This window comes from Cuculus canorus, chromosome 3 (assembly GCF_017976375.1).
Source record: "Cuculus canorus isolate bCucCan1 chromosome 3, bCucCan1.pri, whole genome shotgun sequence".
Lineage (NCBI taxonomy): Eukaryota > Metazoa > Chordata > Aves > Cuculiformes > Cuculidae > Cuculus > Cuculus canorus.
Genome location: NC_071403.1, coordinates 47,653,826 through 47,934,474, shown reverse-complemented (window position 1 = coordinate 47,934,474; position 280,649 = coordinate 47,653,826). Strand labels below are relative to the sequence as shown.

The window sequence follows — 280,649 nt, the reverse complement described above, 5'->3', positions numbered from 1 at the left end:
GCTAAGATCAGCATGTAAGATTCTTTTTCATTAAGACAACTATCCTGACCCTATAAACATCCATTACCATAAAGACCTAGGAGCTGGAGTCATTATAATACATAGCATACTTCAGAGTTAAAGAGGGGGCTGGGGAGGGGAAGGGACTGGAAAGATGAACCAAGCTGAATAATGACTTGGAAGAAGGTAGAAGTGTTCAGAAACTACACCGAGGCAATTTCTACAGCTGAGGCAACAGGTGATTTCTGAATGACAGCAAAAGAGCTGTGCTTTAAAATACAGCATGGACATTATCTTCAGCACAGTTCATGCCACACCTGTGTTAACGGGACCCAAACTTTACTTAGCAGCTGAAGGCTGTATCCTCTTGCCACAGAGGCTGGCCCTCTAACATATCAGTGCTGTAATTTTGTTTGAACTGCATTTCACATAGTTCTGCAGTCAGCAAACATGAGATGTTAAGGATTCCTCCCCTTCTTGATAGGGAGAGAGAAGGATCTCCCTCCCCCTCCTCTAAAGACAGGAGTTGGAAGGAGAAAAGGAAAGCAAAGGAGCACTTGCTGCCAAGAATATTCCGCCCCGCAAAATACTCCCACTGTTCTCTGCATGCAGAGGGTAGAGAGAGCACACTGACCTGCTGATTCTCTCAGCTGAAGACAGCACAGACTTCGGCAGATCACCTCCCACTGTTTGGCTGTGGGTACATTCAGAAAGAAATGTAAAATATCAGTGACTGCTCAGAAGTAGAAAGAGCGATAAAGAACCAAAGATGGGAGTGTGAAGAGGGGCAAAGAAACTTACATGATGAAACTACAAAGACAGAAGATTAAAGGAAAGCACAAATATGCTGAGAAAGGAAGATGAAATGAAGAAACACTGAGGAGTTAATGAGGGTGTATTGCCCTGGTGAAAACAGATGCTGTACAGGAGGGTGCTCAACCTGCTTTGTATTAGGAATGACAACAATTTTTCTCTCATCTGAGTGTATTTGTGTACCTGCACCTATCCTAATTCATTCCTTACAGCTGAACTCTGGAAAAACCTAGCACTTAGAATCATAGAATCATTGAGGTAAGAAAAGACCTCTAAGATCATCCAGCCCAACACCACCGTGCCTACTAAAGCATGTCATGAAGCGCCACATCTACACATTTTTTTAACACCTCCAGGGATGGAGACTCCACCACTTCCCCGGTCAGCCTGTTCCAATGTTTCACCATTTTTTCAGTAAAGAAATTTTTCCTAATATCCAATCTAAACTTCTCCTGAGGCCATTTCTTCTTGTCCTATTACTTTTTATTTGTTGCTTGTTACTTCATCCTGTACAGCCTCAACAGGGAATTGTGATGGGAATCCTGCCATATCAGAGGAGGAAAAAAAAGGCATGCTTTTATATGAACTGACCCTAAAACGTGCACTGTGCCCTTTACCTGAAAGGCTGTACACACCCTGGGCGGGACCGTGCTTTCCAGGCACAGCCGGGAGACGCCTTAAAGCCGCAGGGCAGCATTCGGCCTGGCTGCCTCAGTGCTAGTCACCACATCCCACAGGGAACCATAGAATCATAGAACTCGTCTACTGCTAAATCATGTCCCCAAGCAGCTCATCTACCTGCCTTTTAAACACCGCCAGGGATGGTGATTCAACCACCTCCCTGCACAGCCTGTTCACTGCTTGATAACCCTTTCAGTGAAGAAATTTTTCCTAATGTCCAATCTACACTTCCCCTGACACAGCTTGAAGCCATTGCCTCTTGCCCTATCACCTGGTAGGAGAGACCAATGCCGACCTCTCTACAGCCTCCTTTCAGGTAATTGTGGAGAGCAATAAGGTTTCCACAGCCTTCTCCAGGCTCCAGAGGAGGGCTACAAAGATGATCAGAGGGCTGGAGCACCTCCCGTACAACGACAGGCTGAGAGAGTTGGGGTTGTTCCGCCTGGAGAAGAGGAGGCCCAGAGGAGACCTTATAGTGACCTTCCAGTACCTGAAGGGGCTACAAGGAAGCTGAGGAGGGACAGTTCACAAAGGCTTGCAGTGATAGGATGAGGGGCAATGGGTATAAACTAGAGAGGGGCAGATTTAGACTAGACATAAGAAAGAATTTCTTCACCATGAGAGTGGTGAGGCACTGGCACACGTTGCCCAGGGAAGCTGTGGGTGCCCCATCCCTGGAGGTGTTCAAGGCCAGGTTGGATGGGGCCTTGGGCAGCCTGATCCAGTGGGAGGTGTCCCTGCCCATGGCAGGGGGGTTGGAACTGGATGGGGTTTAATGTCCCTTCCAACCCAAACTATTCTATGATTCTGTCATTCTAAACAACCCCAGCTCCCTCAACCGCTTGGCTGGAAAAGACCTTTGACATCATCAAGCCCAACCATGGCTGTCCACTACTAAACCATATCCCTGAACACCTCATCCACCCGTTTTTTAAACCCTTCTAGGGATGGGCACTCCCTCATCTTCCTGGGCAGCCTCTGCCAGCGCCTGAGAACCCTTTTGGCGAAGACACTTTTCGTGATGTCTGATGGTTGGACTCGATGATTCAAGAGGTTCTTTTCCATCCTGGTGATTCTACGATTCTATGATCTTAACCATCCCTGGTGCAACTCGAGGACGTTTCCTCTCGTCCTATCCCCTGTCCCTTGGGAGAAGAGACCAATCCCCACGCTGGGTGAGATGCCTGGGACTGTCCTTAGAGGAGGGCACGCTGGAAAAGGAGGGAAAGGCGCAGAAGCGCAGGCTGCCCCCAGCCAGACCGGGCACCCTCGGCCGGGGCGGTGCGGGCGCCGCCTCCTTGCGGGGCCCCGGGCGGCGGTACCTGTCCCGGAGGGGGAGGAGCCACGGCCGGAGGGACAAAGTTAGCTCAGGGAAACTTTACGAGAGGACCGCCGGTGGGGAGAGAAAGGCGGAGGGGAGAGGAGAAAAGCTCGCTCCCCGCGCCGCTGGAGGAAAAAGGAGGGGAAGGAGGAGGCAGCAGCCGCCCCGCGGGGCACGGGGAGAAGCGGCGGCGTCAACTCTTCTCCACTCCCTTCTCCACTCCCTTCTGCGCTCGGAGGCCCGAAGGGGTTAGGGGGTTCCCAGGAAGGGGACTTGTCCCTTCTCCCCCCCCGCATCCCTGGGTTGGAGGGAAGCTCGAGCGCCGCCGGTCGCATCATCCCCCCCCCGCGCCTTGTCCGGCTTCGCCCCCGCGGGCGGCGGCTCCCATGGCTCTGAGCAAAGGGCTGCGGCTGCTCTGGAAGCAGGATTCGGGCCCGAGCGCCCTGCTGGAGGCGCGTTCCCGGCAGGACTGCCTGTTGCTGGAGGCTGGCACCGTGGCTGCGCTCAGTAAGTGGCTGGGGAAGGGTTTGGAGCACGAGGGGTTGCGAGGAGCGGCTGGGGTGGTGCCGCCTGGAGAAGAGCAGGCTGGGGGCAGAACTTATCCCTCTCTACAACTACCCGAGAGGAATATGAGAAACACTCATTCCCTGGTAAAATATGAAAAGGACAAAGTCTTCGAAGCAAGGAAAATAATATTTTTATTTTACGATTCAGGGCTGAATTGGATGCCTTTCTAAAAAAGGCATAACATCTTACCGAAGCAGTGGGTATATAGACTAGTTTTAGACAAAGAACCATGTGATTCTTCAAAGAATGCTCATTATTTTTTAGATTATCCAACCATGTCCAGAGACTCCCTTCATGTTATCTCCTGACCTACAACAGCTGCATCTTACAAGACAACTAAGCATAGTAATAAATTCTCACAGTCCTAAGACAAGTTATCGCTTGACCTAAACCAGCTACATCTTACAAGAGAGATTTGCATGACGAGATAATTAAACATACAAACCAGCTGCAGTGGTACATCAATTAATTCTCACAGGAGGTTGCAGAGACTTGCTGTTGGTCTCTTCTCTCAATCATCAAGTGATAGCATGAGAGAGAATGGCTTCAGGTTGTACCAGGAGAGGTTTAGGTTGGGTAGCTTTTAGGTTGGGTAGCTTTTAGGTTGGGTAGCTTTTAGGTTGGGTAGCTTTTAGGTTGGATAGCTTTTAGGTTGGATGGGACCTTGGGCAGCCTGATCTGCCCAAGGGAGGTGTACCTGCCCGTGGTAGGAGGGTTGGAACTGGATGATCTTTAAGGTCCCTTCCAACCCAAACTATTCTATGATTAGGAAATACTGCTTTACTGAAGGGGTTGTCAAGCGCTGGAACAGGCTGCCCAAGGAAGTGATGCTATTGGTTTGAGGGAGGTTTAGATTGTATATTAGGAGGAATTTCCTTAACGAAAGAATGGTGAAGCACTGGAACAGGCTGCCCAGGGAAGTGATGGAGTTGTCATCCCTGGAGGTGTTAAAAAAAAATGTAGATGTGGCACTTTGGGATATGGTTTAGTAGGCGCGGTGATGTTGGGCTTATGGCTGGATTTGATGATGTTAGAAGTCTTTTCCAACCTTAACGATTCTATGAGAAAGGAGAGGGAGAGCACACACCTGCTCCTGGTGCGGTACTGACCTTAGGATCCCCTCATATTAAACGCTGGCCCTTCGGGTCTGTTTGCTTGGTGCTGGTTTAGGGTGACCATCATGCATGAAGGGTTCCCTAGGTCTGATCCATGTCCGACCAGCTCTTTCGCTGCTCTGGATGCCTTTAGTTCCTCACCAGCAGCTGGGCTGGAAGAAGCAGAAGAGGCCACCTGCTTGCCTGGTAGCTGTGGGGTCTTGGTACTGGGGAAGCCTTACGTGAGCTTTACTGACTGAAGTGGAGGTCCAGCCGCGGGGATGGGACACTGTCTCTTGAAGGAGTTTCTGTTCAGCTCCACTGAGAGCTCACCACTAGGTTAGACATACTGCTCATGTCGGAGAGTGGTTTGGATGCCTGACTTGAGATTCGTGTCTTCGTAAAGAAAACTTGGCTTCTTACTGTGGAGCCTTTGTGGTTTGCATTGTGCAAGGTTACTTGAATGTCTGACTTTTATCGGAGGAGTTTAGATCTCACTTGGGGGAAGTTGTAAACCTGCAGAGGGTTGTATGATCCTGTGTTTTGATACCTGCCACCCATTAATTAATCCAATGCTAATGCTGAGGCCGACACAGAAGAATCTAGTGTCTTAGAATGTAAGGTGCAAAAAGTAATGCAGGGCAGCGCATTGTGCTTGTGTTGTGTTCTTAAATTGGTTTTCCTGTAATACTTAAGCTGTTCCTGCAATCATGCCACTGTTCACTGTGTTGTAGGAGTCCATATACAAGTAGCTTAAAGGAAAATTATTAACTTTTTGTAACGAGAACTGTATGTTGTCATTTGTACAATGTCGGTCACAACATCACGTCAGGATCTGGGCCAACTGAGCTGAATCTACCACGATGTGTGGTGGCAAGACATCCAGACTAAAATGCTTAATTTTCAGGTGTTGGTGATTTTATGAATAAAGAAAGCTGAAAAGGTCCTCAGGTGGCAGCTGATTTTCGTGAGAATAGTTCTGATATCTGTTGTGATAAAGGCCTATTATTGCCACATAATCGATTGGTTGGTGGGTTTTTTTTTAATTTTATTAGAATTTTATATTGCATAATACTTCAGGGGTCCCATTTCTTGTTAAATTAATTGTTGGTAGTGGACATTGTGTTATATTTTCCTAGGATTTTTTTGGTGTCAATGAATTGTCGAAGTATGGCAGCGTTTGACTCCCTTTTCCTGACTGAAAGATCTCTTAAGGCTCCCCATTGATATCAATATATTTTGATTTGTATTTCATTACTCTGATACAAATCTAAAGCACTTCCACTGCCTAAAGCAAATGTGTGTTAATAAAATTGAGAGACGAATATTCACCTAGCCAACCCCAAGCCATTTGTATGACTTGTAGTTGGAAAGATTGTTTGCAATCTCACTAATTAAAGGGAATCATCAACTTGTGATAGATTTTTCTCCCCCAGTGTTGGTAACCGCCATTTGAATTGCTGTAACAAAACGTGATTAGAGAATTTATATAGTCTTTCTCAAAATGTGCGCTAGAAGAGTTTTGAAGTAGTAATCTATGTAGTGGTTAGCGTGAAAGCCTGTTTGCCATACCTTTTGAAAGACCAATGTCACCGCTTGAGATAACTGTAATCGTGCATGTGTTGGCATCCAGCCCACTCTATGTTAATCACTTTGTCCTTCTATTTCATTTGGTTTCTCTTCTCCTGCCTGGGATGGTTCCTATATGGTAGGAAAAGCTAGTTTATCCATTTGAGCCTATTGCATTTCATTTCTTCTGTTTATGCAGTGAAGGACCAGAAAAGGAGGGAAAGCCAGCAGTAGGTATTGTGATGGTAAATTTACAAGAATGGTGAAGACAAAGCTTCACAGCCAGGGTAGTAACAAACAACATTAATTCTGTTTGGTTGGCATTTAGGTTGTTATTGACCATCAGACACTTTAGTGGAAGGTTAATGGTTTGTATATGTGTGATTTTATATATACTCGTCCTAGGATCGTGTTAGTTTTGGCTTCTCTGTCAAATTTTCCTTTTCTAAAATGAAGTTTTTAAAGAAATTCATACCTGTGATGAGGAGAAAGTATCTAACTGTGCCTTATGCAAACTTCCACACTAAATAAAAGCAGATACGTATACCTGGAACACTTAAGTTGTACAGCAGTTTCTGAAGTTTTGCAATACCAGTCTCATGGGCATAGTAGAGAGGAATAATCATGGATGGACAACGAAGGTCTGAGATTTTAGTTCATTATTCTCTTTCCAAGTGTCTCTGTCCTTGAACAGGCATGACATCTGCCCTTTTCTGAAAGTTTGGTTGTTTCTGTAGTACTTCTGTACTAGAAGAAACTTAAATGTTGAATGTAATGTAGTTCAAGTAGCAGAAGGGAGTGAGAATCATCCTAGAAGTGGCATTACAAAAAAGAAATCTGAAGAAAACCCCACACTTGTATAAGCACAGTGCCTATGCAGGGCATAAACCTCTGGCAAACATACAGTTCAAATAGTACCTTTCAAATATGTAAACCACAAATTTGATATTGCCCAATGAATGGATGACTTTATACTTTTTCCTCTCTTGGTTGTAAATTAGTTGTATTTCGAATTTCCTTATTGCGGATAGAGTTTTAATGATTTGAGCTCAAAAAATATTTGCAAATGCACATTTGATATCAGTAGTGGGAAAGTATTATGGAGAGCTCTAATTGTCTGAGATATCAGTGACTTAGAAAATGAGAACACTTTGGCTGTAATGGAAATCTAACCTAAGAAACTTTGGAAAAATCAAAATCACAGCAGGAAATCTAGGTACAGAACCCCAAACAAGCCCCTTAACTTAATCTGTATAGTGATGTAATGCCAACAAAATAATTGTCTGTTCTATCATAAACTAAGCAGTATTTTTGAAGATGGGAGTTTTTCTTCCTCTTCTCACAATGTCGCTGTGGGGTGGGGGGTAAAACTCACTGTCTTGAATTCAACACACATTTTGCAAGAGATTTTTTTTGCCACTGGCAACTCTGAAGCTTCAGTCGCCTCCAGAAGGATGTGTAACAGCCTGAAACCATTCTTCCAGGAATCTGCTGAACTAGAACATCAGTAATAACATTCTGTGGAAGAAACTTAGTCACGAAGGATGAAGAAAAATTGTCAATGATTTAGAAGCTATTACTTTTACAAGAAGGGAGTACAAATACAAATGCTGTTCTTGCTTTTAACACATTACAGTTTTTAACACTTTATAGATGAGGCGAACTGCACAAGGCAGTTCTGAACTGCTGTCAGGGCAATCACTGAACTAAGCTAAGGCTATAGTGCTGGAAATGTAGTTATTTAACTTTATTGTAGCAGGAACTCTCAGTGAAATGGTGTCAATGGGAGTGCTCTGCTGTTCAAGTTTAACATAAAAATATGTTTCTGCAAGGGCAGAGCCAAAGAGTGCACAGAATTATATATTTTTCTAAGGAGTTCGATTCTGCAATTGCTTTTATTACAACACCTGTTACAGTGGACCCTAGACAACCGTGGTCTGAATACTGAAAGTCAGAGCTGATACAGTGCTTGTTTTGGCAAATCTGGCTGGAGTTTTTCCTCCAGACTTTCACCTGCAGATCTGGGAAGTAATCCTTTCCTAGAGATAAACTTACAAAGAATTAAGGGGTGCGTACATGCTACAGAGCAGCTCTGTGCCTCCTCTGCAACTCCAGGTGCAGGTAGTCGCGTGGTTCTCTGATGTAACTGAGTGAACTCTGGGTATAGCCTTGCCAGGGGGAGGGATGCAAGACCAGGAAGTGGTAATTATTTACCCACATATATTTTTATTTTGTGTAGAATGCAGTTTCTGTGCCCTGTGTGCATCCAGTCTTTACAATTATCTTTAGGTTTGTATTTAGGTAAATAAAATGCCATTGAGTGGGGTGTAGAAATTGAACACCAATACTTCTGTAAATGTATTGTGAGTGTATTTCTAAGCACTATGGGCTATCCAAAACAACAAGTCCTGCAGCATGACTTATTTTTACTCTTAGGCCAGGATATTTGTATCTCCCTGTTCTATCTATATTCCTAAAACTTATAGTTTAAATTAAAATAAAATCATATAATCAAACTGCAATTTTTTATGAAGTTTTCAGTAGCTCAGTGGTGTTAAAACTCTTTTTATTTGTGGTTCCCTACAAAACTTGTAGTGGAAGTGATCAGCGTAGCAAAAGCCGTACTTTTATTGGTAGTGCAGGCTATGGGCACTTGAAAATTCACTGCTACAGGTTATAGGAACAAGTGTGCGTTACTGTTCCTTTGCTGTTGAAATGGAGTTCCCAGAGGAAGGAATGTGTACTGGTATAAATATGGAGTGTAGATGGCAAGACTTATCTATACTAGGAAACTGTTAGTGGTTGTGAGGTATAAATTCTATGTTGTGGTTTATGTCTGCAGTGATACAAGTTTCGGTGTTAACATATGTACTGTATGAGAGGAACTGCATAAAGATAATGGGCAGGCTGCAGAGAAAGTACTTACAGACTTCTCTTTTATCTTGACTGCCTGCAAACCGCAGCACTGGCCAGTAGAAACTTGGTGGTTTTATGAGTCCATTCTTCTTTGGTTGTGAATGAAAATATTCATATGTACCCATGAAGCTATGAAAACATCATCCCTCACTAGAAACAGTATGTTTTCAACCTCATATAGGAAGGCAGTGAACTTATCTTTACAAAATGCCACTTTTTTTATGTATTTGTTGTGTTTTAGACCAGAAATTCCACTCTCTAGAAAACTGGTAAATACACTGCTTAATGTTTTGAATATCCTGACTCTCTTGACTGTATCTCTGACCACAGACCTTTTCCTGACTCTGTGTTGCTTGACTTCTATGATACAACAGAATACAGTATGACTTGCATAACACCTGTGTAGCTCGGATTGAAAGTGAACATAACATTTTAGTGATGAAAGGTAATGAAGATATGGCAAATTGCTTTAGGCCTGTCTGAGGATGACAGAAAACAGATTTTGGAGGCAAGTGTACTGTCTAAACTCATATAATACCAGACACTGGACATATTTCTAGGTAAGAAACTGATGGGAGTGTATTTTTTTTTTCTATGTTTCTGGGGGGTTTTTGTGTATGAAATTTTGGGTTGTTTATACATTTGCTCTTTCTGGGAAAAATTCACATCTCTTTCCCCAAAATGCTAAGTCGCACAAATAAAAGGAACGAGCTACTGAGACCCTATTACATGTTTCTGTTTCTGACTATATATTTCTAAGTGGACTTAGAAATGCTTCAGAATATACATGTATAGCGGTACTCACAGGTAAGCAGGTGTCTGAATATTTCCAGAATCGACATTAAGAAGGAGGGAAAAGCCAGAATTTGTAATCTGGTCCCAGACTTCTTTCTTCAAGAGCTCTTGAACATTAGACTTTGAATTACAATACCTTTATGTCCTCTGCCCTCTGTTCACTGATCTTTCTGGGCACTATGTGTTGGAGAATTGTGTTGGTTCCTGCTGACTTCTAGGGAATCAGTCCTAAGGAGGGCTTGAATCAAGGAAACTGCGTATGTCTGGCCAATTCCTGCTAGCCGTTAAATTGAATTTGCAGCTTTTACATACAGGAAGTCACACTTGGATAAGCCATGTGGTATAAGTTGTTACAGGTCTTCTTGTGGTGTTTTTCTTTGTTTCTGAAATACTTTTTGCATGGAAAAAGTTCACTATTAGTTGAGTTTATCATAGCTTAGTTTCATTGAATTGTTGTGTGCCTCTTGTTTTGCAAGAGTTAAAATTTTGAGTTAACATGCCAGCCTTTATATATAATTTACATCAGGAGTTCTTACATAATTGATATTAAGAAAAGTGCTTGAAGAATGCAGGTAGTGTGCAGGCCTGCAAAGCTGTTACAACACAGTTGTGGTTGTTATTGCAGAGGAGTGGATGCTCAATTATATGCTTAGTGGAAGGAAAGATTACTAAAAATATTAATGGAAAGCTTCAGTGGAATTTGATAATTACTAAATGTACTCCTTAGTACCTATAGCTATTATTAAGTGTGTTAACTATATGTATGGTTCTCAAGCTTTCTGGCCTGAAAAAGGAAGTTTTTAATGCTTTTTATTTTCCACTTCACTTTTATTTTTTAATGTTTTATTTTTTATATGCTCCAGCAGGACTGGGGCTGATCCGAGGACCTCACTAAACCATCCAATCAAGTAGCAGCAACAGGTGTTGTGTACAAAGGGCAGGGACTTCGTCAACATGAGCTTATCAAGATGAGATTATTACCCGCAGTTACTGGGTATTCCTCGTTCATGGGGAAGAATTGTAATCTCCTCTATTCTGCTCTTCTGAGACCTTTCCTGGAGTACTGCATTCAATTCTGGATCCTCAGCAAAGTAGGGACGTGGGTCTGTTAGAACAAGTCCAGAGGAGGGCCACAAAGACTATCAGAGGGCTGCAGCACTTGTTGTACGAAGACAAGCTGAGAGAGTTGGGATTCTTTAGCCAAGAGAAGGCTCAGAGGAGAGCTTATAGCAGCCTTTCAGTACTTGAGAGGGCTACAGGAAAGCTGGGGAGGGGCTCTTGATCAAGGAGAGCAGTGATAGGATGAAGTGGAATGGTTTATAAACTGAAAGCAGGAATGTAGATTAGGTGACGGGAAGAAATTTTTTTCCCATTAATGTTGTTAGACACTGGAACAGTTTGCCCAGAGAAGCTGTGTATACCCCATCCCTGGAGGTGTTTAGGCCAGGCTGGATGAGCTTTTGAGCAATCGTGTCCAGTGGAAGGTGTCCCTGCCCATGGCAGGGGATTGGAACTGGATGATCTTTAAGGTCCCTTCCAACGCAAACCATTCTATGATTATGTGATTCTATGATAAGATTCTGTGTGAGCAGAATATAGTTAAACATCCAGTCCTCATCCTAGGTTTTTAAGCAGACCGCTCCCACTGCCTCTGCATTTCAGAGTTTTAATGAAACTTGTTACAGAACAAAAGCCCCAACTTTGGAACATGTAACAGAGAGAAATGGAAAAAAATTTTGTGTTAACAATTAGAAAAGCACTATGTCTTTGGACATGTGTAGCTGTCAAATGTTGCTAAAACAGTATTTTCGATGTTGTTGAAACTTGTCAGATAGTGTTTGTATTTTCTTTGCTCATTAACAATCCTTCAGAGTTTCATAGTAGTATTTCCCTTCAGCTCTCCTCTTCCTCCAGCAAGGGCAGTAGCATATTGGTTAGTTTTCTTCTCTGCCTACTCCCTCTCTTTCTAATTCTGGCTCTTGTGTCCTGGCATTGTTTGTGAATACTCTAGGAGATATTTCAGACCAGGTTTTGATGACAGTTATGTGAGATTTCAATAAGAAATTTTTGAGATTTATCAATACTTCTTTTTAATAAGACAGGAACTTGGCTCAAGCCTTCTGCAGCAACGTCCTTTTAAAGTCACATTTTAGTCATCCTTTTGTGTGTTGCTTTTTTCTATAATGGTTTGTTGGAGATTCTTCCTCCTTCTCCCTTACCCCCTCTAAAAGAAATATAAAAATTGGCTGAGGTATGTCAGAATCAGCAAGGAGCCTCCAGTGTTGGAGAGATGACGCCTGTATCCTCGCTTGCATACTGGCAAGGCACAGAGCGGGACAGCACTGTGGTGGCTGGCAGCTGCGAGGGATGAAGGAGTCATCCCCTCCCAGGTTACAAGGGCCTTTATGGAGGAGGTGCAGCGTGCAGAAGCTGCTCCCTGACCTTTGCCGCCAGGAGCCCCTGCCATGGCTCATGCAAAATGACAGTGGTCACAGGACATCTCAGGAGTTTGTGCAGCAGCAAAGAATATAACGAGAGTCGAGTCTTCAAATTTCATCAGTATGTATAACAAAGGGATTTTTTTTTATCTGTATGCAGTAAAATATAATGGCCTTTCCATTTACATGACCCACTGGTGTAGCTGTGTCTGTTTGGCAAGTTCCTTCCCTCTCTGACTATCCACAGGTGAGATCTTAGAGCCTGGTATGTCTTTAGAGAGTGGTAGAGGTGTTGGGGAAAGATCATTTTGTTGCTTTTTTGGTTTGGTGTTGCTTCAGGGAACAAAATGAAACTAGAATAAATAACAGAATCTTTTAGGTGGTAGAAGTTATTGGCAAGTTGTTAGCCAGCCAAAAATAGTGGTGGCACAGCCCAGAGTTCTCATGGACCTTTGTGTTCAGAGCTGCCTTCTCCTGTCCAGGCAGCTCTGCTGGTGCTGGTGCCCTGACTGATGCTACTGTGCAGGCAAATGTCCTATCAAATGACCTGCTTAGAATAACAGGGTATTTCTGTTCCAGGACTGGAAAAACTCAACGATTTTTCTGTATGTTTGGAAAAGTCCCATGCCAGGAACTGGTGCGCATGTCATGCTCCTGGCTTGACCTGGGAAAGTTTGGTGGCTTCTGTGTGCGCCAGTGTCAGGTGCTCCCTGCCATTAGCAGCATGAGTTGTGTGTTGCTTATTTCTACACTGAAATAAATTCCATTCTTTTGGATCTCACCAGACACTTTAACAGCCAGCTTTCCGATATGTAATTCTATTTTTAAAAGTATTACCATGCTTTCAAGATGTCTTTTAAATGCTTTCAGGTCATGCCTAGACTGCGAGTTTGCGAGTTCCTACACCAGTCTCTTGCTATTTCTGGTGTTCTCTGTTTCTTCCTAGAGGTGGAATATGTGGAGCAAGGATTTTGTTTGTTTTTTTTCCTTTTTATTTTAAGGAGAACAAAGATAAACTTTTAAGGCAGAGAACAAAATTTAAGCAAAATTTAAGAAAAAAGTCAGTATATTGCTAGTGAAGTTGTCATAGACAGTGAAGCATTACTTTTTTACCCATCTTTTTGGGTGGTTTGTTTTTTTCTAGTACAAAAAGAAGGGCTGAGGGGTGTCTTTTTTTCAAAAATAAAACATTGTTATAGTTTATCTAAACTGTTTTTGCTGAAGTTTTTTTCAAGTGCCAGAGAGCTGAGCTCCCAGAATCTCAGCTCTTGAAAGGTGCTGATAGTGAATGTTTAAATTATTGCTGTCCAGAGGTTTACCTTACCTGACAAAAATCCCTTTATCTTCTTTCTGTTGATTATGTTTTATTTCACTGGTATGTGTGGTATCAAAATTTTACTACTTTCTGAAATTCATTCAGTGTTTGTAAGAAAGCAAAACAGATAACTTGTGAAAGTCTGATGTCAAAAATGGAAAAAATTGAAGTCTTCTTTATTTGTCATGGATGCAAAAGTTGAGACAGATGTGTTTTGATTTCCTTGGAGCTTACCTCTACTAAATACTCCACAAGAACTCTGTGAATGGTAGTGTCCTTCCTTTCGCTTCAAAATGTCAGTAGTATAAGAGATATTTATTTGTTTTCCTTGCTTCCCACTGAGCTGCTTGCCTCTTGAGGTTTATAAAGAGAAGTCTGTTTCTTTCTCTTCTGTTCTATCATTCGCTGAAAGCAGTTCAGCTTATCGTTTTTATGCATGGAGGCTTCAGATTTTTTTAACTGCCGAAGTTTATTAGGAACATGAGATTCTAAAGTAACTGGTGGAAGTACCATGTTGCTGTTTATCTGTGGTTTGAGAAGGAGACAAACATTTGAGTCTCACAGTCTGTTTTCCTTTTTCATGAGGCTAACCTTACTCCTCATTAGGAAATGTATACAAAACACAGACTTACTCATTCAGGAAGTACTTTGTTTTCACTTTAAAGAACCAGTGACAAGGTATCTAAATGTTCAGTTTGTGCTCCATGAAGTCAGTTGTGGCAGAAATACCCAAATCTAAAATCGGTATCTGACCCCTTAACAGCTAATTCTTACTTCACTAAAATATAGGTTTAATCCCTATTGCTATCATCATCTGATGTTGTGTCTACATCAGGTTATATTATGTCTTATTAAGAAAAATAGATTCTGTCTGAAATTAGGCTGTGAGAATCTGGAAATGAGGAAACCATCTCTCTTTGCACATTAGGAAGATATGTTATATTTAAGCTTGTGGCTTATATTTAAGCTTTTTTTCTTATTTTAGAACAGTGTGAAGTTTACAGGGCCCTGTATATTCCTTTACTTATTCTGAAAATTACATGGTATCTGTACTATAGCATAAGAATTTTGCTAAGAATCATGTTGTTTGGAAGGATAGTCAGTGCCCTTCTTTCTTCTCTGGTGGTGCATGGAGAGGCTGTGCATTTCTGTCCCATCATTATTAATCACTGTGTTCTTACAGCATTTTAACCCTACCTTAGTCCTGTAGCTTTGTTCATTGAGCAAAATCACCTGGGAAGCATTGGTATAGCAATCTGAAAACTTGATAAAGACTGAAAGATTAAGGTTTGCTGCCTTTCATTTTGTTTTTCAGCTCCAGAAGAAAAGGATGCAATTAAAGGACAATATGAAAAACTCGTGGATGCTTATGGCTGCCTAGGAGAGCTTCAGCTTAAATGTGGTAAGTGACCATCTGTATGACTGAGACTTCAAAATGCCCAGACAATGCCAAATGACAGCAGCAAGTGGCTAAAGTTGTCTTAATTCCTTTACTTATGGAAGCTAGTTGCACTGTTACGTAGAGTCTATTTCTTTTTCTATGCTGTGCCAAAAGCATATCACTAAATGATAGTCCAAGAATTTTGGATTTCTTTCTCACTTTTGTTTTGTCAGACATTCTTAGCTGCCTGAAGATAATTGCCATTTGACCAAGGCAAACTATGAATTCTTGCTTCTTTTTGAATAACCATATTTAAACACTGATTAGTCATGGTCATCTGAAACTGCAGTACTGTAGATTCTCAATCCTTGCTTTAAGCCCAATTGCTTAAACACAGGTAGTTCACAGGGATAAAGATTGGCTGAAGTAGACCTTTAACTTCAACTAGTATGGTAAGGAGTATTTATTGTCATTGTTGTGAATTCCTGTATAGCTTGGAAATCTTGATTTAGCAAAGGACTTGCTGTTATACTGCCTACAGGAATGCTTGTTTAAATAAAGTGTTTTAGGAAGACGACTGCAGTCATTGATTTGAAAGTAATAGTACCTCACACAGCAGATTTCAAATTCACTGATGAAAAATATGCATTAAACCAAAAAAGGAATATGTGCCATGTTCTCATGGTCTTCCTACAGTTAGTTTTGACTTGGGACAATGATAAGACTGTTTTCCATATAACTTGATGCTTGGTCAAGGAAATGGTGGTGTGAGCACTGGTGCATTTGGACCAGTAGATATAAGTGTATCTTTATAGCCACTTCCCATTTTATGGCTTGAGTTATGACTTGAAATTGAGTGAGGTGACTGAAATCTAGAAGATTTCTGTGTCATAGTTTAAAACTGTAGGCCCATCTAGTCTTTTTAAATGAATGGGGCCTCTTGTTTCTTGTGGAATTTATGGAGATTAATATCAATATGTTAATGTAATTAAAAATGGAGACCTTGTGATTATTTTTTCTTGGCACTTGGGCCTGTTATTCTTCACAGGAATCTAATGAATCCTGTTGTAATAGTACAGGAATGTAGCTATTGAATTCCAGCTCTTCAAGCTACAGAAGAGGGTTGTTTCTTTTATGTCACAGGGACGAAATAGAGCCACAGTTTTAGTCTTCATATTAGAAGGTCAGTGATTTAAAATGGGCTATGAAATATTCTCAGCCTTATTTTTTCTCTTTTCTCCTTTTATTTCTGCTTCCAACATCATTACTTCTCTTTGGACAACACCTACTTAACTTCAATGTCCTTAACATGTGAAGTTTTTCCTCTTTGAACGCTGTCATTGCACCTCTGTCTTGCTCTAGCATTAAATTACGTGTCCTGGTACAGGACTTCCTGTGGGAAGGGATTGTTAAAAATTTTGTTGGTACTCAGATAAAAAAGCTAACTACCAGAGGCAAACTTCTAATTGTGAGTGAGTGAAAAGTCAGGAGGGTCATCCTGTAATGGTAATTAGAGATAAGCGAGCGTTTTCTGTTGCTTGAATATGTTTAAAAAAGCAAAGATGATTGCATGCCATCTCATTATTCAAGAGGTAGCCCAAGTTTTTTTTCACAGGCTGTTAGAGCTCCAGTCTCACATATAAGTAAGTTCCATCCCTTTAGCTACTGCTGACAGAAAAGATTAACATTAGGAAGGAATGCAATGTAGCTTTTCTTCTTGTTTTATATAATGTTTCTTAGCAGCTGCAAACAAGGGCATAATTGGGCAGCTCTTCACTGTGCATCAGTGATCGCATAGACTTTGTTCAGGAGTGTCCATATTTTTTAATTCCTATTGGAAACCTGCAGACCATAAGTACTAAATTAACTGAAAATATTTGTGAAAGTACATTCCACTGGGATACCAAAAAGAGTATATTTGTAGAGCAGAAGGGGAGACTTTGTTCAGGACTTGAAAGATGCGTCTGAGCACTTTAATTAATCTGTAAATATCGCTACTTAGGAATCCAAATAAATCACATTGTGTGCCTGCCAAATTAGATCGTGCTTTTCACAAGAAAGTAGATGAAGTATGTGAAACTGACTCACAAAGTTAATGTTTCCCACCAGCAATAACATTCACTTCTATGTACTTATGTCTGTTAGCATGACTCACTAAGTTCTTCTGCTTTATTTTGTGAGATGGATGGCAGTGGAATGAATTGAACAGTGTTTCTGAGCTGTAGCTCAGCCAAAATTTTGCTGCCAAGAAGATCTAGCAGTGACAAATATATCTTAAGTAAAGTGTTAAAAGAGCTGGTTTTGCGATATTTGGTTTAGACACTGCGATGTCAGGAAAGGGGACATACATAAGGTGGTATTTTGACACCATCACTGCATAGGTTGTTTAGTTTAACCCAGCTGCTGCATTTAGGGAGGCACTCTGAATTCATTTCACTGTGTATATACGCTCTTGCACATCTATGATGTGTAGTTGAAAGGAAGAAGTTTCAAAGGCAAAAAGGACAATGAAGTACCTGTTTTCTATTCCTTTTGAACATTTCCTAATATGTAATTGTATTTAGAAGAGGGAGAAAGAATATCTTTGAGACTAAAACTCTAGTTTGGAAAATCTTGATTCTTTTCATTATTCTGCTGTAGACTTCCTTGGAGATTTTCAGCTAGTTGCTTACAATCAGCTCCTCTGTTGTGTTCTGTTGCCAATTTTGAAGGCAAACAAGAGGCAAAAATATCTTGCAAATTGTTTTTCAGTGGACTGTAGAGTATGTGGAGTGGAGATGGAATAGGCTGAGGGAATGTAAGGCAATAGTATGACTCTGTTGGAATGGAGAAAGAGCAAAAACTGGAAAAAATAATTCTGAAAAGACAACTTGGAATTGAAATAGTTAAGAAGGACAAAGTATGGATTGAATATTGCCTCCTTTTCACTGCAGCTCATAGTAGTCGACTCTGAATTCATCTGATAACTGCAGAGGAAACAATTGCTTTGAGTCATGTAGTCAGGTTAAATACAGAAACTGCATCTTATTATTGTAGGGCATGACGTACCAGAACTGCCTTTCCTGTTCAGTTTGGATTAAGGCAGTTGGTTTCACAAGAGCCTTTGAAAAACTGGATGCAAGTTTTTTTTTGCCTTGTTTCTATGCTAGATATTCTCAATCCTCTGCCCTGCTTTTGCAACCTGATAAAAGGGCATTCAGCGCATATTGCTGTGAGCAAAACATTTCTTAAATTTCTTTGAAAATGTTCTTTACAGATTGTTGTGGTGATTTATAGCTGTATTGGGGCAAAATAACGATCTTGGTCACAACACATGAACATTTATAGCCATCTATCTGAGATCAAAATTTGCTTTGAAAGAATTTTTTTTCTTTGGTACCATAGGTGGGTCTTGCTTTTTCAGAGATATGTTGCAGTAGGAAGCATGACCAGTAAGGAACACTTCACTTCTTTCTCTAAAATCATTTTAGAGATTTCTTGAGAAAATTCCAGGTTTCATCCCAAGAAAATGAGGGACATTTCCACAGGTATGATCATCAGCTGCAGTTCTTGTGTTCCTAAATCACTTTCATCTATGTGTAATGTTTAGAAAATGCATATTAAACTACTTGTAAAAGGGGCTCAGTGAATAGTCTGCAACTGATGTGTTGTTGGTTAAAACGAAGTGTAGGAGCCAAACCTGGAGCATAAGTTATATCACAGGAAAAAGTTCTCCTTTATTGGGTGTTGCATTTTATTGGCCTTGGTGCTGGCCCAATTCATTGCACACTTTGCAGCTGTCAATTGAGTATAACATGCTTTCTGCTGCTGTACTGCATATGAAATCAAGGGGAAATTACCATAAACTTTCCACCCAATGCAATTCCATTAATTAGTTTTTGTGGTAAAGAGCTGTTGGACTCCCGTTTCAAGAAATAAGTCTGGAGTTTGTCCTGTCTGCTACTCCAGATATGCAGGGAGCTCCTGAGAGGCGAGATCTCCATAGACTAGCTGCAGTGGTAGCACTGGCAGGTCCGCTGACATTAGGGACTTGATTTAGTGTTAATTCTCCCATTGATCCTGAGGATGACCTGCCAGCATTTTAAAACTCAGCTTCTTGACTTATTGAGCTTACACTTAAGCTGTGGCTCCTCATTTCATGGCTTTAGTATTTTTTTTTTTTGCCATGTTGGTGTTCTGGGTAGAAGAAACATAAATAACTTGAATACTGTTGAGCTCCTTTCAAAGGTTGCAACCCCAAAATATGCTTCCTGATGCTGCTGCCAGGTGGATTTGGCTGGAGTATCTGATGTATTTTTGTTATGATTGCTGTGAGTCAGTTGGTACTCACATAAGAACAATTTCACAGGAAGTTTAAAGGGAGCAGTATTTTTAATATAATGACGGAATTGGAACTGGTAGGGAGCTGCCACTCACTAAAGTGAAAAGTTAAGGCTGCAGGAATTAATGGAATAGTTTCAGCTGTTTTAAGGGGAAATACCTTCTAGCTTTAAGGACTGTCTGGATGTTTCAACTTGATCTGTTTCTTTAAAGTTGTGATATTGTCACAGTTTGCTCAGCAAAACCAATTTAATTAAAAAAAAAAATCCTCTCTTTCTCATGCCTTAGCCTCACAAATCCACTTAGCGTAGGAAATTCCATTTTTTAATAATAGCAGGATTTTTGTGGTGTTGTTGTTTGTTGGGTTTTTTTGGGGAGTGGGTGTAGTTGCAGGAATGCAACTTCTTGCATTCTTTTGTGGATAATAAAAATGAATTGTTTTGAAACTAAAAGAATTTTTCAGTAAATTCCTGACAGTTAAAGATGTTATTTTCCTTGCAATGAATAAATGATTTAGTATCTGCAATTTTCAGAAATGGAGAAAGTTGATTTTAATTTTACTTTTTATAAAAATTTCTTGTTCCAGCAGCATCCATCCTGATTGAAGCAATTGAAGCAATTTCTACCCTTAAATTTAGATGCATTTAGGTAGGGTTATGGTTGTTATAGCAGTTTTCATTTTAAGTATCTCTCTTCAACAGGAATGATTATGGCATGTTGACATTTACATACCAGAAAAGAAACCACATTAACTTCTTGAAGTTTAAATTTAGAAGCAAATGATACAGATTTTTTTTTGCTTTAATATAGCTATAATAATAATAATAATAATAATAATAATAATAATAATAATAATCAGACTTTCAGTGACTGTCAAATAAGCAGAAGTGTTTTTCCTGTGGCTTGTAATGGTAGATTTCTGCCATATCAGGTACTATTTGGATATATAATGCTTTTAATTTATTCCTTGAAATAGCATTCTAAATCTGAAAAAATGCCTAAGTGCGAGCATGAGTGGATGTAGTGCAGTTATAATTTCCATTACAAACTTATCCAATGTAGTGATCAACATATTTAAAAATGTTGGCAGCCTGGGTTGAGGGGAAACAGTGTGAGAGAGAAAGCTTAGAATCAGGCATAACCTGACATTGCTGGAAAAGACAGGAAGACAGGGAAAGCTTTGCTTCGCTATGTATAACTGTGTACCCTAGGAGTGGATAATTTCTTAGACCTTAATGAAAGCATCATTAAAAGATGAATAGCAGAGTAGGGTTTTGATAACAATTTTTGCTGTGTGAGGTTCTAAGAGGGTGAAATGCTGGTGGGAGCCCTACCTCTGCTCAAGACCCTGTGGATGTATCAGTGCTGTGAGTAAAATTGGGACAGGACACAGTCTTGAATGCTGTCAATAGGATATTGTGATTAGCTTGCTCCCTGTGCTAAGAGCAGTATGCACATCTCACAGGGATCTTCCTCCCCCCTAACTGTGCAGTCACAGCCTATAGCTGATATCTAGGAACACTGTCTAAATACCACCTCGAATGAAGGACATAGAAAAAAAAATGGGGCTTGGGACTTGTTTCCAAAGGCACAGAGTCAGAGGGATTTGTGTTGAGACTGTAGTGTTTGTAGGGTTTTTACATTCTGCCTTTTTTGTAACGTATCCTGAGTGATTTAAGCAAATCAGAGAGGTTAGAGTTCATCTGAAGACCACCTCAGCTTGCAGAGTAGTTTGGGAGGACAAAGTGGCAAAGCAGGCTAGCTTTATTGTAGCTTAAATCTGTTTGTCTCTTTAGCTACTTTTTCTCCATTTTTCTAGCCTTTATGTATAAAATCCTTTGCCAGCCTGCCTCCGTTCAAAGGCATCATGAAAAGTACATGAAGGATAAAGGCTGCTCATTATTTTGGAGTACTGTAAAGAGACTTATTCTGTGTACATAGAATGGTTTGGGTTGGAAGAAACCTTTAAAAAATCATATAGTCCAACCTCTTTGCTATGGACAGGAACATCAGATCAGGTTGCTCAAAGCCCCATCCATCATAACCTTGAACAAACCCAGGTATGGGGCATTCACAGCTTCTCTGGGCAGTCTATTCCAATGTCTTGCCGCTCACTCTCATTGCGAAAAATTTCTTCCTTATATATACAGTCTAAACTTATGCTCTTTCAGTTAAAACCCATTGCCCCTTCCCCTGTCACTGCACGCCCTGGTAAAAAAAGTGTCTCCTCTTTCTCATAAGTCCCCTTTACATATTGGAGGGTTGCAATAAGGTGTCCCCAGAGCCATCTCTTCTTCTCTAGGCTGAACAACCCCAGCTCTCTCACATGGGGCACAGTGGCAGGAGAGAGTATTACAGTGATGATCAGTATTACTGATGACTTCAGAAAGTCATCAGTCTCCTGATATTTCAGGGACAATGCACTAGCTTCTTAGCTGTGATTACTATTACCAGCTCATTAGCTAGCGATTTGAGGAGTAGAGATGCCGGACCTTTGCATGTGTACTCGTATTTCCCATTTTGGGGATGCGTGATTTAGCGGAGGAGGTAGTTAATGGAGGCCAGAGTCCCTGCTAGACATAGGAAGCTTTTAGGAGAGGCAAAACTGTGTAGTTTTGATTGGGTTTTGTCTTCTTAATTTCTACTTGATGCTTTCTTAAACTAAAGAATTGCTTTGTTTAGATCTAGTTACTCATTACAAGCTCCTCAAAGGACAGAACCAGAGATAAAAAGCCCACGATTATTAAATTTTTGTTCTTTTTGGCTAATTTAATGTTGACATTCTTAATCAATCTCTTCTGAGCCTTCTAGGGAATTTTAAGGTCAAAATGCTTGTATTCTTTGTCTCAGTCTGGACAGGTCTCCAAGTCTGTCACTATGAGTTTTCTGTCCCTGAAGGTGACTGATAGAAACACTGTTAATATATGCCTTACTCTACATTGCATCCAGTTTTTTATGAATGATGTTTACTTGGAGTTTTGCATGGTTTCAGTGAAGTCACAGAAGCTAGTAGCAATCCAGAGAGACAGCTGACTTCTAACCCCTCCTTCTGGAGGCTGGAAGACAGTGTTTAGTCAGGTATGAACTGCCAGTGGAAGCTGATGTATCTCCTACTCTTAATCCTTTGTAATTGTGTACACACATGTGCAAAGGAGGAATAAATAGTCAGGTTTCATGTATTTCTAACCCTTTACTACAATATCACCCAGAAAATTACAGAAGACATTAAACATTTAAGAAGAACACAGAATACCCTTGGTAAAGAAAGAAATGCGATGAACACTGCTTTTTAGTAAATACCACCTACACTGGCCTTTATGCAAAACTGGAGTCAGCAGAACAGCATGAGTAAGATCTAATCTCCCACCTTAGCCTGCCGTTCCAGTCCCATGTGCCTACGCAAATATTCTGGCCCTGCTGCAAACCACCCCTAATTCGAGTTTCTGTAGCCAACCTGCAATCTGGAAGCAAGGAGACCCCTGATGGTATTTCAGAAAAAAAATAGTTGTCACGTGAGAGTTGCTCTCCGTTTTTGAACAGTAGGCGACCCTGAGGGGTTGAAGAGTAGTCCTAAACAGTGTTCCCTTTTGCTGCCTGCAACCATACTGTCCCAGATTGTCACTGTGCCCTTAGCTAATTAGCTGTCTCTTGTCAGGTCAGCTGTTGTTTCTGTTATGCTAAAGCAATAAATTCTGGCTCACTTCCACCTTTTCTTACTAGCTGGAGTGAATAGGATGACTTCGTCTCCATTAGATGCCGATTGAAGTGAATCAAACAGTTTCTTCCTAGCAAAACCAGTGTTTTCAGAACAATTGTTCAACTGTTTCTTAATTATTTTGTCATTTCAGAGAGAATGAGCGTAGGTTGAAATCCTGCTGTGTACAAGAGATTTGATTACAGTGGTGTTTTCAAGCTTCAAAATTTCTCTTTTAGTTTTGGAGCCTTGAAATTCTGCTGCTTCACAATTTCACACTTTGCTTCACAGCCATGAAAGCTGGAATTGTGTTTTAGTGATAACTGAAGTAGTCATCTAATCATGTACATGCCTTTGTGACATAAAAAGCAAAATCTGAAGAATTTGGGATACTGAAACTTTCTGAACAGCTGAACGCACCTAGCTTTGAAGCCAGCAAGAAATTGGAATGCTTGGTATCTTCGAAATTCAAAAGTCAGTTGCAAAATCCATAGTGAGGAATACACTTCATCTCGTAAATGACCACCCTTTACCTTTCTCTTTAATCAAATCCATTGAAAACTGTGTGTTCTCTAGGGTGGTGAGATTTGACTTTTGAGTAGTGTCCCAACACCAAACTCTTTGCACGTCATATAAAGCAAGTGGCAAGACACCTTCTAATTCAGCAAAGGATGGGAATATGTAGCTGCTGTGGAACACTATGGGATTGCACTCAGTTACCTGCAGTCAATAGGAATTCAGAAATGTAAATGAACATAGGCAGTGTGCTTGTCATTTGTATTTCTTTTCTTCTGAAGCAAAGGTACTGGCCTCTGCTGGAGCCTTGTCAGCATTGCATATGATAGGACTGATGTGAAATGTCATTGTCTGTGTCCACCTATAACCCTTTGTAACTATCTGTCGCCTTCTAGGTAACACTCGGATGCACTTTCTGGTCCTGGTGACAGGCTGTACATCGGTGGGAAAAATCCTGGACGCTGAAGTTTACAAAATTACTGCAACAGATTTCTGTCCTCTCCAGGAAGAAACCAAGGAAGAGGAGCGTGTTACTGCCTTGAAGAAAATACTGAACTCTGGGATGTTCTATTTCTCCTGGCCTAATGCAGGCTCAGACTTTGACCTGACTGTGCGGGCTCAGAAGCAGGGTGATAACAACTATGAATCTGGTAACTCATTCTTCTGGTTAGTACTGCACATTGTATCAAAGTCTTCTGTCATCTCCACTAGTATCTTATTGGTCAAACATTCTCAGAGGGAAATGAGCATATGCATTTCAGTTGCACCTCCTTCGTTTCATTGTTATGTCATTTTACAGGGCATGTGACCATGATGAATTTGTGATAAACCTGGGTCAAACAAGTAACTTCTGTTTAATTAAAATTAGTCTGATAGTAAAGTGCAATTCTGGTAACTGGGCATTTTGTGTTTTTCGGAAGGAAACACAAGACATATTGCTCACACTACAGAGACATATCTCTATGTGTCATGAATAGTTTTCCCTGCAGTTCTTTTTTATAATTTACTTTAAAAATTACCTAATGGAAACTTCCTCTTGAACTTTTTATAAATCCCATCATCTGTGCAGAAGTATCTTCTGTTCTTAAAAGTGTGTTTACGCCCCGTTTTTTAATGTTTCAATAATGTGTCCTAGTTTTTATTTTGAAAACATCAATATTAGTATGTTTGCAGCTCAGTGTAAATGTTTGCTGCATGGAAGGAAACTCCTGCGATACTCTGCTCTGTACTCCTTGCTTTCTTGTGCTTATAAAACAAATAAAAAGTATTTATTGTTGTGGTAAGTATTGGCTGAGTAGAAAGGAAAACACACAGATGCTGGGCTTTGTCTTCCCTAGGAGGGTTCACCATTGTTGTAATTCAGTTTGTTTTACAAATTCTGTCAGAATGCTTGAATCTCTGTGCTCTCATTTTTTTCTTTTAAAACAAAAAGGTAGTCACACAGGAAGCATAGATGTACTTAAAATAAATGAGAGTTACAATGTGTGGTAGGTTTTGTCACCAAAAGTAGATGAATATTAAGCAAAAAAGTTCATAATGTATGGTAAACATGAGAGAGCTATTCATTCAGGCTAAATAATCTTTTTAGCTATGACGTTATTTTGACCAGTAAGATCTGGTGTTTTAGTTTAACTCAGAAGAGAGGCGAATAAAACTTGCTTTCAACTGTGCTGATAATACATCCCTCTCAAAAAGCTCTCCAAGCACGTCAAATTGGACACATTGCACAAGTGAGCTGGTTCCAGTGATGAAAGTCCTAAGGTGGCAGTATCCCTTAATGAAGAACCTTTAAAGCGACTTGTTTTACCTATACTGTCTTTTGAAACTTTTCTTCTTGGAAGATAAGTATTTTAAGTTTCCTTCTGTGCTGCTTCTAACTAATCTAGAAGTAGCCTTTGAAAACGTTCCATTCTCCTATATCTTGTAGAACAGGGATGAATAGTGACAACATCACATTTAGGGCAAAAATATGTTCCAGGGAAAGTTTATCTTGAACCAATTATGTGATATGAGAAATTTCAGACCAAATAATAGATTCTTGAGAAAATTAACCAATGCAATAGTTACATGATGAAAAGTATCAGACGGTCTTAGTTATAGCAATACAAACTGCCTGTTAAATGAACTGCAACAGCAACAAAATTCTATTTCTACTGGAATTTGTCTAAGTGAGGACTTCCTCTGTGAGCAGAGCTGTGAGAAGGAGGTAGAGAAGATACCAAAATTTGGTTTAGAGCTGCTTTTTCAGGTACATATTTAGTTTAAAATGTAAGAATGACTTGCACCTTTTTCAGAGAAATGCTGTTCTCTAGAAGAACAATTCACCAACAGGTTTGCTAGATGAAATAACTCTAATACGTATCTGCTGTTGAGCAGATAATGATCAGAAAAGCAGTTTTCTTGGCCCTCATCTGTGACTAAAGGCACATTTTGAAAACTGAAATGAGGAAAACCACCATAAGAGAAAAGACTGGCATTACTGTTAAGTAGGCATTATAGGTTTCTTGGGCTGTTGATCTTAAAATAAATGGAAAGTTAAACCAGACATTCTTTTTAATTTTAGTAGCACTTTTTGCAACATCTCCATTCCTTTATGGCTCTAGTTTCTGTTTGGAAAAATTTTCCTGACAATCCTGGTAGGTTTTAAAAGGGCTCTTCATCCAGTAGTGTGTGCTAAGATCTGGGCAGTACTATTCAAAAAGTAATTAGCTTGACAGCACTGTAATTTATTAAGAAGATTACGAAGTATAAATGTATTTCTGGAGCTGAAAGAGGTGACATTTGCCTCTGAATTTTTAAGACAGAGGTACAAGATACAAGGACAGCACCTTGGTTGTAGCTGTGCTATTAAAACTTGCCGTGTTCTACTCACTGTAGTAGTTCACAGGGATGTCTTCTTGATATTTTATGGTTTTGAATGAACTAAAAGTGAAACAGGAAAAGGGCCACAAAACACTAATTACTTAAGTTAGTGATTGTTGTGGGGTAGCACCCATACTTGCCTGTCTGTTTTATTCAGTAACGTATCTGCATGTTGCTAAATCTTTCAGGAACCAACTATTGCATGTGCCCTTCAAACACTACCAGGTGAACTGCTCTGACTGGTTGCTGAAGGTGATCTGTGGTGTAGTGGACATTCGCACTGTTTATGCTTCCCACAAGAAAGCGAAAGCCTGCCTCATCTCTCGCATCAGCTGTGAACGAGCTAGTGCCCGGTTTCACGTTCGAGGGGTCAATGATGATGGGCATGTGTCTAACTTCATTGAGACAGAGCAGGTAAGAGATGTATCCAATAGCTTTGAATAATTCAGTCTGCTCAAGTTTAATTGAGGCAGAGTTTCCAACAAGAATTAAAGGAGTTCAGCAAGTTTTTCCCCCCGAATATTTAGAATATTACTGCATGACAGACTACTTGGTCTTGCCTATCAAACATTCCTCTGTGATCTGTTCTTTTTTCTGTATTTCTGACTTTTCCATGCACACCATTTTCACTAATACTTCTGATTTTTTTTCCTGGATGTGGAAGTCAGGCTATTTGATATTGTAGCAAAATATAGACATGAGGTTTTAAGCCATTCAGAGATCCCTGTGTGTTAATTCATGCAAAATCACCATGTGTAACAGTAAGTTTCTCAACTGCATGAAACTTGCTTAGAATTATCAGTCATGAGGCTGATGTATTAAACAAAAGAACAAATCTGTTCCTGAATAAATGTCACACTTTCATACATTCTGCATACATTTTAAGTTACAATTTTTCTAAAATTCATCATGTTTCCCATGGTACAAAATGCTAGACAAGAACTAGCTTGAAAGTTTCTCTGTAAAGTGATGGTCTCTACACTTCATTTCTCTTTCACTAATTTTAAGTACCTCTGTTAGTCTATACCACCAGGTTTGCTGGGCTAGACATTGAAGTCTCCTGCACTACGATGGCATAGCTGTGTCTGTACTGATGTAAAAAAATTGGCTGAGGATGCTGGGGGTGATTTTCAGCAAAGACTAGGGCTGAAATTTGCTTTTGGCGCTGAGGAAGTCACTTAGAATCATATAAAATCTTATGCGCCTCAGTATTTGTGTTTCAAGTTACTTGTATCTGTCTTATTGGATTGAAACCATCACTTCTTTGTGCAGAAAGTTTTTCAGCTATAAAATTAGGATGATTCTTAACTTTCCGCCTTACAGGGCTTTTGCAGACCAGTGAGAACAAACATTTATAGAAGGTAATTGGTGTATGCTATGCAATGGTGATGGTGAACTTTCAGCACTCAAAAGCAACATTCTAGTTAAGAGGAAGCTGACCAGCAAAGGAGCTGTGTTCATTGGGAGTCGAAATAATCTTTGACTAGTAAAGGAAACAGAATAACACTATCTTCTCAGACTTCAGGCAAACTGCAATGCAAGTCATGTTGGAAGAGACTTCGCTTTATATTCCCCTTTGCTTTGTGGGGGATTCTCTCCAGTGAAAGGTAGTATGACACAGTTTGTATACTTGGGTGGTAAAAACCTTATTTCCAGCTCATGCTGAGACAAAATATATGGGTGAAGTGCCTTCAGCAGGCTCCCTTGATTGGCACAGCCAAACAAAATAACAGTCATTTGGTTTTATTACACATGGTTTAGCTTACTAACTTGGAAATGAATAAAAAGCAGTGGACCCTGAAGAATCTGCAATATTCTGTTCCAGATGATATGAGAGCTTTCTTATTCAAGTATAATCACCTTTTCCTCTTTGAATGGAAGTAGTAATTACTAGCAGTCAGAACCATCATACAGAAATAGACGTCAGTATAAGTAGAATAGCCAAATGGCTGGTAACAGTTATCAACAAAGGACAAGGATCTGGTCCTAAAATTTGTTTGTTTTCAGTGTCTTTTGAGCAGATCCACAAAACTGCGTATGTAGCATTGATTGTTTATATGTGTATGTATGTGTCTATATACGTAGATGCACATTCAATGAAAGTAGATCGCTTAAATGATGGTCATAAGGGGAGGCTGGTGAGACATCTCTACTTAAAACAGTGGGTGTAGCGTAGAGATACTTAAGCTAGCTGTGTCGTTACTTGTTCCTAAAGAGTTATAACTGTGCCATTGTAGGACTGTGCCTGGATGCTGAGAGTGGCATTCTTGCTTAAAAGTGCCTGTACTTCAGCACTAGTGTTTCCTCATGTCATTGTGTGAGCGTACCAGTTCACACTCAGTGCTGTCTTTTCTGTTATCCCACTGCATGATGTAGGCTTACCTTCAGGCATTTGTTTGTCCCAAATCCAGCAATGTGTGGGCACTTTCAAGATTTCCTCTAAGGTGTTTCCTTGATGATATAACTTTAACATCTTCACTAGATTCTGCCTAAGGACTCGTGTAGAGCTACCTTAGACTTGACAGTGCTGCATTGCTCAGCATAAGGCCGTGAGGAGTTGCAGGCTGTTGTTCTTCAGCCTGTCAGTGACATTTGATCACCAGGATATGCTCAAAGCATGCGCAAGGTAACACATATGACTTTCTGCCCAGTGGTCAGAGTTCTCATTGGGGATGTGGGTGTCTTTTTGCTCGTGTCCTTCCTTTTCCTGCTTTGCCTGTGTTTTCAGTAGGTTGGCCTGACAGCTTTCCATTTAGTGTTTGAGCGTCTAAAAAGTCTGTCAGTGCATTGTGGGATGCAGATAGGTCTGGTCTCCGAAAAGTGGAATTCTCCCTTGGAACTTGGGAACAGAAGAAGGGACATATGCCACTTCAAGTAATAACTTGGTACTGTCTGCTATTTTAGTTGAGTGCATTTTCGTGAGCATTAGCACAAAGTACTTTACTCAGGATTTGAAGACCGTTCTCTTCCTGAAATGCAGAGGAAAGAAAATGTTAGAAAGGGTTGTCAGCTTTCTTTCAGAGCAACCTCGCATTTGCAGCACTGCCCTTAGCATTTGTCTAATTATGGGAAATATTTCTGCTGTCCTGCTCACTAGTTGGGTCAGAAGTAACTAATTCTGTTTATTTATATTCCTGGAGAACGTTGTGTTTCAAATGATTAGCATGAAAAATAAGATGGCCTTTGCATCCTAGTGGAAAACCTGGGGATTGGCTCCTGGTGAGTGGCAAAACAGTACTTGGTTGCTAATGCTTCCCTTAGCTGGAGCTGGGTCAGGGTCAGACTCCTCGCGGGAACTGCTGAGCTTTTGTTCCTATGCAGCCAGAGGCTGCCGAGCAGTGGGAGGACTGAAGGCTTTTGCGTGTTTTGCAACTGAGCAAGCAAGAGCACAAGAGTGAAATGCTTATAGGGTGAAAGGCTCAAGTAGGTTGAAAAGTATAGCAATTTTAAAGGACTGTGTGGTTTTGGAAGAAAAGATTGCTGTTGCTCATGGTGATAAACACTAATTTTACCAAATTGTGTGTCCTAAGGAAACGAAGTTGGGCTAACCACTGGCATGCCTGAGATCCAGTTTAAACTGGCATTCACTTACCACTAGGAAGGAAGAGTCCTAGAATAAACTCTCTCCTATTTCATAGTAGACTACTGACTAATCGCCTATGAGGTAATATCTTGGCTGAATAACATTTTGTTTCCATTTGCTGCAGCCTGTACGGTATAATGCCATGCTGGCTGTGTGCTTTCATGGATAAATAGCACCCGAGGATTCTGAAAAGCCAGGACTTTCTCCCACTTTACAGGAATTACTTATAACGTTTTTCTGGTTTTAGATGAGGGAGAAACAATTAGTTTTATCTCCAGGCAGCTCTTTTATGCATATATGGTATACTTTGTCTCCCACTGAGTTAGGCTTGTGGCATTTTAGCTCTGTAATGAGTCATTTTTTTGTGGGCTCACTTAGCTGCCATGACTCACAGTATTTGAGAAGGGGGGAAAAGTTAAAGATCTCACTTCACTTTTGCTTTTTGAAAAAACCAGAACGCTACTAGTAGATATTTCAGATACTTGATGAGTTGGCTTACATCTTTAGAAAGGAAAAAGAAGAAACTAAAAATGGTAGGAAACGATTAAGGAAAACCAAAACATGACAGGAAAAGAGGGCTTTTTTTAAATCTCCCTGACATGTACTTTCAGATTTGCTGCCAGTATTTTGTAACGGGATGGCAGCCCTCTCTACTTGCAGTGTTGCAGTTTGTCCTCAAGTAGCTTTAAAATCACACTCTGTTCCCCAGTAATAGCTTAAATGTTTCCCTTCACCCTTTCTTCCTCCCCTACTAATCCCCTGAAGTTGAAACTGTATCACATTCTTCTAATTCTTTTTCTCCTGATAACTTGAGAAACTGCTTTCTTTCTTTAGTTTTTGTGCCTGTCACTGTTAACATTTCGGCTCCACCCCAGTTATCCTCCAAAGAGTTGTGCTGAACTCTTAATATCTTAGTCAGTAAGGAAGTGTTGTAGGGAACAACTCCAATTTACCAAAGGCAAATTATTGGTTTCAGTTGTTTTCCCCTTGATGGAACTGTTCAATAAAGAAAATGGAAACTTTGACAATGCATTAAAAGGAAATGTCATGAATTTGGATTATTTTTCCCTTTCTTCCAGTTTAAGAAAAAAATGTCAGGCCTGGGTTAAGAAAAATGAGCCCTATTTCACAATAACTCATAGACTATGTTGGATGGCTTTGCAGGAGAAGAATGGATGCAATCGTGTGATTAATTTATTTTCTGGATCAAGTTTTAGTATGGCCCCAGGCAGGGCAAAGAGGATTATTTTGGCAAGTGTATCTTTGGATCCTGTGGTCTGAGTTAAAGGGACTCACAGAGAGGTATGCTTAGGCCATCTGTTACCCGGGCTCTTTATGGGTTGTGTGGCTGGGCTGGGGATCCCAGAACAAACCATGTGAGTATCCATTTCATCATGGACTGTGTCTCTATGCCTCTTGAGTCTGTAATGAATTTTGCCATTTGAAGTTGCGACTGGCTAATTAATTCCTTCTAATGAAGCTGAGTGATGGAAATTAGTGAATAAATTATTCCTTATGATGAATGGGAGCAACATGCTGGTATTAAAATACCAGATGATTGAAGTAGGTGTTTACTTCTTGCTCAGAAGTGGTACCACTTTGCTTCTTGCACAGAAGCTCGCTAGCAGTACCTGTGCATGAAGCTTGTGTTACCAGGAAAGCTCTTCAGATCACAGGGGCGAGGTCTGGCCCTGTGCAACACAAGAGGGAGATTGCAAAACGTCTTCTTGAACTGTCAGCATTATCACCCTTGGTCATAGCATCAGGGAAAGACCACAAAAAGAGTCTAAGACAGCAGAAGTCAAAAGAAAAGCATGGCAAATTCTAACACTAGAGGTCAGAGGAGAGGCAATCTATTATCAAGGCAAAGAGGTCTTCCACATGGGTTAAGTATCCGGTTGCTATTATGTTGTCTGATGGGAGACTGCAGGAAACCTGTCTGAAAATCAATACGGCTAACTGTATTGGATTGTTCTATGGGCCAGAGCCTTCAAGGTTAGTGAAGTAGTCCTCGAGTGTTTTTGAGGGTTGGGTGTGAATGAACATTCTTTCTGGGGAAAGTAAGCAACAGCTTGCTCCATTTTGGATTTGAGACAGAAGACAAAACTCCACAATAGTTCTATGAAGCACAAAGACAAAGATTTAGCAGTATGTGTCAACCCTAATGACAGAGTGTTGTCCAAAATGTAAATGATTGTTGATGAACTGTTAAAGGAAAACTCTTGTGGTCTTCTTGGATGTATTTCTTGTCCATGAGTTAAGGAAAACGAAGAAAAGAAAATTCTGGAAATAAAGGGCTTTTTAAGAAAGAATAGCTTCTTTTCTTAAAGAACTGTTCATCTTTTGTGTAGTGCCTTAGGGTAAGAGAAATGGATCTGCTAGAGGACAAGGTAATAAAGTCAAAACTAGAATGGCAAGTATGTGCTTGTAGAAAACAATATTGTGAACAAAAAATGATCAAAGCTTGGAAGAACATGAGAAGAAATTCTGTACTTAACTATGCATAAATGCTGTAGTTGCATAGGCAGTGAAGCTGGAATCTTTATTTTTGAGTGAAATTTTAACCTGGATATGTTATCAGTGCTTCTGTAAGTTTTTTAACAAATGTGGTTTTGTATAGTGTATATGGGTGTTTAAGATCATGTCCATTACTGAACTGGAAAGTCTTTTTAGTCTCAATCTTTCGACCTGCTTGTTTAAGACAGCTGCCGGTAGGAAGGTCGTTGCTGCTATTATTGCAATGTCAAGGGCGTACATAGTAGAAGGCAATGTCAAGATCAGCGGTAATGTTGCTTGGAGTGATGAATGAAGGATGGTACATGTTGCTGAAATTCAGGGAAGATTTGCACAGTTGTAATGCTTAGTGAAATGGTTACTGTCTGTTTAGGAAGAAATAAGTGGCAGAAAAGGATGTTACTCTCCCACTCATTGAAAAATGCTAGGTCTTTTTCCAACTCATTAGCAGCTTTTAAGAAAATAATTTTGGATTCAACTGGGTCATGAAAATGAGGTGAAAGGATTGTGAAAGACCACAGAATTGCTTCAGAGAACAGAATGATGAGGCTTGTAAGGGAAAAGAAAAAGAATATATGCTAATGTGAAGAACCTTGTGTGAATGACTGTGTTGGAGAGGCCGGGCTCCTGGTTCAAAAACATCTGAATTTCTAAAAGGTATGTGGCAATGTGCATAAAAATGTCAGTTTCTTTAAAATGTGCTGTCATCATAGGGGAGTTCTGTATTAGACCTCATCTTGACAAAGGATGTCCCCGTCCCATCAGGATGTGGGCATCCTGTTTAGATCACAGGAATGATCCCAAAATAGTTTCAGTTTTTTGTTGTTGTTCCAAGTGGACAGCTTAATAAAGCAGAAAACAGTTACAAGAGGTAATAGATAAAAAATAGTGAACAGAAAATATGAGTGATAGTAGTAACAAACATCTATTAACTCTTATGATGTTAAATCACTACTAAGTGGAAATATAAGCATCTGTTAATGCAGAAAGGCAGAAAAGTTTGGTCTTTTTTTTCTTCTGTATTTGACATAAAGAAGGCAGGTTATTTATTCATGGTCTGTAACTGTGGTGAAATATTTTCCGTTTAAGCTGTGGTGCAGAAAGATGTTCAACTGTAGGTATTAAAATTAGAATTATTATTATCTTTTAATTAGTGGGTCTATAGAATTTGCAGCTGCGACTTCTGCAAGAGCTGGCTAGAGAGATACTTGAGCTGTCGATTTTTCAGTTAGTTATGGAAATGGGATATTCCAAAAGATTGTAAAGAAAACTGATTCTCTGTAGCAGGCTGTTTGTGTGGCCAGCTTGCAGTTCATATAAAACTGTCTGTAATCGTCATCATTACATATTTCATTTCAGTCATCACTATGGTGATGATTTGTGTCGAAGTTTAAAGTGAGCCAATTCTGACTCTTTTTTTGCTTAGATTCATGACCATTATTTAGTGTGAGTCAGGATAATGCTGGGGCTGTCAGATGAGCTACACAAATTTGCTTTACCCTAGAACTGCCTTCTCTGCATCCATGACTGTGAGGGAAAAGATGATTCAGTGTTTAGAAGTCACTGACTCATCTTGGTACAACCTATCTTGGTGGGAATGTGATAAAGAGGAAGAAGGTGGGCCTGTTCGCTCCTCCCTGTAGTCCAACTCTTCTGATCACATAAGCGCAAAGAGAGGTGCATCGGTGTGTTGCCATGGTAATTAGTTCCTGCATTCAGATGCTGGCAGTGTTGAGAAAACTTAACTGCTAGTGTGCTTTAGAGCCACATTACTCAAGCTGTGAGGCAGGCCTCACAAGGAAGCTTCTCTGAGCAACCCCCCTCTTGCAGGGGTTGTGGTAGGATGAGATGCAAGAGAAGAGTTCTTAATTCATTGGTGTGAGGCTAAAAACATTTGAAACATACAGTTTTGCTCTACAGCTGGGCTAGCCATCATTCTAACACTGACACTGTGTCCTTGACAAAGCCACTTAAGTCTTTCATCTTAGTGAAATGTGGATGGTTGTAACTGCTCTGCAAAAATACTGTGAAGATTATTAGATAATACTGGTGACAGAATATTTAAATACCTGCCTCTCTGGTGTAGCTACACACGCAAAAAGAAGAAGTATAGCTCTAAAAATTGTATATTGGTAGTGATTAGAAAAATGAGAGGTCAAGGTAAATGAAGGCACTTCCCCTGAGCCACCCAGCCAGCATTTCTAGTGGCAAATCCAAAAGCACAAACCACGTTAAAGCTGTAGAGTAACCCATTTTCATGTTCCTTTCTATTTTGGGAGCTACTAGCCAGCTGGCAGCAGTTGTGCTAAATGATATGATGTGGTTAGAGACACAGCTACCTGAATGACCTGGATACGATTCCTCCAAAGGGCTGCAGAAGACTCATTGTCATGCATGAGATAGCAAAGATGCGTATCATGTGTATTATGTATCCCCCATGGAAAACAGCCAGGATTCCACTGCTAAGTATAGGCCAGGGGAATGAGCTTGGCTTTGCGCAGTTGCTCTGTGGTTGTACTGAATCTGAAGATAGTGCCTTTTGTGCTAACTTAACATAGAAGGTAACACTTTGCTTGGGGGCTGGTGGAGGGAGAAGGCAAACGGGGAAATCAATCTTTGTACTTCAGATAGACTTGACTCAAAATCAGCGTGTTTGCAGTGATCATAAGAACAAATATTAAGGGAGAACTTGAGGTCTGGTTAGGGAAGGAAATTGGGAGTTTGAAGCGTCTTGCTATAAGCCTCCTGGAAAAGCAGTATACATGCTGTTTGCTGTATCTCAGAATGGGAGTGGCAAGGCTGCTGGTTTCACTGAGATTTATTTTGACACTCTGACAGGGCACAACATGCAGTGGAATAAGAAATAGTAAATAAAGCAAGAGATAAGCTTATCCCACACCTGACATTACCCATCATTGGTCACAAGGAGCAATGACATTTTGCACGGTTAAATTTTGCGAGAGAGACAGAGGGAGACCATATGGCTGGCCTTCCTGAGCGTTTCCACCAGTAGATCAAATCCATTTTCATTGTGGATGAAAGATTCCTTCCTTGCTGCGGTGGTATTGAAATTTTTCTCTTACTTCTGGTAAGTAGTGAATTGAATCTGCTGTGATGACATGAAAGCCAATACGCTGTTCTTTGTTCCACTGGCTGTGAGACTATGAAAGAGTGGCTGAGCAGTAAGCGGATACAGCAAGATACATGGTTTACTTTTTTTACCGTTTGAGTTCAGTGTCTTAAACTGTCACCTGATGAAGGGGTCACAGACCGATAGATCTAACTGCAGAACTCCTTCCCTTTGTTTTGTTTTTGCAGACAATTTACTTGGATGATGATGTGTCTTCCTTTGTGCAGATCAGAGGTTCTGTTCCACTGTTTTGGGAGCAACTGGCACTTCAGGTAAACAAATAATCTAAAAGCCTCCCTTACTTATATCTCTTGCTACTTATAATTTAGAAGTTACATAACATTTAATTTTTTTTTTTTTTGATCAGCTGCAGAGTTCATTCCATGCAAATGCTGAGCTCTTCCCTTTTAAGTTTACCTTGTAGGAAATTTTATGTGTTTAGATAAACAGAACTAAACTGGGCCAATGGATATAGTTAATGGAAGTTTAACATTTTCATGTGTTTGTGTGCTTCTACAGAGAACTCTTTGTAAGGGACTATATCCTAATGATGCAAGCTGAAGTTTACAGCAATGTCTTTGTAACTCTTTTTATTTAATTTGAAATAACCTTTCCTTCTGAAATGCTCTATTTGCTTGATGATATTGACCTCTGCAATAAAACTGAAGTATCTAGGGATACCAGGGGCTCTATTGGAGTATGTTACCTTGAAACAAAGTGTAATGTCTGGATGGGGTGTTTCCTAGGTTTCAGTCAAAAGGGTGATGATTGTCTAATCTGATCTTCTACGAGGCAGAGATGTAGGATTTCATCAGGAGATTATAGCATCAACCCTAGCAGGTTACATATGGAGTGTGACACAGTTTATATAGAGTTGCAGGCTCAAATAAGCATTCTTGCACCCTGCATTCTCTGAACAGAGGGATAAGCAATTAGAATAAGTATGCACGTATATACACATATGTTAGTAGAGAAAATACATAATAAAACTACTTTTTTAGATTCTTCAAAGATGATTTGATACTTTTTATCATTAAATCTAGCACCTAAGTACCATTCAGTACTACTGGATTTAGCCCAAAAGGAAGATGATCTGTGTTGTTGTCTGTTACTGCTATCCAGTGCAATATTTGCTTCTCTATATAAAGCAGGTCTGCCTGATTGGTTGTGCACACATCCTGCCCATGGTACAGCTGTATCCAGTACTCTTGTTCTTTATGTTATGAAGCCATAAAGCTTTTCCCAAAGTATTTTTGGGTAGTGGATAGCATTTCTAGTTAAACAGGATTTAAAACTTTTTGGTAAGGACACAGTCTGGTTTTTTTCCCTAATCTGTATTAGATTATGCAGCTTTCATTTATGTTGGTGAGTACACATGACTCTTATTCCTTGGATGTGAGTGTGCTGGCACTGGTGTTGGAATTGCAGAAACTAACCTTATGAAAAACAAAGATGATGAAGTAGAGGAAGCAATGCACGATCCTATAACTAATTAGCGTTGTAGTTTTTAGAGAGGGAAGAAGCCTCCTGCTTACGGTAATAAATAGTAGCTAGCATTCAAAGGGATATTGAGACTACTGTTGTTGACATCCATATTAAAAGTCCTATTGCATTGAAGGCATAGGATTTTATCCTTCATATTTTCAAATATTTTCTGACGCTATTTGGTTTTTGTAAATAATGAAAGATGAAAGAGTTCAGAACACACAACCCATGGAACTGGCATAACTGCAGCCTTTTCTGTGAAGGGAAGGCAGGAAGAATGCTGGGCACACAGCATACTCATGTGAAGCAGCGTTGGGTATTTGCTAGAGGAAGCTGGCAAAGGAATGTGGTTTGTTTGGCCATTAAAAAGATGTGTAGGTATCCCTTTGCTTAATGATAATTGTGTTTGCACTTGTAATTGTAAATGTTGTGTAATGAAAGCTGTGGCTTTTGTATTAAGGGTATTATGTGTGTGGGTGTTTGGAGTCTGTTAGAGGTGCTTGGTGTTGTTAGAGAGATGCTTTTGTCTGAAGGAAAAAGGGAGACATCTAGTGATTTAGACTAGCGAACTAGCGATTTAAGAAGTTTCTCTCTTTATTCTCTTTCCAATATTTTATTTTAGGTGGGTTCTCGTCATCTAAGGCTTAACAGAGGTCTGGAAGCTAATGCACCTGCCTTTGACAGGTAAGCTTCATTCCACTTCAGCAATAACACAGCAGCCTGGCGTTTAACCAAGATTCCACAGCTTTATGTCTTCCTAGTAAATCCTGAGAGACGTGGAATATCTCTCAGATGATGTTGCAAATTGTCTGGGTGTTGTGGGATTATTAAGTGGGTTTACTATATTTATTCACTTATTTTTGTGCATTTTCTTTTCTATTTTCAATGGTAATTGAGTTAATTTGGTCTCCTGGCTTGTTTCTATAAAAGCTAAGAAATACCGAGTAGTATGTAGAAGGAAGATCTGTGTCACCCTTTGTGAGCCAACAAATGTAAATTACTCTTAAGGTATACAGAACTTTAGGTTCTTTACCAGTGTAACCCAGGCAATGAAAAAGTAAACACTGCTTCCTCTCCAGTCTGGATTTGTTTTTCTCCTTATTGTTTTATTGCTGTACAGAAATAACACTGTCTTATTCTATGATCAGTGTTGTATGATGCTGTCATGCTGATGCTTTTCTGCTTTACCCAAACACTGGCTTGTAAACCTTTTTTAACTATTAATACTTTGCTTGTCAGCTGGCAACTGTGAAAAGAGACATACATTAGCTTTATTCTTTTCTATGTCTGACTATGAAGTGCTGCCTTTTAAGGGCAAACTCCCATGGACATCAGTGAGAACATTGCCTGAAAAGGACAGGAAGGATTTGGCCCATGGGAAGTTTTCAACCTTAAGTGCCAGGTCATGTGATTAATATCTGTCTTGGTTTGGTTTTGGCAAATCAGAATTTATGTTGATTTTTGGTACGGCCTGTTAATTCCTTTATTTCAATTATTACAACTGTTAGCAAACATGATATTAGTGACTGTGAACAGTTTTGCAGCACTGAAGACCCCAAACTGGGATTAAAATCTAAAGTGACTCTGCAGTGTAACAGTCCCTGCTCCAAAGAGTCTTAGTCTACATTCTCCAGGATTTTCAAGGCTCTTAAATCTTACTGAATTCAAAGGCTTTTGAGACATGTGGTTATCTGTTGCCATAAATACTTTGCCCTGCAAGTGTCTCCGGACCTCCATTTTAGAGGTTTGCATTCCACAGAATTCCTCTCGTGCTGCTCAAGAAGTTGAGAGAGGTACTCTCTTAAGACCATTTAGCTCAGAAAATCTTTTCTCTCTGACCCTCATGCTACCAGTGAATAGCTTTCTTGTAAGAAATATGAACATGAGGATCAACTTTGCTATTCCTCCTCTCCTTTGTCTACAGTAAAGCCTTTAGGTTAGATGAAGTTAGAGATCTCTCTGATTACAGACCTGCAAAAGACAGTCCTTTGAAAATGGGCAATTAATATGGGATTGCTTATGTGGAAAAAGACACTGAAACTTAACAACCTGCACCAGCTTTCCTGAGACTGTTAAGAGTAGATTTAGCTTGTTACGTTTTTTCCCATCTGACACTTAATATGTTGAGAAGGCACTGTGAGAAGTGAATGGTAGTCTTGTTAGCGGATCTTTTTTGTCCCCTCTCCCTGAGAAATCCTTAGGGAGCTCTGCTTACAGTACTCCAGTAGGTGACTGGAGCTTCAGCAGCTTTGTTGTAAGGAAGCAATTTCGTCAGAGAAGTGGTATCCTCATGCAGGGATCAGAGAGGTGCAAATGTATGGGAAGAGTTGGCATAGAAAGAACTAGTTGCAGAATCAGGAACATAAATAGCACCAGAAAATATATTTAATGATGTTTCTTGAAGGCTGTACTGATAAATTTTTCTTTCTTTTCTCCCCTTCCATGCTTTTGTGTGGCTTATTTCTGGTTATAGGACTTAAGAGTGCTTGCCAGAAGATGTGTGCTTGCTGTTTTTCTGACACTTTGCCATTACATGTCACTTTGCAGCATGTAATAGCTTTTCATTTATGTGAGTGTGTATTTTATTTTTCTTGTCTATTTCTATCCAGTTCCTCTTAAGTACTACTACAGTGTTGTTATTCCATGATGGAAGATGGCTTTAAGACCTAATTGTTCCTTGATGAGCCAGCTCAGCTCCTGTAGCACAAGCATGCCAACTTGAAAAAAAATAATTGCAGGGAGAATGGGTGCCTCTGCATCTGGATAAAAGCTCTTGACTTGATAGTCCCTAAATGTCAAGTTTTGAGAGATTTGGGATATATGCTAGAAAAAAACCACTTTCTACTTGTCCTATTTTGTGTTTTTCCTGAAGAATCTGAGCCAGGCTGCTTGGCTAAAAGGACCTTTGGTCTGATCCATGACAGCAGTTCTTACCATGACTAACTTTCCTGCTTAATTTTATTAAGTTGAGAGTAAATGTCTCTGTTGCGCTAGCTCAGAGCTGTTTAAACCCTGTCGCTATGACATGCATGTTTGTGCCTTTCTGGCCTTGTCACTGGAGTCCTAGGCTTGTTTCCTAATATGCTGTTTTTTTAAGTTTAGTTCAATATACTGTGACCATTAATTAGGTACTGTGACCATTTTTACTATATAATAATTGATTGCAAGGAAACTGAGGAAGATGTTGGTAGCTGCTGTGGCTGAAACTTTTTGCTGGGTGGAACAACCAGTGATCTCTACTTCTGTGTTTTGAAAAAGGTAGTAGGCAACGTAATGGATTTTTTTTTTTAGTACTTACTATGATTACTTTTGCTGTAGACATATGATGCTTCTGAAAGAGCAGTATGGAAAACAAGTGATCGTTAACCTGTTGGGAAGCAGAGGAGGGGAGGAGGTGCTCAACAGAGCTTTTAAGGTAAAAGCAAATAGGATTTTAAAATTTTTTTTTATTCTAGCTGCTGATTTCCCCATAGCATCCATCTTGTTCTGTTTCCCTTCTGGCCCAGGAGGTGTTGATGAGTATATCTTAAGAAATGATGTTATCTCTTTACTAGGTGTTACATACTAAGAGAATGGTGCTTCATAGTCTTATGGCTTAATTTCCAGCACTGCCTTCATGCTTATTTCTTTACACCTTTATGCACATTCTCTTTAACCGGACTTTAAAAAAAAACTGCCCTAATTCTCCTAAGGGGAGTTTGTGTTTGCTGGCATGAATCGTGGTCACTTTTTCATGGTAAGTCAGTCACGTATGCAGTCAGGTGCCTCATGGGATTGCCAGAACTGCTTGTGGGCCAGGCCCTGCCGCTGCCTCACTGAGCATAAGCAAGCTGACTTGCTCTGATTGTAGTGGGAAAGAGCTGTCTTTTGCTTCTTGTGATGGGAATGGGCTGCCTTAGCACCATATGACAGTATGGTGTGTGAAGAGAGAGATTTTCCTGCCCCTACATGTCCCTAGGCACAACTATCACCTAGAAGCATCTGCTTTATGCTTTCAGAATGTCAGGTATTGTAGAATTAAAGTTGTGCTGAGTTCCAGTGCAGCTATTCTCATGGCTGGATTTCTAAAACTAATGTGTACTTGAAGCTGCAGATTGGCACTGAGTGAGGTTTGCAGCTGAGCATAACTGCCTGAATCTGGCTGGAGGCTGATGGAAGTCTGCCTTTTAAGTGCCTGTTGCTTTAGAAATCTGACATAGATGCTCTGGAGTGTATCTTCCTAAGAATAATATGAAGAATAGTTAAGTACACACTTGTAATAAGTGTTGGCATTTATCATTGGTAATAATGATACACAGTTCTGAGTTCAAATGGTTACTGTGTGAAACTAAGCAAAATGAAAATTGTAGTTAAATAGTAGTTCCTGATTTGTTCCCCCTCTCTATTGGAATAATGTACTTGAGAAAAGGAGTATATTGATTTTCTTGGCAGTTTTTCTGTCTAACCATTTCCTTCTCCTCCCAAAGAGCTGGGGAAGGCTATCAGCTTCCTTGATAGAAATTGACAAATTGAAAGTCTCCCCCAGAACAGAATATGGTCAAAGAAGGTCATTATGACTAATGCTTGCAAGGCAGTGAGGAAGGTACAGAAGTGAAGTCTAGCTTCTGTTTTCAGCTTCTTATTGAATTTTTGCATGAGCTGGATAAGCCTCTGTAATCTCTTGATTTTCCTATCTTTAAAATTGTTTTTATAGTTTATTTTGCAAAAATATTGAAATTCAGCGGAAGAGATAATTGCTTGCAAAATAGTCAAATAACTTAGCAGAAAACAAATCTGACTTCTTGTTAACTTAATACTGACATTTTATCAAGCACTTGCATTCTTGAAGGCAGTGTTCTGTCCAGTGTCACACAAAGATTGTCAGAAACAGGGCATCACTAGAATAAAGACTTTACATTCATTCATTTATTTTAAATAGAGATATGTTTTAATTGTTAAACTTAATTGATGTTTGAAAATAAAGAAATTATGAAAGCCGTCTGCGAGCTGAAAGGATTTAGACTGAGAGCCCTGGAAACTGAAGTTTTATGCCCATTCAAAACAACCACCTCTTGTTTTTTGTTTACTTTTGTGTTCTAATAAATGAATATTTGGGAAAAAAAGTGACAGTTAATTTTTTCTTTGATTTTAAAGAGTTTGAATCAAAAAGAAAGTAATTCATAGGGGAATGATTAGGAATGAAAACTTGTCTCCTTTTCTGTCATTACTTTATTTCTTTGTTTCTCCATCTTCCTTTGCTTGTAGTCCTTCTCCTGGTGCTTGCTGCAGTCTTAGTAGTTTTTATCAGAGTTGGTTCAAAATAGTCTTGTAATTAGTGCTGCTGGGTTTCCTTGATCAGAATGTCACCTCTACCATTTGTTTATGCAACAGCTGTTACCTAAATCAGCTGTTACCAGACCAAAAATCAATACTGTTCCCAGTAATGCTGTTCCTCTCATAAGCAACCCCTATAGCAGATGTAATTATGTTTACGATAAAAGCAGTGCTATAGTGTAGAGTTACAAATACTCTGACAATGATTTCCACTGAGGCAGTGGGTAAATGTCATCTTCAAGTGCATTACTGGTGCCAGCAGCTGTAAAGGCAGGCTGAAGTGTTGACAACAGAAAAGCAGATACCAAGGATTTTGGCTTTTGTAACAGTAATGAAATCTATTTTTCACGTCTCTCTCCAAACACCATGCAACACCTTTAAATTTGTTTCTGCAGGGGAGGCTTAATGGCTTACTTGATATGATTATACTGGCGTAACTGCTGCAGTACCCTTGTAATATCATATAAGAATTGTTTTGTTCAGTTTTGTGTCACAATCTAAGTGGAAAAAAGCATCTGTCTCTTGAGATGAGATTGTGCAGGAGGGAAGGGAATGGGCAAAGGCTTGCATAGTTAGAGTTAATAGAACTAGTCTCTCTGGCTTTGTCATGGAGAGCAGGATGCATTTTTGTCATATCTATTACAGATACTTTAATGAAATTTGTGGTGATTATGGAAATGCAAGTAAGGTCGTGGAAATTGAAGATGAAATAATGAGGCTGTTTGTGCCTCTTCTTTCACTTTTGTATATATGTTTCCTGGAACGTAATTTCTTTCTTACTTCCTACCCAGACACCCTCTACCTAAATTTTGGGCCGTGTTTTCCCGTGTTTTGGCACTTCAGAAACAGTTAAAAAATATACCCGTAGACTGTTATGCTCTTCTCCTTCAAACAGCTCAGGACACCTTTGCCATCACTGCTGCTGTACACCCTTGCACACAGAGGCTGCAGCCCACTGCTGCAGGGCTGCCAGGAGCCAAGGTTCAGACAACAGCAATTCTGATGGATACTTTGCAGTTACAGAAAAAAATTGGGGCGCTACAATCCTGTTTACTTTTGGAAAGAAAACAAAATGGGGAACTTCAGTTGTTGTTTTCAAGTCTGGCCTTTCAAAACTCCTTATGAGCTTCTCAATATTAAAACCATGATAAACAGTCAAAGTTCAGTAATGGTAAAGGTGTGCTGGTATCAATCCTTACATTGTGGCTGGAGCAGGGTTTGTTTTCCTTCATTCTCTGTCTAAACAGAAACTGTTATGGGCCTCTTCCCACGCGGCGGACACTCCCATGATAAACTTTGACTACCACCAATTTGCAAAAGGTGGGAAAACTGAAAAACTGGAAAACTTGTTGAGGCCTCAGCTGAAGTTGCACTGGGAAGACTTTGGAATCTTCACAAAGGGCAAGAATGTAAGTCCACGGTGAGTGTTGCTGCCCCTCTATCCCAGCATAGCCAGGTACCACCTGTCCTGGCTTTCCTGGGTTTCTTGCTGTGTTTGGACCATAAACGTAAATGACCATCTCGAAATACAGTTTTGAGACAAAGTGTAGTCTTGGTGCTAAATAGGTTATTTGGCTTAACTTCATCTCCATGTTTGGAATCTGCAAAACTACCAGTGCGTGGACTTGCTTGTACAGTGTTGCAGACATAGTCAAGTAATGAGACGTGTTGATAAAATACATTCTGCACAATGTGATTGCACCATCAAGATGTGGGTGGGAATATTCAGGCTGAACATTTGATGATCTTGTTCAATCAACTCATGATTAGATGTTATTTTAAAATATACCTTTTTTCCTCCCTCCTCTTTTGCTTGATTATCAAAGTCTGCAGACAGGTACTTTTCGAATGAATTGTTTGGACTGCCTGGATCGTACCAATAGTGTACAGTCCTTCATTGCACTGGAGGTGAGTTTGTCAGAGGACCTTTCGTGGATGCCTGTACTGCATACATTGTTCCATGTGAAAATCAGGAAAGAGGGCATAAGCCTCAGTTATGCAAGTCTGTCTTGCCAGCTTTATGATACAGAATCGTGCTGGCTGGAATACTTAAACTGAGGATAAAAAACAAACACACATTTAAGAACAATGTTGTTGTTGTTTCTCCTTCTGCACCTAATCCAGATCCTGCTTGCTCAATTAGAGAGCCTTGGGTTGAACTCTAAATCTATAATTGAGCGCTTTGTGGAATCCTACAAAGTGATGTGGACTCTCAATGGTCATAATCTGAGCAGAGTATTTACTGGCAGTCGTGCCCTTGAGGGGAAGCACAAGGTAAAGAAAAACGGCAAAACTGTTTATTCATAAGTAAAGAACGATGTCCAATTTACTCTTCACTGTCACTTGCACTGATGATTCCTGTCTGATGTAGGTTGGGAAACTCAAGGATGGCGCCCGTTCTGTCTCTCGCACCATTCAGTCAAATTTCTTTGATGCAGTAAAGCAGGAAGCCATCGAGTTGCTGCTCATGGGTGACTTCTTCAGCGAGGAATATGCAGACAAAGGCAAAATGCTTATGGACCACACTGCACTGCTGGGTAAGGCCAGTGTATATCCTTCACTTTGCTTTTGTGTCTGTTTTTAGATGTCCATTGTAAGTAATGCACCCTTTAGAAAAAAATCAATGAATAAGCTGCTTTTGCACAAATCTGTTGTTTAAAACACTGCTTTCAAGTGGCTGTAGCACAACTGTGTTTTCATTCTACTGTGCTTATTTCTTTTATTTTGTTTTGGACTTTTTGTTTGCTCTTTGATGGTGATCTCCTCTGACAGTTTAGAGGAGCTGGACCAGAGAGGAGTATTTTAGGGCAATACTTCCAGCCTGGTCCTGCCCGAGTTTGTCTCAAGGAAGTCTCTTGAGCTCAGATTTTTTATGTCATTTTTGTCCTGCAGTTTGCACATGCTTTTAGCCATTTGGATCTATAAAAGCACGTTTATGTTGTTATGTTGGTTCATTCCTTGCTCTACTCCAGGGCCCTAATAGTCCACAACATATATGCATTTGTTTGCACCCATCTAGAATAATCCAACTTAGCTCTCTCTGAGAAGATACTTGTATTTAAAATACAGGATATAGGATAATTGCACCTAAGTGCAATTGTACCAACAGGTGATCAGTTTGCTTCAGGGAACTACTGGACTTCAGTAGGGTAGATGTGAACCATTAGGCACCACTTCAATCCTGGAGCTGTTCCCTGATGCAGTCCACAAGTTAAATATAGATAACTTCTCTGTGCCTGATTTCCAATGCAAATCACTAAGTTAAAGATTAAAGTTACCTCATTTGCTCACACACAAAAAAGCACACAGCTAATTTTCTGTGCTTGTCAAAAGAAAGCAAATATAGCAGTTTCCTTTGAGGAGTTCTGACCAGGGTAGAGAGCCACAACAGTGCTAGTGTTGGACTGATGTAAAACTCTGTGCTGCTCTGCACCTTTCCCTCCACACTCTAAACTTCTTAGGGCTTCAGTTTCAGTTGTAACTTGTAATGCGCTTGATCACTGTAGGCTAAACTGACAAGATTAAGGGAGGAAAAAGAATTTGTTTGCTTATTTCTTGAAGAAGTGCAGGAAAATGTATGCTGAGAGTGACCAGCCCTTCACAAGCTTTCAGAAGTTGCCTAGTTTCTGGAAGAAAACTTGCTGACGTTAAACTCCCATTATCTTGTAGTTACTGCCATTGCCAATGGGATTATTCCTTAGCTTTTGTATTGGTGCTGCTAGGGCAACATCATTATTTTCACAGTGACTATGTTGCTGCTGTCTGTATGCTTTCTGTCCTTTTACAGCACGTTTTTATTTTACACACTCTCTTTCTCTCTCCTCTCTTCCATCAGTAACTCCAAGTATTTTGAAGGCCATGTCAGAGCGTCAATTTGAATTCACAAGCTTCAAGCGCATTCGTGTTGCCACGGGGACCTGGAATGTGAATGGGGGGAAGCAGTTTCGAAGCAACATCCTCGGTACCAGTGAGCTGACTGACTGGCTGCTGGATTCTCCCAAGCTTTCTGGAGTTTCTGAATTTCAGGGTAAGGCTTCACAGTCAACATCTGTAAGCAATATTTTCTGGCATCTCTAGAGACAGTTTGCTGGGACACAAGATTTGACTAGCTGTTCCGTTCAAAGGCGGTGCATCTTAACGGTATTTTCTGTCAGTTCTTAAAGGTGTGTGCAGCTCCATGTAGACTTGTGTTGCACTCCCTGCAGCAGTGAATGGTGTGTGAAGGGCTCCTGACAGTCAGAGCAACTCCTGAGTCTATACCACGTGACTGTTATGAATCTTCAGTGGATCAGAGTTCAGAGGTCTCTTTCATGCCACTGTGGGGTGTATCTGCCTATTCTCCATCCCATATTTAATTTTCTTCCTCCATATCTCTGTTCTTTGTTCTTCATTGTGAGTGGGAGCTATATGCCTAGGTGCTTTCAGAATGTCTCCTTAGTCTTTTTCTGGTGATAAACATCTGTACAATCTGGACTCTGAGATTGTCTGGAAATGTTATTATCAAAGCCTTCAGACAAAACAATTTATTTTGTTGAAGGCAATTTCCTTTTATTTTGTATTATCAGTATAGGAAGCTTTTGTGCTTGTGGCTTGCTTAAATTGGCTGCTGAATTTCTTATTTACAAAACAAGGTTAGGTATTGTAATTGATTCACGGATTTGATTAAGGGAAATGAAAAGTGAATGTTTAGACATTTAAAAATTGAGTGGTTGCAAGGCCATGGCAAAACTTGTGCTTTTGTTGTTACTATGGAACATTTAGCTTCACAGGGATAGTCCTGTGCCTAACCTTGAAGCTCAGGAATTCGTTCCTCAAATCCTTGGCTACTTGTACAAGTTGTCTCATTTGATCCCTTAGTGCCTGAGTGCATGGATATGTGATTAGGTGCAGGCCACTGTACTCCAAGCGGCTTTGGTGTGCGATTGGTCCAGTCTGTTTCAGAAATAGTGTAGATGTGTTAGCACATGACTACGCCCATGTTATTAAAATTTATTAAGAGCCTGTCATGTGCTAGCATTGCCAGTCCTTCCCCTGAGAGAAGCAGAGAAGCTGTGACTACTTGGTACAGGAAACCATAACATGATAGGCCTAAAGCAGCTTTTGGAGGAGAGCCGAGTTATGTCAATGGGTGGAGTTAGGGTATGACCGTGCAAATGTCTGTGTTCATGGTAATGTCAGTGCAGTGCCTACACGAATAGGTAAATATCAGAGACAGATGTCCAAAATTATTAATGGGAAATACACACATGACACTACCTGTCATGTAAAGACAGTAAAGGAGGATAACTGTCACGTGCTGCTTTCACCCTTGTGTCTACGGAGAGTTGCTGTATGGTTTACTTTTGTTTATGTTATTTTCTGAGGCAGATCTGATTTGGGTTCCTATGATTGTCTACTATTTAGGTCTTCGTGTTGAATTAAGTTCCTATTACATTGACCACATGACAGTTTTAAAAAAAATAATAATCATTGTAGGCAATGGACAGACCTAATGGGTCAACAGATGTGCTTCACACTATTTTATGAGAGCATCTGACATTTGATGTTTTGTCAGGGTAATATCCTCAGGCCTGGGTCAGGCAAGGGAGCGTCACTGTGCTCTAGAGTGACCTACACCTTAAGTGCAGGTGATCTAAGAAGGACTTGGAAGAAAGAAGATAAGAAGAAACATTTAAGGCTTCCTTAAACAAGTAGATAAATTTACTAAAGGCATTGAAATGCAGGCAGTGTATTGGTGTGTGGACAGTAAATTCAGTTACATAGGAATTGGGGTCAGAAAGTAAAAGTATGTTGGGTAAAATGACAAGTGGGTGAAAGATGGTGGGTATTGAGATGTGGCTTTAGTGATGTGCAGGGTGGAGAAGAGAGAACATTGAAAATTTTCTCATCTTGACATTGCTATGATCTAATGCTCTGTTCTGAACTGCTTCCTGCAAGAGAGATGGAGACCAACGGGTCGGAGAAAAACAGGAAAAAAATTCAAAGGAACTGTAGGAGTTGTTTTGTGAGATTAGATTAAAGGAGCTATGAATATAGCTTGGCAGAGGATATACAACATAGAACTACAAAAATGATCTCTGACAGAAATTAGAAAGCAGGTAGTTAAAAGAAACAACAAAATAGTAACTCATGTATTACTTTTCCCTCTTGTCAACAGATGATAACTGTCCTCCTGACATATTTGCAGTGGGATTTGAAGAGATGGTTGAATTAAATGCAGGGAATATAGTGAATGCCAGGTAGGTAAAACACCAAACCTGTAACAGAAAATACCAGCTCACAACTCAAAACAAATTAAAAAACAACCTAAAAAGAGCACCTTCACTCCCAAAAGGAACTAGCCCTACAAAAGCCTCTGGAGTTGTTCTTTTATGTGGTCAGATGTATAGAATACTTCCTTCAAAGCCTGTGGCTTGTAGTTGTAGGTGGAGATATATTTGCCATTCAGAAATGGCACTGGGGTGGTTTTGAAAGTGCTATTTCTCTGTGAACTTCTGTACAATAGAATACACCGTATTTTCTACGTCTCTTAGATCTTTATGTTGATAGAGAAGGATTCTGATGGTTGATATTGTTTTAACACTTATACCACCAACACCACACAGGGGTTTATCTGCATGTTTCGGTTGACTTTGGAGTTAAGAAAAAGCTAGGTCTGCCGAAGTGGAGGTATATGCACCCACCCACAAACCTCCAGCTAAGAACAGCCAACAGCTGTAGATAGCCAGTCATCTCCCAGTTAGAGAAGATCCAGAGAAGATCTCTTCTTCACTGTGAGCACAAGAAACCTTGCAAGACATAAGGTTGACATGGATTTTTGTTTTTATAGTGATTACTACAGTCTGCTTCCAGTTATCCCCAGTGAATGAGGGTATCAAACATCATGTGAGCATGGATCTTTCTTAGCATAGTAGACAAAATCTCTCTTACATCATGAAGCAGGGTAGGTGTATTTGTGCACTGTGCCTAGGCTCATTGACACTGCTAAGTCTGGGCTGGTTCACAAGGAGGTATTATCTGTTTCTGCCATGCATCCTACAAGCACTACCAGTTCTACAGCCTAATGGAACATCTGAAAACCTAAGGCACAGTTAATCTGCTTATTTTATTGATTGTATGTGGTTTATTTTGATTCCATTAAATGATTTTCTGTTTGTTCCAGTACAACGAATAGAAAAATGTGGGGGGAACAGCTTCAGAAAGCTATTTCCAGGACTCATCGCTACATTCAGCTGACATCAGCACAGCTTGTTGGTGTTTGTCTTTTCATCTTTGTACGACCCTATCATGTCCCCTTCATCAGGTAAAGAAAAAAAGCCCACCAAAACCAAACCAAACCAAACAAACCAAAAACCTGTCTTCAGTAACATCTGCTGTTGGGGTGTGGCCAGACAGAGTGGGAGTGGTTTTTCTGCTTGGTGGGAATTATGCAAAACTGGATTCCAGTCTCTGCTCAGTGTGGGAGAGACACATGTTTCCAGGCAGCAGTAGTCTGGAGTCTGTCCTTCTGGGTAGTGCAAAGGCCAGACAGCCCCATTTTCTTCCTCCAGTTTAGCTGAGAAGCTGGATATGCTTCAGGTGGGCAGTTAAGGTGTAGCACCTTGTTTGGATGTTGTCTTTGTGGAGGTGGATGACCTGAGCTAGGAAGCACGAGAGCGTTTGGAGCACTGCCTGCCTCTGCCTGAAGGGCAGATTTTACCTTCTAACCCTCTAAGTGTTTCTGTATGGAAGCAGGGCTGATTCCAGACCTAAAAAGAACGATGGAAAAGGGGCAGTAGGGAGAGTGAGCTGATTTTACTCCTGGACATTTTATAGAATGGAGAGCTATAAGCGCCCATTAAATATTTCTCTCTCCCAGATGTCACAAGAAGCAGAACAAAGTGCCTGGTCAGGAGGGTGCAGAGCTGTATGTCCTCAGCTTGCTAGCACCTATGTCCCTGGAGACTTACCAGACTGCTCTTGCCCCTGGAAGATTATCAAGCCACGGGGATATCTGCATTAAAATGCCTTTACTGGGCAAAAACTATGCAGACTTAAGTGTCAGCGGGTAGGAAACAAATAATGAGCCAAAACTATCATTGAGCATTTCTCTGATCTTAAAGTCTAGAGTGACCCAAAGGATGCCCTCTACCCCACATTAGGAGTACTGATTTGCCACTGTGTTTTGTGATTAAATTATCAAAAGCTGATTCTTTCTTCCCTCTGATCTCATATCTACTGAGAAGATTGGTGCAGAGCTTGCACAGATATCAAGTGCTGTAGGCTAGGCAAAGTAATATAATCCAGGTAACCCTGATGGTCTTGCATTGCTGCCTTTCCAGTCATCTTTTTCAACAGGATTTTAGAAAAGTATATATTTTGGCTGGCATGAAGCAGTCCAAAGGAGAAGGGTTTCTGTCAGTTTTGGACTTTTCACCTGACTTGCAAGAAATTTGAGCAGTCCAGCAGAGAGTGCGTGGTTTAGATGGAAATCAGAAGCAAAACAGCAATGTGACTCTGTTGCCAGACTGCTTGGAATGTTGTCAGACTGTTCAGAATTGGATGTAGCCCTTTGAAATTCAAGAGAAATAGGGGAAAGTTTGATTCTAGTGACCAAGTTTCATCATTTAATGCTTATGTGCTGCTACGTGTTATGTGAGCATAGTTCAGCCTAACCTGTATGCTTGTGTAGTTTTTCCATGTCTAGAAAAGGAAAACAAATTGATCAGAAGTGCAAAAAAAATAGTCTTCTGTGCTTACAGAGACTGTAGGGATTAGGACAGAAGTAAGAGAATAGAGAAATAAAATGAGAGGCTGAAGCTTATACAGCAGTGAAAGGATTGATGAAATACAAACAGTTAGATGTACAGTGGGTTATCTAAACATAACCTTTGCCATGAATGCCAGTCAGATGAGTATCAGTCAACAATTGGGTAGGCAGGCAGACAGAAGGGAGAATTCCTTAGAGTGAAGACTGAACATGTGCTTCTTTTGGAGTGCTTAAAACCTGTCTTTTCAGAGGAGACATTGATGGTCCTCTTTTGCCTCCCTTGAGGGTGTCTTCTAGTAGTTTTCTGCAGTCAGGAAAAGAGAGGAAAATAAAAAGGGAGAAAAAAAGATAGATAGAAAAGATTGGGGGGGACGTGGCAGAGAGAACAGGCAGGGGAAGAGCCTGTAACATCTTATATCATTCAGAACATGAATGCCTGACAGAAATTCAAATAAGACTTAATAGTTTTCTGCCTGCCCTTTGCAGTTAAGTTGTAGCCCAGATGTGCTTGATTTGTACCTGGGAAGTAAAATTTTCTCAGTGGGAAGGACTTGCATAGTGCTGGGGTTGGTTACAATGGTCTCATCATTTACTTATCTGATAAGACAGGCAGGCTTTATTCTTGGGAGTAGACTGGCTGGCTGGGAAAAATTGCATTGTGAGCAGGTGGTCTGCTTTGCCAAGTCATCTTTTTTGTAGTAAAGTGTATGCTAAGCGTGACACTGAAATACTGTGTAATTAACAGCATGGAGGCCCTACGCAATTTGTCATCGGTACAGAACTCATTTTAGGAGTTAGGTATAAATAGTTGTATCCAGTAATCACTGATTTTATTGTATCTGATTTAACAAATTATGGGTTATGATCTGTTGCTCTTTAATTGACTTTAATTGATCCAGCATCAACTGCAAAATTGGGTTTCAACACACAGTAACCCTAATTAAATTGTTAACTGTCTGAAAAGTAGATTCCTGTATGCTCAAAAGGAAAATTAATAGTAAAATTAGTTATTGTCCCTATTTTAAAGATCATGCTGGAGGTAAATTTGAAAAGTATATTCTGTAGAAATTCCCAGTATTTTAGAAATAACGACCCTTTGAAATGATACAGCAAGGCAAGAAGAGGAGAAAAATTCTTTCAAATAATTTTATTTCTATACTATTGTATTATAGTTAATTTGAAATGTAAGTACATGAACATCATCAAGAAACTTTGCAGCCTAGAAGATGGTGCCTAAAAGCAACAAGCTTTCTGTATGGGAGAAGACATGGCATTGTAAACTTGCTTTTCCTTTATGTTGCAGTCAAAGTGAATTGTTGTCCCTGCAGCCCTTTATTCTCTTTCCATTTTTTTTAATACAGGGATGTAGCAATAGACACTGTGAAGACAGGAATGGGAGGAAAAGCTGGAAATAAAGGGGCAGTGAGCATTCGTTTTCAGTTCTATAGTACCAGTTTCTGCTTTATATGCAGTCACTTAACTGCTGGGCAGACTCAGGTGAAAGAGCGGAATGAAGATTATAAAGAAATCACACAGAAACTCAGCTTCCCAATGGTAAGTGTAGGTGTATGCATGCTAAAAACATTGGAGATAAAGGCTGTATCTTTATGTTATGAAAGCTGGTCTTTAGGCTGTCTTTGACAGGTCATCAAAGAAGTCATCTCGGTGCCATGGAGAATGGGCATAGAAGAAAATGGTGAACATTTCTTTTAAAAAAAATGGAAGCATGTTTCACAGGAGACCAGATACCACCTAGTATAGCACTTGCTTTACAAAAGCTCTATGCCTTTCAAAAAACATAGGTGTTCTGGTGCATGAAAAGTCCTCACCTTTGAACAGTTCTCAGGTTGATCTTTCAGAACAGTGCCACTTCACTCAAATCTGTGAGGCCTCATGGATAGGTGACTGGCGTGAGAGCTGGAGAGCATCATATTGATTAGCTCTTCCTGGTGTTAGTATGGGTTCCTAAAACCTTTGTGCTGCTCAGTACCTCCGTGCTTTAGCTGCTCTTGCTTGGGTATGATATACCCATTCTTGGGTCACTGATACGGTACTTTCTGTTCCCTTCATTTTGTCTTTATGAATGTGTCACTGTCAGGGAGCTGCTCGCTTCTCCCAGAGTGTGGCAAGTGGGCACTATCAGTCTGTATGAATAACTTTCCTCCTAAATGGTGTCAAATCAATCACTCTACTGTTTCATCTCACACTTCTCAGGCCAGCAGATAACCTGTGGGATTTGGTAGGAGTGGACCTTTGCTTTGCTTGATGCTGGTTGCTTTAATTTCCACAATGCTTTCCTTCTCAGACCTCTCTGGAGAGGTCCTAAACCAGGGAGGGACTGGACCGGTTTCTGTATTCTTGTTAGTCAGCAAAAAATGGTATTTAGGTTGTAAAGTGTAAAATTTTAACTCCCTGTTGTTTGCAAGGTTTAGAGGCTTGGCACACGCAGCATATCAATCATTTGTTTTATGTGAGAACTAATACTGACAGTCTGAACGTCCTGCATAGAATATCTGTTCCAAATGGCCATAAAGTTGTGCTTACGGTAGTTTTTCCTTCTAATACCTCATTAACTATTTCATGTCCTTTATATTTGCAATAGCAAAATGTACCTTGTGTGTATAGTGCATATAAAGAGTGCCCTCTAGTGCTGAGAGAGCCACAGCTCTGGAACATTTCCTTCACGAATCTTAGGGGTTTAGACATAAGGTTTTATAGGTTCATAGCTTAATGGGGGGTGATGAAAAGACAGGTTAGAGGATAGGATGTTAAATTTAGAATTGGAGTGAAATTTCATTAACTTTATATTTCAGTACATTTACAAAAGTAGGATATGCACATAAGATCCTGTTGGGAGCTTGTTCTTATTCAGGACCTTTGTTGCTGACTGTGCCTCGATACCAGATGCACACTTGGTGTTATATTTGGCATAGTTAAATATAAGTGTGTGAAATGTGTTAGGGAAACAAACATATATTTTTAATATCAATGATAGCCAAATTGTGGCTAAAAAAATAGGGTCCTATCTTAGACATAGCTTCAGGAAACAGAAGTCAGAGCCTGATGCTTTTGTTTACAAAATTCAGCTCAGTGGGATGCAAAAGACAGGGAAGGAATCATTCAGTATTAGCATAAGATGAATTTTATCAAATAGAACATGGCAACTGGGTCCAGTATTTGGTAATTCAGCGAGTCAGAGTTCTACATTTCAGTGCATTTAAAAGGTGTTTTCATGAATGTGACTTAACATTAACAGTATTCTGTACCTCTAAACTAGGGGCGGAGCGTGTTCTCACATGACTATGTCTTCTGGTGTGGTGATTTTAACTATCGCATTGATCTGACATATGAGGAAGTCTTTTATTTTCTCAAACGTCAAGATTGGAAGACACTTCTGGAATTTGATCAACTGCAACAGCAAAAATCCAGTGGAAAAGTAAGGCAGTGTGTCTCATTTTCTCAAATACCTGCATGTTTGCTTGGTCTAATTCCTTGAGAGAATGAAAAAGTTGCATTCTCAGACCCATGGTTGTAGGACATTAATGTAGTAATTTGTTTAAAAATCAGAATGTTGTTTGTTTGCAATGAATTTGATACGTCACAACGGCACCTACCTCATCTGTAACTTAATAAGAGAAATAGTATTTCTTTTCTTAGATTTTTAAAGACTTCCATGAAGGGACTATTAATTTTGGACCAACATATAAATATGACGTTGGCTCAGAGGCTTACGATACAAGTGATAAGTGCAGAACCCCAGCTTGGACTGACAGAGTGCTTTGGTGGAGAAAGAAACTGCCTTTTGAAAAAACAGGTGTGTAGGATCTTTCCTCCTTTATCTGAAAGCTGGTTTAGATTTCATCCAGAACCCACCTAAGTGGATTTAATCTTGTGAATGACGAGGAAAGGAGTTAATGAGTTGTGGGCTGAGAGCTGTCTTTAGATGTGTCCTGTAGGCTTAGTCAAATTGCAGTGGCTTTACATGGGCAGGTGTTCTTTTGGCTTCACTGCAATAAATTGCAGAGATAGAGCGAGCCCTTTCTTCTTGAGCGAGAACAAAGGTTTCATGCTACAGATCGAAGAGGTGCTGAGAGCTCGCTGAGGAACAACAATCCAGCTGTAGCAATCTAGAAATCATTCTTTTGCATTTCAACCGAATCGTTAGTCGACATAAAGTTTCCGTGTTATAACGACCAGACTGTTGTAACTGTTGTCCTCAATAGATGTATAAGCACTTTTCTGTAATTTCTTCTGCATTGGTAATTTGTAGGAATATTTCTGCTAGTTTCTGGAATTGGGGGAGATTTCATTAATTAGTGCTTCTGAAGTACTTGCAGATCACGAGTGGCCAGCGCAACAGAAAGGCTGCCTTCACTTGTTATTCAAAAGTTACAATAACAAAATAAATAGTATTTCTTTGCGTGTCCAGGGACAGTTTTGATAACTGCAGGTACATCTGTCTCCCAATGCTTATAAAGTCTGAACAAATTAATATTAAAACAAATTCCTGCTGGAGAACTTGGTTGGTACCCACAGATGTGATTTTTCACATGCCTGGGAACTTCTGCTTGGAATCCAGGTCATGCCCTGAGTACACCAAGTTTTAAAACTGCAAAGCAAAACTAGGGCAGTCACAGAGAACATGTCAATGTGATATTTATTCACTCTTACTTAAGGAATGAAAAATAAAGTGGAATGAGGAGCTTAAACCATCGATAGAGATGTAAAATCTGGGAAAGGAAAACTGAATGAGACATAATAAGGAAAACAGCCCTCTTGTGTTGGCTGTTTTTCATTTCAGGAGAAAGAAAACCCTTTGGCATTTTCCATGCATATTCGTTATTTTGTATGTCAAGGCTTACCCTTGGGAGGATTTTAGTTGGTGGACTATACACAGCATGTAGGACATATCTCGCTGGTCTACAAGACCTGAGGCAGGTTCCTTTCTTTAGATCTTGCAAGACTCCCACAGCCAGCTCGCATGGGTGTACTATAACTGACCCCGTGCCTGTTTACCCACCTGCCCAGCCCTGAGCTTTTCTAGTTAGTCTGCTACTGGAGTTCCTCTACTTTATTGCTGGTGGCAAGGCTCTTCTGCCTCTTGGCTCTAATTCTACTGCTGTGCTACTTTTTGCTGCTATAGGCTAGAGGACTATCTGCCTCTGATAAGAAAGTGTAGCCCCAGTATGAGTGATGAGGCGAAACACCATATTCCGTGCTAACTCATTTTCAGCTCTACAAAAAAGAGAGTTATCCATTAGCCCAAACAGTGACCTAAAAACTTTTCTATTACTGACAGCAATATAATACATCGCTCTGTCATAATGTCTGGAGCACTTTCTATCACCTTAGTGCATTGCAAAAGAAGTATTTGGAGGTTGGATTTGCACAGGTTTGCTTTCTCCAGTTTCTTGTGTATTTTTTCTCCAATCTCTGTGTATTCTTCAGATTTGTGCTGGATTTTGCAAGTACAGTGTCTGTTTCTAGGCTCGATAATGGGGCAGGAGGCAAAACACTAATATGACTCTGTTGACTCAGATTGTACAGGCAATTGATTGGGTGATGTTCAGCTTAACCATTTTGCAGGTGTCTTATTCTAGTGATCAGCTGTCTCTGTTGCACTCCCTGTTTTTTCTGTATTTCTTTTTCCTAGTCCCTGACTTGTAAATCTTTTAAGATACAAGCTCTCCTTTGAATGGTATATACAAGAACAAAAAAACCCCCACCTTCCACTACTATTGTCTATGAAGTGCCTCCTAATAAAATAGCTTTTAACTATTAGTAAAACCAGCTTTGAGTGAGTTTTAAATCGTGTTTTGTGCTTCATAGCTGGAGAGATCAATCTTCTAGACAGTGATCTGAATGCTGAAACTAAAGTCAGGCACACCTGGACCCCTGGAGCTTTGATGTACTATGGGAGAGCGGAGCTGCAAGCATCTGACCACAGGTAAAGTCCTGGCAAATGAGCAGAGAAAGGGCTGCTAGGTTAGAATGTGCCATATACCTTCAGAGTGAGGGACCGAGTCTTATTCTGTGTTCAGTATTCATTTGGTGGGGTTTTGCCCCCCCCCTTATGGTGGGTTTTATACCAGGTGGGCCAGTATCTGTGGCCCTGTATTGATTCCTGCTCCACTGCGATCTTGGCAAGGGGTGGATAAGTTGCAGCAACAGGTATAGGAGACTGAGGGCTCTCTGTTGCTTGGTTTTGGAAAGCTCCAATACAAAAATAAGCTACTCTGATGGTTTTCCACTCAGATTGCTGTGAGAGAGGAAGAGATTGGGATTGTGTGTCCTGAATAGTTGTAAGATAGGGTCAGGTGTGACCTTTTCAGAGTAGTGAAGTGTTTGGCTGCTGGGCTTCCCTTAGAAATGGAGATGGGAGGAAGAGGAAAACACAAAAGACCAGCGCCTCTGGTTGGTCCATACTACCAACTTCTCTTTAGGGATATGAATGACCTTTCTTTGTTAAATTTGTCACCACTTAATTTCTCTGAAACAAATTCTGTAAAAAACACACCTTGAAAGCTCCTCTGCATTCGGAATAATCTTTGTCTGGCTCCTTGCATGCCCGGTGGAAATGTTGCAATATTGTCCCTCATAGCAACACTCAGTCACTCACAGTAGCTGGCTCTGCACTTCTCCTGGTGCTCTTGCATGGAAGGACTGTTTTGTATTCCTCCAGCAATGGAAGAAAGTGCCTCTTGCAATCAATTTCTCTGTGTCAAGACTTTGACATTGCTGTGTTCCATGAAGCAGAGTGGAACTGCTGCACTCATTATATAGGACCCTGAGGATGCAGTCTGTGAAACACGGCTGTTGTACGTTGGTTTTCTATTTCAGCAAACTGACTGCAAAAACTGCTTTTTAATTACAGTCAGCAGGTTTGCTTTCCCAAGGCTTGTGTTGGAAAAAGGGCTTAGCTATATCTTTGTGACATATGGAAATGCATTATAATCCACTGTGCTTTTAGAAATAGTTAACTCTTCCTATACATTTTTTGTGTTTGCTACTCTGCTATTGTTGCTTTCATGTTTTCTGATACTGACTATTCCAGAACCTGCTGTATTGCAGGTAGGAGGCAGCAATTTTGACATAGCTAGAAGAGCAGCCATCCCAGTTACTGCTTTGTGTACGGGCAGGTGGGAATTTGAGAATGTGGATTGCATCCACTGAGATGAGTCAGGCTTTACTCTTTCAGATAGCTTTATCCATTTTATTTAGATCTAACTCACAGAGATGTCACTTGTGACAAATGGCTGAAGAAGCAAATTTGCAGTGTTGACTGCTTTTAATGTGATGGATTAATGTGTTTCCTACATTATACACTGACAGTACCTTGTCCTTAGTGGTTGGGAGAAGATGTCTTTATGTGGCCTTGCCTAACAGAAAATAATATATTGCCTTCCTTATCTATAGATGTTTTGGAAGACATCTGTTTGATGATGAGTCAGGTGTCCTGGTATTTTTAGACTGCATGTTTACCAGAAGTGCTACACACAATTGTTATTTGAATTCCTTTATGGTGTATCCTCACTGTTACATTCAGCTAATGCAGGGCTGGTAGATGCAATTAAGAATGCTCAAGGCATGATCTTCCTCTGCAGGAAAAATGAACTGATCCACCAGAGTGAACTTCTGAGCTGTACTGCCAGCCACAATGCTTTTTTGCAGTGAGGCCTTAAGTAATTTGTTCCGCTTCTCTTCCTGTGTAGAAGATACATAAAAATCACTTTCTTCTGAAGTATAGCAAAGTTAATTATGTATTTGCAGTGAAATTTGACATCGTGGAGTTAAACATGATCAGAGATGTGTAGAGTTTAAACAATACACTGGTTGTCCTTCACCCAACTAAATTCTTACCTACGGCTTGACATTGATTTTAATTTTAAATAAGCATTTCCTATTGGGTGATGTTGATCTTGATTTTAAACAAATATTCCTCCTTTGTTTTATCTAGGCCAGTGTTAGCTATTGTAGAAGTAGAAGTTCAGGAAGTTAATCAAGCTGCCCGCGAGAGTGTTTTCCAGGAAGTGTCATCTTTCCAGGGACCACTGGATGCCACAGTGGTTGTAAACTTGCTGTCGCCAACGCCTGAAGAGAAAAATGAGTTTCCTGAGGACTTGCGTACAGAGCTTATGCAAATGTTTGAGGATTATGGCACTATTGTTCTGGTCAGGTAAGTCTGAGAGCTGAAATGGAATGTTATCTATTCTAAAACACAAACTAGGAGTTCCCTTTTTCGTCTGACAGAATTAACTTGGTATTAGAAAGTAGTATGCTGAATTCCTTTACTGCATGTTGAATTCTGCATTAGAAATTGAATACAAGTGCTTTAAATATCTTTTATCTTTCATCAGCCTGTTACAGCAATAGTTTAACAGCTCTCTTGGCTGAGTGGAGGAGAATTTCATTCAGTACAGCACCATAATGCTTTGCCATGAATCACCACCTTTAGATTCAGGCCTTATTTCTATGCATTTCTTCTTCTTGGCAAGTCCTCAGGGCCCTGCTTCACTTCTTCCGAGGAGGTCTTGCTCTCCTCCAGCACACTTTTACACTCACTAGGATTTCCTGGCTGGCTCTCCTTTCTTTTGGGGGTCATTTTGCTTATTTTGTAATGGTACGGGCTCTCGCAGTTTAAGAGGGAGCGTGTGATACCTTCTGACAGAGCAGTTCAATTTCATTCTGGTTGATTCTGTACAGGGCTGTATCATAGCAATGAGACTTCTGTTTTGAGAAATACAGACTAAAGACTTGACAGTTGACCTGGGAAACAAGACCATAAACTTATGTTGTATTTGACCCATTTCTTAATGAAGAAAACTGATGACCTGTTGTTGTATATTTTTTACGAAAAAACAAACATAAGTTGAGGATTCAAAAGCAGCCTTGCATGAACAGCAACACCACATTCCTTGCTCTTTTTCTTCACCAGCAAACAACATGCTTTGGTGGTTTGGTTTTGGTTTTAATTCCTTTAAAGCTGGATGGTATACTAGTCTTTGGGAACATCACATGCCCTCTGACGTGAGGTGTTTGCAGAGCCACAGAAGTTAGTACAGAGGGAGTATGGATATCAGACTGGGTATCCTGTCAAAAGCTGCTGAGATGTTTGTACTGCCACTTCAGGAGCAACCTAGTAAAGGGTTAGTAAACTATCATGCTTGCCTTTAAGGTTTTCATTCAACGGTGAAGTAAAATGCACTGGTTTTTCTCCTCTGCCTTTTTTTTACTAGGATCAGTGGAGGTCAAATGCTGGTGACATTTGCAGACAGCAAGTCAGCTCTTCGTGTTATGGATATAGATGGTGTCAAAGTAAGACTCTCTCAAACCTATAATAATAATTTCATAATAAATATCTCAAAAGTGGTTACTTAGGTGAGATAGTTGAGTTTCTAGCTAAATCAAGTAGCATTATTTTAAAGAAATTTAGTGCTCACAAAGTCCTTAGCTTTCCCAGCTGCTGAAACTTTTAATGCAATATTTCAGTTTTAGGCAGGCAGGAGGTGTCTTCTTGGAGCTCCTAAGCAGTGCTAAGCATCTGGCCTCTGATACCACTGCAGAGTAAATGGATGCCAGTCATTGTTCTGGCTCTTGAAGTAGTTCTGAGTTTATATGTGACTTTATGCTGTTAACGCAGCACCTTCAGAACTGTGGTTTGGAGTTTTCTTGTTTCTCTTACGTGTATCAAATAAACTTCTACCAAGCTAGAACAACATCATTCATTGGCCTCCGTGGTAAACTTAGCATTAACAGTAGGCGTTTACCTTCCCATCCTCTGCTCTTCCTTCCCACACACACTCTGCAATTCATCAACCCCCTCATTTATGCTGACAAAACTGTTTGTGCGGCTGCACTATAAAATCAACATTGAAGTAATGGATTTAAACCTTATTCTTCTTTCATATTTGGACTTTATTAATTTGGCTCTTTTCATCGATGTAATTTATAGTACAGACCCAAACACACAGTTGTACGTGCACTTGACTTTGGTGTCAAGGTGCTTGGAACCTGATTCTGGAACTTTGTGAAGTAATTTTGTTGCTGAAGCTGCAGCCTTGGACACCTCACACCAAGTGTCCTGGAGCAACACATGCCAGCAGCTGTGGTCTTAATCTGATAATATACTTTCCATATAAAGCAACCATCATATTTGGGATTTTCTGAGCAGAAAGTGCCCTTACAGGTGGCATCAGGGAGCAAATTTGTGTGTGTTTTAATGCTGCTGACTGAAAAATAGAACCCTCCCACACCATTATTATTATGACAGTATCGTTTTGACAGTATTTGATGTTTCACCTATTTCTCAAGTATTTTGCAAATGCAGCATCAGTGCTTTTGAGCAGTGAAGCTAATTTTCTTTCAAGAATATCGTTACAGTCTGAGAAGTTTTTTATGGGGATAGGAAGAGCTTTTTATCATTTCAGAAGCCTTTTGTTTAGCTTCTGAAATGAGCTTTAGTTATATCAGTTTCTGAAGCAGTTCTACAATGGACAGGCAGCAGTGATTCTGTTAATGTATTCTCATTTTGTTGTTTGGCAAAGGGGAAACAGTTCTTTCTTTGCATTAGGTCAGAGGCAGAACAGTGAAGATCCGGCCCAAGACCAAGGATTGGCTAAAAGGCCTTCAGGAGGAAATTGCTCGAAAACGGGACAGCATTGCCCCTGTGTCTCCCATGGCAAACTCCTGCCTTCTGGAAGAAAATTTTGACTTCTCGAGTTTGGACTATGATTCAGAAGGTCAGCAGCAAGTTTTCTAAACTAAGGTGGTGAGAAATTGCTTTGCTGACTTTAGTTGCACCGAGAAGGTACAGTAGGAGTTTGTGGCACCTTAATTTCTACTGAAGCCACGCTTCTTAAAAAGAGGATTGTAATTAAAGCCATGACCTGGCACTGTGCCTGGGCAGAAAACTGTTGCTTAGATTTTCCTTTTAATTTAGTGTTAAAACATACATTAGAAAATTCAGTGTATGGTATAGTTGTCTGAATAGAAACAAAGCAGTGAGACATATGGGTTACACAAGAACCTTGCTATTAACTTCATTGATTGGTAGTAGAGAAAGACAGAGAATGCATGTGCTCACTACGTCTCTGTTATCTAATATTTTAATTCAGGTGATATAGTGGAGGATGAAGATGATTATTTAGATGATGCTTTGTGTCAACACCTAGTAGAAGATATGCCGGAGGGCTGTGGACATTTCACATCCACAGATCATTCAGACAAATCTGGACAAATCCCACGGCTATATAAAGGTAAATTACCTACATTCCTTAAAGCAAGACCTGAAAGTTTGTCGTCTGTTCTCCTTTTGTCTCTATTTCTCTGTTCATTTATGTCTTCATTGTAGGTCCCCCAAAGATAAGGAGCATCTTTTTGGTATGTGTTCTTACAGTACTCAACCCTCCTTGAGTTAGTGAGTGTAACTGAGGCCCTCAGGCATAACAGAAATACAAGTAATAAAGCTTAGATCCTTCTCCTCTTCGGCCTAGTGCAGAGCAGGAGCACTGGGAAATGCTGTGTTCCTTTTATAATCAGGAGAAATTAAATCGTTTTGTCCATGTGATGCTGTTCAGCACCAGAGCATACAATAAAAAAAAAATCTGTTATTTTCTTATCGGTGAAGGCCAGAGGGAAATCAAACCAAGGAATCCTGTTGATTCAATGATCAGCTTGGCCCTGTCCTTTGGACAATAGCTGTGGCAGTGCAGTCAGGCATAAGCTGGATAGTTCAGCAGGTTGTTGTGTTCAAATTACTTACTTCAAAGAAGCCTAAAGTTTCTCCTTTGTTCCTATTTTATTTATTTTTGAAGAAGTCAAGGTTCGCACAACAGGTAAATTAATTCTTTTAGTGCTTCATAAATGTATTAACGTTTTTCCTGGTCACCTGACTTGTTGGCACATTATTGTGAAATGACTCAGTAAAGAGAAGATAAAGCCGTGAAGAGGATGCAGATAAAAACTGCAGCAAGAACCCGCCAAGCGAGCAGTGATCTCTCTTACATTGGGATGTGATCAGGACGTGCTTTGGTGACCAAGTATTGACAGGTTGGGTCACGTATTAAACGCTTCTCTATGACAGCAAGGGATTCAATAGCTGCCTTCCTGCAGTCTCTCAGAAGTGCATGTCTTCTGACATAAAACTGAAAACTTTAATACCTTCAAAGGCTGAGTCAGAAGCAGGGTTCAAAAAGATTAAATGAAATTCACAGATTTACGCAGACAGATTTTTCCAAACAATTGGAGTGATATACAGCTTTCTTGTCCACCTTGAGTCATAGGATGAGTGCAGCGTGGCCAGACCCAGCAACTGAGCCCTGAGCCAAGGACTGATCTGTCGTTATTAAATACTGTGAAGCCAATAACTTTGTATTATAGATGCCTTGCCCTCCAAATACCTCTGGCCTACTGTGTGATGATTCATTAAGCTACAGAGAATTGCAGTGAGTGATTCTTTTCACCCACACTCACTCTTCTCCACAAAGAATATCAAAAAGTAAATGGAGATGATAAAGTATAGTTTGAAGGAGGTCAAGGTGGGGCCATGGTCTCACACAAGTCAAAATATAATCTGTTCAGTCCATCTTGAAAGACAGTGCAATTTTGGATGCTTCCATAAGCTTCCAGTTCCACCTGAGTAACAACTAATCAAAGGTATGATGATTGCATAGCTGGTGTTAGACACAGATGGAAACCAGGGACAGGCAGAACAGTGTGTATGTGTGTTTCCAAGATCAGAGAAGGGCATAGTCTCACAAAACTGATGTCCGTGGGAGCTGTTGCCTAAAACCAGCAGCACTTTAGGGGAAGGGATATAGTGGTGGTGGCTGGATTGGGGTTTTTTTTGGTCTTGTGTTCAGTGCTAATGCCAGAATTTCAAGCTGTGCATTTAAGCACCTGCATGACTCCTTGGATCCTACCAATGAGCCTGTATCTGCAGAAAGGAGGGGTTGAGGGGGTTGGGCAGATCACAGGCTGTCTCTCTGTGGCTGCCTTCCGCTGCTGAGTGGGAGTAGGAAACTGTGAGGCAGCTCCGTATTCCCTGCAGAGTGCAGCTTTCTGAAAAACAGGAACTTGTGTAAAAATGCCTGAAGTATGAGACTGCTGCTACCACAGTTCCTTCCACATCCTCTCCAAACCACGGGGACAAAACTAAACCAGTAGATTTTTGAGCGCTAAAAGAACACAGCTGCATGGCTGAGCAGGGAAGGGAGGGGAGAGAACTGAAGTGAAAGCCCTCACTTCAGCACACTAGGACACTCCAGCAATCCCTACTCCTCACCTCTCCAGCTGTCAGAGAGGCTTAGGCAGGATGAAAGATGGTGCAATAGGCCAGTCATACAAGGTGCAGCCAAACGCTGTCAGATTGAGGCAGGAATACCTGTTAGGAGATGTTGATGGAAAGCAGAGGTGTGGTGAGTGAGCCATCCAGTCAGTTTCTTTATCTGGCATAGAAACCAGTTCTCCTGAGCAAGGAAAGTTGGCTAATTCTCAGAAGCAATTCCTGCATTCAGGAAGAGCAAGGGATTGACCACGACTAGCCTGCTCGTGGCTGCCATGACACAGTTTTTGGATGAGAGGAAGTTGCTGCCAGGTTTGGCTATGAAAAGCTCAGACTCCAACAAGGTGCCGTGAAATCAGGTGCAGGTGGTCTTTGATCAGCACAAAGAGTTAATAAGTGCTGGAAAAGGAGAGAGAGAGGTCTCTGACAAAAGGATAGATGTTTCCTGGAGTGGGAGCAGGGAGACATTCAGGAAGAACAAAATAGAATGAAAGGAGCCATGACGTGTTGCTGAGAGATCTGGTTGAGGCTTGCCCTTCATAATCATCTCTCTCCTGACCATCGAGATTTGGTGCATCTCACCCAGCAGACACCTAATATAGACCCTTTCTAAAACTTCCCTAGATGATACAGACCTGGGCAATTTGAAGCAAGAGCTCGAGGCAAGTGGGGAACGCCACCGCCGGACTCCAAGCAGGTCTCTGTCCATTCCTACCAGGACTCGGCCACTTCAGCCACCTCAGAGGCCTCCACCTCCTGGTGAGCTTAACTCTTTCTTCATGTTGTGTTGGCCCCAACTGAACACTGCTGTTTCTGAGTGACAAAGAAAGTAGTACTTTGCTCTGAAATGTCAGGCTGTTGGGGTACTTGTACTTGCTGCCCAGTCTGTTTCAGCTGACTATAGCTGCAGTTAGCGACAGGAGAAGTTTGTCTTTAGGATGACAGATACTCCACAAAAAATGCCTTTAGTGGGGATGGAACGGCCCCATATGTTTCATACTAACTCAATGAGTTGACCAGCCACTTTGTGGCAATAAAAATAAAATATCAGTACTAACTACTGACTTCCAAAGGCCCTGAGTGTTTTCTTTTACAGTTTGGTTTTTTCTAAGTTAATTGTAATCTTCCTTTTAAAAAGCTTTGAGAAAATAATTGTTCTGGACAGTTTTTGTCCTTTTCTGCTCTGCAAGCAATTCTTGCTTGCTTTTGTATTTATGGAAGAAATGCAAAGCAGCTTATGATTTCGCAATGAGGCACAAAGAGGGAGTGATGCTCTCTACCTAAGCTCTACCCACCTGAGATGCCAAGAGCACCATGCTGCTCCTGTTTTTATGGCTGCTTCTGGCTGAATGCTGATTGCTAGATGAGCATAATCATCTTTGCCTTCTGTATGACACAAGCTATACATCACATTTTGCTTGCAGCCCAGAAGGTTCTCTTTTGTATATGTTTTCCAGTCTTAAATTAAAGGATTCACTGCTGGAAGACGAGTTCTTCAGGATTATTCCCATTAATTTCTGAGTCTGTTGCACAGAAGTGACCACACTGGTATCTGTTTTCTGTGCCTGGAATGCACAGCTGAGGTTATTAAATTAATTAAATGAAAGCAAGACTGTTTCGGAAACTGCTTCCTGATACAGTTAAAGATTTCAGCATTTCATTCTGTGTTGAGATTGCTTTTTTCACTTTAGACCAGTAACAGTTCAGCCCATCACTCCTCCTAGATTAAAGTGTCTGGCTCTTGGCACTCAGGCAGAGGGACTCAAAGTCCTCGCTATCCTACAGGAAGCTCTTGTCTAATATGTTGTCCCCGGAGGAGCAAGGAGAGTGACAGCATCTCTTTTATTTATCACAAACAATTTCGAAGCACATTGGTTTTGCTCCATTGCAGATAAAATGTTGTACCAGCTCTTGAATGTAAAAAGCCATTTTTATTCCTCTTTCAGCTGGAACACCAGGCAAAAAGTCCCCCTCAGACAGTTCCCTCCCTCCAGGAAGCTCTTCCGCCTGCTCCATCCTGGCAACAGCAAAGCTGCTACCTGGAGCCCCTCAGCAGCCAGTGAGTCCTGCCACTCAGTATGGTCCTGATCTTCCCACCTGTGTAGACGCCGAGCATCACATATGTGACAGGCCTGTCACACAAGGAAGTCCATCACATGCGTGAGCTGGAAATGCTAAGATGATTTTCTTGTACTGTAATAGGGAACTGTAGGACCTGCTAAACACCAGAATAAATGTTATTAAATTGCCAGGAATTACTAAGATCAAAGAGGGAGAGAGTGAATGCTGCAAGTTCAGGGAATTGTTGGTTCGTTCTAAGTGCTGCTTTCTGACAGCTAGCTTGACTTTTCAACCCCGTGATAATAACATGCTTTAATTCTCTTCTCACCTCTTTTTTGATGGGTTGTGCTAGTGCCCAACATACAGAAAAGTCTTGACCATTGCCAGCAACACTGCTGGCCCTCTGAGGACACCAGGGCTGTCTGCCAGCCTCTAACAAAGATGTAATACCTGCCCAAACTCCCCACCCTTTCTGTAGTACTTAGAGGTGGCTGGAGAGCCACTGGCAAGACCAGCACTTCCCAGGTGTGTGAGCTGAGCCATAGGATTACGAGTGCAGAAGAAAAAACAGTTTTCTCAAGATGACTCATTCTCCTATATTTATTTTTTAAAAGCCTAAAGTCCGAACTGGAATAAGTAAACCTTACAATGTCAAGCAGATCAAAACCACCACAGCTGAGGAAGCAGAAGAAGCTATTAGATGTCTTATGGAAGCTAAAGGAGGTAAGCACAGCTTTCTAACTGACTTCTGAAAATCTTTAAATAAAGAAAACTGTAGGTGTATTCATCCTTCCCATCATAGCTCAAATGCACGTATTTCTATTCAGAAGCTCACCTGAACACTGACACACGCATTCTTGCAAGACTGTACTTAGTGTTCTCTGTCAGTTTTGATAATATCAACCTTTTTTTTTGAAGATTAATCTGTCACCAGGAGCACCTTGGGTTATTTATGTCCAGATCTAGTCTGAAAAATTAAAAGATAAAGATGGGAAATCTTCCTAAACTGATGGTGTGCTTGTGGTAGCTCAGAGTTGCACAAAGGATATTTGCCGTTCTACTTAGCGAATGCTCTCTATTCCAAGCAGGACCAGAGAGTAAATATAGCTATTGGAGAAATAACCTGGATTCTGTTCACATTTTGACAGCACATATAGTTGTAACCTAGATAGAAGCTAGCACCACTTTAGCTTGAATAGCTAAGCTGAAAGGCTACTCTCTGTACAGGCTCTTTACATAGTCCCTGGAGAAGAGACTTCTTGCAAGGGCAAGTTAAAGCAGGAAACTAGTTAAAATATTGAAACTTGGGCACCTCCAGGGTTGCAAGCAGTCCTTCTTCTGATGCTGTATGAATGAGAAAGAATGCAGTATGAGTCTGAAGTAGCTACCCGAGTTTGCAAGGCTCTCAGTTTAGGAGAAAGACATCCCTTTTCATTTGTGAGTAGAGCAAATGCAGATTGCAATAATCCAGTTTAATTAGAAGTATCATAAAGGCACTTTCATGTTTGCTCCTTAGAGAGAGAGAGCTGAACATTTTTTTATATCAGATTTACTCTCCATTAATTTTGAAATTCCCATTAAGCATTCCACTCGGTGTTGGTAAGGATAGTAGTTTGGTGAGCATCACTTTCAGTCCCTTGTGCTCTACCACCAGTTTACAGTTCCTCCCAAAGTACAAGATGCACTTGGTATCATCTTGATTATCCAGATAAGGAAACCAGGGCAAAAGGAGACTCAGGATTTCAGTCCAGTACACCTGAATAGTGGCACTGCACTGCTCTTTCGGCATGAAATTATTCCCTAACTGCCTCCTACAAATGTGACAGGATTGCAAAGATCTGTGTGTGTTTCTAAAACCTGCCTTCCTGACCCGAGCATGTTCCCTTTAGGCATGCACATTTTAGGAAACATTAAAGAAATTATCTTGAAGCTACATTTTAATCAAGCCAAGGCGCTAATTGTTTTTGCTTTTCAGGACTACAGGAAGATGCAGTAAAGTCCACTTCAACTAGAAACCAAATGTTCACCAAACCTGAGCCTCTTCCCACCATCGCAAAGTCAACATCATGTCAAGGGTCTCAGGCAGGACCAGTGCTTGTGCCCCATCGCCCACCACCCAAAGTTCCAACTACGAAGAAGCCAGTACCTCTGCAAAGGACCACAGTCAAGGTGGAAAATGTAAGAAAGAGAGTTACAGCAAAATGCATCCAGCCTCCATTACAGAGTGTGAATGATGGCAAGAGGCATGGACTGCTAAACAACTCTTATGAAGTCCTGTCACTTAAAGCTCTTAGCCAGCAGGCACAGAAATTATTTTGTGTATTGTAGTCACTAAGGCATAAAAATTTACTAGATCAGAAAGTAAAAAGAGCCTTGAGTTCCTTACTCAGCCATATTCAGCTTTTTTATTTGTCAGTCTGTTGTCTAAGATATTGTTACTTTTCTTCTGGATTTTCTAAACCTTGTCAGGATTTAAGTCTCTTCCCTTGTTTATTACAGTGTTCACTTTTGACCACATCATGCGTGGTCTGCTCTGTATTGATTTGAGGCATCTTCTTTATCAGTATGCCGTTCTCTGTCTCGTTCAGAAACATCTCACACGCAGTAAAATGGGATTCAGCCTTTCACTTTGGAGTCTGGATTCTGCTCAAGAATTCAGGTTATTAAAAATACAAACCTGTAGGTGTTGGGGTTTTAATCTGTCTCTGTCAGGTCTCTACAATGGAGATAATAGTTCTTCACCTTTAAAGCTGCTAAAATGAGTGTTTAATGGTGAAAGCAATTTAAGTACAAGAGAGGGAGAGAAATACAACCTTTTAAGTTCTTCCTTTGACAGAAGCTCTGTTCTGAGCTGTTAGGAGTCCTCCCTTACCTTCCTTTGTAAAAAATTCACCCCTTCTCTATCATGGATTTTGTGCCGTGTCTGCTTAGCAGATTCAAAAGAAAAACCAACCTGGCCAACATAGTGTGTGCCCTTTCCTGAAACACTCAATAACTTTCAAGGAATAGTCTGTTTATTTTGTTTATGTTGTCATCACTCCCAGGACACTCCTGAAAGGTGCTGAGAGGGACTGCAGTTTTGGTGTCAGTTATAGGAAATCTCTTGAAGGAATATATCTACTTCAGTTTGACTTCATCCACTCCTACCTCTACCTGAGTGAATTCAGATGGGAGATGAATACTTAAAGACCTCTACCCAATCCACCTTTATAATTAAAAAAGCACGTCATCAAATGTTGGCAACCTAACAGCAGCACATAGACAGAAGTGGCAGGAGATAGTATGAAATATGGACTCTTTTGACTGCATTAAAAAGCCTGTATGTTATCTTTTAATATTATTAGACAGTAATAAAGAATTAAAATGCTTTCATTTGTCACATTGAGTATGAGAAATCTGAAGCAACCCTTGCCCTCTTGGACTGAGCTGGCCCTACATACTTATATATTTTTAAGTGTTGAATATATGCTAGGTTTCAGTTTGAAAGTGTATGTTGAAAGTTTACTTTCAGCTTCAGTTCTTGCACCAGTGAGACATGACAGAGCCATTAATGCTCTTCTTGGGTGTTCAACCTTATGTAGCAGAATATACCCAAAGGCATGTGCTAATGGCCTCATTAATTTAGCTCTCCCTATGCAATCTTGCTTAAATAACATTAGTCAGCAGAGAGATGTGACAAATAAATAACTCTTCAGAACTCTGTTAATTTGGCCCGGAGCAAAGACATGAGAGACGGTCAGAAAGAGATGTATTTCTCATACAAGGAGCAAACAGGCTGTAAGGTCCTCGTCGTCAGATTGCACTCTAGATGAACACTGGTCCAAGACATGACGTGTGAGAACAGGTACAGCGTAAACCTGTGCTGTCAAGCCTCCTCTTTATTTGTAAGGCTTTCTCTTCCTCTCCAGTACTGTCAACTTTTCTCAGTAACACCATCGATAAGACTTACGCTGGTAGCGTCTCAGAGTTCTTAAATTTCTTGTTCTTTTTCCTCCTCAGGCCCTGCCTACAGAAGAGCAATTTGACCAACAGCCAGTATTACCTCCTTTTGGCTTGTCAGAGCCCTGTCTAGAAGCTGGAACTATTCTTAGTCCAACAAAGATTACTCCAGTCCCTAAACCCAGAATACTACAACCTGAGAAGCCTCAGGAGAGCAGGGGAAGCAGCGAAAGGCAGCTCCCCTCAGCAAGCACAGCTGAGGCCAGTATGCTGCCTCCCCAAAACGCTTCCTTTGCCCCAAAGGTGCCACCACGAAGAAAGAAATCTGCTCCTGCAGCTCTTCATCTGCAAGTTCTCCAGAGCAGTGACAACCCACTTTTTAGTGGGTTAATGTTCAACTCCAACAACAACAATAATCCTGGGTTCTGCCCCCAGACTCAGGACGTTCCCATCCCTGCACGGTCTACTCTCGCAGCTCCTACATCTTCTGCCAGTCTAGAAAACAGCACAATTAAGCAGTTGGCACCAAATGCTGCAGAATTGATAGCTAACCTTCAGGGCCCTCCCATAGCAGGCGGCCAGCATCCACAGCTCTCTCCTAGCAGCTCCCTTCTAGAAAACACCAATCTTTTGGACCTGGACACAGATTCTTCCTGCCCTGCTTCCATACAGGCAGCATCAACTACTTCTCCAGCACACACTCCAGAAAATTTAAAATGCCCCAGCTTGAAAGATTTCAGTCACTGGGTTACATTTAGCGATGATGAAGACAGCAGTGCGCTGGCAGAAGGGTTCAAACTGCTTGCCTTAGAACAAAACAAAAAAACCTTAAAGAACACAAATTCTGATTTAGAATTGTAAAATCTGTCCCCTTAATTTTCCTGTAGAAATCATAATTATGATGCAAAATGAAATCTTTTGCACAAAGATTTTTATTTAAGGAAATACATTGCCTGTCCGTGCTACATTTCATTCTCATGTTTAAAGAGAAGCCACTGCCCCTGGAGGGAAGTGTATAGGGTATATACAACCTAACATTATCTACAGCTTGTTTTAAAAGTTCCTTATTCTAAGTTATTTCTTTTTATTAATCTATCTTAGGATGTTTTATTTCGGGTACAAATCATACATAAGAACATATAATGATGTATGGAAAAGAGATGTTAAGAAAAACCATTTTCCTGTGAAATTTATATATTAATCAATTTCTGTTGCTTGAAATAAAGCACCCTTATCTTGAATAGTTAGACTGCTGCAGTTATTTTGGAACAGACATCCAAGAGGGGAGTATACGGTATAAACAGGGCATTAACTGGTACTGGTCTGCTACTAAGTTTCTGCTGTGGAAACAAGGCTCAGACAAGATCTTCTTGTAGATCTAGACATAAGGAAGAATTTCTTCATGATGAGCGTCATGAGGCACTGGCACAGGTTGCCCAGGGAGGTTGTGGATCCTCCATTCCTGGAGGTGTTCAAGGCCAGGTTGGATGGGGCCTTGGGCAGCCCAGTCTAGTAAGAGGTGACCCTGCCTCTGGCAGGGGGGTTGGAACGGGATGATCTTTAAGGTCTCTTCCAACCCAAACTATTCTATGATTCTATGTTTGGTAGCTGCAGTGGTGGCATGTAATGCTTCTCAGAAGACCAAGACTTTGGCGAGGATAATCCATGGTGCTAACATGTCTATTATCTGCTCTAGGTGTGCAGGCTTTCGCCTTGCCTAGGCTGTAAAAATATATGCTATAGATGCCAATTGCTCCAAGCAGGCAGTTAAAACTTATAAACAGATTGCATCCTGTCAGGGTAGCTTGTTAAGCATCAAGATCTTTTATTACTAAAGCAAGGAGAACATTTTTAAGCAGTTGGTGAAGCTGCAAAAACCCTCCTGTTTTGTTTTTTTTTTTGCAGAAAAAGTGTATTAACAGTTCAGAGTTTTTTTTTCTCCATAGGAAAATGAAGAGGCTTGTTCTCAGCTTCTCGGAAACTGAGAATTCAGCCACTTTCTAATCTGTAATGCCTACCTGTTTCACTGCCACTACCGAATTTTGAACACAAGACATCCTGAAAGAGAGGAAGCGGCCTTTGTCTGCACACCTGCCGTCCTTCTCTGCTCCCTCGTTTGCCAGACACTTAAAAAATTGCCAAATTCCTTCAAAGGCCAAACCAATAAAACCCAGTACTAATCATCTTACACTGTCAGTATAACGAAGTGGCAGGCTGGTGAATAGTGCTGAAGCAAGGTAGTTTTTTTCCCTACATGATGAGACAGCCTTAGCCTCTTCATCCTCCTCTTGAAAAAAAACTGGGTGAATATTTATGGGCACATTTCAGTATAAAAACTTAAGAGCAGTTAAAAAAAAAAAAAAGTGTGTTATATGACCATATCCAACATTTTCTGCAAAGATAATTAACAGCTCTGGGACAGCTAATTTACATGTTAATGAAAGCGTTAGCAGGAAAGCCAATTAAAGTGGATTTATACAAGTCAAATAAAATCTGCTTTATTACTCTCCTTGAATAAAAGAAGTATGTTGCCTTTAGCACTGTATCTTACGGCGATGCATGTGGCAGGCTGCCCACTAAAGTACGAATCCCTGCAGCGAGCTGGTTTATACTCTCAGCGACAGCATATACTGTTCAATCACAGCAAATCAAGGGAAAGGAACAGACAGTCCAGCTGAAAAGGTTATAGCAAAGACTGAGGAATCTCCATACATTACCTCCCTCACTGATGGCCTAAGTTCCAGCCAAGTGTTTCTCAGGGGCAGGTGTGTGTCACCCGGATTGTAGTTTTAGTGGTGAGGAGAAGCTAAGCTGGACCAGACTTGCTCTGCATTTGCAAAACCACTACAGAAAACTCAGACTGCCAGAGTGATGCTTTCCTTCTCATTCAGGATTAAACCAGGCCCCAACCACAATGTCAAAAGAGGCCAAGTAATCTGAACCATCCTTAGCCGACATCCACAACTATGAGCCCAGCACTTGGAAACCTTAAAATTGTTGACACTGGCTCTGAAGCCAGTATGTATGATTTACCAGATGCAAGTATATAAGCGTCTGTGTGCTTATCCAACATGACAGACTCTGACAAGAGACTAACACTACTTGAGCTTGCCAAGGATCCTATAGCACAACAACTTTAAGCTGTTACAGGTGTTCTGGTTGTTCAGCCTCATTCATGTTTGGGGAGAGTAAAGTGGTTCTTGGCATAGCAGCTGCCTGATTTAGCTTTTTTAGGTGGGTGATGACTGAAACAAACAAAACCAATGAGAACGAAAACCAAAATATTGTCTAGAATTTCCACTCTGACAAAACATTTTTTGCTTTTTCCCTTTTTGTCCAGAATTCACATTTTCACCAGATGGAAAGTTTCTCCTTTCTACCTAGCAGCTCTGCCCGTCCCCATGGAGCACAAATCACAGTGAAAGCTTGTTTGCACTACTGTAATCACAGCAATTAAAAACTTGCTGACTGTTGCTAATAGAAATACCAATATAGTCATACAGGAGTGCTGGACAATGAGTTCAAGAAGACTGACAAACTCCTATTAGCCCTCCCCTCCTGTCTTACTATTTTAGTCTTGGATACCGCAATGCAGACAAAATACCATCTTCTCAGACAATTCACACATACCTGCTAGCCACATCTGCAGCTGGATGCCCAGCTAGATGGGGTTAAGGGTATAGTTTGAGACCTAAGGATTTATATAAAGGCACTATTCTAAAGTAATGTTACACCAGGGAAGCATGAAAGCATAAATTTCTAATGGGAAGCAGACATGAATGCTATGTCTGTGCATGGTTTAAGAGGCACTTCCGCAAAATCTAAAAGCACAACTGAAAAACTGTTGAGTCTGGCAAAATATGGATGACCAGTTGCACCCTGCGGGGCTGTGCCTGTTACAAAAGATGGAGAGTAAACATTATGTTCTTCCAGCATTACGCAATCACTAAAAAAAATAATGCAGGCCTGTAACAAAAGTGGACATGATCCAGGTCATTCATTTGGCAGATTATTCACCTTTAATACATTTTGTGGCATATCTAGTACTTTTTCAAAAACACGTTTCATTACTGTGTTCCAAAAAAGAAACAACCCCCCTCAAAATATTAGTTTTAAAATTGACACATATATACATACAGTTACAAAAAGGAGAAAGTTGCCTCCAGTTACAGTAATAAAGCATTTACTGAGATTAATGTGTAAGTCATCAATCTGAGTCCCTGTAAGCCAAAGAAGACTGTTAAAATCAATACAAGATTTGTCACACTAAACACACAGTTATTACAAGTCTTGTCTATTCACAACAAATTCCACATATCTTCTACTTTGTGAGTACAAAGTGTTCTAATATTTTTACACTCTGAAGTTAAAACAGTGTAAAAAGGATAAACCTCTTCAGAAGTTAGACACTTCCGTTAAATTTTCTATCTGAAATACTGCCATGCAGTGTTCTTATCTACATCTTGGTTGGGGGGGGGGGGGGGGAAATGCTCCTTTTGACAGCGCAGTACTGTACATCTGCAGTACTGTACTCTTGTGAATTTTACCACACAGCTTCAGCAGGTCAAGACTCAACCTCCAGAAGTTTATTTTCAGATACAGTGTCGTCCTGGGCTGGAGTGCTCTGAAGTGGGAACAGCTGAGGTGGCCTCAGGACCTGGCCAGACTGCAATGGCCTCTGTTGCCTGCACCAAGCCCACCCCTTTGGCAGCTTTCATAGCCATAATTTTAAGGCCAGTAATATTAGATCTATCTCACATAAATGAGGCTGAGATGTCTTAAGCCTATCATCAATACAGGCCTTATTTAACAAACAGTGAGCTAGGGCAGTAAAGACTAATCGTAGCCTATGTTTATTATCAGAGACGGTGAGGCGTGGAAAAAAAAAGGAGAGACCACAATTAGGCTAAGCTGCTTTTAACTACAGTACAAACTATCTAAGACTTTAAAATAAAGTGACTGAGCCCTACCATAGTTTTTCCTCAAAATACTTATTTCCTGACAGTACTCTTAAAGTATCCTTAACAAAAATGTAAACTCAATTAAGACAACGCTGCTGTTTTTCTCTACAGCTACACCAATAAATACACTTGGGTCTCAAGAAATCAGAACATCTGGGATCTTCTGCATTTCCTCTGGGACCTTATGATCACCAGACTTTTTTTCCCACTTTACTTCTCTGACTGAGCTCAAAAGTGTAACCATGAGCTTTCTTGGCAGTGCTTGCATTTGTCTTACTCCACTCGAGCATCTTCAATACTCTTATTTAAATCAACTAAAGAAAAGTTTCTGAATGATGAACACATCTATGCAAGACAACCTACCAACCTATCTCTTTCTCATGCAGAAAAGAGATGCTTTATTTGCTGACAAATCTGGGTGATCTATTAAATGAAAAGGCAAATTGCAAAAACTCCTGTAATTGGGCCACTTTCATGCCATCTTCATTCCTTTGGATAAACTTCCTTAGGCTTCAGTAAGACCACCTAACATGGACAGTAAGTTGAAGCTTTAAGGCAGACATACTGCTTTGCCCTTTTGACACAACAAACCACCACTTATTAATAATTTCTGAATTTCTGATCCTCTTTAAAAGACTTGAGTCTCAGATGTGTATTTACCTTATTGAGGCCACCGGCCTTTAGAGCTAGCTTTTTTTTTTTTTGCTAAAAAAAGATATCCTGGGACATCTCCATAGTGTACCTGTATTGCTTCAGAGAATATCTGTGCACTAAGTGAAACTTATCTTTCACTGAATACCTATCCCCTCCCAGCCAAGTTGCTGGAGAATTTACACAAATTTTGTTGAGAGATGATGGTTGCTCTAAACAACACTCGTTTTCTTTTTGCCAAGTTTATAGGACTCCAGTTTGTATTTGTTTTGAACATATTTTAGAAATAAGCTGGAGAGGTGTTTAAGTTGGAGATGTATCGAAAATTATTTTAGCAGCAGATACTATCTGACATAGCATCTTTGTAGTTCTGTAGATCCCCAGGCAAATGTTAGAAGAACTTACTGCGTGCCACCAAATGGAGGAAATCAGCAGCCAAGGATGGCAAAAACTCAGTCTCCAAGATCTTGGGCTAAAACATCCTGAATGAACTTCAATGTACGTTGGTACAGGAAAGCATCCTTCTTCTTTGGCTTACAAATATTTAGATGATTAACATCCACTGGAATAAGGTCTCCAATTCCTAACTCTGGGGAAAAAAAAAAAAGAAGAAAAAAATCTACTAAAGCTCGTAAGATCACCTAGACTGAAAAGCACATCTTGCATTATCAATTTCTCTCTCAAAAAAAATTCCCTGTTTATTATCTATTCACTCAACCTCCCAAGAAATCTTCCACTTTGTTTGGAGCTCTGTATCTTTAACCATGTAAAATTACAGTAGAGCAGGATGAAGGTTTGCTTTCGTGTATCCAAAAATGCATGTAAGAAACAGTGAGTGTGCTGCTCATAAGCCTGGGTTTTGAGCAAAAATGAGTGGTGTCCCCTTGAACCTCTAAAGGCTTCCAAGAGCTCATGTGCTGCATTGTGCATCATCTGTAGAAGAGAAGAAATATGCTATAAAATTTGAAGTGCTTATTTGTGCACTCTTTTATGCAGCCCTCTTTTTTCATTTTATTTTGTTAAAACAAACTAAAAAAATGCCCAGTTTTTCATCCTCACCAGTAAAATTACATCAGAAAGATTTTCACAAACAATTGTTTCTTGAGAAGACGTATTAGAAAAATACTGCTAAATATTGACTTGGGAAAAACAGCGATGTTTATTCTGCATTTTTCAAAGCAACTAACCTTGCTTTTAATCTAGGATTTAGCAGGTAGCAAGCCTGATCTAAAATACAACAAAGCAATGTTTCTGTTCAAGGCCTTACAGGTACCTTGGGTAATGCAGAATAGGGTTTCGCTCAGGGAACACCTGAGAATTTCAGGCTTAAAACAATTCTCTAAGTTGAACACCCCTAAACAAAGCAAGAAAAGGAACTGTCTGGCGTTCCCTTCTCCTAAGAAAGGCCAAAAAGATCAAGGGAACTCTACAGGAGGCAAACTCAATTGCTCAAGTAGCTGAGAAATGGAAGATAAAAGGCTCTTAAAACTGAAAAACAGCTTTGTGACTTTTTCCTTCCATTACCGTTTTGATCATTTTCTTGTTTTTTAAACGAGGAAATTGCTGAAATTTGTGGGTACTTTTGGAACACTATTCAGCCTCCTGACACAACAATGTAACACTAGACCAGCGTCTACCCTGCTTTTTTAAGCAAGTGTTACTCACATTTAGCACAGTCAAAACAAACAATTACTGTTCTAAGATATAAATTTAGCTACCTTTGATGTCAGCAGGGAGACTGCAGTTTAAACTCAGTCAAAAGTTCAAACAAAAAGCCTCCAAAACATAACAGATCCACTTTTCCAGATCTTTCTATCATAGCATTTATAATCCTTCCTCATTATCAATGCTTACATGAACACACACAAAATGAAACAAATTAAATGACTATTTGACTTACTTGCTGATTCCAGAGGCACAACGTGCAGTTTTATCATGCTGCCTATGTGTGTTGGTAAGGTTTCTGCAAAACTCAGCACTGAAAATTTCTTATCTTTGGCAAAAGACAGGAAGTCATCATTCAGCTCTTTAAGGGCAGGAGAATCTGAAAAGGAGCAATGTACTTTTTGTAGTGTTATCTTAAACATAAGATTATAGCATTTGTCTAGCAAGACTGCATCCCTAAAGAGATGTTTTGGAAAAATTAATGCTCCAGTAAATGGAGCAGCATTTTGTATGTAATCCCTGTTTCCAGCTATCGTATGCAACAACTGTTTATTTCTGCATAGCATGGAACTTGTTTAGAAGTTGAGTCTAAAGTCCAGCACATGTTGAGTTACTACACTCCTAAATGGCCCAAACTACTCTTTTATAAACTTGTTCTGACTTCCTTTTTCCCCTCTCCAATCAAATGAAAGTTACTCAGAATTACTTACAGTAATTCAATACATAACCCAAAATGTAAAAAAGGGTTTGTTGTTTTCATCCAGCTATTTCTGACAAGCACAATAAAATAAAAAGCATTATGAACAGATTAGCATAGATCCCTGCTGTTAAATGGTAGCTAAGTGCGCGTACCCTTGCTGAGTTCTTTAACCTCCGCAGACGGAAAGAGAAGATATCTGGCATTTATAGAATATTCAGCCAGCTGGGAACCATGGTGAGGTACGCTATAAAATATGATTCCTCTGGTGTTGTTTACAATTTTATCCATTTCTGGATTCTTGGAAGCATCCACCAGCATCTTTTTGACTAGAAGACCTGGTAATAGAAGCAGAATTAATGCAGGGATTTAAATAACTGTGAAAATAACCATCATGCTATATTATCCATGAAACAACTACCACATTCTTGCCTTAGTTGATTAGTACTTAGTTTGTCAAATATATAACATTCAAGTTGAAAAAACCCAAACCCAACCTGTGGAGGTATTAAAATAAAACGTCAGTAATGCAAATCCAATTTTGGTTTGCTTTAAGTGTTTAAGTGTTGCTATAGACAACTGCTAAATACGTGATCATGGAAATTATTTTTCCTCTGGATTTCCATTTACAGGAATTTCAACTCATGGATTTTGTGTTTTTAAAATCAACACAGTAAAAGCAAACAGCAATAAAAATCCTTTCACAATGTACTGAATATAATCCATTGAGAAAGTAGAAATGTAGTTTGCATTTTTAGGTCTTTGCAAATTTTTTAGATAAACTATTCTGAATAATTGCATTTCAGACTGCATTTGGTTAGAAGGTTATTCTGAAATATAACAGCAGATAAATACTTCACATCAAACAGGCAATGTGCTTACCACCCATGCTATGTGATACCCACACCAGAGGTCTGTCTCCAATCCCAGCAGCTCTGAGCTTGTCAAGAAGCTCATTGCTCCTGTAAGCTATAGACTTCCTGCAAATTAAAAACAAACACAAGCATGATGATGTGCGATAGGTTAAAAGGCAATTTTAAAACAGAATGAATTTTCAGTGCTGCATTTATATGGAAGTGCATTAGGTACATAAAAAATTAACTAGTGATTGTTTCTACATTGAAAAATGACAAAAAAAAAATTATAAGTTTGCCTTCACAAGAATAACAACAAGAACTGAGCTAAATTCTGTTTCTTGACTTTGCTAGAAAGTTTTTATTTAATTCAATACATCACTGATTTCCTGTAGCTCTAGTTACAAAAATGTCTTTATAGATTTTTTAGAAAATTTAATTTACACAACGTAACAAAATTATGTTTTCACTTTATGAATGCATCATCAACGCCCAATGAACATTTTCCGTTGAAACAAGAATATACCTAACATCTGCCAAAAATGTACTCCCCTAAACAATGTTCAAAATGTCAAGTAACAGACAGGGAATTAATAACTAAGTGGCTGATCAACCAGTACATCAAAAAATCACCGATAATGTCTGTTACACTTTCCAGACAATAATCTCCAAATGCTTTGTAGCGGAATAGTATAAAAACATAATCATCTCCACCTTATAAATGAAGAGATAACAAAAGCAATGCCAATTCCCAATCCAAGCTTGAAAGCGCAAAATCTCTGCAGTGTAACAAGAATCAAACACAGAAGACCCTTGAACAATGGAAACTTCAGGACACTGGGGCAACCACTGGGCAAAGCCTACTTCACTTCACCTCTATTGGTTCTCAGCATTATCACTAAAAATTGCTTTTATAACACATGAAAAGGATGCTCAAATGCGTCTTCTCAGCTGAACAGCAGGCTTCAGGATAGCTGAGGAGCATACAAATTCCTTTCTGAAACAGTGAGTGAGCCTAAAACACTCCTAGCAATTGTAATATTGTGATTCTACAGCTACATCTTTTTTCCTGCTAGTTAAAAATATCTTCAGCATCTTTCATTTTGCATTAACTACATCAAATTTTAAAAGAATAAAATGCTACGTTTGAGTGACCATAAATAGAAGGCAATGTAATTTTCCATTTTGCAATGAAAAAGACATTATCTTTAACTAAGTAAGTAAGTAAATTGTACTTACTCCATGCAAACACAATAAAAGGTAACCACCAAAATGTTTTTATTATCATTGTTCTGTCTAATTTCAAAGAGATACATTAACAGCCACATCTTCCTTTTCCCCCCTATTTATATGCTTTCTTTAATGTATTATTTGCATCAATCCTTTGTATATCCATAGGGAGGAGGGAATGAAAAAGTACCAAGTTTCCAGTCTACTGCACACATGATAATTTTTTTCCTCCCTTACACAAAAGATAATCAATCCTCAGATTCTTAACCTGCGAGTAGTCAGGAACACGCCTTCACTGAAGTACACAAGTGGAATCTACAGGACTAGTTGCATGCTTAAGTATCTGAAGGGCTCAGATTAGGAGCTGATTCAAAGATCACTGAACTCAATTACTAAGCCTAATACCCATTCAAGCCAAATAATCTTTACGGGCTCAAAATATTTTTAATTTTTTAGAAGAAACATGTTTGAAGGTAGTATCTTCCTCTGACCTACCTGGTTCATGATTAGTAAAAACACAATTCCTCTGACAAAGGCAATCCATGCTATTAGATCAAACCAGATACAGTTCCTGTATTTTATCTATCAAAGACTTGTATGAATCTCTTTCCAGGGACTAGCACTTCTTGAATAAAATTATATGCTTCATTTTATCATGATAAAATGTCATAGTGCAGTGAAACTTTTGCTGTTCTTATGACGTATTATTAGGTCAGTTTAAGAAATATTCCCCTTATGATATTAAATTAATTTGCATCACATAATTTAGCACCTCTGCTAAACATGAACAGACTATAAGAATTTAGGAAGTTGTCACAAGTTATCCATGAGGCTAAAAAGCTCAAGTATACCATAACTGTACCTAATATATTTCCAAACTTGATTTTCAAATGCGACAAGAAAAGTTAAATTCACTGTATCACAGCAGGTGATCCCAAAGATCAGCTTTACATGTCTCCCTCCTGCCTCTCCTCCAAACTGCAGACACTTAATCTGTTACCTGTGAGCCTCAACAGGACATGTTGCTTTCCAGTCACTCAAATGGGTGTCATATTCCACAGATATTATCCTAAGGGCAGGACAGTCTGAAGCCAGCCATGTCTAAATTAAGGAAAAATTAAACCAAAAGGAGTTTATAATTAAAGTACTTAAACTCTTGCAAGCAACTTATCAGCAATAAAGCAAAGATTTTACAATGGGACCAATATCAAGTGAGGTATCTGCTCTTCAGTCAATCCCCCAATAAATCTTGTACCAAAAATATCTACTTTATATATTACATGCTGCCAAACTGTAGCCTGTTCCTCAGACCCAAAGGTAGCAAAGGATGGAGATGGATTACTAGCTCGTGCATTCCTGGCTCCCTCTTCTGGGTGAAACAAGAATTACTAAGATTATCAACAGGGCTGAGCAGTTTTAAGTTTTACAGAGATAATTGGGTGGTTATACCAATACGAGTTGCTTGAAGCAGTAATTACTTATTTACCAATAATATTTAAGTAGATATCTGCAAAAATTGAGGTATTCGTATCTTTTTCTCAGCAATAACATTCCATTAAAAAACCAAGAGTATGAGGAAAGCAGCCACTGACGCCTCTTTCACTAGCAGAAGAATGAAGCTAAGAGCATTAAGTTTAGCAGAAATTTTCCTTTGCAAGAATAATCCATTCAAAATTTCAGCTTTCTAACAAAAACATATCAGGAACTTGGAAAGTGCTACTCGTGTAACAGATTACAAGTCATTCGATTCAAAAGAGACAACTACCAGGCAGTGTAATTCTAGATCTTCTGGACAGCTCTCATTAATCAGAAAACATAGCGGCATGTGAAAATGCTATTGCCTTTTTACCTTTGGCCAGCACTGGCTATAGTCCTCTTCCCCTTCGGAAGACTTTTTATCCAAACGTCGGTCAATGTCTTGCTGTCGCCAGGTTTTAAATGCTGCTCCCAAAAGACCATGAACAAAAAGGACATCGGCTCTGATGGGCTGACTGATATAGAAAAAGGAATTTTTAAGCGATGAATGGCATGTATTCTTTCAGCATATTAAATGTACACAGAACTTTTATCCTGAAGGATGCCAAAATGCTATTTTTAATACTATACATGATTTCTTATCTTATGGGCAACATTCCATGACATCTCATTATATTTTAAGAGGATACTCGGATCAAGAAAAAAAACAGGGATTCACCCAGAACAGAGATATAAAAAGGTATGGGAAGTACCCCCCTTTGCAGGTCATATTTTTCTATAATGAAAACCACCATTCTCTCCAGCTACTGTCAATGAAACTTGGTAGCACCAGCTTTATCATCAAATTAGATCTCCACTGTAACCTGATTAACACCAATGACCCAGGGAACAGTTGCTACTAAGTAACATATGATTTTGGGGTCTGCTTCAGTCCCAGATACAGAATCACTATTAAAAGAAGTTGAAGGTAATAAATTTACAGCATCTTCAGCCAACAGGTGCCGCTGCCAACAGCATAACTACAAAGCACTGTATCCCAAGACAGCCAGTGCAAAGGTTAAATGGCTGCAACACATGCAAAATAATAATTCATCTCACTCTGTCTGGATTTTTCCAGGCAGCACAATACTCCTTTCATGGCTATGGACTACTTCAAACACTACTGTTGTTCTTCCATTTAGGGTTCTAAATTCAGTCACCTCAACCTACCAAAGAACAGGAGGAGTAGTAGTACAGCAGCACTCCGACGTCAACTCTTCCAAAGTTTTGCAACTGAATAGTATAACAAATAACTCAACGTACAGCATGTACAATATCTTCTGCTTTACCTGCTACGATATTGTGGATGTAACACATAAACACCATCTGGATACTTTTCTTGCACTGTGTCCCTGTCTAGATTAGCCAAAGCTCTGGATGCATGAGAAGACTGAATGACATGTGGGGATTTCATTACTTCAGCAAGTACAGAAACCCAACCTATATTGAAAATATAAAAATGGCAGGTTAACTGATTAGAAACATCATCCTTCAAAAGTCTACTTGTGAGAACAGTAGCTAAAACTTAAGAATGGAAACATCAAAAGAAATTATTTCAATTCACTCTCTTGAATGCAAGAAAGCCAACACCAGATAAGTAACACCTCCAAAGTGCAGAAATCTAGAGTGGGGAGGTGGTAATGTATTTTACTACTGTTCAGTTTATGATCTGAAGAAGAACCCTTCTCAGAAGAGGAAAAAAAAGTGTACCAGCAGGTCAGTGTAGTTGTTAGAGAGAGAACAAATCTCAAGTCTCTTTTTGTAGGTAAGATGCAAGAAAGATGGAGAAAATAAATGTACTACAGAGAAAATAAATGTACCAGAGAGAAAATGAAGCTTAAAGCAGAGAAAGACACAGAAAACCACCCACAAGAGTAATGGCAGGTGGAAAAACGGATGCTTGCTGTTAGAGTACAACCATTTCTCATTTTAAAATCCAGTGTGTGAAAAACCATTTAAGGAATTAAAATGTCCCCACTATTCTAAAAATAGTATACTATTTATACCTAAGAAATATAAGAGAATTAATGACGGAAACCTTTGAATACAATCTTCAATAAAATTTTAAGTCATGGCTACCTCAAGAAAAAACACACACTTTAAAATACCTAACCTAAGGTGTAAAATGTAGTTTCTTAGGCATAGAAGGTGATCATAGCCTACTGAGATGTGCAAAGGAATATCTTCTACGCACATACACACATAAATATTTCTCTTTAAAATCCTAATAAATCTTGTTGCTGCTAGCAAGAGTGGTCTACAAATCACGATTACACTAAAACTGAGTTAAAAAATAAAACCTGGAAAGGCTTTGAAGAAAAATTTTCAGACAGGGGCCGATTTGGAAAAGAAGAAACAATTCACTTAATGAGCACTGTTTAAAAATCATGCACAATACATTGCTACTAGTATAGCCAGTAAGTGGCTAACTCAAGATAGTTTGTTCACCGTGGAATTAAGAAAAGAATTAAATAAAATGTGAATTTTGTTTAAATGTCAGTACTTCTGAAAACTGCCAATTATTTCTTCTTTTAAGAACTATGTATTTAAATTACATTTCTAAGCAGAATATATATATGTTGACCACAGTTCTCCCCAAGACGAATACTATCTAAAAGCTGTTTTCAGTTCCCCAAATACAATGAAAGACTGCCAAGCTAGTTCGATTAAAATTAGTGAGGTCTCTGGTTCTGTATTTCTTTGAAATAAGCCAAGATGAAGGGTCAAAACCAGTGTTCAGAATCCTTCTGCTCCCAAACACCACACTACAGCTACTACACAGTGCATCATTGCTTTTCTTCCTCTTCCTGTGCCAGCAGTTTTTGCAAAGGAAGACTTGACCAGCAGCATTCAACTGCTCATCTCTGGAGTCCAGTTCATTGCCTAAAATTCTGTTTGTACTGAAAGCTGTGCCCCAGGGAGCTGCTGACTTTTCTGCTGCAATCTTTTCCTCTGTATGGTTTTAGCAGTCATCATAAGAATGTAAGCATAGGGCTAAAGCTCAGACCAATGGCTTTTGTACTCTGCTGTCTTTCTTAAAAAGCAAGCAGTAAAGGAAGCTGCAGAACAATAAAAGAGCAGATCAATAAAAGGGGAAGTATACAGTGCTGGTTCTCCATTATACCCTCTTAACTTTCTACAGTCAACTTGGCTTCTGTTCATAAAACGTTACAGATTTTTCTTTCCATTAACCTAGCCTAATCACTTTTTGAAGCTTTCTAAGTCTTCAGGAACCACACTGTTTTAAAGCAAGTTGTAGTTTAGTCATGCAATGTACGGGCAAAAAAATATTTATTTGTTCTGCCTTTTGATAATTTAATGCACAAGAAACTTTGGTCTTGCATTACAAGACACAGTAGATGACTGTTCCCTCTTTGCCTTCTCTGCACCAGTGAGGTTATTATATATCACCATTATATTTCCCTTCAGCTGCTTTTTCCAAGCTAAATGTGTCATTTGTACTTTCTACCAAAGCCATTCCATATTTTTAATCACCCTCACAGTCTTTCCCTGTGTCTTTGCTACTTCTCTTTGCAAGAGGGAGATTAAAAATGAAACAGGCACCAGCTTGGAAGTATATAACAGCATATGGACATTTTCTACTTTTCTTTTTCTTTCCTTCTTTCGTAATAAAGCATTAGGAATTATTTATTTTGTATAGAACTAGAAGGAATAACTTCATTCAGATATTTAACATGAACTAAAAAAGGGGGCATCAGAGTAAAGCTCAGAAGTTATTAGCCTAACGTGAAACAAAGGAGGGCACAAAGGCATGTTTCACTTTATTCCAGATGGTAAGGAGTGCAAACCGATCCGATTCCTTTATGAGAATAAAACACAGTCAATAAAAAAAAAATTAATCTACAAATAGATTACCTCTAAGACCAAGAGACTCAAAACTTTTTATGCCAGTAATGTGAGACAAATATCAACTAAGTCCAAATTTTGACCACCCTTCAGACTTCAAACACCTCTGTAGCACTGACATATATCAGACAGACAGCATTAAAGGAGTTCATAATCAACACCGTCTAAACTGTCTATATTTTTGTATAAAAAAATACCCCCCAATGCTACCTCCCGGTCCCTCCGATATAAAACCCACACCACTGCCAGGGTCTGTTGCATTTTACAAAAGTGTCGAATCCTCTGAAAAATTTAGAACACAAATCTGACACTCAGACTCCTTGCGCTTGCTTTCCTTTTACCTGCACGTACTATGGATGAATGAAGACGTTCATCCAAAGCCATGTTTCCAATAATGCGAATTATGTTCCTTTGAATTTTTGCTGAATCCTTACGTAGCTGGTATATCCTCTGTAGTAGCTGAAGACCTCCTTTAGCTTCTATTTTATCACAGTGAGAAGAAACCTAGCATTACAGAGTAAATACAATGACAGTAAGTAGATGTTTTGAAAAAGGTTCTTTGAGATGCTGTTAATTCACAAATTAGGGAATTTTTAAAAGCTGATAGGACGCAGAGCTCTTTTTACACAGAAATTCATATTAATCTAGAATTTATATGCTGTAGTTGAAGAGGAAGTAAATATTTTAATATTGCAAATTCATGATTTCTGTGGATTTACAACCACCATTCTACTCTCTTCCACATCTGAAGGAGATGAGATTGCTCTCATCAAGAACACATTTCAACTAAAGTTCCAGAGTCTGATCAGGGCAATTGCCCGTATTTGTTAAAGCACTGTCCCAACCAGATCCAATTGCCTTTCTATTCACCACCTAAAATACAATCATTATCATCCCTTCTCTTTGAAATACAAAGGTATTTTTACTTTCCAAACAGTACTACTATCATTATTGTTCTTAAGGGCAACAATAGATTCTAGTCCAAGCAGATGACTATGCACTAATTAGTTGCAATATCAACTACTGATATGGTCAAATGCTCATAACCTGAGCGTGTTCTCTGTAGTGCTTAAAAATGTGTGATATGTCATGGAACTGCTGATGTCCTCATGTCTGTGACTTTCAAAGAGACACACATCCACAATGAGCGCAGCCACAACTTACTTAAACTGAAAATCTGGAATATAACATATTCCAAGTGACATCAGAATTTCTAGATATATGGAAGACATGAAAGGAGTACTGGCAAACTGCACTTTACCCATCCCTCTACCAATAACAATCCAGTATTCTCAACACTACTTCTCAATGTTCTAGGTTTCCGAGCAATTAAGTACACTCTGAAGAGCGCAGCAGTGGGAATCAAGAAGAATGGTTGTTACACAAAATCTTCCATACTCTTCATCTGTGTCTGCAAAGATCATACTGGTCTTCGGAAAATGCTCTGTATTAGCTGCACGCTGTGCAATATTCTGCCCAAAGGCAGTTATCATTGAAGAATGGACCTTTGTGAATAGCCAAGGTTTGCACTTTATTCTGACTTCTGATTTAGAATGATTTCATAGGGATACTTTGCTTTCTGGACACCTGGCACTAGAGTTACATTAAGAGTCATAGGAACAGACTGCTTGTAAGCTTTCTGAACTCACGTACGCCAACTCACACAGATCCACACACACTTCGTACTGAGAATTTCACATCAGGAGTATCTTGCTTACTGAGAAGCTGCAGACTGGAAACTGTTTCCTCATGATACCCATCTCCAATGACTTTTGGTGCCAGTAGAAGGTAGCCCCACAGAGAAAAGACTTGTTAAAGACTCCTAGACTTCAGACATTCTCTCCTGCTTTTCTGTGTCAGAGCTGCCTCTTTTACTTCATGAAAGATGTAGTAGGTATATTACAGGGGAACTTATACAGGCTAATTAAAAACAATAACAGGACTTACATATATTTCCCAAGAGAAAAAAAGATTGTTATTTAGTCTTTCACATCACACCAGTCTCAGTTGTCTGAACATTCTTACAGAAGGAGTGAGAGAAAAAAATGGCAAGTCCTTCTCAATATTTGAGAAAACATTGGAAAGGAATGTTTATAAATGTAGCTTTTCAGTTACAGTTTAAAGGACAAGTTACCTTAGAATGCTGCACTAAAGCTTGCAAACAAAAGAGTTCCACCGTCTCTGAAGGGATTTTACTCAATGTTTCACAATATGGAAGTCCATTTCCTCCAAAACACCATAAGCCTCCCTGAAATAAGAACGGTAAAAATTATACCACGTTCCAAACATCTACATAAAATAAGCATTTCTAAACTGTTAAATGTGTAACAATCTATAGAAATTGTTATGAAGAGTATGCATATATTTTTCCAAATGTACAAATTACACAACAGTGCACTATAAAAATATCTACTATTTTAAACGGAAAATATTAAACAGATTTGCAGTCAGCAGCCTCCAAGGTCTATTAACTTCAAAACATACAATAAAGCAGGAAGATGTAGCATTTTCATTTTGTTAATGAATGTCTTCTTTTAGGATTGTTTGCTTAAGCAAAAAAAGCAAGAATCAGACTGCAACTAGACTTCCATAGTTGCAAAAATGAGAAGAGGAAGAAAAGAGGTCTTCAACACTTAGCATAGCTCCCAAAGACCAGACAGTTTCAATCATGCAGTAGCAAGACCAGCATAAACTCAATAAAGAGCAGTTTTCTAGAACAGTGCGATTATCAAAATGCTTCCAAGTGTGGTGTCTGACCAAAGCTCCTTTTGTATAGCAAGAGCTCTGCCTGTGAAAGCAATGAAGGAGTCAGTGTAAAAATATTACATAGTCCCGTCATAGGAAATAAAGAGTTATTGCACTCTGAAATCTCTAAATAAAGCCTGTCAGGCGCTATTACTAAAATATGACAGTAATTTTTATTATTGCATTTAAAAAAAAAAACTTTAAAAAAAAAATCTCAACTTTTAAATAAAAACACACAATGAACAAGAGATAGTGGATGACACTAGAACTACTATTATTATTTTAAGCAATAACAGCACTTTAAATGACATTCCTAAAGGCACTTAAGAAGCTCTTGGACAGACAGCTGAAGAATTACTAAGTTCCAAGTCCAAGCAGACCACTACACTATTCCAATTCTGGTTTTGGCAACATAGATATGTTACAGGGAGACATTTCTATGCGATATAACAGAGTTTAATACTTAAGGTGTGCTAACAGCTTATCAGTTTGCCAGTAAGACTTAACAGAGGTTTAATCATCTCATCAGTAAAAGAACACTCAAACAACAGCAAGACAAAATGTGAAAAATAATTCTGAGCACTGCAAGTGGAAGGAAATGCTCAGGACAAAATGCTGAAATATCCACTTTACAAGAAGGCTTGTAAGTAAAGATAAACAAGCTTTCAAGCACATGGACTGTATCATAGAATGATAGAATTGTTTAGGTTGGAAAAGACCTTCAGTATCATTGAGTCCAACTCTTAACCAAGCATTGCCAAGTCCACCATCAAACCATGTCTTCTGAGTACCTCCCAGAATGGAGATTCAACCACTTCCCTGAGCAGCCTGTTCCAACGCTTGGCAGCCCTTTTGGTGAAGAAATTTTTCCCAATAGCCACTCTAAGCCTCAATTTGCGCCAAGGGAGGTTATTTCCTATTGTTCTATCACTTGTTACCTGGCAGAAAAGGCCAACATCCACCAGAGATTTTATTTCTGTTGTACTGCAGCGGCACTAGCGATTTTAGTTACATTGTACATTCACAAAGTCTCTGTATTTTAGTTCCCCTTGTAATGTGCAAAAATATGAAAATAGGTTTGTACCTGAGCTCTGCAGGAGCAAAGAACTCAAATAGTTCTGTTCTGCAGGACTCACCTTTTGTGCAGCAAGAGTCTGACTACTTTCATGTAAAGCAAGAGATGTGAAGTACTGGACACATGGATCAAGACCAGTCTGAGGCAAAGATACTAACAACAAACGAAGTTCATCTTCCATAGAATAATCCTGTGAGAAGCACACATAGCTTTTAGTTCCATTCAAAGCATGAAACAAACCATAGAAAATAAAGATCTGAAATAATGGAATCAGTCATAAGGCCATAAAATAGGAACCCTGCACTTGAGTGCTCTGCAAATTTAGTTTAATGGTTACACCTGTAAAGACTTCAGAGACCGACAATTCTAAATTCTCCAGGTGAGTGATGAAAAGTAAGCTTTAAACTTCATACTTTGGTGGCCTTATTCTAATAGGCCTAGAAGGGCAAACACAAAAGTTGTTCCTGGCATAGGAAGCTTAAAAGTTCATCCCTAACTACACAGTAATTTCGGTGCTGCTCCATTAAAATAATGTATAAACTACCATGAAAACACACAGAAACTTCCTTTTATCTTTTATCTTCAAAATGTTCATATTGGATTATTAAACACACATGTGAGTGGGTGATAGAACAACAGATTTAACAAAGATTTATTTGCCCACAGTCAGAGAACTTGAAATTATTCTAATCCTTGCTACAATCAAGAAATGAAGGCACATTTTGTGGCAACACTTGCTGCCACAATGATTTGCTTCAACTTCGTAAGTAGCAGATTTGAAACTTCAATCACCCAGCAATCATACTGCTATAAAAATAAAGTATATACCCAACCCTATACCAGTATACTTCAATACTTCAGGGCTGACAGGTACAGATCCACTATCATGTAATGTTACAAAGATAAGAAACCAAAAAGTTTGGTTTCCGAAGTTTGGCTACCAAAGCTGGTTTTCAGCGTTTTGTTGGTTACGACATACAGGTAGGTATTGTCTGTCAGGAACTTTGGCCAGCATTCACCTATCAGCTTTACAAAAAGCCTCTTATATTATTCTTTGCAGTTCTATTTATTGAAGAGCTGATATGATGACATGATTGCTCAAACCATCATACATATACACACACAAACGAATTAACATCAAACCAAAACAAGTTAAAATCTATCCAATTCGGCTTTAGTGGTACCTAAAAGCTGGCAATAAAGAGGCGGGGCTGACAGCAGACTTAGGTATACAGAAAGCAAGGCTAGTCATTCACTCTAAGTAAAGAGGATGGGGAGGAGCCACATCTTCAGCTCTCAGTATCTGGAGGCATTTGGGAGCTGACGACAGATAACTTAAAGCTGTTCAAGATGTTACATATTTGCTTATCTGATTAATTCTTAGTTACTGTATTGAGATGCAATGCATTTCTGCAGCTAAAATCATTCTTATTGAATCTTCTGTTGGAATACTACTCAATTAAATCTAACAAGTATTATGGTAACTGAAGTTAAATAATATTTCATTATAACAGTCTCCAAACACCTTCTATAACTTCTAAATTCACACAAAAGCAGATTAAGATATCAAAAGGAGAAGACAACAGAATTTTTGGTGAAGGACAGTGGCTACATTAGTGATTCAATGTGTTATAGGAATTTTTCCAGGCAACAAATGCACATTGCATCTGCACTTGGGAGTCACACTGTGCAATCAAAATAGTTTCCCCACTTACATAATCAAGGTTAAAGCTGTGTGCCAGAGCGCTACCCAGAGAATCACACCAGCAGTAGGATGTGAAAGTCTCCAAGAGTGCTCTCTAGGAGAAGGACCCTGTCAGTATCAATAAGGCAATCTAGGATGACTTAATGTAAGACTGCTTCACGTTGTCTGTTAGGTACAGGCAGGCAGTGCATGCAGCAGACTGGTAACTGACTCAAACTTCACTGCTGGTAAATGTGCAATGTGGACATACAGACTGAAAACAATAACTGGTCAACTCCATATCCTTAGTTCCTTCTATCACTCCATTCACAAATACAGATATACCCTAGAGGTATAGCACTATATTATAGTTTTGTATTTTGATCTTAATTTTACTACTCATGAGTTACTTTAAAACTCCACTTTAGTACTGTTACCAACAACAAAAACACTAAAAACAAACAAGCAAAATTCATCTAATATCTACTTTTCATTTACTTACATTCTTTGGTTTTGGCAATGGTGGTGGAGACAGGAAAAAGCGAAGGTCAATATCTTTGGATCGAGCTAAACCTATAGCAGTCCTTTGATCACAGGTCTGGGCAACTGTACCATATTGATAATCTGTAGTACAAAAACTTCAGTGTTAGTGTTAAAACTACACTTAAACATTTAATTTGTTTTTAGATGTAGTTTCTGACCTACGTTGTTAATGTACTCGATAAGAGAAACACTTCTCTGCAATCTTCTTAAATGAATTCTGATTTGTAATCACAAATTCCAAAAGACAAATACTGCCGTTGTTAGACCAGCGCTATACTAAACTGAAATACACCTGGGCACTGATTGTTCATTATAGACCAACTTGATAAAGGTCCTCAGATACAAGTTGAACGCAAGCAAAAGCAGACGTTCAGTACTGTCACTCTGAAAGCAGTACAAGGACTACAAACTTGTGCTTAATCACCTGGGCTTGAATAAAAATTTGAAATGCATAGGCATATGCCTATTTTTTTCCTGCATACAGTATTAAAAAACATAGCCTCAAATTCAGATGCTGCCAAGGCACAGACACCTGATTTCATGATACAAAAGCTACATTTCAATAAAACTATAAAAGTCACAAACTCAGGTGACCTCAGAAAAGGCAAGATAGCACCACAGTACGGTTTTAAGTTGCCCTTCCTTACTGAAGGCACAAGACAGACTTTCAGTTACCCTGCTGAAGGGAAACCAGACTTAAAATACTGTTCATTTCCAAAATCTACGTACTTTATAGCTGGAAAATGGAAAATTACATTAGGTGGCAAACTGAAGAAAAAGAAATCTTAAAGTGGATCAATACTTTTTCTATAAAAATTAGTTTCTATCCTTGTTACTGTTCTAGAACAAAATGCCAGGAAAAAAATTACAAATCATCTGAAATGTACTTTTCACAAACAGTCATAGACCACCTTTTTTTCTTTGGTGCAGACCACTTACAGCTGCAAGCTAAAGTCATTGATGATATGCTTTGGACAAGCAAATGACTGTAATTATGACAATAAGTACGCTGAACAATTTGGTGAAAAGTTAGCAAATATTTTCATTCTTGATCTTTCTTAGGCTCAGTTTTGGAATATTAGGTTAAAAAAAACCACTTCCCCTCATGAGTGAGATGGCAAGAATAATCAGTATTTGCAAAACATCCAAATACAATGCAATGAGCACTAAGGAGAAAACAAGATAACGAAGAGCAACTTGATTCCTGAGTACTGGCCATCTTGTGCACCTAGATCACCTGTTAACAGATGATACTCTCCTACGAACGTCAGAGAGTTACATTAAATTAGTACACATACCTTCAGTTTTGTTACACTCCAGCTTTCAAATGTGTTCAAACACAGCTTTTTGATGTAAAGTGCTTGGGATAATTTATTAGGACATTATAGAGGAAATCTGAAACAAAATAAATCCCATGGCCTAGAATTGCACTGGAAGAGTGAAAGGTCCTCAACTGACTGGACTACCAAGGTAACAGGAGTCAAGACTAGAGTGTCACACAGTTTATATGGATTAGTAATGGAGAGGGAAGATAACATATATATCTCTCTCCCACTTTAATTGGGGTTTCAAGGACATTCACTGCTAGAGGAACAACGAAGACTCATTACTACATAGCAATAACAATAATAACAACAACGACTAGCATGGAAAATGGCTTACAAACGACGCTTGCAGATACAAGTTTTCTGTTTCCAGTCTGTCATTACTACCTGTTAGTTTCTAACCAATTTTTATTAGCTGAACCATGGCCTTAAATACACTCCCCTACAGAGCCTCTAGTGACCTTGTTAGCAGTCCTAACAGAAAAGCTAAGGAATTAATGAACACGAACTGCTCTCCTACATTACAGCACTGACTGCGATTCTCTGGTGGGGAAACAGAGAGAGGCCTGCACTACAGATACACACTCTGCAACAGGAAAGAGTTGCTGGAAATGTAAACAAATCCTCCACATTTTAGACCATATTTCAGAGTGTATTTACATTCCTTGTAGCTACTAGCCTTTTTTCATATTGGTAGCAGACTTGCAACCACCAACCGAAACTGATATGTTTCTGGAAGGAATTAGGCTACATCAGCACATGTTACCATGCCAGTGACGGCTGTTTGCCAGGTCTTGTACAGCCTGCAGTCGGACCGCTTTGTCTTCTGACTGAGTTCTCTTTAAGAGGAGCCATAAGGCACATTCATGATCGTCTCCATCAAATGTACTGAATTGTCCTTTCATCAGGGGAAAAAAAAAGACAAAATGAGGACTTTAATAGTCATATTTCTCTTCATTAAGAAAAAAAAAGTTTCTTTTAATATTTGAATATTAGTCGTTAACAGTAATTTAGAGTGCAATTTTTTTAGTATTGAATTAGTATAATAAAAATATGACAGAATGACATTAGTAAAATGCTGATCCTCAAATTAATAGAATGGCTTTGATTAATTTTAGAGGCACCAAGTTGATATTTCATATATATATTACACACACATCCTAGCTGGCACTTACCAACCTGAACAGCCATCTTCCAGCTGGAAATGATTAGCAACTTTCAAGGCACTGACCTTAAACAATAAACTTCATAGCTTTCACAGTGGAGGTATATATTGTTACAATCATTTAACAGACAGTTAAACTAGAACAGATAGCATGCCTCAGGAGCACAGTTTCTTATATGAACTGAAATTCTTATTTTAAGCTACACTAAAAAGCAGTGACACACTGTTATGAAAAGACTACCTTGCTTTCAGTTAATACTGGCAATTTTGAAGAAAACATACATACTTCTCTAAAATTAAATTTTGAGAGTATTTCATCTTCCTAAACACCTTTTGTAAACAAAACTCATATCAATTATGAATCTAGTATCTTAAGCTTCAACTCTCTTCTGAAACAGGAAAAAAAAATCTCAAATCTCTTCCTCAACACCACTTCCATTTACTTTAAGAAAAACAACGGTTTTAATACACAGAAAATACACTAATATTCTATATTAATACAGAAAATTATAGGAATATTACCATTTCAAATACAAAAGAACATACCAAGCCTGTAAGAACAATTATTTTTACTATCTAAAAGGCCAATGCTTTACTATTCAAAAATAATAATAATAGATAAACCCCTGCTTTCAATACCTACCACTAAAAGGCCTCCGGAAAATTTTAGCTTCTGTTTCCAGAATTTTCCTCACAGCTTTGTGGATTTCTCTTCTGGCTTGGTATGTGATACCTATGAGAGTATTTTTAGATTACTGAAAGTCTGAAAGACAGCTCTACTACTTTATTTTTCATATGTGTATACAAGTTTTGACACAAAAAAAAAAAAAAAAAAGAAAGAAAAAAGAGACTGTGCCTGTAACTCTTAGTACTTAAATTAAGAAAATCAACTACTATCACCTCCAAAATAGTTCCCTGCTGAGCTGGCACACAGCTGCATACATCTATAACTGATAGGTACGAAAACATCTGTATTTGAACACACGTCTGCTCATATATAGTGAAGCGATTGAGTGGAGCCTTGTCTCACTGTGACAAGTTAGATGATGGTCTATAACCATCTCTTTGTCTCTCCCCTCCCACTCTTGGTTGCCAAGGTCTAGGGTTAAGTCTCAGGGTTTTTTTGGGTCAGACTTCATGTATATGTATATAAACAAAGGTAAACGTGAGGTCTTGCACTTGGAAAAACATCATCCAGGAGTGCAGCACAGGCTGTGATCCACTTGGCTGGGGAGCAGTTCTCTGGAAAGGGACTTGGGAGTCCTGGTGGAAAACAGGCTCAACGTGAGAGAACACTGAGCTGCTGCAGCAAAGAAAGCCAACAGGATAGTGGGTTGCATCAACAAAGGCATCACTAGAAGAGATGAAGCCATTATCTCACCCTACTTAGCGCTTGCCAGGCCACATCTGGAATACTATGCTCAGTTTTGGTCCCCACTATATGAAAAACTCGTGGACAGGCTGGAAAGGATTCACAGAAGGGCCACAAAGATGCTCAAAGGACTGGGAAGCCTGCCGTGTAAGGAAAGGCTGAGAAAATCGGATTTGTTCAGCCTTGAGAAAAAAGGCTTAGGGGAGACCTTATCACCATGTTCCAGTATTTAAGGGTAGCTTGTATACAAAGAAGATGGAGACTCCCTTTCTACAAGGAATCACATGGAAAAGACAAAGGGTAATGGGTACAAGTTACTTCTGGGGAGATTCTGATTGGACAGAAAAATTTTCACAATGAGAACAATCAGATCAGCCATTGGAATAACGTCCCCATGGAAGTCGTACATTCCCCAGCACTGGATGTTTTTAAGATTCAGCTGGACAGGGTGCTGGGCTATCTTGTCTAGACTGGCTTTTGCCAAGAAAGGTAGGGCTAAATGATCCTTGACGTCGCTTCCAACACAATATTCTAGGATTTTGCAATATATGTGAAGTATATACACACACACATAGATACAGAGAGAGAATTAGTCATATAGAGAGAACTGTATGTGTAGAACTATCTTAAAAAAAACAGCCACCAGCTTAAAATAAATTCAATGACAACGTGAAGATTATTATTTTGTAACAGATCTCAGGAAAAAATATCTTTCCTTATATAAGGGTGACTTTCAGAAACATCCTATTCTCTCAAAATTCTCATTTAAGAATCCAAACAATTATGCATCTTACCTTGATATTCACTTGGATTTAGAGAAGTTGCACGTACATATACATAGGATTTAAGTTTTTCTTGCTGTATAGCTTGAGTATCAATCTGCAATAACTTCTTTAAGGACAGGACTTCATATGTAATGAATACAAAACCTCTTTAAATAAAAGAAAACTGTATATGAATATTAATTTTTTAAAAATATTATAGCAAAAATAGATTAACAATCATTTCAGTATTAATCATCCAGATTTTACCAAATACTTAATAGTCTGTAGATTATTTTAATTTAGCAAGGTAGAGAAAATACTCCAAAATACTTAAAATAAGTAATAACTATTAGAAAATATGCTTTAAAACTATTATTCTATCATGTCTATAGGTCCCAATATTGTCACATTTTTGAAAAACACATGAATTAAAATTTTAACTACACACCTAAATTCCACATATGCTTGTCAGCTACAACTTACCCTAGTACAAGTGATCCAGTGACCTTTGCAATTTTTCCTTAAAAAAATGAAAAATTCATGTCAAACAAAGTTTTATGCATCACCTCAACATAAACTTAGTTAGCATTTCATTAACAAACAGAAATAATTTCAGTCATTAAAAGTAAGCTCTTTTACACTTTTCTATCGCTCTCTGGCTTTCAGGAAATCATTACCAAAATTCATAAACAGAGGAAAATTTAGTTGATCAGAATTTCCTGGTCTTCTAAGCAAGATGATGAAACATGTCTCCTGCCAATGTCATTTACTTTGAGTATTGCAACCTATCAATTACATTCATTGCTCAGCTGCAGGAAACAACAGTAAACTTCCTCTGCCTGCAAAACTGTCATTCATTTGGAACTCTGGTTTATTTTAAGGAGTTAACTTTTTCTTATATGGTGTGGATAGTTCTTCAACATTTATGAATACATATAGGAGTACATATGTTCTTTGAAAAGTCCTGCAGAAAGTCCCTGAGAAAAAATACATGTAAAATAATTGCATTGAATCTAATTTATAAAGCAAACAGCTGAATGAACATGTGCAACAACTGCCCTTTTGAAACAGTGTCACTTTTGAGACTAAGGATTCCTATCAGAATTGAGCTATTTTTTCCAGACAAAGTTGAGCTGATTATCTGGATGTAAGGATCTCAAATACAGAGAAACTCCATTGTTATCAGTAGCAGCAAACCCAATGGAACATATCTCACCTACAATGAATAATTTCTTTTCCTCTGCAAGAACTGGGACATTTGACCCAAAACCACCGCCACCAGTTTCTGTCTTTGTGAGACCACAAGAATTTTGGCATGCAGACAAGAGGCAGCTACATGTTGAAGAAGTAACTGGCAGAGAAGGTTAAAAAGGCAAAAAAATACAGTGCTTCCTGTAGAGCAGAAAGGAAAATATCCTATCTTTTAATGCTAAAAAATAAACTTTGGAATTGTGAGAACTGTCATTCTATACAGAAGGCACCAAAGAAAGCAGAGACTAAGCAGGGAAGACTGCAGAACTAATATCAGTAATTAAGGAGGAAGAAACAATAATAATAAACTTTATGGATGTAACTGTTTTGTGGCTCCAGAGCTTTAAAAAAACCCAAACCCAAAAAACCCAGAGGTTTAAAAAAAGATTCAAACCAGTATTCAAGACATTTTAATGAGATTGCATCTGGCTGGGGACTGACCACATTTTGTGTTTTAAACCCAGATAATCTGTTGCTGTCACTTTACATATCACTATGCAAAGCAAGGTCAGAAGCAGAAATCCACTTTAGGTGAATAAAAGCTTTTGATTACAAAGTATTTTAAGTATATAAGGCATTATACCAACAAAGATTTTTCCTTTTTATTAACACCTCAGATCAGTAACGTATAGAAGTGTACTTACTGATATCATTCCATGGTAGGTGTTTTTTTGTGGCCGGACCAGAAGTTCCTATTTGTCTATAGCAAAATATACAGTAAGCAGCCACTGACATCTGCGCATTGAAGAAAAAAAAAGAAAAAGTAATGACTGATTTGAGACTTACAGCAGAAGACCTGCAGCCGTTTTCTTTCCTGGCTTTTTGCAGTAAAGGTCATCATAACAAAGGTCATGATTTACAACAGAGGTCACAATACACCATATTTATGTCATATCACTCCATATAAAATTAAAAGAAGTCTATAAAGTCCTCAATTTAATAGGCTGCATTTCAATTACAAAATTACAATTACAGTTTTTCATACAAGTATGTGTTACTGTCGATTTTATTGAGGATGTATCTCCAGTTCTCTGCTTGTAAGCCTCCTTTCCTACTTTTTAGTAGCTCTCCCTTAAACACCAGATACAGTCATATCTGCATCAAGACATTACTCAATATCACATGGGCTTTAATACAACTCAGTAACCAATCACTTTCAAAGTTCATAGTTGATTGCGTTGCAAGTCTTTTATTTTGCCTAGTAAGACTTCAAGAAATACAACATAATTTGCCTTTAAAGGGCAAATCAGATTAACAGTTCAAGAATGGAAGAACTCTACAGTTAATAAAAGTAAGTGTTGATTCTAGAGTGCTCTGACTCCATGGGCTTGTAAAACTTGCAGGGCATGCTTACAGGTAAAACATAGAGGAAACATCTTGTTCTAGAAAAAATCTTACACATGAGAAAGAATGAAAACCTAGTCGCACCAATGAAGAAAAGAACTTTTTCTAGAATTAAGCCTTTAATAATTCAACAATATGAAGACACAGAATCCTTAAAGACTAATTGCACTGTATCCACTGAATGCTGAAATCAAACTGTATCAACAGAGAACCTTTTTTTTGCAAATAGTCACAAACAAATGCATATAACATATTTTAAAATTACCAGAGTTCTGAATGTAAAAGCAACCCAATGCAAGCACGAATCTTCTTGACAGTGATCATAGAATCGCTTGGTTGGAAAAGACCTTTGAGATCATTAAGTCCAACCATATTCATTCGCTACTAAGCCATATCCCCTAGTACTACATCTATCTGTCTCTTAAACACCTCCAGGGGTGGGGACTCCACCACTTCCCTGGGCAGCCTGTTCCAGTGCTTCACCACTCTTTTGGTAAAGAAATTTTTTCCTAATATCCAATCTAAACCTCCTCCTGTGCAACTTGAGGCCATTCCCTCTCATCCCATCATCTGTCACTTAGGAGAAGAGACCAACATCCACCTCTCTGCAACCTCCTCTCAGATAGTTGTAGAAAGAATCATAGAATAACCAGGTTGGAAAAGACCTCTTAGATCACTGAGTCCAACCATTCTTAACTGCCACTAAAACATGTCGTTGAACACCCTCACCCATTTTTTAAACACCTCCAGGGACAGTGACTCAATCGCCTCCCTGGGCAGCCTCTGCCAGTGCCTGACAACCCTTTTGGTGAATTTTTTTTTCCTTATGTCCAGTCTGAAGCCCCTGGCACCGCTTAAGGCCATTCCCCCTTGTTCTCTCCCCTATCACTTGGGAGAAGAGGCTGGCACCCTGCTCCCTACAACCTCCTTTCAGGTAGTTATAGAGAGCAATAAGGTCTTCCCTCAGCCTCCTCTTCTCAAGGTTAAGTACTCGTTTACTACTAAGCCATATCCCCTAGTGCCTCATCCATCTATCTATCTATCTATCTATCTATCAATCAAACATCTCCAGGGATAGGGACTCCACCACTTCCCTGGGCAGCCTGTTCCAATGCTTCACTGCTCTTTTGGTAAAGAAGTTTTTCCTAATATCCAGTCTAAACCTCCTCCGGTGCAACTCGAGGCCACTCTCTCTTGTCCTACCACCTGGCACTAGGGAGAAGAGACCGGGAGAAGAGACCAACACCCACCTCTCTGCAACCTCCTCTCCGGTAGCTGTAGAGAAGGATGAGATCTCCCCTCAGCCTTCTCTTCTCCAGGCTGAACAACCCCAGCTCCCTCAGCCGCTCCTCATAACACCCATTCTCCAGCCCGGGGATCGCTAAAACGATCAGAAACACTCAGCCGGGAAAGCCCCCCGAGACAAACAAGGACTCTGCTACAGACGGGGAGAAGGGAAGAAGGTAAAAGCGAGAAGGGGAGAAATAGGAGCACAGGAAACCCCCTGGGCCCCGCCCCACTGCCCCCCCGCCCATCGCCCCCCCCCCCGCGCGCGTCCCTCTCACCACCTTCCGCCCCCGCCGCTCCTCCTCGCTTCCGGCCTCAGCCCCCGGCGCCCACTCGTGACGTTGCACGCTGCGGGTGGCGCGGCCAATACGGAGCTGAGGGCAGGGGAAGGGGGGGGCTGCGCATGTGCGTGACAGCATCGGTTGCGTCATTAGCGAGGCGACCGTACGGGTGACGGAGGAAGGGAGTGCAGCTTTTTGGAGCGGTGGGATTTGTCGGTCGGGACTTGCTTACTTGCCGGTCGGGACTTGCTTACTTGCCGGTCGGGACTTGCTTACTTGCCGGTCGGGACTTGCTTACTTGCCGGTCGGGACTTGCTTACTTGCCGGTCGGGACTTGCTTACTTGCCGGTCGGGACTTGCTTACTTGCCGGTAAGGAGGCGAGGAAAGGAAAGGAGGCGAGGAAAGGAAAGGAGGCGAGGAAAGGAAAGGAGGCGAGGAAAGGAAAGGAGGCGAGGAAAGGAAAGGAGGCGAGGAAAGGAAAGGAGGCGAGGAAAGGAAAGGAGGCGAGGAAAGGAAAGGAGGCGAGGAAAGGAAAGGAGGCGAGGAAAGGAAAGGAGGCGAGGAAAGGAAAGGAGGCGAGGAAAGGAAAGGAGGCGAGGAAAGGAAAGGAGGCGAGGAAAGGAAAGGAGGCGAGGAAAGGAAAGGAGGCGAGGAAAGGAAAGGAGGCGAGGAAAGGAAAGGAGGCGAGGAAAGGAAAGGAGGCGAGGAAAGGAAAGGAGGCGAGGAAAGGAAAGGAGGCGAGGAAAGGAAAGGAGGCCGGACAGACCAACCCACCTGGAAGGGTCGCTGAGTGCAACCTACGAGGACAGGCTAGGAGAGTTGGGGTTGTTCAGCCTGGAGAAGAGAAGGCTGGGGGGAGACTTTACAGGAGCCTTCCAGTACCTGAAGGGGCTATGAGAAAGCTGGGGAGAGGCTCTTTGTCAGGGAGTGCAGGCATAGGATGAGGCTGAGTGGTTTTAAGGTGAAAGAGGGGAAAGTTACATTAGCTAATAGGAAGAAATGTTTTCTTCTAAGGGTGGTGAGGCACTTGCGCAGGTCACCCAGAGAAGTTGTGGGTGCCCCATCCCAGGAGGTGTAAGGCCAGGCTGGATGAGGCTTTGAGCAATGTGATCCAGTGGGATGTGTTCCTGCCCACGGCACGAGTGTTGGAACTAGATAATTTTTAAGGTCCCTTCCAATCCATACCATTCTATTATTTTATGGTTCTTTTTCTTTCAGATTTCTCCTGTTTACGTGTGTAACCCAAAGCAAGATTTGTGCCTATCTCCTCTTTCTTTCATTGCTTCTAAGAGAAGTGAGAAGATGGTGAATGTTCTGAAAGGCGTTTTGATTGAATGGTTAGTAACGTTCTTTGTGTCCAAGTCTGCTTGTTTCTTTAGAGCTGGAAATGTTTTAAGTAACTTAAGATTCTAGACAAAAACAAAAAAGTCGTTGCCAGTAGCAGTGATGCTGAAGCAGCAGACTAACGAGAAATGTGGCCTTTGGGGGAGAAGGAGAGAGATAGTTTTAGGTAATCCTAATACCAAACTTCTTTTTTCAAGATACCGTTTTCCACTTTTGATTAACCATTAGATGTTCCCTTTGTTCTTTATAATGCTTACAAACATTGGGGTTTTTTGTTGTTGTGAGCAATGTGTTTCTTTGCTGACTCTAGAGCGAGATAATCGTTCATCCTTTCTTTCCTGTCCTTTTTTTAAACAACTCCAGTCCAAATTCCATAGGGTATATTTTTTTTGTTTGTTTTTGACATTTTAATGAGGTTGGATCTTATGTGTATTTGTCTCTACAGTGACCCAGCAATGAAGCAGTTTCTGCTCTACTTGGATGAGTCAAATGCATTGGGAAAGAAGTTCATCATACAAGATCTTGATGAAACTCATGTCTTCGTGTTAGCCGAATTGGTTAACTTCCTCCAGGAGAGAGTGGGAGAGTTAATGGACCAGAACTCTTTTCCTATTACTCAGAAGTAAAAAGACTAGAGTTTTGGAATAGTGGATTTCAATAGCTAGGGTTGTTACTTTTTTAATAGATATGCTGTGGTTAGTAAGTTCTAAGTGGAAGTGGCTACTCTGAAAAAAAAAAAAATCATTTTCTTAGACAAAATTCTCTTGAATTGGATTTTTTTCTCATTTTGAAATATTATAGTATCTGTATTAAAATCCTTAAAATTGTACACTTGAGGACTTGCCTAGAGAATTTTTGATGCATGCTCTCTGTTTTCCCTTATAAGACTTCAGTCTTCCAAGATGGTATGACCCAAAAATTAGAGTAGTGTCTCTCTCTTGGAATGCTATATGTACTCCCTCTGACATGTTATATTCCTGTGGAATAGATTATATCTGGTTATAGTGTGACTGATGGCATGTAAAGAATGTCTGCTGAAGTATGATTTATGCTTGATGGAACATTTCCAGAAACCAAAAGCATGGTTAGATACTGCTTTAACTTAATGGATTTTATACACCAAAATGAAGGTTGGTTTGAATTTTCTTTCGGATTTATGAGGAGTATGTTTGGCTTTTCTCCTCCCCAGCATTTTACAAACATGCTATACTACTTGCCTACTTTTACTAAGGCTGTGCGTTCTGTGCCGTTCTGGGTTTGTGGAGTGGAGGTGAGAATCTAGATGTTTGGAGGAAAGGGGGACATGGCAGGGGATATGGGGTGAAGGGGGTGAAAAAATCCGTTACCCCATATCATCGCATTTTAATTGTAAACTGATTACTTGCATTTCAACAATAATAAATTAAAGGAGTTACATTAGTGTAGTGAGAGAAAAATCCTCTAGATGTAACTGCTTGTGTTTTCCACAGAAGCTAGTACCTTGTTGCAGTAAGCTCTGTGATCAGGAAGGGGAAATAAAGACTTGGTTGCTCTATCTGTGAAGAAAACTGATTTTTTGTTTTGTTTTGTTTAGGGGTGTTGTTTGTTTTATTTTGTGTTGTTTTTCAGCTTATCTCTTCCTCCCCTACTGCACACTGCTGCAAAGAAAGAGCAACATAGTTTCATAGTTTTGGGTTTTTTAACACTGAGAGTAAAAATTCTAGATTGCATTTGTAACTCATTGTTTCAGACACTGGCTTATTTAGTAAGTCAGTAATGCATGATGATAAAACCTGTGAAGTTTCCTGTCCACAAATATGGCAGATACAGATTAGAAAAAGAAGAAAAATAACATGTATTACCTTTTTCTCTTATCCTAATTTTTACTCAAAGTAGTCAAATTTATTGGGATATTATCGTAAGTAATCATCTATAAATTGAAGACTGCTAGGATATTGCTTCAAAGAGAAGCTAGGTTTTCGGAGCTGCTCATGTACATCAGACAGATGCCGTCTTTTTATCCTGGGGGGAAAGACTACTGTAAATAGGAAGGCTTTTATACGGTTTTCTGTACTGACTCTCCTTCTGTTGCTTTTGTTTCTAGTCCCGTAAATACCAGATTAGCTAGTGGATTTTTTCCCCCAGGGATAGGGGAAACTTCAGGAGAAAGTTTCATTATATGTTTTTAAATCAAAAAGCTATCCCAAGAAAGTTCTGCAGAATTGCATGTATTCAGGCTTGTGTAGAAGATAAATAGCCCTGTGGAATTTTGCTTCAGGCAGTTTCTGGACCTCCGCTTCTCTTTGGTGGTATACAACAATGGATCTTGGTCCAAGTTGTTTCATCTTTCTTTTAGAAGTAGGCGCTTCCCTACTTTTGTACATCAAAAAACCAGCTTATACATCTTAATGTAAAATAAGTTGAAATCTCTTATGAATGGTTTATGGCTCCTTACCTCTTTCTTGAGATTGGTCAAATATTGACCTCATAACTGTTATTTTGTGGAAGAGTTTTGGATGCTTATTTAATGGAGAGATAACCAGTAGTCTTAACATAACATGATAGCTTAATGCCATTAATTTAAAAGTGTATTACATCCTTTTTTTGGAATCTTAGTTTATTTTCCATCCAGATTTTGATGAAAGGTAAATGATCCCTCACTCTCTCTTCAAATGTCAGTATTTGAAAAGTCGTATTTGAAAAGAATTACACCTGTTAAACTTCTCTCTATTTAGCATGTCTAGGGCTATGTTTCTTTTGTTATTTTCCTTTTGACTCTATGATAAACTCTTACAGTTCTTGTCTTTTTCTCCTGGTTAATTGTACAGAGTTGTTGTTGCCCTGTAATTACCTGTGTCTTAGCTTGTATTTCCAGTGATAAGTGGCTTATGTAATACAAAAGGGTATAAGTTCTAAACTGTATAAACTAAACAGGCATATGTTCTTGTACTCTTTGCTCAATCTTCTTCAAGCAAGCACGTTTATGGACTTCAGCGCTAAACCTGTCAAGACTTGGATCCTTCCTGCAACCTAACCAAGCCTGAGGCTCTAGGCTGGAAGAATCAACAAAAGATACTAAGAAGCAAATTATTTCCTTATGGAGTCTGGAGAGGGCAAGTTCTTTGTAGTTTCTAGGGAAAAGTGTCTTTATCATGTAATACGGTGAAGGAAATCCAATGAGGAAGCTCCTAGAACTTGAGTATGTATATGTATTAAAACAACCAAACCACAAACAATCAAAGTTTTCTGGGGTCGAATAAACTTGGACCCCAGAAAGTTTATATGCTTTTAGAAGTACATATATGCATATAGCCCAGATGGGAGAAAAATAGATACAAGAAAAATGTCAAGACATTTTGAGATAGTTAACATTTACACTTGTAGATTTTAAATGTTTTCTCTGGCTTTCACTTAGATGTGAAATATTATTGGTGAGTGGAGCTCAAGCAATGAAACATTGTGTTAAGAATCTCTTCGTTTAAAGGCTCGAAGCCTTTGAGAATAAAAGGTTAAGGAGATCTGTTTAAATATATATGTATTTTGTGAATAGAGCTGATACAGTGAGAGCATCAGCTCTTGCTGTATTTGAAATATTATATGTTAATTTAATATTTCTATCCAGAGGTGATATTCACTTTTATTTTGCTGGTTTAGCATAGGGGCATTTGAGCAGCAAAAATCAAGCTTACATGACAGACTTCTTGTTAAAGCAGCAAATTTTATCTTGATGGGCTTTCACTGCTAAGGGTTGAGCTGGTGCTTAATTTTCTTCTGTCAGTCTGAGTTAAAATTAACTTGTGTACTGAAGGAAGAGCATGGTTGAATAATTACCTACAGGGCACTTGTTTGAACTTAATTTCTTATTTGCTAGTTATTTATAATGAGTAGCTCTAGAAAAGGTTGCAAGTTCACTTGTTTTTGTTTTGTGATGTAAGCAGTCGTTCTTGAGAAGTTACTGTAACTCTGAACAGGCTTATAAATGCAACTTTCATTACTACAAGTACAGAAATTGAAGAGACAAGTTTGACAGAAAGATGAGAGAGATCTCCAAAGCGAGGTAAGAGAATTTGGACAATGCAAACAAAATATGTGTTAAATGGGAAGAGAGGGATGCAAACTCAAAATTCAGCTTCCTATTAAAACAAAATAGCACTTAATCTTTTTAAGTTTGTTTATTAATGGTCTTCAAAGCAAAGCTCTGTAATAGTGTACCACAAAAGCAAATAAGCCTAAATGCTCACACATATTTAGATACATTCAGACATTGTAGGATAAACTAATTCTGGAGGGTGGGTTTTTTAACATAGGCGTTGGCAGCACAATGATGACCTAGAATTAGTTAGTATAGATATAATTAATTTCCTATCTTGTTACCAAGACGTAAGTCCCCTTTTCTTTTTCTCTGCACAACACTTAGCCCAGGGAGAATAATTGTCCAGTGCAGTAAAGGAGGAAATAACCAATAGTTGATAGAGAGAACAGATATGGCCTCAAGAAAGAAAACTTGTGAAAGAAAATAGTGAATGCTTCAGGGAATAGCACCATCTTACCTGAGAGAACCCGAACTAAGTGGATTTGACTTTGTAGATAAATTGCCAGTGTCTTTTCATAAAAATGAAAATCCATTTGGAATAAAGAATGATAGACTTGAGAGAGTTTATTTGTTTAGTTTTTCTAGAAGCTTAATGTACTTATAATGATATAGTTTTTTTTGTTCTATGTAGCACAGTGCGGAAAGCTAGATGGCTGATGTGATGTGCTATACAGAAACTTCTCCAAGTGCTGTTGTACATTAAGAAATCCTGTTTTACAATCTTCACAATTGTAGGATGTAGTCAAAAGCATATCTTTTTTTTTTTAATGTGGCATAACAGATTTTACTATTTTTTCTCACTCAAGTTAACTCTGCAGGGGCACTTCAAGTACAAGAACAAACTAGACAGTGTGCATTTTATGCATTAACAGGCTTGCTTACTGTGAGCTGAAGTAAATAACATTGTTTACTGTGAAATCAAGATAACAGTATTCCATGGTGTCGTTAAAATGGCTTATTTTAACTTTCATGGTGATGATGCCAAGTAAGACAGGTGTCCAGTTTCAGTCAGCTCCTAGGCTGAGCTTGGGAAAATAGGGTTCTAGAAATATATATATATTTCAAAAAGAAAAGTTATATAGATATACACACACACAAAATCAATAGGCCTTTAATCATGTCAACCAATACGCTGAGACATATATTTGCTCTTCCAACCAGGCAGTAGGCCATTGAAGAAAACAGTAAGCTTTTGTAAGAAATCTTCTATTTCTCAGTTTCACAGCAGATTTTGATACTTTTCTCACCCTGACTTATACATTATCCCACAAATGATCCCATTAAAGCTGGTCGAGGTTACTGTGAAATGAAGCATTACACAGTATGTTGGAATTGGGTGTCTGTGTTTGTTTTGTAATTCAGACTTCAGCAAGGCTTACATGTGCTGTACAAAATGAAAGATTCGATAAATTGCTGAAGCTCATAATGATTGAAAAAAAATTCTTCCTAAACTATGTCATTATCTTTGGTCTCATGACTTAACAACTAATGAGAAATTTAAAAATTAGGGTCTCTGATAGAAATGTGATGGGGAAATTTTTTTTTTCCCATTTTGTTTGTTTTAAAAGTGTGGACTAGAAGTACTATTTTATCCATCTTTGTTTCATATAAAAAGATTTTCAGGATTGAAGCCTTAACAATTTGAAGGCAGACCAGTAAGGGGAGCTCTTACCAATATTTTAAACTGCTTTTTAAAAAATTGCTGCAGCATGGGCAGTGGTGGAATGGAGACTTAACGTGCATTGGAACATTAGTATCTCTCTCTGGATGTGCTTTCAGCTGGAGATGGACATTCTGCTTCAAGGGATCCTTCTAGAAAGACATTTGCACTAAGAGATTTTTTAACGTCTTATCTTTAGCTCTGAAATTTCTTAGATGTTTAGTCATTCAATGTTTTCTTTCTGTGCTTAGGTGCACACTAAAATGGTGTGTCTGAAATGTGGTCTTTCCTTCAGACATTACTGGTAGCTCTGTATCTCCATACCAACTAGCCAGCTTTAGGACTTCCTTTGTTGTAAGTTACATCATTTTTAATAAATGTAAGTCACAGGAAGACGTTGATACAGTCAGAAGTAACTTCTGTGAAGGTGTTTTTTCTTATTTCCTTATCATACAAAATGCATGTGACTGTAGGGTACCTGTTCCTATGCCATATGGTAAGCACACAAGAGTTATTCAATCTGACCGTATTTCTGGGTATTTCTGCATCTGTATCCCTAGGGTGTTCTGAATAGTACATAGAAATGAGACATATAGAAAGTTTTTCCCTGATTACCCCCAAAAGTGACTAGCTTTATTGGCTTACGCCTATAGAAGGGTAAAAGTCAGTATGTTCCTTAAACAAACAGTAAAACCCCAATACCTACCAGTAAAGTTTTAACGTGAAGAGAGGGGAAAACCTAATACTTTGGACATAAGTAGTTGTACTTTTCATATAGACATAATTTCCTCTCCTCTAATTGCATAGAAGCAATAAGCAGACTAACTGCATAATAGAAACAGATTATAAAACTTCTGTGAACAAATTAAAAAAGTGAAAATTTTAGAGTATTATTGTTAGCTTTTAGCTTTTTGTGCTTGAGCAATTAACAATAGGAAGTATGATGTTCCTGGCAGAGATCTCACTTTGAGATGAATATTTTCCTTTTACTGAAAGAAAAGCAGACTCAATACCTATGCAGGAATGTGCTCAAACGCACCAAAGAAAATCCTCCAAATGCCCAAACTGACAAATAATTGATTAGCCATAAAACTGGCCCGTTAGGAAAGAAAGAGCAAGCAAAACTGCTGGGCAACTATAGATTGAAGGAGTTGGCTGTTACAGCTATAGAGTTGTTCACTTTTCTATTACAGGAAAGATGGAGCCAGTAGTAAATTACAGGCCATGCAGAATGATGGTACATTTGCAGCTGTGAAGAAATCACTTGGAGATGGGAAAGTATTGCACATTTGTATAACGTTGCCATAGCTGATATACTGTCAGTAGTGAGAGGTAAATGTACTAAGCAAACCTCTATAATCTGTCAGCATTTTGTGTGTTGTGTTCCTGATCTTTTTGAGGGGTAAGGTAGAAGGATAAAAGAGACAGAAGTTAGGGAAGGGAGAAAAGTATTTTAGGCTTTTAGCTAGCATTTCCTATTAATTCTGAAATTGGATAAGATCAATAAGATCACAAGGAGCATAAGACAAAGTGGAGAGAGATTGCACTCTAGTTTTAATTTTGTATCCAAAAATGTATTGCAATTAACTAGAAATTAATTGGCTTATAGAAGGTCCTGTATTTATCATCACAGCCAACACATCACAAGGACTGGGAGAGCAAGTTTTCTTAATGTTATGCTTATTATTCTACCTTGCCTTCTGTCCTGGGTAGGACCACTTTTCCATCTGGAATGATAGTGTATTTTTTCTTCCTTTTAATCTCTGGATTTCCTACAATGGCAACTGATTCTGAGTGTAATGTATTTTGCATGTGTGTAGCATGTATATTATTAGGCATACAGGTATTCCAGAAGCAAGAGATTCAGCAGTGAGTAAACGTGGAATAATGCTAGCCTTCTGTATCATCAACTAGCTTAAATCAAGATATGAAAGAAAAATCTCTCTTCAGCTGTAAAGTGAAGTATGCTCCCTGCTTTTGGTTTTGCTCTTGTTCTAAACTGAGACTAATTATATATTTTAACTTTGGGAGACTTATAAAGTCAATATAAAAATTAAGAAAAATGAGGCCTAGTTTCTTAAAGGATATTTGAAATGGGTATTGTCAAGCACAGCCGTGGTGAGGTCAGTGTGATAGAGGACAGTGACAGCTTTTTGCTGTGGCCAGGTTGCAATTTGGGCAAAGGCAGTTGCAAACGGTGTTTGAGAGGAGCAGGAGAGTAGGGATGAGGAGTAGGGAAAGCTGAACATCTGAACAAATATGTCAGGAGGACTAGGGAACCTGAAGTCTTGGAAATAGTGAATGTTTCCCCTTTGGGCTTTGAGTAGCTTTTTTTTTTTTGAAAGCCATTTCTGCCTATTTAGTCTGCTATGTGACAGCAAGAGCCAGAAGGAACTGTGGAGTGTGGGAAGAAGGGATTCTGAGGGTATATGTGTTTCAGAAGGTGATTCCTAGAGTTGTTTGCTACAAATATGAAAAACTAGTCCAAGCTGAAACTGCCTTTTCAATATGCAGAGTTATTCTAGCTCATTCCTTTTTTTAAAGTGTGCTACAAAACAAAAGGAACTGTGAAGGTGCTGGAAAAAAGCTTCTGTTGTTAAAACTGCTAACTACAAGAAGCAACCCTCCACACCTCTCAATTTGAAATAGTGAAGGAGGCTTTTAGGTAGTGGATTTTATCATTATTGTCTAGTTACACAAAGGTCATAACCAAAACAAGCAATAGAGACAAAGAGAGAAGACTGTTATAAATGGCCTAATTTTAGGACTAGTGGTCAGATGTTGGCAACACTTCATCCTTGCTTAAACCTGAAATTATTCACTTCTGCCTATGTTTTAGTTTCTAGTTTCTTGGAACATGTTGGGCAGAATCATAAGTTGGATATGCTATCTCTTTTGGGTTGAGGGAGCATCAGTGTCTGGATTTTTCAGTCTCAGAAACTTTTACACTCAAACATGACAGGTACTTTTCTCCTTTATCCTAGCACCCAGTATGTAATGGTGACAGTCATGCACATTTGTAATGTCTGCAATGACACAAAGTAATGCAATAATGAAGTATCATATACAATTAAAAGAATGCCATACAGATTTAATTTTCTTCTCTTTTAAAAGTACAAAAATACAAATACTTATGAGAATAACTTGTGTGTGCACCAGTAAGTACTGAATGCAATTAGTTCTAAGTATGATCTGTGGTGCCAAGTGATTGATCTTTTTTAATGAAGCAGCCGTTTAAATATATGTAAATTGTGTAACGTGTTGAGAACATAGACAAAAAGCCAAGTCATTAGTACCAATTTCTTGCAGATGTCAGTAAGAAAATCATTAAAAAATAATATATATACAAAGTAAATATTAGCAATGCAATTTAGTGTTTGTTCATGCAAATGTGAACTTATTACCAAGTGCAGTGAACCTACTACTTGGAGTTGTTCTGATAGCTTTCAAAACCTGGTCATATGTGATACTAAGTACTACATTTAACAGTTATGTTTTTGCTTCTGCCTTACTAATAGAGCTGTGAAAATTAGTTTCATCAAAATAATATTGTTAAAATCTTCCCTTCTCAGAGAAGGACTATCTCACCATTTAAAGAACAGTTCACTTATACGTTAACTGGTATAATCTAGGGAAGAAGTGAAAAGTCTGACATTGCTCTATGTTCTTAAGCAGGTAGATTTCCTTTGGTCTAGTGTAGATTTTCCCCACCTGTAAAACAGGGATGAAAGCACTTATTTTTATGCTACTTCTGCTAAGCAGGACTGCAGCCTTGCTTTGTAGTCTGTCTATGCAAAATGCACAATAGAAGTCTGTCCTGCCCTCTGTTCCTATTAAAATATCGTAAAAGTAAATATTGGGATACTTCATAATGTATGGAGAAAAATACATATTCAGTAGGAGATCTTAGTATGCTAGTATGTCAGCTTACGTGCATGCATGTTAAAAGTTGCTGTCAATCAAATATTCTTAGGTTTTCATAGCATCATATCCTGGCCTAATCACAGTTCAGAGTGACAAGTTAGGAATACTCTCTATGTGTCTAATACTTGTGTATGCATACATACACAAATATGTCTATATACACATATATAAATAAACATTCACATACAAATAGCTCTGTGTGCACGCATGTATATATGTATATGCAGTGTGCATATATAATAACAGAATCATAGAATTGTTTAGGTTGGAAGAGACCTTTAAGATCACCGATTCCAACCATAAACCTAACAATGCCCAGTCCACCACTAAACCGTATCTCTGAAGACCACATCTACGTGTCTTTTAAATACCTCCAGGGATGGTGGCTCAAACCACCAATGCTTGACAAACCTTTTGGTGAAGAAATGTTTCCTAATATCTAGTCTAAAATTCTCCTGGTGAGGGGCAGCTACATTGCAGCCACAGTATGCTTACCTCATGGGAGAAAGACACCCTTCCTGGCCCAATAATCATTCTTAGAATCTAAGGAGGGAAGGATGTTTTTGCAGTCCTTACACTCAGAAGCATCACTGTAAGCCTCAAGCAGGAGGTGGGGTTCTAAAGGAGGAACAAACATAGGAAATTGGGGTGCTAATAAGGATAACCAGGCCTTTCAGATCTGTAATTGTTGTGTCCTTCTATAACTGGCATTAAAATAGTCTTCGAGATCCATAATCAAACATTCATGAGAGTAAGTGGGTTTTTTTCCTTTCTTTTGTACATGGAGCTGCTTTTAATAATAGTATTATATTTTGCTAAAAATGCAGAAAAACACCAAAAAAACCAATCAGTATATTCATCGTATTCTTCTAATGTATTTTCTTACTCTAAAATGCACTGAAATTAAATTTTTTTCAGTGCAGTAAAAGGACCTAAATATTTGATCATGTTTATTTATAGAACTACCTATGACAAATGCAGGTATTGTGCTATAATTATGTTATTTGTTAAGAATTAACATTTGATTTTGCAACAATCTCTGTATTTGTTGTATTTTCTACTATGGAAGGTGATAGTACAGAGGATACTTATTTGGGAGTCTGGTGATAAACTGTTGTTAGAATTCTGATGCTTAAAACCTTGAGTATTTTGATAGCTTGTTACCTTCCATATTATAGTACTATCATATTACTATCTTCCTCTTGCTCTTCCATATTTTCAAGAATTCTCGCTTTTTTTTGTATTTGAATGCTGTCTCCATTGAATTTTTTGGGGAAAAACGATTGCTTAAACTTTGCTGTGCTGTCCTGTACTGGAACAGCTCACGAGACCGCAGTTTGAGATAAGACGTTTTGAAGAATATATATATATATTGCATGAGTCTCTGTAGATTTAAGCTGAAAAAGATATGTCTTGGCCATTAAAGTACTTGTCTGAAAAGCCTAGGGACCTCAGAAGTATTTCTACCAGCTGCTGTTTATTTTCATATTCTAATGTGGGCTTTGCCGAGCAAGTTATATTAATTGCTTTTTTTATATTGACATATTCAGAGGTCTCACTTTGAACTAGGATTTCATAATGCTAAACTTCTTATGAGAAGTGCCTCAGAAGGGGGCCTAACCTGACGTAGCAAATGAAATAGCAAAAATTTGACTGTTTGTTTAATAGAGTAACATACATATAGAATCATGTCTGTCTCTCCTGGCTGTTCTCTGTACCCATTTCAAGTTGAACTTATCACTCTTCAGTGTAATTGATCACAACTGTATGCAGTATTCTAGGTGAAGTCTTCCCAGTGCAATAGCATTCATATTCCAGATCTCTCTTGGAAAAAAACTCCTTTGATACTCCTCTGGGAGTATTAGCCTCCTGCATGATCTCATCAGATTGATGCTTTAAGGATACTTTGTTGTTGGCTGGCAGGTACAAATTTTTTTTCACCTCTTCTCTTTTCAGTTGATGCCTTCAGTTCAAAATGAACATTTATATCAAGTCCTTCTGTTCAGAACTCGGTACTATCATATACTGTTTTTTTTATTGGTCTGCTTCTTATTGGTGGGTCATCTGTTCTTTTGATTGATATATATTCTGGTTCTACTCTATAGTGTTGCTTCTGAAGTTTCTGACATCAGCAAATTTTATTAGCACCTTTGCTTTTGTTCTAAGGTCTACTAACAAAAATATTTAAAGATCAGTATCGTGACTGATTGTTCAGGTACCCCATTTATAATATCTTGTCATTCTGTTTTCTTTGGAGCATCTTTCACTGTCATCCTTATGAATTCCCATTCCTTGCCATCTGTACTAATCCTCATATCTGCAGTTTAATATCTTGTGTGGCACCATTTGAAATCCTAAGTAAAGCTAAAAACCCCCCACATATGAATATTTCTCTTGTTTAGCACATCAGATGTCTGACAAAGAAAAAATACAAGACTTGTATTCAACTTAGTGTGTATTGTCTCATCTTCCCATTTAACATTGTCTTTGTTCTTCCCTACAAAATATTTTTCAAATCCTTCCTAGCCATTCACACCAGATAGATAACTTTGAGCTTTACGTTTGCGGTTCCCTTTCTTGAGTACAGGTGCCATATCTTGTCTTATAAATCCTAGGGTTTGCAGACTTGATTTAAAAAAAGTTGTTTGCTGCTTTAGTTTGTCAGTTCTTTCGGTACCCTGGGCTAATAACTTGTTTTCCCTGTTGCAGTTACATTAAGCTCCTTGAAGAAGGAGCAGGAGGAATATATTTGGAAGGTTGGAGCTGCTTCCACCACAAAAATGAGGCAGGAAGACATATAAAGAGTACGTAGAGAACTATCAGTTCATCAGTTCTGCAAAGATAATGCCTGCAGAAATCACAGTTTTGTTCTTTGCATTGCTGATATCACTTGCATTTGGAAGGTGGCAACCAAGTCCTGTGCTTTGTTTCTGTCCCAGCATACCCAAAATATATAAATGAGCATGAACGTAGCGAGCTTGTGAATAGGGAAGAAATAATGAAAAGTGAAATGGCCGCAGAAGAAAAATTGTCTGCAGTAAAAATATTTAATGTGAGAGAATGTGAATATTTTACCTGAAGAGGAAAAAATGGAGATGTTCTGGTTCACTAGACTAAGGAAGGTGAGTTGAAGAATTGTTTCTTTGTGTTTTCTTTTTGAAATAAAAAATTTCCATATTCAAAGAAGTTCATGTAGTTGCTCATAGACAAGTAGGATTTATCATCTGCCTTCATGTTTGGTCATAGCTGGTTATTTTAAAGGTGTCTCCCTTTAAAAAGACAGGAGGTCTTATAATAAAATCTTCCTGAAATACAGGCCAGCCTTTTGTTCTTTAGAGGGAAGGGCTGTGAATATGGGATTAACGGTTTATAGAAATAGACAGATGTTGGAGCAGCTGCTTACTTGCACAGGTGGGTAAGATGTAAAAGCATTGGCTTGGCCATGATTGAAGAGAGCAGAGTTCCTTCTGAAAAGGCACATGCCGTATTGCCTTTGACCTTAAATTCATAATATTCCAATAGTAAAAATGAATTCACAAACTTTTCTGTACAGTTTATTGACTGACCTCTTATTATCCTGTCAAGTTGCATAGGTAACTAAGGTTTTCTTTACATCAGTAATACCAAGAAGTGTGTAGAAACACAGGCTTGATAATAAAGTTAACAATTTTAGCTTAATGTCTCCATTTATACTGCTGAAGTTGCAATGAACATTTTGGTTGGACTATTGAAATGTTTATGCTCTTAGCTCCATAATATAATGAACCAGTGCTTTAGGTCAAGCTTATTACACTAGAGGAAGGCATGGAGTAGACTAGTGAAGGAAAAGATTGTCCCATGCCTTTGAGTTTTCTAGTTTTAACATTTCTTTTTATTTGGAAAAATACTTTGGAATTAAATGTGTTTTAAAATGCCTGATTACCCTAGAGGTATGCCTTTAGTCACAAAAAAAGTGGAAAATAGTAGTTGCAAAGAACCCAATGCAGTGCAGCAGCAGGAGTATTTCCTTAAGTGTCACCTGCCTCTGCGCTTATAAAGCAGCATTGTCCTGTAGGCAAGTTAAAAGGGCATGTGGTATTTCTAGAAATAATAGAGGGTTTGACTTGTGGTTTCACTTTGGAAGCTGAGTCTTTGTCTTAACTGCAAGGATACTCCTGGGTTCCAGTCACGGAGATCATGGACTTGATCTGAGGTTTCCATTGCTCCCTTCTGCACATGGATGTATGCTGTAGCACATCTCTGATGTTGAGAGTCAGGTCTTGTTGATTCATGCATGCATATTAAAAAGATGGGGAATTGTTCCCCTGTTGCAAGGCTTAAAGACAGCCCGAAGTATCTGGTCCTGGTTTCAGGGACTCTCTCATCTGTATCTGTGAATTTGGTGTTGGAAATTAAATGTGTTAAAAATGTTGGTAGAGTGTGCTTAAGGGATAAGAGAATTCATCTTCCTGTGTAGTCTTCTTAAGTCCTTAGTGCGTGCAGGATGCAGGATGGGTAGGACTCCTGCAAGGTATCACTGAAAGTCATGGTCATAGTTTGTAGAGGCCCATGTACAAACACCAAACATGGTTTTTGCTTGTAGTTAGGACGCCAGTTAGGGAAAACTTCCAGTACAGCTGAGACAAGTGACTAGTAGGAAACACTGTTACACTGTGCCAGGGGATAATAGGACAGAATTATAAACTTAATTAAAGCTGCAGTTGTCACAGAGGCTTAAGTTAAACACAAAGAATTCAGTAACAGAGTAGTTTTAGCTTTTTGACTCCTAAAATTTTCTATTGAAGTATAATAAAGTATAATATAATAAATCTAAGCCTGCCAGTAAGGGTGGTGGTGGTTGTCTTTTGCAGGTGTCTAGGAGATAATTCAGGGTCTCTGGTCTTCACAGCTCACCAGTTGATAAGAATTGCTGTAATACATCCAGAAATGGGACTCCTAACTGCCTGAAAACTTCTTATTGCACTTTAGGTATAGGACTGTTATTCCATCTTTAGAGATGCCCAAGGGTTTAGTCTGTGTATTGCAACTGAAAATCTTCAGTAAAAAAAGCAAATTGTTTCCAAATGAGAATTATATTAACAGAAGCAATCTATACCTAGCTCTGACACATTATCTCAGGCTTCGGCTATTCACAGACCTACATGGTCTATGGCACAAAGTTTGGCCCCTTCTTGCCATAGGTTGCAAGATAAAATTCTTATGGGGCTTTGGGGAATACATATTTACCTTTTTAGTTTCCAAAATGGTCTGTAAGTTTTGATTACTAAAGCAAGTAGAGCATCGGGCCTCTTCAATTCTATCTCCTCATGTACTGTTGTTTAGATGGCTGTTTTTTAGAGCTGGCAGTTGGTTTCTTCCTGGTTTCCTTAACATATCAAGTGCTTCACACGTTTTATGTTTAGGTGTTTCATTGCTCCCCTCAGAAGAAAGAGTATGAACCCTGAATGTGGTACCTGAATACAGCGTCAGAGTTTGCAAACGACACAAATCCTTTTTTTACTGAGGCTCCCGCAGGTCTTGTACTGTCGTCTGGATTGTATCCTGAGCTTCCAAGCATGAGGATGAAGTCATTCCCTAACACCAGACCCACTGTAAGCGTTATTTTCTGGAAGCCGAGAATCATAGAACCAGTAAATTGGAAAAGATCTCTTGCATCATCGAGTCCAACCATTCCTATCTGCTGCTAAACTATGTCCCCGAGCACCTCGCCCACCCGTCTTCGCACGGGTGTGGGTCAGCACGGAGGATTTTCAACCACTGAGGCTGATGGCAAAGTCAAAACCGCAGAAATACGGCGGTGCGAACCCCGCGGGCTTCGCTGGGAGGAGCACCCGCTTCTTTCATAGAATCAGCAGGTTGGAGAAGACCTCTGAGATCATCGACTCCAGAACCTTTCCCTCCTCTTTTTGTTATCCCGGAAGGTAGGAGGGAAAACTAGTCTCCGAGTGCTTCGTTACGGAATAACCTCGGGATCGCGTACAGCCTCGCATTTCTCTTTATGGGGGGAGGTTTGGAAGGCGGGGGGGAGGGGGGACGATCGGAGGGGACGGGGAAGCCGTGGGCGAGCTGTTATCCCACCGTCAGGGCCGGGCCGTGGCCTGGCAGCCCGTGGCTCGGCGGGGCGGTGGGACATGAGGGGAGGGAGGGAGGATTCGGGGCGCCCGCCGGGCTCGCGGCCGGGGCGCTGCGGGAAGCGAGGCGGCGTGGGCGGGGCCGGGGGGCGGTCACGTGGCGGGGGGTCACGTGGCGGGGGAGCCGGGCCCAGCCGCCGCCGTCGCTCCGGGAGCGGTGAGAGAGAAGAGGGTGGGGGGCGATGATAAAGGGAGAGGGGGTGAATGGGGGGGCGCGGGTGTCCGTGTGCCGCGGGAGGAGTGCACCGGCCGCCTCGGTCCCGCCGGCCCGGGAGATGCCCCCGGATCCCAGCCCTTCCTTTAGGGCTCCTGCGGCCCCGCGGTGGGCAATTGTGTCTGTGTGTGTGTGTGTGTCTCGCAGCCCCCGCGATGCCTCCTGGTTTCCCTTTTCCTTCTTTATTGCCGTCTGCGTCCCCCTCCCCGCGTTCGAGGTGAGAAGCCCTGCTCCGGGTCTCCCCCCGCGTTCTGTCGTGCGAAGCTCGGCTCCCTCGGGGATTCCTGGAAGTGAGGGAACTGCTTTAGCGATTCCCCACCCAAATCAAGGCCAACAGTGTCCTGGGCTGCATCCAAAGCGGCGTGGCCAGCAGGGCGAGAGAGGGAATTCTGCCCCTCTGTTCCTTTCTTATGAGACCTCATCTGGACTATTGTGTTCAGTTCTGGGATCCTCAACATAAGAAGGATATGGAGCTGTTGGAACGGGTCCAGAAGAGGGCTACAAAGATGATCAGAGGGCTGGAGCACCTGCCATGTGAGGACAGGCTGAGAGAGTTGGGGTTGTTCAGCCTGCAGAAGAAAAGGCTCTGAGGAGATCTTATAGCGACCTTCCAGTACCTGAAGGGGCTGCAGGGAAGCTGGAGAGGGACTGTTTACAAAGGCTTGTAGTGATAGGACTGGGGCAATGGGTATAAACTGGAGAGGGGCAGGTTTAGACTAGGCGTAAGGAGGAATTTCCTTACAATGAGGCTGGTGAGGCCCTGGCACAGGTTGCCCAGGGAAGCTGTGGCTGCCCCATCCCTGGAGGTGTTCAAGGCCAGGTTGGATGGGGCCTTGGGCAGCTTGATCTGGTGGGAGGTGTCCCTGCCCATGGCAGGGGAGTTGGAACTGGATGGCGTTTAAGGTCCTTTCCCACCCAAACCGTTCTCTGATTCTATGAAATTCAGCATAAGCAGTAAAACGTGCAGTGGAAGTGGCCAGGTGGAGCGAGGGCGGAGGTCCCCCTGGGTGGTCCCTGTGAGCGACATGGGGTAGGTGCTCACAGAGTACTGTAACAATGGGATGAGCTGTGGTGGTGCTTTGGGAAACCTGCCAAGCGTCCAGCAATGTGAGGTTAAGGAACTTCCTAAGGTGAAAGCTATGTTTTTGGTGTTTAAGAGCCCTTTTTTCTTCCTTGACTCATACATGTTTTCAAAAAGAGAACGAGGCGAAGGCCTGCTCATAGAAAAGCTTTTTCATTGCCTTTTTTCAAGAAATAAAATTGCAGTTATTATTGTCATAGTTAGTTTGATTTTCTCAGGATGAAATTTGCCTGTCTAACGGTTACTGATTCATGAGCAACATGTTGTGTTTTAAATAGCTAAGGGTATTTGCAGTGGATATTTTCTACACATACAGCAGACATAAATAATAAAATCGGTTCTTAATGTCCGTTTCTAAAAATAATTTGTGGAATTTAAGTCTTAAAAATGAAAATACCTGCTTAATAAAATGCAGTATAATAAGAACTTGCTCAAAATAGTATGTTTTACTGCAAAACAATGTTGACAGCTTTGAAGATGATTATAGAAATATGAGCCACTTGCATTTAACTATTTCTGTTAAGCTTAAAGAGTTAAGTTGTATAAAAAGGTTTATTAATGGAAGAGATATCTCATTGCATTAAGATTTCTGGTAAAATTATTTCAATAACATCACCATAGATTTTTCCGTAATAGCAAAATCATGGTGATCCCTAGGGATGCTAGCTATCAACTTGATCCTGCAATGCTAATTCAAGAAAGCACTTCATGCTGGGAGCTCCTAACCTGATTGCTCTTATAAGGAACATTTGCACGAGTGGGCCTCTTTTTTCACAGGCAATGCGAATGTCAAGCAAAGCGGAGTTATTTCAAAAAGCTGCATATCCCTCCACACTCGGATTGGAAGTTTATAAGAAGGTCATTATCAGTTTCTTGAGGGCTGGGTATGTGCGTATCTGTGTGTGTGTGTCTGTGTATATAGATATTTATAAGATTAAAAATAGCTTAGCAAACTGACAGCTGTAACTGTTATGAATGACTTTCACAGAAAGTTGGTTGGGGTTTTTTTTTTTTGGTACAACAGATCACTGCTTCTAACAACAGACTGGAATTTGTTCTCACCTAGTCAACAGATGTTTATTTTAAAACCTTAACGTATTTCACTATTCTATAAAAACCCTGCTGACTTTCAGCTACACTGAGCTCCTGATGGACAGTTTAAAGTATTCAGTATATTTTCTTCAGTAAGCTGGTGAATAGATTTAGATGGTTTTACTGTGAGCTTACACCAAGAAAACTGTTGTGGTGCAGCTTTCCTTAGCTCACTTAATCATTTTTATTAAAAAGAAAAGACTGGTTCAGGTGAACTTTCAAGTGAAATCAGGATTTTTTTATAACTGGCCTCTAGAAAAAATTGGTACTTGTTTTATGCCATTATTAAGGATACTTATAATACACAGCTTTTAACAGTACTTTTCATTAGTAGGTCTCAAAGCACCTTGCAAAAGAATTCAGTGTAATTATTCTCTTATCTAAGGGTAATTATTCTCATCTTATCTAGTGCTCATAAAGGGATCATTGTCTGCCTGTAATCGCTGTGAGAAACTCTATAAGAAGGCCTAACAATAGAATCAGAGTTTTTATTGAATTTTTTTACAATAAAAAAATCCCACAAACTCACCTTCCTGTTTTATACAGTTTTCTGTTATAACATATTTATTTTGTTTAATGATGCCTGAGGTAATTTCATACTATACCTTCCATACCAAGATTGCAAGCTAAGCCTGTGCTTTAAGTAGAACAGACTTCTCTGTGTCAGAAGAGACCCTGAGGAAGACTTAACTAAACCCATTGATGGGTTAGAGAATGATTCAAGGCAGTTTCTGTTAAGGTGATCAGAGTAGTAAAGGTGCATGTCTCTACTTCAGTTACCAGAGAGCTTGGCTGCTAAGAGAGTTTGTACAGATATCTCTGTCAGGAAAGGAAAAAGAAGGAGGGGTGTGTGAATGAGTTGCATGGCTGGCGTCATCGTGTCTTCTTGGGTTTCATTCATTTCCCTCTTGTGGAGCTGGTAGAAATTATACGGAATATCACATCTCATTTTTTTTATCTGGACCTACTAGTTGCAGTCACCTTCAGTGTCCCATTTTTGTAATGCATCTGGTAGCAGAACAAACTTAGGATGCTAGAGGTGTGATGTACACACCCTTAAATTGATGTTTTCTACCTACCTCTGTTAATTGGGATGTGCAGATGATTATCGCTAATTATATTGTTGGTGCATTTTAATAATTTTAGAACTTGAGGTCTTCTGCGGGGTATATATTTTCTAATATAAGGCATAAAGCCATATTTGTTTTTTTTCTTAATTCAAGACAGTACATTAGAGCATTGTTATTTAGAGATGAAACACAAGTTAGGAAATATATGAAGAATTTATAATGGAAGGATTATAATTTGGGAACTGTATGGTACACTATATACTAAATAGTGTGGGAACTGTATTCCCAGATGTGTAATGCTATCCACAAACATGAGTTTGTGTAATTTAGTTGGAAGTTGTAAACTCTTTATTAAAGCAGATGAAGGATTACCTACTGTAGTGAAATGTTTGCCAGCAGTCTTACAGATGTAGTTAGTGGTTTCAGTTGACTCTCTGTAAAAAACAATGCCTGCTTGTTGGCAGGCTAGTATCTAGACTCCAGTTAGATCTGAGGATTCAGATTATTTGGGAAAAAGGTCCAAGAGGAAATGGTCTGAGAGGTCCAGTTCCAAGAAATTGTTTTTCTGCCTGTTTTCATTGTTTTTGTGACTCTTGTTTTGATCCATGCTTTTGTATTTGATCCGTTATTCTGTGTTGTGTTATTTTTAACTAATGTCTTTGTTTACATCGTTTGAATACTTAAAACTTTAATATCTTTTACATGGTCTGTGATAGTAGTTTTCATTTTGTGCTTCTACCCATGAAAGGCCTTAATGTTACTTAGCTGCACATCATATCCTTGATAGCTGTAATATATCAAAGCTGGTCTGGAGAACCTCCCACTGGAAAGCTGGGCTGTTTATGTAGCATGGAGGTCCTGATTAATTTGTGATTGTTGTCTTTTGCATAGTTTCAGTGCTAGCAGACCCAGCTGGTAGCTGTACATTTCCTAGTGCCCTAGATTTGAATAGTCTTCAGCATCTTTGTCTAGTGAAAAGTACTCTTTGCAAAGCATGTGCTTGAAGATTAGCTGTCTCATTAGAATATAAACGTCTAGCACTTCTCGGTACTAATATCAATCCATCCTATCAGTTCTTCCTCTGCTTTGTACGTGCAATGGAATAGATTCCTCTCCTTTGAAGACACTCTTCTCATTAAATATTTGTTGAAGCAAATATCTTGCAGCTAAACTGATCTCTAAATAAAATTTCTTATGTCTCATTTCACTTCTCTGGATAATAATTGCAAAATAAAATTTGGCAGAAGGTCAAACCTATTCACGTAGCCATTGAAAGAAAATTACTACACTTTACCAATGGCACCTGGCACCATTTAAGCAAAAAAAAAATGTAGAAAGATGCCATAAATGTTGGACACAATATGAAGGAAAATAATCTTTCTGTACATATATTAAGAATACTATAGAAGAGCAGAGATTATGAAGATAAGTAGGAAATAAAGTTATTGTGAACAGCAAAAGTTGTCTGCCCGCTGTGATTGTGATGGATCACAGTCCACAGGAGGCTCTTTAGTTGGAGAAAAAACATAGCTGGCAAAATTTTTAAATTGTGAGACAGAGAGAGCTCTCTCACTTTTGTTCTGTTTTGTTGCAGTATCTAGTACAGTGGGAACCCTGGTCTCTTGGGCATCCAGACATTACTAGCAATGTTGTTGCTGCCTGTGCTTGATAAAGGACAGATCTCCCTAGTCTAATGGCACACTGAAGTGACTTCTAAGATATCCTTTCTGTTGTAAATAGCTAAAAAAATAAAGCACAACCCCAAAGATTTACCTAAATTCTGAGTAAAATGCACAAAAGGGAGCTTGATTAAAAAAACTCCTCTCTTACAGGTAATATTAACTAATGCTGAATAAAAATATAGAAAAATGTTACTCATTAAGCTACTTCAAGTGTTAAGTAAAACTTATAAGGGGGAGTGAATTCGGCTAAGGGAGAAGGAGGAAGAGTTATATATTTGTGGTGTCTTCCTCAGCTCTCATAAATGATGTAATTATTTTAAGAACTGTTACTATGTAAATACCTTGGCTGCCATACAAGTGCCCTACATAGTGTTTGGAAATGAGGGACTTGAACGGTGTAGGTGTTGAATCAACTTTAGATATTTTACCTTCTTTTCTCCTAGGCAGAGAAATACGAATCTAGAATGGTATATCAGCTCAGACCAAGGGTGTTTCTACATCAAAATCTGGTTTTCAACAGTGGATGATAGTAGGTGTCTAGGGAAGAGTATTGGAGGGCAAATGGTTGAATATCGGAAGGAAGCATCACTGGCTTCTAGTAGGATGGAGTTTAGGGGTCTCTAGGCAGATTATTTGGTATTTAATAATTTGTTTCTTAATAGTTATGGTAAACTTATGCAACCTCTTTTTGAACCCATGATAGCTTTAGCATCTGTAGTGTCCTATGACACAAAACTGAGAGAAGCATAGGTGTCCACTTATAGTTAGGTTGTTGCCAGCTTAATAGTTGCAGTCCTCCAGTCCTTTCATTTTGCATGATGTAAAACCCTGTTCTTTTTAATTTGTAAAATTTTGTATCAAACTTGCATGGATAAAGCTGAGGGCTTGGTGTGTACCTATGGAATGTCAGGCCTTGTGTGCAGACTGTTGTATTTACTGAAAAATAGACAAAAGAGCTCTTCATTAAATTTTCTCACTTTCAGTCCAGTTTGTTTATACTTTGTGTTTCTTATAAAAAGGAACTTGAGAACTGCTTATAGCCAGTTTTTCTCTTAATGGAGTATCTTTTTGTGAAAACTATGACATTCACACCTGTATAAGAATTGTATCTATAGAAACATTGTGAGCATAAAACGCAGGCTTTTGAAAAGTAATTGCCGAGTTTGTGGTTGTTAATAAGAATGAACAAAGTTTTGATTCGGATTTTGGTGTGAGATTACTATAGCTGAGTAGCAGAGGACAGGTTTTATGTATCCATATTTATGATGTGATCCTCCAGAAAACCCCGTAATAAACTCCTGAATAATTTGGAAACAGAACAGTATGTAAATGAAATGGCTTTTCCCTATGGCCAGTACTTGGAACTTTCACTTCATTTGTAAAGAAAGAGTGACATAAATCAGGTGGGGTTTGATTTGCCTTTCCAGGCTTGGATTGCTCTGGAGACTGCTGAGGATGCGTCCAGTTTGATATGGTCTCATCCCTGCCCTGGATTCCTCCTTCCTTCTCTTGATTGCTAGGGTTTGTTAGCAAATGTTTAAAGATGTTTGATGCCTAAGGCAAAAGATCCTTTATGGCAGAGAATGTGTGTGTATATATATACTTTTTTTTTTTTCGTCAGAACAGAAAATGGGGCTACAGCTCCCATTGTCTGATAGGTCTTTGTGAATTTAATTAGATAAAGCAATGAAAGTGGTTGAATTCTAGGAGATTTAAATAAATGCGTTTGAATCCTATAATGACGTAGGAAGCTGTGCAGTGGAAATCTGCTATCTTGCATGAATGATCAAGGGATAAAATTAAACCAGCTCATGTTACAGGTATGCAATTTAGAACCATTTGCAGTTTTTCCAAAGCAGAGATGAAGATATATAAAAAGGAGAGGAAAAAAAAAAACCCATAAGGGAGATGGGAAAGGGACATGGTTCTTTTAAAGATACCTATAGCAAGCCCTACTATGAATTGTAATAGATCACCATGAGCAAGAATTATTAGTCTGTTTCTCTCAACAACAAAAACTTCAGTGCAGCAACAGGGTTCTATTAAAAGGAAATACAAATCATGTGATGAAGTAGTCAAGTCCTCTTCCTTTAAGTTATGAACTTTCCCAAGGTGGATTCCTTCCAGACTTTGCCAGCCTGCTGAGGAGACGCTCTCTCTTCCTTTATACCAGTAGAATAACCCTGTGGAACATGCATTAAATCCAATATATGTTATTTCTCAGTGTTGCAAAGGGAATTTTTGAATCTGAAAATCTGTTCACTGGGCCTGTAATAAGATTGAGGAAAGTATAGGTTTTTTTATAGAGTATAATTTGAGCTCTGTAGTAGCGCTAGGAGTATGCCTGTATGATGTTAGTCACTCCCCTGTATTTCCAGAAGGTAATTACTTCTTTTTATTAATGGAGTAATTGGAAATTGCTCTTTTGTCCAAGGATTCAAATGAGAACACTGATTAGAGAATGGTGTTGTAGCTTGGGAGATGAGGAAGAAGATTATATGGAAAATTCTTATTTGAGTTTCATTTTCAGTACCGTGTTAGTGTGTTTTACAGTCATTATTATTAATACAGAGAGCAGATGTCCTGAATAGGGGTTGTTCTGGGCTAAAAGTGAGCAGTAATGCCGAAAGATTTCATAAAAGATAGTGTCCTATTTTCACAAGATACAAAAGTTAAGTCCTTTGTCACTGTCATAGGAAGGTTGTATTTTAAAGGTTGGATTGTTACATAATTCAGTCTTCTTCCCTATCTGGAGTTTGGTTTTAATACTTCTGGTGTGAGGAAGGTTTTAGTTGTTTGAAGAGAAAATGTTTGTCATTTAATTGTCTAGTGCTGTGGTGACAAAATGACCTCTTGTTGGTATTAAAATAGCATTGCTCATTGAAACTCCAGAAATACTAGAAAAGCTTTGTTCCCTTGGTTTGGATTTGAATGTGCCCATCCTTGTCTTCCAAGAATGAGAGCAAAAACCAAGAAATGACCAGGACTTGGTTTATATTTGACAAAGGGTGAAGACTCTCCTAAAAGAATCGAAGAACCTTTGCATGGGAAATGATAATGTAATTGTTATAGCGTCTCCAGGAGTAGATCCGGTTTTGGTTAAGGACGATGTAATTAGATATATGTCAGAAGGATTTGGGTCATTTTGCTTCACATTGTAACAAGTTTGACAGATATCATGGCTGATGACTGAGTGTACATTCTCATAGAATGGTTTAGGTTGAAAGGGACCATTAAGGTCATCTAGTCCAACCCCTCTGCTACAGGCAGGAACATCTTTGACTAGATTAGAAGCCCATCCAACCTGAACTTGATGTGCAATTTTCTGTTTGTTTTCACTTATGTCTACTTCTGCTTTGTTTTGTTGGTGTGTAGACTTAAGATCACATTGCTTCCTGAGCCTAATGTATGCTTAAGCTCTTGGAATAACTTTTCTCCCTTGGAGTATCTTAAGAGGTTTGGGTTGTAGTTTTCTGCACTGGCAGGACTAGTGTGGCATTGAATGAAAGATCTTTAAATTCCATCACTGCTTAGTTCTGTCTCTGTTTTGATTGCCCCAAATGACATTTTTGAATGCACTTCTCCATGTGTGGGATGATAGTAGGCCTGAGGAGATGCAGGTTGAATTGAGAAAGCACTGGAGAACATACTAAAGAGTACATGACTTCTTTGAGTTTGTCTTTGATTAGGCTGGGTTTTTGAGGGATGAGGGTGTTGTTTTTTGTGTGAGTTTTTTGTTTGGTTGGTTTGGTTCTTTTTGGTGGTTGGGACAATTTCTTCCAGTCTTTCTGGTTAAGAGTTGGGAGCCTGTTTCCTGGATGTTGATATTGTTACTGCCTTTGCCTTCATTGAAATTTACAGTTTTGCAATTCAGTGATATGAGATTGTGTTTTGTTATTGCTTCCTTGTTTCCTCTACATCTTTGTAGCAAATGTAGTCAGGGAAGAAAGCTTGGGGTTTTTTGTTTTGTTTTGAAGCACCTCATTATGTTAGCTGTTCTAAAAATCTGTCTGGAAAATTGCCCCAACTTAAAAATAGATAATAGTTGAACACAGGGATACTTGGCTGCACAACAAGATCTATTTTTATAAGAGTTCTGTCCTGTTTCCCTTATTTTTAATGATTAGAGTTTTTACCTTCTTTTGAGGAATCCTTATGAGTTTTGGCATGTTTTCCAGTCCTTCCTAATAGATAGATGGATGCATCCGCTGGATTAGATTTCAGAATCATTTGTGTAGGGGGAAGCTCTGCTTACCTGTCAGATAACCTCAGGTGTTCTAATAATTCCTAGTGTGTTTGAAGTTCTGCCTCTGCTTGTTTGTTGTTTACGCTGGCAAGGTGTTGTGATTAGGGAGGTGAAGTGGGTTGTAGGAGGTTACTGCCACGTAAATACAACACATTAAGAAGCAACTGTAATGCCATGTACATGACTGTTCCAATGAAATGTTGGTTTTGTTTTTTAAATGAACTTGTCTCAGATTGAGTTGTTACATTTGGTTTTTATTTTCGTTGTGCATTAGTTGATCATTACAGCAGGAGGCCGGGAGTCAGAACTGCTGTACTTCTATCTCAGTTCTGTCGTGAGCGTCTGCATTGCCTCAAGATGCTTAATTCTTTTACTCAGCAGTATAATAGGAACAATACTGTTTTCCTACTTTTCCTAGGACCACTGAGGTTAGTCACTTCTAGGACACTAGATAAAAGGTTCAAAGTTCAGTATCGTGTTAAAAGAAATCATTGTGCAGTTGGAAGTGAGTCAGTTGTTCATTGAACTGAATATTAATAGACTTGGTGAAGGTTAAACTAAAAAAGTTGCAGGAAGAGAAAGGACTGAAATAGGCTACAGGCTAAGCCATAAATACTGTTATGATTCCTTGTTTCCTTGTTCTCTTGATTCTTGAGCCTGAACTCTTGACCTATCACTTAATTGCCTGTAAACCCTAAGACACAACAATGATGCTAAAGCAATGATACTTTAATAAGATTGGCAAAAATGCATGCTTGGATGACGCACCTGTGTTAGAGCACTTACTTAGACTTATCCACTAAAGCACTGTTGCAGTTGAAAGACTCCTGCCTGTTTGTAGCAGATAGTGAATCACAGAAAGGATCCATAGTGTTGCTGATGTAGAATGTGGTGTGTTGGGAGTTGGCGACACAGACTTGTTATTGCTTATTCATTGGCAACGGTGTATTTGCCATGTTAAGGTTGATTCAGCAGCTTAGTGCATTTCTTTCTCTCCAATGTAATAGAAAATGAATGCTTCTGTAGACTATTCAGCATTATCCATAGAGATGCTTTTTGGCTGCAGATTTTTGAGTAAGGTTGTGGGAGTTTTCATTTTCACGGTTCTTTAGCAATGTGTTTGTTTACTGAAGCAGTACAAATAAAGCAAGGATGCTTTTTTTTTTGTTGAAGAATCTATTCCTACCTGTTTGTTTCTGGAGGATAGATTCCTAATTCCTATAGTAATTTTTTTAATACTTACAAAACTCTTATGCCGCAGATTTGTTTGAACAGTGTGGTATACAATATGCAAAATACAATTTATCCATGACACAGATGTGTGAAGACAAGAATTAAACGTTAAGATTATTTAGTGTAAACTTTGTCATTGGGTGCTTAGGTTAAACTAAAGCAGTGCTTTCTTCACATAAAGTGATGATGAGATTTTCTATTATCATTAGACTTAAATTCATGATACAGTTATGAAACTGGTTCTCTTATGTAGTCAGCTGTTACTAGGTCTGTTCTTTTCTTGCGTCTAGCTATAGGTAGAGACCTTGTGAAGAGAATAGTACTTCAAGGCAAAGAGAGGCAAAGATAAAATTCCTTAAGTCACCTTGAGCTGCCTGCCACTTCTCTTTGTAATGTGTCTTGTTTACCTGTCTCTTTCCTTTCCATTTTTTTAGAGACTTATTCTTTGCCTTTGGAGATTCACTTGCTTTCTTTAAGTATCTGAGTAAATTCAGGGATCTCTCAGGGATTTAAATTTTCCAAAAGACAATAACACTGTCATGTTTACTTTGTCCTTCTGCACATTTTAGTTTCTCTTTGAGGACAAGCTCCTGTAGCTGTCTGGTGGATGCTGGACTTAGTTCCTCAAAGTGGCACTGTTAAGGTCTTTGCTCTCCAGATTGATGTTTGTTAGATGACCTGTACAGTAGTACTCAAGCCTTCTCTTTCAAGCTTTTCTTGCAGGATATTTCAAAGCCATATGTTTTAAAGTATGAGTAAGGGATAACAGGGAGGGCAAAGTTGTGGGTGATGTTGGTTTCCATACCAAATAAAACTCTTAGAAGTGCACAGCATTAGGGTGTCTCATGTACTTTGTAGCACACTTGCTGTGAACTGACAGCCAGAGGCCTTTTGTTCAGTGCTTTGGAAAATTTTAGGCCCAGAACTCTGGTCAAAACACTATTCAGACAAAAACCACTTTCAGAAAAAAAAGTCACTGCTCTGAAAGCCATAACCTCTCATCTTCTGTTAGCATTTACAGACTCAGTATGGAGATGTCCCGTACGCTCTGTTTGAAGGATCAAAGACTTAAGAAATACGGTGCATCAAATTGTGAGTTATTTGCCCTAGCACCGTTCACGTGGAGTATCTTCTGCAGAATTTTGCTGGTATTTTACAGAGTGGGCAAAAGCTTGGATTTTTCCTGGAGTACATTTGTTTAGTCTGTGTTTGATATGGTTTTTCTTGTCCTCTAAATTCTGAAATCCTCACTGATGAGTCTAATTACAAACAAGATGTTTTCTCATGCTTGTGATAAGTCTAAATCTGCCTTGGGACAATTACCTCTTTCTTAATATGATGTCAGTGCAAAGCCTGAAAATGCCACCACATAGCAGCTTGTTTTCTCAGCTAGAAAAGAAATGGTTATTGTCAGTGGCTTATTAGATCCTTAGTATCATAGAAATTGATTTTGTGTAATATAGTCATAATGTTCTTCAGTCAAAATGTTCTGGCTCTTTGTGGTTATAACCAAAATTGGCAGGGTACCAGATGTGTTCATAGCTTGCACATATAAAAGCGTACTTTGCTGAGCTTAGGCCTTGAACAGTTGGAAAGGTTGCTTTCTGCTTTCCACTGCTATATTTTGGTGCATGTTTGTGTCATACAGAAACAAAAATGAAATGAAGGTATTGGTATTACACACAGATTTTGGGTTGAGACAGACACTGGATGTTGAAGAGGTATTTTTGTTTGCCCTGTCTTGTTCCCCCACCCATGATATATGATTACAATAATAGCCAAAAATGTGTCTGGAAAGCATCTAGCATGAGGGTAACACACTCTCTTCTCTTGGGAGTGTGCAATCTGTATTTGTTTTTTAGGGCAAACACCTATTGCACACTTCTATCAGTTGGGTCTTTATGGACGTGGTAAAGGAATCACTGCCATCTTAATTTTTTTCATTAGTATTTTATCTCTGTTTTGCTTAACCTCTAATAGAACATTTTCTTTTCTAATAACACTCTATCTCTCTGTGTGAACTTAATGTGTCTAATTTATTGCAACAGGATTGTCTTGCTTAGTGTATTTTATGAACAGGTCATTTCTTATGTCAAATGATTTAGCTTTTCATTGGCATGCTAACAAAAATGGCTTCAATAGCTTTGGGTTTGTTTTTTGTTTTCAGTTGGTTTTTGAGTGTAAAAGTATCTTACAGGTGCTGTTGCTAGACTGAGGGACACAGATTCTTCCCCTCCCCCCAAACCCTGTATCGCTAGTAAGCTAATTAAACGTCTCTTGTACTAGATGGCAGATGACACTGTGTGGTATGTACGTACAGGCTGTTGGCCTGTTTACTCAGCCCAGGAAATTGATACCATGTCTAAAGTCTGATTTAAGCCTTGAAGCCTTGCATATGTTGAGATTTGAGATATGGAGACTACCCTTTCCTGAAGTTTTAAAGAAATAAAACCATGTCTAAAGGGCTTTAGCAGACACAATGTGTTGAAGTCTGGCTATAACAGTTTGATATGTCTTTTCCTGCTGTACATGGTAGACAGTCCACTGATGAATGAATAGAAGAGAATGTGTGCATGTACCTCATGAAATTAACCTTAGTTAGGCTTTTTAGCTTGATCTTAACTATCAGCTTTTAGACTGAGATTTAGGGTAGTTTTGTATTGCAATGAAAGTGTAGATGTGTCTGTAATGGAGGTAGAGCCTTTCTGACAATACCATAGCTAAAAGTCTTTTTTTACTATGATAAGTTAAAGAGCATTTACAGGGCAGCTAAAAATGTGTATAAAAAGGTACTATTTTTAAGTGGAATTTTCTTTTTAAGTCTGTCATAGTAAATTTAGCCTTTAGCGTAAGTTGTCAAATTTAAATAAAATAGCTTTGTTAAGAAATAATATTGAGTATGTATTGCTTAAATATTTTTCTCTGAAGTTTTAAAGTACATCAGAGCACTGAAATAAGGGCAACTGATGGTTAAATAGTTGGATGCAGTTTGCTGAAGGGGCAGATCAGATTTTCTTCAGTAGGCATGAATGGGAAATTTGTGTTTCAGTATAGTTTGTATTTTCTTTTTTTTAAAGGAGAAATTGTAAAGGATTGTTTTCCTCTTCCAAAATGGGATAAGAATGAAGTGTCTTGTAGAGATCAACTAATTCTACTGATGTAGTATCCATAAAGTCAGCTCAGTTCACTAGCTAAAGATACGCTTGCTTTGATTTAAAACAGAATAAATACATTTAGTTTTCAATTAAAAACACGATTAATAGAGGCATTGAATCCAGAACATTGTGTCGTTTTATCTTACTAGTAATGTTCTCTAAATCTTGTAAAACTTGGATTTGTGTAAATGGAATTCCAGTTTCTTTTCAAATTGGCATGGTGCTATTGTGAGTTTGAAAGGTAATCCTAAAATGTAATGCTTTAGTATATTTAAACTTTTGGGTTTTTGCTTTCCCTGCTGACATTAGCAACACTGGGTTTGACTGTTGGCAGTGGTAACTTGGTGTTCTAGTCTGGGTCTTAAAAGGCTTTAGAGTAGCATGTGTATTTGCAGTGTTACTTATGCATTTACCATTGTCAGTGGTGTATATATGGCAGTTCGGAGAACCATCTACCATTCTTTAACATCAAATATGAAAACTGTCAATCTGAATAAATGTGTGCTTAAAATATGTGTTTATTTAAATGTGTAAGTATTATAGCATTACAGTTAGCAAAGAATTATCAAAGGTGAGGTATAAACTATGTTTATGTTCAAATTGACATCAGTTTAAGGTTACCAGGCCTTCCTTCAGGAAAGGAGAAGAAATGCAAAATCAACCAATTGTATATTTAAATCAAGTTTCCCTGCTTTGATAGTTGAAATAGTAACTATTCTGGTTACTGTAAATTTGGAATTTATCTGACCTGAGTAGCTATCCTTCTGCAGTGAACTGCAGAAGTGTTTTGACACAAGATGCTTTTCACCAGATGTTCATGGGTATTTTAAAGTATGAGAACAGAGAGCGGAATGTTATTTGTGGCTCTTCCAGTGCATCCAAAACATGTAAGTTTTGAAGCAAGATGGAACCATACTCCGTGGGTTGATAGGATCATAGCACAGACTGGAAGCCAGTAACAGTAATTTTTTTTCTCCTTATTTCAGTGCTCTTTCCCTTCAGCAATAAGGAGGGTGTGCCGGCTATGCTGTGTGGGGAAGCTCTATCATGCAGCTGAGCTGATCTAACATCTTCCTACTTCTGAAAGGTCAGCCTGCACCTAAGTCTTGTGGGTCCTGCCTGCTCCTTTGTTTCAGCTCCAACACCTTCAGTGAGTTGATTGGCCTCCCTAAGGCCACAGGATACTTCTCACTCATCTTATGTTTAAGGAAACTGAGTCTGCAGGAGGTGTCAGAGTGACACCCAGCGGTGAACAGAGGGACAAAGGGCAACCTGATCTAAGAGGGCAAAGTGGAGTAGGTAACAGGGGTGATGGAGGCTAAGAAGTCTTTCTATAGCATAGGCTGCTTGGAATATTTTGCTGGTCTTGCAGGCCTGTACCTTTAGCTTCCTCATCTCTTGCAACAGGAATCACTTGCCTATCTCTCAGAGTTGCTGATTACCACTGATTACCATTGGATTACCACTGATAATGGTACTTCTGCCAGTCGCATATCATTTCTTCTGTTAAAGAATGATGAAGCTCTCTTACTGTTAATAATATGGTGGGAAGAGCAGGGCTAGCTGTTTGAATCATTGAAGGTTGCTATGAGAAACCCAGTAGCGTTTCCAGAGGGCATACCAATGTAATTATAGAAGATTCTTTTGGAAATTGATAAGACATCAGTTATTTGTAGCTCTGCTTCAGAGCAAGTAAATCAGTAACAACTGTTAAACAGAGTGGGTTGCCTGCCTGTATGCTGATTTTTTTTTTTGCAACTGCATGTAACCTTCCAGAAGATGGGCTTGGGTTTGCTTTTAGTCTGTTAGAGCTCTGGCTGATCTGGGTGCAGTTCCGAGAACCAACAGTAAAGGGCATTTGCTATCAACCCATAGCAGTTGCTTTGTACTTGGCTTTTGGCCTTTAAAAGGGGAGCAACGGATCCAAGTATCACAGAACACTTTGCGTGGTGGAATTCTATGAAGCTAAGTGCCTTCCTGTGCTCTGCTTAAAAATTTGATAAAATAATGGAGTATTGAGAGGGAATAAACCTGTGACACCTGTAAGGCTCTATATAAGAAACACTGTTTTATTGTAGAATATCCCAGTGTATGTGCTTCCCATCCCAATGGGAGTCTGACTGCCTAGCATAAGATACTGTCTCTAATCAGATCCTTGCAGCTCTGCATTGCTCTAGTATTTCTGTGTAAAATCTAGCAGTGTCTTGCTGTTTTTACTGCTCATATTGCTCTCTGTGAGATGGATTTCTTCATCTGAAATGAAAATTTCTAAACATACAAGTGCGAACCAAAGCTTGTGCGTTACACTTTTAAAAGCCATGTTACTGGTTTCAGTCAGCTGAAATATCAATTTAACATATATTCTGGATGTGAGCTTTAGCCTCTCAAGCTTTAATCAACAAAGTGATAGTATGAGCTCTCCAGTTTTTTTTGCTTATATCAGTTGCATGACTTCAGAAAGTGCTTTGCTTCAGATGCTGGTTCTAGTTAAGCAGTTTAAAGAAATCTAATAGATTGGATATTGTATTATCATTTTATTGATATTTTTCTCTTAAAGGGCAAAAAACCCAATACATGAATCTTGTTAATATTGTCTCCTACCTACTTGATATCCAGTATAAATAACAAAAGAATTTAATATAGGCAAGATAATTAAATGGACCAGATAGGCGTTGCAGACATTTCATTTAACGGGGAACAGTGTATGCCATTTCCTTATTCTCTCTAATGGCTTTGCAGTTGTATGAATGCACTCAAATGCTCATCCTGGGAACACTATGAGTTGGCTACTTGTCCTTCTCCCAGATAATCCTAGCAGCCTCTCCATACTCTGCTTTGACCAGTGGCACAGCCTCTTGTATGAGAGAAGTACATTACAATATAAACACAAGGAGAAATAGCAGTGGCAGTAATACTGCTGTTGCTGTGATGGTCTGTGTTTATAAGCAAGACAGAGTATTTATGTGTAATGTCTTGCTTTATATCTTTTTTGAAAGAATAGGCTGATTTCAGGCAATCAATCTTTGGATTATATATGAAGTATAACATATGCTTCTTTTTTTGCTTTATGTCTTACATAATTTTAATCAACTGACCCAGTATAGAGTGGATATGTTGACAATCCAGTGAAGTCAGCATCAGTATCAGGTATTATTTGAGGTTTTAGAATCACTGAGTGATTAGACTTTCCCTTACTAGATTTAGGCTTTACGTACTTTTAGTAGTTAGGAACAGAATTTTTGTCTTCTGGCATTTTAATTTGTTTGTTCATCAGCTGTCTTTGTTTCATGCTGTCATTTGGTACAACAGTAAGTGAAAAGTAATGTACGATATTAGTTATTGGGACAGAATTTTCCTAAAATGGCATTCTTGATTTACTTCATTTCAGAAGCCTTGTATCAGCTTTATTCAATACTGTATATTATACCTTTTTGTCCAAGTCGTGTTTTGTGTGTATCCATCCACTACAGATCAGATATAATGGCTGTTTCAAGCAGGTGCTGAGGTGTTGATTTCATGGCAGTCTAGCCAGTACAGATAACAAGAAAGCATATAATTCTCTCTTAATAATCTCCTGTTATTCTGTGGTCTGTGCATAATACACAGATGCTGGAGAATGTACTGAGGTGTCATGACAGCATTAGATACTGAAGTAGTAAACTGTCTTATGTTCCATGAAAGAAACTGGAATGTACTGATCGTCTTAAGGTATAGAATTGAAATCCTGAAAAAGATATTTTCATGTAATTTGTTTTAATAGACTTTGTAAGCTCAAGGAGACCACTGACATTGCAAGATTATGATGTTACCTTGCCAAGCTGCTTACCAGAAAAAGCAGCAGAATTTCCCTTGAGCAGTTTGCAAGCAGACTTTTTCAGTACAGAAAAGGAACCTCCAGTACTGATCTTGAGTTTTATAGATTGAATGACCAAGGTGGATTTTATGTTACCAGTTTAGTGTTTGGGTATTTTTTTTTTATTGTTCTGCTTTTTCACCCCTTCACATACACATACAGAAATAGCACTTAATATAGTAAATATTAGGCTTTGATACAATGCAAGCTTGTCTAAATATATAGTAATTGTATATAAAAAAGGCAACTATATGTAAGACGGCTTTAAAATTTTAGGTCAAAATTATGTTATTTATGAAATTACATCAGATTGCTTTAGTCTTTTTGTTATTTTTTGCTAGAAACTGCAAGCATGACGGAATCCTAAGGAATTTGCACTCGTGTTCCAAAAAAATTAAAATAGGCAACCTTTGCATGAGCCAAAGCACAAGTATGACCTGTATTTGTCAGATTTAGCAGAAGCAGCCTGCTAAGTAGCGTATCATCTACTGAATGCAATCATGTTACTTCCAAAATCCAAGTTTTCAAAATGAAGCTGGCATTTTTCACTTGAGTCAGTCTTTTCTCTGGCTATTTTGAAACGTTTGCTATCTTCATCTGAAGATCCTTGTGCTCTTCAGGAAAGGCAGCAAGATGAAACTTGTCAATGGGAAAGAAGAAAATCCAAACAAAGAATGCCAGTTGTTTCTTCTTTTCCTGTTTGGTTATGGTTAGCTTTCGCTTTGTGTGTATGTGAATGCATTAGCTCTGTGTGAGTATTTATATGAAAGATAGAGATTTAGCTGTGATAATAAATCTTCCCATTTGATTTCCATGCTTTGTAGATTCTGAAACTGAGCTTTACGAAAAGAAAATCTTGTAAGCATAGATTAAGTAAAGATGCTGAAAGGCATTGAGAGTTTTATGTTGAGGAAGAGAAATAATCAAGTCCAAATTTGACAGTTACTGCATTTATATAACTTCCTGGGGAAAAAAAAAGAAATAAAATTAATTACAAGACTAGGTGCAAAGTAGTGAGAATATTATTTTGACTTTAAAAAGCCTACAAATTTGCAAGATTTTTTTACTTTCTTGGTGAAACTTGAAGGTTTGTTCAACAGAAAAGCATTTTCCATAACTTTGTAGAGTTGTGACTTTGTAATTACTTTGCGTAGTTAGAAGCAAGCACTGCCTGGTAGTTGCACAGAGTTAAATGAATTATGCAATGTCTGGCTGTCTTGGGATTGTTACCGTGTTGAGAAATAGATATGTCAATGCAATGTAATATAAATTATATTAGAAATGATACCTTTCATAGGTTTGTTCTTTGCAGATTGACAAAGGTGAATTGGAAGAACTGCCACCTCAACTATATTTTTAGTTAGTTATAGAAAGGAATTGTTTACAAACAAAATTTGAATAGTATTCTTTTCTTACATTGACAGTCTTAAAGTGAAATGGTCAGAGTACTTATGGAAAATAACTCATGTTGCTCCTTGAATATATACCTTACAGAGTTTCTGAAAAGCTTTTTCTGTTAATTCATTTTCAGCTATGATCATTTTATCACATTTGTGGAGTTTTTTGTCATATTTAAGAAAGTAGAAGATGCTGTCCTTCCGCTGAATACTTCTGTAATCAACGATTTTTATGTATTACGGGCTTCTTAAAAGAAAGGTTGTAGCATTGCACTGTTATGCAAGAATGATAGAGCTGTTTGCGACTACAGCGTAGTGCTTTTTCTTATCCCTACTTTAAAATTTTATTGTTATGTACCTAAATCTTTCATATGTCTAGCAGGAGCATCTAGCCAGGATGAATAGAGAATCATAATTTTAAAGACCTCTACAAAGTAAAAAATAATTAGACACGAGACTGCTGTGCTAATCCTAGATACAGATCTGCCTTCCTTGCTTCATCTTACCCACCAGAGCGTAGAGGATGCCTGCTTCTGGCTGGCTTCCTTCCCTCTGTCTGTACAGGCAGCCAGTCAATACTTGGCATGTTAATGCAGACAGAGCAGTTCAAGAACATCACTCACTTATCTGGGCACATATGTATGCAGCTAATCTCATGCCCTCAGAGTCTTGCTAGTGAAACAACCTGCTTCTGTACCGAAGTCTTTGCATTGACGGAAGCATTAATGTAGATCTCCCAACTCTTCAAATGCCTCTTCAGCATCTGTTGCTCTGATGCAGCCACTCTTTGAGTCTGTCTGTCTTCATGATGTTATATTCTTTTAAGCCAGAGACCTCTGCACAACTTCAAGAACCTTGAGAAGAAAACATGGAACTTGAAGCAAAAAGAGACAGGTATGGGGAGGAAATGAAACTGTTCCTTAGCTTTGCATCTCTTATGTGAGGGCAGGAGTCATGAGATGAGTGCAAGTCCTCCAACACAAACCAAAATCTTCATTTACTGCACATTTGAGAGACAGTCGGGACTAGTGTTAGGTTATTGATCCCAAAGTCAAGGCCAAGAAACTTGAGTTATTTGAAAACTGCAGCTCTTGTCTTTTTGTATTAAATAAATAAGTATCCAACTCATTGCAGTTCTCCAGTGTGAGAAGTGCCTTGCTTCACAGCTTTAGCTGAGCAGCCTGTGGTGAGCAAATGGCTGCGCAGTGGGAAGCTTGTGCCTACAACCCACTTCACACCTGTGATGCAACTTGATGGTGTCACCAGGAGCTTTCTCCCTGCAGGCTGATGCAGCGTTCTTCCCTGCTGCAACATGTCTCACCCAAACTACTTCCTAGAGGTTATCAGATTTCTAACTGAAATATGTCTTGCTGTCCAACTGAAATAATTCTTGTTTGTGAGGCTCTTCTGAATTCTGAAAACTAGTGGCTTCTGTTATTTTCTCCCTTCATCTCCCCCTCCCTTCTTATTTTATTGTTTTTTGTTTCTAGTGTTGCAGTGCATGTATCACATACAAAGGTGTATTGGGATTTTGGGGGAGTGTATCAGAACTTCAATGTATGTTCATAAGAATGTCTTCAAAGAGCCTGTCGACAGATATTGGAGATAATTAGGAACTAGCTGGAACTGCTACAGGCTCAAGGGATGTTTGCAGGCTGCAGAATGTTCCTACGGGAAAGAAATTGCTCTGTAATTACAGGCAAGGTTAGTGTACTCAGTTCAATGGAAAAGAGATGGTAAGAGCTGGAGCTTCTTCCCTTGAAGGTCTTTGAATGTCATTAAGAAGACACAGTTACAACTTCTGAGTAAATGTCCCTTGAAGTATGCCTTGCATAAGTGTTTTCTGTGCTAGGAGGATTGTAGCCCTTTTTTGAGAGAGAAGATTCACACTTGTGAGGAAGGGAATTTTTTGGTCAAACATCACATTTGTTTTAATCCCTAAAGATTTTGTATATGCGTTTCAGTACTGTAAATCTTCAGTTGTTTAAAAGCTCATACATGTTATCTGTACCTTTTTCTTTTCTGAAGCAGATCTTTCAATATCTGGCTGAAGAATTCCACCCCACTTCAATTTATTTGAATATTAGTTACATTCTCATGGCTGATGGGTGAAGTCTTAGCTACCCGATGTTGTTGCCATCGTAAATTCATCCTGAAGAAAGAAACTTTGCTTCCCTCCCATCTGAGGGCAAACCCTTTAGTTCAGAAATACTCTGTGCCCAAAATTTGTCATGAAAAGCTTTCAAGTGGCAGTACTAGTTGCAAGTACTGCTCTTTTTGTTTCTGACTTGTGCTGTACAGCTCCAGCTCCACCTCCTCCATTTTGCCAGTGCAGCTGAATCTGGGACCACACTAGGACTGTGTCAGGGATTGTGTCAACTTAAACAGAAAAAGAGAAAGATTGTGAGCATGATTGAAGTTGATGGAAATCTAGGCTGCTGTGATGACGTACCTCCCACCCCCTTTCTTACATTGGTGATAGTGCTGCTGCAAGTGCATGGTGAGTTCACTAAGGGAAGCTCCCTTAAAGTGGTTTGTTGGTTTTGAAGGGTAAGGTTTTGGCAAGATCAGCTTCCAGAACTGCACAATTGTGAGAGCGCTGGTGCTTGTGTTAGGAGAAGCTGAGGGAGTGTGACTTGCCACAAGGGAAGCTGAGAGTGCGACTGAATCTAGCAAACCACATTTATATCATGAAGCTTTTGTAAATCTTCAATTCTGTAATTTTGAATTGGATTGTATCTCTGATGTAGTTCTGAGTGTAGCCACATGAACAGTCATCCTGGCTTAAGTGAGTGGCATGGTGTGCCGTGCCGGGGGTTGAGAAAGAAGTGATCGGAAATGTGGGAGCAGCTAGTTGGTAGAGAAAGTGTTGCAATACCAAACCAAACAAAACCCCATACCTAAGTTAGGTATTGTCTGTCTTGTGTGATTTGGTAGGGTCTACTTAGCTCAAATACCCTTTGTTTTGGGGCTGAGTCTGTTCTGCAGTGCTTTCAGATTTTCTCACTTCTTTTTCCTGTGAACAGCATAAACGTGAGCATTTTACCTCACTTCCTCCATAGGCAGGTGCTTTAACAATTTGGTGTATTTAATCTCTTTAGGCCTCCAACTTTTAGAGAACATGTATCAGTTTGGCAAGTCACAGTTAATAAGTAGCTTCTCACAGTTTGCTTAAGGACTCTTGGTGATTTTCTTGAAAATATTTTTCCTGGAGGCATTTTAGGATTTGTTTCTTGTTTGTCTTCCTTACTGTATTTTTAAATTTAACTTTAATCTGATAGTGTAGCATCAAGCATTGAAAGTGGAGTATATATAATATGTATAGAAATAATACAAATATTTGCCTTATTTTTCATCTAAGAGAGCTATACATGAAAAAATATTTTGTACTTGATAAAATGCACGTGACGTACATATATTGCCTTCTCCCCTGTTACAAGGACCCAGGAGGGTCAATGAGCACATCAGAAATGCCGATCAGCTGCTACTTTTTTTATTTTCACTTCTCTAAGAGTGTAATTTGGTAGAGGAGATGATTGTAAGTTTGTTGGAGTATTGCATTGAAATAAATTTTGGCAGTATTCGCAATGGATGTCTGCTAAACAGCCACTAATACAAACTCCACTTCTCTTAGTATGCCAAAACCACATTTTCTGTCAGTTTTATTAGCTTAACAATATATAGGTGCATATAATGAACATTACAGTGTATGTATTAATGGGCTGGGAGTTATTATCATAGTGTTCAGTGTTACGCCTTTGTATCTGCAGCTATGCTGAGGTTACAGATCTTTTTACATGTCTGATGAGTTCCACTGACTGTCTTACCTCAGCCATGCAGCTGTCCTGTGCTGCGCAGAGGAAGAGCCTCTAGAATTTGTCCAAGGACAGACATTGTGGAGAGAAAAACATTTAAAAGCAAACAGAACAACAAAAATCAAGCATCTAACTTTTTTCCCCTTCATTTTTCTAGAGATGAAGAACATTTTTACAACTACTAATTAACTTATTGATATTTGTTTAGAATCATGCTTTCCAAATTAATTTCATATTGTAGTGTAATATGAAAGAAAAGTGTTAACCTCAGTGACTTTTACCTCAGTGGAAAGTGAATAAAGTGAATATAATTAGTAGAGATGCAAGCAAAGGAAAAACAGTACTTATTCAGGTCAAAATTGTTTTCTCCCTATGGAATTGGCCCTTTTTTAATGGGGAAAAAACTGTTTTCCCTCCAAAGTTATCTTTTCTGGGAGTTATCTTTAGTCTTCTGGGAATTGAGTAGTTAATTTGTTAAATAATTTTCTTTCATTTTGGATGGGATTATTTAATAATTTGTTACTTTATAAGCTGGATGAAATAAACAACAAAATGTATCATCTTGCTAGTTTTGGCTCTACAGGATTTAGTCTATAATATAATCACTGTATTACAGAATGTGCCCATTTTGTAGTGTAGCATTCAGCAGTAACCTTAAAGGTTACTCCCACAGACACCATTTGATAGCTGGTGGCATCATCAGCCATTGGCTTGTGCAGTACCAGTTGTGTTTTGATCCTTCAGAACAAAATGTTCATGATCTCACTTTCTTTTAATGTATCTTACTAGTTTCATGAATACCAGTGTGTATTTTTTCCTTCTTAGACTGTAAAGGGAGGGAAAGCTGCAGGTCCCTTTGACCTCATGCAAGTTTGACAGGAAGGAAATCTGGCTAGGCTGAAAAATCCTGAAATTTGGTAGCCTGACTTTACAAAGACTCTGTAGCTTGGTGTTTCTTTTCAAAAGATGTTTTGGCAGACAGAATCTTCAAAATGTGAGCTGCGAGTCCTTTTTTTTTTGGTTTTTTTTTTTGGGTTTTTGTTTTGTTTTGTTTTGTTTTTTAAATAGTCTAGAAATAGTGTGTACTCACCTGAATTTTCCTTCTCTTCTTTCCTTCCCCTCTCAGTCTCCTTTTATCCTCACCTTCAGATACTCTGCTCTGGGGCCTTGAAGAATGGGGTTTTGAATAAACATAAAATGCCGGAGAGTTTGCTGCAGTATCGGTACACTTGACTGTGCATGACTTCTTTCTGTCAACAAAAGAGATACCTCAATGAAAGATGCATGAGAAGAAGCAAATATTTTTCTGGTTGTCCAACTGTGGCTTAACATTTACACTTTATATGAGTTAATGGAAACAGTTAGGAGATTAAAAATGATGAGGTAAATATTGACAATACAGATGAGACCCACTGTTAATAAGCTCATTTTTTAAAATTGATACCTAAATTTATTTCTATAATATGGGAACAACTTGTTATTGGTTTTGCATTTGAGAAGAGCTATGCTTTCAAAAAGCAGAATCAAATAGAATACTTGTGGATCCTTTCCTATGCCACACCTTTAATATGTCTTATTAGGTGTCTATACTTCAGAAACATTTTACATCACTGGGTTTAGACTCAAAACAGTATTAGAGGATGAGTTCAAGTAGCATCTCCCTTTGTTAAAGGGAAAATACAGGGCAAAGATACTTTCAGCTACCCTTTAAGTGAGAGCATAAGTAGATAATTGTGATTTGTTGATATTTAGTGTCCTAGTAGTGCTAGAAATAATTCATCAGCAAAAATAAATATATTTTTTTTAGACTCCAGCGTGCTTCTATGATTAGCCACTGCCCTACTCTGAAAGAAAAGATGCATAAAGTTTGATTGTAAAAAATCTGCAGTTAACACCAGTTTGAATGAGTTTCATCTGGAAGGCCAAGTTCTTCTTATATGGGGAGCCCAAACTGAATTCAGACTAGTGGTAAGATTGTGCAAGTACCACCTAGCTCTTCTATAATGCTTTTTATCCTTGATTCTTACATGTGTTTTACAATAGAGGTAGTAACCATTATGCTTGTGTTTCATGGTGGGGAAAAAGAAGGCAAAAAGTTTGGTTTAAATGTGAAAAGGAGCAGAACTGTGGGACTGCTGTAGTGGTAGAAGATGGAGGGGTGTCTAAATTAGTTACTGATTTTCTTGAGGGAAGGCTAGCATTTGAATCTTTTAATTAGGTTATTTCTTAGGACATACCAAGTAGGTGGAAATGAAGGCGAGTAGAATGGAAAGAATTAAATCCTAAAATATGATATGTGTAATCTTAATACAGACTCTCTTTTGAGTGTTTGATACTGCAGCCTTAAAAATATTTTTTATCTTGTCTACTGAATATAAGTACAACATGAAGGAAGCGTTGACCCTCAGTGATATGAAGGTGATACATTCTCATAGCATGTATTGTATTGAGAGAGAGGTATTTGAATAATGACTGACTTTGTTTCTTTTGTAGTTATTTTAGATTTTCATCTCTCCCTGTCCAGCATTCCTAATGCGGTTAGGATATTTTTAAGAGGAGGAGCCTTTGGTTTTTGTAATCCCGAAAGTGATAGTAAATGGGACTCAGGTGAGAGAAGGTTATTGGCTAGGAGCAGGAGAGGCCTTGTCTCAAACTTGTTAATTTTACGTGCAGAGAGTTAGGACAGAAATTGCATACAGATTTTGTGCAAAGCCATTGCATCTGTAGTTGTCTGTATTTTAAAATCCACTTGGAAAGTCACGATACTTGCACAGTTCAAACAATTCTATTTTAATGCTTAACTCATGTTGCTTGAACTGATATTTCAGAGACTTTCTCACTAAACCAATTTTTTTTTTCTCTATAGGTTAGTAAGAACTTGCATCGTAATAAACCTGCTGCTAATATTAAAAGTCAGCTCTTAAATGGAGATATTTGTTAGGAAGAGCCCAGTGGGTATGGAAATAATAGCACTGATCCCTTGACAGGATCAAGTTTGCTTATGGGACAAGCACAGAATTTCTTGTTCAAACCATTGTGTTCTGAAAGTTTCTCCGAATTTTCCTTTATATAAACTTTCTTTGGACCATTTTTACTTTTTTACATATTTTTACATCTTCGGTTAGTTGTAATGCTGAGAAGTTCTGGTAGTGACTCACCAAACCTTATGGACCATGGTCGTGATAATATGCTAGCCATGTATTATTGTAAACCACTTTATTACCTTTTCTTTTTATCTATAAATTTTTATCTTTTAAAAAAGAAAATACCTATTAGTACATCCCAAAAACATGGTTAATTACTCAAAATGTGAGGTTAGTACAGTGCTCTATGTAATACAGACAAGACCATTTTTACAGCTCTGATGAATGTCACGAACGCAATTCTTAATTTAAATGAGCTCTCTCTAGCAATAACTACATAGATGCAATAACTGCATATGTCTGCACTTCAGATACAGCTTTTGGAATATCATAGATAGCCTTTTGCTTGGTCTGTTCTGCTCTCTTTACAGTGTTCTGCACATAACTGAATTTGGATAATTTTTTACTCTTTTTCAAGTGGAGACTTCTGCATGATTTGAGTTGTCTTTAAAATTAATCTGTATTGATTCAAACTTCTGTGCTTTAATTTTGGAGTATCTTAGATCTCTGTAAAGCAGTAATTTAAGCCCTAGAGGAATCCTCTCAGTCTCCTTTGAGACTGGTAAGTTTAGCACTGTACTTTCACAATTTGGAGCATCCTTCATATGAAGAAAGGCTAGGAGAGCTGGAACTGTTCAGGCTGGAGAAGAAAACGCTGAGTGAGATCTTTTCAATGTGTATAAACATTTGATGGGAAGGAATGAAGATGGGGGAGCCAGGCCCTTTACAGTGGTGCCCAGTGGGCACAAACTGAAACACAAGAGGTTCCCTCTGAACATTAAGAAACGACTTTACTATGACAGTGACCCAGCACTGGCACAGGTTTCCAGTAGAGATTGTGGAGTTTCCTCTTTGGAGATACTCAGAAGCTACCTCGATACAGGCCTGGGTAACTTGTTCTAGGTGACCATGCTTCAGCAGGGTAATTGGACCAGATAATGTCCAAAGGCCCTTTCCAACCTTGGCCATTCTGTGATTTCTGTTTGTGTGCCTCGAGGTCTAACTTTGACTGTGCTCCCTTATTGAGACATACCTTCCTTACCGTCACTCTGAATTTGTGAAATCTTTTGTTTAAGAGTTGCCCCAGTAACTGTGGACAAAGGAAAAGTTCTTTTTTTTCCTTCCTAATGTATCCTTCCTGGATACATTTCATTAGTCATACATGTCAATTGTTAAAAGTTGTGGGAACTTCGGAAGTGAAAAAGACAATGTTCTAGTTCATATTTGTGTGCTTTATCAAATACGTGCACGTGTCTGAATATTGCATGTATCTGTATATAATATAGATATTATATAGGAGTCCAGTATAAAATCCTTATTCATAATGCTTTGATTATTGCAGCAATAGTCCTTGTATATTTAAGTTGTTTCATGGCTTATTTTATTCACATTTTTATGTTTGTGTGCTTTGTCTTACAGTGTTGGAAGAATCCAGGGATTTCAAGCTTTGAATGACGGGCATCTTACAAGATTACCACAACAAAACTGAAAAGACGGATGCAACTCCGAGTACCAAATTGAGTGAGGTGGTGTGTGCACTGCATGTACATGAAAACGCACATGTTTTTGTCATCACATAGACTTACGCTTGCATATTCCTGAGAGCTTTGCAATTGATGAAAATTAATTTGAGAACCAGATGGAGCACCTTTACAGCACAGGAATCAGTAACCCATGGAAAGACACCTGCCAGTAATGTTCAGCTTTCCACATGGTCTTCACGGGTGAAAAAAGTTTGCAAGAAGAGGAAGAAAAAACACCTTCTGCACAGAAAAAGCCTAATAAATACCTCCACGATTTAAATCAATAGCTGCGAGGGAAACAGAAGAATACAGAGGGTAGAGGAAACTGATTTTGTTATTGCAGAGGAACAATGTATGGTCTTTGGCACATTTTGCCTTGGGCTCAATAGGTTGTGAGTGGACTAATAAATCGTGACCATATGTCGAGTAACGATGACTGGAAGTAAATAAGTTGAGGAACTATGGGACAAGTCTGGGCATTGAACTGAGCAAACCTTGCCGTCCTTCTTGAGTTAACCAGGTCATCAAACTTGCATATTCTTTCTCCCTCTCCTTCTTCCTCTTTTCACTTAGTGTGGTATAAATACTAATTAAATTAGCTCATAAATGTTATTCAAATAAAACAATTGGAATACTTCATATGTTTCCTTCTTGTACAGCTGCAAATGTTGTGTCTGGAACTATGAATCTGTGCTGTAGACAAGCATCAAGAAGGAAAGATCCGATCAAACAAACAAGGAAAATAAGAGAAATAGTGAACCCAGGAAGTCAGATGTTTAATGCTGCTTCTCTTTCTTTCTTAGATGATTATATTTCTTCCTTCCTTGAATTTTAGAAGAATTTGAAAGAGTGCTTACTTGATGTGCTTTAATTCTGGCATTTGTTTTTTACGGTAGGATGAAAAGTCTGAGATTCCTTGTAGCAGAAAAAAGGGAAAAGTAAAGGAAAAACAGCTTGACGTTTTAGCCTGTTTTGAAGGAGAGAGAACTTCATGGTTCACCTGAGGCAAACTTATCTGCTTTGAAAGCTAAAAGCTTTATAGCATTTTTGATTCTGCTATAAATGAAGAGGGGGTTTCTTTTTCATTCGTGTGTGGCAGCAAAAAGTGGGAAAGCAGGCAAGATAGCGTGACAAACAGTTCAGGCTGTGTTGGGTCTCTGGTGGAAAAAAAGCGCTGCAATGAAAATTGGATTGGCTTTGGATTGCAAAAACTATTGAGTCCAACGAACAGTTCAGTACCAAGAGGGATTTCCCAACTGGCCTGGCCCACCAGTGCCTGCACAAGTTCGGGTCTGTTGTTTCGCATGGTTAGTGTGCCTTTTTTTCCCTTTATGCAATCTCTTTCAGCTTTAGCAGCAGAAATACATCAGATGGAAAAGATGAATGTCATATATACATATATATGTATGTGCGTGTGTTTAAATTTCTGCAACTGAACTTTTGAAGAAAATCTGACTGGAGGAAATCTTAAAAGCCTTAAGTTACTTGAAACCTACACATTTGCAACTCTTTGTCTCTGGAATTGCATTGCGCTAAACTGGAATCTCAGGCTGTATAAAGATTATATCAAGTTGAGCAAAAAGATGACTTAACCATTTCTTGAGAGCCTCTTATGAAGTAGCTGTTTCTCCAAAGGATAAGTGCACCCTCACTCTACAGACTCAAAAACAAAAATGAACCTGAATTTTTTTTTAAGTGTTACTTTTTCTTAGCCAACTGCCATCATCTTTTATAGAGGAATTTTTCACTATGCATTTGGTGGATATTTATAAACACTGACCCCATCTTCCTCCCTTTCAATGATCTATCCCAGGTCAGTCTTATCAATAAAAAAAAAAAAAATTGATTTAAATTTTGTGCACTAGACATATTACTTTCTTATGTCAAAAAATAAAATATTTAAAAAGCATGTATGCAGCAGTGGAACATGGGCCTGTTCTTTGCAGCGATTCCAACATCCTCTGCCTCTCCTGGAAAGGGAGAGTTCCCAAAAGTGAGAAGGAGAAACCGGTGTGCAGGAGGAGGTACTATGAGGAAGGCTGGTTGGCAACAGGCAATGGCAGAGGAGTTGTAGGCGTCACTTTTACATCCAGCCATTGCAGGAGAGACCGGAACACCCCTCAGAGAATCAACTTCAATTTGAGGGGCCACAACAGCGAGGTAAGCAAAATGTGTGTTACACTTTAAAGAAAATGGTAGCAATCTTTGGTAGTGTTTCTGCTTGCAATTTGACAGAATGAAGAAGGCTCGTGACTAATCCAGATGTGATTGGGTCTATTATAGTCTTTCTAGTAAGTTCAGGTGCATGAGGCCTGATGGTGGAAAATTTCTCTGGAAAGGAGTCTGTTTCGGTTTGGCGTATTTTCTCCTTCATGCCCCAGCACCTCTTGGTTGCAAAAAAAATTAAGTAATGTGTGTTAAGGGAGTTAAAAGTTGTGATGATTGACTGCTTATACACAGTATTGAAGTCTGGAAGACGAATGGAAATGGATGGTAGTGGGAGAGGAACTTGGTTGAAATCTGCCAGTTTTTCAGAAGCTGCCAACTGAAATGGCATGTGGCAACTGTCATCTCTAGAAAAGCTTTTACTTTTGTTAGAAAAAAGGCAGGTCAGGCGTCTCAGAAAAATGTTAAGATGCCCTGCAATAAAATGTTGTACTTCAGAATGCAAAGCATTGTCCTGACTACAGTGATACAAAGCGTTTTCAGTTTGTTTTCTTCGGAAAGCTGTGCTTTACCATCTTCCTGGCATCTGTCTCTTTCTCTGCATAATGCTTCATGGAAAGTGCAGATGATGCCTGGTAGCATATAAACTGTCTTGGACAGGTGTAAGAACTTAGTTTGTTTCTGCTTTTAGTTGGGCTGTATTTGGATGTGCTCTTTGAAAAGAATCTGTTCAAGTCAGAGCTTTGCTCTTAGATTAGTGGATGGAATGACATTGTATGTACTGAAATTAAAGCTAAAGATACAATATGTTTTTCCTTGTCTTTTGTGCTACTTGCTGATTGGACTCTTAATATATGTTCTCCTGTTGACATAAGGGGCAACAAAGATTTAGAGGTGGGTGGTTTTGGTTGTTCTGTGAACATTAATAACTATTGTCTCTTTAAGGGGAAAAAAAAAGGAAAGGGCAATAAACATCTAGTTCTAAAATAATTGCTTCCACATGCTTTGTCTATAGGCAGGTATATTGGTGTATTGTGAATTATGTAGTCTTTTATATTTATATATGAGAGGCAGATTCATATATATATCTGTATCAGGTTCATTCAAAAACTTAAAGCTACCTTTTCCCAAGGGGAAGAATGATGTTTGAATCAAGCATTTTGGTTTGAGCCATCTTTAATCATCAGTACAATTTCCTATTGTAAATTGCATTTTGTTTTTGAAGCATGTGATGCAATGATCGCTTTTTATTACTCTATATTTTCTTCTCTAACTTTTCCGTGAGCCTGAGCACCTGTTTTTCTCCTTTCGCATACAATGTGTCTTGGAAACAATGGAGGAAATGCTGTTCATGACAATACAAAGTTTTGTTGCAGGACATAGAAATAACAAACTAGATCTAAGTATGTGACAGTTAAGTGGAGAAGAAGGTGATGTGTGTGCTGCCCTTTGGTTTTGGCTGGTTTTGCTTTGTTTACTGAGCTGGCCATCAGATTCTTGTTCTGGGTCGCTGCGTCATTACTGCGTGGATTGAACTGTGCTGTTAGCACATCCTTCTACCTAACAGTGACTGGCATGAGAGAGACTCAAGTGAAAGGAAAATTTAATGTTTTATATTTTTTTAAATTACTTTTTTATTTAGGTGCTTAAAGTCTGCTGAGTCAAGCTTATAATTAATGAAGAATTATGTTTCTGTAACTAATCTTACTGGTAGCAGAAGATGTGTGAATGACCAGAATAGAGGCTACCAATTCATTTGCCTGTGTGGCACTATGAAACTGGTATGGTGGGGTCAAAAATGTGTCATGCTGAAGGAAAAAGATGTGGCTTTAGTGCAACTAGTTTTCTGTAAAGAGTTTGTGGGTGTTATCGGGTTTTCCTACTGGAATATTTTGTTGAGCATTGGTGTAGAAGAAAGTTCATCCTTACAAGGTGATGTGTTATGCAACCCTCCTCACAGCTTACTGAATGTTATCCTTTTATAGGAGAACCCTGCTTATTTTGGTAGGAATGAAACTGTAATACATGATTTGTTAGTTGTTAAAGGTATATAGTTAAATGGACCAGAGTTTTTTTCTTTAGAAAACAGCTTTCCTTCTAAATCTCTCTATTGAAAGATTCTTTAAAAGAATGAAAACATTGAATATAGCTTACTGCTAATATTTATATAAGAAATAGTAAATTATTCCCCATTATTATGTTAAAAAGCAAGCCAACAACAAATTTGTTTCTTCTGTGTACTGTGTTATACGATGGAAAATGATAATTTTGCTGTTATATGCTGGTATATGTGTTTGATTTAAGCTACATTTGTTGTACAGAGTGTACTTGAAGGGAGGTAGGTGATTGACTTAAAATATTTAAGAGCCTGTGTGTTGCAGTGACCAGTTCTAGGACCGTATTGTGTTGTCTTGTTCCCAGAAATGGTGATTTATGTTTCTACGTATTTTTCTCTGGGCTAAAGCTAGTGTTACAAGTCAAGTTCATTGCTTTTCTGACATACATGACTGCTTTAATATTAGTATGCAGTCAATTATGAAATATGAAATGCTGTAATGAACAGAGCAGAAGAGGTGAAAATACAGAAGCTAAATACTTTCCATTTGGGATACAATTAGCAATATGGTGTGCGCAAAGCAGTATATTGTATTTCAGTGTTAGGGTGAAAATTTGGAAGTAGTAATGCGGCAGCACTGTGCTTTTGGCAAGAATATGAGACTGTTTCTAAGTGGGTCATAAAGGTGGATGCTAGTGATGTATTTTTGTGATGTTTTTATGATTGCTGAAAAGATTCACCAAAACCTTCTTTCGGTATACAGATCCTCTTTTGACTGTAATAGCACGCCTGTAGCAAATCAGAACAAATAAGAATGAAGAATTCCCAGGACTGAATTACTGACACACATATTGCAGTGCTGGACTTGCATTACTCGTAGAATTGAACAATAATTGAAAATGAAATACGTTGTAGCATGAGCCATGCTTGTGTTTTTATAGTTGCTTCAAAGTTAGTTTTTAGAGTTTGCAACTAGGAGGTGGCTGCCATACTATTTTAATTAACATCCTTGTTGTTTTTGAGAACTAAAGGGATTAAAATAAGCATATTCCATTTATTCTGTGGCAGGGGTTAAAAATACTGCATTTTGTGATAGATCTGCTTTTTAATTTCAGCGTTGCGTTTACAGTCCTGAAACTCATTTACATAAGGCTCAGCATTCTAAAAATTAAAGTTTGGATGAGCACATATCAAAGGCGGAAACAACATTGATTAAGAAGGGAGGGGAAATGTGTGTTGTGCAGCTATGATATGTTTCACTTCATAGGAGCATGTTGCATCTCTGACCATGAGATAGGAGGTGTCTCTGTGAGAGTAGGTGGTGGATGGAGCAGAGGTGGATGAGTGCACAGGCACATGGTTTAGTTTGGCTTGGAAGCATTTCCCTTGGTCGGCAAGAACAAACTGGCAGAGGCTGGCATTGGGTGGGTTTCTTTCTTAAAATCTGGCAGAAGGGTTAGTAGGGAGGACACTGTACCGTAATTTGTGAATTAGCAGCCAGGAAGCAGAGATGTGGTGGCCCAAAACACCTTTCCTTCCCCTTCACATGTAAGTAAATGCAGTACTGTGCAGAAATTAAAGAGTGAGATTTAGAAGCCTTTGATTTTGACCTAGCTTGACTTTCCTTGGCTGCACTGGGAAACAGTGTTAGAGAAGTAATTGAGCACATTCCTTTTATGACTCTTATTATTTGTGTGATAAATTAAGGATTAAATGAAAAATATCTGGTCACTTCAGCAAGGTCATGGTTTCATCCAGTGTGACTAGTAGGCTCTGAAGCATGCTAGACTGAATATTTTTTTTGTAATACCATGTAGACACTGACTTTCAGCTTCTGGTCTGTCCTAAGGTTTCTGGGGAGAGATTTTCAAGGGCATCTGTGAAAGGTAATTAGAAAAAAAGCCCCAACTTGTCCTCAGTGAGCTTCGTTTAGCCTTACAGGGGTCTTCCCTTCCACTGAAAGATTTACAGTATGCCTGCCAATCCAGTTGGCTGAATGGTGCTGCTGCAGGTATTTCTTTTAATGGATTCTGTTGTGTCTAGTGTATTAAGATGGTAACAATTTCTCTGGCACTTAATGTTTCTTCAGTGATGAGTATTTAAAAAAGTGTTTTGCAGGTGTATATTTTTCTTTTCACTGTGCTAACTAAAAAGACATCTTTGATATATTGAATAAGGTTCAGTATGCTAATTGCTGGACTGAAGCATTGAAAAGTAATAGAAGAATGTAAAAGTTCTGATGCAGTGAATTAAGTAACATGCTGAATACCTTATTGAGTATGCACAGTGGTGTTTTTGTTTTCTTTCTGTAAACAAAGTAAATTGCCCATTTATTTACATTTGACATTATTTGAGTGTCTTAAGTGCTTGACTACAATTGCAAAGCCACCCTGTTTTGTTTAGCACAGGATTTGGAAGTAGATGGGAATATAAACATATCTCAGCTGGACTGTCAAGTGAATTATTTTTAGTTACAGCTTCTCAAAGGAATGCTGTCCTTTAAGAATATTCAATAAATGTTACTTTTCATACTGTGTTAGCTATGGAAGTCTGCACAGTTATTGATTTTGTTTTGTTTGTCTGGAAGGAGGCTACAAATGGTTTTTCCTGTTTCAAAACGAAAGCTTTTCTTTATTCCGTCCACCTTTTTGGGGTGACAGTTCTGAGCAATTCTGGCAGAACAGATTCTTTCCAGAAGTCTATTGCTTGCCTAGGAAATCTTTTAAAAAGTAAACAAATAAGATTTTTCAGGAATGTTTTTTGGTTTGTAGTGTCACTGGTAAGAATATAGAAAAAAAAATAGAAATTCTATTTTTTTAAACAACTTTATTTGTTTTACTTTTAACTGGAACTTGAACCTTAAATGTGATTTTTATGAGGATTCCTGGACAGAAGAAACAAGTCAGTGCATGAGTCTTCACAGCATGGGTACCTCATATCAATCGTTGCTTTCAGACCAGGCTGTAACAGTTGTTACTGGTAAACACTTAAAATCTTGAGGTAAAGCAATACCATAACAATGCCTTTTGGCTACAGAAGCCTCTGGTACAAGACATACACTAATGGAAACCGCAGTGGTACTGGTGATCTTTCCTGCTTTTCTATCACTGCACGCAGAAGGTTTGTCAGCAGAAATTTTATCTTTTTTTGTTAGAGCAAGCTAGTACAATTGGGAAAGACAAACAAGCTTTTGGGCATACAAGGTTCTGAAGAAGGACTTGTGTTTATGAATGCTTGCCTAGTTTCTGCAACCTTCTTAGCTGATACGATGCTAAATCTGTCTACAATCCATGCCCTTCCTCTGTCCTTAAATGGTTATGGCTACAGAAAAATAGCGTTGCAGAGAGAGGCAGAACAACTGCTTCTGTGGGGAGTGACTTGTAGGAGAGTAGATCCTGTGCCTATCTGGGCTGGCTCTGTTAAATTTGTATTGGGACTAGAATTGCCAGGCTTTCCTGACTGTTTGTGTTCTGACAGGACAAACCAATTGGGATTCTGTGGAGGCTCCTTATTATACCTTCTTGAACTCTCTGCTTGGAACTCGATCTGGGTGCTTGAGTGCTTTGATTTCCTAAAGCAAGTATTATAAAAGCCAAAATACATTTTATACTTCTTTGTTAGTCTTTTTCTTACCAATCTTTTAAACTGTTGATGAAGCTTAGATAAGCTCTATGGCCTTCTCTTAGGAGAATTAGCAAAGAGAACAAACGGAGCTGGAAGCTGGAAGGAATCGATCCTCTTTCCTTAGCTGACAAATAGGAATCCTGCTGCTTCCCATTTTTGTGCCCTGTATCAGTTTGTGAACCGCAAAGTATGGCCTAACCTCTACTGGTATACCTTCTGTATAGTTTCTTCACTCTAAGAAGTGTGACCACTTTCAGTGAGTTATCTTTTTTTTGTGTGATGTTTTTCCAGCCACACTCAGGTTCCATTTCCACAAATACTTGGCTCTTTCAGTCTGTCTGTCCATCTCTCAGTTGCCTCAGAACACCAGCCTCTCTGTGAGCTCACCGGCAAGGAAGATTAGGTGTTGGCTGCTCAGTGTGTTCTGCTCTTACTAAGGTACAGGATAATGTTTGTACTTAAACAGTCATGTGGCTTTGAAGCAAACCATCCATTATGCCTACAACTGTAACTGAGTAGTGAGAGTTGGTAATGCTGCGTTGATGTGCTTCTTGAAAGCTGCTTTAATACGTCACATGTATGCAGTGTGTTTCCGGCAAAAGATAGGTCATCTGCTTGGAATAATTTTAAATTACAGTTTTTCTGTCTTGTTTTTTACAAGCGTGTAGAAAATAATCCCTCAAGGCTGTGTAAAATAGGAGTATATTACATGGGAACAGTATTGTCAGCTTTTAAACAAAACTAAGTATATTTGTAAGTGGGTCATCAGTGGGTTTTACATTTCACCGTGCTATAATAAGTGGCTACATTTTTGATAATACTACTCAAAAAAATTTGAAGTGGAATTGATGTGCAAAAGCAGACAAGGGTGGTTGGGAGTGTTTGTTAGAGCTTGGCGTTGTTCGCCTTGAAGACCTTGGAAGCTGATAACGAAGGAGCCAGCTAGTTTACTGATAAGTGGGTTATAGGATTTGATTCCGCAAATCAGAATTAAGCTCACCTTTATCAGAAATGAACTCTTAAGCTTTTGTTCATGTTAACTTACTGAAAAACAGCAATGTGCGTTTTTCAAGATAATGGTATGTCCAAGGGGCATTTCTTGCCTTTTGAATTGAAGACACTTTATAGCTTTGGACAGGAGCAATTGTCCAGCATGATAATTTGGGTGCTCAAGAGAAATAAATGCATTTTCTTTAACAGAAATTTAATGACGGGGACCTATAGGTGTAGTGAACAGTTGAAATTACTACTGACAGTTGTTACCTAAACTTGGAGTTTGAGTACCTTCTGAATAAGATCGCAACTCAATATATAATTCTGAAGGCCTTGTATACACATACATACACACTGACTATCTGAGTAGTGGAGAAATCAGGTTTTAGGATAGCATTTTTGAGCCATAATAATCATTAAGGACACTTCCTTGGTATAAACAGTTCCCAGAGGAATTCATCAAATTACGGATAGATAGTCTGAACAGATAAGATACCCATTACAAACCATAAACATTTCACAATATAATTGAACATAAAGCACCAAGTAATTGCTTATCAAGTCTAGCTAGAATGTAGTAGGACAGACAGATTTTATAGGCACTTGTCCTTGTGCAACCATCGTCTCTGCTCTGATAGCAGTCTTTTAGGAGCATGTGGAACTTCTGAAGGAGTTCTTATTACTCTTCGCACCAGGAGCTTCTTTAAAGAGAAGTAGTCCACTTCCTGTAATATTTTTGTTATAGAAGTAATGAAAATGAAGTTGTGTTGGGGAAATTTTTGTGAATTTTCAAAAAGAAGTGCTGGGTTGAGTTTTCAGAATAGAATTGCTATCTTCCAGTTCTAGAATTATTTGACCAACTAGTATATTGGAAGATAGTATCCTTATATATTCCTAATTTTTTGCATTTTAAGGAAATTAATGTATGTAGATGACTTTACTAATGAAAAAAAAATACAGCTTTGTTTAGCTTGGTCAGAGTGTAATGAAACTGCAAAGTATAGTGGATTTACTTTGCTCTTCAAAAGGGACACTCGGGCAAGAAGGATTTCACATTCCTTGCTCTGATTAACAAACAGTGGGGTTCTCAGATTGGTGGAAGATGTGCATTGATGGAGCCTGATTTGGCAATTGGTTGTTCTCTACAGACACCACTATCTTCCATAAGATTCTCATAGAGAAGCTGTTGATGTACAGGCTGGGTAAGCAGACAGTAAGATGGATTGAAAAGTGGCTGAATGGCCAGGCCCAGGGGGCTGTGATGTGGCACAAAGCCTAACCGGAGGCCAGTGACAAGTGGTGTACCCTGAGGATCAGTACTGGGTCCAGTCCTGTTTGACACCTTTGTTAGTGATCTGGGTGATGGGGCAGAGTTTACTCTCAGCAAGTTTGCGTTTGATACCAAATTGAGAGGTGGGGTGGATATGCCATAGGGTCATGCTGCCATGCAAAGCGACCTTGACAGATGGGAGAAATGGACTGATAAGAACTTCACGATACTCAAGAAGTGCAAAGTCTTTCTGCAGAGCGTCTTTGCAGAAAAGGACCTGGGGATCCTAGTGAATGCCAAGTTGAACATGAGTGAGCAATTGAGCAATGTGCCCTTGTGGCAAGAAAGGCTAGTGGTATCCTCAGCTGCATTAGGAGGATTGCCAGCAGTTTGAGGGAGCTGATCCTTCCCCTCTGCACAGCACTGGTAACGCCATACCTGGAGGACTGTGTCCAGTTCTGGAGTGCTCCACAGTGCAAGAGAAACAACGACATACTGGATAGAGTTCAAGGAAAAGCCACAAGGATGGTGAAGGGGCTTGAGCACCTCACATATGAGGAAAGGCTGAGAGAGCTGGGACTTCAACCTGTAGAGCAGGCTCAGGAGTATCTTATTAATGTATATAAATTCCTGAAGGAAGGGTGCAAGGAAGTTGGAGCCAGGCTCTTTTCTGTGGTGCCCAGTGACAGAGGCAATAGACATAAACCACAAGACATTACCTGTGACCATCAGGAAACACCTTTTCACTATGAGGGCAACTGGCTCACGTTTCCCAGGGAGGTTGTGGAGACTTGTGGAGTCTCCATCCTCAGAAATATTCAGAAGCCATCTGAACACAGTCCTGGGCAACCAACTCTTTGCCTCTTCTTGAGAAGCGAGCTTGCACCTTCTAGAAGTTCCTTCCAACCCCAACCATGCTGTAATTCTGTGACATCTGTTTATAAATCTATGTGAAATTATTTGCACCTAAACTGATGGAGCAACATCAAAAAGCACAACTTTTGAAGGCAGGCAAGAAGTGGTAAATATGCAAAAGTGTGGAGAGAAGCATTTCAAGTTTGGTTAAAATGAGGAAACAAACTGATGTTCTAGAGGAGGCAGAGAACATTTTTCTGAGGATAAATCCAGATGATATTCTAAGTAGTCAAGCAATTGGAGACTACAGTCAAAATCCTCTTGGGGTATTATAAGCAGAGAATTAAAATGCAGAAGAAATTCAAAACTATTGGATGTGAGGGTAACTTCACAAAAGAAGCAGAATTGGGGAAAGGAAATTGTCATGAAGCTGAAGAGGAAAATAAACTGTTTAGATGATGCAGGCTGTGCCCCTTGCAGAGAAGTTTTAGACGCTGCAGAGCACAAGTGTGTTTTAAATTAAAGAAATCTGCAGTCCTGCATAAAACAAATTAATAAAAAATCTGCTAGGTATAGACAGTGAAAAATCTAACTTCTGGAGGAAATTGTATCACAAGATAGTGGTGTTCTGATTACTGAGCTGGCTCATGTGTGTGTAAAATGAGAAAATGCTAAGTTACTGTTTTGTCTAGAAGAGACAAAGCAGGACTGTGAAGAAGCCTGCAGCAGCAGATCATCACTACCTAGGATAGGTGTGTACCTACATGTAACTGCATACGTGGAGGAGAGACAGGCATATCTGGAGTAGAGTCAGTCTCAGAAATGTCCAAGCTGAGAACCACACTGTCTTTCGTGAAGCTGAACAAACGTGTGGGGGATCTGGCATTCACTGACAGTCAGAAGAAGGCAGCGGTCAGTTCCACAGACGTTTCCAGAGAGGATAATGGCCAGCAGCAGAAGACATGATGGAAGGTGGTATGGTGCCCTCCTGAAGTTGAATGTCTTGAGTAGTATCCTTGAGAGCAAGCCAAGCATAAGGACCTGCAAGATGTGTTGAAGAAGTTGAGAAAGAGGGAGAGTTTCAGCCTGTTGGGGAAGAAATCTTTCATCTGAGTAAGATGGAAAAAAGAAAGACAGAGGGTTCTTCTGTGCAGGGAAGACGCAGCTCTCAAGACTTTAACCTGAAAAGAGCTGGAGGAAGTTGTTTCACAGAAAATCTGATTCTACCAAAAGGAATGAATCAAGGTCATTCTTCAGATAGAGAAAGAACGGGATTGTGTCTGTGGGGAAAAAAAAAATGTAGGAAGGAGACTGAAATTGGTTTGTTATACAGTTGCAAAATACTGAAAAATAAAAGAAATGTTTGTAATTTCTATCTACCCCAACTAGGACCTTTCTTGGGGAGTAACCTTACCTTTAAAGGGTGCATATGTGAAGATATCCCAAAAGGCTCTTCTGAGAATAAAATTGAGACAGCTTTCTGATGCTTTGCTGTTGGTAAAAGGAGAGAATGGATTGCATGCTAGAGAGCTTAGTTTACAAGGGATACATGTAGGCCTTTACATTCTGATTACCATAATAAAAAGGTATCCTATTCCTTATTCTTTCCCTTCCCTTAATTGTCATTTCATCCTGTAAGATATTTATTGAGTCTGGTAATGTACAGATATCTTGCTTCTCAGTCAGAAGTATTCTGGGAGCATATGATGAGGCTGTGTTTGCTGCTGCTGCACTGAAGTGATAATGTTAAATGCCTGATTAATTAATAAACAGTGTTGCTGTGGAAGGAGTTACATATTGTAGGGAAGGGACGCTTAAAATGTGGTTCCTTGAGATGAGATGTCTTGAAAGTACCCAGAGGACTAAGTGGCTAGGAAAGGCTGCAGTTTCAGAGTACTTGTCACTTCTTGTTCTGGTAATACCTGGAGTTAGGCATATACTTCATGACGTAAGTGGGACCAATACTGAATAAAGCGTGTGAGATGGAAGAACATTTGATGTAACAGTTACAGGCACAGATTGCTTTACTGTACAAAGTGAGCTGTTAGCGTAAGTTCTGCTTATCGGTGCATAAGAGAAATGCTTTTCCATGTATGTCATTTTAGCAATTCTACTTCTGCCCACAAGACATCCCATTGATCATGTTAGATTAGGAATTGCTGTTTTCCCATAAAATGCCATCAATCACCCACGTTTTATTTACATTTCATTGCGTTTCCAGCATTCTTGCTGTTTCAGAATGATAATTTCAGTGGTTTCTTAAGATTTACTAGTCCTTTTACTAATTAGAGAACTCAGACCCTGCATTCCACTTGGGAAAGAAGTCTGTGTGTCATAAGCTCTCTTGAATATTAGCAATACTTATGCAAGTTATAAAAATGTAAACCAGCACTTGTTTATTGAGAAACATGTACTGGAATATAAATATGTTGTTCTTGCTTGAAGGAAATCGGAGGTCTTTTGAAGCGGTATTTCAAGTTAAGAACAGTTGTTAAGGATGAAATTTGTTCTGCTCTAAGTGTTTTCTCCAGAAGAAATAAATCTATGAGGGAGGTTAACAAATTAGATTAGAATATTGTCATTTTAATACATACTACTTATGAAACAAATTATACTTTGTTATTATGTCTTATGGCTGCCATAAAGTCATTCTGTTGATTAAACAGATTCAAATTAGATTTTGACACCATGTTATTATGTGGTATTAAAGGCCCTACCTGGTTGCAATGGAGTTTCATTGGGTTAATTGTGGTAGTGGTTCCAGTCTCTGTGGTCACTGGGTATGTGTTAAAATTGCCCTCCCTTAGCCAGCTCAGCTCCTTCAGAGTGGAGAAGTGAGATGTGGTTGTGATTAAACTGGCCAGGGAGAGGACTGTGTTTAATGGCTGGCAGCGGGTGGTGGTAATTACAGGGGAAGGTGTCTTCTCCAGCCTCTGGAAGTCCCGAGTTACTGTTAATAACTTAAATGAGTCTCCTTATGCCTGAGATGGGAGAGGGAGATGCCTTCTGTAAAAATAGATGAGCCTACTGTTTGAGGCAAATATGTGTAATTTTGTTTCTGTACATAGATGTTTTCATACATACCTCGTTTTCAGTTTAGTTGCTCTTTCTGCAGCTGTGATGCATAATTGTGACAGCAATCAAAACTTATTTGTAAGACTTGAAGGGGCTTGAGCTTCCTCATATGGCTAGAAAACATCATGTAAAGAAGTTGTATTTTATGTATATATAAAAATGAAAGGATTTGTAATATCTATTGTGAGATAATATATATTTATCCCCCCATTTGATCTGGGGACCTCATACGGTCTCCTAATGTTTCATGGTTTACTTTCAGCTCAATTCCTTAAATATAAAACAAATGCTTTATATGGAGCTAAAAATTCATATAGAGCTCAAAGGATAGTCAAATAAGTGAGACATACTATAACGTGATATTATTTTAAATGAGAGTGTAGCGTTTTTTTATAGTAATCTTTGAATATTCTCATTTTCTAACTAACAATTCTTCATATCTTTTGTGAATAGACATGAATCGCATAGTAACCGAAGGATAATGCTTTCTGTCCTTGTATTTTACCTGTTCAGCTGTTTTGTTTTTAGGATATAATGTCTGTTTTGCTATGGCTGTTCATGTGCTTTCTGTGTTTCTTTCCTACATTTTTAGTGCTGTGAACATTCAATTGTAATAGTAACTGAAACTAAACTAGAAACACCTTTTTGATATATGTACTCAAGAAGAAAATTCTTGCTGTGCACTAGACATCTTGTTATTTCACTTGAGATATTTTCACAAGTTATGCTTTCTGAATGTGAGATTTTTGTACTGAAATATGCAGAATTTTACTCACAAGTGTATGTCTTATCTGAAAATTATGACATAGACTTGAAAGTTTTTTTGACTTCATGGTTTTGGGCAGCTGTTACTTTTAAGCTTCTTGTGGACTTGATTTTTTTTGCAATCTTCAGGACAGAAATTTGAAAGCTTTGTAATATTGAAGGCGCTCCCATTTCTTAGGTTGTTTTTTCTAATACTCGTAGCAGTATTAGTAATAACTCACAATATCTTTACTTTGCTGGTGCAAATAACAGCAGCACCTGAATTGTTAGCATTATTTCTACTCACTGTCTAGAAATTGTAAGCTTTCCTACATTATTATTGTACTGTTGAAAACTAGATAATTTTATGTGATGAGCATCCATTATTGTTATTTTTGCTGGCATTTCTTCAAGCAGTGTTTTTTACTAATTTGATATACAGATATAATATGTAATTAATTACACATTAATTGTTAGAAGGGAAGGAGCTGAGTGTATAGGTAGAAGTAGGAATGAGCAGGGAAACAGGTCAGTCTGAACAATAGGGTGGGAGTTTGGGACTATGAGATGCAGGAGTACCTGGCAGGGATGACAGGCAGAGAGAGGGCACGCCTGCGCACTTTTCCATCAAGACATTCTGACAACCCCTGGGGTTAGACCTGTGGTTCTGACATCCTGAGTTCCCCTTGATTCAGATGTGGTCAAAATATCTTTATCCTCTGTAGTGAGTGATCCAAACTAGAGATGACAACTTTAATAGTTGTTAGTTAGATGTAGATAGTTGGTATCAGTCCTGCTCATCGTTTTGTGGATTGATGGTGGATGTCAGGAGCAACTTATAGGTTTTCTTCCTGTTTCTTTTGTAAAACCTGAGCAATTTGTCAGGCAGCCACTGTGCATCAGATTAAGATTAAGCAATCAGAAGTTATGAAATACCAGTATTACCTATAGTTTATTTACCATGTCAGTTCACTTCTTGGAATGTGTTGGTGCACATATACTAAGATTAAGTTTTCAATTAACTAAACACATGCAGGGTTTTTTTTCACTCCTTTGAATTCTCTTCCCTTCAGTGCCTTGATGCTGCCTGTGGATGAGGGAACGTTGTCTAACAGAGTATTACTGGCTTTGCAAATCAGTAAGTATATAGTGAAGGGCATGAAAAAAAAGTGAAGTCCTGTGGTTGAGGCAGCTGAATGTTGCTGTGGAGGATTGTTTTTTTAACTGAGCTTTTCCCCGTAATCAGGATGTTTTTCTCATTTTCTATGTAATGGTAGCAATCATTTTGCTATCTTTGGAACTGTGAAGATGAATTAGTTAATTTTCATTGGATACTATAATTCTACATAGGTATCCAGCATTTCTTGGTGCTAAAGCATTTACTTTTGTGATTCTAAACTTGATATACCTCTGGGGATTTGATTTCACCAGCCAATTTAAAAATAAATTTTCATGACTCATCTCCAGAGTTTGATTGTGATTAATATGTGGCCCCACAGCTTGCTGGCACCAGTGCAGTGTTTTTCTGTTATGTATCTAGCTAATTTTGAGGGATTCCTTGATGGACAGCATAGTTAACTTCACACCTTGAGACTTTTATGTGTATAGCAGTCAAGAGTAAGGGGATTTTTAATTGTGTTTTATATCCAGCTCATTGTGATTCAGTCAGTTTGTCAGCTTAGAAATCACCTGTTTGGAGCTTCAGAACAATTGTAATGATGTGGATTGTGCCCAGAGGATGTATAACGTGATTCCTATTAATGGGAGGTTTTAATAATTGAGTTCAGTGTTGTTGATGGTAATACTAGAGATGCTAGATCTAACTTGTCTTGTTGAACTTGACTATTAAAGTGTTCTAAAAAAACCTGTGATGTACTTATATGCAGCAGTGATTATTAAGACTGAGAATCACAGGCATTTAATTGAATCTGAAACATGGTAGTGTGACTCCCTTGGGTAGGCGTGAAAACTAGAAGAAAGTCAAATAGTATGTGAAGTTTCTTATTGTCAATTAACTCCCAAATCTCTTGAGAACTGCAGACAGTTTATCAGCAAACTTAGTGTATCCTCAACAGTACTGCAAATAACCATTGCAGTCTGAAAAGTCAAGTTGAGCTTAGTTCTCACCAGCAATGAAAGGCTTTTAGGTTAATGTAGCTTAGCTCTCCTGTATCATCTGTCCAACGTGGTATCTCCAGTGGGTTTAAGCCTATGTAATGGAATGAACTGTTGTATTTATGAGTAAAAAGATTCCTTTGGTTGTGAAAGCAACAAAAATGTGTGATCTTTTCTCTTTACTCTCCTGACTCTGTGGTGTTAACTTTATCTTGAATGTCAGCAGAGGTGAGTTTTGAGTACACACCAGGAGCAAATTTATTGAGTAAACCGTTGGTACTGTTAAATAAATCACCCTTAAGGCTGCATTTTAAAGCATTTATATTGCCAAAATGAGGCAGAGGCCCATAAAATGCCTTACAGAAGAAAATGTTTTTTCAGATGCCCTTTGTACTTGCACGAGGTTGTGGAGGGTGCTTTTTTTGAGTTCACTGTCCAATATGATAACTGTTAATTTTTGAAATTATTTTTACAAATGTTCTTTAGCAATGACAATTCCATTGTACTGTGTGCTGTGGCATGTGTGGGTAACTTCTGTCCTTGTAGATTTAGCTACCATTCTTGTAAAGTTGTGTTTTTTCTTCATAATTTTCCTCAGTAGTGCAAGATGAGTTACTATTTTTTAAATATTCATATGGGCAGCTCTGGTTTTAGTGGAGCATGTTAGATTATGCAAAATATTAATCTAGTCAGGTGACAATGGCAACTTTCTTTTTGGTATTATTTACAGATGGAAAGTACTTGAACTTTTTATCTTAAAATGCAATTTTCAAAAGCCATTTTTCTCACTCTTCTTAACCTTTGTAAGTCTGCTTCAAGTAGTCTGCTGCTTTCTTCATTCAGTACTTGGTATAGATAGGGAGGGAAAACCTTTAAAATACTTAAAATAAAATTGAGGACAGATTTTCCATTTCTGTGAGCCTGTAGTAGTCTAAGTTGAAAATAAAGAGGCTTGGTTTTGAGGATTTTTTGATCAGCTGAAAATTTTTGGAACAGCTCTAATCATGACTGTCACGTAAGTGTTTGACAGAAGGCTGCTCACCAATTTGTATTATTTTTTGGGTAGTTATTAGCAAGCTAATAACTCTGGATGCTGTTTTGAAATTTTGTGTCACTTTTTGTCATTGTCAGTGGAAGCAGTGGGTGTCACTCCAGGGGATCAGCCTAACATTTTCTACTACATTTCTCACAGCTAGTGATGAGAGGTGCAGTTCATCTCGACCAATGATGCCCACTCTTTCCACCAAGATGAGCCACTAGCTTATTCAAGTGTTACAATTGTGTGGTTTGACTCCTCCTCTGCCACGTGACTGGACTTTGTGGGGGACTACAGTCATGTACTTTCCAGAAGCAGCAATAATAAATAGGTAAGTTGTAACAGTGAGTTATATTTGGCCCTCAGGTGGAAATTACCTGAGTTCTCGAATATGCTCATTGTTGTGCTTTGCTGAGGATGGTATGAATGTGGAGCCGGAGTGCTTTGTAATGGCCATGCTAAGGAATTAAATTTGGCTGCCCTTCTCCTCTGCGATATCACTGGTAGCACTCTGTGTCACAGGTAGCTGGAGTTGGTCTGTCACGGGAAAAAGACTATTTCCAAAGCTGAGTTGTAGCAGAAGCTCTTCCTTCACTTCCTCCATTTTTCTGGGTTTTTTTGTCAGTGAAGGATCCCATCAGTAAGAGGCTGAGTCATGCAGGCTACAGGGCAGAAAAGACTGAGGCAGGATCTCTCAGTCACAAGGGTGCCAAACAATCTGACATAAAAAAGCTGTTGAAACTTATAAGGATATAACAAACTCTAGTACAAACAGCATGCCGGTTCTTTTAGAATATTAATCTATTTTATGACCTTCCTCTTATAAACAAAGCTATACAATAAAATGCTCCATGGTCCTTTCAGATGAAAGGCATTAGATAATGGCGCCTTTGGATGTTTACCTGTTGTCTGAGCCTGTTAATTCATTTATCACTGAAATGCTTTATTGAAACAACTCTATTCTTGCCCATGTGTGATGTTAAACCATTTGAATGTCTTCTTTATTTTAGCTCATTTGTTAAGTTGCCTATTGTGAGGCATCTATGGCCTGAATCAAAACAGATACGAAACAATAAACCAAAATTTCTACATAAAACTGTCAGATAAAATACATAGCCAGGCAATATTAAAAATAAATAGATCAAAAAAAAAAATAATACAGAAGGACAAGACCAACAGACCTCTTGCAAACCACCCACAAGTGGATTAGTTTCTAGCTACTGAAAGGAATGGAAAAAACATAGGTAGCAGATAAAAGAGCAAAGGTGGGAGACCCCAGATAGGTAAAAATAGCCCAGTTGAAAGAAACAAGCTTTGCAGTAAAGCTGCGCAGAAAAACGCAAGGAAAGTGCATGCTGAAATGTCACAGAAAAATGTGAATTGTTACACAGGAGTGGAAGTTGCAGTGCCATGTGGCTCCGGATCAGCCTGGATCTGACCCTTGCTGATTTCATCTTGTCTTTTCCAAGGAAAACCATTTGTAGCCATCAGAATGCTATAGGTAAATGAAGACCAAGCTCAAGGGCTTGTATAAAACTTCCCATCTTTTAATAGATTGTTTCTCCGTAAATGGATCCTACTTGTTCTAAGATCATTTAAATTATAACTGCGTTGCTGCCATGTTTGTAATCTGAACTATAATCCTTCACCTGTGCCAAATTATTGTCCCCAAACAAATTAGCAAGGGTGGGAGAAAAGTCTAACATGTGACTGGGCATTTTTTATAGGGTTCACCCATGCTCCCAGCACTAAATCTCAAAGCAAACACACCCTGAACATTATGCTGCTATTTCATTATACTTCCTGGGAACCTGTGTTTGGTTTCTGTTTCCCATAGCTGCCACTTTATGTGATTCTTACTGACACTTGTTTTTTCCACTTGGCCCATTTAAGTATTTTCTTAAATGGTGCAAATAAACAATAATAATTAAATATATCTTTAGTTCTAGTGCTGTTTTTTCTCAAGCAGCATTCCAGTAATTTTTTCTCCCTCCCTCCCCATTTGTAGTCACACCCTTTTGGATTAAAAACAATTTAATAATAATGTTGCCATATTTTGCCCTTTTTCTTCATTCTTTTGGAATCTCTTTATGTGAAATTGGTGCTTGTGAAAGGTGGAAGTTGTCTGTCCTGGAGAATAATCAGAGAGGTATTGGGCAGAATGAATGAGCGAAAAGGTAGCAGTTTTAAGAACTCCAGTGTCTTACTCTTTATAACCCTTAAGATTTATGTTCACCTGTTGACCGTGGTCCTGGTGCAGTCCTCAGTGCTGATTCTGGGGCACTTCCTTTGTAGAATCTCCTGTGCATTGGGATCAGGAGCATATGAATAATCGTCATCTAACTGGAAGAGGTTTCAGTCATTACTGTCTTGTTTTAAAGGTGTAACCAAAAGCAGTCTGCAGGGGACTAGGAAGATACTACAAATTCTTACCTATAGAGTCTTGTATAAATTGGAGAGTTATAACCTGGCTGGTTTAGGACAGATATCCAGGAGATGTTATGAACAGTGTGGCTAGAGCTTTACAAAGTAGTCAAACATTGCAAATTTCAGTTCCTCTTAACTAATGTGTTTGGTATTTGTAAGTTAAAAATAGAATGGCTGTTTTCATTTAAAACATACATTAAATAAAATAGCTAGAAGAATGTTAAGTAGCCATTTCCATTGCATCAAGCAGAGCTTTGACTCTGTTGAAGCTCTCTTGGACAATGCAATTGTGTCCATAAATCCAAACTCATTATAGCCATGTGAAACCCCATCCTCTTCATTGTAGCTTTGAATGGATCCACAAATGCGTACTATGCCCTGATATGCTGCATTATGAGTGAGATGAGTATGATGAACAGTATGTTTTACACACTTGTGTACAATCTACTATTTAGCATTTCTTGTTTTCTTTTCCTCACTCGTAGTGTGCTGTAAGACTTGTGAAAAGTATTGCTGTGGTACTGGGCTTATGGTTGTGATAAAATACCCCAGTCTTCAGAGCTTTCTGAGAAGCCGCTGTTTGAAAATGAAATATTTTCATATTTTGTTCATTTTATCTGCCATTACTGTACTTAAATCCTGCTTTTCCTGTGTTCCTAGTACTTCCCTTTTTCATTTTGGAATGAAACTCTTCGGCCTTAGCTGGTGCTTAGCGTCTTTTTGTCTTGCTGATCTGACTCCTTGGCTTAATTATGTCATCTCCAAATCTCATATATATTTTGGACTGACTCAGTCTTCCTTTCTGGTGTGCCAACTTGTTTCCTGTTGCTTAATGATAGATTAACTTAGGCTAGAGATTTCTGTTCCGAGTTTCTGGGGATAATACAATTTAACAGTTTTTGCAGGGTCTTGAGGTGTTCATTGCAACTGTAATTTGAGGCATTCGGTCTGGTGAGGCTCTGTGCTGAGATATATTGTAGAAGCACATGTATGTGAAGCTGCCTGTATTGTTATATTAGCTTACTAACAGATACAGTGCTCTGTGTTCTTAAAATGTCCCTTGTGAGGACTTTTAACTTAACTACACAATTGAACTTTTTGATGTAAAGAGAGCAGAAGAAGTATTTAAACCTTCAAATATTGACCTTTTGAGAAAAGGAGTGAAAAAAACACAGAGCAGACTTTACCAGAGGTAGAGAGAGAGAGAAAAGGTTGCACTGACAAATTTTAGAATTAGTTTGTAGCTGTACATCACCAGTTTGAGACAGGGTAGCACAAAGATTTTCCGTGTTAAAGGCATGGTCCACAGTGGTTAAGAGCATCCAGGGTATCAGATCAAGTGTCCAAATGGCTTGGTGACCGGTCTCTGGAAGTGACCAGTTGCTGACACATAGGAAAAAGAGTTGAAGCACCAATAAGGTCGTAGTTGTGTTTTTCTGATACAGACAATCACTTTCCAGGAGTCTATAGCTCAGGAGCTTGCTGGGCCAGGTATATGGACTTTGTGTCCTTACAGCTTTCTTCTGTGATTTGCCTAACTGCTTTTTGCATCTGTGTAAAATTTTGACACTGTCTTGTCTAGTGAATTTTACAGTTTACCTATGGGTTGTGTGGAAAAAGTATGTTATTTTGTTGCTTGACTATCCATCCTTCTGATTTCCTTTGATCTTTTTTCTGCACTGGAAAAAGCTGTAACAATTGTTACCTATTTACTCCATGCTACACCTGATTTAATATGATATCCCTTTATAGTTATTTATTTTCCACATTTGAATAGTGCTAGTCTGATGCTCATACAGGATCTAGTCTATCCATACATTTGAATCGTCATTTTTTTTCCTGTTCTCAACGTGTTTTCAAGTTTGTTTTCCATATGTCCCCTACCCCCTTCACAGTTGCGAATGGTGGCCAACATTATTATAATGACAATTACCTCTTTTTATAGTTAGAGCTGATGTGTTTCTTTGAAAGAAGGGCTAGTGGGAGACACTTTTAACTGGTGATGGATAGAGGACCTGACGTGGACTCCCAGTACAATTCCTGCTCCTTTGTCCATGCAGTATTTGTCAAAACAGTGGTGATGAATGATGATATGTATTTATTCTTTTTCAGAGTGAAGGATGGCTGTATTCAACATGCACACATGCAGATAAAAGCCGTTGAACAGCTTCAAAAGCTTTGTCAGTGTCTGTCAAAATCACATTGGCAGACCTGGAGAGCTGTACATACAGATGGGACCTGAAAGTGAGATCTGTTTGCTCGTGGGAGAAAAGGGAGCATGGTTTGACCAGATTACTGCAGCGAGCTGCTTGCGTGCTTGCTTGGCTGTGACCGCATCTTCACATGCCTTGCAAGAAGCTTGCCCTAAATGTATTTTCCTGCAAGCTGTGTTTCTCCCTTGGAGGTGTGCAGCCTTGGTGTGCTCTGTCCTGCTGTTGTGGTCTCCCTGAATTTAAAGACAAAATTAGCAAGGGAATACAGACATTGACATAAATGAGGTCCTTACAGCCTTGTTTGTTACTTAAATTTTCTTAAAATGTCAAAGACGCTTGTTTTCATTGTCCCTTAAGACCTCATAAAGCTTGATTTTTTTTTTTTTTTTTTTTTAAATTTTTTTTCCTGAGTAGAGAGCTGGGTGATACTCACTGACTAGATCAGAGGCAGCAGGCACAATGGGAAATGCAGGAAGTCTCATCTGGACATCAGGAAAGACTTTTTGACTGTGAAGGCGACCAAGCACTGGAACAGGTTGCTCAGAGAGGTTGTGGAGTTTCTGTCCTTGGAAATGCTCTAAAGCAGTCTTGACACGGTCCTGGGCAGCTGGCCCTAGGTGGCCCTGCTTGAGCAGAGGCTTGGACTAGATAATGACCAGAGGTTCCTTCCAACCTCAACCATTCTGTGATTCTGCAAAAAAGTCTTTTAATTATAAAAAGAAATATTTTATTCTTATTTGCGTACTGTAAATGGCCGAGCCAGTCTAATTAACACTTGTAAAAAGAAACATTCACCTTCAAATATTAAAATGAGCTTTCCAACTAAAGAAATGTTTAAAACTGTTATGATTCAGTGATAAGAGAGGACAGAAGGAAAGCTTCAGATGACAGTGTGAATTTGGGGCTCCATCTCTAGCTGTAAAACTGAGATTTTGTGTAACACTGTTGATCAAACCTATCTTGTTATGAAGGATAATATACAGAAACAACCTGGGTGGTGCCTTTGTTACTAGCATTGAGTGGGTATTTAGTGTATATGACTCACTGGGATAGTTAATAAGATTGGGCAAGATGTACAGACTTGTCCAATACATTATTTTTTTAAAGTAGGAGTGTGAAATTAATGAGAGATTAATTGCCATCTAAATTTGATTATTTGGCAGGGCTTCATATGTAAATCCATTGGCATCAGCGCTGTATCTAAAATAATGATAGCATTGATTCCAAAATGTAAAGCACTGGCATTTAAGATGACTCACTTTAGAAAGAAATACTATATTAAAGTCAAACCTTCAGTCTGAGCTGCAGGCTGGAAAGAACGTTATTTGTTTTTGATAAGGCATATAAAAAAAAATTATTGAAGGTTTACTGAGGGACGGAATCATTGCAGGCATGCGAAGTTAGACAAGGTAAAGCACTTTGGAGAAGACTGTAGAGGAAAAACCTGTTTTAAGAGACAGAATAGGCCATATGATCCAAGACAAATAGAAGCTAATTGGCAGACCTTACTGAATTTGCTGTCAGGTTTGGCTTGAAATAGAGGAAAGTAACTTCCAGTTGAAGGAAATTTCATGTCTGTTTCTTTGAACTTTGTTCTATGACTTGCATTTGTAATTATCAATGTAGCTTGAGCTGAATTACAAATTTTCTTTTACTGGTGTAGTATCTTTTGATTTTAGGTAGTTGATGTTTTCACAGTGCTTTGAATGTGAAAATGCTGCCTAAGTGAAGTGTTGTTATATCTTTGGACCATTAGTCTAATTTATTTACTTGGATGAATTTGTGCTCCAATTCCAGTCCCCTTGTGATTTTCCTTTATCTTTTACAAGTTGTGTTGGTTGGGATATATGGCTTAGTTGAGAATAAAGCTGAATTTGTCATCATTTTTCTCAGATCACTTAATGACTCTGTAATGCCGGTTTCCTAAACTGATACGTTCCTGTTATCATTTTTTCCTATTTTTCCGAGAGTTTTCAAGCCTTCAGGTTGTTTCCTAGTGTCTAAATCTAAATTTGAATATTTCTTGATTTTTTTTTTTCTGAATTACTGTAGGTGTGTTTTTCTTAATATAAAAACAAAACAAAACCCACCCCACATCTAATGTGAAATACTGTCTTAGTTCCATGGTTCGTGATGCATCAGCAGTCAAATATATTGTATCTCATTCTCTGTACCAGAGATTTATGTTGCACTTGAGTCTTCGGTGACTACAAAGCTTAATAAAACTTAGACTGCATCTTTGCTTTGATACAGAAGTTATTGTTTTTCAAGATACTGGATTTTGCTTCTTATACTTCCTCCTGATATCAGTGTAACTGATGGATGCAAATCCATCTATAATTCAGCTGACTGTCAGTCTGTCTTTCTGCATGCTACAAGATAAATTTGATTTCTGTGGAGCAACTTGAAATAAGAATTTAATAAGAAATAATGTTTAAGCTTATGAAGAGGAGATTGCTTTTGCTGTCTGGGAAACCAGATTTTTACCTTTGTAGGTCTCTTTGAAAAGAAGAAAATACTGAGGAAGCTGAAGTTCTTAATACTTAAACAAATCCAGGGAAGAAAATTTAGCTTTCCATTGGATAAAACAAGAACTTGTTAACTATTTAGTTGATCTATTTAGATTTCAGCATTTATGGGAAAAGGGGCTGTCTACAGTTTTTAAAAGTAAAAAAATCTAGTTGTGGGTTTTGTATTGGCTCGTAAATGGAGGAGATTAAACAAATTAACTGCAAGTGAAACCAGTCAGTTGGGATTAGATTGCTTCAGTCAGTGGAAAAAGAAACGTTTCTGGAAAATCTTGTTAGATTGTGAAATCTTGTTTACTTGGGAAAAAACCAGTGATAAAATAATGTTCTTTAGCAAAAGCTTAACAGCAGGAACTTCACTTAGGAAGTCTGGTAGCAAGCACTACATAGTTAAATGCTTTGACTTGACAGGGGAGCATTCAGGATGCTGGCACTGGCTGCCTTGCACTTGCAGTGGTATTCAGTTGTGGTGGAAGAAACGAGATAGAATAACAGAGCAGAGGAAGAATGGAGATCAAAGCAGAAACTCTCACTGTAATAACGAGAAAGGAAATACCCAGCTAGACCTCCTTTCTATTTGTCCTTCCTCCCATTTGATGTTGTTGGGAAGTGATGTTCGCACCAGAGCAGGGAATGGCTTTTCTTTTCAGTAGATGTCTTCCAGGAATTTTCAGAGTGAGTAAATAGATCTGCTTGTGGCTAGGACTGAATGTTTCTTTTTATAGGCAGAATCTATTTTTGTTATGGCCTATTTATAATGCTTTGCTTTCTTCAGTTCATGGGAGAAAAGTAGCTTATTTTTCATCTGAGTTGTCTTTTGATAATCACATTTTGCATGGCTTTGGAAGCCTCTGCTCAGTTTTTTCAGAATGTTTTGTTTGTTTGTTTTGGGGTTTTGGTTTTGTTTGGTGGTTTGGGGTTTTACTGGTGATGACTAGAAGCTGCAATACCGTCTAGTTAGGAGAACAAGTTGTTTGGTCATAACAGGTGTATATTAACATTAGGTGATTTAAATTTCCCTGGAAGATCTGTGGTGGACAGTGCTGTTCAATTCTGTTGCTATTTCTAGAACTTTGCTTTTGAACGTTCTCTTCTTGGAGTGCAATAGGAAACAAAAGAATCAGCAACTCTGTGTTTTTGCAGACATTAGAGAAATTAATTGAACAATCTTATTTTAATATAAAAATGAAAGACTGAAAGCTACAGAAGTCAATGGAACTACGTGATCACCTAGAGAGAGAATGTAGATTTAATCTGCAGATTATTTCATTTGCAGAAAACCAAGATTCATTTGATGTTAGTATTTATTTTCAGCTATTTGCATGTCAGTGCCAACAATAAATTCTTTTAATCCTCGTGTCAGTGTCTACACTGTGACTTAGAAGAATGAAACTCTTCAAATATGTGAAAGCCCAAGGAAACAGGGGACCAGTGCGTCATCTAGTCTTACCACCAGATCACAAACTATAATACCAAGGTCAGTGTAGATTTCAGTAACTTGAGAAATCATAGAATCGTAGAATCACTAGGTTGGAAAGGACCTACTGGATCATCGAGTCCAACCGTTCCTAACACTCCCTAAACTGTGACCCTCAGCACCTCACCCACCCATCCTTTAAACGCCTCCAGGGATGGTGACTCAACCACCGCCCTGGGCAGCCTCTGCCAGTGCTTGATGACCCTTTCTGGGAAAAATTTGTTTCTGATGTCCAGTCTGAACCTCCCCAGGCGCAACTTGAGGGAACACCCCCTTGTCCTGTCCCCTGTCACTTGGGAGAAGAGGCCAGCACCCTCGTCTCCACAACCTCCTTTCAGGTAGTTGTAGAGAGCAATAAGGTCTCCCCTCAGCCTCCTCTTCTCCAGGCTAAACTCTCAGCCACTCCTCATAAGACTTGTCCGCCAGCCCCCTCACCAGCTTCGTTGCTCTTCTCTGGACACGCTCCAGAGCCTCAACATCCTTCTTGTGGTGAGGGGCCCAGAACTGAACACAGTACTCAAGGTGCGGTCTCATCAGTGCCAAGTACAGAGGGAGAATAGCCTCCCTGGACCTGCTGGTCACTCTGTTTCTGATACAAGCCAAGATGCCATTGGCCTTCTTGGCTACCTGGGCACACTGCTGGCTCATGTTCAGTCGGCTGTCAACCAACACCCCCAGGTCCTTCTCTTCTAGGCAGCTTTCTAGCCAGACTTCTCCTGGTCTGTAGCGCTGCATAGGATTGTTGTGCCCCAAGTGCAGGACCCAACATTTGGCCTTGTTAAACCTCATGTCATTGGTCTCGGCCCAGCAGTCCAGCCTGTTCAGATCCCTTTGCAGAGCTTCCCTACCCTCCAGCAGATCCACACTTCCACCCAGCTTAGTGTCATCCACAAACTTGCTAAGGGTGCACTCAATGTCTTCATTGATCAAGCCATTCAACAGGGCTGGACCCAGTACCGAGCCCTGGGGAACCCCACTTGTGACTGGCCTCCAGCTGGAGTTAACTCCATTTACCACCACTCTCTGGGCCCGGCCATCCAACCAGTTTTCAACCCAGGAGAGTGTGCGCCTGTCCTGGCCAGAGGCTGACAGTGTCTGAAGCAGAATGCTGTGAGAAACTATGTCAAAGGCTTTACTGAAGTCCAAGGAGGCCACATCCACAGCCTTTCCCTCAGCCAATAGTTGAGTCACTTTGTCATAGAAGGTGATCAGGTTAGTTTGGCAAGACCTGCCTTTTGTGAACCCGTGTTGACTGGGCCTGATCACCCTGTTCTCTTGCATGTGCTTCATGATAACACTCAAGATTACCTGTTCCATGACTCTCCCTGGCACTGAGGTCAGACTGACAGGCCTATAGTTCCCCAGATCCTCACTGCAGCTCTTCTTGTAGATGGCCACAACATTAGCCAGCCTCCAGTCCAGTGGAACTTCCCCAGTCAGCCAGGACCGCTGGAAGATGATGGAAAGGGGTTTGGAAAGTACATCCGCCAGCTCCTTCAATACTCTTGGGTGGATCCCATCTGGCCCCATAGACTTGTGGGTGTCCAGCTGGGCAAGCAAGTTTCTAACTACCTCTTGGATCATGGGAGCCTCATTCTGCTCCTCTGACTCCTGGGTTTGTACACAGGGGAAGCAGCTTCCCTTACTATTAAAGACTGAGGCAAAGAAGGCATTAAGTACCTCAGCCTTGTCCTCATCCGCTGTCACTGTTGTTCCTTCTGGATCCAGTAGGGACTGAATATTCTCCCTAGTCCTCCTTTTCTTGTTAATGTATTTGTAGAAAGATTTTTTAATTATCTTTCACAGACTTAGCTGATTTGATTTCTAGTTGGGCCTTAACCCTCCTGATTTTTTCCCTGCGCAATCTCACTTCCTTCCTGTAGTCCACCCAAGATGCCTGTCGCTTCTTCCAAAGCTCATAGGCATTCTTCTTTTTGATGCCTTTCAAGATGAGAGATAACACAACTTGTATCTCATTAAAATCTTCCCCTGCAGTTGAAAAAAAAAGTACATTTCTTTTGTCTCAGTTGCTGCAAATTTTTGTTTCATTGAGAAAATGATGGTTATAAACCATTGCAATATTTTTTCTTATCTCTAAGTAAATGTCCAGTGGCAATGTTATCAATAATCTGTTAATTGCTTCGGAGCACTCTGAAATACTAACCCTCTTATGCAGCTCTCAAGAGAAATGCAAAGGGCTACTTGAGACAGGTTAATTGATAGCAGTTAATGGGACTCGAAGGCGATCTGCTTGTAGATGCGTGCTGAGATAACCAAATGCTCCTCTCCCAGTATTTACTTTCTTGTACTGTCAGAATTCTTTTAGGTGTCTATCATCGTTCTAATGAAAGACCACGGGAATTTCACAAAATCACATATTTCCCCTTTAGGAAAGGGAAATTGAAGTAGTGTTTAATGCAATTGCTGAATTGCTACCAAAAGCGCCCCAAATCAGTCCTTTACGTGAGAAGACATCTCAACACATGCTGTCATTCTCTGGCTTGTATATGGACTGTGGAAAGATGAAGAATACCAGTGCAAGGCAGCTGAGCTGTACCTTTTAAACATACAGTGTGAAAATCACTTAGGTTATCCTAAGTTCCTAGAACATTAATGCATTCACGTTGGATTATGAAAAAGAAACAACTTTGTCTGCATAATGGCTGTCCTTGGAAGTATGTATTATGTGAATTGGTTGGTTTGGTTTGTGTGTTGCCTGCTTTGTAAAGCTCAGAACAGGTGCAGTGATTGTCCCCTATGATATTTTTAGGTTTTAGGGCACTTTCCAAAGGAAGAAAATAAATCATTAAGCCTAAGCAGTGAACTCATTTGTGAGGAGCTCAGTGAAAATCTATTTAGTTTTTGTTCATCCTGCTTAAACTTCATTTGTATTCTGCTTGTAGGGGAACAGTACTACTATGCATTTTATTAGTGTAAAGTAAATTATTGATTTTGAAGTGTTAACGTGACAGCATTTCTGTGCAATTACTGTTTCTTATGGATTGGTTCTTTTCTCTTTCTTACTCTGACGTTGGAATGAGACTTACTTCAGAGCTTGTTTCTGCTGGTTCCTATTCAGGGGAAAGAGTGGCAACTGAGCTGAGTGTTGGGCTGAGAGTACGGCTCAGTACAGTCCCAGCTCCTGCAGTCCTGGGCAGGCAGACTCCAAGACAGAGAAACAAGTTTTGCTCTCAGAAAAACTAGAGCAATGTCAGTGAAGCCATGGGCATTGAAAGCTGTTTAATACTTCTCTTAATCAGGTTAATTGTCCATGTGTGCTTTTAGGCCATGCTAAACTGGCCACTTCTGCACAGTCTTTTTGGTGACAGTTGCCACAGATGATAGAGAGAATTATAGGTTTTTTCCTTACCTTTCTTCACACACCGTGCACAAACAAGGAACAAGAGTTGGCTTCAGAAGCAACACGATGTTTGTTAGCTCTCCAGGAGCTTTAAGAGTAAATGACAAATTTTGGGGTCAAATCTTGATCCCACTGAAAACAATTAAAATTCTCTTCAGAATCAGTTTTAGCTTTAAAATAAAGAATGCATTTGTGAAAAGTTGAGGGTGGTCAGCAGAACGGCCATGGGCATTCACCATGGGCTTCCAGAAGGCAGGCTTCAGACTGTTCAGAAGGCTGGTTGATAAAAGATCCATGGGAGACAGTCCTTAAGGGCTGGACAGGTGCACTCTCTGCTGGATTAAGAACTGGCTGGATGGCTGGGCCCAAAGAGTGGTGGTAAATGGAGCTAAATGCAGTTGGAGGCCAGTTACAAGTGGTGCCTGACAGGGCTAGGTGTTTCTGCAAGTTCTATTTAATATCTTTATTAGCGACTTGGGTGAGGGAATTGAATGCACCCTTAGTAAGTTCTCAGACGACACTAAACTGGGAGGAAGTTTTGATCTGTTGGAGGGTAGGGAGACTCTACAAAGGGATCTGAACAGGCTGGATCGATGGGCTGAGTTTAAACAAGGCCAAGTACTGCACTTCGGGCACAACAACCCTGTGCAGCGCTACATGCATGGGGAAGAGTGGTGTGAAAGCTGGCTGGAGGGGAAGGACCTGGGGGTGTTGGTCAACAGCTGACTGAACATGAGCCAGCAGTGTGCCCAGGTGGCCAAGAAAGCCAACAGCATCTTGGCCTGTATTAGAAACGGCACAGCCAGCAGGTCCAAGGAATGGATTCTGCCCCTGTACTCTGCACTGGTGATGCCACACCTCGAATACTGTGTTCAGTTCCGGGTCCCTCGCTACAAGAAGGATGTTGAGGCTCTGGAGTTTGTCCAAAGAAGGGCAACGAAGCTGGTGAAGGGACTGGAGAACAAGTCTCATGAGGGGCGGCTGAGAGAGCCGGGGTTGTTTAGCCTGGAGAAACGGAGACTGAGGGGAGGACCTTATCACTGCCTACAACCTGAAAGGAGGTTGCAGAGAGGTGGGTGCTGGTCTCTTCTTCCAAGTGATAGAATGAGAGGGAATGGCCTCAAACTGCGTCACGGGAGGTTCAGATTGGACATTTGTAAAGATTTCTTCACTGAAAGGGTTATCGGGCAGTGGAACAGACTGTCCAGGAAGGTGGTTGACTCACCATCCCTGGAGGTATTTAGAAGAAAGGTAGATAAAATGTTTAGGGATATGATTTAGTAGTGGATGGGTGCGGTTGGAGTTGATGATCTCAAAGGTCTTTTCCAACCTAGGGATTCTATGATATCCTTAAAATTATTCTGTGTAGTAATTGTTGTATTTTAGGATATTTTCTTCACAAAGAAGAGCTAGTAATAAATGTTGCTATATTATTATATGATCTTTGATTGCACACAGCATATTAATGACAGATGGTAAATGTTGCTAATTTTATTACTACTGAAGGAGCAGCTCTGGAATGAGCTAGTTTTTTGTGTCTTGATACCTTTTATTCTAAGTGAGAGGAGAGTCCAGTGCCTAAATGATTTGGTGTATTGAAGTTGACAGCATCTGTGCTGGTAAGCTGTCTTCTCACTCATAAAGTGCTTTCATTTTATCTAAAATGGGATTGTACTAGGCTGTTGCTTGGCATATTGCACCTGTTCTAGTGTTGAAATGAGTGGGTACAATCTATTTGAAAAAAATTGTGAAAGAACACTATGGCAGATGAAATATTGAGTGCATGAATGTCACAAAATCCCTGAATTAAATTTAACTCTGTGACATGTTTTCTACTTTATGCACAGGCATCACGAACAAGTCTGTAATTACACAACCTTGTAGTGGGGTTTCTTCCCTTTCATACTACAGATTACCTGGTCTGGTTTTGTTTACTGTAGGACCTTCCAAAACCAGCTTGGAATTATCACTTTTGTTAATAGTTGGTGCTTAAAAGTAAAAATAACTCAAAAAGTCTAGACAGAATTACTAACCCATGTTAAGTGCCAAAGTCACTACCAGTTGCCTACAATTTTGTAGGATTCCTGGCAAATTGTTTAAAAATTAATGTTTAAATCCCCAGTTAGGTGTTCGTTAACAAGATTTAAAAGCTGTTTAGAAGAATTTGTAACACATAAGCACAGAAATTGATGTCAAGAGATTTGCAGCTATACAGAACCATGCCCACTTCACATATCAAACTTAAAGGTGGTGAAAAATAAGAAAATAATTGTGTTTCTACTCTGTATTATATTTAGAGAAACTGAAATTAAAGAAATGTCTGTACAGGCTAATGATGAAGAATCAATCTGAGTAGGTGTTAAAGGGTTGGAATTGCACTGGTAACAGACAGTGAGAGGCTTTAATCCCACAGTTGACCTTGTTTTGAAGATACTTGCACTTATCTCTTTCCTGGAGCTAGTTACTGGGCTGGAGCTGTGTTGGCTAAATGCTGCAACATGGCGAGGGTTTGCACAGGCTCCGACACAGGAGCAGATTAGGGATGAGTTGCTTGCTGTGCATCGCTCCAATTTATAGTCATTTTCTGTCTGCGTGCTCTTAGCCTGCAGCAAATATTAGATGATTTGTGTTAGCTGATTGAACTTATTCTTAGTAACTGAAGTTGTTTCCTAATGCTGATCTTGGAAGTTAAAGCTAAGATGATCTTAAGGGGGGAGGAGGCAGTTGGTGCTCTCACCAGCTCCTCTGCATCAGATCTAGTGCTTAGCAGCTCCAGGAAAGGTTGGCTGAGCTGATTGAGCCCACACAAAACTAATTCTATAGAGGAATTAGTGCCATTTCTTCCCTATCCGAGGTTGCTGTCAGTTTTACTTATTAGGATAGTAAATGAGCTATTCATTGTTTGTTTCTTCCTTTGGGTCTTGCTTAGCAGTTTGTGGGTGCTTCAGTCTTACACGCTGTAAGGATTAATCTGCTAAGCTCATCATGCGGGTTTTATGCAGCAGTGGTTGGATTTTAACATAGCCTGTGCTAAGTTCTGAATTTGAAGAGGAAAGGAGAAACGCAAACCCATCATTTATTTTAGAGAGAAAAGCAGGAAAGAAACTGAAGGAAGGCTCTGTGTGGAAAGCAGTTCTATAGGGGTCAGGGTCTTGCTTGCTCTGGCTGTTGAGGGTAAAAGAAGTAATAAACCTATGTTGTTGCAGCCTAGAAAAATGAACTTGAAGGGACTGTGGATTAAAAATGCAAGAGCAGTTAACCAATAAACAAAATCACCAGGGCAAATAGTAAAATTGTTAATTTAAGCCTGTGTAAGCGTAGCATAGGTTAGGCTTCCATTTGTCAGGGCTGTCTAGCGGCCCCTGGCATTGTTTCTGAGGCACAGCAGAATAGCTGGCTGTGCAGCTGAATTCTTCTAAAACCAAAAGAATGAGCATGTTAAGTATTGGCTATTTTATGGCTGTGGTAAATGTAAGGTTCAGCGTAAAGTCTTGTTGATTTGGAGACTGTCATCTGAGCTGCATCTTTGTGTCAACTCAGCTGAGCAGGTTTAGATTATAGAGGTAATGGAAAGGCTTTTTTATTTTTTTCCAATCTTGATCTTAGTCTTTCTTTTGTGATTAAATGAGGCGTTTTCTCAGTCAATTCCTTGCAGTGAACTGTTTCTGCTCTTTTCATTTGCAGCTAGATTTCTTTGTGGATAAAAGGTTTGAGGTTTTTAGTTACACTGACAGCTTGCTGCTTTATGGCCAAGAAAACTTCTCCTGTGGTAGATGACCACGAGCTCTCATAACCTGTGATGTTCCTGAGTTTTATCTATAAAAGTTTGCAGAGGAGGACAGCCTTTCACCAAGCAGCAGATGGTGATTCAGTGCCTGCTTGAATTGTTCAGTCTTTTCCGTCACTGTTCTGGTCAGTTATTTAATATTTTTCCTGTTTTTATTTTCTTGGGATAACATTCCTTTGTAAAATGTGAATAATACTAATTCGCTTTTAGCATCTTTTTGTTCATATGTAGATTTTAAGCTTCTGGGACTCTTTATTATAGCATATTTGCACAAAATCTAGCACTGTGGGATCCTTGTCTTAGTTGAAGCCTTAAAACACTGTCATAAGTAATGGCAGAAATAAGCAGCTCCATTCCCTGTTTTTCCCAAACCTTAAGACATGTAAGAGAGCTCTTGAGGTTAGTACTTGGCGTAAGACCCTGCAGACTGCTGAAGGCTTTAATCAAGAAGTTATCATCATAGCAGCTCACCAGAGCAAAAGTTAAATTTAAGAGGGAGTTTATTTTCCAGCTGTATATTCCCAGTACAAGACCCCGTTAAGGTGGAATTAATTATCATAATGTATGCAATTCATTTAGGTGAATTTACAAAAATGTAAATATTGCAGAGATAGCGAGCAATACAGCTTGGCATTAAAGAGAGAAACCCCCCAACCACTGAAAGTTCAGAGTTAACATTAAGTTTCATGTGGTTGGCTTTCTCCTAAGCTCAGAAATACGTTGTTAAAATGCATGAACTCCTGGCCTTCCTGTAGAAAGTTGTGACTGTGAATAATCATATTGTGTCCAGTTCAGATGAGGCTGATTAATTAAAAACCATACAAATCTCTATTTTCTTTCAGTTTCTCCGCCCTCATTTATAGCCGGAGGACAAATAGAAGACTTTGCAAGTTGGCCTTTCTATGTAGTGCGTTTTTTCCCCCTATGGAGGATGGTGGTGGTTTTGATAGAAAGGGGTCATCAACTTTCATAAGGCCACATTGCATCTCTGGTCCTCAGGTGCACTGGGGTGCGGCCCTCCCTTTGCAATACAGTTCTTATGGAATTTTCTGCTACAGAGCAAAAGTCATCAGTCCCTAATAATTTGGAAAGAGTAGGGGAGGATGACACAGCCATTAATCCTTAAACACATAAATAGGCAAAATTTTTAAATGATGCATGACATTTCAGGGAGCTTTTAAGGTGTGTGAGAGAGTCTTGCACTGAGATCCCTTGGGACACAGGAATGACGTAGAGCAAGATTTTCAGCATTTTAGTAACCTGGTTTAAATTGAATTTATATCTAGGCTTACCTCTGAATTCTGCACCTTCTGCAAATATTGCACTTGCTGATGCTGGTTTACTACGCAGTATTAGTCACATGTAACTGGTTGAATCTTTGGTTTACTTGAAAAGACTTGCAATATATAAGAATGGTAGCTGGTATTTCTGCAGTACCAAAAAGATCATAACTTGAAATTTGTACTTGAAGACAGAGAGAGAGAGATACAAATATAGATACTCTCCCCCCACCCAGTAATTTTATTATAGACAGAACTTGAAATACTAACCAGGGTTAGTGCCTGCTGAGACAAAACGTATTAGTAAATATTTCATCTTCTGACTATTAGGCCTTTCTCATAACCTGTAATCCAAAAATTTGCAATTCAGATTTTGCCTCACTTAATTACCAGCCTCGATTCTTACTTATAAAGACACAGTTTCCAGCAGAGCTACAATATCAAATGTCCTGTGGATAGAATTGTTTAGGAAAGCACCTGGGAAGACCTTCAATATATCTCCTTAGTTGAAAGACAGAGATAATCTACTGCAGAAATAAAAATAAGAGTCTGTATTATGTAGAGGAGGCATCGAAGGAAGCTACTGGATTATAATACTGCTCATTTGTATGGAAATGTGCTATCTTTCTTCCTGAATTTGATCCTTAAGATGTGTTAATATGAAAGAGTAAGGGATGAATAACATTCTTGGAATTGATTCAGACAGACACACACATTTTTCTGCTGTGTGGCTGAATTATGATGTATGCGTTGGGGTCAGCTGATAAAAGAAAAATCTACATTTGGAAAGGCCAGGCTGCCTGCCTTGGGAGAGCAAGGTGGTCTGTCTGCCATTACTGAGTCCAAGGATCTTGTACAACTTTATTATCTGAAGACTTACATTTACTAGAAAATTTCAGTGCCTAGAAAATCAAGTTGTAAATACCTGCATTTTTACTACTGAAAATCGCTGATTACCTGTGAATAAACATTACCCAAATGAATGGAAATATTTTGTGGGAAGGACTTTTTTCCCTGACTTGGGTACAATTGTCTTTTTTTCCTTCCGATAACTGAAGGAAAGAAAGAGCAGGGAATAAATAAAAGATTCTGCCTTAGAGGCTAAGGTTTCAGCCAGATCTGCAAATAGTTATTTGCTTATTTGATTCTTGTAGGAGCCTTACTGGTCTATTCATTTATCTGAAGTGTAGGCTCTCTTGACTAACTTCCAGTGCCACATGCTTGCAGTCTACAGTGGAGTTTTGTAATTTTGAAATCTGGTGGCACAGAAGTGTACCTGAGTACATTCACACACTTGGTTGTGTGGCCTTTACATTGCTTTCTGTCCACACCTAAAATGAGGTAGACTCGGGGTTTTTAATTTCCCATGGTTTCTCTGCTGTCATGATTACCCATCATGTCATAGAATCATAGAATCCTTGTCATAAAAGAACTGGTCTGTGTTTTTCTCTAGCAAGAAAAAATGGAGAAACAAAAATGAATGAAAGCAAAAGTTCTCATTTGAAAAGAAAGCAAGGATATGAAATAAAATATTGAGAACTAATGTTAGAATTAAGTCTGTCAGCCTGTCCTCGCATTTTCTTTGTCATCCGTGTTATGACTATCTGATTACAGCAATACTACATTTCATAGGTTTTGTTCTTTGGATCCTTTGCCTTGCACAGGACACATTTTGTATGTTACAGGATAATAGAGAAGACGGTGCTCTGGGCTGACTTTAACCAGTCCAGCAGCGTGCCTCCAGGTGCTTTATGCCATGTTAGGCAGAAACGTTGAAGTGCCTGTTCGCAGAGCAGCCAGGAGAAGGTAGCATGCCTGCTCAGTCCTGCTGTTCCAAAGGCATGTTCTTTTTCTCCACGGCCAGGAAATGTTAACGTTCTTTCAGTTTGTTTTTTTTTTTTCTTCCCCTGAATTTATGTAACTCTTACAAGTTGAATCTGATGTTCTGAAATGGAATTCTGAAAGGCAAATGATTTGAAATATTTTGTGGGTGCATTGGATGATACTGTTCTGTCTTATAGCACAGAATTCTAAAAATATATAATTAGGGAAATAATAAAATAATAACATAAGCACTTTTAAGAGGTTGTCATCTCCTAAAACTTGCCTTGTTGGACATCAGCTTAAAGTTGTAGTCAACCCTTTTTGCTTTTAACTATACTTAATCTGTTTAATGAGTAGATGTTTTTTATAAATTCCCATGCAGTACTTGCAGTAGTCAAGCTCTAGAAATTAGTTTCCTGTATTGCCCCCATGTTTTGCAGATCACTTTATATTAAAATTGATTATTGATTTGTAGCACTTGGTATAAAATCAAGAAGGATCATCTGAAAAAAGTTATCTTAGAGGAAAAAAGCCTGCTCTATATATAGATGAGGTTTTGGCTAGTGCTCTTCACAGTCTGTTATCTCTTCCATTTGTGTGACTTATCTCCCGCTTAATTTCATCTTTCCTTTTACCTCCTGACAAATAGCAATACGCCTCAGCATAATGATGAGCAACAGCAAAGGTAAAAACAAATATATTTATATTCTTTTCTGCCTTCTAAATTTAGAACTGAGAGTATAAGCTGGTTCATATCTACTGTTCAGAAAGATAACAAAAAGCCATGGTTTGGATAAAAAGGGCTGGATGCACTTCAACTTTTTTCTGTATTATGCTTTTCTGTAGTGTGTACAGATTTTCGTAGGAATGAGAAGTAATTTAGGAATGAGGCTGACGAGAAAAAGATAAGTAGGAAGATAATTAGCTCCTGGAAACACTTCATGTATAGTTTTTATTTCAGTGAGACTTCAGAAGCTTAAAGATAAAATGTGATGAACTATTTGCAGGATGAAATGTGTTGGCACATAACAAGCAATACACTGCATGCAGAGTATTTGGAGTCCATCAGGGCTTGGAATAATATTTTTAACAACGATATCCACCTACTGGTGTTTAATAACTCTGCCATCAGTGCATACCATTCCTCCTCACTACAAAATTGGCCTTCTGGCTACTGCAATGCAATTCTGTGTTTCCATTGTCATTTGGGTGATCAAACGCTAGAAGATGTTGCCCAGAGAGCCTGTGGAGTCTCCATCCTTGCAGTTACTCAAAACTCAACTAGACACAGCCCTGAGCTCCCTGCTCCAGCTGACCCTGCTCTGAACATAGGTCCCTTCCCACCTCAGCCGTTCTGTGATTGTGATAACAAAGAGGGATAGCTTTTAATAAAACGTGTTGGGATATCCACAGACTGCAACTGAAAGGGTAGCTAGGCTTATCTGTGGGCAGCTTAGAAAATGTTGGCAGATCATGGCCATGGGTGTTTTTCTAAAATGTTTTCAGAGCAACTGTAGAAATCAGTGCTACTGGTAAGTAATTATAAGGGGGAATGAGGAATCCAAAGCTACCTAGGGGATGGTTGTGACAAGGATGTTATCAGTAATAAAAAATACCAGCTTAGGTGCAGTACAAACCAAATGTAATAGAGGAGTAGATCCAAGTAAGCAGCTTGAAGGTTTTGAAAATTAAGAACTGATGCCTGATTGTCCATGGCTGGATTTTTTCATGTACCAATCAATGGTTTCAACCAAGTGAAAGGTGAGCAAATAGTTGTTTTAGCGTTTCCTTAATGACCAAAGATGGAGCGTTTTTTAATTATTATTTTTTCCTTTTCTCTTCTGGATAGCCTGACAGGCAGGGTGGCAGCAGAAGCAATATCTTTCAGCTGGTACCTCTCCCTGGCATTTCTCTCTAGGCCCTGGGGCATCTTTCAGTTGTTGTGTTAATGAGCTCAGAGGTGGATTATCTTTTATTATGAGCTGATAGATCAACTGCATTTTAACCCATAATTATCATCAGAATTACATATCTTCTATGACTGATTTCCTTGCCTGAATTTAACCAGTGATGCATCTTCACTAGTGTATGTGGATGTTGAAATAAAATGCTTGAGGACAAAGTATGACAAAATAAAACATTCATCCAGGATTAAATAATTCGTTAGAAAATGCTTTCAGGAAAATTAATTTTAAGGGTAGATGCACAGTTCTGTAATCCTCTAGTATTTATATTCTCAACCATGGAATTGCAAGGCCCAATTGAAGACATGTAGGTGAGAGTAGTGATGAGATCATTATTATAAGACAAGATATGGTCTACACTACAGTTATGCCAATCTAGTAACAGTTTGCTGCCAAAAAAATCAAGCTTCCCTCCTGCCTCCAATTGTTTGCTTTCTTTTTTAAAATTGTTTTTTATTTCTCATTGTTTACTTCCAGCTTAGCCCCTGAAGTAGGGGTTATGTGAGTGCTAGGAGAAGGGGTTGAACGGGAACCATTCCTTTCAGGAGTAGCCCACAGTTAGATAGGCTCAGCAGTGTAATTCAAATCTAAGGGGACCTAACGGAGCTAGGAAACTAAAGGTCTAACTAGAAACAATGTTGTTAAAAGTTTCATCTCGCAGCAGAGGTTTGAAAAATCTATGTTTTCTGATAATCTGTTAAATATAAGTGTTTTGGTTTGATAATGTTAAATTTAGAATGTAGGATGTGACGATATTAGGACATTGCTGCAGGAATATGTCGATAGTGTGGACCATGCACAGCCACTGAAGTTACAGACTTGACACTGGCATACATGAGTAGACAACACCCCTTGAGTAATTTATGTGATGGATATAGGTGTTTGATGCACTAGTGTTGACTGACATATACATGATGAGAAGTGAAGAGATTAGGACAGCATGAGGTCAGAAATGCCCTTCTGCCTCTTTGGCTACCCAGTGTTACATATTAGGAATTGGAAGAAAAGAGGAGAAAAGAGTGCTGTGGTGCCCTTTGGCTCACGATAACGCCTTAATGTTGTAAGTGTCTGAAATGAGCTGTGTCATCTTGTCTCGCAAAGTCTCCTTGGAGCCTTCTCTTCTCCAGGCTGAACAGCCCCTACTCTCAGCCTGTCCTCGTATGGGAGGTGCTCCAGCCCTCTGATCATCTTTGTAGCCTCCTCTGGACCTGTTCCAACAGCTCCATATCCTTCTTGTGTTGAGGATTCCAGAACTGGACACAGTACTCCAGGTTACCTGTCCCTGCTTGCATTGCCTGTGCGGTTCCCTCTTGTTCTTCAGTTTGACCAGCAGGTCTCAACTCAGCCACGCTGGTCTCTTCCCTTCCCTGCCTGATTTCCTACATCTGGGGACTGAGCGCTCTTGTGCTTTATGGAAAGCATCCTTAAATATTTGCCAGCCCTGTTCCGCTCCCTTGTCCCCAGGGACCATATCCTAGGGGGTCCTACTGACTAACTCCTTGAAGAGCTGGAAGTTTGTTTTCCTGAAATTTAGGGTCTTGACTATACTCTTTGCCTGTCCTATATCCCTCAGGACCTTGACCTCCACCAGTGTTTGATCACTGAAGCCCAGGCTGCCTCTAGTCTTGATGTCACTTGCATTGGTGATCATGAGGTCCAGTATTGCATCCCCTGGGATGCGGATGTCTATTACCTTGGTTAAGAAGTTATATTCAGTGCACTCTAGGAGTCTCCTGGATTGCCTACAGCTTGCTGTGCTAGTTTTCCAGCAGAAGTCAGGGTGGTTGAAGTCCCCCCAGTAGGATAAGAGCTTGCAAGTGTGAAGCCTCCTGTAGCTGAAGAAGGCTTCATCGATAGGCTCCCCTTGATCAGGTGGCCTGTAGCTGCTTTGGTCTTTTATTCTGACCCGTGAGCTTTCAACCCGTTCCTGGCTACTCTTCTAAGACAGCTCTTCACACTCTATCCATTTCCTGATATAGAGGGAAACTTCTCCTTCCCGATCTGTCCCTTCTGAACAGCCTGTAGCCATCGATAGCCACATAATAACACAAAATTTATGTTCAGGTTCAAGTTCTGTACTGAGCTGGAGTCGTTAGTAGAGTTTATTTTCATGTAATGATACCTTTGATATTCATTACAGGTATTAAACCTCATATTCGGTCACAGAAATCGGATGGACAATTGTCAGTTCTGCTGTCTTATTGCATACTTTGTATATTCCTAATGTTAGTAGCAAGGGCTGCCTTTGGGACCCATATACAACCGTGTATCCCAATGGGCTTTGGCCAGTTTTATTACTAGTGACTAGGAGTATGTTTTCATTTTGATTTCTACAATACTACATAGAACTGTCAGCATTTATAAGGTTTGCATATGAAGAGATGTCATTTATTATAAAGTAATATTTTTTTTATGTAGTAAACCTTTTACATAAAGCCTTTATGTGAAAGAGTGGTAAGGCTGCAGCAAGCCTGTGCAATAATCTTGTCATCCCTAAATTATGTTTCCAAAGCCCTGCTTCTCAAGCTGTCATGTGGGATATTTTCATCTATTTTGCTGATGGCATTCACTATGTCCGCTTCCAGGGCAGCCACGGGCAGACCTCTTTAGAAGAACAGATGAAGCGGATATATATAGCATTCCATTTATTCCTGATGAAATCAAATGGCCTTGTGGCCAGCACTTGAGTGAAAAGAGCAGTTTATTAAGAACCTCTAAGTAGGATGCAAAGGGTGATAAATGGTGCTATATTCTCCCGTGGGTTACCTTTTCAATATTGTATGGAAAAATTCCCTCTGAAATGGGAAGAATTCACCACACCCTGTTTACATAGACATGATTCACTTCTTCCTTGAAGATTTTATAAATAGTAAAAAAAAAAAAAAAAAATAGCTACACAGGCTGTGGAGTTGAATGTCAGACCTGGGACACAGGAGTAACTCGCGTAATATTTACCAGGTTTCCCAGTGTTCCTTCCTAGGCAAAAATATGTGGCTGGATGTTAATTTTTATTGAGATAAAAGAACAATATATTTTTTAAAATACATATTGAAATTCCATTTCAGTTACTAAATTTGGAGAATAAGCCTGAGACGTGTTCTTGATTCTTCAGTGAACTTCAGCATGTGACATGCAGGAAGGGACTCAAAGACCCTATTGATCATGATTCCTCATGGACAAAGCTGTAAATTGAAAGTATACTTCACCTGTCAATGTTATGCATAATGCTCACATGTGTCCGATTAGACATCTTTACACAAATAGTGGTGTGGATATGCTGTACTTAATAACTATAGACAGTTCTTTGCCGTGGAAAGACTTTTAGGATTAGGACTTGCCCCCAGGTCCTAAACTGGAAGAGGGGCTAAAGATACATCATTGTTTCTTGACAGTAAATGAGATGATGCATGAAATTCAAACTTATGTAATTAGTGTGTGAAAAGTCATAATCTGTTCACCTCATTAACTGTACTTTTATCTTGAGATGCAAAGGTCTAAATTTCTCTTGCAACTGTAATATTGGTAACCTGATTGAATTGTCTGCTTGAAACATTTGTTCTTCTAATTGGCTTCTATTATAATTTAATTCTTTGCAGTTCAATTAGTTCTGTAATATGGCTGCATGGTTTAAGAATAATAAAATTCTCAAACTCAGTAATGTTACAGCTCTGTAAATGTTATGTTCTATGTTATGTATTTATTGTCTGTCACTCTTCCAGCTTACACCTGCCTGTAAGCCTTGAAGGTAATTTCCCACACAGGAAACCTTTTTCCCTTGATGCATTTGAATTAGATCATGTTAATCTTAAAGGGCCAGTTGTTCTTGCAACCAAACTTGGGAGAGTCTGCCTGATTGTAGTGAGCCTGTCAAAGAAAATTACTGAAATTCAGCATCTTCGCTATTAAAGTGGTAGTTATTATTTGAAATTAGTCTTTTTTAGATGCAAAGAAAAACATAATTTATTTTTAAAGGTGCTTGAGTTCGCAAAATATGGATATCGAAGCTAGCTTTTTATTAATGCAACCGAGTGTTTTGGCAGTTGTTGGAGGAAAGGAGCATGTAGTAAACCAATACTTATTAGTTGCCTAGGGCAGTCAACTTTTTAAAGTGATATCACATCAGAATTTACAGAAAGAAAATTTTTTTGAGATGCAGACATCTTATTTGCTTTTAATGCCAGTAAGACTTACCTTTTACATTTGGTACAGTTCTGCACTAACTCAGGTTTCAACACAAGCCTTTTAGCCTTTAACAACCACAGGTAGAAGTGGCCTCAGTTTCAAGAGGGAAACAAAAGAAGAATGGAGAGTGAAGAATGGGGAATGATAGAACCCTTCCTTTAACCACAGGACACTGGTCATCAACTTGTCCTCGGCCCTCAAGCCCCTACTTACTTTTCCAGTGGTATTACAAGTAGTATTTCCAGGATCTTACGTTCAGGATTTCACTTAGAAACTGGAAGAGACCAACTGCAGAGAGCAAAGCCTGCCCTGTAGCTAGATTTAAGCTCACTTTGTTCATCCCTTTCCTACTCTACAAGAGCTTTAGTTCTCTCTTTTATATTGTTCTTTGCTTATGGCCCAGAAAGCCAGATATCAATATGGATAGCACACTGTAGAAGATATGGAAAAGTATACCCACCAGTAACTTGTAGAGATGGGGCTGGAGCCTAAGGGTGATTACTTCTGAGTAACAGAATAAAATATTTTAGTGAAAACAAGAGGAGTACATTTTTTTAATTTTTCTTTTAAACTTCCAGAAAGCGTGTTTGTAAGCAGGTAATTGCAGAGCGCTTTATTGCTCTGAAGTTGGGCTCCTGAGCTGTTCTCAGCTGAGACCCCCCTGTCTGCATCCCAACATGTGGTTCTCACCCCACTGGTGACTCGGCTGGAGCCAGGCAGAGGGACTGCCATCTGTCTGGTTGCTTTGTCAGCTCTAAGTGTGGTTGTTATTTTGACGCTTTAAAATAGGCACAGATAACCAAAATAAATTATTTTCTAGTTAATCTATGGTGCGGAAAAAGAAGTAAACAACAGAGATCATTGCAAGAACTGAAGTATACAGGAAGGAGAGACAGGAATACAGAAGTTGGAAAGATGTTCACTGATAAAAGGCATGAAGTGTCCTGCGCGTTAAGTAGATAAACAAAGGTGAGCAAAATACGCGTGCTGTAGAAACTCAAAGTTTAGATTAATATTAGTTTATATTGTAATGTCAGGATTATACTTTATAGCCAGAGGAAGAACACTATCATAAATCCAAGCTAATGTATTTGGTCTGTAAGTAATGCACTGAGAAATGACTCGCTCCTCTCCTGAATTTATGTGCTGTTACTGTTAACGTAAGAATCTGTTGCCTGTTACACTTTTTGGAAATGCAGGTATTTTCCACAGTGTTTTGAATGCTCTGAGACTTCCCTAATTATGATTGCCGGTGAGGAGGTTTGTGGTGACTCATGCTATGAACCACCTCCCTGAAATACTCTGGAAAAATGTTTTGAGATGCTGCCTGCTACTTCCCTTCCCCACACGCATCCATTTAAATTGCCTCGAAATTCTTCTGAAGTCAGGTTCAGGTGAAAGTACATGTGGTTTTATCTATAAAATTCTCGTTATACAATACAGCTCAAAAAAATTAAGTGGTGTTAAAAAAAAGGAAAACCACACAATTATCTGCCTATTAATTTAAATCGGGATGTTCCTCCTAGCATGGTATGGAGTAGCTTAGAGGTTGCTAGAAGTCAACATCCTCATGGCTGAGAAGATATTTCAGGGAAATCTCTGGTCTTGGATTGTAGCAGTGGAAGAGGGTTGAGAGACTATGTAAGCTGTCAACACTAGCCTTTTTTTGCAGTTTCCTTGGGTTTCGTTTGTAGTTAAATCTTATTTTTCTGCTCCCTCATTCCTCCAATTGTGTAATTACTGATCCATAGGTTATTTAGTTTTAGGTGCCTTTTGATCTGTTAAACAGTCTCAGTTTTTGGAAATGCTGGGATCCCTTTGGCTAGTTTTCCCGTTAGGCAGTAGGCTGCCATATTAGTAGGTGTTTTCCTGTTCTTGATTGAATTATTACTAAAATGTGAATTTATTGAAGAGGAAAACTGTGCATCTCACCTGGTAAGGAAACACAAAAAAATCTCAGGTGTAACCCTTTTCGTACTCTGGACCTTGCGAACATTCAGTTCAGCGGCTTTATACAAACACCTAAACCAAGATTAATGTATGGTTCTGGAATGAATCTAGATGTGGCTTTCACCACTTCAGGGTGAAAAGGGTGTTGGGATGACTGCCCGCAAATATTTATTGGGGTTTTTTTTCCTCTTTTGGAGAAATTGTTTACCCTTTTTTTCCCTTGTTTGTTTTCCTAAAAGTCATAGACCTGAGCCTGTTGTTTCTCATGGGATGGCAATGAAAAGCTGTGATCCCAGTTGTAGGCTTAGTTTCTCAGTGTGTGATATTGAAGCTTTTCTAATTTAATAATGAGTCATTTCTGACTGTACTAGCATATGTCCAGAGCAGTGGGCAGTGCACTTAAATTACTTAAATTCTAAGCTTTTGTAATTAAGGGTACCAGGTTTTATCTTATGGACTGAAGACTGTTGGAACTCCATAGTTGTTTTCCAGGGGCCTTGTAGGAGACATTACCTGAAAAATTGTGTCTCTGCATAGCTACATGATTGAATTCAGTAGATTTGCCTTTTGAAGGGAATAATTCTCATTACTATTTTTGATCTTTTACAAATCTTTTGATTTTCCATTGCCTTAACTTTTGTAAAGTAGAGCTAATTATAACTCCTTTGCAAGGAACCGTTATAATAATTGGAAAAAAAAAAAAAAAAGACCTCAAAGTGTATTGCTACACTGAGCTATAAATACACTATGGAAATGTGAAGTGTGTCATGCATAGCTCTGTAATCCTTCAGTGGTAAGATAAACCTTTGATGGGACCATTCAGTGAAACTGCAGTGTGGACAAATCTTTTAAGATGGTTGAGATTTTAACATAGATTTTAAAATACAATTTTAAAAATAGAATAGAACAGCATTTGTAGTTCTGACTGAAATGTTAAATTAATACTATCAGATTTTACTATCTGTTGCAACTTCTAGAAAAGCCCTATCTCCTTATGTTTCTTAGATGTTTGGATGACTGGATGATGTTGTTTTGTTGTGTGTTGGTATGCCCCTCATCTTTACTTTGTCATTTGGTGCTAGCTTGAAAGAAAATACTTGCATGCCTCAAGGTTACACACATTTGCCAAATCAGTCTTTGCTTGTTTGCTCAAACCCAGCATGGTGAGGAAGTGGGTGTCAGCGAGGAAAGCAGCTGCTGTTCTTGCTGTTCCCTCAGGAGGTATTACGTGTTCCTAACAGTAATGCTGGAAGTCGAGCAGGACTTCTTCAGGCCAGCAAGTTTTTCCCTCTGTGAACTTTATTGTGGTCTGTACTACAGTAACCTCAGTCTGATTAAACAGGGCAGTGTTGCTGAGTGTGTATTTTTAGTGTCTGGAAAAAGCATCTCCTCACTTGAATGATTGCTGGAGTTGTTTGTTTATTTTTTAGGCATGCTGTTGAGTAAGTGATTGCCAGTGCCTCAATAAATAGCTCAGCAAAAAACCTCCCATGTGGTTATTTGCTTGGTTTTGGAAAAAAAGAATGCAGCATTGGTTTTCTTTACATAGTGTAAATCTCAAGGCTCTCTGCTGACTTCATCATTGTGTCTTTGTAGATACTACTTCTTTTGAAGAGTTTCTGAGAGCAAAACACAGCTTATAACAGCAGAAAGACCCTTCTGAAATAGTGTTTTTGAAATTAATTCACTTGCACTGAACTGGTAATTGGAGAACTCTTTCCATTATTTGGTGTAGCTTTTATTTTTAATCTATAACTAGTGAATGCTGGGATTCACTTAATATTTATGCTAGCAAAAGGCAAAGAAAAAATCAACAGTTTAATAATGTCCTCCTTTAATTACTTTTTGCTTTCTTTTTACATTTAATTTTACATTGAGTGAAGTGTTCTTTAGAGTAACTCAGATGTTGATTAGTTAAAATAGATTATTCATGGTGGAAAAAAGTTTAATTGAAGTGAAAGAAACGTCTTTGCATATATACGTACAAATCCAAGCAATATTTTTTTTTGGTAATGCTTGTATATTTTACCTGATTTGCAGCAGGAATATAGCAGTGTTCACCAGTTGAGGAGATGCTTCTGATACATTTTTGTTACTGAAGGTACCCTTGCTGATGGAAGGTTTTAGTTGAAGTAAAGGAAATGATAATTAAGCCATACGTCCTTCTGAAAATTTTTGATTTCACTATTTTCAAATATATAAAGAAAGTGGCCAAGTAGGCTTTGCATGGATGCTGCAGATTTCGTGTAGGTGATCACATCAAAATATTGTTTGCTAAAGATTTTATCTTCATTTTAAATGATTGTTATCAATTGAAATGCTTTTGTCTGAAAATAAAGCATGTAGAGTAAAGGGACCTGAGTATTTAGATATATGTGACAGTCCACAGTTGAAAGCTAGGACTGCTTACAAGGTAATATTTGTCGTGTGTGTAGTTACTGAGTTCTCACTTGGTAATAAAATTTTCTTAGATAATTTTGGTATGTTATATTTTTACATTGTCTTACTAGAGAGGAACAGCTGGGAAGAATGTGAGGATTCAATGCCACTGATTTCTTAGTGCTCAGCATGAACACATTCTAGGAAAGAACTTGTCAAATGCAGTAGGTGATGTAATTGCATCAAATACTTAACCTGCATTGAGAATCCACCAAACTTTTGCCAACAAAGACAGGTTCTTACCTCTTCATTCTTCTCCTTTTCTGTTTGTTAATCTATCCGGAAGGTAAAGATAAGTAATCTTAATTCAGAAGGTTTTAGAATTAGACAATTTTTTAAATGAATATGTCTAAAGACAAGCAGTTGTACGCTAATAGTGTGTAAACCCAAAGCTGATACTGCTATGGAAACTTCACTGAATGTAGTACAGAGATTTAGCTTGGAAAATCCGTATTGTGAACTTTCTCTGCCGAGGATATATTTCAGGAGCAAAGCATATGTGACATTATTAGGTAGCATGTGAAACACAGGGAGGAGAGGACACAGCAGCTATTTTCTCTGCTGCTCCTTGGAATAGGTGCAGCTAGGGTTAACAGAGTAGATTTTGCTAGGAGGAGAATTATACCTTAGTATCCTGAGTAAAGCAGCAAATATACTCTCTTGGGTCGAAGCCCTGCCTATTACTGAGGTTGTCTGACACCTCTCATTAGGAGGCTGTGTTTTACAGTGCCTGCAGGTTTGTCAGCTGGAACCATTTGGGCTGAAATTTTTATAAGTTGTTTGTCTAGCTCAAGATGATATTTATTTTTTCTTTGAATACTTCTATTATCTCTGTTTTGTGGAATAGGGATTTTTGTCTCCGTATTCTCCAGGTCTGTTATTAGACCAATTTATAACTCTTTGAAATCTGCAAGATTTAAATTTTAGCAGTTAGATCTTCGAAGATTTATTCTTCATTGAGTGCCTTCTGACTCTCCTCATGGCGGCTAATTGCACGCTCGTCTGTCCTATGAAGTTGCTCAGCGCGATGGTGCTTCATAGCACAGGGATGAGGCTGGACTGTTTCTGCTTTGGTTGCTTCTGCATTGAGATGACTGAGATGAGGGTGGGAATAGGGGGAAGACAGGGAGAATGAGGTGAGATGATAGTGATGTGGGCAAAGTGAAAGCAGGAGTTGGTGGAAGGGGAGAGCAGAGTTCATGAGGAGAATTGTGGTGAAGGAAGAGAAGTGAATTTGTCTGGGAAAGGAGATTGGAAGATGTGGAAAGGCTTAGCTGAAGGGGATTCCAAAATGGAAAGCCCACTAGGAAGGCTGGCAGTGACAAGGGGTAAAAGAGGGGAAATGGTTGAGTGTTGGTTCTTCACAAGGTCAGGAGGAAGTGCAGGAAGGGAGACTAGAAAAAGGCTGGAAAAGGATCTGGAGATGGGGAAGAAATAAGATGGGACCGAGGACAATTTGGATAGAAAGGTGTGAAGGAAGTTTAAGTGTGGTGTAAAACGGCAGAAGATATGAAACACCATGGCCTACCATAGCTGAGATAATCCCTGCATTCATGAGTGTCTGTTGTCAGCAAATATCCGTGAAGCCCTCTGGTAAAATTTCCCAGCCCTGTGTAGAGGCCGGGGGGAGACTAGGGGGACAGCAGGCTGCTCTTATTACAGGTTGCTCTGTTAGTTTGTATGGCAGAGATAAAGGATACTGATATACCAGTGCTATCAAGGTAGAAAAATCAGGTGTTTGGGGTTATCAAAATGGGAATTTAGGTGGCTTTTTTTGACCCCACATAACATCCAAGAATCTGAAAGTGCCAATACCACTACGTTATCCACTTGATGCTATTTAAAAGTCAGTGTTAGCCTTCCATTGCTCTTCATTAGTGTCAGGTCTTCCTTATTCTTCCTGTACAGTTAATGCAGGAGCTGGTCACCCTGTTGGTGGTTCAGAACTCGGGGTGCACAGGTTTTAATCCCAAGTCAGCCACTCACAGGCTGTATGATCTTGGACTAGTTAATTCACTTTAATGTGTTTTATTTTCCGCATAAATAATTTGGGTATAATGATTTCTAACCACCTTCTGTGGAGGCAGCTGAGCTCGTTGAATGCCACAGCTCACACAAGAGCTGAAAGATGCTGGTTGTATTACTAATCACAGTTCCTTTCTATCTTACTGGTGATTGTTTCTTTTTTCTCTTTGGATCATTATGTGACAGAAACTGAGAAGAAAGAAGGAGTCTGCTGGGGATGATAGGTGTGGTGTAACAGGGACAGCTTTCTGTCTATTATCCAGACCTTCTGCTCAGCCAACACTGGATGCATTTGTGTCTGCAGCCAGACTAACTCAAACTTGGTAGAGAGTAATTTCAAAGACATACAGGCCTTCTTAATCACACACAGCCTATATGAAAAGGTTTTGAAGACTCTGGCTTTACTAAGTAATTGTGAGTAAGTTGGACCCCAGCATTGAGTGCTCATTTTGTAGCTGGTGTGAGATTGCCACTTTTTCCTGTGATCTCATGGGCTATGGGATTGGACAGGAAGAGGAGGCTCTAGGACAGCTCTCCGTGGGGACAAGTCTCTGCAGGAACAACTCTATGTGGGACACTTCTAACCCTAAGCGCAACCCTAAGCCTAATAGCTCCCCTTGAAGAGTTGTCCTGTGGAGCATTGTCCCTGTGAACAGTTGAACCTTCCTGGGGCAAGAAATGAGGCTGGGAAGGAAGAAACTGGAAAATCACTCGAAATTCACATTTATTTTGGTACATCATTATATGAATGTCTTAAGAACTTTATACAACCATTCTTCATTTGAAACAGATATTTTTTTAATTTCATATTTATTCTTGCACTCCTTACTATTTGCATCTCTTTCTGAGCAGAGAGAGTGCCTCGGTGCTGTGTTGGAGATGGCTCAGATACTGCTTTACAGTGTGTATCTGTATCTATTTGGACGTGAATTCAAATAAGAATCTGTTTCCATGTTGTAGGTATCTATTGTAGCATTGAGAAGCAATTGCATCTCAGTGGTTTGCGTGTTGCATTTAGTACACTTGTTTTGAGTATCTCCAGACCTTGTCATTCTGTCAAAATTATCATTGAGGAACACGCTCAGGTCAGAAAGTTGTTGGTATGTCTTATTGTTAGAGGCAAGATGCTATTGTATGTGTCATAGAGATGAAGAAGATCTCTTGTTTACTGCTTGTTCCTGAAGTAGAAATCAGTGCATTGCCTCATCCATAAGTGACTGTGAGAGCTGGCTGAGAAAAGTGCAGCATTAATTCTTCTCAGCTCTTGCTGTAACCATCTCCCTCCCCCATTAGATTAAGATCTTTCCTTCTTTCCTGCTTTTTTTTATTGTTGTTTTTGTTCTTGAGGTTTAATGTTGGTGAGAGTGAGCCTGGCTGGAAGCCAACAGGCTGTAGGCTGCCTCTCCAGCCCAGTAGCTGTGCTGCTGCTTTGCTCCCAGAAGCTATTGCAAGTTTGGTCCTCAACCAAACCTCCCAACTCTGCTGGGAAGTCGATATGAGAGCACATTAAAGCGCTTAGATATTCTTTTCAGGAACAAGCCCAATTCAGCGGCTTTTGAAGAGCCAGATGCTTGTGAATTCTAGAGGCTTATATCTTTCTCGATGGCAGTATGCCTTTCAGCCTCTTTCTTTAGTTGTTTCTGTCCTAGCTTCTCTTCTGTAACCTATCCTTGTAAGGTAACACAAGCAAAGAGTTGAATAAAAGTATTTTGATGTTCTTTTGTCTCAAGTCTGAGTGAAAATGTACAAAGACTGAATTTTTTCAGGGAGAAGAAAATTCCAGAAAACTTTATCTCAGAAACACTGAGTAAGTCACACTTCTTGTTGCATTTCCATGTGGTCTTGCATTACTTTGAGAGAGCAGTTGTCTACATGCCATGTGACACAGTTTTTCTTTATAAGCCTGTCTCTGTGGCTGACCACATTTCTTACAATGTGCTTGCATTTATGCTGAGGAGTTTTTAAAATTTCCCTGGCAAGTTGATGTGCTTGCTTTTGTCATATTTATCTATGGTCACAGTACTTGCCTGGATACATTGCAGGTTGAAAATAGTCCCTAAATGACTCTAAATTGTTCAGTTCGATACTGTAGAACGGTCCCCTTAGCTTAGTGATTATACATTAAATAGCAGCTCTTTATGCCTAAAAGATGCTTTTGTCAATTTTACGCTTATTTCTGGAGCTCTGTTCTCATTTTGCTAGATAGTGATAACTTGCTGTGAAAAAGTAGGTATTACTTATGTCCCACATCCAGAGAATCAGGTTCTTGTCTCTGAGGCTCACCAAAAATGGACGAAAGTCCTATGAAGACTTCAAATGCTTGGGCTGTATAAGCAGGGATGAGTGTCGAATGAGAGCCTTGTTGAATAGGAAGAGTATGAACAGTCTTAGAGCAGTGTGGATTTAGCTCTCAGAAAACCAATTTGGAAGAAAATCTCTTTACTGTGTATGAATTATATCCTCTAGATTTGGGAACGTGCTGAGAGAGTGGGTGAGTTAGCCTAGAACACTTAACTGCCTGAAAAGAGAGGGTTTTTTTTAGGACCCACTTGTGGAGTATGTATTTCTGGCCTTCAACCTTTTTTAATTCACTTCACATGAGAATTGTACATTATTTATGGTGAGTGTGGGAGCTGGAAAGAGTACTGTGGAAGAAAGAAAAATAAACCTTTCAATCATGAAATCTGTTTTTGACTGTGATGCCAGTTTGGGACAAGATGCCAATAGCTTCACCCCCAAAATAGAAGTGCTAAAATCCCCCAAAATTCACCAGTCTCACTCGTGATCTGAATATTTTCTTAAATTATGGTTAGGAAGCTAAGCACAGTTTTGAGGCGTGTGTCAGCCTCACAATGAGAACAGCAGATCATCCTCTTTTTACCACATAAAAGCCTTCCTGCTGCTTTGAATAGGCTTTGAGGGCCAGAGATGACCTCTGTATTTAGATCTTGTCAGGGTTACTGGGACCAGCAGTCCCAGTACAGACAAACCAACCAGCAGACATCTCAGGTTTGTGTTCCCCAATGCTGGGTACTCCACACAGTGGGTCATAAATTGGCAGCAGCTCTTGGCTGGGAGTGAGGCATGCCGAAAACTCCTCCAGAAGACAGCCAAGTTTTGGAGTTCTGCAGGACTGTAGCCTTCTTCAGCTTTGGAGTTCAGAAGTCAGATCAAACTCATGTAGGAGTTGAGCTGTGTTGGGTGTTGGGATTGCAAGGCCATCGCCATAAGATGAATGCACTCCACTGTGCTGGCAGCCTGTATTTCTGTCACTGCAGGGTTATCAAAGGGGTATGAATGCAGTTTTGTGGACAGCCATTTGGTACCAAAACTTATTGAAGAGGTTTAGTTTCCTCCACTATAGTTCAGCAAAACTTAGTTATTGCTGGAGATTATTTCTGCAATCTGATTTTACTATGTGGCCACTCATTTGCGCAGGAGAAGGAACAGGAGATGGGAACCAGGCATGGGAACAGGCAGCTGAGATGGGAGTTTGCGCACTGAAGAAAATTTATGTAGCAACTCTTCCTGAGACTCCTACAAATCACAGTACTTGGCAGATGTGACTCAACTAACCTGGGAGGGCTTGTGTAGATCCTAAACGCTGCACTGGCACTATTCAGCAATGCTTTTTGTTGAAAGCGTGCATCAATTCATACAGTTTCACACATGCCTTGTTTCACTTACAGCTGGACTACATTTGTTTTGTTTAGTGCTACGGTAAGAATTACTTTAACAACTATGACCTTGTTTAGAAAACTGGAGTATTGCACAATGCAACTGTCAAGTCAGGTTACTTTTAAGGGAAGGCAGTGCCTTCTGTTGTTAAATAGTGCCCTAAATTGTTAAAGTAAAATGTCGTTTATTTTGAGCCTTGTTACAGAGTAGCCTAATAAATCTTGTTCAGCCTAGGTAACACAGACAGAACATTATGCTTACTGGTAATGAAAGGTTCAAACAACATGGGCTTCTTTTTTTTTTCATTTAACATGTTGTACTTTTAACACACTCCACTTATTCTTCACCTGTGGCTTCTAGAGGCCACGACAGGACACATTTTGTGTTTGGAATGTCATACATATAGACACTGTATATATGCAGTGAGTAGGGCAAAGAGTAAGATACAGCGATTCAGCCCGAAGCTATTGTGGAGCAACTAACTTTCCTTATCTTGTAGGAAAACATAAGAGACCAAGGATCCATAGGGGATCATCTCATTATTGTCTTGTGTTTCTTAGTTAAGGTCTATAGTGTTTCTTTATACAAGCATTCAAAAGTCATATTTCAGACCCAATGTTTATTAATTTAGCTTAAAAATATTGAAGTTTTTCATCTTTGTGTCTTTTGCACTGTTAATATTTGTGGTTCTGCTCTTGATGACTACAGAAAAATACTTGACCTCTTTTTTTTTTTGGTGTTAAACTGTAAACAAGATTACTTTATCTCCCTCTGTTGTGCTTTGAGATCTAACAAGTAGGGAGGAAGTTACAGTAAAAGTGATCCCTTACACACGCTTATGCACCAAGACCATTTTATTCCTGCAGTTCTGCAAATGAGAAAAGCAGGGAAGGGAGAGGCTTCGCTGTTCCCCCATCCACAGCAGATCTCAGGCAGTTGCTTTGCCCCGAGATCCTGCAGCTGGCATCCAGTAACTGGAAATTGCCTTGAGAGAAGAAAACTGCTGTCTTCAGAAGGTGCGTGGCTGTAGGGCTCTTAAAGGAAAGTAAGTCCGTAAGGTAATACTGTAGCAGGTGAAGATGGACCCGGAAAGACTGAAATGCTGACAGTGGAGTGCAAAGATGAAGGAACAGGAACAAAGAACAGTGTGCGCTTTCAGTCAATGAGAAGCTGGAAGCGGGTGAGACAACTCGTGGGCCTGCTGGGTGGATTGCCACTCACCAAGGGAGCAATTTAGGAAAGTGGGATGTTGCAGAGATGTTAAATTATCTATTAGTACTGGTCCTCACTGCAAAAAGGCATCCGGATTTGTTGAGATGAGACAGATTTGTTGGGAGAGCACAGGCATGAGGTGGCTGAGATGTTACACAAAATATGTACAGTGTCATTAGAAATAACATAATAAGTCTTATTAGAAGTGACCTAAGTCTTATTAGAAATAACGTAATAAGAACATGGAACTAAAATGTGTTACAAGGCTGTAAGTAGCATCTTGGGAATTACAGCCCAGTAAGGTTATGCTGGTAGGTGATAAATTGGCTGAAATAATAGTCACCTACAGGTCACAATTCATAGACTACAGCCATCAAGATTGCACAGAAGAAAATGGTGTCGTGCTGAACTGAAAGGCAGGAAAGTGTTTTGGTAGATGGAAAGTAATTTGTTTTACTGATGAAAGCTTTTAGAAAGTTTTGTTGTCCTTTGCAGATGGTTACTAAGAAACACAGTACTATGAGGGTGAGAGGCAAAACTGTGGAGACTGCAGCAAAAGACACGTAATCGGCTAGACCTTCTGACAATGGTACATTGATAAATTCCCACTGTAAACTGGTGGGGATTGTTCCTTTCTTACAGGCCTGAAGTGGCACTGGTGTGGGATTGTGCCTGCCTTTCCAGCCCTAGCAAAAGGCAGAATTGAGAAGTGTCTAAATGGTGTCTGATCTCCCTGAGCATGGAGACCGATGAGGCTGTCAGTCCTACGCCCCTCCATGGAGACCTCCGTTTAGGGAAAACCTGTACCTGAGAATAGCAAGCTCTTTCTTGATATGTAGCTGACTTGAAAAATACAGTAGTAAAAGAAAAATCCCAGTAATTTTGGAAACATACCATTAAGAACAGGAAAAGTAATAGAGTAGCATGGAGAACGGTACCAAAATTAAAAGCTGATATATCAAGAACACCCTCATCTCACCTCAAAATAGCATTTGAGAGTTAGTGGGAGTTCTGGGAACATGAGATGAAGCTGAAAAAGGAGCAGGGAAATCTCAGCTGTGGAGAGTGGCTGAAGAAAATTGTTACTGTTTACCTTAGAAAGCAGATGAGTCAGAGAAGAGATGTGCTAAAACTGTATAAACTAGTAAATGGTAACAGAGAAGGTGGGTTGTGGTAGTTTCTATTTTCTTTTTCTTAAAGCATTAAAGTAGGTGGGTATTTAGAGGAACCCTAAGGTTGCAAGTTTCAAAACTGATAAAAAGAAATTCTTGTTCAGATCTAGGATTAAGCTATGAAAGTCACTATGGCAGTAAGTAGCTAGGCTGAAGAATTTAACAAGGTTTTCAAAAGGTTATTTAGTAAATATCAGAAATATTTACAGCAGCCACAGTCCATAGGGGATATTAAGCCTCACACTCGAAATTTTAAGACAGTCTCTAGCTACTAGGGATATCTTTCATCTTTCTCTTCTTTTGCTCCTTGTTCTTCCTTCCTTGTGTAAAGTGTTAGGTAGGACTTCAGTGATGTAGTTCAAGTAATATTTGTATGAAAGGTCTGAAATTAGTTCTGATTCGCAATAATATCCTAAAGAGCATTCTGTGTGGGTGATGCCTGAATTCAAAGTGCTACAGTGTGTTTTCAGACACTGGCTGAACAGAGTAGCCCAGGGGACAGTAAGACTGATTCCCAGTACCTCTTGGAGTCCCTGAAGTCTGTAACTAAACAGAAGCATGCAGGTATGGGATTCCAGAAATGTCGAAAGTTCAAGAACTGATACTATTGTAAATTCAGGTGGAAAACATCAATTTTTTTTTTTGTACATTTTTTTTAATTTGTACATTACATATATGAGTAAGAGCTCTTCATCTCTTAAAAATACCATTAAAGCAAGAGCATTTTCTGCATTTGTGTTCTGGAGTTCGTTTCACTTACAGTGACTCAAAGGTATGACACAAACAAGTGGTGTCTTTAGCTGATGTCTTTGGTTAAACTGTTAAAGGAAATAGGCAAACCTAAACTAAGGAAAAATGTTTGTTTGCCAACAAAAGCATATCTGCCTGGTGCAGTTTCATTATGCGCAGTTTTCATGGACATGCATATGAGTGCATGATATATATGTGAGTGCATGGTGATGAGCAGTTCATCATTTTTGTTAAGCTTTCAATTATATTAAATCATGTTTGTCCTTAAATGAATTTGACTCTGACACTTGGCAGACACCAGTCAGTTTGTGTAGTTTTGCCATTTTACTTGGTAGTAACCATCTCAGGAGTTGTCTTAAAGTGCATTTGTCTCAGTGCTGGCGTATAGGTGTTCTGAGTTGTGCCTCTTTTTAGGTGACATATTTTACGATAATTCAAAAAACCCAAAACAATAATTAATGATGTTGTCTGCAGATCTTAAAGGTATGAGGTAGACATTTGGAAGGACTTTTGAAATCAAGCCCTCTTGAGAAAGAAAAGCTATCTATACAAGAAGAAACTAATTTCTACTTAATTGCCAGAAGGTAAGGCAATTCCAAAATGTTAATGGAAAATGTTGATATTAGGCCTTCAAATTGCAAGCATAACACAAATCTCCTGATTGGAATCAGTAAAATGGTATGGAAAACCCCCACCCTACTTGAGAATTTTAGGAAATCAATGGGTAATAAACTGTGTATATGTCATAAGAACAGGATTTTAGGAAAAGTAAAAGGGCTAGTATGATTTCTGTTAAAATTGTGTTAGCTAACTGGATCATAAATGCAAATAAAACTCTTAACTCTAGACGACTAGTTCGTAGTTACAGTATCCCAGCTGTCGTAGTTTCACTGCATAACAACGGGCTCTACAGTACATGAGTCTGCATCACATGGTTTCACGGTTTTATTTTTAGTACTGATACGTCTAATATTTCAAGATCATGCAAGACTGGTAGTTCAGCTGGGCACTGCAGGTTGCTCAGTAGCTTTCTTTTCTGCACTCCCTCACTCTCTGCCAAGAAACACTGTCCAGGACTCCCCAACTCATGTTCCTTCCCCTTGACAAAGATATCAGCTTTAGCCAACAACACATTAAGAGCAAAATTTTTCTTAGAGATTCAGTTTGATATTTGGTGGTGCACACGGTGTCAGGTTGGGAGCACATTTGCAGGCCAGGAAGGATGCCCTTGCCATAGCTCGTGCAAAGCAGTGGGCTGGTGTCAGCATCATGGATACCGTGGGAATAATAGGGTACTACGATGTTTTTGTTGGTATTTTCTACAGAAACATACTGTGAAAGAATTACTATATAGTAATAGTAGCAAAGCAGCATGTATCTGCAAGGATGTGGTTGGCACCGATATGGAGAATCGATGAAAAACTTATGGCTGGTGGACTGTACAGATGGACCTCGGAGCAGGAGGAGGAAGTGGTTGCCATGAGCCACATGTCCACCTTCCAGCTGAGGCTCTGGGACAGAGTGTGGTGAAGGACACACTGGTGGCTGCAGCTGGGAGATCCCCATGCTCCACTGTTGGGGAATGCTTAGCTGGAGCCTTCTCAACTCATCTTCATCTCCTGCCCTGTGCTAGCTGAGCTTGGTCACAAGTCAGCTTACTGGGGCTCTTTCATTCCTGTGTCTAAGCATTGTGGTAGTTGACAGTCTGTGTAGTATCCTTGAATCCTCCACAAAGTACTCTTTGTACTGAAGGGATACAAAACCTAGAGGACTTTGCTTGGTTAAGATCACTCTTTGTTGGATCTTGGGTTGTATTTCTAACTCCATGCTTTTGATCGGTTGCCCTAACCTTCCATCTCCCTTCTTCTGGAGAGGGAAAGACACTCTGATTTCTGTATGATGATACGACCCACTCAGAACTACCTCATACAATTAGCCCCCTTGCTGCCCAAGACCACTAGCTTCATAGTGATATGGACAAACAATTTCCAAATGGAGCTATTTGATTTTGCTAATAGTGTCACTGCTTTGTTACTAAAGGTTTCCAAAAAAAAGTGAATTATTCGCAGACTGTTTCACTCTGTCTTTTGCTCTTTAAGAAGATGCTGTACTCTGAAAATGGTAGCGGACTAACATTTCAAAGCGTACCAAGAGGATACACAGAACAAAACTTACTGGAATGACTGCTTACAGCAGGCAGACCATTGAGACAGCTATCACCTATGCCCCTAGCCTACAGACAGACACAAAACCTGTGATTTAATCATACCTGTATGAAGACACAGATCATTTCCCTTCATCTTCATGCACAGAATAGGACCATATCTTCCTTTTTGTCAGACACTTGTCATACTGAGATAATATGGTTTTATTCCATGTGCGTGCAACACTTCAGCACTCAATTGAGTTTTAAAGTTATACTGTTCTATAAAATAATTAGAAAGTGAAAATAATTTATTACTCTGTTTGTTAATAAAACATATTTCTTTTTCTTAAATCTCAGTTAATGGATAAGAAAATAACATTTTGATTGCAGAACCACTGAACTGCAGTAACCGCATGTGGTCAGTTAACAGACACACCAGAAAAGTTAGTCCCTGCAATATAGCTTGTAATGCTGTGTGAAAATTTGTATGAAGAGTTTCAAAAGGTTGACTTCATTCCACCTTTTATGTTATTGCTGGAAGCCCTACTTTGTATTTAACCCAAAATCCAATTTCCTGAATATCATCCTACTGCCTGCTATAGCATTTAATAATGTCTTACCTTCCTGGGTTTTTCATGTATTTCCAGTACTTGCTGACTCCTTGCATGACTCCACTTTGCCAGTGTGCATTTTTTTGTTTGATTATTTGCCTTTAATCTAATATCTCAAAACTTCAATTACTTCTCTTGCTTTTGAAACTCCTCTATGAATGTTAAAAAAAAATAGGTTAAAATCTGTACAGTATCATAAAGAAAAGAAACAATAATTGTGTATAGAATGAAGACAAGTATTTTCTTCAGCCCGGTCTGAAGTAAAGCTGTTGCTGCTGGTTAAGGAGATGTCCAGTGGCAGTGTTTTCTGCTTTTGAAATTGGACTTCATGGAACAATTGCAGTCAGAAAACACGGACTGTAGCAGTTGTGAGCAGCCTCTTGCATTATGGCAGTGTTTATTTAACAATGCTTATCAAATCTATGTTGTATATTTACAATTTTAAATACTTCAGTGATGTTTGTTCCACAGTTTCTTAAAGAATCTTGTTTTATTGCCTAATTTTCTTAGTTAATATAAAGGTGTGGGGCAGAAATTATGCAGATGAATTTAAAAAAATGATATTTATAAGGAAAACGCATAACCGAGGATGGGGAGAATCAACTTACACTGTTACTTGTGTCTGGAGTCCTACTCCGTAAATATCTAAAACACGGAGACAGAAGACATAAGCATGGAGAGTGTGGCAGCCTAAAGAGTAGGAAGAGGGCTTTGTGGTGGGAAGAAAGCTTCGGTAGCTTGGTGTAGAAGGCTTGTTAGCACAGACGTGCACAGGCTCTTAGCCAAGGTAGCACCTGGTCACGTGTAAGGTTACTGTTTGAAACAGCTGTTTTCAAGTTGGTAACTCTTTGACTCTTTATGGATGTTTCACAGAAATGTAGAAGTTGTCAAGTCAGAACCATTTTTTAAATTCTGATGCCATTGTTTTGAAATAAAATGATAGAGAACTTTCCTTTTCAATTCAGGAGATTTTTTCACTTTGGAAAAATTTGGTAGCCAGCTGCCTCTGCTTCTTTGCTGTGCCCAGCCAGATGAGTTCTCATTTTATTGAAAACCTGAAAGGAGAGCAGGTTATGCTGAGACTTGCATATGTCAGCAAAGAGGGAAATGGTGTCTGGGTAACATAGAGGCAGTGTACAGACAGACGTGCTCGCCTAAATACAGTTCATTCTTTTACTAAGGTTTTGTCTCGGTCATATTCCAGATGCTTGTCAACAAGCAAGTGACTTGGGATAGAAAACATCTGTTTTTACGGCCCAGTGAAACCTTCTTGAGGATTTTACTGGGGCGAAAAAAAAGAACAGTAATGTGTGTACTTACAGATTTTCCTCTCTCCTTTTTGAGTGAAATGAAGGATAAACTATCTAAACTATAAAAATTACTTTCCGGTGATGCAGTACTTGTAAGCTAGCTGGCTCAGGCTCTTGGATACAGATCAGACAACTTTAATCTCTAGTCTGTGGTTCATATACTGGCTGAGTTGTTAAAGGCTGAATGTTGCTTCTATCTGGTCTCTAAGAAGCAGGTCAGTTTTAGCTTAGTTCCTTGAAAACTGCTTTCTGTACCACAGGTAATCAGTAAATTATCTCTGTTAATATTTGCATTAGATGAGGTCAAGTATTGTCCTCGACAGATAACGTGCATTTCCTATCACCATTATCACCAGCGATCTGGTAGTCTCATGGTGATCCTTACATCCTGTTAGGTTACATGGGATGGATTGCATTCCCAGACTATGGTTCAGCCTTGTCCAGTGCGTTGAGTGAATGCAGTCATTTTACAGTCCTGTAGAGCTAGCTTTCCGTGTGGTGCTTCCCTAGCCTGCGTTTTGCTTTGTCTTAAAGGCCCAAAACTTCAGAGAGTGTCCTTGTTCATGAACTGTGGAGTTCTCACAACATGAGAGTCTTCTGGTTGAGGCTTCCTTATGCTGCAGCAATAGAAAAGAATAGCAGTGATTTGTGCTTTCTAGGGTTTTCCACTCTGCCTGTCGCAATTGTCCCTTCTCAGTAACTGATTGAACTCTTTATTTATAGCTCCCTTGTGTTCTCTGGGAAAGTCAATAAAATTATTGGTCACTCAGCCAAGTGCATCATGGTACAGTTTTTGTTTCATAAGAAATGAAGGTAAAACTGCTTACAGGGCTTTGCTCTGATTATAGTCTCTGCAGAATTGCTGGCCAGCCAAGACAAGGTTGTCATTTTTAAACTCTTCTGTTTGGCATTTCCTAGAGTACAGTATTCCCTTAGCTTGCATTCAAATTAACAGCAGTTCGTATCACATCAGTCCTAAATCAGAGCCTCCGTGGGGATAACAGATATTAACAAAGTAATTCCTGGCAGATATCTGTTGTTGTTTTTGTTGTAATACTCGAAAATGAATGTTTTGTATGTAAATATCGTCATTTTTACTTAGTTGTGTTGTTAACTTAGAATCTTCTTTTTGTACCTTTCTGTCCTGGGAGGTTCAAGTACTGAGTGGCTGTGCTGCCCTTTCTGCATTCTCTGTTTTACTGCCCACTCCTTCCCCGGCATCATTAGACATGGAAGTAGACACTGTTTCATTTTCCACTTCATTTTTCATGTCCATCTCAGCAATTGTACAGTCACCTCAATAGCTGCCCCAAATGCTATTAGCTTACAAATTAACCCACGCAGGGGCAGGCGGCAGGTTGAGCTTCAGTGATGGCCTCATGGTAGAAGTTACAGTAGGTGTCCTAAATTTGCAAAGAAACATGATAGACTTCCTTCCATCTCACAAAAGGATTAGAGATGCATGATCTCTGCGGGTGGCACAAAGACAGTCCAAGCAGCTCAATATTAATTAATCAATTACACAAATGCTTTCTTAGTTTCTGTGACTTTATGTAGTCACCGATATTCCTCAGACAGCCAGAAGGTCCTACAATTGCACATAACTCACGCAAAGGTCTTGTGGTCGAACGCTTCTTTGGGAACCTGGGATGGTAAAGTAGTCCCACTTCAGCAGTGAAAGGCCCAGCTATACTATTTGTCTCTGGTCTGCCTTATAAGTCACTTTAATTGGATTAGTGCACAGCTATTATCACCTGGGAAAGGTTCCTAGATTTGAAGTGCTGATCTGTGCTTTTACTGACATTTGGATTATTTTTACTTCTTTGTGTTTGTAAAAGGTAATTAGGTTGAAGTATTGTAGCAGTCAGAGAAGTAATCACACTTGGATAACACTTTTTGATACTTGTCTCTGAATTTTAAGGTCTTCTCTGTTTACTTTGCTGGCAAAATCAGGTTTTTGCTGCAGTTCTTAAAGGATGAAGTTCACCTCTGTGGAGAGGGCTTGCACAAAGCTTATGCTTCACTCAGGTCCCATATATAAGACTTATGTGGAGGACTGGTGTTTTCAGCTAAACTTGTACAAACTTAAGTTACTGCCTAGCCTGTAAAAATCAAGATATTCAATGGCCAGCTTCATTTATAAAATCTCTATCACAAATGCTAATGATGGTGTTTAGAAACGTGGAATAATGTGGCATAATCTCCATGCCATACGAGTTTGGATATCTGGCAAGCAAAAAATTATCTTTTACCTTAATATATTTGATATAGGCAAATGAAGTATATTTGGTATGGGCAGATCCTCAGTACATGGTCACGAGACACTTGTTATTTTTCTGACGCTTCTTAGAATAGATTCCGGAAGGCAATTTGTGTTGCCTCTGTTCTTTGTGTTAACATAGTCCTATTAAAAAAAATAATATTACATGTTTACAAGTTTCCTTTGAAGTTTCCTTGTAATTCAAGTGGGTCTTTTTCCTTGAATAATGTTCTTGTGCATGCATATATACATGTAAAGTTGTAACATTATATTTCACTGTTACATGAACACTTCATCAGGAATTTTTAACGACCAAACTGGGAAATCTGAGTATAAGGGAGAGTCATAGTCACTTCTGACTTTTTCCAGCAATTCAGTACCCTGGGGGTGATCTCAGACAAGTTAGTATTTACAAGGTACAAAGATAAAATAGGAATTCTTAAGTAGCTGCTGTTGAGAAAGCAGAGTACAGCTAGTTCATTTTCAGTAGGAATAGTTTTCAATAATGCTTACTGTTATCCTCTCTTCTCTGGGGGGCTTTTTGTAATTATTTGGTGATACATCTTTTTGGATATAACATATGGTTCCAAACAGTATTTTATCCTTGACTGAGTATTTTCCAAAAGAAGAGGCAAAGTGAAAGCTGTACGGTCTCTGCTACAGAGTCTCTCTTTCTCTGCATCCAATATTTTTCTGTATTTTTAGCCAGAAAGAAAAAAAAGAAAAGAGAGAGAAAGAATTTTAAATCTGCCTTACGTATGTTTTTTTGTTGTTCCCCCACACTGCCCTTCTTGGAACTTCTAACAAAGATGTACATGGTCTCTGAATTCATATACGATGATGATGCATAGATGGATGTCAATGAGTGCTATTCCTGTTTTTAAAGCTTGAGGTTCATTTATGTTGAGCTTCTCATGCGCAGCCGAAAAGTGAATGTAAATGTGGAGATTGCAAACCGGTTCTGATTTATGCCATCTGTAATGTAATTTTGTCAGACCTTAGTGAAATGAGCATTAGCTGCATGTACTTTTAATTTAATGTAGGCTAAATACCAGATAATTTTCAATCTGGTGCTTCTATTCTTGTGGGAAAATATTTGACCAGATATGCTTCAAATCCGAGGAACTGCCGACTCTGCACAGTTATTGCATAGGTCTTATTTTTAACAGCAATGGACTTTTCCTAATGGTACTCACCAATGATTTGCTAGACAGAGAGGAAACTATTTTGCTCTGGATATTTTGCCTTTAAGGCAAAATGGCTGTTAATCTTTAGGTAGAACAGTCCTCTTCCTCTCTTTATGTTGGTGTTTTTATCTTCATGGAAACTAGAACTAGAAATCTTTATTCTTCTAAAGGAAGATGATGAAAGTGCATTTTTATCCTTTGCTCACCCTTATCAACCTTCAGTTCTGATGTATTTTTTGTGAACTCTGGCTTGCCTCTGCACTTGTAAGGTGTATGTATGGGCAATTAACAGAAGTGTATCTTGCAGGAATGCTTAAGGGCTTTGTTAGGTGTATGATGGAACTTGGTGATCATAAAAGTCTTTTCCATCCTAAACAATTCTATGATTCTAAGACCATTGATAGGAGACAATAGTAGTATATAGGAGTTTCTCCTCACTGAAAGTGAGCACAACATAATTCTAAAAAAGATTTTTCTGTAGGAACAGTTATGTTTTCTGTGAAAGAGCTTTTGGGACTTGAGTATCCTTGTGAATGGAAAGGATATCTTGTGCATATGGGTAATTGACTTCAGGCCTTCACTCTTTTCATGCCTTAAATCTTTTCCTTCTGATGATACCCAACTCTTTTCTTTAATAGCCCTTGAAGGACTAGTTAATAAACTTATTCGAATAAGAACTAGTAGGGAGATACCAATATTCATGTTAGGCTCATATCGCCTGCCATTTCTGTTGCTCCCACGCAACTTCTAGTTGTGACAAGTGACCTGTTAAAGATCCCCAGACACCCAAACATATTTACTGGATATACCTTGGATACAGCTAATTTCTATTTTATTTTTTGTTTAATGTCTCCTGCAACTGTAGTTCTTTGAAGCCACAATTAAACATAGTGAATAAAAGTGAAAAGAGTAATTCCTTTGGAACGGGCGCTGTGAGTCATTTCATTCATAGAAGCATAACACTTCTTGTTTGGTACCTGTGAGGAGTATTTGGGATGCTTTCCTCTAAGATAGGTAGGTGATCAGATGTCACGTTTTGTGTTCTGTGAACACATAAAATGGTGGCATGGCAAATCCTTGGGATTAATAGAGTTTGTGGGTGTATTTCTTAAGACGAAGTGTATGACTTAAGGAATGTAAGTCATTTAGAGCCTATAGAGCCTTTCTGAGTCCTGATCTTGGCAGTTTACTATTAAGGCTCCTAAATGTATACGGTGAGATGCTGAAAGTCTTAGGTATTTTTAAGATGACATCTTACGCTAAGTACACTCCCTCCTCAAAGTAGCTATCAAAACAAGTTTTTCTTACAGTTGCCTGTTTGCCAAAATCATCCACTGGAGCTTTTAAAGGTCAGACTGCCTCCCATTGGGGCCTGGTTGCCAACCATATGATATCTATCAAAAAACAAGTTAAGTTTTAAAAATAGGCACATGTGGCATTCTTCTGCAAAGCAAGTAGATAAAACTTGCCGGAGAACATCAACACTCTTCCCAGGGAGTAAGCAACCAGCAACTTGCAGAGAGTACCAGGAGAGAGAGTGGGTGAATGAGTGAGTGAGTGAGTGGTTGCATCCCCTGTACCTACTCAGAAGGATATTGCTGGTTAACTGAACTGCTCCTACCTGGCCTTTTGTCTTTCTGCAGCTGAGTGGATTGTCTTGAGTCTTTGTCAGCCCAATGTGTTTTTATAATGCTCTGAGCATTATAAAAACAGATGCTAAGGAGAAAGCGGGGGGTGTGGGGGGGAAGTTAGAGCAAGCGTATTGAACAAAATGGCACTGAGCTTTTTATGTATCCCTACGTTGTGCTTACCTTTAGACCCTAACCCAAGGTGTTTGAGTTAGAGATGCAGTTGCAGATGCAGTTTGAGTTAGAGATGCAGAGTGGTAATATGCTGGTGGCGCATATTACCAGTGACCACAGCTTCTCTCTTGCAGCAGGGGTAAGGGTTATTAGGGGGTATCCATTGCTGTCATACCCAGAAGTTACTGCAGTTCTTTCCGGAAGAAACGTTTTCTTATTATTTTAGGCTGAGGAATACTATAAATCACATACTTGCTACTCCAAAAATTGCAGTTGCTCAAAAATTATTCTGTAAGCTTTTAATAAATAACAGCATTGCTAGCTGCAAGATGGTCTTTATGTGCAGTGGCTTTTTAAGAAACTTGATGATCTTCTGGGCCAGAGACTGATTGGACTTTTTTTTGTTATGTGCAGTAGTCAACTAAAAAGCGTTAGAGTGAATGAAAGTGGGAATTTTTAACTACAACTAAGTGATATTAAAAAAAAAATATTTTTGTTGTTGTTTCAGTTAGAATTATACAGATGTTTCGTTTGCCATAAGACAAAGCTTTTTCCAGATGGAGCATTTGTGAAGATGAGAAGTACAGGGAAGTAACTGAGGTTCATAAACTGTAATTTATGTTTGCACAACATTTTTAATTGAGAAATATTATCGATTATTTCATTCTTAATTAGCCTGTAGTACGTGAAGTGAATGCACAGGTTCGTCTCCCAAGTGTAAGTTAACAATATTTTCCCTTTTAATTTTATATATTTTTTTTTAACATAGAGGATAATAAATCCTCACATATCCTTAATTTGTGATGAAAAGATGTTTTATTTTTTGCTGATTTTGCTGTGTTTGCAGCATTATAGTACACAGTTCTTGGGGAGAGTTTATAGCACCTGTAGGATTAATTAAATTTAATTCCTGAAAATCAAGTTGGCAATTAAAACAGGACATTCAACATCTTCAATAGCTACTTTTGAAACAAAATTTTCACCACAATGCATTATATAAAAAAAGAGCTCAAAGAAAACATAAGACTGATTAAAAAGCTCGTTGAGCTTCATGAAAATCATCCTGTTTGGGCTCAACATATTGGACTTTACGTTGTACTTAATGTGTTAGGCCGGGAGTTCCTTGAACTTTTATTCATGGGAGACCACGTTCTTTATAAGACAGAAGTTTAGAAGCCGATTAGTGTCTGTGATGTAATTTTTTTCTGCAGTACAACAAACACAATTTGCAATTTTTGTAGTATTTGTGAAAAACACAACCAAACCAAAATAATTATGTATTCTACAAAGGCTGTGTGGACCACAGATGACTTCTTTTGGCACACCAGCATGTTTGCCCTTTCAGTACGAGATAAAACAGTTTACTCCTTCAGTACCGGTTTGAAGATGCTAAGTAGGAAGCAGAGAACCATAAAGGCAGAAGTAAAAATGGGTCCCCTGTGAGTCGAAGCTGTTAGCAAAAGTAATGATGTCTTTGTGTTTATGGGTTAGCAATAAAATGCCTCTTTGCAGAGAGGTAATTCAAGCTTATGTGTTATTTAAGTGCACTATCAATATGGCATGTTTTCATATGCTTTACATTTTAGCTCACATAAAAGCCAAAAGCCATCTTAATGCGTAGGGCAATCCTTCTTCCTTTCTTTATCTCTGCTCCAGCATGTTAGGTGTCTAAAATGAAGTTGGAAATGCTCAGAGCAGCTATGGATTCAGCACCTGTAGTCAGATGATAAATGTTAATAATGGAAGCATCTTTAAAATGACCTCATACAGTAATAATGTTTGCTCTGTGTTTAGAGAAGCTGAATTTTCAACTTACAAATTTGCTTCCTTATGAGTATGTTATCAGAAGACCTGTAAAATCATTGTCTCACTTCCATTTGTGATTATAAAGCAGTCAGTTTATTTTGGAAGTTACCACTTGGGATGTAGGGATGTTGGGAGGGAGGCTGTAGTTAATCTTGTTTACATTCAAATGTACCCTCAGATGTTTTATCAAGTTCAAAGAATTGACAGATTGTATAGAATTTGAATCAAAGTTATCTTTAAGTTTTAACAAGATTCCTACTTAAACTAGAGAAGAGAGAAACCACATGAAGGTAACTGTTGTCACTTTACCCATAATTTGTATCATTAAGTCAACTGGTATGTCTGATTTATAAAATCGTATGCTTGTCTATATCTTTGCCAGACAAAACAGGGCAATTTTAAGACCCTTAATAGCACCTTTGATGGTGTTATCTAAAAAACATATTATTTGAACAGTTAGTTTTATCTTCTGTTCCTAAATTTTCTCCAGCAATTTATGCTGCACGATCTATGAAATATTTAACATGAACCGCATCTGAGCATTAAAGGTCTGTATTTACTGGTGGTACCTTCCACTCTATGATTAGTCATCATTACCCCTAGCAGCTCCCATCCTTTAAAGATGAAGATTTTTCAGTGTTATCCCTAGGGTTTTCTTCACTTCTTTCATAACAGCATTAGGCATTACTGGCAAGTACAGTTACACTGTTGTTGTAATTTGCCTCAGGTTGGATGAAACGGTTGCTTTGTGCATGGATGTAACACCGAAGAGAAAAGAAAATTTTGACAAATCGGTGCTCTTCTTGTTTAGATGGAAGAGACAGAGCGAAACCTCTAGCAAAGTACAACTGCCAATATTACTATGATGGAATATTTTATTTACTGCTCTTCCAATTAAAAAATTAAAAAGCAGTGTGATATAATCCATCTAATGGAACGATATAATCTGTGCAACCAGAGACAGAACTAGAGACCTGGAGTGCAGCTGCAAGGTTTTAGTCAAGTACAAGCAAGATTCTGCTTCTGGGATTCATCTGGGATTCTTCTTAGCTGCTTAACAACAGAGAGGTGGTTTGTCACACGTGCTTCTTCCTAAAATCTTTACGTATACATAAAGAAATAGTTTTCTTGTGGTTGTTTAAGCGTTCAAGGGTTGGTGCTTCAGGTTTGCACACTTCACTGATGTACACATTCTGAAGTTCTGACTCTTGACACTATGAATAAGTGTAGCACTCACTAAATAGGTGTATGATCATCCTTCAGCTGTCAACTTTAGGTATCAAGTATGCATATTTATATCCTAATTCTGAAACTGACCGATGATTTTGTTGTGAAGTGTGAAGGGTCTGTCTACTTAGAACTCATCTGAGGACTGGAATCTTTAGGATGGTCAGTTCATCTCTGTAAACAGAAAAATATATTTCAAGAAAATCTCTTCCTTTCTCTTTTAGGTGATTAATTGTCTATTTATGCTGTGGTGGGTTGACCCTGGCTAGATGCCAGGTGCCCACCAAAGCTGTTCTACCACTCCACTCCTCAGCTGGACAGGGGAGAAAATATAATTAAAGGCTTGTGGGTCAAGATGAGGACAGGGAGAGATCACTCAGCAATTACCATCATACTCAACTCAGGGAAAATTAATTTAATTTATTACTATCTAAATCAGAGTAAGATAATGAGAAATAAAATCAGATCGTATAAACAACCTTCCCCTTGGCCCTCTCTTCCCACACTTAACTTCACTTCGTTTTCCCTACCTTCACCCCTGAGTGGTGCAGGAGGACAGGGAATAGGAGTTGCAGTCTGTTCATCATACTTTGTCTTTGCTGCTCCTTCCTCCTCAGGAGTGGGATTCCTCACACCTTTCCCCTGCTCCAGGGCAGGGTCCCTCCCACAGGAGACAGTCCTTCATGAACTTCTCCAATGTGAACCCTTCCCACAGACTGCAGTTCTTCGTGAACTGTTCCAACGTGGGTCCCTTCCACGGGTTCGTAAGTCCTGCCAGTGACCCTGCTCCAGCATGGGCTTCTTATGGGGTCACAGCCTCCTTAAAGCGTCCACCTGGCATGTGGTCCTCCATAGGCTGCAGGTGGATAGCTGCTCCACTGTTAAACCTACAAGCACTGCAGGGAAATCTCTGCTCCGGCACTTGGAGCACCTTCTCCCCCTCCTTCTTCACTGGTATTGGTGTCTGCAGAGTTGTTTCTCTTACGTGTTCTCACTTCTTTCTCCAGCTGCAGATTTTTTGTGCAGGATTTTTTTTTCCCTTCTTAAATTCCAGAGGCACTACCACAATCACTGATGGGCGGGCTCAGCCCTGGGCAGTGGTGGGTCCATCCTGGAGCTGGCTGCCATTGGCTCTATCAAATGTAGGGGAAGGTTCTAGCAGGTTCTCACAGAAGCCACCCCCACTTCCAAACCTTTGCAATGCAAACCCAGTGTGTAGATTTATGAAAAGCATCATTAGAGCTGGGTGCCCATTAAGCAGTTAAAATAACACTCTACTGATTGAATATATGTATATGTTTTCTTTGTTTCCATGTGCTGTGTGTCTAAGTAAAATAACTGGGGGGAATCTCCTTGAGTATGAATGTAAGCATCTCACATATATCTGCAAGTTTTTGAAATAAAACTAATTTGGAAAAGAAGTTTTAACGAAAAAGTCACTAAAAGAAGGTAAATGGTTTTACTGCTGATTTCTGCTTCAAGCACTTGGTTGACATGCTTTTTTCAGTTTTATACTGAGGTCTCAAGAGATACTGTATTTGTTAAATTGATATTAATTAGAAATTAGAGAGCAATTTGGTAGGTTTAGACTTGATTAAATTCTCCAGAAGAGCCCAAATAGGTCTAATACAGTGAGAAGAGCCTGAAACTGCTTTGTATTCCTTCTACACACAATAGGAAAGCAACTTTTCTATGAAATTTTGATTTATTTTTTTAAAATAATTTGTGACTCACATTGTTTTTCATGTCGCTGTTGATATGAATATTCAAATTCAGTCTGGTACCAGTGCATGCAACTTCATTTGAAGTCAGCAAGAGGTGTTGATTTGATGTGAAGTCTGACAGTCTCTGTGATTACAGTGGGGGAAATAATTGGAAAGTGTTGGATGGTCAGTATGGAGCCTCCTGCTTGTTGCTTCTGTAATGAAATACTGCGTTCTAGTGTACAGTATGTTTTTTGCTGAAAGCAAAAAGGCTTTCCAAAAAGGCCTGATGGTGAGAGATTGTGCATTTTCTGACTGCCAGGACAAAACGATTCCAGCTGTTCTTGAGAGCACCTAATGATGTGCTGAAAATTGCTGGTTTGTACAACATCTTTAGGACTTAAATGTGGTGATGTCTATTTTGCAGCATTGTTTAACTCTTACTTGTTAAATAGTTGGTAACACAAGTTTTGATAACACCGTTTTTGTTTGTAATCTTTTAAGGTTGTGCTGGTGAGATGGAACGAACCATTCCAGAAATTAGCAACCTGTGATGCAGATGGAGGGATATTTGTTTGGATACAATACGAAGGCAGATGGTCTGTGGAGCTAGTGAATGATCGCGGGGCACAGGTTGGTATGCGTGTTTTCTCTGCAGTCAAGAGTGATCAAATCCTGAGAGGCAAAATTCAGAAGACGATGAATGGTGCTTTATACTTTTTGAAAAGTGCAGGAGAAAATGAAATGTTTCTTTATTGAAAGGAATATGCAAGAATTGTCAAGACAGTTGCTTTATCCAGTAACTGAAACATGAGAGCTGCAGCTGTGCTGTCTATTTCTGTGCACTGCTACCTTTTATTAAAACAATAAAAAATTACTACATGGCCAATATAATTGTTTTGTCTTTGATATGTTAAGGTAAGCGACTTTACATGGAGCCATGATGGGACTCAAGCACTTATCTCCTACAGAGATGGATTTGTGCTGGTTGGTTCAGTCAGTGGACAAAGACACTGGTCTTCAGAAATAAACTTGGAGAGTCAGATCACCTGTGGCATATGGACTCCAGATGACCAACAGGTAATGGAGCTTTTAGACATATTAATGGTATTGCTTCCGTATGCTATAAGAAGGCACCTTGTTAGAACAGTTTCATTCAAAAGTGATGCTCCCAGAGATGTTGAAAATTTGATTCATCTTGTCATTCTCATTAGGCAAATATGATAACATACCAAGTTGCCGATCATCAATTTTCACGTTGGTTCACGTGCAGTCTTATTCAAAGTTAGTTGTTGGAGATTTGCATCTGTAATTATATTTGTAATTTCTTTTTACAGCTATCTCAAAAATACATTTGAGCAGAGATGCAGCCTGGACTAGTAACCATCTGACTGATCATTTCTGTATAGAGCTGTCCAGTCTGCGCTTGCAGTGAAAGTAGTTCCAGTGACAGATACGGTTGTATTTGCCTTCACATGAGCAAATGGATCCAATTGATTCTAAGCATCATCAGAGAGACCTCTCAGCCTTATGCAAACAAAGTAATTTTAAAGGAGGCCATTTGGGCAACCATTGAGTCCAAAACTTGCTGAGCTTTGAAAAAGCCAGTTAAAGATATCTTCTTTACCATTTATCTAATGAAGTGTATGATATTGGTAACACCATTTATAGCAGGGCTTCAGCTAGCCCATAGGTTTCATTTGCAGAATTTACAATGGCTGTTTGCATTGTTGAACTTACTGGAACATTTTCTCTTTCCACATGCTTGCTGTTGTTATGGTTAATGTGTCTATGATACAGTACTGAAAGAAATGATGGGGGTAGGACAGTGCAAAAAAAAAAGCTGTGTTACGATCACACTTAGATTATTTTCCTTCCTTCGGTTTACACCACCATGAAAAGGTACTGATTGAAGACTTGAGGTATTACTGACCTTAATTTGGAATACTATAAATCCATACAAGATAGAGTTATTTTGGGAACTGCTAGTGGAATTGGACACCACTAGTAATATGCATTTCTGCAGCAGCACCTAATAATTTCAGAGTGCTCTGCAAAGAATAATGAATTCATTATTGCAACTCTGCTCTTTAAAGCCAGGAAGTCTAACTGCCTCTTTTTTAATCTGGGGAAATGTAAGTCTTGACAATAAATAATTTACTTAAGATCAAAAGGAAAAGAAAAGCGGCAGAAGTAGGACAGGAAACTAAGAGCCAATAGCTCTCATCCTATGTTTTAAACACAAGGCTACCCCATTTGTGTGATAGTCAGTTGTTGCTGCTGTATTTGGAAATGTCTTCGCTTGAGTGTTTCATTTAGGGACACTGCCTGCCTTTAATTCAATTTAGCCAATCTGTTTGTACTTTCTAATCTGGATCCTTCATAAGTGCTTATTCCAGGAAACAAACACTTGTTCAGTGTCCAGATAAGCTCATTCAAACATAATTGACCAATTCCAGTTGAGTGAAAATCACTTGCATGAGGAACGAGGTTCTGCTGGGGACAAACTCATTGAAATAAAGACCAAAACCAGACATGCATTTGATGTTGTGCTGCACTGTTCTCCTGACTATGGGGTCTGCATGTCAGTTGATAGTAGGTCTTTGTACTGTTCTCCTGAGTTAGTGGAAAGAAGCAATCTTCTAATATTTATTTGGACCTGTTTGTCTCTGGAGGCACAAGGAAATATAATTAACCGAGGTTCTAGGCAAGAGAGCTCAGTTCAGACTAAAATTTGGAGGGGAAAACATTGCATATATTGCACACAAATAAGCATATACAGAAATGGATACCCTTACTAGTTTATTTCCCTACCTGATTTCTGTCCTGATTTGTACCCCTGCAAATAGGAACAAAATATTATTCTAGTCTAGAGTATCTTCAGCATCTGCCCTATAGCCCAATATAATCTAATTGTCAATACAGGGAGCGAAAGATAAATGTTGAAATATAAATTTATATTTTCATACTTTTCATTTTGTCACCCCTCTGGCACTATAAAGATTGCGAGTGAAAGTATTCCTGGAAAATGTTACATGTTGCCATGACCTTTAGCACAATTCACTTGGAAAGTTAAATTCCCAAGGGAAATGTATTGTTAAGTATCAGGTTTTTTGTTGTATTGATAAAAATTTGCTCAGTATAGCCTATCCATGTCACTTTTTGGTTCCTTTAACATTCTCTCAGTCGTTTGCTGTGTACATCTTCCTCTTTTTTTCAAGACTCATTTTCTATCTTTTCTCCTGCTTGTTCAACAACAGTACACTATCACCGCTGTCACTCCTCACCACGGCTCTGTGACAGCTCTGCAGGCGGAGGGTAATTTCTCACCACCATCTTTCTGTTGGAAGCAAGAAATTGTTGGAGCTACAGTAGTGCCAACCATTTTATTTGACAGAGCATGCATGGGCTTATGGTTTATGTCCTTGCTGTGCTTTGACACAGGCTTGTAAGCACCTGAGGCAGTGGCTCATGCCACCTGTGGTTGAAACTCCCTGGCTAACATTTCCCAAAGTCTTTTGGTAGCATAGATACGAGTTGAGAACTGGAAAGATGGCCAGAGTGGAGTGTAGTCTTGAGAAGCTGAGCATATGTATTTCAACTGATTTGGTATGTGCTTTGCCCTGAGGAAGTTAGTGCTGGATTTTATTAATACCAGGTACAACTGTGCTGCATTTTCTTTTTAGAAAGAGAACAGTATCATTCTTGTGGCTCTGTTCTTCTTGGTTTCTTGAGCTCTCCTTGTCCGTTGAGTACAAACTTACTGTTGAGTCATAGGACAGTTGATACAATCTAGTTGACTGCAGCACTTTCTCACTATATGTGGTCAGATGATTTTCCTATGAAGGTCATTGGCAGATTTTTACTGTTGTTCATACTCAGATCTGGAGCCAGGACTTTGAGCTGTGGGCTTCTTCAGCTAGTTCAATACATAGGCCTTTCAACTCACTCTGCAAGTTTATTGTAGAGGACCAGAAGTTAATTTTATTTCTCTTTTTTTTTGTGTTTCTGTAGTCCTTCTCGTTTAGTTGTTTCCTGTTCCTGTACACTATACCCAGAGCATGTATCCAGCCAATGCACAAAGACCTATTCATCCGATTGCCTCTTGAGGATAATAAGCAAATATGCACAACAGGAAGTCTTTGCAGGACTGGGTCCTCTGTATCTCAAGCAGTGCCACAGCTGGGTTAAACTTGGACAGATGGGGTCAGTCAGTAGTGTGACCTTCCTTTCTCTTTTTTGCAATGTTTTTTTCAGGGCTAGAAGAGGCTATAGTAGAGCCTACTTCCTCAGGGTTGGGTGGAATATTTTCTGGTGAGGTCATGTAGGGATGAAAAGTAAATTTGAAAAGAAAAGGAAGTTTGAAATACTGGACAATATGCTGTCTTGAGACACTTCTATGGTGTTGTACCATGGTTGTTTGCAAAGAGCGAGTGTACACATCAAATAGATTGAATAACTTCCCAAGTGAGAAAAATCTGAGTTTCTTCTAGCTCATCTAGCCGAAGGGTTTATTTACAATTATAGAAGTAAAGTCAATAAGTAATGGAGGATTTTTCCTAAGCCCATGAGTCAAATAAAATCTTTCCAATGCTTCATATCCCTCCCTGTGTGCTTGCTCAGCTCCTAGTGATACTTTTTCTATCAACTTGTTCTGCCCTCAGGCCATCCTCTCCCTCTCTTTCTGCCAGATTTTACCTATTAAAAGGGCTTATCACTGTTCATAATGAGAGAAAGGCACAGTGTCAGGGAACTGATGAGAACTGCAGAGAGGCCTTATTATTCTCTTGTTTATAGCAGTACAGTGTAATTCCCTGGACTTCACGGGGGTTGTTTCTTTTGCAGTTTCTCTGTGTGAGAAGGGAATGAGAAGGAAATCACTGTCCAACAGAAGGAAGTGTTGATGAAAATTAATTAATATATTTTAATTCCTGGATATCCCAAGAAGTTGTATTAATCTATCTTTATTCCCTGCATCTCAGGTAGTATAAATTATTTGACTTTTCTGATGGCTGTAAGAGCCCGTTTCTATTCCCCTGCCTCCATCTCCTCTTCTCCACTGTAGGCTTTTATTTCTGGAAATTCAGGCACTGACTAGGATTCTCTTTGGCTTGGACATGACAGACAGCAGCAGGTACATGTGAATTTTGCCAGTACACTTCCTTTTGTTTGCTTTGAAAAGATATAAATATACAAGCAATTAGCTTGCATCCTAGTGGGTACAACATTAACTACTGTATGTGATTCCATCGTGGCACAACATGCATTAATACTAAGAATGCATAAGCACGGGCCCCAGGTTTCATCCTGTTCTATATCTGATCAAAAATTCTACTCGAAGTGGGAGGGAAAAGCAGCACAGCATTAGGAACAGATACCACGAGCGTTTCGGGGTCACAGGAGACACAGGAAGAAAACCTGTGAGATCAGTAGCAGATGAAACCAATTTGTCTCAAAACGCAGAGTGTGAGAGATCTGTATGCTGTTTTTTAAAAAGCTTTTGTAGTTTGCAGTAGCTCTGCAGGAAAGCAGTTTCTACGCTATTCGCTCCTGGCTACTCCCATGTCAACCACGGATGCTTCAGTTTCTTTTTCCCTGACAGAAATGAGACAGGGCAAGCTTCAGCTCCTTTGCCCTGCCTGTAGCTCACTGCCTGCGGTGCTTCGAGGTGGAGCCCAGGACGCAGCAAGGAGGTTACAAAGGCTTGTAGTGATAGGACTGGGGGCAATGGCTTTCAGTTGGAGAGGGGCAGATTTAGTCTAAACATAAGGAGGAATTTCTTCGTCATGAGTATTGAGACACTGTCACGGGTTGCCCAGGGAAGCTGTGGCTGCCCCATCCCTGGAGGTGTTCAAGGCCAGGTTGGATGGGGCCTTGAGCAGCCTGATCCAGTGGGAGGTGTCCCTGCCCATGGCAGGGGGTTGGAACTTTATGGTCTTTGAGATCCCTTCCAACCCAAACTATTCTATGATTCTAAGACAATGTATGCTACTTTTTGAGTCCAGCAATCCAGAGAGGTGGGATTTGCATCCTGTTACAGCACTTAATGCCATACATGCCACTGATCAGTGCTATGCTGTGCCAAGTGGCTGCCATGAGACAGGAGCTAATTAACAAGAGCTAATTAACAAGAAGCACTGTCAAATTCGTGAGCTTGGCTCTTAGGTGCCTTGATTTTGGTGTGGCTTTAATCCTTGGCGGGAATTTAAATTAATTATAGTACACTCTGCTTTGGAATCCCCTCTTTTTCATCTGTAGGCTATGATTTGCAGTTGGTACGAGCTTTTCAAGGAATAATTGTTCTGAACAAATCCTAAGCTGAAAGCAGAAATAGTAGCCTTACCTAGCTTCCAGACCATGGCTTAAAAAGGCGGAATTTTTAAGTGTGTAAAAACATTACATCTGTTTGGACTGTGTTGTCATATTCTCACCTACGTCTTCTTTTGCCTCATGCTTTTTATGCTTCCATTCATCCTACCAATTTTGTTTTAATCAAGTTCTGTAGTGCATGCCTGATTCAGGCAGTCCTTGCTAATGCGGTAGTCACAGTGATCAAGTTTAATTATGCTCAGACATCTAACTGAGTGGAAAAAAATCTTGAAGACACCCTTCATTGACGGAATGATGAAGGAGAGCTACAAATAGGCAGCTGGGGCAGGATAGGGAAGGCAGATATTTACCTTAATTATTATAAATGAAGGGAAGGAAGGACAAAATGAAAAAAAAAAGTATAGCCTGTAATATTTGAAAGTGTCAGCAATTATTTTGGTCTTGAACACCTGGAGGTGTTCAAGGCCAGGTTGGATGACGCCTTGGGCAGCCTGATCTAGTGGGGCATGTCCCTGCCCATGGCAGGGGAGTTGCAACTGGATGATCTTTAAGGTCCCTTCCAACGCAAACTATTCTGTGATTCCATGATTCTATTATAATAATTCTTGTGCCTATTAACGATCTTTACAGGTTCATGTAAAGGAGCCTTTAAAATGCCAGGGGATAGCTGTATTTTTGTGTCGTAACATATAAAAATGCATCTTTTCCTCCATCAGTTCTGGGTGCAGAGACTGTCAAATGATCTTACATACGCGTTTACAAGGACTAGGGCCACTCAGAATTGCACTGTAAGATACAGTCTTTGAGGAAGAACTGAAAGACTTATTTTCATTGATGGATGAATTACTCGGATTACTGGGAGAAATGGCTAGAGGCTTTTTTTAGCATTGAAGAAGTGTCATTAATTAACTAGACAGTTTGTTCAAGCCACAAGGGCTGCAGACAATGGTTAAGTCACATATAAAAGTTTTAACATTGCATCCAGCATAACTGAGCAGTACTATTAAAATGCAAAAAAGAGGACAGCACAAGGAGACTTCAGTTGTCTTTCAAGAGAAATCCACTTGTTATATAAAACAAACAGATAGACAAAAACTACCACAGCTTAATTGTCTTCAATATTTTGGACTATTTTTAGAAGCATTTCAGACCTTTGTGGTAGACTTGCTCTTAAAGTTAATGATTTCTGCTTGCTTGTGCTAAGGGTTCTGTTAATGTTTACTGTCCTTTCGCATCCTTTTATAGACAAAATATGTGGGGGTTTTATATATACTTAAATGTTTAAATGTTTTTGTAGAGACTTTGTCTTCCTATTTTGTGTATTTATACATGCTTGAAGCCAGTAACGCTTTGGTTTAGTTCTTTGTTTGGTGACTGGATTTTTATGATGCCATATGACAGTGACAAACAGATTTTGTGTGAAAAAGTAATGTGAATTTTAGGTGCTAGTTAGTCTGTCTTTCTCCCATCCCTTTTTATGATGTTGTTTTAAAGCTGCATTATGCAGCTATTTCTGAAATAATAGATTTTTTTTCCTATGTGTCTATGCATGGCTTTATTAGCATTGTCTTCCCATTTTTAGTGTTGCCTTTTCCTCTTTTTCTTTGCCTTCTTGTCTCAAGTAGATTTCCATGCATCATTCTGCTGAGAATACAGCTTCCAAAAAGAAGGATGAAAGCGTTAAATAGTTTTGTGCATTGTGCCTTTTTTCAGTTGCGTTCTTCTTTTCTCCCTAGCAATAAGCAGCTATACCACAGATTTCAATATTCAGCTGAGGACTTTATAGGTTTTGCCTTGAGTTTTGGGGAGGATGGAGAACGAGGATGTTCTCCCCAAAGCCTCTAAAGTTCATCTGCAGCTTCAGGAGTTGTTGGCATCTCTGGTTTTATTCCAGGCAAGCTTTTTCCTGCCAGACACCCTAGTCGATACTGCACAGTTATTGAGTGGGTAATTGAAGGAGCAGAGCAACAAGGTGATGCTTCAGTGTGCTTTCATCTTCCTACTCGCTTCATCTGTGCCTTGCCTAATCTTTCCCTTGATGCTCTTCATCCAGCCTGTAGTGGCGAGACACTGAGAGAGCTGACAAGAAGGTGCCATTTGTTCTAGTCATGAGGGCTGTAACATGGGTGATGTTTATGTGCTGACAGCATCATGGCTCATATTTTCTCAGTAGCTCTTGCAATGTTTCATGTCAACACTGTTTCAGATGAGTCTTGCAAATAATTTTTTCCCTTAATGACTCTGTCTGTAAGGAGGAATGTAACTGTTTTAATGTTTCACTCATCCCTGAAGACAGGGTATTTGATGTTTGTTACTGCAAAAAGAAAATGACTGAATGGATTTCTGTGTCCCCTTGGATACACAGTGTACAAGGACCTCAACAGTGCATCTTATAACTCTACTTTGATCTGATATGAGAGATAGGTCGCAATATTCTTATTTTAGTTGACCGGTATTTGGGGTTTCTTAAGCTCTGTGCACTCCAACACGTTTTCCCCTCCCTAAAGAAAGGAGGGATGTCAGTGACAAACCAGAGATGGATGGAGAGCTGAAGCCTGGTTATGCTACTCAGTTGATGTGTCCACTGAGCATTTTTATACTCTGTACAGTTTTACATTTTTTGAGCATCAGTGTTTGAGTCAGCAAAGTAGAGATGAGCACAAGTAGAAACATGACCAGCCTCTGTGTGGGAAGTGTCAGAAAGAAAGAAGTTGTTTGCCTCACCTCGCTGGCACTTGTACAGAAAAATTTGCTCATGTAGCCTGAAGTCTTTAGTTCTTTGGGACAGGGAGTACTTATTTGAAATTGTGTTTCTGAAAAGTGCTGTGTTATGCTTTGGCTGTGGGGCAGATAGTTAATAATGAGGATTTGCAGTGCATCTGTGCAAAGTAGCAGCACATGTTACTGCTACTTTTTAGGCAGTTCAGGGGAAAAATGTCAGTTCCTCCAGGAAGCTACTCTCAGGGGGAAGTCGTGTGCTAGGTAGGAAAATTGCTTTAATTTGTTCATTCAGATTTTGAGTTGGTCAGAGGAGGGTATGTGAGTGGAAGTGTACTTCTTACAGAGGAAAAATTCTCCAAACTATGAAGGTTTTACAATTTTTTTCATTTCTTTTTTTTTCTTTCCAGAAGCAGTTGCTGTTATTCCATTGCCAGAGACACTTGGCTCAGAACACTTTGGCCGCAGGACCCCTTTGGTTGATCCAGAGCTTGTGGTCTTTTCAGTTCAAAAGAAATGTAGCAGCCCAAGTGGTTAATTTAAACTTTGTTATCACAAGGACTTAATCCATCCATTTTTTTGGAAGCTAGTAAGAAGATCAGGAACCAAATGGGGTCTTGACCTTGGGTCAGATCTGTTCAAGCCTGTGAATAGTCTGAAACCTTACTGCAGGGATGGAGGGTTAGAGGGATTGAATCTGGAGGAGGACATTTGTGGATCTCTCCACTAGGCCTTGTCTGGGAAAGGAAGGACAAGTTTCATGGTAAATTGGAAATGAAAAGTGATATTTTTGGAAAGTGATATCACGTGGTCTGTCCATTGATTTGACATAATGAGATAATATGCCAATGGAAAGCGGGAGAATTCTTTCTTCTCCAAAACCTTTCCTGTCAGTATTTAATCCTGTGTGGGTTCAACTTGAGCAGGAGCCAGTTTCTTCTTGGTGTTTAGATGTGCAGGGATTGTTGTCAACTACATCAACTAAAAAGGATTAATCTTTTCTTGCTTTTAGGACCATAGTCATTCTTCTGCAGTGCCTCACCTCAGTAACAGTTTATTACTCAGCCTACATCCTTGTTGATTCAGTTGTACTTAACCTCACCCATCCTACTAATTTCCTGATTATGCTGAGTTATCCCTCTCTTGGGTGCTCTGCCAGCACCCAAGACCTAGGAGAACGCAGAAGTTGAGGGGCTGGCTTCCATTAGCATATAGCTTAACCCAGGAGCTTCTTGATTTTTTATTTTGTAATTCAAAACAGCTAGGACATTACTTCTAAACTTCTTTGTATTGCATTTTCACTGTTGGGAGTGTAATCCTTGTTGCTAAGTAATACCATTTTCAATTAGGAAAAAAAAACCAAACCACAAAACTGCAGCAGAAACCGTCAGACTTCTAAAACTCTGAAGGAAATTCTGGCTTTAGCAATCCACGTGTTTTTCAGGAAGTATGTAAACCATGGCTTGGGAACAATGCAGGAGACTGCCAAGTGTGTCGGTTGACTTCTTTACCTGATTGAGTGCTGTTGGTAAAACTAAATGCATTCTCCCTCCAAACAGCACCAAATAGTTTCTTTTGTTGCTATATATAATTTGATATATGTGAAGAATGTGTTTTTATAAACATGTGTGCACTTCCCTGGCAGAGTTCAGTGAGGAAACAAAAAATCATGCTGCTTGAAGAGTATTCCAGAGTACTTCTGAGGTGGGAACTCGGTGGTCCAGGCTTGGAGTCCTACGTGTGTTAAAAGCTACAGCAGATATTCTGTAGAAGATGTTCCAGCTGCTGGCTTTTCGTTAATTGTGCATACTACTTCGAATGTGATTTGAAACCTGACACAATTTAAAAAAAAAAACAACAAACAACTCTTTGCCTCTGTTTACTTTAGGTGTTGGATATTGTTAATTCAGTAAATGTTATATAGAAGGGCAACTCTTTTGACTTAAAAATCTGATTGTTACAGGATACTTTCTTGAAAAATACCTCAAGAGTCAAGAAAGAATATAGAAAGGTGTGTGTCTAGAAATACACAAGTCAGAATTAGTCCAGGTATAATTACAGGGGTGTATAGTAATCAGTTTTTCAGTGATTTTCCAGGATGCTTTCAAATAACATTATCTTTGCCTGGGCAGTTGCTTCCATCCCCACACATCCAGAGTAGCTTGAGGTCCTGCTTTTGAGACTACTGACATTTTTAACTCCTGAGATGACTACAAGGCTGTATCTCACTTACAATCCTTCAGCTATGTTATACCGTTTTAGAGAGAAATAAAGCCAGTGCAGTTTGATTTATTATTTCAATATTTGTTAAAGGGATTTGTCATCAAGATCAATGTATTTACTTTGTCTTCTCATTTGAGAGCTTTGTAATAGTTGTCTAGATGCTATGGACTTTGTAAGAGAGAGAGAAGGAGCAAGCTTGAAAGTAGGTAACTAAATCAGTGCTGCTTTTGAAAGCGTTAAAGGTCTGGAATGAGAATTTCATTGCTGAGTATATATGCAGTTAGCTGGGTGATCTCATGGTGTATTATCCATGTGTGAGGCTGGTAACTCCTCACAAGGAGTTAGAAGGAAACAAAATCTCTTCTAGTTTTTTTTTCAAACATAAAGGCATTTAAAGAAAACCTAGTGCTTCCCTCTGGAGCTTGTGTGTGAATTCTGGTGATGTCTCTTTTTGTGTCAGTTGAAGAAATCATTTTACAGTGGTTCAATTTTTAATGGAAATAAAAAGTATTCAGCAGGAGAGCAGCTGTCTCCTTCTCTCTGGTTCTCTCTCTCTCTCTCTCTCTCTTTCTCTTTCTCTGCATTTTGAGGTAAGAAGAAGGGAAGCCAGAAATATCACACTGAGAAAAAACAAACTTTCACTTTTTAATGTATCCTAAGAGGTGGCTGCTGCACTGTCTGCTGTTTTGTGATGGAGAGAGAGTAAACAAGAAGAGCCCAAGGAATGTAAAATGCTAGTGTCACAACTAAATGGACTGCAAAATGTAACTTAACCTTTGCAAGACTGGCACTTTTTTGTTAGGATTATGAATGAAAATATTGAAAGGCCATAATTTTCCAAGTATTTTCTATGTTACTAAGCCTACCTGCATGAATATAAGGTTGATCCATCATTTTGTATATTAATCAGTTTATAGTTCAATTAATTTTGAATCAGCAAAATAGATTTATTTCTGTTAGTGCGATGACATTATGGTGACGACTGTGAAGGCTGTTGCTACCATGAATACTAATGTTTGTGCTAAATTGGGGCCAGCAGAACTAATTCAGCTTCCTTGAGCTGCTGAGCGTCTTCTGACAGTGCAAGTGCAGTTGGCCTTTACTAGTAGCGTTTTTGCAGAATGCAATTTCTGAGGAACAGTGCTGACTTTTTCCTTTCAGGAAGGGTGAGATGGGAGAGGAGGCTGAAGGAAAAACATTAAACAGGTCTAAACTTTGAAAAGGGGAATGTTGGTGAAACAGAATGTTGGATGAGGCAGTTGCAAATGCAGAGGTACACAGAGTTAGCTTTTAGTGTCAGTATTCATACTATCTGGTACAGCAGCAGCAAGGTTACAGCAAATGTATCTGCCTAACAGCAAAGGTACTGCAAAGGCAAAGAGTAAAACAAAATGCTGAAAGAGCAATGTCTGCCAAGTGGGCAGGTGGAAGAGGAATCCTTTAAACTTGGGAAGTACAACCCTGGAGAATGCTAAAAAACAAAAGTGTAAGTTTTTGTTAAATCATTCCTTGGTTTGCTTGGTCACAAGATGCTGATGCAATTCCTACCCTGAGCTACCACTTCACTGTTAAGAGACTCCTCACTGAGCCTGAGGAAATTAAAAGGAGGTCATGGAACAGGTTAGTTTGAAATGCAGCAAGTCTCTCTGTTTGACTGTTACATCCAAAGATTATGAAGGAACTTGAATATGAACTACCTTAGCTGCTAGCAGAAATAATCACATCTCTGTCCTAAGTCTTGAAGGGCAGCACTATTTTTCTGCAATACATTTAGAAAATGTATTTAGGAACATTCAATAAATGTGCAAATCAAGTTTACATCTGCACCTTGCAGCTGATTAAAGCAAAAATTGAACATGGAATCAGAAAAAAAACCCCTGTAAACTGGTCTGAAAAGACCTGGGTAGGACGCTTCCTCCATAGGGAGATCATGACTCACTAGTCTTTCAGAAGTCTGTGCATGTGTCATTGAAAGTGATGGCTAGAAAAAAATAGCCCAAATGGTATATTTCGTTCTGGAAAAATCAACAAGTTCCAATGCAAATAGGTCCCCTTTAGGATTTCTGGATAGAAATACCTGCATGTACACTTTGACATAGTGGGGATAGATCCTCTGTATGAATTATCTGGCAGGTATAGAACCCCCACCAGATTATAATGTATATTTTACTTACTGTGTTTGGATGGATTAGCTGTGCAGGGTGAAGAACTGGCTATGGGTTGTTCTGTAAAGGGGAACACATGAGTAGTCAGTTTGTGTTATAAAAATGGATACTGCTGTTTTGCCTTTATGTGACACTATGTTTTAAATTATTTTTTTGTTTTAAAATACTTACTGCTGTTTAAAATATTTACCGCAACATTTACAGCAACATTTACAGGTTACATGCAGTTATTTGCATTAGTTAATGCTGTAGAGAGCTTGAGTGTTTCATGTCCAGTAGAACTCAGTTTGCTGGACTGGCCCAGCAAGCATCTTCTAGGACACAGCTAACCCTTGTCTTTCATCAGTCACTTCCTGGAAAAAACTTCCAGGGAATGGGTACATGGCTAAGAGGAAGGTAGACTCAGGAACTGGATTCAGGAACACAGAGATCTGGGATCAGGAACAACCAGACAGACAAGGTTCTCACTGGACGTTGGCCGTCACAGAAGGTAGCAAGACCCTCGTAATCTCCCAAGTTTATACAGGGTATGACATACATGGGATGGAATACTCTGTCGGTCAGTTGAGGGTCACCTGTATTCACTCCTCCTCACAGGTGCAGCCTTCTTCTACCAGCTTGAGGATAGCCTTGGTTAAGTATAAGCGTTTACCTTTTTGCGTACCAGTGCCCTTTTTTATCGCTGTCAGAGAATAACACTGTCTCAAAAACATGCAGTTAGTTTTCAGAGAATTAAGTTACTTATGGCAACTTGAGTTGCCATAAACTGACTGACAACAAAACTGACACTAATTTAGCTCAAACCACAAGGGAGAATCTTATTCTATCAATATTTTTCTGTAATAGTATTGACTATAGCGACCTTCCAGTACCTGAAGGGGGGCCTACAAGAAAGCTGTGGAGGACATTTTACAGAGGCATGTATTGACAGAACAAGGGGAAATGGCTTTAAATTGGAGAGGGGCAGACCTAGACTAGACATAAGGAGGTATTTCTTCGCAATGAGGCTGGTGAGGCACTGGCACAGGTTGCCCAGGGAAGCTCTGGATGCCCCATCCTTGGAGGTGTTCAAGGCCAGGTTGGATGGGGCCTTGGGTAGCCTGATCTGGTGGGAGGTGTCCAGTTGGAACTGGGTGATCTTTAAGGTTCCTTCCAACCCTAACTATTTTATGCTTCTATGATTCAAGTTAACATAAAGCTTGAGCATTCTTGCTGTTGGTAAGTACAAGTTACAAGGTCCTGAGCTGGACCTTCAGTGCACAAGGTCTTTGGTTGCACCATCATAGCTTTGTTATTTCTGTGCTGCCAAACCATTTTCTGTTAATGCTGTATCTGGTCCAGACACTTTACAGTGTCACAACAGATCTTATAGGAGTAGTGACAGTTCCGCACAACTGATCAACACAGAGCAAAGTCACTGAACAGGTTTGACTTGTTCCTCTTTAACTGAATTTTTTCACTTCTTGGCTGTTCTAATATTCATCCCCTTATGAGATGAATACTTCAGAGCGGATTACCCCAACTTTACCATGTCTTTTAGGAATTGGTGTGTTTCAGACTGCTAATTGGAAAGTCTTTGAAATATTGCGCATTCATTATCTTGAATGATAGTTTTTAAACTATTATCCATTAAACTATCTTTAGTGAAAAACCCTTTAGATGAATAACCTTTTTATTTACCAAAACTCATCACAAGTTGCCACACGGGCTAAGAGATCAGCAGAATTCAGAGAAAGGTGGTTTTCGGGTATTTGGGTTTGTTATAATAAGTAGGAATCATCACAAGCTTGGGTGACACTTTTCTTTCAGGACTGAACCCAACTTTCAGCTCTTGATATGCTTAGAGAACTGTGTTATCCCAGTGCTGTTTATCACAGTTTTCCCTTCAAAGCATACAGCATCAGGGCACTACTGGAGACTGCTCTGCATTTCTGTGAGCTTCCCTGCAATGCAGGATACATTGTTTGATACGTTTTATAAAGAATTAATATATTTATGTTGTGTAACTGATTCACACCTTGAATCTGTTGGGTCATTTTAGGTATTTTATTATCAGATTATGTGTAATTTTATAATTGCAGTTCTGCCAGTGGCAATGCATGTAAAAGCAGCTGAAGTAATGAACAGTATGAAAGGAGAGGAGGTAACACAAGAGTAGAACAAGAGACCAAAGAACCACTGCAAAATAAGTACCTGGGATTTTTTTTTTTAATTACTGTTATTATCATCTAGCTTTTATATTCAGGAGTTAACAAGCCACAAGAACTTCTTCATTACCTTCTTCCAACATTCCTGTAGACCTTCCAGATGTGCAAATATCAGAAAAATATTAATTCAGGCAGCTACAATATGGCCCTTTAATTTCTCCGTTGGATTTTTCTGGCATACCATGTGGCTCAACCTTTTTTTTCTGAAGGTCAAGAGACTTTTATTTATCTGACACAAGTAGTTTGAGTGTGGCATTTATAACTTGAGTAATGTTATGGATGATCACACCATTAGACATTTTTACAGCTTCAGCAGTTCAGCCAGCAGAACTATCAGCCTGATAAATGCTTTAATCTTAAAGGTTGTACTGCTACAATAACCCCGAAACTTAAAGCTGTTCCTTGAAACCTATAGCCTGGCTAAAGAGATGAAGCATGCCCTCTGACATTTCTAGGTTGCTAAAGAGCTCTCCGGTTCCAGTGCAAGAATTAAGATGCCCACGAGCAGCTGCTCTGTTCTGAACTGGAAATTGCTGTAGGACTTTGTAATTATAAATTAATTGAGGGCAGTGCTACTTAAAAGAACTGGCTTAAGGTTGAGATGAGACTGAACTCTGAGTGATGAGTCCAAAGATTTTATTCCTATTCAATTATAAAGTGTTTCTACAGGATTTTAGGAGGCAGATCTCTTATACTGCTATTTTTTGAAACAATAGAGAGTTTCACCTCCTCTGTCTGGGTATTTTGCAGCTATAAAACCCTTAGGAGACTGGAAAACAAGTCTTATGAAGAGCAACTGAGGGAACTGGGGTTGTTTAGCCTTGAGAAGAGGAGGCTGAGAGGGAGATCTTATTGCTCTCTACAACTACCTGAAAGGAGGTTGTGGAGAGGAGGGTGCTGGCCTCTTCTCCCAAATGACAGGGGACAGGACAAGGGGGAGTTCTCTCAAGCTGTGCCAGGGGAGGTTCAGACTGGATATCAGAAAAAAATTTTCCCAGAAAGGATCATCAGGCACTGGCAGAGGCTGCCCAGGGAGGTGGTTGAGTCACCATCTCTGGAGATATTTAAAAGATGGGTAGACAAGGTACTCAGGGACATGGTTTAGTAGCAGATAGGAATGGTTAGACTCGATGATTCAAGAGATCTTTTCCAACCTGATGATTCTATGATTCTGTGAAAAACTAATCTATAAAGTAGGCTGAAAGTGGTGTGAGAAGTGAACAATGACAACTGGTAGGATTTGGGCTTTGTAGAAGTTTGTCTCATAGAGATCTGAACAACAGGGGTTCCATTCTGAAAGTAGAGAGTGAAAGTGATTGTGCACTGATTGCTTATGTAAAAGCAGCCGAAATAATGAACATTGTGAAAGGAAATGGGATGATACAAGTGGAATAAGAGTGGAATGAAGGGCCAAAAGGGAAGACAGTGTGACGTAAACAAAACTTGAGTTTCTTGCTTTTATGTTTAAGAACAGTAATCTGGGGCTTGTAGCAAACTTTAGCTGCTGTTTGAACTCAACAGCTGTGTAGCACAAAAATATTTGTGACATGTAGTGATTACAATAAAGGAAGTCAGATGCCATTTTTTCTTTGGTTCTGTTAACATGTAATAACTCCATTGATTTTCTTAAGATTTGAATGACTTCACTAAAGTTCCTCTGATGAAATGCTATTCTAGTTTACAACCTTCTGTGTTTCCTGATCATCATCTTAGTGATTGAAAAAATTTTGGTACTTCTTACTTTTGACCGAGACCTTTGAAGCTACACTTTCTTTCTGAAACTTCCTAATGTGCAGCCATGACAATTGCTTCCTAGGTGAGTACTATTGTGTGAGTCTGGTACAATACACAGTTTGAATGCTGCAAGTCTGACACAACGTCTCAGAAGGAAGATAGAAAGGAAGACCTCTCACAGCGGAGGGATTGGAGGCTTTGAACAACAGTGGTATCCTAAGTAGGCTATGGTGTTTCAGCTGAGAAGAGAGCTGACTAAGGGATTAAGTAATTAAGGTCTATAAAATTGTGACCAATGTTGTGAATGTAAGTAGTGAACAATTATTTTTTATTTCTTTTAGTGTTAAGAGGTAAAGGTTAGCAAGTGAGATTATCAAAGAAGAGGGAGCATTTTTTTTTGCCAGAACGTGCAGGTGAGGTGGCTGCTCAGTGCATTCTGTTCTCTTACTCTTCCTCAAACACTTGACCACTGCTAGAGGTAGGATATTAGGCTAAAAGAATTTTGTATCTGGGCATATAGTTGGTAAGAACCTTAATTTTACAAGCTGGAAATAGGTGGTAGACAGAAGGTAGATATAAGTTGACGAGTGCCTTTAAACTTGCTTTAAAAAATATTTGCCTTGTAGGGTATTATGTGGTAACAGCAGCAGCCTTGGTTAATGCATTTATCATTTTGTGGATTTATTGGTCCTTATTTCCTGGTCATAGAATGGTTTGGGTTAAAAATCATTCAGTTCCAACCCTCTGCTATGGACAGGGACACCTCACACCAGACCAGACTGCTCAAGGCCCCATCCAACCTGGCCTTGGACACTTCCAGGGATGGGGCATCCACAACTTCCCTGGGCAACCTGTTCCAGTGCCTCACCACCCTCATGGTGAAGAATTCCTTCCCAGTGTGTAATCTAAATCTTCCCCCCTCCAATTTAAAGCCATTCCCACTCCTCCTATCACTACATGCCTTTGTAAAATGTCCCTCCCCAGCTATAAAGCTCTCCCTGGAGCCTTCTCTTCTCCACGCTGAACAGCCCCAACTCTCTTAGCCTATCTTCATAGCAGAGGTCCTCCGGCCTTTGGATCATCTTTGTGACCCTTCTCTAGACCCGTTCCAACAGTTCCACATCCTTCTTATGTTGGGTATTCCAGAACTGGACACAATGCTCTAGGTGGGGTCTCACAAGAGAGGAATAGAGGGGGAGAATCCCCTCTCTTGACCTGCTGGCCACACTTCTTTTGGTGCAGCTGAGGATACAGTTGGCCTTCTGGGCTACGAGCGCACATTGCCAGCTCATGTCGAGCTTCTCATCAGTCAGTGCCCCCAAGTCCTTCTCTGCAGGGCTGCTCTCAATTACGTTGTCCACCATCTGCAGATTGTCCTGACCGAGGTGTAGGACCTTGCACTTGGCCTTGTTGAATGTCATGAGGTTCACACAGACTCAGTTCTCCAGCTTGTCTAGATCCCTCTGGATGACATCCCGCCCTGGTGTGACAATTGCACCAGTCAGCTTGGAGGCCCTTGTGAACTTGCTGAGGGTGCACAATGACGTTTTTCTACAATTCATCAAATATGCAAGTTCTTAACTTGCTTAAAGCCTCAAGACAGAAAATGCTTATAAAACAGAAAATGTAGCTTCCAGTCAGTCTGACCAGTCAGCGCACATTGGCTGTGGAGTAGTTTAGGGGCAAGAAAAAAAAAACCCCTGTGTTACCTATTTGTATTTTAAATGGTATGTATCTCTTTCATCTCTTCCTGAATGTGTAACATATTGTCTTCCTCTCGGACTATAATGATCTACTTCCAGTTGACTGATTATATTGCTCTTTTTAACCTCTGTTTTTGGAAGACATTATCCTACCTTCTTGCAGCTCATCAGCTAAATAACCTGCCCTCCTCGATTCAGCTTTCTGTTTCACTCAAGCTGCTTCAAATCTCTGCTGAAAACTTGCCTTTGGTCTGCCGTGCTTTTTGATATTGTTATGACTGATGCCATAACTTGGTTTCTGCCACCAAGTTTAGAAGTTTCTGTATAATCTAAGAATACTGCAGGATCTGTGCTAGCCCTTCTGCCAGCTCCTTTTGGCGATAGTAATGGCCAACTTCAAGTAAAGTGCAGTGGCTCATATTAAACTGAACAAAATCCACCCCACTATGAAACATTACTTGCTTTTACAGGTTTTAGGAACTTAATTCTGGAGCTTGATGCTTTGACTTTATATACATCGTTGGCTGAGGTGTCCTGTCGGGGGACCATTTCACACCCTTGACTGCTTTGCTTTTGATTAATTTTCGACATTGCTAGTTAATTCCAAGATGTGTTTGAAGGAGAGTCCAGTGGCTGCTGTTTGGTGGGACTGAGGGCCATTCTGTTCTTTTCAGGTACTGTTTGGCACTGCTGATGGACAGGTTATTGTCATGGACTGCCATGGCCGAATGCTAGCCCATGTGCTCCTTCATGAGTCAGATGGCATCCTCAGCATGTCCTGGAACTACCCCAGCTTCCTAGTGGAGGACAGCAGTGAGAGCGACACGGACTCTGATGACTATTCTCCACCACAAGGTAACGTGCACATCCTTCTGTTTCAGCCCTGCAAGAGCTCTTGAAGATGTCTTTGAACAACAGGGAGTTGTCACACTGTACTAATACAACACAATGGCCACAGTTTGAAGCTGATGGAGGCCAAAAGATGGTGCATTCCTGTGGAGGTAGTGTGGGGGATGGAGCAAAGGACTGGTACACTAAAGTGCATTCATCACCAGCTTCGCCACCAGCCTCGCTGCGTGGCTTGCTGCAGGATATACGTCATCTGCACTGCTCTGCCTGCATTTGCATATATGAGATAACAACACAAAGCTCAAAATTTTTCATGATAGTGAAAAATGCTAGATGGAGGCATATCAGGTTTCACTGAGAAGCAGTTGCGATGTGTTGCAAGGGTCCATATGTGTGGTGGTAGTCAGAGTGCAGTCACAGAAGTTAAGGAGTTCATGTGATTGCATAGATTCATGTGAAAAGACACCAGTACTAGACATAGCAAAAAGTGCTACATCTTTTTTATCTCTGTTTCATAGTATTTCTTTAATGCTTATCATTATAGTCCTGACATAAAGAGCTCAATAAATTCTGTAGGAGGATTGGAAATTAAAATGTCTCCTGCATTTACACAGGATAGAAGAAGGGAGACTGGAGCTGCCTGGCGTTATTTCCCATGCTTTGGAGCACACTGACAGTTTGAGGATCAGGAAGAAATCCTTCCCTCCCCTTAAGTATAAATAAAACTCATTGGTTGAAATGTTTTGGTTTCAAACTCTTTAGTTATCAATAGCAAAGACCTAGGAGGCCCAAGTATCCATGCACAGTCAGCCCCATCCTTCTTATTCAAGTAATACTACTACTTCTTTTTAAAGCTGTTGGTTAGTCTCTAACATGTAGATAAGCTATTTCTGTGTTCCAGTGTGTTCTGAACTAAATTGGGAACTGAATTAATATAACAGTAGTTGTACAAATTAAAACTTAAATACACAATAGCTGGAAATTATTCTGAATTTTTATCTCAGATCTGAACCACTGAATTGAAGACTCTTGCAGTTTGAATGCTAATTTAGATAGGGTTAAAAAAAAATCTACCTTTTCCAGAATCATGTGTATGTATGTCAGTGTAATAAGCTTATGTATTTAAAAAATAATGATAGAAGATAATGTGATCATCTGGTAAAATGTTAGCATCTTTTAAAACTGAGTTTTGTTTTGGTTTTCATGCCTCACTTTTGGTACTGGGTGAGATTTCTTACCTTAGAAGGAAAGAAATAAACTTCAAATTTCCTAGTAAGCTTCTAAAGCAAGTCAGAGAACAACATTAAATTGTTTTTTTGTTGTTTCTTTGAAATAACAAGGTTCTAGTTGGAAGATGGTGAAGTTGCAGAGTACACAGATGAGAACTTAAATGATCTGAACGCACTAGCTTTTCTGAGTCAATCAGGGAGTGGGTGGACTTGTTACAAGCTTATTTTAATGATTACCCAAACATGATATGTTTTCTTTAGAGCAGATGCAGCATAGGCCTCTCAGAGGTGGCATGTCTTTGACTCACGCAGATGTGCAGGAAGGACTGGAAGTTTGATGAGTTTTTCTTATCAGATTACATACACACTAAGATGCTTAATTCCTAGACATCTTTCTCCAAAATGCTTTTTGATCAGCTTGCCTACAAGTTCAGGAAGCAATACCACTCCTAACTGGCTGTGCCATTTGCGTTGACTGAAAAGATGCTGGTTGGGCCCTGGGAGGCACTCTCTCCAGGGCCATCAGCTTCTCTGGTCAGAAATTGTAAACAAAAAGAGTTAAACAGGGAACGCTACAAATGCTGATATTGGTCATGAAGTATTTGAACAAGGGCATTTTAGAGAATGCTGAGAAACAAACGGAACAGAGACTTTGCAGAAATGTTTTTTAAAGCCAAGTGTTCCATTTGGGTTCACCTCTACCTTTGAGTGCATTGAATTGTATTATGCAGGATGGCAGGTAAGTTTCCATGCTGCTGCTTAGCTCCAAACAGAATACAGTAATTTGTGAAAGGTCAATATGTTCTTCTAGAAGTTTTTATAATGCTTCTATGGAACTCCAGGATGAGTCCCCAGCACTTGCCCAGGAGGAATTGTATTAAACAAACAGGTTTTAATGTGAATAGGTTTTTTATTACACTGGTTTTCAATTTGAGTCCCAAGGATGCCTTCCAAAGCATTAGTTTTTGATTTGTGGATGCTTTGGGGAGTTGACAATGGAGAAAGATTGTAAACCACCACTGTATAACATATGTATAAACAAATAAATAATAAAAATAAATAGTATATGTGTAAATTACTTTGTATATACTGCAGTAAAAACTCACAATGTAGGAACAGTGGGGTTTCACAAAAGCAGCAATTAGCTAAACCTGCTTTGCTTTTGCCCTTAGACGTTGCAAAAATAAGCAGGTGAGAGTGCGAGGCTTGGAACCACTCCTGACAGCTGTAGACTGAAGTACAGGACGTTTCAGTCTGGTTGTAATTACTTCTGGTTGCTTGCTTTTTGCTCACTCCAGAGCCTTGTTTTTGCAGATGGACCAGCTGCCTATCCAGTCCCGGTGCAGAACACGAAGCCACTACTTACTGTCAGCTTCACGTCAGGAGACATCAGTTTAATGAACAATTATGACGACTTGTCTCCAACTATCATCCGCTCAGGGTTGAAAGGTACATAGTGAAGCCATTTCAGCCCCTTCCTGTGCTCATTTTTTCTTGTATTTTTAATGATTTATGCATAGGTTATGCTTTTGCAGTTCTTTCCTATCCCAGAAGCAGTCCACTGCTCTTATTGCTGTTTCCAACAGTGACACCTGCTGGTGCAAAAGCAGCACTTGGCTGATCATTTCTGTGTCCAAAAAAACGTTTAAATTTTGAGATCATGTTTTTGTGGCAGTTTTGTAGAGCAAATTGATCTGTTTGCTGTTTTTCATCTGTGCGCTTATGTGTTTATGCTATTTTGTGTGAATGCCCCTGCTATGTAACACTTCCTTTGCATCTTTAATTCACAAGGTCTTTTCCTGTGCTTTTGGTAACTAAGTACAAATCGCAGTGCTTCTTTGACTCCCACAGATTTTGAAAACTTGCTAGAATTATTAATTATCAAGAGGCAAATTATTCTGAGAGAAGTAAATTTCCACTGATTAATTACTATGCATCTTGCTAAGTGATTTGGGTGAATGTTTGTAAGTTTGTAAGTATTCCATGTAAAATATTTAATTCACGTTGAAATTTTTACTGTTCTTACCTATCAAAGAAGTTCCTTTGCCAGCGAACTCTCAGTACAAATTACAGTGCTTTGCCTGGAGAGTTTTAATTCACTATCGCACATAAGCACATATTTAAATATAGATTCCATTGATTCTTTTGCATCTCCACAGATAAATTAGTTTTGTATTAAATAAAAAAAAAATAAATAAGTGGTTGGAGCAAACTCTTAACTGTTTTGGAACAGTGGGATATATTTGGTGAAAAGTTGTCATAACACAGCCCAATAGTTCTTGGGTGTTCTGCTAAGTAGGGTAGTCTTAGGAGGTAAAAATATAACCTCTGAGGTTTCTTTTCCACACCTGTTGCCATCTGTGCCAACACAAGAAATACATGGGTGGCAAAATGTAGCATCATGACTCAGCCCTATGACCCGGAAAACTTCTTCAGCTGAAAGGATGCCTGAAGTCTGGGAAACTGGAAACAACTTAGAGATGCTCTTGTGATATCCACCAAGGTGTCTGTCCAGCTCTCTACAGGATTATAGTAAATAGGATAGGGAGCAGTCTTGAGCTGTCATCTAGTCTACCTTTTGACTGGAAGCAGGAGGAGAAACAAACCCAGTTTTATTCTCTGTTTAGAATTGCAGGGTTTTATCTTACTGAGGTTGTCTGTCCTAGTTCTCTTTCCCTGTTGACTTCCACCAGTGGAAATAAAGATCTCTTAATTATGCCACCATCCTCTAGCAAAATATTATTGTGCAACCTAGAGTAGAAATGTTTTTATGAATTGTAAATTGGACTGCCTCATTGGCACCAGTAGAAGAACAGTGTGCAACATCTTGCTCGACTAGGGGTGTGAGTGTGACAGAAAGGTGATTGGTATATCACTGTCTATTGTTTTGAAGTTTTGCACAGCGGAAAGTGTTTTGCATATAGTTTTATATAGATATATGTGCCTTATCAACATCTTAAGTGACTGTAATTTTACTGGGTTTTATCATGTGCAAAAATGTGCAAAACCACCCAGCTCCAGGGTCTCTGTCCTCTCCAGCTACTTGGTATTCTGCTGAGAGTGGATGGTCTGTAAGTCTTAATTAATGTGTTTTTGTTTGAAATCCCTAAGTATTGCTTTGTGGTCTCTGCAGCAGATGTCCTTGTCTTTATGGGCTCCTGTAGGCTACTCAACGTATTTTTAGAGCAGGCAACTGTAAAACTATTTCAAGCTATAACAATATATTTTTGCTGTTCTACTAGCTTTGCATAGCTCTCATTTTACTGGGAATATTCATATTAAATTGATGTAGAAAAACTTTTGCTGTTGGATGAGAATTTGATTAAGCGAATAAAAGTTCTTCTTTTCATCCAGCTTGAAGACTTCTGGAAGTTTTGTCAGTTCTAGTGGAGGTCCTGAACTGTTCAGTGGTATCCTTTTTTTTTTTTTTTAATCCTTTTTAACTCAATGATTCTCAGTTCTGCTATCTGCAGAACTGCTGAACTGCATCTACTACTTGTGCTAGTTAGCTACAACTGCTACCCACAGATCTAGTGCGCATTTAGAGTGCTCTCTATTAAAGGTTTGCTGATATACGTGCCGGTGGTGGCTAGCAGGTAGTTTGGAGGGGTGATTCTGATCCACTGTTTCACTTGCAGACGTTACGCTAAATGAAACTTCTATCTGATTTCTAATCACTGTGCTTGCGCTGATACCTGGTTATCAGTTTAGCAATTTTACATCATGGTTCGATGATAGCTGAAGATGCTGTTTGCAGTGCAAGCGTGCTGTAGAGCCACACTGTCGTGGAGGAAAGCTGCAACCCACATCCAGCCCTTTATGGCCTTTGCAGCAGCCTAATTCTACGAGTTTTGAGAAAGCTGCTGGATGCAGTAATTAATCCTCTTCCTCTTGGTATGGGGATCAACTGAAAGTTTTACCTGAAGACATGCATCCAAAGGAGACTGTTTTATCACTTCGATAGTTGCGTAGTTAATCCAGTTACCAAAAAGAGAGTTGATCAGCTTGCCTTACCAATTTCTAACCTGCCTATTGTTAAACTTTCTGGGAAAGAGGAATGAAATCATATTGTAGATTACTTAGAGGGCTGAGGACTAAGAGAAAATAAGAGGAAAACTGTGTCTAGCTGTGGAAAAATTATCTTGAGAAATATGCATCTTGCTTCTGATATGTACGGAAGCATAATTCCCATGAGAAAGATCACAAAGTTTAAATAATACAAAACCATTTTAAATTGCATATAAAAATCCCTGAAAATGACAAGTTGACAAGTCGAAACAATTTTGAGATCCTCCCTGCCAACTCGTATTTCTCTCCTGCTTCTTCATTTGAAGACAGCTTCTCGCCCACAAATGTCTTCAAAAGGTTCTTGGCAGATTTGAGCATCCCGGAGCACAAAAGTTTTGTCTTTACCTTCACATTGTCTCAGCACAGAAGAGCTGCCTTTAACCTCTGGCTTAAGAGTAAAAAGATTTAAAGACTAGCTCAGTATTCCTTCCACATGCAAATCTGCTTCTGAAACACAAGCAGAAACACAAAATACTGGTCTGGTGTTCTTGTTGCAGTGTGACAAAGAGCTGGAGGATATAAGGGTTTGAAATTAGCATCCTCAAATTAAGTTGAGGGCGTTCCTCATCATGAGGTGCCTGCAAAAGTAACCGATAAGTGTATTCATACCCATTTACATGAGAGACTAAGCAATCTCTGTGTGCTTCTGGCAATCTGCTAGACAGAGGAGTAGATTTTAACAAGTTATGTGTCAGAAGAAAGCCTGTGACATGGAGGCCATCTGTATTTATGGACAAAAATCTGAGTGTCTTCCTAGTTTCATTTTGTAGTAAAATTTAACTCTAGTTTGAGCGATACTAAAAGTTATACTCACTCCCTGTGAGAACATGAGACATTGCCAAATATAGTGCTTTTTTGCACGGTCAGCCTTTCCAGACAAACGTTCTTTGCTGTCCTCGTACTCAGTAAAGTTTTTTTTTTCATAGAATCATAGAATAGTTAGGGTTGGAAGGGACCTTAGAGGTCATCTAGTTCCACCCCCCCTGCTATGGGCAGGGACATCCCACTATATCAGGCTGCCCAAGGCCCCATCCAACCTGGCCTTGAACACCTCCAGGGGTGGGGCATCCACAACCTTTTCATCTATGTATTAACTTAATTCCAGTTCTTTACCCCGAAGATGTGCATAGGATCTTCCATGTCAGTTTTAACATCTCTAATAAATTCTTGTACTTAGGAGCAACTTATGATTACTTTCTACAGTCACCAGAGAGAGAAAAAAAAGAATGTTTTTTATGTGTTTCTTTCAATTTACAAAATAGACTCACTCCCAGAAGTACATATGTGGCATATTTGCATCTATTTCAATTAAAGGGTTTAAGTTTCTAAGTACTTAAGTAACCTTTGAGAGCATGACGTAGATGTGCAAATCTTTCTGCAGCATCCAGAAAAGCTGTTCCTACTGATTCTAATCAGTGATTATTGCAAACTGTCTTTACAATTTCAGATGTGGTGGTACAGTGGTGTACACAAGGAGACCTACTTGCAGTAGCAGGCATGGAGAAGCAAAACCAGCTGCTTGACCTCAGCAATGGTTCCCTGCTGAAAAGCGCACTCGTCAAGTTCTACAATGTGCGTGGGGAACATATCTACACTCTGGAGACACCTGTGCAGGTAGGAGGTATTTTTAAAATCATTTCTCAATGCTTTGCTGACATGCCTTTCCCACGTCAATTCTTTGGTATAGACCTGCAAGGAGAAAAGATTGACAAAATGTCCTGAACATGTACTAAAATACAATATAGATAAATCATCATCGTTTGCCTTAAGGTAGACATTCAAAAATGCATGTGATTCTAAGGTCCACTGTGCTACGTATTGTGGAAATAACTAATGAGAAACAGTTTGTTTCCCAAAACCATTAGGCCATGAACAGACAAGATAGAAAAAGGAAATTCTGTTGTTTTACAGATAAAAGACTGAGGAGTAAAAAAAACAGTTAACTTACTTGATGTAGGAGAGCCAAGAACTGGACAGAGATACTTTAAGTCCAGTGTTGTAACTGCAAGATTATTCTCTTTGTTATTGCTGTAGTTTTCTAATGTACAATCACTGGATGTGATGCAATAGTTTACTTCCTATGGCATCAGATGGAGAAGGATGAATCAGAAAATCTTGTTTCTGTTCCCACCTTCTGTACAGACTTTCACTATAACCTCAGTTGTGTTACTTGACAAGTAAATGTCAACACATGGTCTGTGTGCTGCTTAGGAGCACAGTGTGCTTCAGAGGTCTAATATTTCAGAACGTATCTGAATGTCACTCTATTGTTTATTTCGTTTTCTGCAGAATAGGGCTGACACTTCTGATTTCTGACGCTTACTAGTGAAATTTAATTTATTTATAACGGCTTAGAAATCTAAAAGAGAAAGAAAATGCTATAAATATACTTATGATTAATGATGATACCATTTATTATCATTTCTTTTTCAGTACCCTGATCTGGGATGGATACAAAAGGATGATGTAGTAAACCAGCTACTAAGCTTTTGTGTTTGCTTTTATTTAGCATTAACCTGTGCTTATTAATGTTAGCACTCTAATTTAGATAGATTTCCTTAGTTTTGTAATATATAATGTTCTCTAAAGCCAATCTAAATAAGGACAGTGGCATCTAATGCTGATTTAGGTATCTAAAGGACTTATCTGTAGACACTTCTTTATTGTCTTAAGTATAGCCCTTTCAGCAAAGTAGCACAACCCTTTCGTCTCTCAGTCAGTACTGGAGAAAACATATTTATACCAGTGTTGCTTATTCCCACCCTAGGTGAAAACTAAACCTCATTCTGTCACTTCAGTACCAGAATACTGTATGTCCGTGTTAGCTGTTGAACCAGCTAACACTCTGGTTGTGAAATCAAGTTGTGGTTTAAGCAGTGGAACTGAAGAGGTCAGGTTGCCTTAAGGGATGCGTGTGTGCAGGCTCATGTCTTGCTGCTCCCTCCCAACTTTGTTCCCAATCACTGCAAATGCCTTCATTTCCTCTTAACTCTCCCTATATCCCATCAACTTCTTTTCACATTTTCAACTCTTCTTTCTCTTCTATTTAGTCAGTTGGGAGAAAGTACGTATTGTGACTGTCATGAAGGCTAATTATTCTACCATTTTATGATTATTTAAAGGACAACTGACAGGTCATACTGAACAGGTAACCACCGAGTTCATACTACCATATTTCTCCTAGTGAAAATGTTAACACGAGCCTCTCTGCTCTTTACAGCTGCTAATTTTCACTGAAATTGCAGCATTTTAATATCATCTGTTGGAGCGAGTCAGGAGGAGGGCCACAGAGATGATCTGAGGGCTGGATCACCTTCCATACAAGGACAGGCTGAGAGAGTCGGACTTGTTTAGCCTAGAGAAGAGAAGGCTCTGGGAAGATCTTATGGCAGCCTTCCAGTACTTGAAGAGGGCCTACGGGAAAGCTGGGGAGAGGGGGTCTTTATCAGGGAGCACAGTGATAGGACAATGCATAACAATTTTAAGCTAAAAGAGAGGAGATTTAGATTAAATATTAGGAAGAAGTTTTTACTGTGAATGCGGTGAGACACTGGCACAGGTTGCCCAGAATAATCGTGGATGCCTCATCCCTGGGCAGGAATGGATGGGGTTTTGAGCAACCTGTTGTAGTGGAAGGTATCCCTGCCCATGGGAGCCAGGGGATAGAACTGGATGGTCTTTAAGGCCCTTTCCAACCCAAGCCATTCAGTGATTGAGATTAAAAGCCAACAGCTTCAGAAGTTGTAAACCATGTTTGAAGTGAAGGATGGGGAGGTGGCAACCAACAATTAATAACATAGACATGGAGTCCTATTTCCGTAGGAAACCAGGGTGAAAATAACATTCAAACTGATGTATTTATGTTTATTTTAAAAACTGTATGCATAAACCTGCCTAAAATTAGAGCCATGCCTCTTCTCTCTTTAGTCAGTGTTTATTCTCTTTATTTAGTGCATTTAAATTTACATTTACTCAACTGCAGGAGGAAGTGAGGGTTTTTTCAGAAAAGACACCTGTATCTGCTCACATGGATTTTACGATTCTATGTATTTGAATGCTAGTCTAATGGTGTTACCAGCTAAGTGACAGGTATGCTAGAACGTCGCTAAGTATTTGGTTTACTAACAAAACTAGATAAAAACTGCTGTTGAAAAAAAACCTGCTAGTAACTAATGTTATTCTGGGTCTCTGCTCTAAAGGTGTATATGCAAAGATGACAGTGAGTCAGTGGTCTCTCTAATTTGTCTGATGACAGATTCATCAGAGTAGATTCATTAGTTTTCTGTATCATGACAGTCAGCCTTCTAATGGGATTTCACATCTGATTATTGAAGAAAAGAGTTGGAGAAAAGAAAATGATTTCCTGGTCTCGAACTGTTCTGCTAAAACTGTTTCTTTTGGAGCAAGCAAATATGTGACTATAAAGCCCTAGAAAGGGAAATCACACTTGTTTAGAAGTATCCAAATGTACGAGTAGTTTTGCATGAAAAATAATGTTTATAAACACGGTGATACGGTTAGAGTAACAGTCTCCCTTGTTCCCTGCTCTGGGGCTTCAGCCTGTCACTCTGATATGCTGCAAGAATATATTTGCAGAATGTGGTGGAAAGAGCTAAAAAGGCATCAGTATGGGTTGGACAAATGTTTAACTTCTACTACACGGAATCAAACTGCTTTGAACCTTGAAAGAATGATGAAAAAAATTCAGAAGGGACTTCAGAAATGCACAGCAGACCTTTATCTTACTGGAAGTGGTTGTAAGAAGATCAGGTCCGTAATGGGACTTCAAAGACTTGATTTTGTAAATGAAGAGCATATCTTATTTATTTTATAAATAAACAGCATATCTTAAAGGTTGTTGATGAGCTGATAGCTACTCAAAAATATATTATCATTTTCTGTTAAACTTAGCTCTTGGTATGCTTGCCCTTGTGTACATGAACACCAACCTGCTGAACAAAAAATACGTCCAGTTCTTTTAGCTGGCAGTTTTTTCATGGTCCTACTCTTTCAAAATCTAAAACCGTGATTGCAACAGCAGGCTTCCTTGGTGCTTATAATTTTTTTACTGGAAGAATGTTAATTTTTTACATTATTTTTTAAATCTCTATAACCTTTCCCTGGCTTCAAGCAGGGATGAGAATAATCAACTCATTTAAGACCGTTTTAGAGTCTTGTTAAAATTGTTTACTGGAAATGCTGCAACCCAGTTCTGTCATTTCAAAATTTCTCATCTGATGTGCAGACTGGTCTTTATTATATCAGCTAACCATGCCTGCTGTTTATAACTCTCTTCTGAGCTCCTTCATATCTTCCTATTTGAATATTAAGCACAGAATTCTTCTCCAGGATCACTTTAAAATTACTGAACTGACAGGATGAGAGAGTTGGGGTTGTTCAGCCTGGAGAAGAGAAGGCTCGGAGGAGACCTTGTTGTGGCCTTCCAGTACCTGAAGGGACTACAGGAAGCTGGAGAGGGGCTGTTTACAAAGGCTTGTAGTGATAGGACTGGGGGCAATGGGTATAAACTGGAGGGAGGCAGATTTAGACTAGACATAAGGAGGAAATTCTTCACTGTGAGAGTGGTGAGGCCCTGGCACAGGTTGCCCAGGGAAGCTGTGGCTGCCCCATCCCTGGAGGTGTTCAAGGCCAGGTTGAATGGGGCCTTGGGCAGCCTGGTCTGGTGGGAGCTGTCTCTGCCCATGGCAGGGAGGTTGGATCTGAATGATCTTTAAGATCCCTTCCAACCCATTCTGTGATTCTAACTACTGTCTTTACCAAACCTGTGAAATTATTCTGTCTGATGGTTCAAAACTGTGGCTTATATTTTGATTTGTTCTTCGCTTTTTATAATTTTCTTTCCTATATGTCCTAGACAGGACCAGGGAACAAGAATGTGGATTTAGAAACCCTGATGCTGATCTCTTTTATACACCTATAATCCTAGTGTAAATTTACATTATCTTATAATTTTGTACGACTGTATAACAGGTGTAAGAACAGATTAAACCTCAAGTACAGTGAAGAGGGATAAGAGTGAACTGAGCCCTGTATGTTCCAGAATCAGCAGTATAGCCAAGAAGATTAGGTGCAGAAAAACTGTAATCACATTTTTATCAGTGTAATATTTTTAAATGCTAATACAAAGTGATGTACCAAAGGCTAAATCTTTATGTGAGAGGTTTGCAGGAGTCTTTGAGATGAAGGCCCACTTGCTCTAAATCTGGTGCTGTTAGCAGCAGCCTTCACACCATTTCACGGGCTGCTTCTTTAACTGGAAACATCCCGGCATCAGAATGGATAAATTTAAGATTATGTGATTCTGCAGAAACCTGGTAATTGTGTAAAAGCTGTTTTACTAAGGCCTGAGAAAAAGAGTGCAATTTTAGGTTAAATTGGGATCAAAAGGCTTTGAGAGAAGAAGCCACCTTTTATGTTACTCAGCTGAGCTTACCTTGCTTACTTTGTCTTTATTTATTTCACATAGAGTGTTCAGGTTTGCTTCTGAATTGACATTGCTTTTGATTTATATTGCCTGAAATTAATCCTATTTGGTTGTTATTGGATGACAACAAAGCTTCAAGAAGAGTTTGTTTTCTCACAGAAAGAGAAAGAAAAGCAACAGTTTAGAACTAGCTGGTGAAACTTGGGATATCAATAAGGAGCTTGATATTTTACATGTGGGTCTTAAGATCATCCCTTGACTGCTGCAGAAATGGGTCATGATCAGGACTGGAAAGTGGAGACATTTGTCTAAGCAAAGACTCATTCTGCTAAAATGAAATCTCATAGTTGTATTGAAATCTAGAAAAATATAATACATTACTGTAGAAACAGGTTTTAAGGAACATCTGCAAATCAAATAAGAGTTTGCTGCATGAAGAATCTCATAAAGCCACAGTAGGGTAGTTTCTGACCACGTCATAATCTTTATTGCTTTTATCACCATCAATGTTTACTAGTTAGTCTTATTCCTGCTGTAAACAAGGGGCACAGAAGGATGAAGCCATGACTGTGCAGCAGCCATCCATGAATGCTGTGACAGTACAAAGGTGTGCACACACAATTCACAGGAGCCGGGTGGGCACTGCAGCTGTTGCACCTTCCAGCTTCTGTCTGAGAAAAGCGGAGGGAAAAATGTAGCCTCCACATCAGCAGTTTAAAGTGAGAGAAAGCAGGCGTTTGTCAGTTTTGCTTACACATACCATTCACTAGATGCTATTTTGTAGTTGAGTTCTTTCTCCTGAGAAAAATCCTGCTTGTTACTGGACTTTCTGCCCTGGAATAACGTTTTTATTTCATTACTAGGGGGACTCCTAGTGCCAGCAGACAAGGGATCAGTGCAAGAAGCAGGCAAGCCCCACGGCTTAGGATTTCTGAGCTCAAGGAAGGCAGCAAGAATCGGCTTGAACAGTGTTTTCATTGACTGAACTGCATACAAGCAATGAAAGGTTTATAAATTATGTTCTTTCCTGTAAGAGAGACAGATGAGTGACTTACCAGGAGCAGTCACAGAGCATAAGCATAATATCCATTCCCACGTGCTTTTCTAAAGGAAGTTGACATCCTAGCTGAGGATACAGATTTGAGTAGATGTTGCTGGCTTTCAAGCCCACTCTGAAAAAAATGGCAAAAGAGTTCCTTGTTGGCCATTATTTGAGGTGTGTTTTCAGTCAGTATTTCTCCTGATAAAACATCTCATTTTTTTGCCATTTCGCCAATTGCTTCATATGTATAATTGTTTGTATTTAAACTCTGAAATTCATTCAGGTATTTACGCTTTGTGCTGAGATTTCTGAAGACCTGATGGGATTTTTATGTGCAAAGTGAGATTAGAAATTATTATTAAGCATTAAATTTGTAGTTGCATTTCCTTGTTCTAGCAGAAACAAACAAGTGTGCAAACATGGAAAATAATTTTAATTTATGCTAGAATCTGCTTATTTATTTTCTAACAGGTGCAATATGGGTATCGACAATTCTTCTCCTTTTTTTTGGTAAAACAATGCAAAGAAAGGAGCAATAATTTGCACTGGATGTTGGAGTTCATTTTTTTTTTTCTCAGCGGCGTTTGGAAGAAAGACTGTGGCCGGCTCATAACTGACTTACTGCAGTAATTGATTCACATCCTTGTCCTTCAAGTGAAGGAGTGGGAAGCATAGTTATTGAAAAATATTATTGGAGCAGTACATTTAAAGGTCAGGTCAGATCTGGCATTTGGGTGATCTTTTATTTCTCCAAGTCTGTGATTTTCCCCAAAGTGCATCTTAAATCTTAACCCTTCATCATAAATGAAGAGTTACTGGATATTAGGCTTGAGCTGCACCAGGGGCTGACCATTCCACAGAAGAGGAAGCCAAGGTGTGTCAGGGGAGTCAGCGAGCAAAGACAAACCACTATGGTACGAGCATTCTTCGACAAGATTGAAAATATTAACACAAACACATGCGAGGGGAGACTAAATGTATGAATGGAAGAGTAGAAATGACATCATTTACAAACAGTACAACATGGAGGGGGGGTGCGCGTTTAGACACGCACTCACATTGTTTGCTTTAAATTACACTACAGGATGCAAGGGAATAAGACCTTCAGAGGTTTAGAAGGTGGCTGAACTGTGGCAACGTGTTGGGAAACTGTGGTGAAATCACACAATGAGGCAGTGTCTTTTGACTTCTGACTTTCTAGTCTTCCCCAGCTCCACAGTGCTGTGTCCCACCTAGCATTTCAGAACATACAAAAAGCCTGTTCCTTGGTAATACACGTAAGGTTGCAGAGGTTCTTGCACTGGTGCTGTCTGCATCTCTGCTGTTCTCTGCATGCAGTGGTAAACTGAGGAGAAAAGTGGTTTCATTTGACTGTACGTGGATGAACAGAACCCTGTCTGGGTGTGATGTATTGGGTTATAATAGCTGCAATACTAGACTTCGTGGTAGGGCTATCTGAGTGTGGGGTAGTGGATTCCGATAGCTGGGATATTGGACTTTTCTTCTGGCATTAGACTCTGTCCAGTAAATAAACATTTACGTATGAAGTCACGTACTTGTTTGTTCCTTTACCATATTTATAGGTAAGCTTTAGTTGGTGCAAGGTGAACAGAAGGATGTGGTTTGGGTCCCACAGTAATGCTCAGGCAGATAGTTCTGCCGGTGCAGGGTTTCATTAGCTGAGTTGTGTCAGTGCCTTTTCAATGGCACTTATTTTGCAATCAGCTTGAACAGTCTTATTACTGCCAGACAGTGTGAGGACTGAGCCACACTCTCAAGTCATGAAAATACCAATCAGTAAGGGGTACCTCGTGTGATCTCTCATTAACTTTAAGGCTATGTTCCACAGATATGCTTATGACAAGCTATATAATAGTTATTGATGATACACAAAGGATTTCTGAATTCTTTTGAAGTTCTCCACTACAAAGTGCCTTTAGCAATTACAGTGAAAATCACAAGGTTCACGTGTTGCTGCTTTCTATTTGCATATCAGTCAGCCTGAAGCTTTGTGCCTCCGTGGAAGTTTGTGTGTGTGTGGTGGTGCCTAGATGTAACGAAAGTGAAGCTTCTTTATTCCTCCCACTTTAAAACCAATGTTTTCCTTGAAATTTAAATCTAGAATAAGATGACAAAGCAGGTAAGATCTTTTCTCTAAAGCAGTTGATTGATCCAACCCTTTATCTTGATGATAGACATTGATCTAGTGCTGTGCAGCTGCATTTTGCTTTGTATCATTCACATAAAAACATATTGTCCCAGTTTCTCCCCTTTAAGCGTCTTGAATTTGTAACTGAAGGGGAAGATTTTTCCCCAGACTAGATTAGTAAATTCTGGGCTGATCTAACCTAGGTATCTGGGTACCGTATTACTAGAAAGGTCTGGGTAAAAGTTACTATTGATGATGTGTTGACTCTTATCTTCCCTATAGTTCATTCTTGTTTGCTGCATCTTGTGAAGAACAAAGGTATTCCAAAGAGATTCTGACCTTTCAGTAAATTCAGTTCATCGTTTATAAGAAAAACCTATTTGCTTAAACTTTGGAGTGTCTTAGATTGTGAAAAAGAGGGGGCCCATCACAGGAAGGAGCAGACCTTTTGTAGTTCACTGATTATGGCATCAGCTGCACAGTATTCTTCATGGAGTGATAGTTTCTTCTTTACCTTGTGTTGTTTCTTTGTATAGAGATAGCAGCTATGGGATTGAAATTCCATACAGTATGTATACATGTGCAAATACAGACGCTTTGTAATGCAGGAAGCAAGAGATGACGGGTGGATGTAGCTAACATTCATGAAGAGCAAAAGTAATAGTGATAGGGTTGTAAGAGGTCACAATAGGCTGGTGCTTCACATGGAAAGATGGAGTTTAGGAGAGAGTTTAGTAGAACTTCTTGCAAGCACAGCTCGGTATTTTCACATAAGTTCTTAATGTTCGTGCAGCAGGGAGTAATGTCCAGAACAGCGTTTGAGTTGTTTATTGTTATTCTGCTCCATGCTCTCAGACTTGGAACCAGTCACCCCCGACTCTTTATGGTTTTACTGTCATGAATTTACACGTTTGTGAGTGTAGAAAAGCAGAAGACAAAAGGCCATTCTGCATTTTGTTCGTGGTGCTCTTTCACAGTTTGCTTTCTCTGGGAATAGCTCAAAAGAGGCACTGTGCAGCAGAAAACTCAGTACAAGGCAGCATCTTTGGGCATATAATTTACCTTTTCAGTTGTAAAATGTGAGCCGTTGCCAGTGGATGAGGATTGATTAAACGACTGAAGAAATTATCTCGTTAGGGCATGAAAAGATCCTGCTTTTTAACACGGTGTGACTCTAAAGTCACTGACTGTGTCTAGGTAATGAATTTGGTAGACAGTTCTTTGTGTGGAGAGCTTTAAGACTTGAGAGTAAAAAGTACTGTATAAACATCGACTACTACAACAGATAATTTCAAATGTTCACCTTCTTCCATTTTATAGGCAATAGTTGGTACTTCTAAGTTTCTGGAAGACTTAGGATAACATGATCGGTGCTGATTTCCTGCAATCACTTGCTGTGCAACTGTCTTGGAGAAAGTACACGATCTTTTAAAGTTGTATCCTTTTGCTCTCCATGCAGCGTCCCATCATCTCAATCTGTTGGGGTCACAGGGATTCGCGCCTGCTGATGGCTTCTGGACCTGCATTATACGTTGTCAGAGTTGAGCACAGGGTCTCCAGTCTGCAGCTGCTGTGCCAGCAGACCATTGCTAGCTGTCTGCGGGATGACAAGGATATCAGCAAACTGACCCTGCCCCCTCGGCTCTGCTCATACCTCACCACTGCCTTTATACCAACAATCAAGGTAAAAGGAAAGAAACTGTGTGTGAGGAAGAGGAAAGGGTTGCTTGATTTCCCCCCTCCGTGCTCCTCTTAAGTGGCAACAGATAAGATACTTTATCTATTCTAATTATGTTTATAATAATTATAAAAGCCTTATTAAGGGTCATTACTGTCCTCTTCAAGAGACTAGTGATCCATTTGCTGCTAATATCTGAAAAGAGAACTCACACATGCTGTTTTGCGTTATTCCATGGGGTACAATACGCTGGTGACTCCCAGAGACCTCTGACGAACCTCATGCTGATCATAATGCTGTATCACAATTATAGGAGAGATTCATAGGGGCAAAACTTTTGCCTCCCTACTAGTTACATGAGTCCTTATATTGACAGGAAAGCTATACTTAAGACCTTTGGCTGCCCAGATATTTCTACCGACAATGAGTTGTGCTAACCTTACTGCTCCGATTGTGCTCTGCGAATGAACCAGATCATATGCCCTTTCCTGTACCACAAGCAGAGTCATCTGCTCAGCGCCTTTGTTTCATGGTTACATCTCAGAATTTCCAGACTCTTTATCACAACCTATAAGCCAGAGCATTAGTTGGTAAATGCCCTACGTTCAAACATACATTTTTGTGTTAAGTACTTTTTGTGTATGTGTTAAAGCATTCTCTTGAGTTGGTTTTGGGTCCTTGTTTAAACCTGCTAGAACATCTAATTTGAAGTCAGTGGAGTTGGCCTAGCTTAAATGAGGACAAATTATGCCTGTTCCATTTGGGTGCTGCTAATCAGGGCAATTTGTGCAACTGTAAAACATTTCATTTGCCAGAGAAGAATAAATGCCTTGCTGTAACCATAACTCCTCAATCTCCAAAGATGCATTTAACAGACCAGTGAGTCTCAGTTCTTCCTAGCATGCTTCTGTCTCCCCAGGATGCTTTCCATGTTGTCGCAGAGCCACCCCTGCAGCTCTCTAGAGCTTCAGTGACACTTGGCTGTTACGGAAGGCAAGGAAGGGGAAGGGATGAGATGAAGGCAGCTATTGGCTGCAGCAGGGCTGAGAGCAATGCTGAGGATCAGGGGCGCAGGGCTGGCACAGGGACACACCATTGCCAACAACCCTTCTGTCACCTCCTAGAGGGGATGCCCAGTGGGCAGCATTTGTGGGGCTGCGTAGCTCAGAGGCTGAAGCAGGGCTTCCAGAAGCCACGTGCCCCTGCTGTTTCATGAGTGTTTCCGGAGCCTCCTCAGCATTGCTGTATAGTTTACCCTGGCTCTCCTCCAGCCACATACTCCCACCTCCATTATCAGCCATGCTTCCAGTGCCTGGCAAGGTACCCTCTTTCCTGCATACATTCCTCTTCTCCCTCCATCTTGAGGGCCTCATTATAGATCCCTCCTTAGGCCATGTCCATATTGCCAAGTTAAAGAGTCTTTTTTCTCCCCCCTACTTTTTTCTCATGTGTTTTAATTTTGACAGAAACTGTGTTGACATAGACACATTTGTAGTATTTGTGTCACACAGGCTATATTGTCCTAGACAAAAGCAGGCCACCTGTTTCAGGACTGAGCTCTTCACAGATTAACGCAGCGTACTGGCAAGCAGGGCAAAGTAACCCACTCTGAGATTTCTGCTCGTATTTCTCTACATTGCACACAAATAGACCCTCAGCAAAGATGGGTCACGCGCCTGGAAGTGATGTAAGAGGTACAAGCTTCTTCCAGAGCTGACAGCATTGTAGCATTGTGGCATAGCATATGCTAGTACTAACCAGGAATGGGAACCTGAGTGGCCAAGTTCACTTGGAGGGCCAGCAAGAGACAAGGTATTCCGAGAGAACATTACCGAAGTTAGAAATTTGTGATAGAGCTGGGGCTTGAATACAGGTTTGCTGTTTAATTCAGTGCTCTAACCACAGGCCCAGCCTTCCTCTTTGATGTAACTAGTTTTAGTTTTCTGTTTACAGCTGGCTTTGACCTAACTAAATAATACACAGCCACTCTGCATAACTCACACAGTAACCTGTACTAATTTTGACCTGCCAAGCTAGATCTGGATTCAAATTCGATTAGTTGTTTTGAGATTAAGTCACCACAGGAAAAAAACTAATAACCTATAGGAAACTTTCTCTTTCCTTCCTTCGTTTAATTAAGCCTCCTATCCCAGACCCAAACAATATGAGAGATTTTGTCAGCTACCCAACAGCTGGTAATGAACGGCTTCACTGCACGATGAAGCGGACAGAAGATGACCCAGAAGTTGGTGGTCCATGTTATACTTTGTACCTGGAATACCTTGGGGGACTGGTGCCTATCCTGAAAGGACGTCGTATCAGCAAGTTGCGGCCAGAGTTTGTCATCATGGATCCTAAAACAGATGGAAAAGCAGGTAGAATAGAATTGTTGCTCTCTGTAAAATGACTATATAGAAAGACTGTGGATATTAATTCATCAATAGTTAAAGACAATCTACATATGCAACATGGAAGGTGGCATCTGATTATTTTTTCTCTGATGTGAAAAAGTCTCTAGGATAACCTAGCCTCAAGCCTATGATATTATGCTGTCTTCTGTTTTAAAAAAAGGAGTGTTTTGTATTTTGGATAGTGGGGAATAGATTGCTGATTAACATAAGATGTTCTTTAGTCTCAATTTTTAAGTCGGTTGAATGCTGTTAACCCCTCCGAGTTGTGTTCACTTGAGTTTGAACCATTGGAAATTTGGAGTTTATACTAGGCAAGGTGAAGAACAGTTAATTAGCTCTGCATAGTTTTATCTCAGCTGCCGCCTGTGGATCAGATTTATGCTTCTGATGATTGCTAGCTGTAGCTGATATAAGTTTTCCAAAGCAGTGCTTACATTTTCTGGGGTCTCTCTTGACAGATGAAATCTATGGGAACAGCTTGATTTCCACAGTAATTGACAGCTGCAATTGCTCCGACTCCAGTGATATTGAACTAAGTGATGATTGGGCAGCAAAGAAATCGCCCAAAATCAGTCGAGCTAGCAAATCACCCAAACTCCCCAGGTAACCATTTCTTGGATAGTTCTTCTCTTACATTAGGTTTTTCCCTTCCCCCTTCCTCTTCCTCTGCCTCCCCTTCCTCCTCCTCTCCACTCAAAATTGAAAGCAAACTCTTTTGGGCACAGAGGAGTCTTCTGGAGAAGTGGGGTCTTCTACAGTGTGTAGTTCTGGGATGATCTCAGGGACTGACATCGAGGTAGACTTTGGGGAAGGTTCTGGGGTAAAAGGTAATGGGAAACAATAGGGCACTACTTCTCCCCAAGCAGTCCCACAGAAAGAACTCTCCCTCTGCCACAGGTAAACTCTTGCCACCACAAGATATATTTTGTCCTTCAGACAATCTCTGGTTTTGCCTCGTCTGTGCTTAGGGTCCCTGGTCTAGTTAAAGCTTTTATTTACTCAGTGGTATTTTCACATTCCGAAATCTGTGCATAGGTGGCACTGCTGCTGTGGTGATCTTTCAAGGGACTCTCAACAAACATATCCTCCTAAACACTAGGTTGAGGAGCTTCTGTAAGAATATGAAAAATAAGTTTACTATTCATATGGTTTCTTTCCTACCAGGTCTTAATTATATTCATTATGTATGTAGACAGACCCCTACACCTGCACAAAGTCCCCCTGATGTCTGTCATCCTTCTCATTGGCACTGACATCTATCTGCCAGGTTCATGTTATGGGTTTGAGGCCCTGATGACTTATAGATACAGCTGACACTTTTCCAAAGACCTGCTATATTGATATTGGTAGCTTCTCCTAGTATGAGGCAAAGTAAATGCATCCCTTTATGCATGAGCATAAAGTGTGAAATACCAAAGTTTTACTTCGGAAGTGTTTGATGAAAGAACCATCAGTTCCTCAGCCCAAAACTGAAATGGCATAGGAAAAACAACTATCTTGCATCCTTGGTTTTCTAAGAGCATGCTTCTGAAACGTAACTTTTGCTCATTATCTTTTCTACCAGTGAGCTTTTTCAGGTGCTTGCTCTTTTATTCATGACCTCTTTTGTATAGCTGGAATAACTTCTGGCTTAGAGTAAGAGCGCCAATGAAGTTTGTGGAGCCTTGGTTTGCTGTACTAATGTAGAGATCTGCCAGCTGATGCGTCCTGTTTCCATTTCTTGAGGTTTTGCTCAAAGTCTGTGTAGCTGAACTATAATAGCTCAGTCCTACACCTTGTTGTGGTTTAGTGGAGGGTATATTGTATCTGAGAGAAGTGCTGTAAGCTTTATTGAATGACTCCGAAAGCATCCAGCCAGAGTTACTGCAAGTGTGTCAGGCCTTATATATCTTTATAATTTGACCTGTAACTCTCTGTCCTGTAAACTACAGTCCTTATTAATCACTTAGAGGACATCATATCACTTACCTTGATGACTTCCTTACATTCAGAGACACAAATTTTGATGCCCATTGATGATGCTATTGTTGTTTTGTATCAGAATCAATATAGAAGCTCGCAAATCTCCAAAGATGTCACGAGCTGCACAGGAGATATCAAGATCGCCAAGGTTACCAATAAGGAAACCTTCTATTGGTTCACCAAGCCTAAACCGAAGAGAGTTTCCTTTAGAAGATATTACTCAGGTATTACGCACGTTGTTACCAAACTTGAGTTCAAATGCATCTCCTTCCAGAGGCAGCAAGTTGTGATATAGATCCCGTGATCACCAGTAATTTTTTGTTCATTTAATTACAGTAAATAGATGGAACTACTAGAGAGTTGCATCTTCCAGTTCAATTTTAGTGTTTGAAAGTGTCAATGGAGTATCGGGCATTGTTTGATAAATCCTGGCACCAGTAACTTCTGTCAATGTGAATCGATGTGAGAAGTTTTATTCTAGGTGGTAGCTATTTGAAAGTGTATATGAAAATGCTTCTTATTCAGTTTCAGAGCTGTCCTAATGCCACCACAGTTCTCTACTTGCTAGGAATTGCAGAGATAAAGAAATGCTTGCTTCAGAGGGTCACACATTCTCTGTATCATAATACATTGAATCAAAGAATAGTTTGGGTTGGAAGGGACCTATAAAGGTCATCTAGTCCAACCCCCCTGCAATGAGCAGGGGCATCATCCACTAGATCAGGAACATGGAACAGCATTAATTGGAAGGAAGGAACTAGCACTTCGTGCTCTTTGTGGTGTTCATGTCTTGTGGTTAAATGAAATATAGCAGGCTCTATAGCTGTCTAGGGTTCATATTTTGTTAATAGCAGCCTTCATTCTTTTAATTTTGTTTCGTTTCTTTTGAGTTGGTTTTTTTTTTCTGCTTTGTTATTTCACTTTTTCCTTAATTTTGAAACATTCTAGATCACTTACCCAGCAGCAGTAGACAGGACTAAAAGTCTGTTGAGTAGAGCAGATTCTGCTCCTGATATTGACAGTGTAACTCTTGGCCTTTACGAAAATCTCGTGGTCTTTCAGACCTATAATTTGATCACCATGGAAGCAGTTGTTTGGGAAGCTGCTTTGGAAGCTCCAGGAAAAATGTTGATCGTTATGAGTAATTAATTTCTGTCTCATTTATTTTCTATAATGATTTGTAAGCATATTACCTTCTGAAATACAGAATAGCCGCACTCTAGTTGTGCAGGAGAAGCAAGCATCTGAAAAGAGGCCTATTCTCATCATGTTGTTTAGTTCTTCAGCAGTTGTATTCAGCTTATGTGGCTGTTGTAAACTTAATATCTGATGGTGTTCAACTATCGCAATGAGAATTCTTAATGACTCGATATAATAGTTGCTACATAGGCACATTAGGCTGTTTCAATAAAATAAAAACAAGAGAAGCTGAAAGGGTATTATCACTTGCAATAGCTTGGTTACTCTGCAGGTTTTTATTAGAGCTTGGTAGAGATTTTATTAGGTGAAAATGATCTTTTTTTCTTGCTTTGCAGCACAACTACCTTGCTCAGGTCACATCTAATATCTGGGGAACGAAGTTTAAAATTGTGGGTTTGGCTGCTTTCCTACCAACTAACCTTGGTGCAGGTAAAAGTAAACTCTATTGATTTTTTTTTTTTTGTATGTCACATTCTTTTGAACAAAAAACAAACTTAAGCCACGTGATTCGTTCTAAGTCATCAAAAGGCTTCTTTAACAAAGCACTTATTTTCTGTGGACAATAGGAATTAGATTTTACGAAATTCACTGTTACTAAAAGAGATTAAAATCTGTAAGTACAATAACGGAATTATCGATAAGGTGTTGAAAGCATCAGCTGTACTAAAAAGATTCATTAACAGTCAAGCCCAGACGTTTATTTTTACAGTTTTATTTGAACAAAACCCAAATGAATAAAGAAAATTTTTGCAAAAGTACTGTAAAAATTGCAGGGTTTAAGTAACTGTAATAGAAATATTTTTAAAAATCAGATTTTTATAGTAATTCGTCTACTAATTATACCAAAATAATATTTAAAAGGCTCTTAGAGCACCATGCTCAAGATACCCAAGTTAGTGCATGACCTTATTATATGGTTCTTTTACTGGAGCATCAGAAAGTTGTTAGCCTTCATTAAAAGTAGCAGTTGTCTTGTCTCTTGACCTTATTCTGTATAAGCCATTTCTTCCTAGATAGTCCTGTCAAAAGAAAGAAGGCTAAGTAAAGAACAGGATATGACCTAGCAGAACTGAACTGAAATATTAATGCAAATATAGGAGTCTTATGAGCTCTTTGGAAAGTTTGTGTTTTTCTGTGTTGCATTATAGTTATATATAATGCAGAATTAGTTAAATAGATATCTTTTGTGGCTATATGGGATTAGAAAAGGCAAGTCCTGCTTAACAAAAGCATCTTCTTCTATGACAAGGTGACCTGTTTAGTAGATGAGGGAAAGCCTGTGAATGTTGTCTACCTAGACTTTGGTAAAGCCTTTGACACTGTTTCCCACAGCATTCTCCTGGAAAAACTGGCTGCTCATGGTTTGGAAAGGTGTACTCTTCACCGAGTTAAAAAACTGGCCATGCCCAGAGAGTTGTAGTGAATGGAGTTAAATCCAGTTGGCAGCTGGTAATAAGCAGTGTTTCCCCAGGGCTCAGTGTTTGTGCAGGTTCCGTTTAATATCTTTATCGGTGATCGGGACGAGGCGATCGAGTGCTGCCTCAGTAAGTTTACAGATGACACCAGAGTGGGCAGAAATGTTGATCTGGCTAAGGGAAGGAAGACCCTGTAGAAGGATCTGGACAGGCTTGATCAATGGGCCGAGGCTAATTCTATGAGATTCAACAAGGCCAAGCACCGGGTGCTGCACTTGGGCCACAACAACCCCATGCAATGCTAGAGGCTTGGGAACAAGTGGCTGGAAAACTCCCCACCAGGGAGGACCTAAGGGGTATTGGTCAACAGCTGGCTGTGTATGAGTCAGCAATGCATCCAGGTGGCCAAGAAGGCCAACAGTGTCCTGGCTTGTTTCAGGAATAGAATGGCCAGCAGGAGTACAGAAGTAATTCTGCCCCTGTACTCAGCACTGGTGAGGCTGCACCTCGAATATTGTGTTTGGTTTTGGTCCCTGACTACAAGAAGGACATTGAAGTGCATTTCCAGTCATTGTTGAAAGATAGCGTAAGAACGACCCTATTGGTTCAGACCAGAGGTCATTCTAATTCTCTGATTATCAGGGACAGATATTTAGGGAAGGGTATATGTGTGTGGTGATAATTCCTTCAAATGTTGTCCCAGTCTCCAATGGTTTGGGTCCCAAGGACTTCCTGAGGCAGGAGGGAGTTCTTTACATGTAGTGACACTCAACAAATTTCCTTCCTAAGAGCTTTCCAATTTTCCCTTAAGCTCATATAAGTCCATAACATCCTGTGGTGAAGACTTCCAAAAGTAGAATGGAAAAATTATTTTCCTTCCCTGAAAATAGACATGAACGCTCAATGAAGTAATTCATTATTTCTACAGATTATGTAACTACAGAGATGCTGCTTCTATTTAAGGAGAAATAGCTGAAAGAAACAGTCCCTTTTGTCCTGTTTACATAGTGATTTGGCTGAGAATGGCACATACATGTATTTGGTCATTTATAAGTTATATAAAAATAGTCATTACCCTTCTGTCTGCTTTTAATTGATTCTTTCATAGCTTTAGATGCTCTTTGTGTAACAGATCTTTTTTTGTTATTTTTGTTATATTCTTTCTCCAGTGATATATAAAACCAGTTTGCTGCATCTTCAGCCCAGGCAAATGACAATATATCTCCCAGAAGTGCGGAAGATTTCAATGGACTACATTAACCTGCCTGTCTTTAATCCAAATGTTTTCAGCGAAGACGAAGATGATTTACCAGGTGAGGAGGAGGAGATCTGCCGTATTATGGGTTAAGTCAGATAGAGGGCAGATCACTTGTGTCCGTAGGCCCTGCGGGTAAACACATAAATCAAAATCCCTTAGTCAGATAGGGACTTGTAGAACTGAATTAGACCAAGGCTACTATGTGTTACAGACACTGTTTTATAAAATGTGTGGGTAATATAATCCATATAGAGCTGTTAAGTTTCAAGTTCATTGGAAAATTAGTTGTCGTCTATTTATTTAGCTAAGAATTCTCTGTAGATGGAAGCCTTGCATTCTGCATCTTTGTAGGACAGAATTGTAACATGTTGGAAGCCCAAAAAGGTCGTTCTTGTGACCTGCTGGCAGCAAAGCGCAGTCTGCTGTTAGGAGCTTGGGTTGAAGGCCACGTTCCTGTAAAACTCAGCTACCCCTTGAGAAGTGATTTGGATCCCATTTGGATTTTTAGCAATACCATGTCTTACAGAAAGTCTACAATAGTAAAGTAGTCTGTAAACAAGGGGGATCAGGAGGACTTTTCTTGTTTCATTGAGTTGTGAGGTGGCAGAAGATTCAAGCAATGCAGGGAAGGCTTGCATGCAGGTGATGTGAATGAGGCAGATAAAAGGACTGGAAGTCCAATCAAAGACCTCCTCCAATCAAAGAAAAATATCATCCTAATAAAATTAACAAATAATAGACAAGAAGATAAATGATTCTAATACATTTTCAGAATTTTCATATCAGTGAGGTATTCCTGTTCCCAGGTCACAGGTTTTTAGAACTACGGGAGTGGCCATCATGCCAGTACCCTTTAACGAGAAAGGTGTGTGAGCACTGCAAAGAAATTAAAGGCTTTTGCTAGAATTTGTTGAATAAATGGAAATACTCTCATATTTTCAGACCAAGGTTTTGACTGCTGGAGGTACCCAAGCTTCAGACTTGTCCTCTAGATGTCTAAAGAAATACTCTTGTGCTTATAATGAAGCCCATTCTTTCACGGTTTGGGGCTTGGCTTGGCTGATTTCCATCTACATGATATTCACCTGTAGGATCTAAAGAAAATAATAGAGACATTGATGATCATATATATAATTTGCATAGGAAGCACTGAAGATTTTCTGTTACGAAACTTGATCCAAACTGGCAGAAAGTAATGCAAAAATTAAATAGAAAAAAATGTTACTATTATTTTGTGTCCCTACCTGAAAACTGGATTCTATCTGGAATATCAATTCCTTTAATATCATTTAAAGAGCTGAAAAGTACCCAGACTTGCAGGTTGGTGAACACCACTTAATATAGGGTGGTGTTCCCCACACATAGGGCAAATTTGTTAGAAAACTTTGTTACAGCTCTTTGAGAAGGCTGATGAAAGAATTGTGCTACTGTGTCCTCACTAGGTGCCTTCCTTGCACATTTTTTCCTTTCTAGTCTCTTCTGAAAATGCATTTCTAACTTAGTAAAACAAAGCTACTTAAATCTTCAAAAACATTTTTAGGAATATCTTTTCTTAAAGCCTGCATATAAAGGAAAAAAAGTGCCATATACAAATGGTAAAAAATATTGTGGTGTGAATAATGATTACATGATAGATTAAAAGAAGGCATACTAGAAAGCTGCTCTTTGGCAGCGGAACATTAATAGTCAGGGTACTTTTGGGACAGGTGCTTTTTAATGTAGGCAGTAAAGATTTGGAAAGGCAAATGGACAGTGAATTGATTTAACTTGCAAAATATGCAAACAAATCAATTAAAACCCATTGGAGAAATGAAGAAAAACATTGCATTTAAACACTCCCAGATATTAAACAACACAGTAATCAATGAGATTTTATTTGATAAGCACATAATACCCATGACAGGGGAATTCACAGAACCACCTTCCTTAGGGTCGGTTAAGTTTAGCTGTCAGACGCCTTCTAAAGGAATGAACAGAACTACCATAAAAATTTGCCGGCATAGCCACAGACCTATCTCTCCATCTACCACGTTAGTGACTGATGCTGATAAAAGCCTAGTGCTATTGAAAATATAATTATAGGGCATTGGTAGATGACTAGAATTTTAATTAGAAATTAATTAGGAACTGGGCAGCGGCTGGAGGAGTCTGCCTAATGGATCTCTTGCCCAATCTGATCTTGCAAATCACAGAACTTCACAGAATTTGGCACTCTTAAACACCTGGATACGACTCTAGGACCCTGGGTGTTACTGTATTCTTTTTTTCCTCCCATAAACCTGCTGGTGTAACTCACTTATTTTCCATGTTTTTTTTTTTTTTATACAGGAAACCTAATAAAGAATGTACAAGATTCTTGGGGGAGAGGGGTTACATAGTATTTGCTTATCCCTCATTATTATATTATGATCCTTCTTGATTTATTTAGTTGTACTTGGTTCCAGTGTCCTCATTTCCCTACCTTGCTGCAGCTTTTCAGTAGTAGTTGCCATTGCTCTCACCACTTTTTTTGCCTTAGAAGAAGTCAAGAAGCCAAGTTAGTCATCCTAGGACTAGGGACAGAAAAAAAAAAAAAAGAGGTGGTGGTAGCCACCAGGTCTCTGCATGGATTTTCTTTTCTTTTGTTTGTTGATGTATTTCTTATCCAAAAAACTTCCCTGAAAACTACAGCGAGTCCTGATTCAGCAAGACTTTTCTTGATTTGAGTAGGAGTAGTTAAAATGGGCGGATGGGTGAATAATTCTGACACACCAGGTAAATGCCTTGGTCTGTGAAAGTCCATGGGAATCATAGTGTAGGCTGAGAGCAAGCTATGAATTCTACCTCTGAAGCATCACTCCCAAAAAATACATAAAAGCTGATCACCAGTGGTTACAAATGGATGTTGTGCAATGGTTATCAGTGGAGACAGGCTGGCTTACTTAAGCAAACTAATGTCTGAACCATTGATTTGGGGATCTGATAGCAGCCCATCCAAACGCAGCAGAGCAAGTAAGCAAGTCCACGGAGACAGCAGGTAGTTTAAAAAGTCAAAGATAAAGTGTAATGACTGTGTACAAAACACGTGCGGTGCTTTTTCTTCTAGCTAGCTTTAAAAAATGATCTCCACCCATTTCTGAATTTTAGGTAAACATTGCCATGAAGTTTTCCCCTTTAACTTTTTTCAGCGACCCAAGGGCTGAAGAAAACCCCAAAGTGTGTGAGATACTGCTTTGGGAAAATTCCCTATCTTAGTGCTATTTTTAGTGCTATTCCCTTTTTTTAGTGCTAAATATGATTCTATGATTAGTGTTTGTTACCCAGCCGCTTGCCCAACCCTTGCAGTCAGTAAGGGCGTGTAGCCCCTCACCCCTTGGGAATCGGGGCTGGGGTAGTCCCACTGCACTGGCCTCACCATCACCGTTGCATGTGGTGGGTAGGGGAGGCTGGGGCGGCTGGTGATGGTTTGTGTTGTTTGTTTCAGTTCCCGGCGCCCCCGGCGCCCCAGCCAGCAGCCCGCCGTGCACCGTCAACATCCCCATCGCCCCCATCCACAGCTCGGCCCAGGCCATGTCGCCCACGCAGAGCATCGGTCTGGTCCAGTCACTGCTGGCCAACCAGAACGTGCAGCTGGATGTGCTGGCCAATCCGCCATCGGAAGCAGGAAGTGAGGGAGTGGGGCCCTTCCCGGGGGCTCCAGGCCGCTTTCCTGGTCCAGGAGCTGGGGTGATGCCTGGGGCAGAGCTCAGCCGTGCTCCCCCTGCACCCCCTGCCCTCGCCCCGCCGCCCCCCATGCCCCCCACCATTGCCTTGGCCGACCTGCGGGACCATGGTGACCGTGAGCACGAGCCACCGCCCAAGGCCAAGGCCCCGCGGCCAGGGCCACAGCTGGTGGAAGGGGATGCTGTCGTCTTCGGAGCCACCCAGGAGCTGCAGCTGAACAAGATGAACCCCCCGCCACCCTACCCTGGCACCATCCCAGCCGCACCAACCGCTGCTCCACCGCCTCCACCCATTCCCCCGCAGCCGCCCCTCGATCTCTGCCTGAAAAAGGGGGAGTTCTCCCTCTACCCAGCAGGGCACTACCAGACACCCCTGGGGTACGAGCGGATAACGACCTTCGACAGCAGTGGGAACGTGGAGGAGGTGTGCCGGCCTCGCACCAGGATGCTCTGTGCCCAGAGCACATACACCCTGCCAGGGCCGGGCAGCTCGGCTACCTTACGCATCACCGCTGCTGAGAAGAAGATGCAGCAGCCCTGCACCAGTGCCACCCTGAACCGGCTCACGGTCCCCCGTTACTCCATCCCAACTGGGGACCCGCCGCCCTACCCCGACATCGCCAGCCAGCTGTCCCAGGGCAGAAGCATCACGCAGAGGCTGGACAACAGTATCATTCATGCAACTCTGCGGAGGAATAGCAGAGAGGCAGCCTTGAAAATGGCCCAGCTGGTGGACAGTCAGAGAGCCACCTTGCAACTTCCCCCAAAACCCAAGAGCAGCGTTGTGACAGCGCAGTACCAGCAGAGAGTACCCACCGCCTTGTACACTTGCAGCCAATGCAGCAGCAGCAGCGGTGGCAGCAGCAATGTAAGTGCTGGTGGTGGTGTGGGCAACATCAGTAGTGCCAACGCTAATAGCAGCACTTCCAGTATTGGTGGCATGAGACCTGATCTGAGCACAGGGAGTGGCTCACAGCACAGCTCCGTCATCGCTCACTCTGTCAGTACTTCACCTCTGGCATCCCAGTCCTCCTACAGCTTGCTGAGCCCACCTGACAATTCCCGTGACCGAGCGGATTATATCAACTCCGCCTTCACGGAGGATGAGGCCCTTTCTCAGCACTGCCCGGTGGAGAAATCAATACGGCATGTACCCATGGCCTTGACAGAGGCTGCCCTCAATGTAAAACGGCCACCACCATACCAGTGGGACCCTATGGTGAGTGAAGAGATATGGGTTCCTCAGGAAAGGACATCGCAGAGCTCAGTGCCCAACTCTCTAAAACCTACTCCTCTCATCATTGGTCAAACTCAACATCTGGACATGTCTCGAGTGCCGTTTGTTTCCCCCAAGTCTCCAACCAGTCCCACTGCCACTTTCCAGACAAGTTATGGGGTTGGAGTACCTTACCCAGGAAGCTACAGTGCCCCTCCCCTGCAGGGAATGCAGCCCCCCTGCTCCCCCAAAGAAGCTCTGGCCCCAACGCAGTTTGCACAGCAGGAGCCTACAGTTGTGCTTCAGCCAGGTTATCCATCCAACCTCTCTTATTGCCCTTTGCCACCCATGTACCCGGGAAGTAGCGCCTGCTCTAGTTTACAGCTGCCACCGATTGCCTTGCACCCATGGAGCTCCTACAGCACCTGCCCACCTGTACAGAACCCCCAGGGCACATTGCCTCCCAAGCCGCTCCTCATGGTGGAGAAGCCGGTGATCTCTCCCCCACCAGCAGAGCTGCAGGGCCATGTGGGCACAGAGGTAATGGTGGAAACGGCAGACACCTTCCAGGAGGTGCTCTCCTTGACAGAAAGCCCCGTTCCTCAAAGGACGGACAAATTTGGCAAGAAGAGCCGGAAGCGCCTGGATAGTCGAGCCGAGGAAGGCAATGTTCAGGCTATCACTGAGGGAAAGGTCAAAAAGGAGGCTAGGACGCTGACCGACTTCAATTCACTAATATCCAGTCCTCGGCTGGGGAGGGAAAAGAAGAAAGTCAAGAGCCAGAAAGACCAGCTGAAGTCCAAGAAGCTAAACAAGACAAACGAGTTTCAGGACAGTTCAGAGAGTGAGCCAGAGCTTTTTATCAGCGGGGATGAACTGATGAACCAGAGTCAGGGCAGCAAAAAGGGTTGGAAAACCAAAAGGAGTTTGAGGACAGCCAGTGAGCTGGATGAATTCAAGTGCCGGAAGGCAAGTGAGAAGGAGGACGGGAGGTTGGGGAGCCAGGGCTTTGTGTACGTGATGGCCAACAAGCAGCCGCTGTGGAACGAGGCAACACAAGTCTACCAGCTGGACTTTGGAGGGCGGGTGACCCAGGAGTCAGCAAAAAACTTCCAGATTGAGCTGGAAGGACGACAGGTGAGGGGGGGTGGCATGCATGGGCTGGGATGCGGGGCAGGGAGTGGGAAAGCCATGCCAGAAATAAGATCTGCCTCTCATATTTACGAGTGCCTCTCACTCATGTTAGCTGCTCCATGAAAAAGCTTTGCCACGTGGTAGATAAAATCCAACTGTAAAAGGTACAGATTTAGAATAAGGGTGAAGTTCACTTCTAAAGTAAATATATTTGGTCTTAATCCAGCTGGACATGGGAGTAAGGGCCTCCTTTAGTCTCACTGGCTCTCAATGCAGAGGGTAGGTGGGTTTTGTAATAAACACAACAGATCTCCCCAGAAGTAGCTGTGTTTGCTGTCAGTGGTTGTGGATGGCAGCTGAGTGAACACCGCTCCCTTCTTGCCATGCCCACAAAGGTTAGCCAGTCGGCAGATAGCTAAGGCAGAGACAATGGATGGGCAGTTAGGTTCCCTCTATGCCATAATTTCCCTTCGTGTGTTACCAGGACACAGGACTGTAACTCAGGAGACACATATTTCTTTCCTTGTCCAGCTGTCCCTTCTCTATAAGTCACTTGATTTATCAAAGACATCAAGACTTTTAACTCCCTCTGTTTCAACTTGGAAGTTAGATTATGTGTGCATATATATATGTCTTAAATATCCAACATGTATGATCAGTAGTAGTCTCTTGGGTTTTTTTCATCTATAACAACTTATTAAAAAGGCAGTGATCAGAGCTATTTATACCCCCTTCTGTTTCAGTTAAATGCCTGTGTATGCATGCCAGTGGTCAGTTGTGCAAAATCACCCAGCTGTAGCTTTTGTTGATGGGGGAACAAAACCTGACTTGTCTGAGGCACAGACAGCCTCCATTCTAGCTCAAGACTCTTCTCTGTAGAGCAAATACGATCTGGGCTTTTGATGAAGCAAATGAAAGAGCAGTAGTAATAGGCCAAACTTCAGATATTCCCTGCGGAAGAGCAATGAACAACCTGACTAGGCTTGCTTTACATTTCAAACAGCTCCTGATGCCCCTTTGCTAATTCATTCTCAGTGTAATTATGTGCTAGTGAAGTTTATGCAAAAGAAAACAGAACTACCAAGAATGTACAGCTTACTGGCTATGAAGTGCTGGCGTCGGGAGATTGGTTATTCCCTTTCCCAGAAAGTGCCTTTCTTTGAAAACAAAATCTGTTTTCCTAATGGGCTGATGACAAGATCTCTCCAATGCAGAGAACTGTATTTTCCTGCAGGAAGCATGATGATGCTAGTGTAACCCACATCTGCTGAAGTAATTGTTGACAATCTGCTTACACCAGTGCGTGTTTTCGAGCTCAATTTACTCTGATATCGCAGTCAAATACTCTTTACAGGCCTATAGTACAATGCTCTTAACTCTTCTTTGGCATCATAGCCCATTCTGTGAGCAGCCCCACTCGATATTAGCTCAGGAGGTGAGGTGTTTGCACAAAAGGAGCAAAAACATTTCACTTCTGTTCTTCTTTGGTTCCTTTTCTACGGTTCACTTGTTTTGACCGTGTTCTCTTTTTCCTTCCCTTCTCCTTCCGCTATTTCCCAGGTGATGCAGTTTGGAAGGATTGATGGCAATGCTTACATTTTGGACTTTCAGTATCCATTTTCTGCAGTGCAAGCCTTTGCTGTTGCTCTGGCTAATGTGACTCAACGACTCAAATGAACAAGCAGAGCCTGGAGAGAGGAAATCAAGTTAACCTTCTCATGAAGTCCAAACCGGAAGATGTCAGGGCAGCCTGCTTTAGGTGCGCAGAGGTGCCTGGGAGCAAAGAAGGCAGTAAAACTGGACAAGTCTCTTGGTGCCCGACAGAAGGGCATTAACTCTAATCAGTCATGGGGTGGAGGGTGGGGGGCTGGTTTCTGTTTTGTTTGTTTGTTCGTTCGTTTGTTTTCAGGTGGGTTTTTTTCCCTTTCTAAGCATTGTGCTGGGTCTCAGAAAGAGCAAAGGGTTGAGAGCCATTCAGTGTTACGTGGAGAAGTGTGGCTTTTGGCTTGTTGTGGTGGTTCTGCCGTGTTTGCTACAGTAAATGATGTAAGCTCATGGGGGGATTAAAAAAGACTGCTTTTTTTGATAGACTGCCTTATATCATACTGTTCTTTTTAAAACAGGGAACATAACTTTTTTTCTGGTCCAGTTTGTACTTCTACTACATCAGTGATAAGGCAAAAAAAAAAAAAAGAAGCTATAATACTTGAAGACACATGTTTCTTCTCTGATCTCTGATAATAACTGAGCGCCACAAGTTCCAAGGAGGCTTATGTAGGTCAATGTTTAATTTATAAATGATGATGTATTATTCAGAAGAGGAACAATTGTTACCAACTGGTGGTTTAAAAAACCCACTATATCAAAGAAGTTGATGTCTGCTTGTTTTGTGTGCTGTTATTGGGGATAAACATCTTTCAGTAGGTGACAGAAGGTCGAGGAGGAAATAATTACAAGCATTGCTCCATTTGTTTTGAGGAATAAACGTCTTTCAGAAGGTGACAGAAAACAGGGGAGGAAATAATCATGAGTGTTGCTTCTTTGCTTATATTGATCAGCAGTCTTCTCTGATTTGGCCTGTAGCTGGGAGAGGTTCAGTGTGACCAGATGTACCTCTGAGGTCACACCTGTACATGTTCCTCATTTAAATGTGTTTACACTTTATAAACAAAGTCTTTCAAGTGAATGAGAAGGCACATTCAGTCTTCTTAGCAATCAGTATGAATCGAGTTCTACAACAGTGTATCAGTGCTTGAATTGGAAAGGAGGCAGAAGTATAGCAAGTCATTACAGGAAGCAGTTTCATCAGGAAAGCAATTTCATTACAGAAAACGACATCATGGCTGGCTGGAGGACAAATGAGTTGAAAGAGGAAGGGAAGATTGGACAGAATCATCGCTTTTATCAGCTTGCTACTTGAGTAATCTTTGTAACTGTGGTTTGAGAATATAATGCTCCAGTTAAAAGCAGGAAGCCAAAGTTTACATGGAGTATTAACAGAGGAATGCTTACTAACCGTGGCATGACTGCAGTTCTTCCTGGTGGACATACAGACTTGTTGAGCATTTCAGAAGGGTTGCTTGCACAAAAGAGTTTTCTGTGTTGTCCACGTGTTGCGCTCATATTTATTTGCTTTCTCTCTTTCCTCCTTGCCAGCATTTTGCTATGGAATATGTTTTGATATGGAAGTAGTTATCTCAGTAACACACAAACCCCCGAACTATTCATGTAATTATTTGGACCTTAGATCACAAAACGTAACTGCAGATTTCCTTAAGAAATTACTCGTTTGAAGTGAAAGGCACACTGAGAAAGATGTTGGTTGAGGTGTCAGCTTCTTTGTTTTTGTCAGTTTAACTTCCTACTTGAAGAACTCGGTGTAACTTAAGATGAATAGGTGTGATTTTCTTTCTTTGCTTTTCTTAAATCCTAACGGTAGGGCAGATTCGTGTTGCATTTGATTCGTTCTAGAGGAATACATCATTCAAGATAAGACTGCTGTAGTAGAAGTTACCAACATTCAGTGAGCTTATAACTTCTGCTCTGCTGAGGCTTCTAGAGCTGTGCTGCACAGAGGGAGTAATGCCGGTCAGAGAGGAGTTTCAGAGAGTTTCCAAGGAAGATGACAAGGCAGATTATCCACAGATAATGTCCCACAGGGTAAGTCCAGGGAAAAACAACTGCAAGATGGTTTCCTTGGGGAGAGGAAGCAGAATTAGGAAGAAATGGGGGGGGAAGTAGGTGATACCTTGACTGTATTATCCCAAAGCTCAGCAGCTTCTGCCTGTGTGTGGCAGAAATCAGACACAACATTCCCCTTGGCTGCTAGCAGGTTGTTGTTGGCTTAATTAGTTATTTTTGTTGAATTTCTGTGAGTTTTCTGAGCCCATTTGTATTCTTTCTCACAGGCATGATTAATTCAGCAGTTTGAGTGCCTGTATGTATGATGTAAGTGGAATAGAGAAATGGAAATAGATTTGGTTCTGTTCCCTTTAAAATCAGTGGAAATGTTTCCCTTGGATTTTTGTAGAAGCACCATTAAGCCCTTTGTCTGTAACATGCAAACCCCCTGTACAGTGCGTTGAATTCTCAGTCCGCTGACTCCGATACACAAGGAGGAAAGTTGGACGATGAGAGTTCTCACCTGCCCTGAGGTCTGTGCTGACCAGTCATACTCAAATTGGAATACGAGAGGCACACACTGAACACGGGAAGAGAAGCAGCATGCCGTGGCTTGTTTGCTTGCTTCTTGAGGGAAGGGCCACTCAGCCCCATGTTAGAATTCATCAGCTGGAAGGAATATCACTTGTAGTCTTAAGCCAAAATTCTCAATACCTGGAAACAATATGAATGTGTTTTTTTAAACAAAATCTAATCTAAATAGGACTTCTTTATGCAGTTCCTTTAACCTTCCAGGGAACAGCATTCCTCTTCATTTGTTGCCAAATGCTTCCGGTTATCAGCAGTGTTGTGCTAATGGAGAGCCATGAAATGAAATCTGATACAACAAGTAGCAGAGTTAATTTGGTTTCCTTGGCCCAGGTCATGATTCTGGTGGCACTTAGGAAGAGCCTTGTCATAGAGGAGACCTGGTTTCTGCCCTAGCTAAGCGCAAGGAGTAATTGTCATAAATAAGGAAAATAAATGCAATTTCTAACATCCTTCCTATTGACTTATCAGAAAATGTTATGTGATAAGATAATCTTTTATATTTTGAAAGTAATTTAACTGAGTCCCTTTAATTAATAGAGGATTTTAATGGTGTAGAGAATACCCAGTGTTTGAGAGAGAAAATGCTCTCAAATATATATAATTTTAATGAAAGGAGTGGAAACTATGTAAGTGTCTCAGCATGCAATCGGATCCTAAATTATACAAAGAACAAGCAAAAGTGACAGTTGTTTTATAATATAGGAAACAAATTTATAAGCTCTCCCCAATAATCACTTAATCTTGAAGATCACCATTGCATTCAGCCAAAAAGGTAAGTGTTACGTTTTATATTTCATTAGTAAAACCCAGGCTTTCTGTAGATAACTAAGTTCTTCTAGGAAGAATGTAGCAAAGTGTTCAGAAATATCTAGTTCTTTTATACACACGGTAATTTCCAGTAGTTAAGTATGTTTTTCCAAAGCATTTTTTATTTGTGCAATAATTGTGACAGTTTAGGGATTTTATGGTATTTTTGTTGGGTTTTTTTTGTTGGGTTTGGTTTTCGGGGTTTTTTTTTTTTTTTTTGAGGGAGTTTTGGGTGTTTTTTTAAAAGATAATTTAATGCAGATTTCTTGTTAATGTCCAAAAGACAAATTATTTATCTTGTGTAATGTAATAAGTGATTTAGGGATAATTTTATTACTACGTATCAGTGAGTTATACACATTTTCTTATTTATATAAGTAACTGATAGCAGTATGTTTTGCTGCAAGTTAAAAATGCATATAGAAAGACCTGTTTTTGCTGGATTTTCATAATTCAAGCAGGCAAAAAATATTTTTGGCAGCTGAACGCAGTGAGTTTGCTGTGGAGGACTGTGTCAACTGCAAGGAGAGTTAGATGACTTCTTTGGAACCTGCAGAAATCTGTCGTTTTCCACTGTTTTCCTCCTTTGTTTCTAACTGTATTTCAGTTGGGAATGGTTTTAAAAATACAAGGCTTGATTTGTTTCCCCTCTTTTTAGTATGGTGCTTTTTCTTGACATTTAAAATAAGATGGCTTATGTGATAAAAGGGTATAAGGATATAAACTCAGTCTGGGAAAAGTTCATTGCATAGTTTATAGGAGAGTTTGACAATAGCGTAATCCACTGCTATGCAGAGAAACAAGCAAACTAGCTTGGAGTAAGCTAGCTGAGGCACAAGAAATAATGTAGCAGTAGATGCACTTCCCTCTGCCCCTCCTTCAGCTGGGCTCAGCTGATTCCAACACAGCCATAGTGCTTCTGATACCTGAGGAGCGCTGCACAGATGTGATGAAGCTGAGCCCTGACGGTGCCTGCAGCAGCTTTGCCTCTTCAGGATGTTCCATTCAGAGACCTGGTCGAGTAGGTGTTCCTCCACTTATCCTTCTAGGTCTGCTCCAAGAGCAGTGTTCAGCTGCCACAGGGTTGGGGCTGCAGCAGCTTTGGGCAGAGAAAGTCCTGATGCCAGCCAGTGGCCCTGGTGGCCATTTGAAGTCACCTCTCCACTGGGGTTGCAAAGGGATGCAACGGAGAACCCGGTTCTTTTGAACTAATATGCCTCATATCCTCGAAATATGGCTCCTAACAGAGCCAAAAAAAATCGATACTTAAAGCCTGGTATGAAGTGCACCATGCATGGAGTGGCAAAATTTAGCTTGAAACAGTGGGAATATCATATTTCTGCAACACCCTAAGAAACTATGAAGAGAGAGGTGAAAGAGGGAAAAAAGGAATTATCACATTAATAGTTTTGCACTGAGTTCCAGAGGTAGCAGTTACACGTGCCGTGGGCTGCCTGAGTATCAGCAAATCTACACACAGGTTCATCTCAGATAAACTTTCTGTGATGCAACCACATCAGTTCCACATTTCTCTTCCCAGTTTTATTCCAATGTTCTTATGAAGATGCATGAAGGTGTACAGGTATCAGACTTTGTACAGATATCTGACTTTGCTGAAGCCTTGAGCCTGGACTTTCCATAGATCCAGGTTGTCCTTGATGTGTCTTTTCAGTGTCCTTTTAGAAATTCCAGACAGATTTGGGACCTTGGCTGACTGTTGCCTCAGACAATTTCTGTACATTTGCTTTTTGCAGCCTGATGTGTGTGATCCTCTGTTCTCTTGGTGCCCCGTTACCTCTCAGAAACAGTTTAAGTCCTCATATGAAGAGAGTGACACATGCAAAAAACGATTTGATTGAGAGAAAGGGCGGAGAAGACTGAGTAAATGTTCACTGGGTTTTTAGAATGTGTTTCTCATAGCAACAGTTTGGAAACTGCACATTCCTGCAGAGCCCAGTAGGTCTCCCTTCGAGATCGTTAACAGATGAGTCACGTGCTGACAGAAGGCCAACTTCTAGCCTCGCTACATGGTTACAGCAAGATACATAAAAGAGTAGAATCCAACCCAAAATGTACTTTCCAGTTTCTGTGTGATTTTGAAGTAAGAATGTCTTATATGACCCATATGTCCGCTGTGACCCATACATCCAATAATAAAGTGTTGGCCAACAACTGTATTGACAGGTCTGTATTAACCCCCTGAAGAATGCTAGAAGTAGAATCCTGGGGATGCAGTAGTCATTCAGATTTTTGCCTTTTATTCCCATTTCTAGGATTCCATCAGAGGGGAGCAAGCAGTTTATGTTATTTAGAGATTGGCGTAATGGTTTTCCCCGAATAAGAGAGCAAATGTTATCATACTGCTAACACAAGTGGACAAATTCTGGTAGACAGTTTTGTTTCATTTTCAAGTCCCTTCACCTTCAAAACAAGCACAACCCTCCATCAGCAAATACCGATGCAGAGTCCTGCTGCCCTCAGGAGTAGTCTGCAGGTCCTCTGGGCAGGACTGGAATTTACATGCATCATTGTCAAAGGAATAAGATTAATCACTATTTGTGAACAACGGCCTATGCGAATTATTTTATCTTTGTATTTCTTTAATTTTTTTCTAAAGGAAATCCTGCGTAGAAGTTTTAAGATGAAAACTCAGCTTTGTGTGTTGCCTAATATTTCTGAAGATGTATCAGGAGATAATTTCTTTGGGCAGTTTGATTGTTACTACATCTATAAAATTATATTTTTAAGACAAAAGCAATTAACCAAATAAAGGAATTAAACAGGATTTAGTGAAGCAATTCTAGCGAAGAAAATTAAAATCTTCACCCTTCAACTTTTGGTTCTGCCGATGGATCTACAATGAGAAATTTGTGCTTCAAGGCAAATTGATTGTTGTGGACCACTATGCAAGTGCACAAGTTTCCTGGTCCAGAGCTCATTGCAGGATCAATATAACATGATTTTGTGAGGTTTAGAATGAAATAAATGAAAACACTGAATACTTACCTTTCAGTGGGAAAAAAAAAAAAAAAGAGTGGTATGGCGTTAAAGCCTGACAGTTTCTTCTTAATCCTCACCCTCCAGTTTTCATTATTACAAATTTAAAAATATGATCTGTTTCAGCAATTCTAAATCCTGACAAATAGACAAAATGTTGTCTATTTGTGGAATGTTTATCTTACTGGCCAAGTAGATGGCTTAAGGTAAGGATTACAATTAAAGTAATAATAAAAGAGAAGCATTTTTCAACAGCGTGCAGACACCTGAGTTTCAAGTATTTCATTGGAATAGTGCTCGGCATGTAATTCCTACATACGTTGTTTCAAGCTCTTTGTTCAGAACTTTCCTAATTTTCCCTTTGCTTCTTTGTTTGCTTGATACATGTTTTGCCTTTGGTTTCCTTCCATTTCATTGTTTCTGCATTTGCTGCTTCCTTTTCTTTTTGTGTGTTGTGTGTTCGGGGAAGGGTTTGTCTGTTCAAGATCTTGTTGTTTATTGTAGATAAAATACATGGTGTTGTGGAATAGCATGGGGGATGCATTTGATTGAAAAGGCACTGTAGTGTTTCCTGAAAAACAAGGGGAGCTGCATTTGTTTATAAATGCATTATTTTGGTACTATGACTTTGAACATGATTTTGGATTTTTTTCCTTTTTTTTTTTTTATTTAATGAGCGTATGGTCATGCAGGTGCATGCGTTCTTAAGCTAGCAAGCCCAGCATGTTTTTCTTAAAAGTTTTTGAAAATCTGGTACACGGTTTGTGTACTTTTACATACCTATACTATTTTTAAAATTCCTTTTTTGGAATCTTAAGTTTCCTTTTTTTTTTTTTTTTTTCCTCCTCAGTATACCATGGTATACCTGGTTTCCACTGTACTTTAAAACTTACCCTGATCTGCCTCTCCTTTTATGTATCTTGTGTAGGTATTTTGCAGGAGGTGCCTAGAAAGCATTGTCAGTTTCCCTATAAAAATGTGGTTTGTCCAAATTCTTTACTGTCTACATGATTGAGAGATGGACTGATTGCCCTGTTTTCCTTGATTTGGAGTTGTAAGAGTTGTCCAGCTGTTGCTTAATAAAATTTTGCAGACTAGAAAATTGACGTGTTTTTTTGGATTCTGCACCTTGTCAAACACCTTTAAATACTTTTACAGCAGACGTGAAGTCTGCACGGGAGCAACCCGAATAATAAAGGCCAGAGACCGTTATGCTTTCTCTTTTCAATGACTATATCCACAAGTTCCACTGAACTTGATGCGTGCAGCCCATCATACTTTGTGTCATTTGTATGGGAGGATGGATGGCAAAGATTTCGTGGTAATAATGTTCCTGTCTGCCGGGATACCAGCTGATTCTTGTGCTATTTCTCCTCTGCTTGCTTTCCTTTTTAAGGAAATTACCTTTGGGGCTTGTGGTGCTTCTCGTTTTGTCATTGATATACTGGAAACTTTAACATTACCACAAGGAATTCCTCTGTCCTGTCATCTTTAACAACAGAATAAAATGCTGTGATGGCCAGTGTTCATTCTCTGTTTTTTAACTAAAATAAGTAATCTAGGGGGCTGAGAAAATAATTTTTAAAAGGGTAGTAAATCAGCTTATCTTGCCTTATAAATGTCCCAGCTGTGGCACAAATGAGAGAATCCTGGCATGGATCCTCATAATAAGTTCCCCTAATAGACCCAGGTTGCCAGTGGAGTTTTGCAGGGGTCTGTGCTGGATCATCCCGTGTTCGCAATATTCATGGGTGGCCTTGAAAAGAGTTTGAACGTTGAGCTATAGAGTTTACCAATTAAGTTACTCTAAGTAGTAAAGGCAATGGCCAATTGTCAAGAATCTCAGAAAGTCTTGATGAAATTTGGCAATAAAATAGCAGGTGAAACTCAGTGTAGAATCATAGAATCATAGAATAGTTTTGGTTTGAAGGGACCTTAGAGATCATAAAGTTCCAACCCCGCTGCCATGGGCAGGGACACCTCCCACTGGATCAGGCTGCCCAAGGCCCCATCCAACCTGGCCTCGAACACCCCCAGGGATGGGGCATCCACAACCTCCCTGGGCAGCCTGTGCCAGGGCCTCACCACTCTCATGGTGAAGAAATTCTTCCTTATGTCTAGTCTAAATCTGCCCCTCTCCAGTTTATACCCATTGCCCCCAATCTATAGTGTAGGTAAATGTAAAGTGATAAACGTGAGGGGGAAAAAGCAATCCTAACTTCACATTTTTAGTAATGTTCTCTGTCGTAATCTCTACTACTTAGGAGAGATATCTTGAGAGTTTGATAGGTAGCTCTCTGAAAACATCAGGTTGGTGCTCAGCAGCAGTCAAAAGAAGAAAATAAAATGCTGATAATATAAGGAAGGGAATTGAGAGCAAAGCAGAAAATATCAGGTGACTGTGTAACACTGCAGTTCACCACACTTCACATACTGCACGGTACTGGTCCCCTTGTCTCAGAAAAGGTAGAGATCTGGGGAAGATTCACAGAAGGGCAACAGAAGACACAAATCAACTTCTATGTAAGTAATGACTGCAAAGGCTGAGACCTTTCACTCTGGAAAAGATGCAGCTTAACAGGATTGCTAGAGAGCCACCAAAACAGGAGGAACGTGGGAAGGTGGGTAGGAGTCTCTGTTGATTGTCTCTTCCTGCAGAAAAACTAGGAACTATACAATGAAAATAACGTGAAATAATACCAAGGAAGGAAATCAAACGAAAGGAGGTGGTTGTTCAAGGAGTGAGTAGCCAAAGCCACGTTGCCAAGGGATGCTGCGATACAAGAACTTTACAAGAATTCAAGCAGGACTGTGAAAGTCCAAGAAAGAAAAATCCCCTAGGACACTAAGCAAGCTACAACAGGAGCAGAAAGTTCCCTGAGCTGAAAATGGTGAGAGGCTGGGAGAGTATTGGGGATAATAGTGTATGAATTTGCTCTGGTTTTGCTCTTCCTGAGGAATCTACAAATATCTCTTGTAGGAGACAAAATACTGGGCTTAAATGGATTCTTAATGTAGCCCAGTGTCACCATTCATATACATCAGCATTTCTAAAACAAGCTTATACCTGGAGTGTCTGCCTCTGGGCATGAGGAGAAGCAGGAGAATTCACAATCTGAAGTCTTGAATGCTTTGCACCGCAACTGTGAGAAGTCGTCTTCTGGCATCAGCACTGCTCAGGGAATGAGTTCTGGGGGTGTGCCAACATTCCTGAAATCATCTCTTAGCTCTATTTGAGTTTGCAGGTGAAATTAAATTTCTGCTAAGATGCAGAAATTATGAAATTAGTTGTTAAGTTTGGAGACCCAAGAAATAGTGCTTCTGGTCATGGCACTCTGCTTTGACCTTGTGCTGTTTTGCTTTTTGCTTTGGCAAGTTTCGGTGTTTCATTGAGCCAGTAACTGGCCAGGTGAACTAAGCTGCAGTTTCCTTTTAGATCAAAGTTCTGGCAGTTCTCAGATTTTTCCTTCTTTGTGTAGCATATTGACTTAAAATATAGTCATTTTCTGCTTCTCTGCCCTCTTTTAGTGTTAATTCGAGGCAAATTGCCAGCTACAGCACTGGTGGTTGATTCAGTTCAGAGTAACAGCCTGAACTATTTCTATTTTGTAATTTCTTGTAATTTCTCTTGCTTGTGGAGCTGAGCTTATGCAGCTTGGTTTGTGGCACTGAAAGATTATCTTGGAAGCCCCCTCTCTGCTGGGGGCAACCTGCTAAATTGAATACGTGTAGTCACTTGTATTTTTTTAAATAAACTTCAGGTTTGCTGCATCACCTGTACGTGTCAGTACAGAAATAAGAGTAGATGAGAACACTGGGGCCGTAACCAGCTCTGGAGAGAGAGGAGGCAGGAAAGGAAGCAAACAGATCTGCGGAGGTGGCTTGTTTGAGGGAGGTGGCTGCTGAACCGTGCCTGCCTGGAAATGCCAGCTTGTGCAAAGGCAAAATTTAGCAATTAACGGAGGCTGCAGCAAACAAATAAAAATGCGAGCCTTAAGGAAAATGTCCTGAAAAGCTTCCTGTGATGATTTTTCTCCCCTCTTAATAGCACATACTTGTTCTTTTTTATCAATGATTGTGTGGTTTGTTGATAATAGTGCTATTGTATCTTTATAATGTAGGTGAATACAAGGGCTGTTTGTGCCCAGTGCCCTCTGTGCTGCCTGGTTTAGAGCTCAGATGGATATGTGCAGACACTGAGGGAACAATATTTAAGCAGGAGCTTTTTGAAGAGAAACTGAGAATTCAGCTGCTATACATATACTTAAGCTTGTATATATGATTTAATAATTGCTAGCTGGATGATGAGCCTTTTCGCCAAGGCAGTTTGTTGTTGTTGATGTCCTCTTGTTGATGGCATCTTCCATTTTTTATTAGCATGACTACCAAAATCCCTATCAATAATAAAATAGCAGTCTTTACTTATTGGTAACTTTTTCAGTAGCAGCCCAGTTTTCAGTATGCAATTGTAATGGGATACACTCAGGCCTAAGTAATTACCTATAGTTGTGATGGAGTTGTACAAGATTAGAGAAAAAAAAATTAAGCACTTCACACTAATTGAGATTCATTTCAGACCTTTTCATCGCGCTCCTCATCCATTATACCTGTGTATTGCATATTCTCATTTTCTGTTCTCTTTAAAGCAGACACATTTGAAATCTTGTTGTTGTTTGATCAAAGGGAAACCTATTCATCTAGGGAAATATTTGGCTTTGTTGCATCTCCTGATCTTTTTAGCCTTTCCAACTGTTCCATGTTTTCTTCCAAGTCTCACTTCCCCATGGATAAGGAGGAAAGTTAGGTTTGAGCTGCAGTAGGTAACATTCTTTGTTCTCTCTCATCGTTCTCTGTGGTGATAATTCTCTCTCTTAAAACACGAGTATCTCTGTTCCCTTTGTTGCACAGTTTGGTGAGATTAATTTCTTCCTTTTCCCTTTCAAAGCCTTTTAGGACTTGTAATCTGAAAGGGTGCTTATTTTAGAGAAGAGTCTATATGAGGCAGCTGTGGCAAAGGGAAGTTACTAAAGATGATTTAAACATCATAGAGCCTTCTAATTGCCTCACGCAGAGGCAGCCAGATGTAGAGTCTTATCTTTAGAAGTCACGTAGCGGTGATTTGACTTTTAAGTGACTTCTCTATCTCAGTCACTTTACAATATTTTCTAATGAGGGCAGCACCCTTGTTTTCAGCAGATCTATGAACACTCCATAAGATTTTTCTCCTTGAGCTCGTGTGTTTGCTAGTATAATCTGAGGTGGCAAATGTTCATTTCAGCGAGCTTTATTTGTATGGCTTAGAGAGTACTTTTTAACCTCTCCATATAGTCACTAAAACCAAAATTCCAGTTTTATTCATTAATCCACAGCTAGTGTTCCATTTACGTGACGCTAACAGTTTTATCTGCAGTTTATAAAATATACAGGTTTTAGCAGATTTGAATTGTGTCTGATCAACAGAACATATAAATGAGTGTGAAAAAAGACTGAGCATCTTTTCCAGAACAATGGCGTGTGTATGATTCACACTGGAAGTTCTGCTATGAACTTCAGAAGTTCCAGATGCCAATGAAGTGTCCCCTCAGGCCATAAATTGAGAGAGCATCCTTTGGAGAGCTGCCAAAAGCCACAATTATATTCCACTTCTGGAGATCATGGAAAATTTGAGTGAGAGTAAAATGCGACACACTGAGTATCATCAGAAGTTCTGTATTATGTTCATGATAAAAGCTGTCCGAAGAGCAAGGCAGTAGCAATAGAAAAAGGAGAGGCTCTGGGAAGTCAGTGAAGCTGTCGGAATGGATCAGCAGCGTATGAGACAGAATGTACCTTCCACCTTCCTGCTTCAGAAGAAGCAAGGACAAAACTCATGAGCCGAAGCATTAGTCTAAATCACTTACATTCAGATATATCGATGCAAAATCTACAATGATTGTCATCCGTGCCATCATCATTTAAAAGATAGTAGCCATGGAAACTAATTTTTTTTTCTAGTATTGTTACAAAGTGATGATTTCATGTGAGGAGAATCAAATTAATGAAAGACAAAGAGAATTATGATTGGAAATATTCTGAAGTAGAGAGTGCAGCACACTAAAAGCCATTTGCATGTATTAGGAAAATGCCTTTATTTATCTACAGATAATCATGATGAATAACCTTATAGCAAGATTCTTTGCACCTCTGAAGTTACAAGCAAGTCAGTGAAAGAAAAATCCGAGGAATCCAGCTGTCCTAAGCTGGGGGTCAGGTCTGGAAGACCAAAAATGGAGTTAATTACGAGAAAGTGAT

General features: G+C 39.5%; 4 protein-coding genes across 22 annotated transcripts; 3 read left to right on the top strand and 1 right to left on the bottom strand.

Annotated features, from left to right (window-relative positions):
- Window positions 1-2,855: 2,855 nt before the first annotated feature.
- SYNJ2 (synaptojanin 2) lies at window positions 2,856-73,651 on the top strand. Of its 3 annotated transcripts, XM_054061523.1 has the most exons (27): window positions 2,856-3,322; window positions 14,825-14,911; window positions 23,816-24,086; window positions 26,471-26,696; window positions 35,698-35,781; window positions 37,617-37,678; window positions 40,313-40,409; window positions 43,555-43,727; window positions 44,134-44,215; window positions 44,432-44,581; window positions 44,679-44,844; window positions 46,143-46,334; window positions 48,465-48,546; window positions 49,470-49,610; window positions 52,418-52,610; window positions 54,334-54,492; window positions 54,714-54,870; window positions 56,886-57,003; window positions 59,014-59,232; window positions 60,293-60,371; window positions 61,627-61,795; window positions 62,171-62,311; window positions 64,963-65,097; window positions 66,285-66,397; window positions 67,014-67,122; window positions 68,375-68,577; window positions 70,399-73,651. In XM_054061523.1, exons 1-27 carry the CDS (start codon window positions 3,202-3,204, stop codon window positions 71,197-71,199), a joined length of 4,530 nt encoding a protein of 1,509 aa, XP_053917498.1. In that variant the 5' UTR covers window positions 2,856-3,201; the 3' UTR covers window positions 71,200-73,651. The 3 variants fall into 3 exon arrangements, with proteins under 3 accessions (XP_053917498.1, XP_053917499.1, XP_053917500.1); XM_054061524.1 differs by lacking the exon at window positions 2,856-3,322 and having other exon boundaries at window positions 14,826-14,911; window positions 23,926-24,086; XM_054061525.1 differs by lacking the exons at window positions 2,856-3,322; window positions 14,825-14,911; window positions 23,816-24,086; window positions 26,471-26,696 and adding an exon at window positions 35,332-35,467.
- An 11-nt stretch (window positions 73,652-73,662) lies between these two features.
- On the bottom strand, window positions 73,663-100,672 carry SERAC1 (serine active site containing 1). 4 transcript variants are annotated; one of them, XM_054061526.1, is made up of 18 exons: window positions 100,615-100,631; window positions 100,297-100,427; window positions 98,347-98,437; window positions 96,935-96,971; window positions 96,482-96,618; window positions 94,959-95,048; window positions 93,917-94,048; window positions 91,785-91,906; window positions 89,660-89,788; window positions 87,913-88,026; window positions 86,120-86,282; window positions 83,201-83,351; window positions 82,246-82,387; window positions 81,397-81,497; window positions 79,195-79,292; window positions 78,468-78,650; window positions 77,851-77,994; window positions 73,663-76,539 (listed from the first exon to the last, which is right to left on the bottom strand). In XM_054061526.1, exons 3-18 carry the CDS (start codon window positions 98,435-98,437, stop codon window positions 76,403-76,405), a joined length of 1,971 nt encoding a protein of 656 aa, XP_053917501.1. In that variant the 5' UTR covers window positions 100,297-100,427; window positions 100,615-100,631; the 3' UTR covers window positions 73,663-76,402. The 4 variants fall into 4 exon arrangements, with proteins under 4 accessions (XP_053917501.1, XP_053917502.1, XP_053917503.1 ...); XM_054061527.1 differs by lacking the exon at window positions 100,297-100,427 and having other exon boundaries at window positions 100,615-100,672; XM_054061528.1 differs by lacking the exons at window positions 100,297-100,427; window positions 100,615-100,631 and adding an exon at window positions 99,648-99,660.
- A 40-nt stretch (window positions 100,673-100,712) lies between these two features.
- On the top strand, window positions 100,713-102,788 carry GTF2H5 (general transcription factor IIH subunit 5). Of its 4 annotated transcripts, none has more exons than XM_054061106.1 (3): window positions 100,713-100,830; window positions 101,834-101,952; window positions 102,405-102,788. In XM_054061106.1, the coding sequence occupies exons 2-3, from the start codon at window positions 101,918-101,920 to the stop codon at window positions 102,583-102,585; spliced, it is 216 nt and encodes a 71-aa protein (XP_053917081.1). In that variant the 5' UTR covers window positions 100,713-100,830; window positions 101,834-101,917; the 3' UTR covers window positions 102,586-102,788. The 4 variants fall into 4 exon arrangements, with proteins under 4 accessions (XP_053917081.1, XP_053917080.1, XP_053917082.1 ...); XM_054061105.1 differs by having other exon boundaries at window positions 100,739-100,817; XM_054061107.1 differs by having other exon boundaries at window positions 100,759-100,852.
- A 15,055-nt stretch (window positions 102,789-117,843) lies between these two features.
- Window positions 117,844-276,337, top strand: TULP4 (TUB like protein 4). 11 transcript variants are annotated; one of them, XM_054061095.1, is made up of 18 exons: window positions 117,848-117,903; window positions 141,711-141,967; window positions 142,392-142,552; window positions 145,147-147,410; window positions 216,010-216,138; window positions 216,424-216,585; window positions 235,260-235,440; window positions 237,978-238,112; window positions 242,179-242,345; window positions 243,165-243,200; window positions 251,827-252,051; window positions 254,186-254,420; window positions 254,915-255,059; window positions 256,498-256,642; window positions 257,954-258,047; window positions 260,203-260,346; window positions 263,755-266,345; window positions 267,903-276,337. In XM_054061095.1, exons 4-18 carry the CDS (start codon window positions 147,159-147,161, stop codon window positions 268,017-268,019), a joined length of 4,758 nt encoding a protein of 1,585 aa, XP_053917070.1. In that variant the 5' UTR covers window positions 117,848-117,903; window positions 141,711-141,967; window positions 142,392-142,552; window positions 145,147-147,158; the 3' UTR covers window positions 268,020-276,337. The 11 variants fall into 11 exon arrangements, with proteins under 11 accessions (XP_053917077.1, XP_053917068.1, XP_053917078.1 ...); XM_054061096.1 differs by lacking the exon at window positions 117,848-117,903 and adding an exon at window positions 138,430-139,269; XM_054061102.1 differs by lacking the exons at window positions 141,711-141,967; window positions 142,392-142,552 and having other exon boundaries at window positions 117,844-117,903; window positions 145,147-147,063; window positions 147,197-147,410.
- The last annotated feature ends 4,312 nt before the right edge of the window (window positions 276,338-280,649 follow it).

Bases quoted from the DNA above. Each gene is read 5' to 3' on its own strand.
- SYNJ2 (XM_054061523.1), top strand. From the start codon at position 3,202: ATGGCTCTGAGCAAAGGGCTGCGGCTGCTCTGGAAGCAGGATTCGGGC. The intron at 44,845-46,142 runs GTAAGGCCAGTG...CTCTTCCATCAG, and splicing joins GGACCACACTGCACTGCTGG to TAACTCCAAGTATTTTGAAG. The intron at 67,123-68,374 runs GTAAGCACAGCT...TTTGCTTTTCAG, and splicing joins TCTTATGGAAGCTAAAGGAG to GACTACAGGAAGATGCAGTA.
- SERAC1 (XM_054061527.1), bottom strand. From the start codon at position 98,437: ATGTCAGTGGCTGCTTACTGTATATTTTGCTATAGACAAATAGGAACT. The intron at 91,907-93,916 runs GTAACATGTGCT...TTTGTACTACAG, and splicing joins AAACAGCCGTCACTGGCATG to ATTATCAATATGGTACAGTT. The intron at 76,540-77,850 runs GTAAGTCAAATA...TTTTTTCCCCAG, and splicing joins TGTGCCTCTGGAATCAGCAA to AGTTAGGAATTGGAGACCTT.
- GTF2H5 (XM_054061106.1), top strand. From the start codon at position 101,918: ATGGTGAATGTTCTGAAAGGCGTTTTGATTGAATG. The intron at 101,953-102,404 runs GTTAGTAACGTT...TTGTCTCTACAG, and splicing joins AAAGGCGTTTTGATTGAATG to TGACCCAGCAATGAAGCAGT.
- TULP4 (XM_054061093.1), top strand. From the start codon at position 147,159: ATGTATGCAGCAGTGGAACATGGGCCTGTTCTTTGCAGCGATTCCAAC. The intron at 252,052-254,185 runs GTAAAAGGAAAG...CGTTTAATTAAG, and splicing joins CCTTTATACCAACAATCAAG to CCTCCTATCCCAGACCCAAA. The intron at 255,060-256,497 runs GTAACCATTTCT...GTTTTGTATCAG, and splicing joins AAATCACCCAAACTCCCCAG to AATCAATATAGAAGCTCGCA.